This window comes from Heterocephalus glaber, unplaced genomic scaffold (assembly GCF_053883595.1).
Source record: "Heterocephalus glaber isolate CG9 unplaced genomic scaffold, H.glaber_assembly_v1.0 deba00001463, whole genome shotgun sequence".
Taxonomy (NCBI): domain Eukaryota; kingdom Metazoa; phylum Chordata; class Mammalia; order Rodentia; family Bathyergidae; genus Heterocephalus; species Heterocephalus glaber.
Genome location: NW_028258310.1, coordinates 266,168 through 554,525, shown reverse-complemented (window position 1 = coordinate 554,525; position 288,358 = coordinate 266,168). Strand labels below are relative to the sequence as shown.

General features: G+C 38.1%; 2 protein-coding genes across 12 annotated transcripts; both read right to left on the bottom strand.

Annotated features, from left to right (window-relative positions):
• Nucleotides 1-72,937: 72,937 nt before the first annotated feature.
• Sncaip (synuclein alpha interacting protein) lies at nt 72,938-224,336 on the bottom strand. 11 transcript variants are annotated; one of them, XM_021266273.2, is made up of 14 exons: nt 224,041-224,140; nt 197,360-197,504; nt 196,751-196,903; nt 144,228-144,330; nt 125,945-126,017; nt 106,164-107,032; nt 104,415-104,594; nt 100,707-100,820; nt 93,059-93,184; nt 89,257-89,426; nt 85,240-85,332; nt 83,250-84,318; nt 81,881-81,951; nt 72,938-73,555 (listed from the first exon to the last, which is right to left on the bottom strand). In XM_021266273.2, exons 4-14 carry the CDS (start codon nt 144,282-144,284, stop codon nt 73,474-73,476), a joined length of 2,904 nt encoding a protein of 967 aa, XP_021121932.1. In that variant the 5' UTR covers nt 144,285-144,330; nt 196,751-196,903; nt 197,360-197,504; nt 224,041-224,140; the 3' UTR covers nt 72,938-73,473. The 11 variants fall into 11 exon arrangements, 10 of the variants coding, with proteins under 10 accessions (XP_021121932.1, XP_087036632.1, XP_087036634.1 ...); XM_087180506.1 differs by lacking the exon at nt 196,751-196,903; XM_087180508.1 differs by lacking the exons at nt 196,751-196,903; nt 224,041-224,140 and adding an exon at nt 223,551-224,034.
• LOC147826630 (uncharacterized) lies at nt 152,042-186,371 on the bottom strand. Its single transcript, XM_087180513.1, has one exon. It carries the CDS (start codon nt 155,190-155,192, stop codon nt 154,221-154,223), a length of 972 nt encoding a protein of 323 aa, XP_087036639.1. The 5' UTR covers nt 155,193-186,371; the 3' UTR covers nt 152,042-154,220.
• Nucleotides 224,337-288,358: the final 64,022 nt, after the last annotated feature.

The following is a 288,358-nucleotide window of genomic DNA, read 5'->3' as shown; positions in this document are numbered from 1 at the left end:
TTACGTTTGATTTGTACTGGATTCCTGATTTTTTTTAGTATTTTTAAAGAGTCCCTCTGCAGCCAATCAAGCAATCAACATGAAATACTCAGATTCTCTCTTGAAAAGTACAAGAAAACAGAAAAGACAATGTGCTTTCCTTCTCTGGCCAACAGACGATTGGTGATGTTATTTAAGTAGTTTTCTGGGTGATGGATTACAGAGATTTTTATTCCAAGAGAAAATGACAGTCAAAGAAAACCATTTAATTTTGCTTCTATTCAGGATGTCAGAGTATAACACTACCCTTAAATATGGGTTTGTGATACACAACTTCCTTTTATTGACTTTCCTAGGCTTTAGCAAAAAAAGTATTTCTCTATATCCTAGAAAATATCCCAAGTTAATAATATCAATGAAAAGATTTAAACTGAACAAGTAGGACCACACAAGAACACACATATGTTTCTAGTGGGCGTGATCTTGGGAAATGAATATGTGATTAACATGAGGTTAGGTTGGAACGTCCCTGCTGTTTAACCATATAAGCTCCAGTCAAGATTTGATCTAGTGGTTTACAAAATGAGTTGTACCTTAAAATAGTGACCACAGTTAGTAGTGTGCTGGTAAGTACAAGGTTCCTACTTCTCAAGTATTTATTAATTAGGAAGTCTCCTCTAGGGAAAACAGGCTAGAAAAAAAGTTGTGTAGCATGTGTGTAAGTGACATCTTACAAAGCAAAAATGGCCCAGTGGAGACCAAATTTTACCCAGAACTATTTGTCAGTGATGATCAAGGGGAGAATATGATGTCTAGGAGAGACAAACACTCATTCATTCCATAAATGTTTATTGAGTGTCCATTACAGTCCAGCTGCTGTGCTAAATTCTTGTCCTCATGGAATTGTGGGCCAGAGAGGGCAAGCTGGGAATGGCTAATGGCTTGCACAAGGACACAAAATGGGTAGTAGAGTTGGGATTATCTAATTCACTCTCAAATCCTAGTTTGTAAACAGTGTTTTAGTTCATATGAAAATAGCTCAAATAAAAGAACACTGATTTTATGACTTAGTGAATTAAAGTGGAAACTAGTGAAAAATTCTAATTGATGATTGAGATACTTCTGAATTATTTCAACCATAGATTTTAATCATATCACATCATATTTATAGTCTAATGGGACTCTTATTGCTAGCAGGCTTGTGTTCATAGTTAAAAAAGAATAAGTGTCTAGATACTTGAGAAAGGAAATGCACCTTTGCCTTTAAATTTCGAAGACTTTTCTAGAATTATCCAGGTTTCCAGTTTTAACCAAGAATTTCAGGCTACCCAGAAATTACTCAAACCCCATGACCTATCCAGAAAAATCAGGTTTCACATGTCTAAGAGCTACAACAAAATGAAAATTTTTTTCATGACTGTCAAAAAATGTCACAAAACTGTTGCATGGTTTTATAGGAGAAGACATAGGCTATGTTTTGATGCATGCATCTCATGTACTCTCTTTTTCATTTCACAGAAAATTACACGAAATGGAGTAATTTTTCTGGATGGATGCATCCATTTTTTACATTAGTTACTTTTTTTTTTACTTATAAGGCTGCTACCTCATTCTTTAACTTCTAAAATGTTGTCCTTGTAGTTAACTACTGAGGATTATTGCATAGTAAAGGGAATCTGAGAACTGGAAGTGACTTCAAAGATAATAAACTCTAGTCTCACCATTTTACAAATCCAGAAATTGAAGGCTTGAAAGTCAAATGACTTTCCAAAGGCCATTAGTGTGGTAAATCAGGATAGGAGCCCAGGAACTAGACATCTGCTAAATCAGCCATGTTCCTTGATCATGGTTTTAAATGTCAAAATTATTATAAACAAAAATAGAGAATTGTATTTGCTTTCCTTAAAATATTCTGTTAGCTTGACTAGACACTAGAGTATTCTTTTGCCTTTTCTTTTTCAGGAGTATCAGTCTAAACCTTGGCCAGAAAGATCAAGATCAAACTTAAAATTATTCCCCAAGTCTGATTCTCAACAGTCAGTGTTGGTTGTTGTCATTCTCCTTAGTAGAGGCTGCTGGTCTTATTAAGTATTATCTACCTTTTTCCCCTTTAGAAAAAATGTGCCCACTGTATTTGACTAGCTTACTTCTTTTTTCAACTAAAGCAAGCATAATAGGTGTGGAGGGAATGTTGAAAACATCAAAGGACAAAGAAAAGAAGTGAAATGGGTACAGATGAAGACAGGAGAGAATGAGAGGTTTAACTTTAGAGTACCGGAATCACTTATACCCATCAGGAGGCTGTTATATATAAAAAAAAAATAACAAGTGTTGGTGAGGATGTGAAGAAACTGGAACCTTGTACACTGTTAGTGGGGGTGAAAAACTTTACAGCCACTGTTGAAAGTGGTATTCAATTCTTCAAATAATTAAACACAGAACTGCAATATGGCCCAGCAATTCTATTTCTGGATATATACCCAAAAGAAGTGAACTCAAAGACTCAGATGTTTATATATCCATGTTAACAGTAGCATTATTTATTATAGCTGAAAAGTGCAAGCAACCCCCTTGTTTACTACAGGTATACACACAATAGAATATTATTCAGCCATAAAATAGAAATGCTGACACATGCTACAATATGAATCAATCTTGAAAACATTATTCAAGTGAAATAAGCTAGTTACGAAAAGACTCACTTATGATTCCACTTACATGATACAGTGAGAGTAGTCAAATTCATAGGGACAGAAAGTAGAGGGTGGTTTCCAGGGACACAGATATGGAACAATTTCCAAGAAATTTTTTCTTTTTTTTTTTTGGTACCGGGGATTGAACTCAGGACTTGCAAGGCTAAGGTGAATCCCTAGCCCCAAAAGTTGCTTCACGGACACAGACATGGAACAATTTCCAAGAAATATTTTTTTTTCAGTAGAGGGTGATTTCCAGAGGATAGACAGAGGAAGAACTTGAAAGTGATTGCTTTATGGGAACAGAATTTCATTTAGTTAAGATAAAGAAGTGACTAGGGTTGGAAAGTGATAATGGTGGCACAACAATGTGAATGAATTTTATGCCACTGAACTGTATCTTTAAAGTAGTTTAGATGATAATTTTTACATTATGTATATTTAGCATAATTTTAAAGAATATAGGGAAAATTTATGAAATAAAAAATGTATACTTATAATATCCATCTTTAAAATTTCTCTGAAGTAATATTCATTATTTTCAGCAAAGGTGACTATTTTTGTTTTCAAAACAAGCAACCATTTTTCAAAGACAAGTGATTTGGGAATAATTCTGCTTTCTGTCCCCACTGGAAATTTTTAGTAGCAGGTAAACTAGTACATGCTTTCTAAATTACAAAATATATTGAGGATTTCAGAATTATACACTCTATGGAGTCAAAATATTTTTCCCTTGTGCAGTACAATGTTTGCTTTGATTATGCCTATTTGAAAATAAATAGCCAGGTATATTTGCAATACTCTGTCTGATCGATCCAAAGGCACTGGGAATGAAATATTTGCTTTTCTGCTCCTTTACAGTTAGTTTTTCTTTAATTACAGAAAACCCTCATTATAAATATGCTCTGTATTATCAAGCAGCATCAGCTATTGGATACTTGGACGTCAAGTTTATTTTAGCCTTTAGACCTCCTACTTTACAAGGGCATTCCAATTCCTCCCATTTCTTTTAAGAGATTCCTTAATAGCCAAGCTGCAAAAGATCATTATTTATTAAATGATAAAATATCATTCCATAAGCATAGATAACATGAAGAAACTAATTTAAGATATTTAAAATAGTGCTCATTTTTATTGGCAAAATATGTTGTATTTTGGGATGAATGCTTACTTAGTCATCACTGTGAGAATTTTACATAATTATTAATCTGGGAGATTTTAAGAAGCTGGTATTGTGTGTTAAGTTATATACTATGTTGCTATGATACAAAGGGCCAACAGATATGATCCTTGCCCCCAAAGAATTTTATCATCTAATGATGGAACCATATGGGTAGATCCTGGTGAACTCATTTCACAGAGTTTTGTGATTTGAGTGATTCAGGAGCAGTTAGTTCTGCCTTCAATATTATGAGAGAATGTATCTTTTATATATCTCTGTCTCTTGTGATGTAAGAATCCAGCCCATCTTCTCCCACACAGCTTACTGTCTAGTACAATCTTATTGTTTCATTGTCTTAAATAGCACAAATTTAGTATTTCAAGTCTCTTGTCCAGTTCAATAACTGGACTGTTTATTACAGGAATTTCTTGAGAGACCCATTACTCTTTAGTAGAAAATATCAATAAGCAGTTCACTTCTAAGACTCTGAGCTCTTGCCTAAAATGCTTGTGTTTGTAACAATCCTAAACTCATATCACGATCCTTACCCAGCCCTACTAAACTTTTTGTTTTGAAAGACTAACTTTAAACCCAGACTCTGAAATTTCAATAAATGAGAACTTGCTCTTCCTTCAAGTCTGTGGAATTCACAATAACCTAAAGGAGATGATGGTTGTACAACATACTAAATGCTACTGAATGGTGTATTTTAAAATGGTTAAGTAAATATTATTTGTTTATTTTTTATATTTTATTTTTTAAATTTTATTTTATTGGCACGCTTTAGGTATATAATATAATGTCATTCATCATTGGAAAATTGCACCTTTACATAATCTCTCTTGGTTCTTATTTTTCCCCCTTCCCTTCAACCCCTCCATCCCTCCCTATTTACAGAGACTTTGTTTCTGATTTTTCATTTTCTCATATTAATTCCATTCCCTCCTTTCCTTTCCCCTACCCCTCCCACTACCCCTTCCACTTTGCCCCTTTTCTTCCTATTTCACAAGTTAATATTATTTGAATTTCACTTCAATTAGAAAAATTTTAGAAAGTCTGTTGAGGTAATGTTCTCTTTCACCTTAATAAGCAATAAACACAGGTTTTTCAGGTTTTTCTAGTGGTATCCAGGTAGCCAGTGTTCAACAGGTATAATTTAAGCCAGAGACCATAGTCTTTGGGGGTTTTGAAAATATATCACAGTATCCTTGATTGTAACTCTTGATGACTTCCAAAGCTAGAAATCAGTTTACTGATTTTTACTCCTATAAGCAAATGGCCCCCTTTTTCTCACCAAGTTTTATCCTTATATTGTATCTTCCTACATGTCAGTGATCTTCGAGCTATTGTTTGTTTTGAGGTACTCTTATTGGTAAATCAAACCTCTGGCCAACTCTTGTTTCAATTTCATAGTTATCTTTTCCATTATGGTGAATCAGTCTTGTAAAAAGGTGGTATTTATCCATGTCTGGTTTTTGCTTGTTTGTAATCTTTTTTTAAAGTTCTTCTGTTAAAAGTACAAAGAGTGACCAAAGTTACCTCAAACAAGGAGCTTACTCTGGTGAACTGGAGCAAGGCTGGAGTGATGGTATGGAGCCTGGGTCGTCTCTGTTTCTTTAAGTGCAGCTATGAGAAATGTGAACAGTCAAGAAATAACTCTTCATGCCTGTTTCACTTGTGCAAGTTTTCAAATTTCCACTCAGATATCTTATCCTGACCAGCTCCTATTGCAGTTTTTTCCTGATGGCTTCTCAGTTTGAACAAAGTATAACATAGCCAGAAAGGAGTTATTGGAACCAGTGCAATATGAAGATGCCTTAAACTTTGCCATTCTATTGCCCATTTCTTCTCACATTGCAAAATAACTCAGATCTAAACAGGTTCTAAGCCCTGGTAATTTGTATAAATATGTCTGCTTTATTCAAAGACAACTGTTTCATCCTAAAGCCTAATGCAGTAGATTTATCTACAACAATTACAGAGCTTTGATCACCCTAGAATAGGTGGTGTCATGTGGTACGTAGCTGTCCTTTTCCAATGCACTTCCCTTATCAGGATACATGTCTGTTGATTTGTGGGAAGCTGGCTGTTTTTCGTTCCTGACAAACTCCAGTGATTAAAATGTAGTGGCTTGCTCTTGTTCCCCTGATAAAGGTGACAGCTGCAGTTTCCAGTGGTGGTGGATATCGTCCATGCAGATTGCTTTTTAATGAAAGCAATATATTATCTTACCTAGAGACCCCAAAGCCTTACCTTGTTAATGTATTCCAGCCTGGCACCACATTTATCTATAAATTAGTTGTATTAAACACACTCCTTACTATTTATCCAGCCTTTAAAGAGTTTTTCTAGTGGGAGGATTTTTTGTTCTCTTTCTTCACCTTAAATATTATACTCAATGATAACTCCACCAATATTTTAAAAGTGTAGTTTTGTATAAAATATTTCTAGGCTGGAGTATATTACTACAATGACCTCTCTACCCAATATCTTGATAATCTTTTCTAACACTAAGCCATTAAAATAGGAGCAAAAAACCCACAGAACTGGTAGATTCTTTTAGTGGAATCTCCTGAAAGTTTACAATAATTCAGAAACAAAATCCCACTAAATAGCATGGTTAAATGCATTAAAAAAGATGAAATCAATTTGAAATTTAGGCTTTTGTAGAGTTTTAAGATTTGAGATTTCAGGAAACTTCATTTGTATGTAGGGGGAAAAAAAGAGAAAATTCTATCATAGTTTAAAATGCAGATAAACCTCCAACATGCAACATTTGATGTCCTCATATTTCACATAAGGGTGTATATAATATCACAGTCTGTGTGAATGGTCACAATTCTGCTGGGAGTGAATGGCATCTATTGTCTTCTGGGAGAAAGGCTCCACAGTGAGCAAACTTCATGCTGTGGCTCTGGAAATAACTACAACACCAAGGCCTCCTAATGACCCATGAACCAAAATTGGAAACAAACAACTATTTTGCTGAATGTGTCCTCTCTGACCTAAAGCCAATATTAAACTTTTTACAGAACTATAAATCAAATTCATTAAAAACAAAAAACCCAGTGAACCAGTCTGAACTAAATCCAAACCTACATATTTTCTAAAACAACTGAACTGTAACAAAACTACAACATCAAAATATTCTCCAACCTGAATCGATATTTCATTTGGTTCAACTCTGTGAACCATATTTTCTATTTCAAGATGGGATTATTGTTAAATATTAACCATCACTTTAAAGAGAAAATACAGAAGAGAAGTAAATGCCATATTTAGTACTGAGTATAAATAAGAAAAGTATGTAATAAACTATGTAAAAATACCCTTTTATAACTATCTCTAGTAAACTTACAATCATTGAAAGAGGAGACAGAAAAGAAAAAAAAACATCGGAAAGAAGCAAATGCAAGAATCAAATATACAACTAACTGAGAAGGCATAGGAGAGCATAGTAGACAAAATAGAAAGCAAATTTGTACTAAGCACTAGTACCAACTTATACTTTGGATTCTAAAGAATTATAATCATCCTTGTAATACTTTTCCTTATTTGCTGGTTTCTTTTTGTTTATTATGAATGGTAGAGAAAATGTAGTGAACAGAAAATAATTTTGGAGTGACTTTTGGTCTTATATGAATAAGAAACTATGAAGTTCAGAATTATATTATTTGGATTTTTAAATTGTCCTAGGAAAATTAAAAATTTGATAGTTTTAAAAAGAAATTCATGTTTAAAGAAATGATTTTCTAACATTTAAAATTTTATGAATTGTCTTTTGTGGTGTAGAAATATTAATATGGCCCTGTAAATAACTTAAGTAAATTTACATGTTATATTCAAATATTCGCTGATATAAGCAAACATATATATGCATATATACACATATTTACCTAAGAAAATCTAGCTTCTCATCAATGGCATTGTCATTAGGAAAGGATCGCATTTTATGGTATCTCCAAAGCCATGATCTTTTCAATTAACTCAAGCAAAACAGTCGATAAGAATACTTACACACTTAATCTATTTATTAGGATTATGATGAGAAGTTAAAAGTCTAATATGTGCTCAAAGTACTTGTAAAATAATAAAATAAAATTATTCTCCATTTCTGGAAATTCCTCTTAAAGAAACAATCACGGATGTTGAGATTTACCAATAAAATCATCTATAATCAATATGTAGCAGGGACTGTTAGCTAATCACTATGTCTAGGTCTCCTTTCAGGACACAGAACAACACATATTTCCCAACCACTCTTGTACTTAGCGGTGGTCATCTGGTTAGGTTCTCAGTGAAATGTGAGCCCCAGTGAGATGGACGCATTCCTCCTCCAGTCTCAGTGGGTATGGTTTATGCTCTTTTCCTTTTCCATGGTGACCTTAGAAACCACATGGTAAACACAGTGAAACCCTAATAAGGAAGATTCTTTGTCCTTAAATCATCATTTGAAAGAGAGCCACCTGGGGCCAGGTAACTTGTTGAGATTTTAGAGATTTATCTATCAAGCATTACATTAACATACAACTTATTTCATAGTAGCAAAAAATCGGAAATAAATATCTAACAAATTTATAGTGACTGTTCTGTTATGGCAGAGATCATTGAAAGTTTTAATTTTCTTCCTTGCCCTGTACTGGACAGTCTTCATTCTCTGTAACACATACATACAGGATTTGTAATTGATACATAAAAAAACTTTTATTTTATAAAAATAAAATAAACATGGATAGTTTGGCAGTGTACAGTATTGATGACACCCAGAAATAATGGAAACTTTTAACAGCAGAAAATATTTTATACTCTAAAATGTGGTAAATAATCGGGCAGGAAATTTTTCCTCACAGCTCAATTTGATTATATTTAATGAAAACTGGTGATTTTATGTTGAAGTGATATTATAAGCCAACTTCTGCATACACACGTTTAAAAAATTTTAATTTTTGCTAGGCATAGTGGTGCACACCTGTAATCCCAGCCCTAGGGAGGCTAAGGCATGAGGGTTAACACAAATTCAAGGCCAGCCTGGGATATATAGTGAGTTCAAGGCCAGCCTGAACTACATAGTGAGACTCTTTATTTTCTTCTGAGAATGTTGTGATATCTGATAGAAATCAGTTCTTGACTTGACTAAGCAAATGACTATAGCTTGACTGGATTGTCAACACTCCTTAAAATCATACTGTCATGAACTAATTGCCCTGGAAAATACAAAGAATCAACAATCATTTGGGACTAATTTAAAGATAGAAGAGCATATCAAATTCCCTTTTATTTTAAGATCAATTGTGCAGTTATTACCCCTTTTATTATGATAATTATTTGTGTTATATAAAGAGTCTTATTTACTTTAATTAAAGCTAGATGAATATTACCCTTTATTTCCATAAGGCACACTATCTTAGTGACTTGTACATAACCAACTTAACCAGAATAAATATGTTCTTTCCACTGAAATACCAATATTCTGATTGAAATTCAGCATATGTTAAGTGCATGTAGTCAACAGGTTATATTCCAATACATTATATATTTCTAGAACTGTGGGTTGATCTGTATGTTTACTGAGGGTTGTTGGAGCTGAGATTTGATTTTTACCCTACTTATAAGCTAGTAAGTTAGCCTGTTATCATTTCATGGATTTGGACAGAAGACAAAGACTCTTGACTCAGAGACAAATGACTTTGTTATTCATGGCGTGGCAACTAGGAGGAGCATCTGCATATTTGCGTAGGTCCCCTTGCTTCCAAGACTAATGAGGGCAGTGTGGTGGCCCAGATGATGGTATAAATGTAGGTGGTTTGTATTGCAACCAAGGAACATCGGATTTAAGGAATCTCTTTTATAGTAAATAGTAAACAGGCCCACTTTTTGCCTAGGAAGAGACATTGTTACGCTCGCCAAAATTGCTATATAAACACCCCTGAGAAATGACCTGAATAAAAGAGCATTTAGGCTTTTGCAATTTTGACAAATGAAATTGTTTTTTAAAAATTGCTTTTGAATATAATATAGGCAAGATAATTACAAAAGACAGGAAAAATATTTCATGAAAATCTAGATGGCTCTTCTATTAAGTTTATATCACAAGTTCTTAAAGCTATCACAGAATTCTAAAGAAAATGGAGAAAGCAATTGCAAGTGGATGCATTTTGAGCTGAGTGTGAAATGAAGTCAACAAAGAATTGCAGTTAGTGCAGACTCAGTGCAAATTAATAGCAGTAAATGAAAAGATTGACAAATGAAGAATGAATCTTTTATGTCTGTCTTGTACTCTGAGTAGCTTTGAAAATAATGACAGCGTATTAACTATTCTTATTCTCTATTTTGTTTATTCTCTGTTTTGTTATGAAATTTTTTTCACATAAAATTAAAAAATACAAAGCAAAAATGAATCTATATTTATGTGTCTTAAGTTTAAAAATATTTAAGGAAGGTACATACAAGTAACTAACGTGGTGCTTTAACCCACTTTTCCCAGTAATTGTGGCTCTGTGTTAGCTTTTTCTTGCTGTGACCACCACCCCCACCAAAAAAAAAAAAAGCAAAACAACAACACAACTGGAATAAAGGAGGAAAAGTTCATCTAAGTCACAGTTTCAGCCCATGAGCCCTGGGCCCCACTGCTTCGGGCCAGTGGTGAGACACAGAACCCTGGTCAGGGCTCTTGGGGGCCAAGCTGCTGGGCTCAGGCTGGGGGAGGAGAGGGAGGGAGGGCACAGGAAGGGCAGGAAGGGAAGGAACAGACCTGAGGGCTGCTGGAACCGGCCTCCTAGCAGCCCTGCTCCCAAAGGAGGCTCCACCACCCCAGTAGCGCTGCATGGGGGCCAAGACTTCCACACATCTGGGGATCTCCAGATCATAATTACGGCTCTGCTCTACTTTCTTCTTTGTCAAGAGCTGTTTATCATCACATGGTCAGATTGAGCTAGTGGTAGCGGTGGTGAAGAGCCAGACTCTCCGTCTTCCAAAGGCCTGTTCCTGCAGACTGACGGCTGTGTGTGGTGTCTAAGCCACCTGCCAGGTTTCCTGAGGGGTTTCCTTCATAGGCCATTTCCCTCCCTCTCAGAGGGGAAAAAGGTACCTTTTCGGGTTGCTATAGATAAAAGCAAACTCAAGACATTTGTTGACAACATGACAACTTTCCACTGCAAATTGAGAAGAAGTCTTTGCCACTGCTGGCCTCAGCGAGGCAGACAGCGGTCCGGTCCTCCGCCCTGTGGGCCCTTGCCTGCCCAGTGTCCAAAGGTGCTCTGAGGCAGAGACCCAGGGGAGATGCCAACTGTGGGGCAGGGGCGCCCTAGGACACGGTGCCTCCACATGGAGGATTCAGGGGGCTCAAAGTTGCCTCCCTATGCTGGTTCCAAGTCTTCTGTTCATCACTTCTGCATTTACGTTGCATATTTGGGGGAAGTACACTCCTTTTAGATTAGGCTATATTCATCTGTCATCGGAAGAAGAAATAAAAAAGAAAAACCTATGTACCTTGGACCAAAAGTATAGTGATTTTCTGTTTGTGAGAAATTTTCTGTAAATTGATTTTGAGGAATCAGGAGAAGGCTTTAGTAGCCACAGTATATATCATGATACAATTACATATGAGATGTCTTTCATGAAGCACCAGCTGTCTTTGAGCTGCTGATTCTTCCTGACAGTTGATACTGACCTCCTGCCTGGGCCCACAGTGTCGGGAAGCCTGGAGCTGAGGCCTGGAGCTGAGGCCTGGGCTGAGGAAGGTCTGATGCGAAGTGTTCCCAATAGGCACCAGTATTACTGCACCCCTGAGCACCTCAACGGAGGCAAAGGAACTTTAATTTTATTATCCCAGAGGTTCTCATAATAGGGGAGTGGGCCCATAAACACAGTGACACATTCACACTAATTAAGTTCAAAGATTTAAAAATTTATCTAATGTACCACATGGAAATGACTTGGAAATAGCATGCTCTCATTTATTACTGAAAACAAATTGTGCTGAAACTGCCACAACCCAATCCAAGTTTGGCAAATTAGTGCTGTGACATGAATTAATATTATATTAAGAATATTAGGAAATTTTAAAAGTATGTGAGGAAAGATTGGTTTTGAAAATTAGTGTTCCATAAAACATATGCAAACAAACCCTGGAAAGCCCGGACCAGCCCATTTAGCCTGTGCCTGTTACACCAGTAAACTCCAGATCTTTTGGGTCCCTCCTTTCTCCGTCTCTTTTTTGGGTTCAGTTTCTGGTGCATCCACATAATTTGATTGACAAAAATGACCTCCAGCGGCAAAAGAAGTGAATATGTTCAGAATTAGATTACTAAAGAAAAGAAGATTATCAAAGATCTAAATAATGCAACCAATAGCAAAACCTTCTAGTAAATCATACTAAGCCAGCTAAATTAGATAGCACTGTCCATATACAATTACACTGTTTGGCTCCCTTGACAGCCTTTAAATGTGACATGTTATTTGACATGTTTGCAATTAGGGCTTAGAAAAAAAATCAATTTTTTTCTATTCCACTTAAAATAAAAAATGTACTATTTTCCAATGAAATGCACCTTTTTTAAAATTCAAGACAGCCAAAAAATAATAGCAGAACAAACATATCACAACTGCAGTATGAAGATAGACATTTAAAATACAATTTTATTAGATTTTGTGAAAGGGCAGAACCTAGGAATAATTACCAGCTTGTGTATTTACTTTCCAATTATTATCCTCAGTTACTGTGCCTGACTGCACAGGTGCAGGTAGGGCCCTGTGGGAATCTGCCAGTCACCTCCTCCCACTGAGAGCTGGCTCCTCCTCCCCTCAGCTGAGACTCCCAGAAGACAAGCAAAAGCATTCTACATCCCTTTCTTTTGCTCCCTTCAGTGTTGGCCCCAAAGTGCTCTGGATAATCTATATTCACTGGATTTGGATAATATTCAAAGGTGAGATTTAAAAAATATATATATTTTTATTAATGCCTATTAATTTTACAAAATATTGGGCTTCAAGGAGGTATTTTCCTACATGCATGTAATATATGCTGATCATATCCACCCCCATTTCCCTTCCATGTCCCTACCTTATTCCCTTACCCCCTTTTTTAAAGGTGAAATTCTTAACTGAGTAAAATGTTCTCAATTTTTGTCATTCTTCCCTTCTCATAGCCCTTTATTGCTTTTTGAATCCTCTTAAATTCTAATAAACATTTGATGCTTTTTATTTTCTTTAGGAAGACATTTTTACCTTTACTATACTTTGCCCATTTTTATACATATGAGGTATGTAATAGCAACAATCATAGCAATAATATAACAACAATACACTAACATTATTTGTGTAGTTTCTGTGCACAGGTACTGTTCTAAGTGATTTATATGAAGCATTTTAACTGGTCTTCACAATGACCCTACAGTATCTCATTATCAATAGATTAAGGGATCCCAACAAAAATTCCTAAGTAAATCATTATAATTCTTGTTAATTACTTTAATGCAAAGTCAAGAGTTTATGATCCATAAAGTCTGAGGTCAATTTTAGATAAAACAATCAAGTATTGCTGTAAATATAATAACAGCCTTCTCAAAGGCAACCTTGTCTTTAATCTTCCCATCTGTGAATATTACCTTATGTTGCAAAAGAGACTTCCCAGATGTGATCAAGTTAAGGATCTTGAGATGGGAAAATTGTCCAGGATTATCCAGGCCACCCAAAGCAACTGTAAATATCTAGAAGAGTGAGCCCGGAGTGTCAGCAGAGTAGCAGAGAGGTTTGAGGATGGAGGGGAGGCTGTAGGCAATGGATTCTGTGACCTCTCAAGACAAAGCACAGGTTCTCCCCTGTATCTTCTGGAAGGAGCACAGTCCTCCCAATACTGATCTTAGCCCAGTGAAATCTATTTTGGACTTTCAACCTCCAGAACTGTAAAATAATACATGTGTGTTGCTTTAAGCCACCAAGCTTAAAATGGAAATTTTTTAGAGCTACAAGAGGAAACAAGTATAAGAATGAATCCTAATATAATGTGTTAAGGGTGTCTATATAACATTAAAAAGTAGGGGGCTTGGAGAAGTGACGGGGCCTTCTGATTGAAAGTTACCCTGAGAGGTAGTACAGGTAGAGTGAGAAGGGCAGAGACTACACAAAACTTCGCCCACTGCTTTGCCCAACAGCATGTTCAGGGTTACTCAAAGCCACCCACAGGTTTACTAACAGTCCAGAAATTCTTGGAGTTCTCCCTGGAAGTCATCATCCTCGTGACCACATTTAATTAAAAGAAAAGGATCCAGATAAAAGTCAGCCAAGGGAAGAAGTACACGCAGCAGTATCTGAGAGTATGAAACACGAGAGTTCTGCTGTTCCCTCCCTGTTGAGTCCTGGACAGTCTCACTTTCCTGGCACTGATGTATGACAATATTGGCATGTGTCACAGAAAACTGCCAGCCATGGAGCCTCAGCAGAGTTTTTAAGGGGCAGCATCACATGAGCATAAGTAATTGATTGAGTGCATGTATGTTTGACATCAGTTTCTGAGTCAACGAATGCTGTATGATTCCAGACTTCTACCTTATTGTACATTGTGGTTTTTCTGGTCACTCCCTAATCTAAATGCAATCGGGTGTGCTTGGTTTATACCCTAAATCAGAATGTTAGACTATCAGTATGTTGACAATTTACTCATGGCCCCCAAGCAAACAAAGGCACTCCTGCCAGGCATCTATAGGAGTCCAAAGTCTCAGAGATCATCTCCCGGAAGCCAGAGGTAAAGTCCAGACCTTCTCCTTGGGGAGGGCTAAATTTTTTTATCACACACACACACACTCACACACACACACACGGCTAAATTTAATGAGATTTATCTTATTAGAACAAAAGAAAAGGAGAGAATGGCATCCAAGAATCCAAGACAGAAAACAACAGTGTAAATATTTGTAGTACATCCATAGAAAACACTGGTAGTCAGTCGCGATTAGAATACAGGGTATGGGCACTGGAAAATGAAAGTAGCTGGAGAAGGTTCTGATTGTAAAGGCTCTGGTGCTATCAAGAGGAATGGGCGCTTGGAAGGTTTTTTAGAAAGAAAACGATTTGAACAAATAAATTTTTTTGTAAAGTGAATAGCCACATTGCACTTTATTTTTCATGAGTCCATGCTTTGGTGTATTGAATTTACTTTTTAATAGGGCAGTGTGTATTTATAAAAAAAAGGAGGAAATTCTCTTTTTGTATATTAATGCTGACAACAGAGTTAGACAATTGCTCAGAGCAGACCAGGCTATGTCCTGGAATCCCATGGGATGGCCTAGTAGGATTACTTTCTCGACTTCTCCACATCATCTAGAAAACACAGAGAAAATGGTTTGAAACCAAGGATGCTGGGACAGACCTGGCTTGGCAGTGGATTTCTGGCAATAGCCCGGCCATCCTATGGCTAGCGTAAAAGCAGCCCCACCCTGAAGTTAGTCATTTAATCTTTATTTTATTCTCAAGAAAGGTCCCATGCCAACATGCTGTGATGGTCAACAGAGAGCATTGAAAATCCACCATTTGTCTCCAGTCCACTTAGAAATGCTTAGGGAGCTTCCCACACAAAGGAACACAGTCATCTGTCATTTTGTTTTAACAGCAGGGTTGATTCTAAGCAAAAACAAACTTGAGAGCATTCTCCACTTGGGAAAACTATCTTTTGTGCTTTCAGTAGGGAAGAAGGAATGTAGGATTTCAGTGCCTAAGAATATGGCTTAGGTACTTGGTACACCTTTTGTGTGACCTGGAGCATATCAGCTGTCTAATTTTAAATTATAAAATATGACTAACAATGTTTTCTTTAAATGGGGCTTACTTCACATTTTTATGAGGACCAAGGAGTTTTGAGATAGTTGGAAATAGTTGTACACATGTGAATTTTCACCTGACACAAAATGTTGCTTACATTTCCCATGAGGTTTATGGGCAGAACTGTCCTCAGATTCTTTACAAGGTGCTGGTCTCTCCATGGCTTCTGGGAAAGCAGCAAACTTACATGGGGTCAAAGACTCAGCAGATGAAAATACAGAATTCTCAGTTAAATTTTAATTTCAGATAAACAATACATGCTTTCTTTAGTGTGAGTATGTTCCAAATGTTGCATGGGATATACTTATACTTAAAAATCATTTGTTTATCTGAAATTCAAGCTTAACTCAGTATCCTGTATTTTACCTGGCAACTCTACTTACAAGTCAGACTGGAAAAGGTGCTCTTTGGGTGTTAAAAAGAGGAGTGTGAGGGAAGGGAAGGTGCTCTACTAAGGCAGGGTTGGCGGGGGGCGGGGGCGGGTGCGCAAGATGTTTTGTTGCCTGTAAGACCTGTGAAAGGAAATAGAGGAAGAAGGTCTGAACAGGAGGAGCTCTCAGGTTGTGACAATGTCCTGATGAGTTTCTGCTCACCCAGACAGGAACTCTGAACACAGACTGCCCGCAGAGTAGTCCACAGTGGGTAAGCATGGCCAAGCTCTTTAACATCAGGTTGCATAGTCTTCCTGACTCCCTCCCACAGTGTGTTCCTTCTTGGCCAGTCATTGAAGCTAAAAATTCTATCATTAAAATGCCATTGTCAGAAAACAACAGAAAATTGATTTTCACTATCTTTTATACCTATGTAAAGCATGATATATCATTAAATATAATGTATAAAAATACTCATTAAAATGAATTATAGAATTACCTTTTATACCCATGTACTGAAATGTCACATGGTACCCCATAAATATGTACAATTATCAGGTAATGAAATATAGTGTAAATGGGTTAAAGCTCAGGTTAATAAATAATATATAGGATATCGTCTCATTTTACTAACACTTGTGTTTAAGTCCATGTTTATAAATCCACATGTACATGCACACACACTCACATGGGGATGGAGGGAGGAAAAGAAATTTGAGGGATATGCATTATATTTATTTCTGGAATGTAGGATGAAGGTATTTTTTGTTTTGTTTTGTTTTTGATTTTTGCGGCAAGGTCTCACTCTGTACTTCAGTCTGACCTTGAACTCACTATGTAGCCCAGGCTGGCCTTAAACTCCTGCTGATCCTCCTGTGTGCTAGGATTACAGGCATGCACCACCACGCCCATCTGGAAAGGTTTTTATTTTGATATTATTGAAGAATATTTTCTAAATTTGCTACACTGATGTCATTTTGTATTACAAAGTATAAATTATTATGATTTTTAAGGCCACTGTTATATTTCTTGGCCTTTACATAGCTTCTCATAAGATTTAATTTTTATTTATTTATTTATTTTTTGGTACCAGGGATCGAACTCAGGACTTTGCGCTTGGGAGGCAGGCGGTGGAACCACTGGGCTAAATCCCAAGCCCCAAGATTTAAATATTTTTCTACACATTATTTTTAAAACACAATTGGAACTCACCCTAGGAAAAGATGTCACTTCCTACTTTGTTACACTGGAGAAAGTGATCTAAGCAGTTTTTTGAGATTCTTGTTTTTAGTGACAACAAGTAGACCTGATCAATTGTTTCTGGTTACTGTGACACTCTTGGATTTTTCTCTTTTCTATAGAAGTGGCAGAGTGATAGAAACAGTAGCTTCCTTGATATTATTTTCCCTCTTTATTTATTTATTTATTTTTTGGTACCAGGGATTGAACTTGGTTCCTTGCACTTGTGAGGCAGGAGGCAGAACCACTGAGCTAAATCCCCGGCCTTCCTCTTTCTTTTAAATATTTAATTTCTTCACTCTGAGGAGCAAAAATCACTTCCCTGTTTTCACATCTTGCCTTTGCAGGACAGATTTTAAATAAAAGAGCTAAATGTGAAATGTAAAAGCTTGTAAAATAGGTAGCTAATTCATAAAGATTATTATAGTTTACCTTGAAAATGTTGTCGGATTTTCTTGACCCATAAAAATATACTACTTCCAGCAACATTATAAGAAAGAATTAAATACTCCTGAGAAGAGAAAAGAGAAAATAATGCTTTATATGGTTTGAAATTTTGGAGTGACTTGTTATCATGAATCCTGTGAAAATTTTCTCATTTTAGGAAGAAGATAAAAAACAAAGTTGGAAAAAAATTAGGTGGAGCCAGAAAACACTTGAATCATTCATGTTATCTTCACTGGTGAAATCAGTAAAAGAAAGTTGGAGATCTTTTAAAAAGCAAAAAGTCTGCCTTTTCTGTCTATTGCTAGGAGAGGGAGATGCCTTCTGATTACACTCAAAGCCTGAGAAACATAAGTGCACTTGGGAACACTTAAGGACATGACTCTGCTATTAGAGGTATGCGCATAACAGGTCACAGTTATCTAAGAATGTGCAGCATGGCCATGGTCATGCAGCAGGTGTTTTGTCTCACAATGATAAGGCACTATAAATGCTGTGAACTAAAGAACAATGCAGCTGTTTTGCTGCTTTTTTTTCCCATTAAGTTTATTGGTACATTTTAGGTATAAAATACAGTTGCATTCATCATTGGGATCTTGTACCTTTATGTGACACATCTTGGTTCTTATTTTTTCCCCATTCTCCTGCCCTCCCTTCACTCCCTCCACCCTTCCCTATTTACAAAGAGTTTTTTCCATTTTTTTCCTTTTCTCGTATTTTTTGTTTTCCCCTCTTTCCTTTCCCCTATCCCTCCCACTTCCCCTACTCCTTTAGACCTTTTCTTCCTATTACACAGTATCAATTATACATTTTTAAAATTACAACATCAAGATTTAGAGGACATTACCACAGATTCTACAGAATTTAAAAGGATATAGAAAGCATATTACAAAAATCTTTTTTGAAATAAATTTGACAACTTCTATGAAGTACCTTGGAAGACAAATTAATGAAACTGATTCTGGAAGAAATATAAAATTTGAACAGCACCTATTAAAGAAAGTATATTCCTAGCTTGAAAACCTACCTATATGACAACAACAGGCTCATATACATTTTAACTGATAAATTATATCAAACATTCAAAGTAGAAAAAAGAAGGAACACTTCTAACCTCATTTTAGGAAATCAACATTGTGCTAATCCTAAAACTGGATAAAAATAATAGAAAAGTATGAACATAAATAAAAATTTACTTAACGAAAACTCTTAGAAGTCAGATCTGGCAGTATGTTGAAAGTGGTTTTATTATAGGGATGGCAGTGTTGGTTCAGCATTGGAAGATCCACCCCCATAAGTCATCATTTTAGTATATGTGCTGCTGAAGCAAGCACACATAAGCCATCATTTTAACAAGGGAAAGGAAAAAGCCACATAATCCTATCAGTAGTTGCAGGAAAAGTATTGGACTAAATTCTGCAGCTGTTCATGGTAAAAGCTATCAGCAGACTAGAAGTAGAACAGAACCTTCTCAACAGATTAAAGACATGTACTCCATACTTCCAGCAAAAACACCTGATATGAATGGAAAAGATACAATGCTTTCTTCCTAAGGTGGGGAACAAGGGCAGATATGCCTACTCTTCATCTGTCCATAAAAATTTGAAACATAGGCCCAAACCAAAAGAGTCTGGCAATAAAAAGAAACAAATAGCATAGGATTGGGAAGATAGAAGTGAAATCTTTATATGTAGATGAAATGATCATCTACAGAGAAAATACTAAGAAATCTCTAGGAGCCTAGAACTTGTATTTGAATTTAGCAGGATTAGGAAACACAAGGTATGTATAAAAATTCTGGTCTATGTATACTTGCTATAAATGAATAATTGGATATTGAAATTTGAAAGTTACGTAGGAGCACAAAGGACCTGGAAAAGTAAAAAGAAAAAAAAATAACAGTGTTGGAAGACATTTAGTACCTAATTTTAAGACCTCCTCTAAAGCTACAGTAATCAAGGCAGTGTTGGTCTAAGGAAAGACATATAGATCAATGGAATAAAACAGAGACTCTAGAAATAGAATCACACATATATGGTCTACTGATTTTTGAAAGATTATTTAACATTAACATTTATAGAACAAAAACTCAACTCAAGAGCAGAGGAAAAGATAGTGTTTTCAACAAATGGTACTAGAACACCTGGTATCCATATGTAAAAAGTTAACCTCAACCCTTTATTTCCATATATAAAAATAACTTGAAAGGATCTATGAACCTAAATATGAAAGACTAAAACTATAAATCTTTAAGAAGAAATTATAAAGGAAAATGTTCATGAATTTAGGGTAGGCAAGAATTTCCTAGGATACAAAAACTTGATGTATAAAAGAAAGAAATTGATAAATGAGATTGCATCAAAATTTAGAACTTTAAAAGACATCATTAAGAAAGTGAAAAGTAGTCCTTAACCAGAACATATTTATAATACATACAACCTATGACCAGAATATATAAAGAACACTTATACCTCATTAATGGACAGCCCAATTAAAAAGTAGACACAAGAAGATGGTAAATAGCCAGTACAGCACAAGGAAAGATGTGCAACACTAGAATCAGAAAAATACTAATCAGTACAATAACAAGATTGTATTATACACTCATTAGGGAGATGAAGTTAAAAGTTTTAAAAGAACAAACATCAGCTTGGGTGTAAACCAGTTAGAACTTTCTAATACTGCTAACGTGAATGTAAAATGATAAAACCATTTCGGAAAACAATATAGAAATTTCTTGTATTACTGTTAAGAACCAACAGTTCTGTTTTTAAGTTTTTACTTAAGAGAAATGAAAACACATGTTTACAATAGATTTGTACATACAGGTTGACTGTCAATTATCTGAAATTCTTTGGACCAGAAGTGTTTCAGATTTTGGTTTAAAATCCACTTGATCTGCAAAGAGGATAGCAATTCCAGTTTTTTTCAGGTTCCTGTCACATGGAGTATTGTTTTCCACCCTTGAACTTTCAGCCTATGAGCTTCTTTTTGAATTAAGTGTGTCTCTTGCATGCAGCATATTGTTGGATCTTGCTTTTTGACCCATTCTGCCAGTCTATTTCTTTGATTGGTGAATTGAGACCATTAACATTGATAGTTATAACTGATACATATTGATTTATTATTTTATGCCTTTTTCTGTTTGTTGGATTCACCCTCTTTGTGTTTAATTTCTTGTCGTGCCTGATGGATTCATTCTGCTGGGCTTCCTGGGGTTGTGATCCTCATTGTCTTTTCCCAGGATATTGTCTAAAAGTTTTTGGAAGGCTGGTTTGGTATTCATGAAGTTCCTAAGGTGCTCTCTGTCATGAAAATATCTTATTTCTCCATCAATTGAAAGACAGTTTTGCAGGGTACATCAGTCTGGGTTGTAGGCTTTTCTCCTTTAGGGCTTGAAATATGTCACTCCAATCTCTTCTTGCCTTGCGGATTTGCATTGAGAAGTCTGCTGTGATTCTGATGGGCTTTCCTTTGTATGTGATTTGTTTATTTTCTCTGACTGCTTGTGGAAGTTTGTTCTTCTGTCGGGTTTCTGGAATCTTACCTATTATATGCCTATGTGTAGTTTTTATTTAGTTTTTTTTTTTAATCAAGGTTAGTAGGAGTCCTATATGCCTCCATTATCTGTATGTCAAGTTCTTTTCCCCTGCTTGGGAAGTTTTCTGCCATCACTTCTGTAAACAGTTTTTTTTCTTATGTCATCTGCACTCTCTCCTGTTTTTTCATTGACTCTGATCAGTCTTATGTTATTCTTCTTTGCATCGTCTAGCAGCTTCTGGATTGATTTCTCCTGGTCCCTTATTATTTTAAAGCAATTTTTCTTTTCCTGGTCCCTAATTGCAATCTTATCTTCTACATCTGAAATTCTGTCCTCCCATTCGCTCATTTTGCTGCATAAACTTTCAAAGGAGTTTTTAATCTCCTGGAAATCTGTTGGCATCTGTTTTATGCATTCCATTTGTTTCCTATGTTGGGATTCCATCACGTTCCTCAGCCCTCCTACTTTTTTTTTATCTGTGTCCTTTGATCCATTTTGTTATTAGTTTAATGTGTGGTGGGAGACATGAGTCAAGTTTTAATCTTCAGCATGTAGAAGGAAACCTCTTATTAAAGAGGCTATGTTTCCTTCAGTGAATGTTTGGCCCCTTTCTCAAAGATAAGGTGGCTGAATGTGTTTAGTGTTGTCTCTTCTTGTCTGTTCCATTGATCCTCAGGTCTGTTTTTGTTTGTTTATTTGTTTTGCCAGTACTATGCTGTTTTTATCATGGTAGTTCTGTAGTATAATTTCAAGTCAGGGATTGTGATGATCCCTGCCTTGCCTTTGTTGCCCAGAATTGCCTTTGATATTCTAGATTTCTTCTGGTTCTAAATGAATTTTAGGAATGTTTTCTCTAGTTCTGGGAGTATGCTAATGGTAATTTGATTTGGATTGCATTATATCTGTATAACAATTTTGAGAGCATGGCAACTTTCACTATGTTGATTTTTCCTACCCAAGAGCAGGGAATATCTTTCCACCTTCTTATATCCTCTTCAATCTCCTTTTTCAGAGTACTATAATTTTCTATGTATAGGTCCTTCATTTCCTTTGTCAGATTGATTCCTAAGAATTTCATTTTTTTTTCAATTGTGAAAGGTGTTGTTTCTCTAATTTCTCTTTCAGTGAGTTTGTTATTTGTATACAGTAATGGCCTTGATTTTTGAGTGTTGACTTTGTATCAGCTACTACACTGAACTTGATTATTAAATCTACAAGTTTTTTGGTCGAGTTTTTTGGGTCTTCTATGTAGATAATCATGTCATCCACAAATAATGATAATTTACCTTCTGCCTTTCCTTACTTTATTTCTTTTTCTTCTCTAATTGCTCTAGCTAATGTTTCCAGTACTATGTTAAATAAGAGTAGTGATAGTGGACATCCTTGTCTTATTCCTGGTTTCAGTGTTAAAGCTTTCACTTTTTGACCATTTAGTATATATTGGCTGTTGGTTTGTCATAGATGGCTAGGACTGAGTAAAGACCATCTATTCCAATTTTCTGTAGAGTTGTAATCATGAATCAGTGTTGGACTTTGCCAAATGCTTTTTCTGTGTATATTGAAATGATCATGTGATTTTTGTCTTTGGCTGTGTTGATAGGGTGTATTACATTTATTGATTTGAGTATGTTGAACCATCCCTGCATCTCTGGAATGAATCCTACTTGGTCATGGTGTATAATCTTCTTGATGATTTGTTACCTTCTGCTTCCAGTATCTTATTGAGGATTTTTGCATCTATGTTCATTAGGCAGATTGGCTTGTAAGTTTTTTTGCTTTTGTTTTTAGTTGGGTCCTTCTCTGGTTTTTGTATCAGGGTAATACCTGCTTCCAGGAATGATTCTGGGAGTATTGCTTCCTTTAAATGTCATTAAAAGGTGGAGAGAATTGGCAGTAGTTCTTCTTCACATTTCCTGTAGAATTTAGCAGTGAATCTATCAGGACCTGGGCTTTTCTTTGTTGATAAGATTTTAATTACATTTTCAATTTCATTGATTGATATTGGTTTGTTTAGAATTTTTATATCTTCTTGGTTCAGCTTTGATAATTCATATGTATCTAGGAATATTAAGACAGAAACACTAAACTTGCTGGAAGATAAGTTAGGTAGAACTCTTGAAGATATTGGCATAGGAAAAGACTTTATGAACAAAACCTCAATAGCATGGGAACTAGCAGAAAGAATCAACAACTGGGATTTCATCTTATTAAAAAGCTTCTGCACTGCAAGAGAAACCACCAACAGAGCTAAGAGACAACCTACAATGTGGGAAAAATTTTTTAGCAGCTGTAACTCAAACAAAGGGCTACTATCTAGAATATATAAAGAACTGAAAAAAATCAGACCCCCCAAATTCAAAGACCCAATTCAAAACTGGGCATCTGAAATTAACAGACATTTCTCAGACAAAGAAGTAAAAGCAACAAATAAACATATGAAAAAATGTTCAACATCACTGGTCATTCGAGAGATGCAGATGAAAACAACATTGAGATTCCACCTCACCGTAGAAAGAGTGCCTGTTATCAAGAAATCAACCAATAGCAAATGCTGGTGGGGGTGTGGAGAGAAAGGAATCCTTCTCCATTGTTGGTGGGAGTGCAGGCTGGTGAGACCAATATGGAAGTCAGTGTGGAGATACCTCAAAGAACTAGGGCTGGAAGTCCCATTTGACCCAGCTATTTCCCTGCTGGGTATTTTCCCAAAATAATTAAAAGAATCATACTACAGAGATATATGGGCACCCATGTTTATAGCAGCACAGTTCGTAATAGCTAAAGCTTGGAAACAGCCCAGGTGCCCATCAACTGGAAACTGGATAAAGATGTGGGGATTTTTTTAATAAAATGGAGCACTACTCAGCCATAAAAAGTGAGAAACTAGAGTCATTTATAGCTAAATGGATGAATATTGAGGCCATACTCTTAAGTGAAATAAATAGGACACATATGTGTAAATACTGAATAGTTTCTCTAGTGTGAGAAACTGAGAGTGTAAATAAGGATTAAAAGGATTAATAACTAATACTTGATACTTTGAAATAGGAAAAGGCCCAAAGGGGTAGGGATGGTGGGAGGAGATGGGGAAAGGAAAGAATGGAAAGGAAAAATTATGAGAAAAGAAAAAAATGGAAACAAAGTCTGTGTAAATAGGGAAGGGTGGAGGAGGTGAAGGACACACAGGTAATGGGGAAAAAATAAGAACCAAGATACGTCATGTACAGGCACAAGCACCCAATGATAAATGTAAAAGTATTATATACCTAAAATGTACCAATAAAAGAATTTAAGAAAAAAAAAAAAAAAGAAGTCTGCTGTAATTTTGATGAGCTTTCCTTTATAGGTGATTTATTTCTTTTCTCTAATAGCTTTTAATATTTTTTTCTTGTGCTGAATTTCTGGGATTTTTATTATTATGTGCTTTGTAAACTTAATTTGGTCATGGGTATTTGAAGTTCTGTATTACTTACTTATTTGAATGTCCAATTCTTTTTTCATGTTTAGGAAGTTTTCTGCCATTACTTCTGTGAACAGGTTTTTTATGGCAATTGCACTTTCTCCTGCTCTTTCATTGACTCCAATCAGTATTATACTGTCTTTCTTTGCATCATCTTACAATTGTTGGATTGATTTTTCATGGCTTCTTGTTTTTAAAATATCTTTCTTTACATGGTCAGTAATGCATTTGTGTCTTCTGGATCTGAAATTCTATCTTCACCCTGGTTTAAACAATTGCCTATACTTTCAATGGAGTTTTTAATTTCTTGGAAATCTGTTTGAATCTGTTTCATGTATTCCATTGCTTCCCTGTGTTGAGTGTTCATGGTTTCTATCATTTTCCTAAGCTCCTCTATTTTAAAAAATCTGTTTCTATTCTATTCTAGTTTTGTTGAACATGTCCTTCACTTTGATTATCATTTCTTTTTTTTTTTACCTGGAGGTTTATTTCCTCTATAGTCTCTTTCTATTTGTTTATTTAGTTCTGCAGCTATCATTTCAGAATGTTCAGGTAGGTTGCTTCCAATTTCCTCTATCTTGTTGTCCCCTGTACTTGTCCCGGGTGGGCTGAATGTCTAGGGTTGCATTTTGTTTCTATGTCTTGTCATTTTCTATTTTTTAATTTTATTTTGTTTTCTGAGTTGCTGCTTGTAGCTTTTTATGGTAGATAGTATTATCACTATTATCAAGCTTCTCTAGGAAGTGCTTATTCCTCAGAAATATCTTCTAGGTGTAGGTGGTTCTTGGTCTTTGTATTTATCCCAAGATCCTACCTTCCCAATCTATTGAGGATGAGAGGGTGCTATGTATTAAGCTCAGCACCCAGTTCTTCAGTACTAGACTATGGTGGTGGTTGTGACCCCAGGCAATCTCAGTTTTGTCATAGACTGGAGAACATCTAATTACAGTTATGATATCCCAGCTAAAGTAGTACAATCAGCAGTATCAATAGAATCTAACACAGTCTAGTGACTGACAAACTGTGGTCCCTACTAGTTTGGTACCTTTAATCATATGAGTAAGCTCTACCATTCTATAACAAGATCCAACTTAAAACAGGAGCTTGTATGCAGTGAGTTTCCCTTTAGTAAAGTGATTTTATCCTGTAGGGGGGATTTAAGAGGGATAGGGAGTGAAACAGAGATAAATGAAGAGAATTATAGTAGAAACAAGGCTGGAGGGCAAAGGGTGAATACCCAAGCTGTGGGATATTGGAAGAGAGGATGGGAGAGAAAGCATGAAGGTGGAAGCAAAGGGATACTGAAGCAAACCAGAAAGACAAGAGATACTGTTCATTCACATGAAAGTTTCATAAAATGAAGAGAAATAGTTGAGGGAGAGAAAGAAGATGAATAGAACAAAAGAACTATAAATGTATAAAACCTAAACAACAACAGGAAAAAAAAAAACCCAACCAGACCAAAGCAGGGAAATGAATTAAGCAAACAAGGAAAAAGAAAGAAAGATAATAAAAATACTAAAATTCCTCTGGTGACCACAGTTTCATGTTAATGTTGGAGACAGAGCCTTTAAATGCACTGTGCAGCCCATCAGGTTGATAGTAAGATCAGTGCTAGACACTGGCCTGTTTCTGACCTCAGTGGGTGAGAACCGGGCCCCTTTCCCAGTCAGCAGCCTTCCCAGTTCTGTTTGCCCAAGTCTCCCCACTGTGATCTTGTTCGCACAGCTCTCTCAACTGTTGTGGGGCCATCTGCTGGAACGAGACTGAGTCTATTCTCATATCTGTGTGCTGTTGGCCTCTCCCAGGTCTTAAATGGGCTCCTTGATTATTTTCATGTTCTGACTAAAGGGGGACGAGATGGCCGCCTTCATCCTGCTACTGGCTAGGGTCATTTGCTTGTATCCACAGTTGCAGTGCCGGGGTGAGTGTACCTTTCCTGCCATGGTCATGGCCAGGCTGCTTACCTGCCCCCATCTCTGGTCACAGAGGGGATGTCTCTAGCCTTTTGCAGCTGTGGCCAGTTTTAGTGGCCCTGGTTGGTCCTGGGAGTGGAGTTCGGCAAGACCCAGTCTCTACTTCTCAACATAAAATTCCCTCAATCTGCTGATCAATTGCTGACAATCCACCGTGGCTGGATGGCTCTTCCCTTCTTTCTCCCAGGGCAGCTAAGTGGTCCGCCTTTTTTTTCCTCAGAAGTGGGCATTCAGGGAATATTGTCTCTCACTTTTGCTGCTGCCTCCAGCAGTACAAGACTCTCAATTCAGGTCCGTCTCTGTTTCTCTGAGAGAAATCTGCTGGGTCGAGTGTTCTTCGATCTGCATCAGTGACCTATTTCTTCTGTAGCAATGGATCCTATTTTCTTCTTCTCCTCTGTCAGTTCCCTTGATGTTCTCGCATGCTCTCTACCCCTTTTTTGGTCTTTGGGCCATTGATTTCCAGGATCCAGGTACCTCGTCCTGGAGAAGCTGTGTTGCTGGCACTCCCTGCTCCATTTTCACTCCTCTCCTAAACATTCATGACCGCCCTCCGAGTCAGGTGAGAAGAGTGCAAAAGGTCTGTCTGTGTGCATGATGAAGATCCAAAGGATCCAGTTGAAGGCTTGGAGTTCACTGCAGTGTCTCATGCCAGTCCATATGAGGAGGCTGGACGGTCTGTGTCTGAGGCTGAAGAGTCTACACTAGAAGCCAGGAGATGACATCCAAAGTGAAGGTAAAGGGAGACTGGAGCTCCTCGAAAGAAACAGAAGCTGCTCAGACTTTTAAAATTTGTTTTTAAGACAGGTTCTCACTAAGTTTCCCAGGCTAGCCTTGAACTTGTGAACTTCTCGCCTCACCCTCCTGAATAGCTGGGATTATAGGCATGTGCCACCACACCTACCTAAAACTGAAGCATTCGATGCAGAGATTTAGATGCTTGCAAAATTATTGAAAAGGTTTTATGTGCATTGCTGCTAGCTTTCAAATTCACTGCTGTAGCTGTGGTACAGAGTCAGAGAGAGAGAGGCTGGCATTCCCTAGACCCTCCTTAGTATTAAGATGGTAAGCGGGAGAGGGATTGTAAAAACATCTCTAGGCAGCCCATGTCTATCACCAAGTCTAAGGAGGAGAAGAATAACTCCCACTTTAAATCTAGCATGCATCTATTGCACCCTGAATACAAATTTTACCCAGCACCTGGAGCAAAGGAATACAAGGAAATGTCCGTCAGGCTTTCTTCAGGAGAAAGTATGAAAGAAGAATGAGAATGAATGCTGATTACAAAACCCAAATCAAATAAAACCAAAATAGAGCCCAATGACTTTCCAAAGAAATGGGGTACCTTGAGATGCGGAACAGAGTTGACCTCTATGGTTAACCCAAGAAGCAAAATTGAAGAGCGACAAGGCAAGGGAATTTGGATCCAACAATTCTGAGTTTAAGTACCTCAATCAGTCTTTTACTTATAGAGCTTACCATTTTTGGGGGTTTCTTTACCTCAACACCAATCAGGGAAACACAGATGCTGCAGTGTTGCTGGAAGGTTAAAAACAGTAAGTTGAGTGCTTGGCACCAAGACTGGAATGTGAAGGCAGGCATAAGTGGTGGCTCTTATTCCTCCCATGGTGGGGAAGGGGGAACAACTCATTTTAAAGAGGGATAGTCCCTGTGCACTTCTGGGTTTCCATCTACATCACTGGGTCAAGAGCATGAATTGCAAGTACACTAGTGGAGCAGGAATTTCCTGAATGGCCTCTGTCAGACTGTGTTCAATAGTCCTTGATTTAACATTGTTCCTTTAGGTAAAAGGTGGCTTATTATATCCTTGTAGAGAGTTAGTTTCAACAGTATTGAAAGGAGAAAGAAAGTGGGCCACTTCCTAGAAAGAAAAAGCCACTAAAATCTTGGTTTATAGCAGCTCATTCAGAACTGTAAGTTTCAAAACTGACTCCAATCTTCCTTACAACTTGTTCTGATGCTACGGGAGGCTCGCTCACCTCCACGCATCATGTGAATGCCACCCTGTCTCTCCTTCCAACTGGGTTATTTCCATGCTGGAGTTACGCTTTAAAAGATGGAGCAGTTTAGATGCACTATGATATATCTTTGAGTACTTAGCATGGCAGAGCAGAGCAGAGAGATAACAGATGGACTTAAATCCAAGTTATAGTTCTTTTGAGCCGAGTCTTAGTTTCTTTTATGTAGTGGAGAAAAATGTATTAACTACTTTGCAGGATTGTTGTGAAGATTAAATGAAATTAGTAAATGATGATAGTTGCCTTTTGTTGATGTATCAGTGCCAGATGTTTTGCTGGATGCTTTACATATATTTACTGAATTTGATTCCCAGAATAATCCTATGCGGATTTATTATCTCTAATCTATAGATAAGGAAACTGAAGCTCAAAGAGATTAAGTAACTTTCTCTAAATCATGCAGATACTAAATGTGTTGCAGATGCGGGATTTGAACCCAGCTAATGGAAGTCTGGCATGTAGGAAATACTCAGTAGAAGGAAAATGTTATTTTTTAGTAGTTCAGTTCTCCCTCATAAGATAGACCTTAACCTGATTTACAGAGAATGACTTGCCAAAGGAAAAGACCTAGGGTTAAAACCTAAACTTTTGACCATAAGTCTTGTGCTTTTGACTTTCCCCTAACCTGTCCTTACAGTATATCAAGTCCCTTTCTGTAAGTGGAAGCACAACAAGCTTGCAGAGAATGATCGCAGGTGCATGACAACAGCGCTCTCTGCTGGCTTTGAGGAGAATTGAGACGTGCCAGAGACTCCTTACTGAATTTTACTATTCAATCTCAGCAGCTGTTCACCCTCCTCCTTTTTGAAAAAAATGGACACCTTCATGTCCTTAAGTCTTTTATTTATATTTTACTAGAAAGATGTCCTTGGTCTTTGAAAATCCCAAGGCTTTTCACAGAGAGGGCGGACCCAGTTCTTGTCTCTCCATCCTCCGTAAGGATCACTTCCTTGCTCAGAACTGTGATAGATGTCACAAATTTGATGTGTAATGTTGAACGACAATGTAAAGAGCACTCTCTTACAAAGATGATCTCTTTTGTTGGAAGTCTCGATTGTATTTATGCTTCTGAGATTGTGTGGGAGAACCAATATGAACATACAACACTGGATTTGACTCTGGCCCCGGAGGTGTGCTTGTATCCACCAAGATAACTGACAAAGCTGGCATCTCCTCAGATGATCTGAACTGAAATCACAGTGGCTTATGCTCTGTGATAGCAACAGCTCAAACTTAAATCCAAGCACTTGAAGCACAACTTTAGAAAGGAAATTCTTAGCAATAATTAAATGCTAAATTAATTATAGTTTCAAAACTTCTTACCTCTTTTACTCCCCTCCTGCAGTGTAGACACTGTATATAGACAAGAGAAAAATTTAAAGAGATTTGTTTTAAGGAAGAAAACAGAACCTCTTGGTACCTAAATCCAGATTGGCACTTAAACACACTGGTGTCCAGTGACTACTACATTCAGTTACTAATAATTTGAGCAAACATTGGTGTTTCTAAATGATGAGCACATTAATGGTGAAGTCGCGGCTCTCACTAAGAATTTAAGGAGACAATGCACGTAACATGCATTGCACAGAAAATAATTAATAAAGAATTGCTAGAACAAAGTGCAGCCACCTAATTCTCAAGACTTTCAGAAGCCCTCTGATCTCCTAAATTCCTTCTACAGCTAGGCACTGACAGGCTTTCAGAACAAGGACCTGTTTGCTCTGCATTCCATTTCCCCAACCAATCTTTACCTCAGGTCTGCTGGAGTCCACCAGCCTTTTCCTGGCTTGGGAAGCAAATTTGCTGTCTTAAATATCCTCCCCTTCAATCCTCCTGCAGTTACCGGGAAAATTTACTTTTCTGCTCTTTATTTTCAAAACAGAGAAAATTTACCAAAACTTTTCCTTGATAGCTCACTTCCTGCAAAGGAGAAAAGATGGGCTCTGGGAAGGTGAGGAACTCAATTATCACACTGACAGAATCTGTCAATACCAGCCCGGAGGTGGTTTTCCATCTTACTTAGGTGGCATTTTCACCAGTAGGACCAGGCAGAGTCTTAGCGATGTATGCAATTTGACAGGAGTTTCTTTTACTATGTCCAGGCTGACTGTATTTGTATAATCATTTCATTTAAAGAGGTCAATTGGTTAAGAGCACAGAATAAGACTGTTTTGGGGTCAAGATCCATGTCAATCACCTACTTGCTAGGTAATCTTAGATAATTGGTTAACTTCTTTGAGTTCTTCAACCCTAAAGTAGGGAGAATGATAATAGAATCTCTCCTGGCAGTTCCTGTGAGGGTTACAGGTAATAATGGATAGAAACTGCTGGTCCTTGTGAGTGGCATGAGTAGCATCCAATTCACTCATTTACTCATAAATTAATTGAGAACCTACTATGTGCCAGGTCCTGATCCATGTTCTAGGGATTCAGCAGTAATGAAATAGACTCTTGGCTCTCAGAGAGCCCACAGTCTAGTTGGGGAGACTAAGGATAAACTAGAAAGATTATACTATATCTGGAACTAAGTACAATGAAGAAAAATATAGCAGAGTAGAGGATGAATGTGTGCAGAGTGCTATTTTTGACAGAACAAAAAGCTTCTCAAAGAAAATAGCACCTGGAAGAGTCCTGAGGGAAGACTGGTGAATGCCAGGCTCTGTGACAGGTGCCTGCTTGGACTATGGAGCTGCAGCTGCTTACTCAGTCCAGAATAAAGAGCAAGACAGAGAAATCAGTGGTGGCTGGGAGCTGCCTATGTTGGAGGGTTTGGGAGGCCATGCAAAGACCGGTCCCCTGGTGGTGAAGGTGTATGTGCCAAAGAACGGCATGAGGCCACAGCAGCTTTGTCCTTCCTTGGCTCCTTTGTGTTCTCCCTTCTTAGCACCTGGTGTAGTCATAGGCAGATCTGCATACCTAGTGTCTGCCTTGAAAATCATTCCATTTTATGACCAACCTCTGACTTCTGCATTACATGGGAGACTGAAGACTCAAGAGAATTGGTGCTTGAAGTATCCAGTTTAGAGAAGATATTTAAATAAAGTTCATCCCAGAACCTATTCATTCTGCCGTCTTTATTCAGTGTCATTAATATTGTTGTTATTAGTATTAAGTGCTTCCTAACAATAGTCTGATTTTACTGCTTAGGAAACTTTTTCATTTGAAAAACCCTGATTAGCCTGAAAATGAATTCCTATTGTTTGCTTATCCAACAAATATGAAGGTCACATTTACCTTTTCCAGGAGTGAGAACTAAACCTATTGATTGCCTGTTTCCTTCAGGACACAGAGGAAAGTGCTTTTTTTTCAAACTTGAGAAATTCCACAAAGCAAAAACTCTTCCTGAAAACATATGCCTGTCTATCAAGAATGTGTTCGATGATATACAACAGACAGATGAAGCTACAAGAACCATCTTTCTGATCAGTGGCAGAATCTTTTTTTTTTGTGGGGTGGGGGGCAATGCCAACCTGATTCTGGATTCCTGACCAAGAGAATCTATGATAATGTTTGTTGTTTTCAGTCACTAAACTTTGGTGATAATTTATTACTCTGTAATAGAGAACTAATATATAATTCATAGATGAAATATTTTCTTTTAGCCTTTTTCAATATCCTGGTTCAAAAAGTACTTTAGGAACATAATGATTACTAAGGCACTAGGTTTACTTTTGCTACATTTATAAGACGATTCAAGTAATGTAAGCTGAAAGACTGACGATCTAGATTCTCTTACTATCAAAATTGAAAGACAAGTAGATAGTGAAAGCATCTAGAATGATATAATAAGGTAAATGTATTTGACATCTCTTCATGATTATTCTCTGCTTTGAAGTATATTAAAAACATAATCAGACTGCATCCCATTTTGCACACACTGGCATTTCGACTCTGTGTCTGACATGCGGTTAGATGCAGAGGATATGAGATGACTGCACGTTGCCCAACCTTCACTGTCTTGCGGTCAGTTAGTTGTCACCACCAGTCATTTCGATGGTATTTACACCATTATTTTACAGGCCTGGCAAAAGTTTTTGATTCCCTATAGAATTTTCCTTCAGTGTAGAAGAAAATTTTATCTGTTTTGATATTGACAATTGCTCTTATAAAAATTCAGTCAAGTAGAATGATAAACCATGAATTGGGTCTATGATATGGATCTGAATCAAAACAAAGACTGAGAAATCATTCCTACCGTTACCCAAAAGATTCTACCAGGTACAAAGGAGTTATAAATTTTGTTTAAGATTGCACAGCTAAGTAATTATGTTAGGACTATAGAGGTGGTTTACTCCAGAGCAGACATTTGTCTGATAAACAACTGGAGATAAACCAAAAAAATATCTCCAGAAACACTGAAAGTGCAGCAAAGCAAATAGCTGTGTTTATGGAGGGAAGAAAGCCTCAGATATGCACATAAATAAACCAAAATAAGAAGCACTGACATAATCATGAGTACTTTTCACATAAAAAGAAGTTGATTTCTGCAAATTATACTTAGCTAAATGTGAGTGCAATATTGCTAAGGCTTAGCTGAACAGTCAGGAAGTAAATGAGGCTAGAATTAAACTAGATGCACTGGCTAGGATATCCTTAAAACTTGCTTTTAGAGTCATAAAATTTGTTTAGAAAACCAATACTCATAATAAACATTTGTTTATCTCTAGTTTCAGCTCCTAGTCTGTGTATATATATTATATATATGCATATATACCCCTAGTCTGCATGTGTATACATATATATATATAGGTGTGTGTATATATATATGTATATATATATAGGTGTATATATATATATACTGTGCAGTCACGTATTATGGATTTCTTTCTTAGGGACCTCCATTACTGTTCTGGAGCATTTACCATACATGTGCGTTCATTTTACTTTGCTTAAACAAGAACATCTTGAGAGCAAGTTAATTCCTTTTTTAAAATCCCCAACTAGTTCTGGCACATAGTAGATGATCAAAAGCTTCTAATGGAACAAACGATGAAGTGAAGTTGTGAACACAAAGGAGAACTTGTGTGAAGCCTCAGTATTTTATCCCAAAGAACTAGCATTTGTAATATAAACCTGAGAGCTTCCTCTTTGGATAGGAATCTCCATTCTATGAATCTTGTGAATCCCATCCTAGAAATCCTAATTATATAAACCACATAAGTATTTTGGGGGGGGCACCAGAGATCAAACTCGGGACCTTGCACTTGTGAGGCAGGCGGCAGAACCACTGAGCTAAATCCCCAGCCCCACATAGGTATTTTTTATCATGAAGCATTTTATAATAATCTCTAGACTCTTGACTTACAGGATATATCTAAAAAATATAAAGGACTAAAATTAAGAAGTAAATGTGTGAATCAGCCAACAATTTTGGAAATAGTTGAAAAATACAATCCAAGTCCTAGTAGAAGAGATCTTACCAAACAGATATTTTAAAAACTATTTTAGAGAAAAAGAAAAACAGAAAGTGTCCATGTAATTCCATGAAGCTAGAAAATTCTTGATACCAAACTGGAGAAGAATGTTAAATAAGCAATAACAATAAAACTAAAATGAACAAAGGAGCCCCTACAATTTTCATCTTGCCACCTTCCTGAGCATTTGGTTTAGCGTTTCAAGGCTGAGGGGAATTATGGATTGAATCACTGGAATGAGCTTACTTGGGGATGTGGTCCTCTTTTTGCTGAGGCAATAGTGATGAAAGGGAAGGGGAAACATAAATCAGCTGGCATTTCTGATCATTAAAGAAAACAAGTTATTTAATGGGGAGACTTGCCTTTGCCAGAAAAACAATTCAGTTGCTGATAGAAGCCCTTTCTCTCAACAGGAATTAACTCAAGAGGACCCAATAAGTGTTTTGTATCTTGTAAGAGCTGCATTGTTTTAAGATAGAATCTTCAGGCTAAGGATGGCCTGGTCATTTTAGCAAACTGATGACCAGAATGTCATATTGGATTTGTGGCTTAGTAGCAAGAAATGGAATCAGGAGGAGTCAGAAGGCCCAGTTGGAGTGCTAACTACAAACCTTACAAGTTCCCAGTGCCTGGGGATATCATTTAATATCCAGAGTTTAATTTCGTTTTCTGTAAACAGGAGAGGAGGTCACCTCATGAGGTGTTGAGAGTCAAATAGGACAACAAGAAAAGTCTTTAAAATTTGTAATATGATATTAAAGAAGACTGTTTGGGTAAGGGAAACTGCAAAAAAAATTGATAAAACACATTCCAATTCCATTGTTTATCAAAACACTCTCCAGTTTGTGACCTTGAGTATATCCCTTGGCCTCTCTGTTCTTCAATTCCCTCATCTATTAAGTGTGGATAATAATAGGGCTGTCGTGATGATTGTTAGTATTTTTTAAATGCTTAGAAATATAAATGCTTATTAAATAAAAATTAATGAAATGTCTCAAAAGTTCTCCTGTGTGCTAGTAAGATTATGGGTTCTTGTGGGACATTTCATAGAAATTATAGATCATCAAATGTTCAGTGATCCAGGTCACGGTCACTGGATTTGTATGCATTTATGTGTATTGAGTTGGGTGGCAATTCCTGAGGACTCCTGTGTTCTCATTCTTGGAGTTCATTGTGATTTTCTGGTACAGCCATATAGAAGGGCTCTGAAGCAAAGAGCTCCTCTAGTGTTAAGAAGTATATAGTAGCTTAGGCGCAAAGCCATTTTAAGGAACTACTGTGGAAACAACATTCACTTTGGCTTCAGTCACATTTTACCTTCAGTCTCACATATTTCCAAAGGCTTTTTCTCATTCAGGACTTTTTCTTCCCTAGAAATAAGTGCACATGTTCTTCAATGTAATTTTGTAACCACGGATTCTGAATACTGCAGAAATGAAATACACACAAAAGATGTATGGTCACAGGCAACTTGAAATTTGTCTCAATGTGTTGTCAAATATGTTCATATTCAATTGGATTTTTATATTGCAGAATCACTGTCAACCAAACCATCTGTTTGCAGGAAAGAATTTTTTAGCCAACCTTGCAATTTTAAATACAGGAACTTCAATTGGTGACATATTAAAACATTTTTTTTCAGTACTAGAGATTGAACTCTGAGTGTTTTCACTGAGCTCCACTCCCAACCCTTTTTAAATTTTTTTATTTTTGAGACAGGCTCATTCTAAGTTTCCCAGGCTGGGCTCTGCCTCCCAGAGTGCTGGGGTTACAGATATGCATCACCACCCCTAGTCTGGTGACAATTATTAAATCCATTTGCTCAGTATTTTAATCCTATTCCATTGAGCGGCGTGAACTGGGATACCCTGTAGGCTCATCAGCCAGTAGCATCTACAGAGGAGAGGCACATTTACATAGGGAGCTGTCCCTCAGAGGGCAGCACAGCAGCTGCTGAGGGAGTAGAAGTGAACTCTGGTCTGGTCACATTTATTTTATATATATTTATTTGTTTATTTTGGGGTTTTTTGAGGCAGGGTCTCCCTTTGTAGTTCAGGCTGGCCCTGAAGTCACTAGCCCAGGCTGCCCTCAAACTGGCAGTGATCCTCCTGTCTTAGCCTCCAGAGTGCTGGAATTACAGGCATGTGCCACCATGCCCAACTTTAATGTAAGACTTTAATAATGAGAAAACTAAGAGGATGGTATATGGCTACCTTCTGTATTATCCTCTCAACTTTTCTGTAATCTAAAACTGTTCTTTAAAAATAAAGTCTGTTATTTAAAAACAAAAAACATGATCATCAGCCAACTGCCACAACCAACCCTTCAGAAGTGGCCACATTTATTTAGATCCAAGGTTCATGCTTGACCCAACCTGGGCCAGATTCTTAGTTTAGGGAAACTGAATTTGGAACTCAGTGATAGCCAGTACCTCGCATTCAAAGGGCACGTAGGGCTGTTGGGAAACCATTTTGTTTTCTTTCTTTTTTTTTTTTAAACTTTATTATCATTCACTAAACACACACATATACAAATATTAAAATTACTCAAAGTAAAGCAATGCAAGGGAAAAAATTATAATAATATTCAAATATAATAGAACTCAACCAAAGCAAAACTGAAAAGTACTTAAACATTTTTCCATATAATTAAAAAAAAAATCTCAAGCATAACAAGACATCAAAGGATGTGATTTGTTTTAGAAAGATTTTCAAAACTAATATTGAACAAATAGTGGTCTGGAAAAAAAATTCTAATTATCTAGTAGACTCCACATAGGCCAAATTTTTTAAATTTAAATTTCAAAACAGTCATGTGACACATGATGGAAATATAATCTGAGAAATATGTTATTAGGCAATTTCATCCGTGTGTATTGCAAAGTACCACTCAGGGGAAACCATTTTCTACCAGACATAATGGAATAGACGGAGCTCCTCTTCAGAAAGAGAGGCAGATGTGTGGGGGAAGGGCACAGGTCATCCAGCAAGGATATGAGAAGGACAGGCAGAATTGAGGTTGCTTTGTTTTCATTTTGGTGTTCCTATTTCCAGGTCTTCTAGAAGGTTGATGTTACTTCCTGCCCTTGATTCTGTGAAAGATCCTTGAATTCTTCCAGTATCATTTCCTTTCCTCCTTTAGGCTGGGTTGAGTGGGTTTTTTGTTATTTTTAACCGAAGAATCCCTGACCAGGATAAGTGTTTAGTCAGAAAACAGTGAAAGAAAGAACTAATGGGCCACTTGTTGCTACTGTTCTTTATTTTGGGGTTTGTTTGATTGGGTCTTGCTCTCAAACCCATCTTCTCAGCTGGGCTGCCTGGTGGTCTTGGCAGGCACTGTCTTTTGTCTTTTAGATGAGGGTTCTATGCTGAAGAAATCAGGTAGTCACAAATCTGCCATTTATTTATCAATTCAATAAATATTTTGAGACACCAGAGATGTCTAACTTAATAAAACAAGTCCCTCTTTTCTAGAAGCTCAGTGTCTACTGCCTAAATATCATCTTTAATCAGATCCGTGGCTCAAAAGCACAATTTATTTTAATTCCATGATTTTAAAAATATTTTTCTTTCCCATTGCATGGCAAATACTATAATGAGAAGCCTTAAGAAAGTTTAACACATGACTTTTTTTTTTTTTTGGTACTGGGGATTGAACTCGGGTCCTTGCGCTTGCAAGGCAGGCGGTGGAACCACTGAGCTAAATCCCCACCCCAAGAAAGTTTAATATTTAGATATAAGATAATCAGTTCTTTAAAAGTTTTATAGTTTTACATGTCTATTGTACAGAACATTTTGATATTTAGAGACCAAATTTAAAATTGTGAGGCAATGAATACGCCCTTGTCTTGGCAGTTTTCAAGTTCTTTCCTTAAAAGGTATACATTTATCTTGTTTTGCTTTTGTGTCTTTGTCAAGAACAGCAGGACATGGACACTGTATGTATTTTATGCCTTTAAACTTGGACAAGAGTGTGTTCTTTGGAATTTGATGTTGAGACTCTGGGCTGTGGTAGATTCACCTCATGCCTTTTTCTTTGTTTTTGTTTGTTTGTTTTTTGTTTTTTTGGTACCAGGGATTGGACTTGGGACCTTGTGCCTACAAGGCAGGCTGTGGAACCACTGAGCTAAATCCCTGGCCCATGCCTTTTTCTTTGGATTGCACTCTTCAGTTAAGCATCTTCTTACATTGAGAAACAAGCAATAGGTGCTTGTGGAAAGAAAGGGGTGGAAGGGGGGAAGTAGGGAAAGATGGAAGATAGGAGGAAGAAGCAGCCCCCACAGAAGAAATTAGACCAAAGCAAAGGATCACTTACAGACAGCTGTTTACCTCCAGGCTCAGGGCTTTGGTGAATCCAAAGCGAAAGAGGAGGGCCAGATGTCTTGAGCTCTGTCTCCCCCTGGTGACCGCTCTCACTGCCTGTGAGCTACCACACAGGGGCCATCCCTGCCTTTCTGAGAAGCAGAAATCTCCAAGTATTTTTTTTAAAAAGACATTGTATCAGTAGAATTATTAGGCAGATAGTTAGACATTAGCAGGCCTGAGGGATGAAGGGGATGGCACACATTGCCAGATATATTAAGTAAAGAAACAAAGATGTCGATGTACAATATATTTACAATCATTTGTTAGGTCTCAGGACTAAAGCAATCCCACAGAACACAATAACACAATGACCTCCCTTTTTTTTTTTTTTTTTTTTTTTTTTTTGGTTTTTTGAGACAAGGTCTCACTATGTAGGTCAGGCTGGGCTTGAACTCACTGTGTAGCCCAGGCTGGCCTCAAACTCACACCAATCCTCCTGCCTCAGCCTCCCGAATGCTGAAATTACAGGTGTGGGCCACCACACCTGGCTATGGTGACATTTTACGTATACATTGTGCACATTCCTTTGGCTATCTGGCCACTTGGCCATCTATTTCCACAAGAAGGCACACAACATTCCTGGTGCTATGGCCTATACCCAGTGGTATCAGAAAAGGGAGCCCTCTTTAAAGACCTCCCAGATTGGCTTGAGACCTGATTTAGATTCTCATATGCTTACAGTCTTTTAGGAAACACGGACCATGTAAAAGCAACAGGGAAGACATTTTTGAGATATCAACATTCCAAAGTAACTTCTAAGTAAAATTATCAATAAGGATCATAATTACCCTAGTTCCCTAAACACCAGAGTAACTTTTATGTACATCAAAATGCATCCAAACTTACATTTGGTTAGATGCCTTCCTGGCACAGCCTTCCTTCTCCTTCACAATAGAAGGGGTAGCTCTAGCTTTATCTATTTTGCAGTACATTTGACCTGTACTTCTGCATGGACTATGTGTCTTGACTGAAGTCTTTCATGGAGGGTATAATGAGAACCAAAAAGTGAGGGTCGGTTCCTCACTGCAACAGGACCTGGCTTCCTGGTAATGGAATCAGCTGTATTATATTTCATCTAATAGAAATTAGAATCCTTTGTGGATGCTTAGAATGACCCATAGTGTCCACCATTAATGGTGCATGTCATTGGGTGTGACTACCTGGGTTTGGATGCCAACTCTTTTGCTTACTGGGAAGCATCTAGTGTTTTCCTGCGTGACTCTTGAGCCTGTTTTCTGTGTGTTGAGTGAGGAAGACAGTGCACTACCACAGAGCTTGTTGTAAGGAAGGAACAAGTTTCTCCACAGAACACTTTGCCTGCATCTGGCATGGAGGCAGTGCACACTGCTGTTTAGTTTGTGTCCTGTCAGAGGGCTCTGGAGCTGGGGTCCAGGAAGACCTTTCACTCTAGGTAGCACAACTTTTCCAGCAAGGCAGAGGCATCTGGAAATAAGGCACTAAGAAAGGATAGGTGTGTATAGTAGGAGTCAGTAAGCACGTAGGTATTCAAGGGTCATGTTTACAGATCAGAGCCCAGAAAGTACAAAACATAAGAAATATATTTTTGAAAATTCAGATTCTGATCACCAGAAGAATTTTGAAGTTTCTTTCACAGGGAGATTCTAGAGTCTGACTATTTTGGTAAAATCCTGATTTCACCATTTTTCAGCTGTTTGAGTATGAGCAAATTATTTGGCTTTTCTGAGCCTCCTCATCTGTAAAATGGGAATGAGTTGCTTCCCACCCCCACATTGTTCCTGTGATGATTTAATGAGACTATATACACCAAACACCTTGCAAATGCTTGCTCGGAGAAAACCCTCAATATATATGTTTCATATTATCAGCTCTAATCCAAACTAAGCTTCTCACTCACAGAAAAACAGACCAGTGTCTGGGAAGAATGCTTGCTACAGGTACTTTCTGAAGTAATGGGTTTAGCAGGACGAAGTCTCCTTCCTTTAAAAAAAGTGGTTAAAAAAGTGTTTTTCAGAATTGGCTGAATATTAGAATTGCTTGAGGAACTTTAAAAAATGTCAAATCCTGGGCTCCACCCTCTAGGATTCTGATGTAACTGTTCAGGGTGTGATTTGGCATTGGAATTCATAAAAGCTCTCCAGACGATGATAGTGTGCAGCCAAGGTTGAGAACCATCTCCTTCAGAGACCTTTCCATGCCCTTGCATGATGATTGATTGCTTTTTTTCTGCACTGTCACGGAAGATCTGCTAAAATACACAAAGTAAAATGTAATTTAAGAACAAAGTATATTTTCAATCAGAGCAGTATGACTTTTTTTTAAGGAGTAGGAAAACAATAAGTAAAGAAATTTAAGTCTCACAATGTATTTTTTTGAGACAGGACTTCACTACCTCAGACTGGCCTTGAACTCCTTATTTAGTCACACTGGCCTTGAATTCACTATGTTGTCCAAGCTGGCCTCTAACTCTGGATCCTCCTGGCTCAGCCTGTCCAGTGCTGGGATTACAGCACTGTAATGTGCCACCATGCCACACTCACTGTGTCTCCATGTGTTTTTGGATGGAAGGCCTCCGCCATAACCCATATGTAGAACCTGGGTCATTATATGCACCTGTGTGTGCACAAACCCAGCCAACTGTCAACCTCAAGGGAAGCCTCAAAAGGGAAGAGTCTTTGCAACAAAAAACAGAGGCGACCTTTGGGAAGGAATGGGATGTGAGTAGAGTCAGAGGGAAGCCACCAGTGTTACATTTGTCCCAGGACTGCAGCCCTCTGGGAGTAATTTAAGGGTCAGGCAGTGGCTATTGGCCAGACTTCAACAATACACTTGGGAGTGGGCAGAATGGGATTTGAGTGTGGTATTTAGGAATATGGCAAGCAGGTAAACCAAGGGCTCCCCACTTTTTGCTTTTTGTTTTTAAGACAGGGTTTCACTTTGTAGTTCAAGATGGGCTTGAACTCACTATATAGTCGAGGCTGGGCTTGAACTCATGGCAATCCTCCTGTCTCAGCCTCCCAAGTGCTGGGATTACAGGTGTATGGCATCTTGGCCAGCTAAAGTCTCCCTTTTTAACCACGGAGAGACAGGTATACAGGAAAGAAGTTACCTGGAGGGGAGAGAGGTAGGACACGTCTAGTCAGTCTGAGGACAGTGACTAGCAATTAAGAGGGACTTTTGAGGACAACTCTACAGTGTAAGTTGTCTCATTTTCCATCTGGAGATAGATTATCTGGGTTAGAATCCCAGCTTTTCCACTTACTACTTGTAGGAGGCCTCTGTCAGATGTGTCAAAGCCCAGGTGTCTGAGGGCACTTGAGGGCACCTGAAGCTATAATTTTGTTGTAGAGCGAAGGTGCACTATGGAGTTTGCTATAATAATAATGAATCAGCATGGACAACCATGCAAATACCATATCTATGCAAGGTCGCCCAAAATGTACTGTTTTACTGTGTCTTAGCTGCCCTGATGCTATAAAATTAGTTTGGTTTCTGCTTTGTAATATCTGCTCCACGCGAGTTCTTTTCATTGGGAACCTCACCTGACCAGGACTCCCTTCAGCCCACTGGCCCTGACACTACTTGACCAGGCATGTCACTTAACCTCTCAATGCTTCAGTTTCCCCATCTGTAGAATGATGATGATAATAGCACACATGTCACAGAATTATTAAAATTTTTTAAATGTCAATCAATGTTTTCTTTTTTAATTTTTTTTTTTTTTGAGACAGGGTCTTGCTGTATATTTTAGGCTGGCCTTGAACTCACTATGTAGCCCAGGTTGACCTCGAACTCCTGGCATTCCTCCTGCATCAGCCTCCCCAGTGCTGGGATTACAGGTGTGTGCCACCATACCCAATTCAATCAGTGTTTTATTAAATGCAATGGAATTAAATAAAATCAATGTCAAGTGCTCTGAATAGTGCCTAGCACATACTGAAGACCACATTCATTATTAATATTATTTTTGATCTAGTGGTGAAGAGACACATTTAGGTTTCCAAAAATGAAAGTTTTATTAAAACAAGGTGACTCAAATGAGAGGGACTGTATAATATTATTAAGAGAGCTCTTTCGTTTGGGAGATTTCTCACACTCGTGGAATGAAGGCCTTTCCTTTAACTTCAGCCATAGAGGTGTTGGAAAGAGGTGATGGCTAAGATCATACTATGAAAAGAATGTCAGCATCAGGCCCAAGGCAGTGGTGCTCTCCAAGGTGACAGCAAGGAATGCTGCAGTCAGGGCTGCTACCCTTCTGTCTTGGAGAGCTGAGTCCAATGTAGAGAATGCCAGGCCACCTTGCATTCCAGGGACAGGAATTAGTTTTGAGCACTTTTTTTGAAGGGATGACTAATACTTTTCTCCATTGTTAGGCCTTTAGCCTCCCTTTCCCCTCTAGTGGACATGAATACCTGATTAGCTCATCCCTGAAATATGAGGCCCACTGATCCTGAAGGCTGAGGGCTCTACTCTGCCACCTTTGGGGACAGTCTGCTGCAGTAAGAGGTCAGCACGAACTCCTACAAGCAACTTGTAGGGTGTGGGGCACTTTCAAAGTGTGAGCCAGATGAACCCTGTGAGGAGGAGCCCAGGCCCACATGTGTGCTGTGACAAATATATTCTTTGTAGCACTTGAGAGGGTGAAGTACTGCAGATCTCATTGATTCCCAGGCTCATAAAGGACAGATATTTGTTAAGAGCATTAACCAATTCTGGGTCCACTTAAATCATGATTTTTACTTATGATATATAAGGGTTAATAAACTTTGCAAATAGCTCCAGTCTGGGGAAGTCTAGAAATGGCAATAATCAGATTCAGAATGTAGTAAAGCTATTTGTGGGGTTCTGTTGATGAGGACATCCTCTACTATTTTTCCCATAACAGGTTTTTCAAAGGCTTCAAACTTTAAAAAATTAATTAAAATCTTACATTCAGCATCCCACGAATTTCACATCTGCCACTGTTTTTCTTACTAATTAGAAAAGCTGTTGGTAGAGGAATTGTTGGATGTTTGCACAGTACAAATGAGGGTATAATTAGAAGGCAGGGTGTTATGCTAACAAGCAGCAAGGCTGATAAACCAGTGTTTTACAGCAACAGAAGAATCTCCTCGTCTTGGTCCTTGGGGCTAATTTCTACTACAGTCTTATCTGGGTGTAGGTACGAATCCCCTTTAATAGTGCAGTGGAGGTTGTTTAAAACTATATAATCTTCAGAGAGAAGATGTCTTCTAGCTTCAAAATCCAAAGGAGAACATTATAGCCATCTAATACCTGCTGTCAGTTGTAACCAGGTAAAGCCTCATACCACTTCCATAACTATTCCATCATTACATTTTGGAATGTGGGTAAATAGTGCATCTTAAAGGGAGCCCTCAGTCTGGCAGGGCTGGAACAGTTAGTCCCAGCTACCATGGAGAGCCAAACAAGGACCAAACTTCCTTTTACAGGGCCCAAGCTATAGTTCCCATCATTATTGTTCATCCATTTATCTTTATCATGTTACTTAGGCACTGGAGACAACCAACTAATTTAATGTAGATAAAAATAAAGAGAATGAGTTGTCTGGCTAACACACATTAATTTGTTATAGAAGGTAACAGGTGAAATGTAAGGCACTTCACCCGTTCACACAAAAGTAACGGATGAAATAAAACATACACTGAAAGTCAGTACAAGACAGGATATAAGTAGTTGTCTGTAGAGAACAGGGAAAGGGGACATTACTAGAACCTCTGCAGTGAGTCCTAGTCTCCTGCGAGCCAGGGGAGCACAAGGCAAATTAATGTATTATACAGGAAAGATAGAAAAAATGAGACTTGGAGAAGAAGCTGAGCTTTGGGCCTGATCAGTGCTGCTCTGGGCCGCAAAGACTAAAGCCCCCAGCTTACCGCACCTTTTATTCAGTACATCAGGAGAAACAAATGTAACAAATGACTTGCAGAGAGTTCAGTACCTCACATCCAGATAAGCAAGTGTAACAAAAGACTGGGGGGCAGTGGAAATCCAAGAACAATGAGGAACTGTGCAGATGAAGATTTGGTTCCTCCCAGGGTGTCTCCCGCAGGTGTGGTCTTGCCCTGGAGCATCACAGCATCACAGGATCCTTGAGGTCTCAGTTGTGACCGGAGGCCAAAATGGAATTATGTCTCAAAATGCCATAGCTGGCCTGTAGGCAGGAGAACTAGGCCTAATCAAATGATTTTTCCCTAAAATTATGTAGCATTGCTCCAGACAGTTGTCAAAATGAGGTCCCTGTCCACAACTCACCCCAAAATTGAGGTCCCCAGGAGTGTTTTTGAAAACAGAGCCCCTGCCTCAGCCTTAGAAGGTAGTTAGGACATGCTAAGTACTAGGCACTATACTATAGCTATAGATGAGAACCTATAGCTACTGAAGCAATATAGACATTCCTGTGGGATCCCTGCTTCTCCACGGTTCTTCTGATCTCTTCGGAGAAGGACATCCTCATGACATAGCCTGTCAGAGATCATCACCTGTGAGTCCCAGTTAACATCAACATGCTGTTAATGCAATGTCATTGCACTCTTGGAGAGTATCTGTCCACTGTCAGCCAGACCATCACATGTCCATCTGCAACCTCCATAGATGTGTCCTGCTTCTCAAAGCTTGAGTGACTCTGCTCCAGCTTTGAAGCACTGGCCAGCTCATCACCAGGCACATTAGTCTAATAGTGGCCAGGAAGTTCTCAGCCATTACCTTAGCCCACTTAACCATGTCAAGAGAGTTCGCACCAGTATTGGGTCTGCTTGGCCATTCCTGAGGCCACAGTTTGCCAATCAGAGTCCACATAGGTGAAGGGGGTAACACAGAAGTGCAGGGGCACTGGAAAGCCAGGGGTTACAAATGCCTTTTATAGCAAGCAGCCATCAGTTGATATGTTAGAAATGAACCTAGTATTGGCAGAACTTTTTGGCTTTTTAAGAGAAACCAGAGCCCTGCATTTTTACAGGAAATTGGCAGTTTTTAAAATGTTAACAACAAACTGCAATCCTTAAAAAGCTGCAAGTTAAATGAAACAACACACATATAAAACTCATACTATGTTCATTTTATGTGTTTCCTGGACTGAATCTGCTTTAGGCTGGTGATCCAAGTCTCAAAAAATGTAAACAGAAAATACTGAAAGAATTTCAAGATGGTGGTTAGAGGTGATTTGGGTGTGAGCTGAATCATGGACTACAAGAAGGACGTGGCAATTCTGCTTTCTACCGAACATATGATCTTTGGTGTTGTCTTTATATTTTTTACCATTCAAAAATTGGTAAGTTTTTGAAACTATGAAATATTTTAAATATAATATATTCTGTGAGTAAGTGCCATATATGTCCCTTGAAAACTATTCTGGCTCTTCATGTATGCAATTTTGTGATGTAATATGTTAGGAAAGAAGTAGAAAAATCCCTAAGAAAATAAGTATTAAAACCCAGGAATTCCAACACATATCACTTTAAAAATCTGATAGAGTAATCACTCAGCTAAAAGAACATTTAATCTCTAAAGACATCTGTAGCTGAATGTTGACCTAAGGAACTGATAATACCTCATTTTTACCAAAAACTTATAGAAAGTAAGATTATGTTGACATTCCAAAGATACTGCTGTTTCAATTTTCATCTTTCAAAAAAGGACACGTTAAGAGGGGTAGAATGCTGAATTCTGTGAAGTGGATTAGTTCATTTTTGGTTGTACCTAGGTGCTCAGTTTTGACACTGAAATAAGATATATATAATAGCATTCTCAAATTTAGGTTCACCGATTCCTCCAAGTTATTCTTTACACTCATTGAGTCATTTTAGTTCCTGTTAATGCACCAGGAGTTGAGAATACAGAGGAGATGTGGCCCTGTTGTCCAAGGAGCTTGGAGTTGTGCAGAGAAGTCAGAAACCCAAAAGTGAGAACATAGAAAGGTAACAGATGCCCAGTTATCACTTCAGCTTATTCATTTAGTTAATATAATCCAGTTGGCCCATCAATACTGGGCCTATGGCTACATGTTAAGTACAACTGTGGAAAAGAGAGCCCTAGCTCACAGCCCTGCTGGGGAGACAGACAGAGCAAGAAGACAGTCAGAGCAGAGTTCTCTGCTGGGAAAGGACAGAGATCTGGGGCTTCATGGGGGTCACCCCATGTTCACTGGGGGTGTAGACACAGCTTCATAAACTTCAGTAGAAGGGAGACATGCCAAGTCAGCATGAAGACTCTGGACTTTCCTGTGTGATTCCTCCAGCATAGCCCAATTCCAGAAGGGATTAAAGAAAACCTCACACAGGGGTAAAGAGGTTGCTTAGTAAGTTGATTTATGACTGGTGGAGAAAATGTGTGAGAGAGCATTTAAAAATGCTACCATCCAAGAAAGCTTCTGTTTTTCATGCTCCTATCAGGCATAGAAAAATGACTGTCTTGCCGACAGGGAGTCTATGCTACCACCAATTTGTGTGGCGACTGTGCCAAGAAAGCCATTCTTTTAGTGAGGGGAGGACAGAGAACAGGGCTGGTGTCTGGTACCAGCCACTCTGCCCAGACTCTGCTGGCCCAGCTCCAGGTGCTGACAGCCTGAGGCTGTGCCTGTGATGAAGTGGACGTTGGCAGGGCCCCTTTCCAATGAGCCTGCCCCGTGCTAAGATAAGCTGTCCAGTGGGCTGCCTCGGTTACCCTCTCAGACTGAAGGCAGCAGACGACGGTCAGAAGCCAGCCAGAGCAAGAGACAACTTGGATGGGAATGTCTGGCTTTGTCTAGGTCCAGTGACCTGGCCTTCTGATTCTTCTATATGGACTAACAAAGAGGACAGTTAATTGAAGCAACTGGAAATTTATTGGCTTACATTTATTCCTTCATACCTCCTCCACTCCCATCATAAATTAATGAAAACCTCTACCTCAAACCAATAGCTTGCCATTGGTCCTTTTTATCCCCAGTCTTTACAGCCTCACCTGTTTTCCTGTGTATCTTAGATGCTGGATGCAAACCACAGAGTCAGCCTGAGAGTCAGGTAGTCTTGGAGGTTCTCAATCTTGGCACTAATGACACTTTGGGCTGGATAATGCTGTGTCATGTGTGCTGTTTTGTGCACTGAACCGTGTTCAGCCACCTTCCTAGCCTCTACCCACCAGATGCCAGTAGCACCTCTTCTAGTATTGACCAATCATTTTGCCAGACCTTACTAAATTGCCCCTTTTTGAGAAACACTAGACAGACCTGAGTTTTAATTCTGGCTTTGCCACTTACTAAATTACCTAGCCTCTCTGGGCCCTAATTTCCTGGTCTTAAAATATCTTCCATGCTCATTATAAAAATTAGAAAAAAGTTTCATTTCTGGCATGTAGTTTGCCTCCAAAGTGCAGCTATTATTACTATTTTAGCAATCTGTGATTTTCCTAGATAATTTTTATTTTTTATAATTCCAGCTTTCTGGTGACAAAACAGTTCAAGAAGGATTGTGGAACTGAGAGAATTTCCTTGGCTTCGCAGCCTGCCACGTAAGGAAGTGTGGCTTGGATTACATCACCTAAAAATATAGTTTGGGGTCTCTGTCTGGGAAAGTTGCTGTTTTCCACATTCCTGCAGGGTGGAGTCAGCTACACTGGGAGCCTGAGGAGACTTCTGCCTCTGCTTCTTCCAGAGAGGCTCTGCGCTGGGGTCTCGGGTCTGCCTGTGTTTCTCATTATGAGCAGGTAGGTCACTGGTGGTTTCTCAAGCCTAGATTTGAATTCCTGAGCCTTCTAGATTCAGGATTTAAAACAGATCCAAACCAATATAGCAGTAGGAGTTTAGATGGTTTGAAAAGACAGAACTATTTCTTAAAACAAATAATAATTTTTTGGGAAAAAAAGGCCATTTGCAGTTGCAAATGCAGGTTTTAAAGAATATCTTATGTCTAGTACCTTAACACATATACTCTCCTCTTTCTTATTCTGAAAATATACACACTTTTGTACAATTACATTGAAAAATGTTTGTCAAGAAGTTAATGTACTTTTGCTTGTAAGAATGGAGAAGAAGAAGAAGCCTAGCAAAAGTAGGCACATTTAGTTTATCAAGGGAAGCATGCCACCCTTCCCTCCCCTCCCCTCCCCTCCCCTCCTCTCTTCTTCTTGCCTCCTTCTTCTGATTGTTCCAGGACCTATCATAGATAGTAATTATAAATTAATTTTTCCATTATACTGTAGTGAGCCACATGCCCAATGTAAATGCATATTTCAGTTGTACAAAAATTTTGGTAGGTTTTAATTCTTTGGCAGAATAAGAGTCTCAAGTACCTATGATCCAAAAAGCAGTAAGACAGTCTCTATATCCAAGATATAGAATCTTAGATGGAGAGAATAGATCATAGAATTGCTGTGAAGATTAAATTTAAAAAGTGACTGAAATTAAACTAGAAATTCATTGGAAAAGTGCTCACACAAAATTTTAGGAGGAGAAGGGGAAGGAAGCAAGGAAAGAAGGAAGAAAGGAAGGAAGGAATTATAGAATAGTATGTGTTAAAAGATGAAAAGAAAATTATTTAGTAATTTAGAGAATATTCTAGGGTATGGAAACTTGAGATAAACATGGAGAGACATACAAAATATCTAATTGAGTAGAAACGGAAGCCTTTGTTTAGCCAATAGCTTAAATATTTCTAAGAGATAAACATTCATCAGACAATATTCTGCAAAACAACTCTTTTGAATTGTTAGAATTCTTTTCTGAGCTCCTTGGAAGATAATGTAGAAAAATAAAACTCATTGCCTTTTAGTGTCTTAAACTATGTGTTTTTAGAACATGTGAGCAAAAGATTAGCCTAAATTGTAGATTTTTTTGTTTTGCATCTGTAAGGCATATGTAGAAAAAGACAGCTGTCTGCCCTATAGATCCCAAAAAGAGCAAGAAACTTGTCTTTATTTACCTACCTAAACTGTCTATGTGGGGCTTTAAGTTTTTAAAGCCACTACCTGACATGTAAGCAGTAATTCCTTGTATTGCTCCTAAGTGTACCTCTTGTGGACTCCCAGGTTCATAGCTGAATCGCTAAATATTTCATTTCTCATATGAGGACTAACATCCAATTCCACATCTTTCATTCAGCTATTGGCCAGCACTATTGTTTTTTGCCCAAATATGGACTTGGAATCAACTAGGATCAAATGTTTACTTCTATTTAGGGCAAGAAGTTGTTAGATCTTGGCTCACTTGAGAAAGTGAGAACACAACAGTTTTGGACCCAGAAATATAAGGCTGGGCCAGGTAAATAACTTGGTATCCCTTCAAATTGATCATTTGTATGTTTAAACTTTATTTAGTAGAGATGAGGAGACATTGTTTTTTTATTACTAAAAGTTTTATACCTTTTACCTAATGCTCAAGATTAAGACTTTATTTCATATGAAGTTTTAAAATTACTTCTTTTCTTTTTTTACTTTGTAATTGTCTAGGAATTTTCCTATTCTGGACTAATATTTGGGGAGCATATTAAAATATATAAATTGTAGGTAATAAAATAATTGCTTATTCTCATCACTCTACCATGTTACTTTTTGTTTGCTTCCTTCAGAAGGCTGTTAACAGACTGGTTTCTAGACTTGTACTGGCCAGACAGTGGTTTGGGAGGAATGGCTTTTCTACTTCTACTTGTTGAAAGCAGGACCTATTTTTATTTTAGCAGCATGATCTGCAATCTGAACAGAAACCCCAGGTAGCAGGTGCCCTGGCTCTCATTTACTTTTCTCAGCTGGTCAGCTATGGGTCTGCTCTGGATGGCAGGCTGGGCTCCAGCTCCACAGAGTCCCAGTGCCATTAGCCAGGGGCTTTTCTCCAGCCATTCCTGGAAGGCTGTCTGTGTGGGAGCTGTTCATAAACTTCCAGAGGCTTCTCTTTATAGATCTGTAAAATTAAGATTGAGTCTACATGAGAAGGATAAAGATAATTCCATTTGGATCATATCACATCTTCCAAGATTTAAAAATTTCCAGCTAAATCTCCAGATGTGTAGCTTTCCTTTTAGAATTTTGTTAGCCATTCAATTCCTTTTGGGGATTACTAGTTCCTCTCTCTGTACTCTTACTTTGTGGTCTAGTTTGTCACGTATTCTACATGGGGTTATATGATGTCAAAAGGACAAACTTTGGAAATCCAGGGTTATTCTCAATTACCTTTAGAAGCTTCTGTGGAATGTGGTGGGGGTGGGACAAATTATATCCCTGATTTTGGAAAATCACTTAAGTTACACTTACCTTCCCCATTCCCTTTTTTGGGAGGCAGTGTCTGGAATACTGTTTCTAGATTTCCATCTGGTTTATTTTCTCCATTCATTTATATATCTAGTCAAGTATTACCCCCTTAGAGAAGCCTTTTACAACCATACCATCTAAATAAATCACCAGCGCTAGTATTTATCATCTCATTTAACTTTTTTCATTTTTTAAACCTCTCTGATGTTATATATCTGTGCTTGCTTTGGTTACTTTTTGTGTTGCTGAGACCAAATACCCTACACCCAAAGTTAAAGCAAGAAAGGTTTATTTTGGCTCACAGTTGTTGAGGCTTCAATGCATAGTCAGCTGACTGGGGTGGCATAGCTGAGAGGCATCATGGAAGATAAGCAGTCCATGGTATGGCAGGCAGAAGGCAGCAAGCAGCAAAATAGCAGGAAGCCTCCTTCTTCCTTTTATCCCATCTAGGCCACAAGCCCTTTGGGTGGTGCCACTCACACAGAGGGTGTGTGTTCCCATTATCCACACCCAGATCTATACTAAAGGAATTCAATTACCACACACCCCTAATCCAGCATCACACACTCATGATCCAGCCACCTCCCAAAAGCCCCACCTATGAGCACATGAGGCTGTGCCTGCGACATCTATATACAAGCCATGACACTGTTGATTACTTTCTTCTGTAGAATATAAGCTTACTTGGGGTAGAATTTTTATCTGTCTTATATAGCAGATTCATTGCTGGAGCGTAAAAGAAGTAAACTTAGAGACAGTATGAGGAATTACTACTTTCATGGCAAGTAGGGCTTAGAGAACTTGCATTCTCACATTGAGGAAAATTCATGACCAGAGCTTAGTACAGGTAAACAAAAGGAAGACTGTGGTATTTGAGGGCATCCCTCTAGCTCTGATTCCTGACAGATGTAGGGGCTTAATAATGTATAGTTTTACATACATGATTAAATACCTCAAATTAAAAGTTGGGAGTAGACAGTATCCCATGTCTTCTAAAATTTTAAGTCTTTAAAACTCTTTAAAGTGTCATCAATTTAGTAAAATAGGAAAAGCATGTCTTTAGAGTTTCTCTGGGATCCTAGACTAGGAAATTCTATCAATATATTGACAAGAGAGAATGCTTAGGGAAGTAATGAGCTTGTCTCTTCTTTTTTCTTTTGTCCTTTTTCACTGAAGAGAATGTTTCATTAGTGGCAATTGGACTGAAACATGGCACATGTGCTTTCTACTTTCCAAAGTAGCCTTTGTTAGAAAAAATGTAGAGAAGTTTGGGAGTTAACAGCTGTCACCAGGACCCCAGGCAAAGCTACAGAGAAGGTCAATCTTACAATCTGTATTCCAAACCACCTCTTCTCTGAGTCCATTTTTCACCCCATTTATGGCATTCTCGCTATTGAATTTCCTCTGGCTGCCATCTGCCTTCTAAACCCTCCCCTCTCCCTGGCTTCTCTACTGATATGCACAGAAATTTATCTCGTTTCTTCCTGACTGTGCTAGTGTTCCAATCCCTGGAGTTCTCATCCACCACTGTGCAGCCTGAAGATTAGAACATTTACATTACAGAGTGATGAGGCTGAAGAAAATTTGCAGTTTGGAAAAGTGGCCCAATGTCTTTCTTATGTGGTCTTCAAGGACCTGCAGAATCAAGATTGCCCCCATATATATATATATATATATATATATATATATATATATATACAGTCTGCCCAGTAAGCTTTCAGGTGGTAAACAAAGCCTTGATTTGGTGGAAGTCATGAGTCAGCAGTCATAGCCTGGTACATGCCCAGAGCCTCACCCACACTCTGATCTTCATGGGTCTAAAGGTACAAATCTTTGGCTTTTTTTTTTGTAATCAGACCAAACTAGCAAATCATAGTTTTCAGACAAAGGATTTTCCTAACCACTGCAATATTTATATCCTTGTGGCACAGACTACAGAAAATCTACTCTGTAATTTAACAAAATAGTTAAATAGTAACGATTCCTTAGAGTCATCTTGATGCGGAACCAGAGGAGAGAACTTTGTCTTACTTTGCATGAAAGAATTTTATCTTAATCATGAGTTTCAGAGAAAAGTCTGAGATCCTGTTCCCCTAATAAGCAGTGACACTGAGTGGGACTAGTTCCTGCATGTGTGTAATCTTTCCTGGGAATTCTTCAGTTTACTAAGGGAAGACAACCCCAGCAAAAGGCTGGGGTTTCTGTTTATTTGTTTAGGAGTTCTCATAATTTGATGTGTAAATGATAAGGGTGACATCATTTGTCTTCTGCGCTGCTTAAATTTGAAGAAGTAGTTATTTTTAAAAAGTGGGCCCACGTCCAATAGTAGCCTAACACAATGGAGAATTTGCTACTAAGATGTTTGTTTTCAGCTCCAACTATAAAACATTTTTGTATTTTTTCCCAGACCTGGGTATTAAGCCTGAGGTCTTTGTACTGAGCTACATCCCAGCCCCTTAAAATTTGTTTTTAAAAAGTTTTGAGACTGGGTCTTGCTAAGTTGCTCAGGTTCTAGGAGGCTTGAATTTGAAATTCTCCCGACTCAGTCTCCCAGATTGCTGAGATTACAGGAGGCATCACCACACCCAGATAAAAAATTCACTTTCCATAGGTGAGCCTCCTGGGCTGCCATACCACCACCGCAGAGCGCTGAGGAGCAGAGCATCCCCCCTCCACAGTGCAGAGGAGGTGAGCCAGCCGGGCCGGCAACCACTGCCCCAGAGTACCGAGGAGCAGAGCCCCACCCAACAGAGAGGAGGTGAGCTGTGCGGGTACCAGCAACCCTCCCCGCCATGTGATTGTGCCAAGCCATTACCTGGATCCACACCACAGAGTTGCAGGGGTCATAAAGGACATTGTTCTGAGCTCCAGAAGATAGAGCAGAAGTGAACAACAGAAAGAGGGCCTCTCCGAGGCTCCTTGGTGAAAATTAAAGCCCACTGGAAAAGTGAAGAAAATTGCTTCAATAAAGGCACACCAGACCACCTTACTGGGGGAATAACAGTGTGGATCAGAGCAGCATGGAGGCAAGGAGATCCCAGCCTGGGCTCCGCCCTGACCCAAGAGGTGGGGGCACACCAGCCCAAGCCAAGGGCCCACTTACAAAAGAGCTACACAGGCATGCAAGCTACAGCCAGAGGTTTACCCTGACACCATTTGGTAAGTGTGTGAGACCCTAGCCAGAAGCTTGCTCACACAACAGGAACTGGGGTGCACAGCCCCCAGCCAAAGGCCCTCCCAGACAACAGCTACCTAGGGGCCCTAGCCAGAGGCACACCTAGATACCATCCCAAGTGTGCACAGGCCCCAGCCAGAAGACCACCCACACAACAGATCAGCTCAGGGATCCCAAAGGCCACCTTTCTGAACTCAGGAATTAGTGTACTGGTGAGGAACAGAGAAAAGGCTGCTCTGTGGCTTGCTGAGAATTGAAGACCACTGGGTGAGCAAAAAGTTGCCTAAACAAAGGCACAGCAGGCTGCATCTTCTGAAATGAGACAACACATAAACAAGTCTCAAAACCAGACTTCCAGATCACCTAAGGTAACCCCAAAGGGAAATGAGATGGAACAATCTGATACTCAACTACCTGGACTCCCTGAACTGGCAACAAAAGAGGATCTGGAAAAAATGAAATCAGAAATAATTTCTCAGATAACAGCAGAGATTGTGCCCATAATGCAAGGCATGATTAATAAATCTAGAGTGGACACAGATAAAAAAAAATAAATAGAGGTCCTGAGGAACATGATGGAATCCCAACATAGGAAACAAATGGAATCCATAAAACAGATGCAAACAGTTATCAAGGAAATTAAAAACTCCATTGAAAGTTTTCATAGCAGAATGAGCCAATGGGAGGACAAAATTTCAGATATAGAAGATAAGATTTCAATCAGAGACCAGGAAAATAAAAATTTCTTTAAAATAGTAAGGGACCACGAGAAATCAATCCATCAGCTGCTAGACGATGCAAAGAAGAATAACATAAGACTTACCGGAGTCAATGAAGAAACAGGAGAGAGTGCAGACAGCTTAAAAAAACTGTTCACAGAAGTGATGGCAGAAAATTTCCCAAGCAGGGGAAAAGAACTTGACATACACATAAGGGAGGCACATAGGACTCCAACTAGCCTTGGCAAAAAAAAATTACACACAGGCATATAATAGTTAAGATTCCAGAAACCTAACAGAAGAACAAAGTTCTACAAGCAGTTAGAGAAAAGAAACAAATCACATACAAGGGAAAGCCCATCAGAATCACAGCAGACTTCTCAATGCAAACTCTGAAGGCAAAAAGAGCTTGGAGTGACATATTTTAAGCCCTAAAGGAGAAAAGCCTCCAATCCAGATTGATGTACCCTGCAAAATTATCTTTCAAAATTGATGGAGAAATAAGATACTTTCATGACAGAGAGCACTTTAGAAACTTTATGAATACCAAACCAGCATTCCAAAAAATTTTAGACAATATCCTGGGAAAAGACAATGAGGATCACAACCTCAGGAAGCCCAACAGAATGAAGCCATTGGGCATGATAAGAAATTAAATGCAAAGTGGGAGAATCCAACAAAAAGAAAAAGCCATGAAAATGATAACTCAATACGTATCAGTTATAACCATCAATGTTAATGGTCTCAATTCACCAATCAAAAGAAATAGACTGGCAGAATGGGTCAAGAAGCAAGATCCAACAATATGCTGCATACAAGAGACACACTTAATTCAGAAAGAAACTCATAGACTGAAAGTTCAAGGGTGGAAAACAGTACTCCATGTGACAGGAACCCCCCAAAAAGCAGGAGTAGCTATCCTTTTTGCAGATCAAGTGGATTTCAACCCAAAATCTGAAACACTTCTGGTCCAAAGAATTTCAGATAATTGACAGTTAACCTGTATGTACAAATCTATTGTAAACATGTGTTTTCATTTCTCTTAAGTAAAAACTTAAGAACAGAACTGTTGGTTCTTAACAGTAATACAAGAAATTTCTATATTGTTTTCCGAAATGGTTTTATCATTTTACATTCACATTAGCAGTATTAGAAAGTTCTAACTGGTTCACACCCAAGCTGACATGGGTTCTTTTAAAACTTTTAACTTCATCTCCCTAATGAGTGTATAATACAATCTTGTTATTGTACTGATTAGTATTTTTCAGATTCTAGTGTTGCACACCTTTCCTTGTGCTGTACTGGCTATTTATCATCTTCTTGTGTCTACTTTTTAATTGGGTTGTCTGTTAATGAGCTGTAAGTGTTCTTTATATATTCTGGTCATAGGTTATATGAAGTATAAATATGTTCTGGTTAAGGACTACTTTTCATTTTCTTAATGATGTCTTTTAAGTTCTAAAGTTTGATGCAATCTCATTTATCAAGTTTTTTCTTTTATACATCATGGCTTTTGTATCCTAGGAAATTCTTGCTTACCCTAAATTCATGAACATTTTCCCTTATAGTTTCTTCTTAAAATTTTATAGTTTTAGTCTTCCATATTTAGGTTCATAGATCCTTTCAAGATATTTTTGTATATGGAAATAAAGGGTTGAGATTAATTTTTTACATATGGATACCAGGTGTTCTAGTACCATTTGTTGAAAACATTATTTTTTCCTCTGCTCCTGAGTTTATGTTCTACAAAATGTTAATGTTAAATAATCATTCAAAAATCAGTAGACCATATATTTATGGTTTTATTTCTAGATTCTCTGTTTTATTCCATTGGTCTATGTCTTTCCTTACGCCAACATTGTCTTGATTACTGTAGCTTTAGAGGAGGTCTTAAAATTAGGTACTAAATGTCTTCCAACACTGTTATTTTTTTTCTTTACTTTTCTAGGTCTTCTGTATTCTTACATAACTTTTAAATTTCAATATCCAATTATTCATTTATAGCAAGTATACATAGACCAGAATTTTTATATATACCTTGTGTTTTCTAATCCTGCTAAATTCAAATACAAGTTCTAGGCTCCTAGACATTTCTTAGTATTTTCTCTGTAGATGATCATTTCATCTACATATAAATATTTTACTTCTACCTTGCCAATCCTATGCTATTTGTTTCTTTTTATTGCCAGTTTATTTTGGTTTGGGCCTATGTTTAAAAGTTGAAGGACAGATAAAGAGTAGGCATATCTGGCCTTGTTTCCCACCTTAGGGAGGAAGGATTGTATTTTTTTCATTCTTACACGGTGTTTTTGCTGGAAGTGTTGAGTACATGTCTTTAATCTGTTGAGAAGGTTCTGTTTTACTTCTAGTCTCCTGATAGCTTTTACCATGAACAGCTGTAGAATTTAGCCCAATACTTTTTCTGCAACTACTGATAGGATCATATGGCTTTTTCCTTTCCTCTGTTAAAATGATGACTTATGGGGGTGTACCTTCCAATGCTGAACCAACACTGCCATCCTTATAATAAAACCACTTTCTATATACTGCCAGATCTGACTTCTAATTGTTTGTTTCGTTAAACAAATTTTTATCTATGTTCATACTTTTTTCTTCTATTATCTTTATCCAGTTTTAGTATTAGCACAGGGTTGATTTCCTAAAATGAAGAGAGATGTGTTCCTTCTTTTTTCTACTTTAAATGTTTGATATAATTCATCAGTTAAAATATATATGAGCCTGTTGTTGTCATATAGGTAGGTTTTCAAGCTAGGAATATACTTTCTTTAATAGGTGCTGTTCAAATTTTATATTTCTTCTAGAGTCAGTTTCATTAATTTGTCTTCCTAGGTACTTCATAGAAGTTGTCAAATTTATTTCAAAAAGGATTTTTGTAATATCCTTTCTATATCCTTTTAAATTCTGTAAAATCTGTGGTAATGTCCTCTAAATCTTGATATTGTAATTTTAAAAATGTATAATTGATATTGTGTAACAGGAAGAAAAGGTCTAAAGGTGCAGGGGAAGTGGGAGGGGTAGGGGAAAGGAAAAAGGGGAAAAGAAAAAATATGAGAAAAGGAAAAAAAATGGAAACAAAGTCTTTGTAAATAGGGAAGGGTTGAGGAGGTGAAGGGAGGGCAGGGGAATGGGAAAAAAATAAGAACCAAGATACTCATGTAATGGTACAAGAGCCCAATGATGAATGTAACTGTATTTTATACCTAAAATGTACCAATAAACTCAATGGAAAAAAATTCACTTTCCCATTACTCATTGCTAATACATATAAAGGCAATTTATTTTATAAAATTGTCTACTGAGACACTGCAAAACTTACCCTTAGTTCTAATAGCTTATTTTGTAGATTCCTTAGGATTTTCTATATACACAATCAGATCATGCCATTTGTGAGTAAAGACAATTTTACTGTTTCTGTTTCAATCTACAGGTCTTTTATTGTTTTCTTTGCCTTACTACCTAGGACTTTATCACAATTCAAATGGCAGTGGTGAAAATGGACATATTTGCCTTGTTCCAAATGTTAATCTCAGGGAAAGCAGTAAGTCACTACAATATAGAATGTTAGCTGTAAGCTTTCATCCCCCTATTTTTGTGATTTTGTTTTTATTGATTGGGGTTTAGGACAGGGGATGGGAAATGTCACCTTAGGGACCACCCACTGCCCCCAATGTCCATCTAATCTTCCTGGGATGCTTTCTAGAGTTTTTTCTTGGCATTGCCCTTGCTGTCGGGAACCTTCTCAGGCCCACTGCTGACCGACTCTTCCTTGGAAGAAAACTCTCTTTTTCTTGGGAAAAATATTTTCTCTTTTTCCTGCTGGCAGCCCCTTCTGGTTCACTAGCTGTTTCCTCCTTGGGTGAAGATTTCTTCATCTTGGGCGGACTTGTGCTGCCACCAGCTGTCTCTTTGAGATCACTACTAACCAACTCTTCCTTGGAAAAAGATTTCTTTTTCTTGGGTTTGGAGAAAGAGATAGGTGGGCCATCCATTCTGTTCTCCTGAGGAGACTCCTGGAGCTTTTGCCTTTTCTTCTTTTTTGGGATTTTCATGTGTCTCCTCCCATTCCTCTGGAATACTACTACTGTTTTCTGAAGATGCTGGGGCCAGTGTAACCAGCCATTTCTTTTCTTTCTTCGAGTGATTCTTCTCCTGTTCTCCAGTTTCCTGGTGATTTCAGTAGCCACTTCCTCTGCCTGAATCATTGCCTCTTCATGACATACAAATTCTTCCATGGAATCTCTCCAGTCTCAGGAAGAACAGATGCTCCTCAACTTGTTCTCAAAGCTTCTTCCCAAATGTATTCAAGAGTCAACTGAAAAAGCAATCAATTTGGGAAGCTATACTGCACTTGTTTGCCAGGATTGGGACAGGTCATATTTGTTTGCGGCAGCTGCTCAGCCAATGACAATGGAGTGGAAAAGGAGTCCATATTTTGGTGTAGTAGCCCTTGTCTTCAGGGCTCTGGAAACTTTACTTAGATCCCTTTTATTATGTTAAGAATGTTTCCCATTTTCCCAGTTGGCTGCTATTTTTATGTGTGAATGGGTATTAAGATTTGTAGAGTGCTTTTTGTCATAATTTTTCCTTTCCCTTCTTTCCTTTCCCCTTCTCTTCCCACTTCCCCTACCCCTTTGGACCTTTTCTTCCTATTTCAAATTATCAATTATTTGTTTTAATCATTTTAATCCTTATTTACACTTTCAGTTTCTCACACTAGAGAAACTATTCAGTATTTACACATGTGTGTCCTATTTATTTCACTTAAAAGTATGGCCTCAATATGCATCTATTTAGCTATAAATGTCTCTAGTTTGTCATTCTTTATGGCTGAGTAGTACTCCATTTTATAAAAAACCCCATATCTTCTTTATCCAGTTTCCAGTTGATGGGCAGTGGGCTGTTTCCAAGCTTTATCTATTACAAACTGTGCTGCTATAAACATGGGTGCACATATATTGCTGTGATATGATTCTTTTAATTCTTATAAACATGAGTGCACATATTTTGCTGTGATATGATTCTTTCAATTCTCTTAGGAAGATACCCAGCAGGGGAATAGCTGGGTCAAATGGGACCTCTAGCCCTAGTTCTTTGAGGTATCTCCATACTGATTTCCACAGTGGTTGCACCAATCAGCACTTCCACCAACAAATGAGAAGGGTTTCTTTCTCCCCACACCCCCGCCAGCATTTGTTATTGGTTGATTTAACAAGTTTTGAGATATTTTGTTTCCACTGTCATTCACTTCAAACTATGTTCTAATTTTCTTTGTAATTTCTTCTTTGACTCCACAATGCTTTAGGGTTTTTTTTCCCTGGTACTGGGAATCAAACTCAGGACCTTGCACTTCCTAGGCAGGTGTGGTGGGCACCACTGAGCTACATCCCCTGGCCCCAAAAATGTACCATGTAAGAAAATGGAAACATTGTTTATTTGTATTTGTAACCTGACTTTTTACTTAATAATAATAAGAACATTTTACTACTACTTTTCTGTACCATCATTTTAATTAATGTTTAATTTTGTACATTAATGTATAGTTTTGTATATACATACAGAGCATACAAAATTTATTTAAACCCATCTGCATAACTTGGTTATTTCCAAATTTTAGTTACAAATTATTGTAATAAATACCCTTACACATTAATTTTTGTGTAATTAAGAATTTGTTTCTGTATAGTTTTCTGTAAGTAAAATGGTTGGGTAAGTGTATCCTCTTTCAAAGTGGCTTTCCATTTCATACTGACTTCTTGGCCCAAGCCTACATTTTTTTACATGGTTAATTGAATCCATTTATTTGGCAAAATTGCCCCTTGTTTGATCATTTCCTCTAAGCCTTTTTATTTGTTGGTGAATGGCTTTTGCAAAAAATTCTTTGTACTGAATATTCATATTGAATTAAGGAACCAAATATTTGTGTATGATATTTATTGCTTTTTGAAGTACTCCCTTTCCCCAGAGGTGATGTGGATTGTGAGCTGTATCTACCCATGGGAATGGCTAGGCCTTCACAGCAATCTGTCAACATGTAAAATTGAGGAAAACATCACACACAGCATTTGGATTTTCATGCTTTCTTGGAAAATTAAGAATCTGACAATATTAGGTCAGCATTCCTAGATGATAAGAATTAATGGGAATGCAGTAATTACTCCAGTGTAGATAGGTATATGCTCTTTCAATTTTGCCAGTTTTCATTTGGCCAGTGTCACAGGGTTAAAACACAGCCTGATTCTTCTAAGCATTTGAATTCACAAGCCCTAATGTTGTAGGATAGAATCTGCTAGAAGATTAACACTAGTCAGGCTTGAGCAATCCCTAGTTCAACATTCCATACCATGTTACAGTCTCTCTATATGGGAACATAAAACATTTCCTAGTGGTCATGGCTGCCATCCTGTTATGGCTCCCTCCCCTTTCTAGGAAATTCTAGACCTTCATTTGGTAAGATATCAGATTTGTACTTTCAAAAAGAAACTTGACTCTTTTGAGTCACGCAACAGAGATCTCCTTTTCCATGCTTGAAAGAGTTACTTTCCTGTTCCTGGGACAAAACACCCAACAACCACAACTGAGGAGTTTATTTTGGCTCACAGTTTCAATGGGTTCAGTCCATGATTGAGCAGCTCCAGGGCACAACTTCATGGCAGAATTCCAAGGTGGAGGAAGGCCTGGTAGCTAGGAAGTGGATGTTGGAGGCAAGCCTGGCACAAGAATATACCCTGCAGGTCACTTCAACCGTGATTCATCTCTTCAGATTGGTCCCCATCTCTGAGCAGCACAATCAGCAATGAACTCATCAATGGACTAATGATTCACTGATGAGTATAGCACCTGCATGATCCAATCACCTTCCAAAAACATGACACTATGGGGACACTTTTGTGAGATATACATTAGAGATCTCTTTCTCCATGCTTTTATAATGAGTTTTTCTAGTCAAATATTTATTATCTCTAGAACTATGCAAATAGTATCTATCCACTTAATGGCTTTCAGATTTTTATGTCTCAGTTTGAATAGTTTGAATAGATTGAAGTTAATAGCTCTTACCTTTCAGTTTTTAACAGTCATCTTTTACAACATAAATATATATGTTTGAGATTAAACTATTAATATGGGATGTTTGCCATTTATTTCTCTACCCTACCCAGCCAAAGAGAATTCTTTGATTACTAGATCAATCTCCTGATTTCTTTTCTTTATATATTTCTTTTCTCTGCTAGGAGAGGGGTGATGTCAATTGACATGATAAAGTGGCATAGAAAAGAGAAGGTGAGGAAAGACACAGAGCAGAGAATGACGTGTTGAGAAAAGTTATGGGGAGTTGTAAATTGAAATGCTCTGTGTTGGCACAAGCGTGATGGGGAAGGGTAAAAAATGAGAGTTTTAATAAATATTATTATGGGTTTTGAATTTGGATCACCTTTATAGTTCTTAAGAAATATTAGTAAAGGTTTTATATTATTTTGAAATCACTTTTGGCTAAGGGAAGCTGTTTCTTGACTGCAAATGTGTTCTGAAGCTGACAGCGACTGTCCCAGGTTTCTAAAAGCATACGAATAGGTTTTCCGTTTTCAAATCCTTCTTGGATTGTGCTACAATTATGTTTACTTGCTGTTCATGAGATAGTGAGCCCTAAACACTTGTTTAAACAGATTTAAGTTTAAACAAGTCCTTCTGACTGAGGTTTGTATCCTCTTTTAAAAATTCAAGAGCTAGACAATTGAGACAGACATTTCTGTTCTCTTTTTTTTGTTTATATTTCTCCTCCTATGGTTTTTTTGAGGTGGGGAGCCCACGTTAAATGTCATGCTGCTTCTGGCTCTAGGATTTGATTTCTTAAACATGTCCCAGGTCAACCAAAGTGCTAGAGTTTATTACTTCTCAAAATCAAACCCCTGCCAAGTGAAAGGAGAGATGTGCATGTTTAGATGAAAGTGCTTGATGTTCAAATTCTGAAGTTTGTTGACATTTTATTGCTCAATGCAATTTCTCCTACCCTTCAGGGCATTTTGCTTAATGGTTTCCCAAGAACAGTATGATGAGGCTTCAAAGCAAGCCCAGGTTTAAGTAACAATGTCTGATTCTAGTTTATATGACTCACATGTCCAAAACTTTGTATAAATCTGAAGTTTTTCCCATAAACACTTATTCCCATAAAATATGGCAAGCTACATTAACAAGCCTTTTTTAGATATCACATGCGAATATGGAAATAAACCAGGTGATTCTCATGTAATAGACCTCTGTGGGGGCTATAGGAAGGAGATGAACATAAACTAGATTTTAGATGTGCAATATTAAGTTAATTCAAAGATATCTATTAGTAGTGGTCTGATGATGATGTTATCAAGAACTGGCTATAATCATGTGATGCCTTAAACATTAAATAATTACAAAATGCTCCAGTGGGAAGATGCACAGTCCTAAGAAGCTTGTCCTTCATGTTTATTCCATGATCAAGGGGAATATGAGCTATTTATTACCCGTACTGTGATTTTCACCTTACTGAACCATGCACACACCTATAAAACATGGCTTTATGAGGGGATGTATTTTAGTTCTTTTTATGGTTAAAAATGGACTGCCAATTCTCACACTCAAAAAGTTATTCAATCCTTTTTTTTTTACTATTCTCTGCTTTTAGAATTGACCCCTTTTCTCCTCTCAGTATTTATACTGGATTGGGTACTTACCATGGGCAAGTGAGTCAGTCTAAACAAGAGCGTTTCTGGGAATGCAGGCCCATGGAAATCCTTAGGCCTGGAAGAACTGCCTGGCATTAATGGTTGCAAGAACCTAAAAAAGTTATTGTGAAGGATCATGGAATCTCATTCTCTGGGGTTTTAATAAACAATACATACTTTCTTCTGTCTGATATCGTGTGCGTGTACTACATCCAGAAGTATTGGGAGGCAATTGATTGGTCAAGTCTCCTTTTCTTTTCCACGTTTATTAATAAAAAGCAGAAAAAGGGGTCTTTTTACCTTACAATAAAATAAGAAAATATAATCACAAGCAGACTTGGTAGAATCACTTCATTGCTGATGGTTTCTAACAATGTAATCTTCCAGGAACTAACAACAGCATAGCCTGCAAAGTTTAGGGGATTGTGGGGGCCTGAATTTCTGTTTAGGAAAGTGTTAATACTTATTTAAAATTTCATCTGACAGCCATTCTGTAATACTCATTGCACAACAGAGGAAATTTTCAGCCCTGGTTTTTAATTTTCTTTTCTTTTGTGGGCTTGAGGACAGACCTCAGTGTTATTTTAACTTAAGTTTCCTCCAGGCAAAGAAATTTACTTAATTGGGTAGCCAATCATGTAAGTCTGTTACTGAACATTTTGTATAGTGCAGGCTATGTGCTCCTTGTGGTTTGTGGTGTATCTGGAAAACAAAAGAAGCACGGGAGAGGAACCTCAGCTTTTTAAATGTGTCTAGAAGGACACTCAAGGATATTGTGATGAAGTAACTATTTCTGAGTGTCCATCAGGCTATAATAAATTCCAGCAAAGCAGTGTAAAGTCAGACGTATGGTTGTTCTTATGGTCAGGGTTTAAGTCTGGGAAGGAGCAGCAACCAGGTATTCACTTGGAATTCTGCTGTTCTAGCAGGGAGAAGGACTTGGCATTCTCATCTTATTCCTCCAATATTTAACAATGAATTGTTTTCTTCTAGAGACATCACAATCTGTCAACTGTTGACATCACAGGATTTTTTTTTCTTACAGATGTGTCTGTACATCCAGATAAATATGGTCATTTGCAGTCGTGAGGCCATTACTAATCTAGTTGGACACTCCGCATGTAGAATGGTTCCTTTCTACTTGAAGTCTTTACAAGTTTTGGAAATTGCAATGACAATAAATCTTGCATGTAGGCCCCAAAAGAACACCACCATCAATAACAGACTGACTAGAAATTTCTCAATCTAACTTCACTTTTTATTTCTTGTGCCTATTATTTAAGGGCTGCAATAAGTTAATTAAAATTTTAAGTATGACTATTTTTAAAGTACTGAGTTCATCTTTGCCATAGGAAATGAAGACCTGTGCCCCTACCCAGCTCCACTTGCAGAATCCTAATCCTCACCCCACTTTACCACCTAACAAAGGAAGGAGAGAAAGTAGAAAGAAAAGGAGAGTCCAAGCTGAATGCTTAACTTAAGAGGGCACAGGAGGAGAATCAAGGAGAGTCTCGGCTCAGGTTGTCCAAGAAGCAGCCAAGGAAAGGGCTACATGTGCAAGACATTTATTGGGGGACATGTCCTGAGAAGGGTAGAGTGGAGAGCAGGAGTAGCCAAAGAGCCTCCAGCCCAGCAACACATATCTGGTACTGTGTGTTAGGAAGGAGTAGGTAAGAAGAATACCAGATTGTAGTACATGTTAGGGAAAATTTTGGCCAGGTCAAGGGAAGTCTCAGGCTACAGCTGTCCCTTAGAAGTCCTACAGTGGGTAAATGCGCCTTGGATTTAATACCTTTGCTGTGCTAAGAAAAGGAGGGGGAGGGGGGAGGGGGAGGAGGGGGAGGGGGAAGGGGAGGAGGGGGAGGAGGAGATGACTATCCTAACAGAGCAGGTGTTCCTCTCAGCAGATCTCTTGAAGAGAGTAGAGTAATTCATAGCCACCACAAGGAGGAAAGCAATGGTCACAATGAAGACTGTCAGAGTCTTGGATATGAGTTATAGCAAAGAAACAAACTAAATTACACAGAGGACTCTTTTCTGAGTCTCTGCCACCTCTCTGTGGTTGAAAAATAGTGTTTGGTTAAGTCAAGGGTTGACAGGACATTTTTCAAGTTTCTCTGAGTTTGACCAGGTACTAGTAAGGCTGTTTGGCTGAGGACATGTACTACTGCTTCTATCTATATCCTCATTTTGACATTTAATTACAGCACATGAGGATACAGGTAGCCAACTACTGTATCCAAGTATATCTTCCTGCTCTAGTAAATGCCAACCTCATAAAACATCTTCCTGGCCTGAGCCAAATCTAAAGTGATTTCGCCCTCCTCTCAGGAACATTGCTCCTGAGTCTCCACGGATGAGGAAGGCTAAACTTAAAAAACAAAACAAAACAAAACCTGTCTTAAGTGTTAAATAAAACTCTAAAGGTCATAATTAATACAGTCACCTTCCCCTTTAATCTTCCCCTTCCCCATGGCTGCTTTTCTTTGTCCTGACAACTCTGTTCCTATAGATAATGGTTTTACTATGTCCTATTTTTATGAGATCCTGTTTCTTTTTCTTCACCCAGGTGTGGTAGGTTATAAACCGTCACTGCTTAATTGCCTTTGTTCTGCTTCTGTCTAAAAGGAATTGCATAGCCCCTGCTTGGGCCTCAGTATTTGGAGCCGCAAACTCATCTGAGCCCTCTGGCATAATAAACCTTGGCTACTTTCCACCTGAGGGCCACTTGGTTTGTGTGCTGTTCCTACCATTACACCACCACGTATAATTATTCCTTCACTTACCCTTTACATACATGTGTATAGGATTTATCCCATTCTTAGTAGATAATAAGCAACTTGTCTTATACTGTACTTTGAATCAGTATTGCCTTGTACATACACTTTGGGCTTCAACATCAGTTAAACATAATGAATGAGAAAGACTGGTCAGGTAGGGGAGTAAGACAGAAAAAAAATGACTGGGACATTTACATTTATTTAAGCTTACTTATTTTCAGAAAGTCCAGAGGTGGCTTATAATGGAAGACATACATATGTTCCAACTATTAAAAAAGAAAACCCCATAAGAACAAAGGAAGAAGGTGGAGTTGGGGAGAGATACGTATTCTAGAAAATCCTAGGTTAAAGACTGCTACTGACATTGAATATAAACTTTACTTTTGACCTTTTCGTGGCAGGCAAGACAAAAAGGAAAACACAAGTTATGTAAGGTTCTTATTAGTTAATAAAAAAAACCCCAGTTTTTCTATAGAAGTATATTTTTTCCCTAGCACTAACTCTAGGAAGAATTTATTTTATGGCTCCTCACAGAGGAATTGGCTTTTAAAACATTTGATATTTTCAGTAACAGTTTTATAAAAAAATTTGGAAATGTTTACTCTATGGCTATTTCTTATATTGGTTTTTGATGAATGGAATAGTGCAGAGATGATATTTCTATGGAGACTTGGGATATACTTTAACTATCAGCAATTAAATGCAGGTGATGGATTACATCTGGGCCAATAGCCTCAGAGGACACTGGGAATGGTACATTTTGATAATAATGACCACAGGCTACTATATTAAGTATCAATTTGACATCATTAGCAAAGAAATGAAATTGTGTTCAAATATAACTTTGGCTGCATTTCTTAGAAATTTGGCTAAATAGCTCTGTCCAAGCACACATATTTTGGTTTGACAATGGACCTTCATGACAGTAGAACAATCTAAATTCTTTAAATATATGATCTAAAATTGATTCCAACATGTCTCAAAAATATCAAGAGCAAACCATTCTGGGGGATGTAAAAAGTGTTCTTAAAAACCCTCTGGTGTACAAGTCAGTTTAAGAACCAAAGACAAGTTTATTCTGTACTTTGGTACTTCTTCAAGATTTGAACAGGCTAATATGCTACCATAGATTAATTTCCTGGTAAGTAAGCTCCGATCTCAAGATTGATGTGCAGGAATTTTACTGCACATGGTTCTTGGGATCCATGCCAAGGGAAGGGGATGGGAAGGGGAGGGGAGGGGAGGGGAGGGGGAAGGGGGAAGGAGGAAGGGTAAGGAAAGGAGGAAAGGGGAAGGAAAAAGGAGGATGGGGAATGGGGGGAGGGAGGAAGGGAAATAGAAGAGGAAGAAGTTGGGGCAAACCTGCAGTTTTCCCTGGAGTTGAGATGACTTTTGGGAGTTGTCCACAGTTGGCAAGGGGCTGAGCTTGTATACCTCCACATTGATTGGTTACTGGATAGAGTCCAGAAAAGCAGTGCTCTTGGGCACAGTGGCTCTCTTCACCCAAGGACCACTCCTACAGAAGGCTAACACCTGAGCTAGCAACACTGTCAGCACTGAGGAATATGTCTTTTGTTTCTGAAAATGGTGCATTACAGTGTATATTAGGCTTTTGTTTGCACTTTCACCAAACTACCAAAGTATAATTTTCATAACTCTCTAATTCTCATAATGGTTAATCTTGATTGTAAGCTTGATTGAATTCAGAAATGTGTAGGAAGTTAGCAAACCTCTCTTGTGTGTGTAGGTCTGTGTGTTTCCAGAGACGACTGACATGAGGAACAGTAATCTGAGAGGGGAGAATAGTCCTGAATGTGAACACCACATCTAATAGGTGGGGACCTGTTACATCTGGTGGGTCTGGGGTCTAAGGGTCCTCAGATACACCCTTGCTGGGCTTGTCTCTCTGACGTAGAAAGAAGAAGAGGAGTCAAGAACAGAAGACCAGTGCAAGGTGAAAGTAATTTTATTGTAGGTATTGCAAAAGGAAGTGGTAAAGAGCCACAGGAGTGGTGGGGCGCAGAGCTGGGATACCCCTGAATCTGGGGTGGCAGTCTGTTTTATAGGGTAGGCGTCCTGTATCCACCCTGAGGGTTGACATTTGATTCACTGGATATTGGACTTGTTGCTAGGGGTTTGGTCTTGTGGGCTAATAGGGGAACTTGGGTAGGGATGACAGCCTGCACTGGAAGGCACCATGCTGCCTGCACAGAGGTGGGGGTCAATACCACCAACTATCAGTTCAGTGTAACCACATGCTGTCAGCTGGACTTCTCCCTGAGACGTACAGACCCCTCTTACTTTGTACCTCTTAAAGGGGCCAGTTCCCTAATCTAACCCTACCTAAGGATCCCAACTGTCCCTAAAACTCAGAAAGGAAAAAAACCAAAAAACCAAAAACCAAACAAGCAAACAAAAACCCAGGAGGAGGAATCCTGCCAGTACATACTTGCTCACTCTTGCTCTTTGCTTTCTGGCTACCATGAGGTAAGCAGCTTTCCCCCATCATATCCTTCCATATCCTCTCCCTTGCCAGAGGCCTAAAAGCAACGGAACTAGCTAAGTATGGACTAATGTCTCTGAAACCATGAGCCAAAATAAACCTTTCCTTCTTCAAGTTGGTTTTCTCAAGTTATTCTGTCATGTGACAGAAAGCTGAGAGTTCTAGAACATAGCCAAGCCTAGTGGTAAATAGAATACAATGAATTGCTGCTTTATCCCAATGACTTGGATGTATACAAGGTGCGATCAACAAATACGGTGAATGCTTAAATTTTAAAAAATATTTACTATAGTAAATGACACATTGCCATTAATTTCCCTCAGAATATCCCCCTTTGCTTCGGACACAATTATGGTATCTTTCTTGCCACTTTCTGAAGCAGTTCTGGAAGTCCTCTTTCATGAATGTCTTTAGTTGTGTTGTCATGGCTGTCTCAATATCCTGAATCAATTCAAAATGTTTGTCTTTCATGGTCATTTTGACTTTGAGGAAAAGCCAGAAGTTGTACAGTGCCAGATCTAATGAATAAGGTAGAAGATGCACTGTTGTGTTTTCACAGGTCCACCTTTCCACTGGATGAAGGTTGGCAGCAATATTCTTTATATTTTGGATCATATCTGGTAAAGATACTCACAGAAGAGGACTTCCAGAACTGTTTCAGAAAGTGGCAAGAACAATGGGACATGTGTGTTTGAAGCAAGAGGGAGCATTTTAAGGAGAATTAATGACAATGTGTTGTTTTTTTACTTCAACCTTTTAAGCTTAAACATTCACCATATATTTTGATTTTATCTTAGTGTTCTGTCAGCTGAATATATCAGTTGCCTTTATATTTGGCTAGTCTTACCAGATGACAGATTCCAGTGATTTAGTCAGAGTTTACTTCACTCAACAAATAATACAGGGTACAATTCAGGGCATGTGCAGTGCTCAGGGAACCAGGTCCTTTCCTCCTTCCCTCTTTTCCAGTTTTTTCCCATGAGATTTTTGTACTCATAATTAAAAAAGCTGTACTCTGCACCAGTGGGGCAGAAGAGTGACATACAAGGAACAAAACACCAGTGCCAGGTAAGATTCTTTCTCTTGGCTCCATTCTTATGAGTTTCACTTACCTTTCATTGGCCTGACTGAGTCCCAAGACCATTCCTAGTTTCAAAGGCATCTGGGAAGTTTGATCTAACTTCTTTGGTCTCAAAATTTGACGACTTCTAAGTCTTTTTATTCAATTAGAATGCTTAGCACAGGGCCTCATTCTTGATATGGGCTAAACCACAGTCTGTTGAATTCATCAACATACAGCAAGATACTTGTTCTACTTACACGCTTGGCAAGAAGGGAATGATGACTTATTTTTCATTGTAAACCTGGGTCCAACACATTTCTAGTTTCAGCAATTTCTTTGCTGCAATTTTTCAAGAAAGATCCCACAGGTAGGGTGTTGAGATCTTGAGAACACAAGGCAGAGAAGAATAAAAAAAAAAGTGAGGCAAGATGACAGCAAGGGGGAGAGGAAAGAGCACAGGAGGGAAGGAAAGTGGGAGAAAGAGAAAAAAGGAAAGAAAAGGAGAGTGAGGAAAGGATAGAGTAAAAACAATGGGGAAGAGATGAGAAGAAAAGGAGGATATGGGCTGTTGAAAAAGATTGTTAGATGTTTACTATCTTTGAGGTAACGCAAAGATTCTGCTGAGATCAACAAACTTATGGTCTCATTAGGGGCAAGAATAAAAGGCTTGAAGTTACATAAAACTATGCAATAGTTGAAGAATAAAGAGAAACAATACCAGAGATAACACAGGATATAATGGCAGACCTATTGACAAATGAAAGTTATGGGTAGTAAAGTGAACCTATTTTATGGGGGAAATGATATCAACTTTGTTGCAATAAATTCCTTATTCTTATGTATTTAGCTTTATCAATTTAATATTAAGCATATAGGTGGGCATGAAAAAAAAGCATTTGCTCATTTTGATCAAGGAGTCTATCTTTTTCAGAGTTATTTTACCTACACTATATCATCATGTTGTTTATGAATATTCAGTTTGAGAAAAAAATATTCTCAAAATCTTATTTGAAGATCCCCTTTGAGAGTCTTATTTCCACTTCCAATTTCAGGATGCACATCCAGAACTTTCTTGTTAGGGTTGAAGTCTTGACACTAATGTTTAATGAGAGTAAGTTATGGGAATTAAACCTATCAAAGTGGTGATCGTTTAGTATCTTGTTATCATTTGTGAAAAAATGTTTTTAATTTGATGTGTTAAACTTTGGCAATACAAGTCCCTTTAGAGGCATAAAAGAAGTCAGTATTTAAAAGATGCTGACAGATGTTGTGATTGTTTTTTTACAATGGAACTCGGTTTCCTATTCTGCTTCACGTAATTAGGCATGCAGATAGGGCTTTACTCATTTTACTAGTCCAATGGGAAGGATTTGGGGCAGGAGCCCCAAAGCTCTGCTTACACTCTGGCTCTAACATGTAAATGTGTCTCAATTTCTACGGAAAAATAAGTTTGTTTTCATTTTTAAAATGCTACACATAAGTTTGTGGTAAGGAAAATATCATCTACTAATTTCCAGCAATCATAATATATCCATTTCACGGGGAACTTGGACAGTACAGATGTGTATGTGCTGATTTAGGGGCCTTCATTTTTAGTATCCTAGTGACATCATTAGACACAGAGTGTGCTGTCTTGTAGCTTGGCTGATCTGAATTTGCTCAGCTTTCCTACTTTACCTATTGTACTCTTTGTTCTTTTGTACTTAGTACCGTGAGAGCTGAAATGTTACTGGCACTAAACAGTTGAATTGTCAGTTTTCTAGAAAAGATGATCTTTTTCTATCAAACTCTTGAAATTGTCTTTGTTATGTTTAATTGGTCGTTCCGTCTTGCTTAAAAAAATCGCTATAGGATGCCAAGACTTCTTCATGTTAAAAAACACTTATTTCAGAACAAAACCAGGACCTCTGGGGTCAGAGAGAAGGAGCACTCTTGGGGTCCCCTTTCTTTGCAGACCCCATTTTGGGCCAAGTGCCAAAGGTTGCCTCATTGTGTGATTCATATTATCTCATCTGAACCAAGCAGAAGACATAGGCAAGCTACATCTCATATGTGCATGTCATATATTTTCTGTTAGAATCTCAAGCAATAGGAGAGTAGTGAAGTGTGAGTGAGTAATGAAAAAGGGCAGATTAGGTCGAGGGTCCAAAATCAGACAGGGCAACTCATCTGAGGATAATATAGTATGAGAAACGCAGAGTTACATATGACACCAGGCTCTAATACAGCAGCTCACAGGACCCAAATGAGGACAGAGAACTGGCTAAACTTCATATACATGTAGATCTGTAATTTGGAAAGAACCTAGTCCCTAGATGTGTATGTAGGCCAATATTGCCCTTTTCCAGATTTCTGAGGGAGCAATGTCCCCTGCCCAAGACCAGAGAGTTGTCCAGATGTACAACCATGGTTCCTGTGTATTAGCTCAGTGATTGATAAACTGAGGAAATAGCATAGTATAGGATGGATAGGGTAGTATACTGGTGACAATGAGCAAACAGAAGCCAAAACCTACTCCTGCTACTTTATAATTATGTTGGACATGGGACTTAAATTTCCTCAAGTTTAGTGTCCTAATTTATAAAACAGGAGTAGTGATATCACCACATAACAGTATCTGGTACATAAAAGACACTCAAATTTTTCTTCTATACCTCACTGCATCTCCTCAATCCCAAGTTGACTCACATATGTAAGATTACCTCCAGATTCAGATGTTCGACTTGCTTTGTGCACCAGGAGGCAGAGTGGTTCACATTTGACTGCAGTAATATTGCTAGTAACTGTAATAGCATACAGTGCTCCCTCTGACCGCTAAGAATATATTCTACTTTCAAACTAAAACTTGACAGGCCTCTTGTAGACCATGCCAACACTTTGAAAATAAAACTTTTGAAGTTTCAACAGAAATATATTTTTACATGATAAGAGGAAAACTTCTGGAACTTAATTGTTCACATGGATTGAAAAAGCTACATCAACAATAAGGCTGTTATGAATGTGGGCTCCACACTGTCTCCTAAAGGGATTAGACAAGCCTCATAATGAATGTGTTAGAGCCAGGAAAAAGAGTGACCCACGAAGGACTAAACTTTTAGTTGTCATTAGTATTTTCCCATGTCGATGCTGAGATTTGAGAAAGCAGAGGATTGGATTACTTCATACACTTGTCTGATCTTTAGTACCTAATGAAATATAGAATGTTTTACTTGACCCCTATGGGAAAACAACTAAATGGGGCAGTTGGTTCTTGAAATCAAGTATCGGCCATCAAAATACCTTCAAAGTCCCTTAGAAATCAGAATATCACAGATTTATTAGGAAGTGGGTGCCCAAACTTACAGGTGGCTGTTAACACTCTTTTATTTCCTCTATACAAAAAGCAGAAATGACAGAAAAAACACTCGACAGAAAACAATACCACTGACCTGGTCCCATTGAGAAGCTGAGCCAAAGCTGTCCATGTTATGGGTAAAGGGAAGTTCAACCAACATTAGCAAATACTCATGCAATCCATGAAATACAAAATGGTGTCAGTGGCTTGGTGAAGGTCCTGTGAGTAGGTTGAATCAATCCAATTTTAAAAAACATACATTTGCTCAATCATGCTTTTAAATAGCACCTTTTAAAAAACAAGTTAATATACAAATATCACCCCAAAATGTATCTTCTAGTCTAATCCTATAAATTTAAGGCATCCTGATATTCTGTTCATCTGCTGGTGAGGGATTATTCTCATCATTCTATTTCCACAGAAGAGTCCAGTAATTTCCAATGATGTCCAAAGAGCATCAGCGAGAGATATTAAAAAGTGATTTACAAAAAAAGTTCTTTTGACTCTGGCTCAGCAATATGCCTTATGCTGTATTTCTTCATTTTTCTATTGATGTCATTATGCCTAAATAGAAGAGAAACCACAGGCCAAAATTAGATAAAACTATGGTCAAGTTACAAGACAATGTCACTAAACAGCTCACTAAAAATGGAAATGATCCACACACAAACCACACTGAAGAATACTTCATTCCAAAAGGCAAATTATTCTCTTTTCATATAAACCACTCTTTAAACAATAAAAGCAAGTCATGTAATAACATACACTTACTAAACACATTTGAGTTCTGCTCCAGAAGTAGTTTCTCAATCATACTGATTGGAATTGAGGCATTCGATAGCCAAGGGACTTTTATCAAACAGATAGGTTTGTACAGTATGGTGGTAGTGGGGGGGTCAAATAGAAGCAAGAGATTTTAATATTTCATTTACACAGAATAACTGGTGACATTTTTAATTCTCCAATAAGCTTGAATCTTAACAGTCTGACGAATGCTTTTTCTTTAGTTGTGCACTTACTGAGTAGTAGCATGTTAAAAGACCACAAGTAGGTAAATCTATGGGAAAAGAAGAAACTAGGGAACAATAATGCTGTTTTCTTTTCAAAATTCAATACCTAGTTAAGCCTATGGAAAAAGAAGAGACTCAAAGTCTTGGAACAACTGCATTTTACAATGAATTTTCCTCTAGATAGGTGTCTTCATTTTCATGAGATGTTGGTCTCATTCTGAGTTTTAAAGCTTTCAAAAAGGAGCTACCTCCTGAAGGTGAATAAGCCTACACACTACTTACTTTGTGTTGCTGTATAAGAAAAATCAAACTACTTCTGGCATTATTTCTCACTAACATGTGGAGGATACACTTGGATGCAGGAGAATCCCAAATGTGGTTTATGGCCTCAAAATCTGCTTGCTCACTGTTATGGCTTGTATGGAGTATGAATGTGTCCACGGGCTCAGATGCTGAAATTTAACTCCATTGTGAAGTATTAGGAGGGTGGAAGTTTAATTCAACTATGGTGCTCAGAGGTGGGGGTTTGAGGAGGTCATTAGTACTAGGTAAGATCAACAGGGTGGAGCTCCTATTGTTGAGTTCAGGTGGCTTTTTAAGAAGAGACAGAGACCACAGGACACATGTATGTGCACTCGCTGTCTCTCACCATGCGATGACTTGGCCAAGAAAGTCATCACCCTGATGCTGGCCCTAGACCCTGGACATCTAGAACCGTGAGTCAAAATAAATCTTTTAAAGAAAATAAACTTACTGACTGCAGGCATTCTATGATAATAATGCAAAACAGACTAATACACTCACCAAGACATGTAGGCTGTTGTCAGTGTACTGATAAATATTTAATTATCATCAAAATAATATGAAAGTTATAATTCTTATTTCTATTTATTCCTCTGACTGAAACTTTACAGAGTTATAAATGGGCAAGAGAGGGAAAGGGAAGAAATAAAAGGAAAAACCTAATTGGTGAAAAGATAGTCTAAAGACTTCCAATAACACATGATGAATTGAATACATATTTATCATCTTGCTTGTAAATAACACTAGAATGACAGTAAATACATTTTAAAAGGGCATAAGCCATCAAATAAAGCAAATGGGAGAAAAGATAACAAATAAGATGACAATGGTATTTTATAAATGGGAAGATGGATAGACATTTAGAATTTAATAGGAGAAAAATAATAAGCCTAGGTTTTCAGTTAGAGAGCCCAAGAAATGGATTTGTACTTCAAGATGGAGGAATACCACATATTTCAGAGGATGACAGTCAATGTGTAATGGAAAGAAGAAGCCCTGTCTATGTACTAACAACGACCTCCAACACGTTAGGTGAAAAAAAAAGAAGCAAAAGCACATGCACAGTACACTGCTTTTATTGTAAAAGGGAATAGAAAATAAAATTTGCACATATAACACTTCTAAAAAGGGAACCAAGAACAAACCCCAATAAAGTGCTATTGAAAATTAACATTATTACAACAGAAATAAAAAGAAAATAATAACAAGGCTGGAAGGTAAATTTCAGTAAACACCCTAGAAAGTAGAATTAGAGAAAGCAAAAGTATGCATAAAGAGAGAATAGTTAGAAAATCTAAGGATTAGGCCCGTGTGTTCAATATTAGAATAAAGGGATTTCCAGAATGAATGACAGAGAAATCGGAGGAGAGAAATATTTTCAAATAAATTATATAAGACATTTCCCAGAACTGAAGCACAGGGGGTTCCAGGTGGAGAAAGCCGTCTGTGTGCCCACAGCTGAGGAATGAAAACAGACCTACCTCACAGCAAAGCATCTGGAAGACAGAACAGTGGGATAAAAAGAAATCATAGCAGTGTCTAAGGGATCAGTATCAGAGAGAACTAGGGTTTCTCGGCAGACACACTGGATGCTAAAGACAATGAAGCAATGAGTTCTACAACCGAAGAGAAAATAATTTCTATAGTTATATAACATTCTATACCTAGCCACATATACCAATAATCCACAGACTTGGAAGATGTTTTCAGGGAAGACATGTTTACCAAACTAGAAAAAAAAAAAAAGACAGATGTTCAGCAAATAGGGTCTACGTAGGAAAGAAGCATAAGGAATTCCTAGAACAATGCAGATGAGATTCCAGGATGACCCAGGGCAGCAGTGCATATGGCCTGAGGGAAAATGAGACCACGGAGTTGTCTGCACTCTGCATGCAATGAGAGATGGCTTTGTCTTAAGCAAAGTGTTTAGAAATGAATTTGAAACTGAGATTAAAATAATTATTTTTGGGGGAAACATTAAGTTTTATGAGGAAGAAAATACAGAATATCACATGGATCTGTCTTGATATTTACATAGCCATAATAATAAAGTTCTGTTCAGAAAGTCCTTGCCTATGTCAAGAGTTTTCTTTTTTATCTTCCAGCAGATTAACTGTTCTGTTTTGAGACCATAATTTTAAGTGAAATAAACTAGATACACAAGCTTAAATATCACATGGTTTCTCTTATAAGAGAAACCCAAAATATAAAGAGCAAAATAAAAGATAGATAATAGGAAACAGTGAGATAGATCTTTTGCAAATGGGAAGGGGACCAATAGATGAAGGAAGGGGGAAAGGAAGAGAGGGGGAAGGTGTAAAGAAATTATTAAGATGTGTTATATATATGTGTACCAACTCTCCATGAGGAATGTGATCATTATGTACTGCAAATATGTACTAATAATAAAAATTGAAAAATAATAAAACACTGAATACTGATTTAACCCCAAGCGTCAACCCTCTATATATGTTTATATATTGGTGAGGGAAGAAGTAAGATGTGTGAGAAACACAGACAGACAAGACAGGCAGACAGACAGACATAAAGTGTTTGATGTTAAAGCAGAACTAGAGAAATAGAAGAAGACAAATTTGGTTCATTGTTAGGAATATAGACTTTGGAACCAGACTAATCAAATATCAAATTCAAATCCTGGCTCCACAATTTGTAACATTACTCTGTAATCTTGGGCAAGATACATAATCATCTATGTCTGTTTCCAATATGCAAAATTTGGATAATAATAGTATCTGCCACATATGTCATTGTGAAGATTAAAATAGCAAATACATGCAAAGCATCTTGAATGTTCTCTTGGATATTTTCAATGCACCAGGATGACAACAGACAACAGGGATATTTGAAACCAAAAATCTATATGAACATGTATTCAGAAATAGTATTAGTGAAAACATCTGAAGGCAAAAAAAGTGTTTGATTCAGAGAAGTAGGAATAAGAAGTGAGTGGGTTAGGCATGGAGGAAAGCCAGATTTTAGAATGCTGGTGTTACTATTACATGTATTTATATCATCTTGATAAAAAATTAATGAAATAAAAATTAGAAAGGAAGCTTAGGTTGTAGTCTACAGATAATACAGTATAGTTCTGACTTTGATGGGACATTTCTGCTTTAATACAGAAGGTATTGGATTCCCCAAAAAGTACACTGTTTCTGAAGGATAAAACCTAGCATGGTTAGAGCTGAGTCTACACCAAGTAAGATGTTAACTTGAGACATTTATCGGCATAATATAAGAACAATTCATTCCTCCCCAAACCCTTCAATTACTTTGTCCTGAATTACCAGAATTCAAGAGATTAAAAATGTCTGGGTAATTCTGGCATGAATTATTCAGATAATTTGCTGCACCTTGATTTCATTTTTGGATATAACATTCTGAATGACCAAAATTGGAAAGGAGAAAAGGCTTATGCTTAAATAACAGTTTTTCAAGAAATCTAATGTGCTGACTCATCCAGGCACAGATATTGTATTTCCATGTCCCCTGATGGCCAGACAGTAACTCATGGGATCCGTGTGAAATGGTCTGAACACAACGTGTCCACTGATAACCAAAGAAGGGTGACCTTGTTACTTTATGATTTCCTTTAGAGTACAGCTGTCATACTTCTCAACTACTAAAAATGGGATTCTTGGGCTGGGGATTTAGCTCAGTGGTTCCGCCGCCTGCCTCACAAGCGGAAGGTCCTGAGTTTGATCCCTGGTACCAAAAAAAAAAAAAAAAAGGGATTCTTGTTCAAAATATGAAAGCTTGTGTGTGAAGGATCAAAACTGATATGCACGGTAGGAAGATGGACTTGTGACTTAAAAAAGATTGATACACAACATAGCATATTTTCCCCATAGGATACACTCAGTTATTTTCCCCTCCCATATTTCTTTTTTTCTATTTTCTTTCTCCTTTTTTCTTGCTGTACCTCTGCTTCTAAATATTTATGAAATCCATCCAATGTGCCAGGCACCAAGCTTGATACTATGAGTACAAAGAGGGGTACAATGAGCTATTGAGGGTCACTGCTCTCACAAAGCTCTTATCACTTTCAGGAGCTTCCCTGTAATTTTCTCATTTATGACCTCCCTGAGTACAGGGACCATACTTTTCTGATACAGCAAAATGTGTGGCTTACAGCTAAAGATGTTGAAATGATCGCCTGCTGACTCAGGGCTGTGGTGCCCTCCAAGGAGGTCCCAGGGTAGCCAGGAAAAGCCCAAATGCATGGGGAGGTATTAGGTAAAGTCTCTATTGGGTGTTTTTAGACTTCCACCAATCTATTGCTTCTTTAAAATTTCATCCTTAAGAAAGTTTACAGATAGACAACTCTGCTGCTAGTGGTGGCAGACATGGTATGAAGGTGACACTATTAGAACATGTCTCCTCTGAGTTCACACAATTCACAGTGGATCTTTGGGGAGTAAGCAATGCAAGCAGGAGATGGAGAAATGAGTTATGTTTGTAGGTTTTCTGGCTACCATTAATCCAGCATGCTGAAAGAATATGTTATGGTGGGATAATTCTGGTTTCCAAAGCAGGTCTTCCCTCTGTACCCTTTATAGGACACGGCAAACAGCTGCCACTGTCACAGCTGACATCACATCACCCTATTTTAAGGGGCTGTTGAACAACCTTAAAATCTACGTAGAGTATTTGATACTAGCTTTTGACTTTAGATATAGAATTATGAATGTTGCCAATTTCTTGACAGTAAAATCCATACGAATGGTGTTTATTGCTTACTGTCTTTTAAAGGAGTTTCTCCTAATGCTGGCAGTAAGATTAGGAGTTTCCTAATACCAACCTCTCAAGCAACAGTGCCACCATGGTCAGAGAGGGCACTACTGGAGGTGACCAGGAGTCACTGCCCTCTTCCTATTGGTAAATGGAATCAATGAGTAACTTACGTGTTATAGATGGCAAACAGACTTAGTCTTTGGGAAATGAATATTTCATTGTCATTTTAAGACCTGCAACTGAAAACATTCCTTTGGAGTTGTAATAACTCAAACTTGGTAAGAAAAAGTACATAAATCTGCTTGTTATAAACCAACTCATCTTCGCAGTTGAAGTACACCTGGAAAGCTGTTTATAAGGTTGAATCTAATTTTAAAGGGCATTGAAAAGATTTAGATTCCTTGCTATCAAGCTATGACCAATTAAGAAAAATAAATAGCAGCAGAACCCTCTTACAGAACAGACATTCTTTACAATGTTGTATTTATTGTTCCTATTTTTCCTATACCAGGAAAAGTAAGTTTCTTAGGAACTAAAAAATGATTCCAGGGTATCCTTGGAACCAAGACCCACTGTTTCACCCTTTTTCCCAGGGCCATTCAGGAGCAGTGACTTCTCGTGCCAGCTTCCACTCAGTGATGGCCACTGATGTCCTGGCAATTTCTGCTACCTGAGAGGAGCCACCTGGTCTTCAAGCAAATTTTTGGACCAAGATTTGAAGTCATCACTAATAGATGAATACTTGGGCTCCTTTCCTTCTTGCAGTTGGGTCCCATAGGCAAAATGAGGCTGGCAATAAAGTCAATTCGATAATTTTCACGCTAGGCATTTCACTCAAGTCTTAATTTCTCTGAGGAATCTTTATTTCAAGTAGATATCCATTCTTGATTTATCTAAAGAGCATACCAGACCAGTTCTCCTTTTCTGTGTGTAACTATAAGAAAATCAGAGGAACCTTTTCTCTCCAATATGAAAAAAAACTACTTTCTACTTTTTATGGAAATACTTGCCAAACTAAAATTGTGATTAAGTATAGGCTGATTTATAGGGTAATGAAAAGAAGAGGTCAGGATGTTTATTTGATGTATTGATTATTTTTATTTCTGGGTTTCCAATGTACTAAAATCAAACTCTACTAATATAAAAAGCCAATGAATCTGGTCTAGGTTCTAAAGCCAGGCTTAGAACTGAGACTTTGGAAAGACTGCTCCTTAAACTGAGTAGGAAACTGCAAACTTAGTAGCCCCATGACATTATTTTGTGCTCTGATTTTTATAATCTTATTATAGTAAATTGTTCCGTTTTGTTCCCTCACATGTAAAAAGTCAGGATGAAATATTTCTGGCAGGAGAATCTACTGTGATAATAACTGTCTTGTTTCCAATTGGTCTAGAAGCCTGGAAGAAATGAGAAGTATTCTTCCCACTGCCAGGGAGTTTGCCAAGCCTTTATGCTTCCTTGCCTAAGGGTGTTTCCAGTGACTTCTGTTTGAGGACAAAAGCAGAATTTTCCAAGTATCAGAAGACTCATCAAGCCCAAAATGGGGACAGAAAAAGGGTTCAGAAATGGGGAATCTAGGTTGAGAAAAACAGAAGTGGGCTAGTCTGGGAGGGGAAAGGGTTCTTCTTCCTACTCCCTCCTCACTTCAGGCATTGGGCTCTCCCCAAAGGCCCAGACACTCTGCTCCAGTGGGACTGGACATGGTTTAGATGACTGCCTTCAGGCCACAGTGAGCCAGACCCAAGCAGACCACTAGTGTTCAGTAAGCAGGGAAGTTCCAAGACCCTTTCTTGAATACACTGAATTAATGAGACCCCTAGAGAAGCCCCTACTTTCCTGACTGAGATTTAATTTCCCTCCAACCTGAGAACTGACCTAGAGCAGATCAAATTTGATTTAGAAGGGGGAAAAAGCAGAGTGACTTTCTTGCACCTTAGTATTCTGAACAAAGATTCATAAGTACAATACACACATGTTCACATTCTTTGGGAAAGAGTGCTAAATGGCCATGTCATAATTTTTCAATTATTTAAATGACTTAAAAGCAACAGTCACCTTTAAAGTGGACACTGATTACATTAACTTCCCCGGGCTGCTCTTTTCCTCCTCCCATTTTCTGTCTGGTCAAAACATTGCATGTCCTCCCAGTGGAAAGAATATTAGGCTGCAGAAGGACTTCGTCCAAGGAGGTGTCCCAGGAACTGGGTTCCTCATCCTCTCTCTTTTAGACACACAGTCCATGTATTTGAAACTGTAAACGTTTTGTTTGAGAAAAACTCCTTGTTTTATTGGTAAGTACCCCTCAGACTGCCTTCTGGACTGGAACTGTGCTTCACAATGCTAAGCTATAGGAGTTTCAGCACGGCAAGGCCTCGCTTCTCCTGAGATCAGCAGAATGGTGAGGAAAGGAGCTTTCAGTCTATAATCAGCACTGAAATAAAATTCCAGCTCTGTTTCAAAGTTCTGATTCTGATCAGAGGCTGACGCTTTCTACTCATGACAGGAAATTTAATTCTAATACTTACTTGGTACTCGAATCCATTAAAACAAAGACTGAACGCCAAAGTCAACTAAGAAACAGCACATTTGTGAACTGAATAGATTCTTCTGACCAAGGCTGGCATGAAGTTCCTCTAATGAGTAGTAGCTACCTTTCTAAGGCCTAGTTACTTTCTGTGCCTGCTCCTACTTGGAGAAAGAGTGCAGTTGTTTTTCTTCCTTGTTGTCATCACATGTGTGATAAGTCCATAATTTAAAAGCTCATGCAATTCAAAGCAAAGTCATGACAATACTGCACAGTGCATCTCTGGGTACCACATACCGTGCACAGTTATGCAGATGCTCTTCAATCAGCATGTTAGAGGAAAGATTGATGCAGCTGCTGTACATCTCCTAGAGAGGTGCAATTAAAAAATCATCTGAAAACATGCAACAAGCTCAGCACATGCACAAGTTCCAATAAATATGAAGCATGCCAGAGACAAATTAGATGACAGTAACTTAGAATACACTTTAAGGAAACCTGAGAAACTGTGGAAATGATTCTTCTTTCACTACTGATATAACCTGCTAAGTTACTTGGAAAAGTTTTATTGGAACAACTTAAGTTTTGAAATATTTAACTTAAAAGTCTGGTGTCTTAGCCACAAGTGCACTTCTTCTAGATGAAACAAATACATACTGAAGTTCTTTATAACTAGGGCAATTTACAGATGGAATTGATACATAATTTTAAAATTGGTGTTCTATCAATTAAAGAGATAGTAATTAAAACTTGATTTGATACCACAGAAAGAATTGGGACAGTTCTTAGACTGAACTATAACAGGATTTTAACATTATATCAAATAATAAATTATGAAGATTCTGACACTCCCCTGGGAAGTCTATTTTAATGAAATGGTGGGTGAACTCAGTCATTCCTTCCCAGAGTTTTGCATTTTGGCTGCTATGCTATTTTTTGATGGCATGGCAAGCACAGGGCATGCAAAAGATGTTGCCTAAAAAGATGTTTACATCTCTTATTCACTAGATAGAAATCACAAATTATAGAGCATGGGGTTCCAATAAATGTAATTATAAAATGTAGTTGATGGCACATTCTGCCATCTCTTGTGTACGGGCAGGCACTTCATATTCCAATAGCCTCCAATCAACACTTAGGAGTCAGTGTTATAAAATGCTAATGTGGAGGTCCCTGTGGTATATTAATTTCAAAGGTCATCCCCAAGTTGAGTGGTTAAAAGTTTTTAGAAATGGAGTTTCTATTTATGTGTTTTTTAATTGGGCTTGAGAATAAACTATCCAGGAACATGAAGAGGACAAACTCGTCATGAGGCAGAATCAGCACCAATGAAGGACCTGATTTTGCACTGATTGGTGGTTTCATCTTATAGAAGTGCCTCCCAGGCCAGGAGCCTTAGCAACCAAAGATCGGGTCATTGAGGGAAATGGAGGGAACAGAATATAATCTCTGGTGATCGCTGACCTGTTTTAGTATTTCCCAAAGGAAGGGCAATGGATATGTACTCTAACATGAAACATTTCATTAGAAACATACAAAGTTGGCTTTTAACACACCCTTTCAGAATTTTTGTGGAAATTCCCTCGAGGTGTCAAAAATCTGTAGTGTTAGGCACAACCTAGTCAATTTAAGGGGGAAGAAAGGATGTTCTCCAAATAGCACTCACTGCTTTAGTTTTTCCTTTGCCAGCAGAGTTCACAGGGTTTCCCTTGGCATCTGTCATCTTCCTTCCAAGTGAGGTTAAGGGCAACGTAGATGTCTTCAGCTGGATGGCTGTCTGGTAATTATTATTATTGTTCTGGTTGCCACTTAGTGTCTCCATGATGGACCGAAAGGTTCCGAAAGGCCTTTTCAGTTGTTCCCCTGATTCACTACTCGTGGAGTTCCTCGGGAGGGTCCTGCCTTTATCTTTGTCTTTTTCTCCATTTAGTTCAAGGCCAGTTTGCTCCATCTGTACCACAGGCTCCTCAAAGGTAACTCTGAGCTTCGAGTTCTGAGATGTCCGGCGCTTAGAAGATGGAGACTTGAGGGCACTCTTGGGACTCGTGGCAACTTTCTGGGCAGCAGTGCTGTCAGGGCTTGACTGAGTCGGGTCTCCGGAGGGCTGGCTTGGAGGAATGTTCCCTGAACCTGGATACTGGGACTCCAAGTCTGGCTCACTGCTCTCTGAGGTGGGAGATGGGCTATGGCCATCCAGGGATTTGGAGGCCTTGGTACTAAAAGGAAACCTACGTCCTGATGCCAAGGAGTGTTTCTTTATCATCAAGTGTAAACTCTCTGTGCTGTCCATGCTCTCCACACTCTCCACGATGGGCTGTGGCCGGGGCCTGTCAGCCCTTCTCACAGGGGTGTTCTTGGGGTCCTCAGAGTTGTTGGAGTCTGTGTCTGACTCACTCAGTGACCTCTGCATTAGCTGCCTCAGCCTGGCTAATTTCAGTTCCCTCTTCTCCAGAGGGATCTTTTTTGAATGTCTAGAACATGCCTGAGCATCCTGGAATTCTAAAGTCAGCTTTTCCTGGGTGCAGACATTCTCTGAGATTTCTTTTCCCAATAACTGGCGTAGAATTTTATCAGAATCTTCTTCTTTTGTTTTGGCTCTGACCCCGCTGGAGGCTGACAGGCTTCCAAGAACTTGAATCCCTTCTTGGATTCCTAGTTTGCTTTTGGCTGTAGACTCATCACCTATGTCTGGAACTCTCCATTGGGACTTTCTGGAAGCTGGTGAAGAAGGTGAACTGAAAAGAGAGTGAAAGAGATGAGCTAAGCTGATTTCTTACTTGGCTAAACTGAACCAGACACAAGGTTCTGCATGACTTTTATTAGCACTAATAATTTACAGCTGGGCATGGTGGTGCATGCTTGTAATCCCAGCACTTGGGAGGCTGAAGCAGGAGGATTTCTGGGAGTTCAGGCCAGCCTGGCTACATAGTGAGTTCAAGGCCAGCCTGAAACATATAGTGTGACCCTGTCTTAAAAAAGTAAAACAAAAAAATTACAAATAAGTAAGAATGGAATTAAGAATAATCACTAAATAGTTTTTCAAAGCAATTTTCAAATAGTCCATAGAAGCAACCATAGCCAAAGTATAGCATGCCTCATACCTTATGACTACTAAACTTATCTTGCTGTTTACACATTAATTTCACATGAATTTTCTCAAAATTCCATTTTCAATAATCTTATTGAGCTGTATATCCTTACTCTCATTTCACTGGTCAAGAAATGAAAAAGAAAAAGTAAGTGATTTGTTTATAGCCATGGATCAAAGAAATAGGAGAGTTGGAGATTAGTCAAAGACCCACAGACCTTTTCACTTGATATCTTATTTTTATTCTTTTTCCTCCCTCCCTCCTTTCCTTCCTTCTTTCCTTCTCTCCTTTCTTTTTCTTGTATTGGGGGTTGAACCCAGGGCTTTTGCACTTGGCTACATCTCCCAGCTACCTTTCTGAAACAAAGTCTCATTAAGTCCTGACCTTGCAGAGGCTAGAGTCAGATTTGTCATCCTCCTGCCTCAGCCTCCCAGAGGGCTGGGATTACACATGTGCACAACTATGTCTGACCATCATTTTCATAAAAGACATTAAAAGGAAATCCAGAAAAAGGCTCAGAGATTTAAAATACTGAAGAACTCCATATACCAATGTGTCTGGTATTACCTGGGTGAAGAAGGGAGTGACTTGCCCTCAGATTTCTGGGCTTCTAGGAGTTGCTGGAGTTGGTTCTGTAATGTCACACGTTCCACAGTCTGTCTGCAGAAAACAACAGACATGTTCTCTGATACATGGTTGCCGCTATAAACTAGGAGGTAAATGGTTTTTTAATGATAATTTGTGTAAATTGCAATGAATTCAAAGGCTTAAAAATCTGCATAATTTTTTTTTTTTTTTGAGTCTCAATTTTGTAGTTCAGGCTGGCCCTAAACTCACTATGTAGCCCAGGCTAGCCTCAAACTCACAGTGATCCTCCTGCCTCAGCCTCCTGAGTGCTGGGATTACAGGCAGGCACCACCATGCCCAGCTCTAAATCTGCATAATCTTTATCTTCACAGTTTAGAAATTTTCCAATGGAAACCTGAGAGTAATCTAAATGCTCATGAATAAGACTGAGAAATAATTTAAAATTATTTCTATAATGGCTGCTATTAGAAATGATAAATACTAGTATACCAGAATACCTACAGATATACAAAAGGTTTGTCTAATATGTTTTATATGTATATACTATATATATAAGATATATGTATAATACTTTACTTGCCTTAAAACAGAATATTATAAAATACTATGTGTAGGGTCGGGGATTTAGCTCAGTGGTTCCACTGCCTGCCTCTCAAGTGCAAGGTCCTGAGTTCAATTCCCGGTACCAAAACAAACAAACAAACAAAAAACAAAATACTATGTGTAATCTTGTTTTTAAGGAAATTATTAATGTAATAAATCTAGAAGGATACACTCCAAATGAAACTCTTTCTAAATTATTTAAATTTGTAAAGTAATTTTATCAATGTACTGATCAGAAAAAAATAACTGAACAAAATAAGAAAACTATTTCCACTTTGGGTAGCAGTTAAATAATGAGGTTTTTTTCATATACAAGGGCAAAATGATGTATGGCAACACTACATTTCCTCTGAACATAACAGCATGCTTCTCAGAATATTCTTTTAAGAGTTAATAGACCAGAAGTCGCAGATTACAAGAAGTACAACCCACTTAGAAAACACATATTACTTATTATAAAAGTTGAAATAAGTACATAAAACTGATTTTTACTGTATAGGAATAAGCAGTGTTTACAGAACCCTGGCATACTAGTGAGGTACCCCAGTGATCTCCACCTGTGTCCTAATTCCTGGGAGATATGACTATGTTGCCTTATAAGACAAAAGGGAAGGAATATTTTATATCAACTGATATTAACATAGGAAGGTCATCTTGGATTATTGGAGTGGGGCCAATCTAATGACATGAGTTTGTAACAGTAGAAGAGGAGACAGAGGAGTGAGCAAGAGAGATTAAAAATATGGGAAGGACTCAATCTTGATGTTGCTGGGGTTGAAGATGAAAGAGGGGGATGGTGAACCACAGAATTCAGCTGGGACTGACCCTCAGCTGGCAGCCAGTGGGAATGCGGCCACAACTACAAGGAACTGATTCTGCCAACAACCTGGATGGGCAGGACACAGACACATCCTGGAGCTCCTAGAAAGAATGCAGCCTGCCAGCACCTTGATTTTAGGCTGGCAAGACCCCTCCCTACTGGCCTTCTGACTTGCAGAAGCATAGGATAAATCTGCACTACTAATTTTGTAAACTAATATTTTATATTCTTGGAAAAAAATTCTAAGCCTGCACCTTTCTGTGTTACCGTTGTCCAATAGGCTGAAAGGCACAGTGTCCTGTAGCTATACAACACAGATTTCTCTATTCATTTCCAGTTTTGCCAACTTCACTGAGATTACAGAAAGTGAAAGATTAGGGTCCAACAAGATTACTGCATGTCTCAGATCTTATCTTGCCACTGCCCTAACTGTAACTGTCTATAGCATTTAGCTTTGGAGACACCTGGAGAACAGATGCATATTAGTGCCTATTTATATTTCAGCCCAGGATCATCCACAGAGTGGCCAGGACATAGCTGTGAACAGTTTACCAATTAAATGGCTATTGTAGCTCATGAAAGCTTTTCAGTCTACCATATGGAGATTGAAGAGAATGTTTTCTGACCTTTTCTGAGTATGTGCCTTTAGAAAAAACATTCAATTAGATTGTTTCAAAGTTCTTCTTTTTTTTTCCTTAAATTATTTTATTGGTACATTTTAGGTGAACAATATATTTACATTTATCATTGGGTGCTTGTACCTGTACATGATGTATCTTGGTTCTTATTTTTTTCCCATTACCTGTGTGCCCTTCAGCCCCTCCACCCTTCCCTATTTAGAAAGACTTTGTTTCCATTTTTTTTCTTTTCTCATAATTTTTCCTTTCCCTTCTTTCCTTTCCCCTTCCCCTTCCACCACCCCTAGCCCTTTGGACCTTTTCTTCCTATTTCAAATTATCAATTATTCATTTTAATCATTTTAAAGTTCTTCTTTAAGGATGTGTTTGTGCACTACTAGAGGGAGTAACATTGATACAGCTTTTTTGGAAATATTTTAGGTAATATCTGCCCACATTTTAAATGTGTATGCCTTTTGTTCTAGCAATTCCTTCACATGGCAACTTATTTTTAGGAATACAAATATAGGGACATGAAGATATATGTGAAAAATTATGTTTCCTGTGGAAAGCTAAGTTACTAAGTCATTAATCTTTGCACATTTTCCCTTCAGCTACATTGAGACTTTTAGGCTCAACCAGTTCACCTGTCTTGAGGAAGTTTTGTTCAGCTGGGCAGAGGATGCTCAGAAGTAACCATGTACTTTTTGCTTTACATTTTATTTTACTTACTAGGAAATATCTAAACTCATTACAGAGATTATTTTAGGTATTGGCTGAGGAGGGACACAGACCTCAAAGGCAAGAGAATGGAAGCAGTGAGGTTAAGTGAGGAAGGGAAAGAGGGTCCAGGTATTGTCATATTGCTGTGTGATTCATGCTCACAATCAATGAAGGCCTCTTATCTACACTGGCCTTTTTTCCAAATGAGTTGTATTTAGGAATACTATGTTACTTTTTATATACGTGTGTACATATATATATGTATATATATTATACTATATAAAGTACATATTCATAAGTCATCTGCTATATATAGTGTACACACACACACACACACACACACACATATATATATATGGTACGACTTTATATTACTCCTCTAAAGCTTAACTTTCAAGGTTTATACTCCTAATCTCTCAATATCACTTTGAATTACATTACTTTGAGGACCGATTCCAATTTTCAGGAACCTTAACCAGTACAGCCACAGTAACTTGATCAGAGTGCTTTCCAAGAGCTGGCCTTGGTCCCCTCAGGCAACCATTAGCTCTTCAATCTGTCAACTTGCTAGAAACCTATCTGATGGACTCTCATCCTACTCTCTTCTTCAAAGGTATCATGACAAGCTTCAAGAAATGACTCCTTGACAGCCAGATATACAATGTATACCCACTTAGTAATCATATTAAGAAAACTGACTTCAGTTACAGTGAACATTATTTTGTATCCTGAGGATTCATGAAGCATCTGCTTAACTTCTATAATAAATTTGCTGGTAATGGTTATAAAGTTTAAAAAATTTCCCAAATACAATTTTATTCCTTGGGAAAACTGAGAAAGCAATCCATTTATTGTCTTTTGCTCGCTGTCATGCTTTTTGATTCCTAGAATTTTAAGCACATATCGGAAATAATGCCTAAATATGCTCTCTGTACTCTGCTCTGCAACCTGACCCTAAGATGTGAACACAGACAAAGGCTCTTTCTCCTGATTCACTGTGGCTTAAATTCCCTGCCCAGACAGCTGGTCCTTCACTTGGTTTAAATATCATTTTGCCTCAACAGAGATGGCAAGGTCAGCGCAAACCCTGGCTTAGCACTAGGATGGAGGAAACGGTGAGGAGAATGGTAGAATTCCCTCCACAATCGGAAGGGAGCTTACCGAAACCCTTGGGCTGAAACCTCAGCACAACAATGACAGCTGGATTTTGCTAACACAGAACAGGCCACTTACTCCTTCAGCTGCTTGGTTAGCTTCACCACCTGTGAGGCTAGCGACATGCAGGTCTCCACCACCACCAGGTACCGAGAGCACAGGGTGTGCCCATGCCGCTCTGCGCTCTGGGAGGGCTTGTCCCCTACGTGGTTCTGCATGGTGACATTTGCTCCATACTCAACCAAGGTCTGTCAGAAAGTGCAGAGATACATGATTGTATCAGGACCTCCCTCTAAACATTGCATTTTTAATGAAATATAATAGAATGCTGAATGAGACTTTTCTTGTTGTTCTAAAGGCAGTCATCAGAGCCCAGTGTTGGTAAGAGGTTACCAAGGATATCAGATGCCTCCCTTTAGAGCCTACAAAGGTGGAGCTGAGCCAGTCTGCCTACTACCTGTCCCCACCTGCAGCCTACTAGGGAGGTGCCTGGGACAGGCAAGATGTTGCTTCTGCCCAGAGTCCTTTCCTTTCTGAGGCGTTTATGGGCAAGTGTTTTGTCCCTTCTGATGGCTGGGCTCCAAATGAGTTAATCATAAAGTCAGAGATGCCTATATGATGGGGACAGTGGCACTGTGTTTACCTGGATCCATTTGCTTGGGCCCTGGTAACTGGTTTTGGAATAATACTTGCTAATTTCTTGTTGAGTCTATTTGATCAGGAATAAAATGGACAGAAGGAAAAGAGCAAGACAGGGAGTAGGGTGGCTATGAAGCAGCCAACACTCCCACTATACGCCATGGCAAGGATATGTTTGTGGATTGAGCAGACTTTGTAGAAGGGAAGTTGGTGTGAGTGGTATGTTCCCGTTCCCCCAAAAGGAGAAGGTCTCCAGCAACAGTTGGAAGTAGTTACGGGTTATAGAAACTGTGTGGGTAGGGGAAGGAGAAGGTACCATGTCAGGTTCAAAGGGAGAGGCCCCAGATCTCACTGTGGGCCCCATCCACAGCACCTGCCAGAGCCTGTACTTGAAGGATGCCACAAAGCATTGTCAGTGACCACAGTCACCAAGAAGCAGTGGCAACTTCCAGGGAGGCTATGGTGTTTCCCAGTTAAGCAGAGACATCTGGCTTTATTTCTTCATATGCTCTCTTTGTCTCCATCACTGAAGCCTTAAAAGGACAGGGGAGCAGGAGCTACAGTGATAACAACCTGTCATGTCTTACTCCCTATTCCAAGTCCCTAACAGGGTTGGGGTGAGCATGGGAAGAATGCTTTGGATCAGAAATAAGATTGAAAAATTAAAAAAAAAATGTTAAGACTGAAATTTTAAATTGTTTTGGAGTAAATTTTAATAGCCAAAGGCATGCAGAAAGTCATAGCGTCTGGCTACGGCAGAGGAGAGGGAGATTGGATGAAGAATGGCTGAAATCAATAATTTAAAAACATTGAAACTATTTTGTATTTATATGGGATGTCATGATTCCACAGAAAGCTGTTTAAACACTATTAATCAGCCTCCACACTCTGATGTGTTCTTTGACAATATCAGGACGAGATTGTATACTGTCAGATTTATTTTGGTAGTAATGATTTTTTTCCACAAACAGTACTTATATTTAAATTCTTAGACTCCTTAGAATTGGAGGCCATAAAACGCCTCATTTTCTTTTTGGTTTGTGGCCACTCACCATGAAAGGTCAATTTACCATGATACCTTGAACCTGCCTCACAGGGTGCCACAGAGAACAGGGCAGCCTCGAGCTCTCAGAGCTCTCAGGAGACTCAATGTAAACCACACTGTTATTGCTCCCCTTTATGCTGAACTCATCTCTTTGTGCTGTTTTCCTTACTTGGTCTCCTCCCTACCGTATAAGGTCCCTTGCTTACTCTCAGTCTCTTTTTATTTTTATTTTAAATCTCATATCCAGTGGGTAGACTCTGTCCTAAGATTATCTAGTGCCAAAAATATCATTTGTGTTAAGAGGAGTGATGAATCCTTTGGAAGGAGAGACTATCTCTCTTCACATGTTAGAAAGGAAAATAATTAAAACCTTAAACAAAATCAGTGATAACTTTTTTTTTGGCTTTCAGTCATAAATAATAGCTGATAAAAATTATTTCAAGACTATTAAATATTGAGGTGTTGGGTAAATGGAAAATTATAATTTGTGTTAATTCATCTATCATTCCTCCACAAGGAATAATGCTGCTCCTGTCATCTTTCCGCAGAACCTGATAAGGAGTTAAATTTCTCTCTTTTCTATACTTTGCAATTTCTTACCACTCCTTTTTAAAGGCCATCCCTTAAATTAGAAGATGCATGCTCTGCCAATAATAATGGAAAAACATTCAGACACATATACTCTGAATATTTCCTACCAAGATAGCTCTTGAAGAACAGCTTCATGTCAACAGAGAGCTTTCTACTGTTATCTATGCTTTCCTTTTCAATTATATCTTGTCTTTCTTATATTCTCCTATTTCCTGACTTCTCTCTACCTCTCTAAGCAACTAGTTTTCTCTGAGAAGTATTCTGTTTCAGGCTTAGTCTACCTTGTACATAGTGTGACCTTGTACATAATGTACCTGCTGAATAAATGAGCACCCTGGGTTTGCAATAAAGCAGACAACATACATACATGCCAGAAGGTGTGTTGCTTTGTAGGGTGGAACAGTGCTGTATACACAAAACATGTCGGACTATATGAAATCTCTGAGGTAGAAGTATTTTCTCTAGTAACGGCCTTCAAACATATGCTGTGAAGTTTCTTTTCCCTGAGATGTAGGAACAAATTCATAAATGGTGGGGGATTTTCAACAAGATGCTTTGATTGGCCTGATTCTGTTGACTACATTTTAGTACCAAAAATAAAATTTCAAGTCAAACCTAAACTTTGACTTCATTTTATATTCCTTAGTGTTTGGTTTAGTCCTCTTCACCTAACTGATCCTCCTCCTCTCCTTCTGACCATTCCTCTCTTTGCTCTGATTTTCAACATTTTGTAGGTCGATAATGCTTTTACGTTCACTACCCGCCAAACTTCTGGGTACAACTGCGGAGCTCTGCAGGGCTGTGCTGTTTGGATGGTGGCAACAGGTTTAACTCAGACTTGTGCAGCTCTGCATCCAAGTGAAAGATGAGACGCTGTCTCTTCTTCCTGTAGGAAGTCCATGATCTTGGAGTACATCTCAGGGGCTTTGGCGCAGTGACAACACAGCACACACAGAAAACGAGAATGCTGAGAAGGTATGCTGGGCTAAGTGCACGGGGCTACTTGAGGCTATTGGGTGGAATGGCTGGCCAAGGAGGGCCTGTATCATTTGCTCAAGGCCTGAGAGCAACACTATCTACCTTCTTCCTCTAACTAATTCTTGGGTTCTGCGTTCAAGAAGGTCAGACCTATTACAAATAAAAGGGAAAACTGTAGCCTACTACTCACTATAAAGAATTCTTCTAATCCATGCATAGAAAATCTGCCTTGTTTTTTTACCTGCCTTTGGAGTAAAGATGTAATAGTAAAAGCAAGAATAGTCTACTGCTGGAGAGACTGAAAGATGTTAGTCTCATGGTGGTTTCCCTGTTGTCTTGAGAATATGGCATACTTCCCAACTACTGTTCTCAGCACCGGGCTTTAGGATAACGTTGGGAGAGCAGGCAAAGTCCCTTTCTACACCTCTGATGTTGAAGGAAAAACTCTAAGAGCTACTTAAACCTATATTTGTGTGGATTTTTTAAAAAAAGACATCATTATAATTTCTGTATCTACAATACAAAAGGTGATTTAATCCAGGCATTGTCTTGATGAACAAAATTTTTGACTTTTGTTTTATTACTTGATGTAATCCTCTCTGCCTGCAGAGCAGCAGGGCCGTGTACCTGTATGCACCCAAGATAGCCATGCTGTGAGGCCACATGAACAGCACTGTTGCCATCCTGGTCCACTTCATCCAGTGAGATGCCTTGCTCTTGCATGAACTGAAGAAGCCATAAAAGAATCTTTTCCTACACACAAGAACACATGGAATTAATAGAATATCATGAAGAGAAGTCAAAATAAAGACAACAGAAAACTATTCTCTAACTTGTAAAGAGTACATTAAACCAAGATTATCATATCAGGAAAATTCTCATTCAATAGGAATGGAAAATTCATGAATCTGACTGAAGTCAATGAAAGAAGACCAAGTGGAGGATTTTAAGAGCAGGGAGTTACCTTGGAAATACTCTTGCTTTACTTACTTACAGAAAAAAAAAACAGATTCACACAAAGTATGAGCACTTTCTCAAAGTCACACAGCTGGACAAATCCAAAGTTAGAATTAGAATCCTGGTTTTTTGATTCCAAAGCTCCTGAGAAAATGTTTTTACTACTGTGTTAAAGTGTGTATAGCTTCAACCATATTAGCAGAAAACCTTAAACTACTGAGATAAATAACTTCTAGTTTTAAATTCATAATCCTGAAACTGTTTATAACTCTGAAACCTACTAATCCCATACCTTTTGCAATCAATACTTACATAAAGAGGCAACACTTTATAATGTCAAGTACAAGATAAAGTCACTGAACAAAAACCAGGAACCTTTTGTTTTTTCTGGAAGACCAAGTGGTGGTAGTGTTAAAGTAAAACTTCTTCTTTGATATTAAAGAGAGGGAGCCAAAAGCTCTGAACACAAACCTTTCAAAGGCAAAGTCATAAATCAGTCGGCATGTTTCATCATAATCTGTTTGCATTTTACCCACCGAATGTTTTGCGGTATTTTCATGTTATGTTAGGCTTTTCAAGAAAGCAGGGGGATGGGATTTCACTGTTTTAAAATAGAATAATTAAATATAAAGTTAAAAAAATACGAGAGTGGTAAAAACAACAGCATGAGGTTTAGTGAGTGGAATTTGACATTTAAAAAAATGATCATGTGTTTGAAATAGCCTTGAACTTTTTTCTCCTTAGCCTTTTAAAGGATTTTTTTCCCAGTTATTTGCTCATACCGGTCATGAACTTTATACTTTTCTGGATTAAATTTGCCTTCATCTTCTGAACATGCCAACTAATCTGCTAAAGGAATGTTGGATAAAAACAGAGAACTCCTTTAATGTTTTCATCCCATACGCTGGGAAGAGGGCACTATTTATGAAGGTATCAGACATCAGGGGCAGACTGAACATTTGCACCACACTTTCTCCAAACGAGCAAGCAGGAAGTAAGGAAGCAAGACTTCTAAAGAGGAAAAAGACAAAAATATAATAAATGCCTATAACCTCCCAAGTATGAACCTGGAAGAGCAAGGTGAGTCTTAGCTGCAAAAGCAGACAGACCTTATAGAAAGTGAAACCCTCAAAGGTCCCTAGAGAACAGGATGGAAAAGAGGCTGGAAGCCAGGGCTGGGAGTCGGCAGTTGGATAAAGATATTCTCATATACGGAACTCTCTTCTCTCTGGGAGAAAGTTGGGGCTGACACTTGAAATAGAACAGGTAATGTTCTCACAGGCTTGAAGTAAAGGTACTTCCTTTACCTTTTCCAATTAGGTAGAGGAAAACCACTGGATTACTTTTAAGTGGAAATAGATTACACCATGTGATCTTAACTGCTTAAAAATCTCAATGAGTTAAAGTATCCCAAGATAAAAATTCTATTGGATTCTGTTAACCACTGGTTTGAAGTCCATGGCTAAGATACACTGAAATTGCTTGAGGGCAGGCTGCTGTACCTCCACTGGAGAAAAAGAAGGTCCCACCATATGGAGATCATATCTTCTTCAAAGGGACATTTACAAGCTTGTGGTGACTTGACTTGCTCCATGATATTAAATCATGCACTCTTTAAACTGCAGACTGGAAGGAATTTTAGGGAATTATCCAATTCAAACAGCCTTATTTTATAAACCTGAAAACTGAGGGAGAGTACAACTGTGGGTTCTCTGATTTCTAGGGGCTTCTTCTTCAGCAAGTAAAGCTCAGAGGTGTTCACAATATTCAGAAACGTTTTACCCATGCTTCCCGCCATGCAAATTTCCATTCTTTTCAGACATAGATATTATAGTGGTTACATCTATTCCACCTGCATAAAGACACCCTTACTAACATTACAGTATGTTGGTTTTTAGTGGCGGGGTCATAGGCAATGGAATAATGTACTCCGTAATACAAGGAATTTTCCTGTTGTGGAAATCTGGGGGTTAGTCCTAATTCTGGGAGAACAAGACACACAAAGTCTGTGTATGTCATGAAAGAGCTGGCCTGGCTCCTGATGGCTCTCCAAGCCAGACTCAGTCTGTACTGTTATAATAACCTGCCTTCTTTCCTTATGATGCCAATTAGAGATCTAACCCGATTCAAAATGCAAGACTTATATAAAGGGAAAACCATTTTTGATTGTTTAGGATAAAACAGGTGTTTACCCAACATCTCAAATTTACTTTTCTGTTTTCTGTAGGACAATTTACTTCCATAAGAAGATATGCAATTGGCCTGTCCACTCATATACTGAAATAAGTATCTTCCCTATCATACCGTGCAGAGAAGTACTGGACAAAGGGACAGGCTGACACACATTTGGTCTTCTAACAACCCATATATAGGGTTTCTGAGATAGATGAGAAGATGGCTAATATCCGTGGTTTTGGTAAAAGTATATTTAGCGTCCAATCTTAAGAAATTTTGCTGATTCTGGAGAACATGCCTGTGGAAACACAGTCCTACAAACTTATTTGAAAAATACCTTATAAGGAGGACCAAATACCTGTGGCTAGTTATTCCAGACAGAAAGCCCTTATTCATATGTAATATGTCTACTACTTCTCTTAACCCTTTAGTGCATGTTCTTTCTTTCTCTTTCCTACTCCCTTTTTCCACCTCGCCCCCACCCCCTTCCCAGGTTGAGATGTTAAAGGAAGAATGTAACTTCAGATTTTATTTCCCCGTAAGTATTGCTTTCAGAGAATATCCAATGTAGTCATATGCATGGAGAAGCCCTTCTGTATTATTTGTTTCATTACAGAATGTCTAACTTACCTTTCACCCATTCACATATCCCCATCTGCATATTCAGCTTGTATCTATTGGCTGAAAACTTCTTTCATACACTAGTTTCCTGTTCTGGGGATTTTCTGATAACCTGTTTTAATGTTGTATTTTATGTGTTCCCAAAGACAATGGAAGTTGTTTAAAGAGGCAATTAATACACATAATTTATGAGATTTGCTGGACAAAGCCTAATAAAAATTTGATTGAAAAACATGTCATAGGTTTATTGCTGGTATCAATAAAATCTCCATAGTTTGTAGTATAATCATAAGTTCTGAAGCATTCAGCTTTGTTTGCAATCATAGATCATTAAATCTAATACATCAACTTTAAGTTTCATTCCAGTTTTTGAGATATTAAAATGTAAAAAAAAGGTCCAATAATAATTTCATAATGTAATTTACTGTAAGATAAATGTAGAATCCTGAGATGGTAAGATGTAAAAAAAAAAAAACACTGCATATAAAAATTGATTAAATAGGTTGAGGCCTAAATAATTCTTTTCATGTTTCTCTTTACTTATGGTTAAATAGGTAAATAAATAATACCAATAGCAATAAAAACAACAAATTGAAAGACATCAAAAAGTCAGAATGGCCACCATTTACCCAGTGCCTACACTATGCTGCGCAATGTGATTTTTCTCAGCCCTCAGAACAACCCTATGAGGAAGACTGCATTATCTCTACAGTAAAAATGAGGAAACTGCAGTTCAAGAGACCTTTTCTTCCCTTTGTTTTTTTTAAATGAATGCATCCAAGGCCACTAGTAATTGGAAGGGCCAGGATTAAAATCCAGAAAACTGAAATAGGGACCTTTACAACTATTTTCTGTCTTCTGAGTGTGCGTTTGCACAACTTCTCATTCCCCAAAGGCCAGACTCCAAAGGACAGACTCCCTCTGTGCCCTGCCTATCCATCTGTGAGTCTGTAGAGCTCTGGATCAGTTGTGTTTTCCAAGATCAGTACTTGGAGAGCAGATAGATGTGCATGGTAAACAGAGATTTTTCTCTTTTTTTCATCTGCAATCACCAGCACTTTCAGATTGTTTACTACTTCTGCCTCATGACTGTCAAACAGTAAATTCAAGGAGGGAATATTTCTCCTTTTTACAGTAAACTGTGGAGGAAAACAACAATAATACCTGTAGAAATATCCTTCTTACCAGCTTACCTATCACTGTTTATAACAATTCATAGGAACTGTTGAGCCTTTTCTTTTCTTTTCTCTTTTTTTCAAAAATACTCTTTTAGGGAGTCTATTAGATAAAGGTAAGGGGACTGGAAGAAGGAGAAGGGGAATGGAAGAGAGGGTAACAGAAGGTATAGATATGATAAAGTATGTTACATGTATATATGAAAATGTCACATCCAACCTAATATTCACTATAATTTATATGCACTAATAAAAATAACATGAATGAAACAAAAAAGATTAAAAAATACTTTCTGATTTAAAAGTGCTCTTTAAAAAATCTATGTCAGGAAACATTTAAAAAGAAAATAAATAGTGTAGCAAAAGTGCTCTTCGTAAATGCTCAGTGTAACGATGTACAGTGGCTTGTTTCTGTAAAAGAATATCTTGACTGAAAGTTACACAAATGATTCAGAAACAAAAAGAACTGCAGGTGAGCTGCTGAGCGTCATACAGAGCCCAATGATCCATGCAGGATTAGCCCATGCCTGCTAAGAAGCTCTGGTAGGAGAGCCTGGCCAAGAAATTGGAACCTTAGTGCTTAGATAAAGCAGCCCAAGTCACACAGGCAGAGGCTTTGAATCAACATGGTTCTGTCTGAATCGCTGTGGTGAGACTTCCTCCCCAAGGGAGTCAGGAAGGCCTGTCCAAGGACACCCTGCTCTGTTCCTGAATCTCCCTGAGGTCTTCACCTTCACACCCCCTCTGGCTAGCTCTACTAGGTACAATCAGGCAATGAAATAATTGCACCCTCTGAGACTTCAAGTGTCAAGAAGAGGAGAATCAATTCCTATCACCGGAAGAGCTATCACTCCAGGAGACCACTAAAAACTGCTGGCTACCCTGTGGTACTGGACTCTTTAAAGGTAATTTTTATAAGAGAAAGACACAAATTAGGAGTCAAATGAAGCCCATTCGTTTTGAATCTATATGAGGGGCAGAGGGTAACTAAAATAAACCTAGAGGAATTTTCCTCAGTACTATCCTTGCCAGAGGTATTTACTGAAGAAACAAAACCAGGACATACTCAAATGCCTGCTTGATGTAGGAAAACTTGCATGTGCTGAGTCCATTAGAAAACAGTTCAATAACAGTCTTCCTTGTGAAAATATTAGCCTTGTAACGGTTCCAAGTTCAGCATCTCTGCAGGTTATCTGTTACATAAGTGGCAGGGTGGATGCAGGATGGCTGGACAGGATTCCCAAAGTTAACAGGCTTCCACATTTTCCACTTGGGTAGGAATCTCCTAAGGGATTGGGCTGTCCTCCTCAAAGCTAAATTTTAGATCCTAAAAATACTTATCGGCTTGCAATAACCTAAAGATTGATACTAGCAAGAAACAACACTGCTCTTCAAATAGGTCACCAATTTCCATATTTTCCCCTAGTTTAGTCAAATAAGCCATGATATCACCCAGCCAGTCCTAGAAAGGGCACTATCTTTTGTTCTAGCTCAACAGCTTCAAAATTATCAGAAACCTGCTGTGAAAGTTGAATAAAGAAACTGGTATATATAATTGCTCAAGAAAAAAATGCTGAATGCTGAATTAATTCACTTAGAGTTTCCACACGGTCCTGCAATCCTTTACTCCTCTCCTTTGACAGACTCTCTTCAGGCAGCCTTTCCACCAATATCTCTACAAGTCCTCATCAGGCTTTGGATAGGCAAATGAAGACAGGGACATGAAATTATTATTTATACAACTTAATAAAAATTTGTCTTATACTGCAAATAAATTACAAAGATTAACAGTGATAAAATTCTTCGATCTTTTGAAATTTTTATTTTCCCTTTTGCCAGTCTAAGCAAAAAAATGCATCCTTAGCAAATGCCTATGAATTGTTATTGATTGTTGTTAGGACACTGGGGATGGGACTAAGTACAATGTACAACGAAAATATGGCAATTGTTGTATTTCAAAAACAGTGGCTTGTATGTGTTTTAAATGTTCTCCTCCTCCTTTCTTCATTTCATGAATTTCACAGTTACCCGTTCACTTCAGTGAGCTATTTGAAGTGTTCTGAATAGCACCATATATTGTCGGATAAAATTGTAAAAAAAAGTCTTCTTCACCTATCTATATCAATGCCATTGTAACACTTCGTACAAATTATCTCTACAGATGGGGACAAAACAGAATTTGGCCCTAAAGTCAGAGGACCTGAACTGAGATCTAGTCTTTGCCACTAACCACGTGAGTCATTTAACTTTCCTGTCTCCTCAGCTATAAAATTAGATCTCATATGACTGTTTTGAAGATCAGATAGTGTACACAAAATCCAATGACATGGAGCCTGCTTACACATACAGAACATGTTTACATTGTTTAAGATATACACTTATATCTGTAGTAACTGAAGATACTCTAACACAGCATGACTCCCACTACAGACAGACCATGGTAATGTTCTTCAGCCTAGTTTTTGAATTTGAGATTATCAATCTCAAATTATGCTTGAAAAAGCATAATCTCCTGTTGACAATACAATTTACTGCTACTAGGAAAGTTTATGAAGCCAAAGTAGACATGATTATATGCATGAGAAACAATTTTCTTTGCCATAAACAAATACAATTAAATCTATTTTAATACAGTGCTGACTTTATTATCTTTTAAGACTGAATTTGCATTTTGTGGTTCCCATGTTTTTAAAAGAAAATTTACATTTGTCTTCCTCAAAGGGTAGCAGGGACTTTTTACTCCATAAACTGGACTGTGATCTGTGTACATTAATTATTAATCTTAGGATTTTGTAATGTGAAATTAGTTGTAACTAAGACAGAGTTAGTGTGCTTGCTTATTTTCATGAGACTTCCTTGATTAATATCTTATAAAGATTTTAACTTTGAATTCAATAAAAATATTTCTTTTTGATAAAGATCAAATGCATTGTAAAAAATTGAAAAAATACATATACACAAAAGCCTCTTGTAATTCCACCCTGAGTGACTGTAAACAGGTTGTACCTTAGTTTTTACCAGTCTTACATTTTATTTCTCTTTCTGTTTTTCTAAATTCAGTTGTTACCAAATTACAGAAATAGTTTTGTATTATACATTTTAATTAATATTATGTAGTGACTATTTTCTCATAAAATTCCATCCTTTGAATGTAGCTTCATTATTTAGTAAATAAATTAGGTCATTTAAAATATTTCTTCATTAAAGTGCCCTATGATGAATAGCATTGCTTATAAATTTTTGGATTTTATTTGATGATTTTTTTAAAGTTTGCACTGTGATGAACCCAATAATGAAAAAAACGGATTATATAGCACACAAAGGTAAAATGCTTAGAAACTCCGTACCTGGCCATAGCAACCTGCGTAATGAATAAGGCTTGGAAAATCCTTAGAACAACTCAATTCTGCAATGGCTTCAGTTTCACTCACCATCCAGCGTACACACTCCAACTGGCCATTCTAGATTAAAAAAAAGAAGAGAAAGAAATGTAAAGCAACACAGCTCAGTCTAACTAAATTAGCTTATTTTTTTCCTTATCTTTTCAATACCAAATTTGGTATTGTTGATTTTCTTTATTATTTTTGCTATTCTCTATTTCATTTATTTACACTCTAATTTTTATTATTTCCTTCCGGCTGTTTGCTTTGAATTTAGTTTGGTTTTCTTTTTCTAGTTTCCTAAGGGAGGTTAGGCTATTGATTTGTGATCTTGGTCTTTCTCTTTTCTCCTTTCTTTGTAAATCTCCCTCTCAGAGCAGCTTTGGCTGCGACCTGTAAATGTGGGTATGTTGTTTTCATTCAGCTTCAAGTAATTTCTAATTTCCTTTTTTATTTCTTCTCTGACATTTGTTTGTGTTAGAGTGTTAATTCCACACACTTGTGAGTATCCTAAATCTCCTTCTGTTAATGATTTCTAATTCTATTATGATTGAAGGTCATAAATTTGTATTTCAGTCCTTTCAAATTTATTGAGATTTGTTTTGTACTCTAACACATGATCTGTCCCCAAAGTGTTCCATATGCACTTAACAAGAATGTATATCCTGCAATTGTTGGTTACTCTTTCAGAAAAATGTTAGATGTAGTTATTTAATGAGTCAACATTTAAAATAAAATGCTATTAAAAACATAAGAGGAGGGCTGCGGATTTAACTCAGTGGTTCCGCTGCCTGCCTTGCAAGCATAAGGACCCGAGTTCAATCCCCGGTACCAAAAACAAAACAAAACAAAAAACACAGAGGAAATATATTGCTACTACTAGTATGAAACCAGTATCATTTGCCATTAATATAAACACCAAGAAAACACACAAAAGACAAATTATTAAATTTTAGCAGAAGTTTGCCTGCCAAAGTCTGAGTTCATGGAGTATATATTAAAAAGAATATCACTAAGTTTATGTGTTTGAAATCATATTATTACCAGGCCGACAGTTTGCCTTTGGGTTTAATCAAACAACTGAATGAGAAATGAAAGGAAATTAAAGTTATTTCATTCCAAGTCTGTTTAGCTACTAAAATAATTTCTTCTGCTAATCTCATTTTTGAAAACAGACAGCTTTAGAAAGGAGGTATTTTAGAAATGTTTCTTTCCAATTTCTTTGCTTAACCATTTCCAAAGGATGCTCAACAACATGCTGAACTTCCAAAGTATCTATTGCTGGATCCCTGAAAAACACTTGATAAATTCTGCTTGCAACTGACACTATTTCTTGCGATCCATTTAAAGAGTTTAAGAATAAGGGAGAGATGTTCCTAAACTCTGGTATGACTTTAAAGCTCCTTTGCTCAGGTAATCTTATTTGATACCTTACCTCTGAGCCTGTTTCCTGTCAGCCAAGTCATATTATCCAAGAAATGTTTTCACGTTTGTACAAAATATGTTTGTTTTTACATCAGGGCTCTCAGAACACTGTTTAATGAGGTCAAACACCAGTGGTTGGTTACTGGTGTTCAAAACAAGGTTTTAAAATGGAAGAACGATGACTCCTTAGAACTCTCTCAACTTCTCAGTGTCTGTCAGAGTACACTGAATGGACTGAATTGGTATGTATCAAAATAGATGCTAAAAGGAGTGGTAGCTGTTACAAAATATTTGTACTTACTACTCTTTACAAATTTTAGATTAAATAATGGAACAGAGGGACACTTCTATTTCTCAAATTATTGTTCAGAAGCAAAACATGAGAAGCCTGAGACCACAAATCTGCGAAGGCTTCGAGTCTTATGGGTTTGATATGTGTTTTTTATTCAAACAACTTTTTAAAAAATGATTATTTAAGCTTGCAGACTTCTGGGATGGTGGCAATATTGTTGACTGCAGGAATTTTGGACTGAATTAACACCTATATAGAGAGACAGTAGAATGTGTTATCCTGAGGGTTGGCTTAATGGCCGCTATGTTTCTTATGTACCTTCCTACTCAGAGATTTTTAATCTAGCAAAATAAGCACTAGCTAGGGCATATAAGTGAAGATAAAATGCTGTCATCCAACTACTACATAGTTAGGAGATACTCAGTAATCTACCATTAGTCACAAAATCCAATGAGAACTGTATTTTATAAACACAAAAATATCAAGGCAAATGTCAGCATTCACCGACACTGAAAAAATATTTTATTGTTCACTGATGACCACTCCCAACCCCTATCTTCCCATAAGACTTTGTCACATGACTGTGCCCTGAGTCTATCATCCTACACTGGGACTAGTGATAACATGCCTGTCTTTCCCCAGGTGCTCAGCTCCATAAGGGGACCATGTCTTACTCAGAAGCTAGCACCTCACACAGCACCAGGTAGATTTGGTACTCACTGTTGAACTTCAGTCTACTGAGCTTTCCTTCACATTTGATCTCTTTCTTCATGACAGTTGCTGCAGTACAGCTCTTGATTTGACATAACACCATTCATAACCAGAGGAAAATGATATCTACCAGGATCACAGATTCTTAGTTTATAAAAGAAATATTTTCCATACTATTTTTGAAGTCATACTTTACCACTGAGCCAAATTAAATAAGATAGAACATGTTTTTAATACATAAAACTTTATTGAATGGTAAACAAATTAAAGATATACAAATTACCTTTGCATATATTGGGAAAAATAGTGGATTGTTTTTTGAATGTAACATGTTCTGCGTATTCACAGTAGGTTTCTTTAGCAAGTTCCCCTCATCATTAGCAATATAAGTCCATTTATAAAAAATTATGAATATTTGGCTTTTAGAAGATAAACTATTGGGCTGGGGATTTAGCTCAGTGGTTCCACGGCCTGCCTCGCAAGCTAAGGACCCAAGTTCAATCCCTGGTACCAAAAAAAAGAAGATAAACTATTATGTAAAGCCAAGTATTTGCAGAAGTTCAAGATGCATTATGTTTACATCACTTCTGGCTTTTTAATTAATATGACTGTATTTCACATTTGCTTTCCAAAGATCTTAAAAGTAATTTTAGGTTACCCCCTAACCTTCCAGTGATATGTTACATTTTACAGAGGAACTCAGTGCCATGTTATAAATCCAGTTTGCAGTTTTGACAGCACATTGTTCTCTGCAAGAGCTAAGTGTGAAATCCACACTGATATTCTAAACAGCTCTCCTAAAGACATTTAAACTTCAGACCTGATCTATTAAAAGCCCACTTTACTATCTGAAATACTCCCAAGTGCTAGCATCCCTTAAAATGCACCTTTTTCTTATTTGTCTTGGTCATGATTCTCACGTTAGGAGAAAGTTAACATAGTCTCTGATAGATCAGGTGTGGTTAAAAATCTAAACTGTAATCACCACGAATAACAAAAGTTCTCAGCAGTATAACACATCATTTTCCTTTCTCTCTATTGGCTGCTTTGGAGCTCACTTTCACTGACAATAAACTGGAATGTAGTCTCAAAATCTCAAAGCAGTGAGTGATTGAAATAATTCCTCTCTTACATGTACCATGTTCATTTGCTGTTTGCTTGATAAATCACTCTCCTGTCTTTCCCTTCCAACACTTCTTCTCACAAGCAATCTTAAAAAATAGAAATCTAATGACCCTGACAGTCACCTTGATGGCCAGGCCTGCTGGGGTCAGCTTCTCAGCATTGCGCTCATTGAGACAATCTTCCCCCATCAGTGAGGTGAGGTGCTGCAGGCATTCCACGTGTCCTCGGGATGCAGTGATGTGAAGCAGATTGTTTCCATTTTCATCATGAATTTTGTCCAGGTTGTCTGCAGCTAGGTGTGGCTGTATAAATGGTATGATCAGAAAATTTAAGTCAATAAACCGAACAAGACACTGCAGGGGTTTTGCTGTGAGCAATGGGAAGAAGAAATGTGCTTACAGAAGCTCTGGTGGCAGTGTGGGAATCTAGTAAATCTGAGCTCCATTCTATAAATCTGTTACCATATGATGGCTTTCTGAACTGCAGTGACATTTATAGCAAGAGGAAGGTTTGCTCTCTGACTTCTCCACCTGACTGCTGAGTCCTCAAGGGCAGGGGATATGTTTCACTTTCTGTTGCACGTTTGTAGAATGAACAAAATACTTGTTTGGACCTACTTTCTTGGTATAGAATTGTCAAGAACTGGCTTTGACTACCAACTACATAACTATAGCTACTAGGGCTCTGATAGGTATCTCTGGACACTACCACCCCAGAGACTCCTGGGGACATCTGGAGGCTACCTGGCTTTGGTTTTTCTCACTTCTAGTGAAATGTAGTCCCTTGAAGATGAAGTGGTTGAGTCTGTTGGGTGAAGTGAGCAATATTAGCATTTGGGAAACATAAAAAATGGCAAGAACACAAGAAAAGAAAAAGCAAGCAGAATTAGAAGAACAAGGAAAACATGGAAAAGACATTTGCAGGAGACAAAAATTTATCACTTATATTTGGTAAAATTGTTTAAACATATTGTCCTAGTATAACAATATTTGTGATAATAGACCAAGAGCACTGTACTTTATCTATGTGTGGTTTCACACTAATTACAGTCACATTGCCAAAATGCAATGATTTTCTTGAATGTGAGTTTAATTAGCATCATACTATGAGCCCAGGCTTGCTACTGTTTGATTCATATCTGGTAGCCAGAATATAACAATGGAGGCAGATGGAGTGCTATTTTGGTAAAGCTCTCTCTGTGCCTAAGCAGAACAGGCTTTTCTTACATCTTGTTACTCTGTGTCCAGGCTCTTTGGAAATGCTTCTTTGTGCTCCTTACACATGCAGAGCTGGAACTAAGTAAAAACTCCATATGGGTCACAGGGCAGTCAAGCTCTAGGATAAGTGTCTATCTGCAAATGCTTTTCAAATATCCTGGTCCAACATTTCTGAATAATGATCAGGCTAAAACAGAAGACTCTGTTCACATATCTGGTAGGGTACGCCATGAGCAGAGAATTGACATCTTAGCAAATAACTGAGCAAGAGCCCTGTAAACCATGTGAAAAGCAGAAACAGTGCTATTAACATTCAAGGGAAAGAAAGTATTGGGTTCTCTTTTTTGTTTTAGTTTTAGATTAAATGTTTTCATTTCAGTTGAATTCATGCAAAGTTAAAATGAAGTAACGTTACTTCTACGGCCATTTGTTTTCCCCGTATCAACCTCCTAACTCCTCCTATGGCCATTTGCTTTTCTTGTATTAATCTTCTAACTTTTTGTTTTAAAACTGAAAAGGTCACATATCCCAACTAAAGCCAAAAGTAAAGATTAAGCAATAAGCAAAACAAATGCACCTTTGTTCTATGAACAAAGCTGACAAAAATGGAATCTTTAGATTATTAATATATATCCCAAACTAGGGCATACTCACTAGGAGAGATATCTGTCCTTCTTTAACGATGTTCAAGATGCTTTTTACTTTTTTCAAATACTCATTCCTTTCTTCCAGGCCTTGGGAGCTGGTCCAGTTCATACCATTGACCTGCTCATCCAGTTTGGGTTCTGTTGCTGAGGACTGCACGTGGAAGGCCCTGAGCTGGCAGTCAGGCATTGTCTTCTCAATTTTTCGATTACGTGGATCATTAAAGGCCTTGTTTAAGAAGTCTTTATTCTGGCTTTCAGGCTCATATGCAGAGCCACATTTAATAGGAGGAGGTGAACTCTCAGATTCTCCAGTGGACAGCTTGTGTGGGTCACGGAGGACAGCTGATGCTTTTCTCAAGTGAGGACTTTTCACAGGAGAAAGGACACAAAATGGTGTCATGTTGGATGATGAGTTCTCAGTGCTTCCTGTAGAGCAGGCTTTGCCAGAAAGGCCATTGATGGTTGTACATAAACCCAAAATTCTTTTTTCTGAAGTCACCTTGGAAAAAGAGGCAAGCTGCTGGCTGGATTTAATGTAAGGCACATCCAGAATCTCATCCATGTCGAGGTCATAGTGTTCCAGTTCGCCCAGTGCAGAGCTAGGCTCAGAGCTCTTCCCGGGCAAGCCCCCAACTCCATCTTCAGGGCCAAGCTCCTCAGTCTGGGGGCCCTGGTCGGGGTCACCCTCTTTCTGGTACTCCACCTTATGGTTCTTTTGGTCATCACTTTCATTGTTCTCCAGAGTCTCTGGCTGATGTTTCAGTGGGGAAACCCGCTTCACTGGGCGGAACTTACTGTATACATCAGCGATGCCTGTGGGCTTCTGTGTGTTTGTAATGAGAGTTGAGATACCACAATTCCAGCTAGAGCTAGAAACTGTTTTTTTAAAAAAATTAAAAGAGAGACTGTTAAACTGGAATGCTGAACACATCTTGGTCATGCAGGCACACATGATCCACTCAAGTTATGCTCAAATTATGCCCCTGTGTAAGGGTATATCTTAAAGGGGATACATGTCCATAGTATAAAGAATTCAAACTTACTACTAAACACAGTGAATGCTACAGTAAAATCATGATCTACAGGGCCCAAATTAATGAACGTAGCTGAATGGTAAAAAGAGAGTGCTAAAGGAAGCAAACTCAGATGCTTAGATTTATTCACTGGATAGATCTATATTTCTGGCAATATTTCCGTATTTGCCACTACCCTGAAAACACAGGACTAGAGGATGGAAGGCTGTGTTACACTTCCAAACTAAATTGGGAGAAAAGGGATATATGCATACATATGTTCAAACATGTACATGTAAACCCACAATCACACAGCTCTATGCTTAATAAGTCCCATACAAAGAAAGGGTAAGTTATTTAATGTTATACAAACTCCAACTGTGACCTACTGGGTGACCCAGCAGCTTTCCATTTGGAGGTTGGGGAAAAAACAGAAAGGAATGAAGTGGTCAGGAGTTGAATGGGCTATGAGAGACAAATCACAGTTGAATTAACCCCAGCCTAGAGTAAACATCCTAGTGAACCATTAGGGAGGAGCATCTCACAGTATTTTCTGGCATATGATACAACACAGTGGACTCATACTTTGCAATAGAACATGCATTTTAAGATTTAATGCTGCCAACCTAGAATAGCAAAAGCAATTCTGGGCAACAAAGGCAAGGCAGGGGGTATCACAATCCCTGCTTTTAAATTATACTACAAAGCTACAGTGATAAAAACAGCATGGTACTGGCAAAAGAACAGACCTGAGGATCAACGGAACAGACTAGAAGATGCAGAAACAACTCCAGACATACTCAGCCACCTAATCTTTGACAAAGGAGCCAAATACCTTCACTGGAAGAAAGATAAGACTCTTTAATAAATGGTGCTGGAAAAACTGGCTTTCCACATGTCAAAGATTCAAACCAGACCCATATCTTTCACCATACACTAACCTAAAATTGAAATGGATCAAAGATCTAAATATTAAAACAGAAACACTAAATCAACTGGAAGAGAGAATAGGTGAAACACTTGAGGACACAGGAGTAGGCAAAGTCTTCATGAACAAAATGCAGATTGCATGGAAAATACTATAAAGAATCAACAACTGGGACCTAATCTTATTAAAAAGCTTCTGCACAGCAGAGAAACCACCAACTGAGTGAAGAGACAACCCACAGCATGGGAAACTATTTTTTACCACCTAGTCATTGGATAAAGGATTATTATCTAGAATATATAAAGAACTCAAAAAAATCAGACCCCCCCTAATTTAAAGACCCAATCCAAAACTGGGCATCTGAAATGAAAAGACATTTCTCAGATGAAGAATTAGAAAAAGACCCAATACAAAAATGGGCATCTGAAATGACACTTCTCAGATGAAGAATTAGAAACAGCAAATAAATATATGAAAAAATGTTCAATATCACTGGTCATTCATGAAGTGCAAATTAAAACAATGCTAAGATTCCATCTCACTCCAGAAAGAATGACTGCCATCAAGAAATCACCCAATAACAAATGCTGAAGGGGCTGTGGGGAAAAGGAAACCTTCTCCATTGCTGGTGGGAGTGTAAACTGGTACAACCAATATGGAGATCAGTGTGGAGACTTCTCAAAAAACTACAACTAAAGGTTCCATTTGACCCAGCTATTCTTCTTTTTGATATCTTCCCCAAAGCATTAAAAACATCATAACACAGCGATATATGTGTACCCAGGTTTATAGCATCACAGTTTGTAATAGCTAAGTCTTGAAAACAGCCCAAATGCCTGTCAATCAATGAGTGGATAAAGAAGATGTGGGTTTTTTTATACAATGGAGTACTACTGAGCCATAAAGAAGGATGAGCTTCAGACATTTATAGCTAAATGGATGGACCTTGAGACCATACTCCTAAGTGGAATAAACACATTTTAATACCACAGTGTTTCTCTGGTGTGAGAAACCAAAAGTGGAAATAAGGACTAAAATGTGTAATATATATTGGGAAATGGGAAAAGGGCAGAAAATGTTCAAATGGGAAGGAGAATAAGGGAGGAAGGACAGAGAAAGGAAGGGACAAGAAAAAAAGTGAAAATAGAAGGAAAAAATGGAAACAAAGCTTTTGTTCATAGGGAGGGGTGGGGGCTTAAGGGGAGGGAGTGGAGTGGGATAAAATACAATTTATTTTAAAAATAATAAAATAAATAAAATAAAAAATAAAATTGTCACACACACAAAAAGATTTAATGCTCCCTGACATAGAAAAGCTGGAAAACAAAGAGGAGGAAGAGAAATTTATAGAAGGATGGGGTAGGCAGACTAGTTTTTTCTCACTTCTGTGCCAAGTTCAAGTAAAGATGGTAGTGTCCGCTTGAGCTGGAGCGTAAAGTGAAACAACCAGATACACTGGAGGTAAAAGATAAGACCCATTGCCTTTTTAGTTAGGTTTAATGTGAGGCCACCTGATATCCCCTCTTGGGGCAGGGAGGTGGAAGAGCCTCAGTGTTCTCATGTGTGATGGTGCTGCTTCCTCTCTGGGATACTCTTCTGCTGGATGAAAGATGACCCAGCACTGCACCCTAGGAAGCTTGCAGGCCACTGATTTATAGGTTGCTGCTCTCCTCCTAGTTTACCATCCCCCATCAAAGATTTCAAGGCATGCCCTCCACCTAGGGATCTCTTATCTGTCTCCTGCTCTGGACAACTGTAGGTAAGGAAAAGTCTAAGGCCAAAGGAAGTACACTTGTGTGTTCTTTGTAACAAAGCACAGCCAAGGAATGAAAGGACCGCAGACAGGTGTGTATTTCCAGGTCTGTAACTTTAACAACAGCGCAACTTTACAACAGTGTAACTTTAAGGACAGAGGGGATAAGAGTGAGTGTTCTGATCACCACTGTTCTATAACTAAATTCTTTTCCTAAAAGTGACTACAATTTGGAATGCAATTTCAGATAATGTACAATTTGCAGTCCATTGCTAAGGCCTTTCTAGCTCCGGCATTCTAGAAGCTAAGAAGAGAATAAAAGGAGCTGTGAAGAGAGAACTGGTTTCTCCAGTATTATATAACAGACAATGTCCAGAAGGGATGGATGGTATCTAGATGGCCCCAGACTGCTGCTTCTGTCCCATTTTCTTGGTTTGAGTTCTTGGTTGCATACAGTACTTGGCCTAAGAAGACAATTAACAGATACAAGTACGTGAATTTGAATCTCACTTTGTATGATTCATTAAATCTTTAAAAATGCACACAGTGAATCCTTTTGAGGGATTTACAACTTAATCTCACAGGGAACAAAAGTCCTGCTAATAAACTCTGAGCACTGATAATCACCAATAAAAGCTATATTTTCTAAAGTTATTTATGACATGTAAATATGTAAAGGCAAAGATTAATTCCAGTTAGTCCCCTATAAATTTAGAAGTTTTCATTCTCTCTAAAAATGTGAAACTATGAGAAATTCATGTTTGCCAGAAATTTCTGCCAAGGCTTTCTCTCTTCCTTCAGAACACATGATCACTTACTTACATAAAACAGAATAGAGATAGTGAACATGGAATTTATAAGGTATAATATGCCTTTAGTTTTTACTCATTATCCTTCTGAAAAATTATAAACATAGTGGGAAAACATACTCACAGACATTTCTGAGATACATACTTATTATGAGGCATGATATTTGCTAATATTTTACCAATTATCTTGCTTTCTTTGGGCCTTCTAAAAATACGCATCTCAAAATATATTAAAAAACATACAGCCACATGACTTAGCAGGTCAATACAATGAGTGCATTGTACCAATATATTTATGTATTGTATAAGGTCATGAGTTCAAAGGGCTACTCTTTTATGTTGGCTTTATTTACATGTGAAATTTTTTCCAAGTGATACAGGGAAATGGATACCATATGTTTCTCAGCTGTTTTGTTCTGACAGGGGCCATTAAGAACGCTCTGTGGAGATGAATTCTGTCTGAATCTTATGAAAACACTTCTTTCCACAGAAGGGTCTAGAAACTGAAGAAGGCTCACCAAGATTTAGGCTCATTGTCTTTCCTCTTACTCAAATCTGACTTTTTTTGGGGGGGTGGCAGGGTGAATTCTGTGCTTTCTAGTCTGTATCTTGACTGCCAGGAAAAAAATTCAGTCATGAAAAATAGCTGTATTTAACAGGCTTTCATACAAATGCTCCAGGTTATTAGTATATTATATATTTGAGTGAGAGGAAAGTCAGTTTTATATATGTACAAAAGATGAAATTCAATTAGTTAATTTATCCAAAGCTAGGCAAATGGGTCTTTAACCACAGGACAAGGAAAAAAGGCTACTAAAGATTGGCAAGACTTTCACTTCCAATTTTTTCACTTCCAATTCTTTGACTGTACCAAAAATTTGTTACATTGTTCCTCTACCAAATTTCAGAGTAAGTACGGTTACTAAAAAGATTTTTGAGGCTAAATTTGCTTTTTGGAAATTATGAATAAATTCTTTACATACTAACAAAATTTAAATCCCTGAGAATTTTATCTTAGATTTTTACAAGCTACAGGGGAACATGATATGTGTGTCTAATTTATCTCTCTGTCCCTCAAAGCATACAGCAAATTGCTTAAATTAAATAGGTTCTTAATGATTTTTGGTTGAATGGGTTCATTTTTAGCATCTTATGGAAGTAAACATATGTCTAATATGCCTTAAACCTGTCTACTTGAATATGTCACAAATTTTCTAAAGTGGTCAGGAGGTAACTGGATGTGTATTTGATGCTGATTTACAGGCTGTAATAATCTCGTCTAATCTAGCTGGCATTTGGGATGCCTCTGAATGTCGGCAAGGAATTTTCAACTGCCTGCTGTTTTTCAACAAGCACTAACGTGGGCCTACGATGTGCAAGTGTTTAAGATGGGCAGCGTATCCCAATCCAGAGCTCCCGCCTCTGTGTGCCCTTGCTACTTCCTCCTTTTCTACACACACACACACACACACACACACACACACACACACACACACACACACACACACACACACATTCTCCTCTTCCCCAAACACTTTGCTCTGGACAACACACTGATGATCCGTTTCCTTCACCCCTGGCTCACACACCACAGACTTAGGCTTTACCCTAAGTCCCTCTTAAACCTGGATTTTCTTCATCTTCACTGCATGACTGAGCCATGCTGGGCCCTCTCTTACACTCTTCACAAGGATTTCCCCACTTGCACTGGTCTCCCTTTTCAGTCCTGAGTCACCCCTCTTCAGACAGGTCTGATTTTATCATTCAAAATAAGCTCAAAACCTCAGAAGACCTGGTACTTCCTAAAACAGTATTTCCCTATGTGCAACATGCACATCCCTGCTGAGTCTAGATGGAAACACACAAAATACCCCTGATGTACAGAATAAGAATGCTGTTCATCTTTCAGGCCTCTTTCTTCCAATTCTTTTAAGGAGTCTGTTTGGTGTTAGAAGGAATCTAATTTCTCTTCAAAACTCAAAATCTTCCTTTAGAAAATGAGACTGCAGGCCTCAGGCTCAGCAGCTTTCATAAAGAATTAGTGCGAATGTTTTATGTTCATCACATCCATTTTAATTGTGACCATAAATTTATTGCAAGTAAGATTGATTTCTAACAGTGAAACAAAATTTATTTTAAAAACAGATACGTTTAAAAGTAAGCATTTTAGAAAAATATATTAAATAATAGTATTAGTGGTATACAGGTAAAGCAAAAATAACAAAGTCAGACCTTGGGTATAACAAATACATTATAGAAATAATACTAAAGTTGTTATGTTTGGGAAATCCTGGCTTTCCAGTTAATAGCTGAATTCTTTGGCATTGTGTGTGGCTGTTCTTTTATTTGTTTATTAATTTACCTTCTCATTTCAGCACTCAGGATTATCAAATCACTCATTTTTCCTACCCTTCCATTGCTAAATTTACCCTTTGTGGATATATCACGTTCTTTCTTCATTGCACCTACTCCTGGGCTTGTTTTCTCTCTCCTGTAATGCCTTGCTGTCTTCTTTGTCTGAGACTCAAGGACACTGCAAAGATTCCATCAAATGTTACCCAGTTGATGCATTTCCTCTGATTCTCTCATGGAATAGCTGCTCCTGCTTCTCAGTGCCCTGACAATTCTTGTACATACCTGGAGTTGGGCATTTCTGAAGTTGATACACCTATTCACCGGTGATTGGTCTCATCTTTTCGCCTAAGAATTACTCAAGTGCATGCACTGCTCAAGAATCTATTGGTGTTTAATACCAGCCCTCTGTCTAGCACAGTACCTTGAAGACTGCAGGGCTTACTTGTAAATCTTTCAATGAATGGATACATGAAGGGAGGAAGGAGAGAAAGGAATATATCTCACCAAAGATGGAAAATAAAATACATAAATATGAGTTCTGTCACAATAAGTCTGTCTTGCCACATTGTGAGCATGCTGTGCTGAGCATTTGAACAATAGCATTAGTAAGCTATTGAAGGTCCTGAGACATTGACAGGATGTGCTGCATATTGGAGTACTTTCTCTATTTCCTGTGATAAGTTCTAAGTCTCAGTTTCCTTATCTGTAAAATGAAGAGATTAGAATATACAGTTGCTAAGATCTGATCCACCCCTAAATTTCTATGACTGTATGTAATGGCTACAAATAACAGGGCTCTTTATTCTGAATGACTCACTATGAAACACTATAATTCTTCTGGATCCATGTTTTTACCAGATCCTCACAAATTTATAATTATGAGGCTAAGCTGACTGTTGACACAGAACAACTCTTTGGCTCTTGGGTCTGATAAATTAGTATTTTCTTAAGATGATAATGTATAGTTTGCTGTTACAATAGCAGATCCAACTTTTAAGACTAAACATCAATGCTGGCTCCTAAAATGACTATTTTACTTCTAAATAGTGAAATTATTGGTCCATATTAGAAAGTTAGCTTGAGACACTGAGAAAAGAAAGAACAGGTTTATATCTTTAGAGTAAAATATGCTTTTTATTAAAAGTTAAATGGGTTATATTTTCTCTGAGAAACAAAAAGGTCAAGTTCAGATATTATTGCTTTAAAGTGTACATGGCAATACACTATACATCTACAGCCACTGAAGACCTTGCTCCTTCAGGAACAGACCTTGTGTGTTCTCTAAGATTCCATTTCCTTCCAGTTTTTACACCAAAGAAAAGACATTATGAAAGTCTGAGAATGTCAGTGGTAGAGTCATAGGTTTCCTTTATCCTATGTAAATTGAAATCTACAGTGGACCCACTTACTGCAAATACTTCAGGCTCTGTAAGAAGTGAGGACAGGTGGCTTCTACCACCTCATGACAACAGGAAGACCAGTTTGGGGTCGGAGTGAAGAATACTTGCTGGGTTCTTTTTTGTACTTCCTGTAGAGATTACAGTGTAACCTGATCCAAGAAAAGGTTGAATTCACTCTGGATTTGGAGTATTGTATTGGGGCATTATATTGTGTGTGAGAGAGAAACACATTTCTGGAGTGGCCCATGGGGTTGCTTGCTCATTCCTCTCATTTTGATGCCACAGACCCTTTACTGAGGGTATCTGCAGGTTTTAGGGAAGTACAGAGGACTTTATTTTTCAATAACGCTAGTCAACTATCTTTTCACATTAGCATATTAAAATTCCATGGAAAAAGATTCCTTGATTTGAGTTCTAAACAACTTCTCTCTAAGTGGATACAGATATCAAGTGGCTGTTGTTGAATATGTCAGATTTATGTTTTATTATTCCCAACTTTGCTCAGAATTGTGGATAACTGTTCAGATAACTCTGTAGCCTACTGGTAGCCATTTCTTTGTTCTGTGAAAGGTCATTCACTACTCAAGCCCTATCACTCAAAGAGGCATGAATTCAGACTCAATATTTTGACAACCTTAAACCTTGGGGCTTCAAAAGTATAGCCCTTTGAATAGCAACTGGTAGATATGAAGAAAGTACATGCTTTCAATTATTCTGTCCTCAGTATGCTAACCTTCATGCTGACATTAGCACAATTGACATTAGCTGTCTGAGTGAATTAAGTTTTGTGTTAATGCTAGGCCCATTTACCAGGATTCCACCCCCTCTTTCTCTTCCTCCCCATGTGGAATTGTAGACACAACTGGGGGGACTGGAGGAAGAAGGTGTATCAAACAGACAGAGCTGAGCGAGACAGTGCATGAGCAGGCTCAGTGTGGCTTCGGGCCCTGCAGACACAAACTTAACAATTTTAACTGAAGGTGGCAATGTTTTACAGTGTCAATAGACTGTCAAGGACAAAGAGCATCAAGTTACTGCTCCTTATAAGACAGAACAAGAAGTAGATGGAGCAGGCAGGTGGGAGGGTGAAAAAACCTCTACTTTCTATTTCCTATCTCACCACTGGTAGCCCACCAAAGGGCTGTTTATTTCATTTCTAAATATGAATTATGTGTTCACATTAAAAAATAGCTTTAGACACCAAAAAGACAAAGAAAAGGAGGTGGGAGTGGGCAACTCTTTAGGGTACAAGAGTGTTCTCTGCTTTTCTCTCCTATTTCTCATGAGAAGTGAAGCAGAGAGTCTGGGAAACCTGGTCTTACTTTGAAAGGATGCACTTTAGGGTCTTAAGGGAAGGAGAAACAGAAGAACTGGCCCTGCCCAGAAGCCTGCTCTTCCTCTTTGTAGCCTAAGTCCTCCCAGCTCTCAGTTACCAGGCTGGGGAGAGGAGAGGACAGGCAGGTGCAGGTAAACAAAGCAAAGAGGGAGGAGGAAAAAAGACAGGTGAGTGGCAGAGCTATCGTCCGTCTGTCCTCAAGTGCAGGTCAGTATGCACTTCACGAACAATATTACAAAAGACAAAAGAAAGATGCAAATTCATTTTAAGAATTCCACAAAATATTTCTTAATTGGAATTTTCCTTAAATTTCTTCTAAAACTTTAAACATATTTGTGAAAGGCTTTTTATGTTTCTGGGCACAAAGCAAGTGTATGATTCCATCAGAGATTTTTCATGAGTCTGAAGGATGGATGGGCAGTTGTTACGTAGTCTCAATTGAAGATAAATGACAGCTCAAGGAAATTTAAGTATTATGCGGAAAAGTACATAGCATACTGACTTCTCAACCAGGATTGAGGTTCCCTGATTCCAACTTTCCATAAAACTAGAGGACTACTTTATCAAAATTAAAATTATTCCCTAGACATGCAATTCATAGTTCCTCTATTTGGGTCATATGTAGCACATGGAATCTCAGAAACCAGTGGGAAAACCTGGTCATACTCATTTTAGATTCACTTTAACCTAAACCTCAAACCGTGCTCTCTGCTTACAGATAGATAATCATTTACTAATAAGCTACAGTTTAGGAACAAGGTTTGGGAAAATAGTTTTTAATAAAAACTATTGTTGAAAACATTAGAATGGAAGAATTTCTCTATTTTGTTTATCTTTAGTGGTGTTATCTTAAATTTAGATTCATCTTACTACAAGAATTTGTTCTTCCAGCTGGTGATTTCTTTTTAATATAATCAGGAGATGTAGGAATATAATACAGCATGTTTAGAAGTGTTAAAGGAATTGATGGAAGGCTAAAGTACTTTCACAGGGTTCATTCAGCCAATAAATATTTGTTGAGTAGTTTCTGTGTACATGGTCCTAGAGGTACAGGGGTGAATGAAAGAAAATAGTGCCAAGTACACAGATGAATAGAAAGTATAAAACTCAGAGTGCTCTGAAGGAAACAAGCAGGATACTGGGACGGAGAAGAGCTAAGAAATCTTATCAAGATGGTGACCTTTAAACTAAGACCTGGGTGATGACAAGAAGCCAATTATATGAGTTTCAGGGGGAAAATGAAAGGAAAGTTAATTTGGGGTGGAGGAAAACACATTCACAAATGCCTAAAGCAGAAGAGAATCTGGCCAATTCTGTAGCTCTCACTGCTAGAGCAAAGTGAGCCAGAGTGAAAGGGACTGAATACGAAGATGAGGAGGTTTCCGGAGCCAACACATTTGTGAGATTTCCTGGCCACAAAAAGTGTGTGGTTTTCATTTTAACTGAAATAAGGTATCCTTGAGGGGGCATCACAAAGAAATATGTGTTCTCATAGGGTGTGTGTGGGTGTGTGTGTGTGTGGCAGAGTTCTCAAGGGTTTCTTTCAGAAGGGCACTAATCTCATTCGTGAGGCCCTACCCTCATGACCTAATAACCTCCCTGAAGGCTTCACCTCTGTTTAACATCACCTTGGGAGTCAAGTTTCAGTAAATAAACTTTGCAGGAGTACAGAAGACTCAGGCCCTAGTATGAACTGATGTGGGTCTGAGGGAGGGAGAATTCTGGCTTCAGAAAGTAAATTTTTCAGGAAGCTGAGCACTGTTTATTGATGGGGGAAACCTGAGGAGGAACACACTGTGGAGGGGATTGAAGAACTCCTGTTTAGAATTCCATGAGACTCCAATGAAGATATTGAGTAGGTCTCTAAAAAGAGGCTAGAATGTGGAGATTTGCAGCAGCATGTATATGGAGCATATTTGAAACTGTGAGAATGGAGGAGAGAGATTTCAAGTTTCAAAAGAGGGAGGGTCCTATTAAATATTTAGTCTGACTGATGATTTAAAGGTCAAGTGAAGAAAGGAGAGGAACTGTAAAGTAGAAAGAGATTTCAGAGTGTTAGGAGGAAAATGAGGAGAGGGAAGGCCTTAAAAAAACCAAGAGAGGAGACTGTTTTCAGAAAGGAGTGGCCAGTAGTTTCAAATACTGCCCAGAGGCCAAGAAAGACAAGCATATGGAAATTTCTGGATTTGACAATATGAAAATGGTGACCTTGCCAGACAAGTGAGTTATATTGCAAATGCTTCATGTGAATGGAAGTAGAAGGCTGGAGATGGATTTTTTTGTAACTCTTTAAAGTAGACTGGCTCTAAATGGGGTGGAGAGAGGAGCAGAGAAACAGAACAGGAGTTCCTAGAGGAGGTTTATTAGTTTTTCTTTAAAGATAGGAGGTAAAGAATGTTTGCATTATGAGAGTCATAGCCCCATAGAAAAAAGATTGATGGCACAGATGAAAGAAGAGGTAACTGAAGGATCAGGGCATCAAATCAAATGAAGAGAAGCAAAACACAAGCTGTCCATACTTCCATTATTATACCAACCCAAAGTACCAGGCTTCTTTTCACATCTTCCCATATTCATTAGTCCGTCCACCATCCACAGGTCTGATATAGTTAGCAACAATGCTCAGGAGATCATATCATAAGACACAACTGCCCAAACGGGTTTTTATTCTACTAGGGGAGGGTGATATTAAAACAGTATCATATTATTACTAAAATTTCAAAACACAAATATATGAAGAGGATGAAAAGTGCAGAGAACTAGAAAATGAGTTGGCGTGATACTGATATAACAGACCTTCACTGTCCAATACAGAAGCACTAGAAGACTGTGGCTGGTAACCATTTACAATATGGCTGGGGGCACATACTGACATAATAATACTTTTGACTTAGTAAATAAAATATATTATGAAATCTGTGTAATGATATTTACTTAATGTGGTTAGTTGAAGATGCTAAGTTATATGTGTGGCTCAGGTTATATATTTTTATTGGACAGTCTGTCTAGAAGTTAGGCAAAAGGCTCTGAAAGATGGCTTTGGAGGTGAGAAGGGAACAGGAAAGACAGCTTCTGTGAAGATCACAGCATATGTGAATAACTGAACCACAAGATTCTAAGATTCTCTATTACCTGACTTTATTACTTATTGACTTACTTGATGAACTGATTGTACTGAGGATTGAATTCAGGGGTTTGGATATGCTAGGCAAGCACTCTATCAATGAGCTACAGCTCAGCCCTAATCCCTTTTATTGAGGGAAGAGTCAGAGCAAAAGAGATATGCAGACAAAGAAGGGCCATTTGAAATGGGAAGACAGAGATCATTTGATGTTGGGAGGCAAAAGAAAAAATTATCTTCAGCAAGGAGTGAGGTGCTATCAGAGATGCTTTGCAGTTCCCAAACTAGAACTTTCACCAACACACACTCAGACTTTTGCACTGGATTGGGAGGATGGGTCAAGGGAAGTCCTTTCTCCCTACGAAGGACCCAGACTCCTCAGAAGGAAATTACCGAAAAGCCAAAGCCACACAGGTAAAAGATTCTTTGCTTCTGTTTAGGGTTCTTCCTGTTCTGGTGCTTCAATTCTTTCCTTCTCTGTCTAATGATGCTTCTCTCTGTCTCTCCGGTTCCTCATCCTTCTTTACGCTGGATTTTCCCACACTCGTTTCTATAAGAGAAGCTTTCTTTAATGATCTGTCTTAGAAGCGGTAGATACGTGCCTTAGAGTTGAATAAGAAAAAACAAGATGTGGAAGAGGAGACTGTGAGACCCATCCTCTAAGTTTTCTTTTCCATACATTCTTTCTTAATTATGACTTTCTTAATTCTTAAGCCAAGGTTGCTGTGGTGACTGTACTTATGGTTAGGCAAAGAGAAAAAAAATTCATGTAAAGAGAAGAGGCAAAGATGCAATGTATTCAAGCTCTGCTACTTCCAGCTCCCTTTTAAAAATTTCAGTATCAAGAGTCTTACTTTAATTTTTCTATCAACCTCTGTTTCATGCTTATGCACACTGATTTGCATTCTTTCTCTCAAAAACTAATTTACTTTCATGGGTAAGTTCTGTGGTCCATTTAAAATTATGGCCACGTGCATTCTGTAGCAATAGGAAGAAAAGCAGCAGATGAAACTGTCCTTGCTTTATGATTAAAACTATACAAAATATATGGCTTAGGAAAAAATATAGTAATTTTATTTTGCTGACAACATTAATTATAGTTTTTAACTTTCTGATTTTAAAGAATATCATCTTTATAATTATAATTTTGTTAAAATTAAAAATAAATGTTTTACAACATGAACCTTCTCCTCTAAATGTTTTATCACTTTACAATTTTTAATTGTTAAATAAACTAGGTGTTTTGTTGCAAATATTAGATTCTTTGCTGTTGAGGTGTTCATTTTTTTGACTGAGATCCTAAGAAAATGTGTTTGTCTATTCTTTGGAGTCTCGTTTATACCATGTCCTGTGAAATGGATTAATCAGGAGGCTTTTCAATTTAAACTGACACATTAACATTTACTTTCATGCTTTTAGCATTGAACCCTAATACAAATTGAAAACAAAAGAGATTTATATGTTTAGCATCATCAGCTATACCACAGCAATGTCTACAGCATAAATTTCATGCAAATCTATTTAGGTTATGGAAGAAATACTTGAAAATCTTAGAACACTATATAAGTGTTTGTTTTTACAGGTTCAGGGTCTGTCACAAAATCTGCATGCACAATGTCTAAAAATATGGCAAATTTGCAATGCTTTTAAATACACATCCAAAATGACTTTTATAAGATACCAAGTTAAAAAATATGGTTTTTATAATACAAATAATATTTTATATTATTTAAGCATTAATATTCTTTCATAATCTAGTCACAAAGATATCACAAGATCACTTCTTGCTGTTATATAACTGAATTTTTTAACCTTAATGCATTTAAGATCTCAGATACAAAGCTGCATTAATATTTGATTTCTTTCATGAGAAAATTTTACAATGAGCTTAGCAGGTACATATTTTAAGAGAATCACAAGATATTTAAAGCATCATGAATTGAAACAAATGTGTATTTGAATATCTAATTACTTTTAAAACTCTACGTCAATGAAATTGAATGTTTTTATTTGAATATCATCTGTTGCCATAATATATTTTTATCCTCATTTACAGAAAACCATAGAGCAGAGTTAACATTCACTGTCTTGTGCTGCCTTTTTCTTACATGAGTAGCAGGTATTAAGCAGAGACTGAGTGCGAATATTTAACTTCCTTCTTTAGATGCAAAGTTTTCACTCATAATTTCCTTTGCTGCTAATCCTTGTGCTATACTACTTGATACATGTGGTTTCTTGCACTAAATTACTCAGTTGACTCATATTCTTAAGAACCCAAGAGATGGCAGGGATGGTTTCAGATTCACTTTCTAATTCTAGAACTTTGAGCCGATTATTTATTCTTGAATGGCCTCAGTTTTCTCATAAATAAAATGGGCATAATAATGGTCTTTCCTCAGAGAATTATTTTGAGGATAAGGAAGCTGTTTGCAGAGGACCTGGCATAGTTCCTAGTACACAGAATGGCTCAGGAATAACTTAGAAACTTCCCCAAGACCTGCACAGCTCCAGGTACAGGCAGAATGTGCTCTTGGGCTTCCCACTCCTTCTTGGTCCTGCCACCCTTTTGTGATATCTCCAATTCCCTCATACTTCCTTCCTTTCAAAACCTCTTTTCTCTCAAAAGCTCAATACCCCAGTCATACTACAGTGTAATGGGTGGAGAATAGTTGAAAATATTATTCCTGTTTGAGGAAAGTGCAGACTTCAACAGGAATCAAAGCCTTGGCTAAAGGAAGAGCACTCCCAGGAAAAGCCAACGGGCAGTGGGGAGCTTGTGGAAGGTGCAGGGGAGACTCCCAAGTCTCTGACACTGCCATTTGCCATCCTTGGGGCTCACTGTTGGATCTGCCCCAGGATGCAGAGAAAAAGCCTACGAGCCCTGGGCTGTACATCTCCCAGAGGGCTGCCAAAGGTCACGCTTACGTTTCACTCCTGCTCCTCTCAGATCACTGAGCAAACAGGAAGAAAGAATGGGCACTCTCACACAGCCAGGAAAGGCCCGTGATAAATCCTAGGACCTGTTCCATTGGCTGACCAGTTCTGATCAGACCATGCACAAGGAGACCTCAAACTCAATTCGGGGATCCACTGTAAGAGGGATGCTGGAAAACTGCAATGTATATACAAGAGAGCAAGAAGAATAACAATGATGCATTTAAAACTGGAGAGAATGGTTAAGCCTGAGAAGACAAGAACAACAGTGGTGCTATCTTCACACACTTGGCACTTGGCATTCTTACCCAGGAGAGGATGTCCTCCTTCTCCACCCAGGGTGCAGAGACGATCCTGGGTCCTAAGGAAGAACTAGGGTTGATGACTGGAAATTCAAGGGATATTGACTTTTGGCTGAATAATAAAGTTAACCTTTTATTGATGGACTGTGTTATGAGACTGTGCCCTCCTTATCACCGAAGTGAAGGGGTACAGGCTGGATGACCCCAGGGATAGGACAACAGAAACAACCTTCAAACATTTCATTGGCTTTGGACTAGCTTTTAAGCTTCTAGAAAACTTTTTGTTTGTAGATAATTTAAAATTTTTCATTTTATAATCTATATAACATTTGTAAAATAAATATATGAGTTGCAAAACTAAAAATAATACCCCAAACAACAGTATAGCCTTCATCCACATTCATTAGTTGTCACCATTTTACCAATTTAGTATTTGCATTTCCTTATTCTCTCAGGTTAGATGATTTTTAAAGTCCCTTGCCTTACTGAGATTAAGATTCTACATGCTGAGGCTTCTTTCTAGGTACAGGTTGAACATCCCTAATCTGAAAATCTGAAATCCAAACGGCTCAAAATCTAAAAGGCTCAAAAATCTGAAGCATTTTTGGTCCCAGGCATTTTGTATAAAGGATACCCACCTTGTGATAGGATTTCAGAAAGCAGGAGTATTGTTGGCAGTGCTGTTTGCTGCACCTAGCAGAAAATCTGAACTCTCTGGAGAGCCAAGCCTGGGTCATCTCCCTGACCTCTCCTGGATCACCATGCAGCAGTTACACTGGTTTTCTTTACTTCCTCATATTGCTAAGTTCAGTCCAGGCCTAAGGACTTTGCACTTGCTAGTTCCTTTACCTCCAGTCTTCTTCTCTGATGTTCACACGGCTGGGGGTTCTAACATTCCTTGACCTCCTACGCCAGTGACAGCGAACCTTTTAAAGTCTTCAATTGGGTGTGGCATGCATGCCATAGGTTGGGCACCCCTTGAAGTCCTCCCCTCTTCATTCCCATAAGATATTCTGTCATGTTATTCATGTTGCTACATACGATTCTGTGTAACGATCTTCCTTATTTACTAGCTGGCTTGCCTTTTGACTGTCCCCCCACTCAAATATGAGATCCATGAACACAGGGATGTTTTTGTTCTGTGCTGCATCCTTAGAGCTTGGGTCAGAGAACATTCAACAGATACACATTGAATGGATAAATCAGAGAACAAATAAGAATGACTGATTAAAGACTTGTTAATACCAAGATAGATTTTCAGATATGACAAACTACCTCAAGTAAAAAATGGTTAATGTATTCTAGAAAAGTAAAGACACGTGTGAGGTAGAAGGGACAGATGTTTGGAGGACATTTTCCTGTAAGGTACCCTGTCCTAAAGATGATGCAGCTTTTTCTCAGAAGCGAAAGTGGTTTCTGCTGCCATCTATTTGAAAAGATAGAAATTTGCTAGCGCCCTTGAGACAAACTCTCCCTAGACGGTTGATACAATAAAGACAGGCTGGATAGGATGAATCTTAAGGCCCATGGAAATGATTGAAAATATTTCCATTCTTAGAAACTGGTTCTGAAAATTTTATTTTGTTTTTCTTCCAAATATTACCACAAGATTTCTTCCAAAGTCCACAGATAAAGAGATGCTGTGTACAGGTGAATTTTTTCCATATGTTCCTTCTTCTAGAATCACTTTCAATCTATTAGAATATAGTTTTCTGGCCTCTAAATGGGACATCAAATTGGAGGAATGTATGTGATTCTATTAAGAGGCTGGAATAAGCCAGCCTCAGGAAGAATGACTGCTGAAAGTTTCTGTTTATTCGCTTAAGAGTAGTTCCTTAACAGAAAAAAGAAACGAACCCTTAATGGGGGAAAATGTTGCCTTAAAAACTTTTAACAGGACAACATACTAAAGTTAAAACTACTGCTGCTGTGAGGTACTATATGTAATAGATAAGAACAAAATCTAAGGAAGATTTCCTGGTTCTGAATGCCAACTCTGCAATTTAACTGCTGTGTGACTCTGGGTAAGATATTTAATTGATCTGTTTCTCAGCTTACCTATCTATAACATAATAATTCTAATAGTACTTAACTGACAAGGATGACAGGTAAGTAAAGTTCATACAGTACTACCTGGTACATTAATAGTACCTACATTATCACTAGTGAAATGTAGTTGGTATTATTTTTTCCCTCTTATTCCCCACCTCCAGTTAAAGCAGAAGGAAAATTTTATATCTGCAAAGTGCCTTCAGATATATCACCTAGTTTTGATTCTAACAATAGCTGGTTTCACTGGTAAAAGTTTTTTTTTGTAAATTTTGAGACAGGGTGTCACATAGTTGCCCAGGGTTGGCCTTGAACTCCTGAGCTTCAGGGAATTAGCCCTCACATCCAGCTTAGAAGAAGCTTCTTTATTTCATAGATAATTAGCCACAGGCTCAAGGATCATATAGCTGATAAACAGGTGAATTCTTCCAAAATCAGTCTTTGGACTCCTTGACCTCTTCTCTCCTTCTACCAGCCTCATCTGGATCACCACGCAGCAGTTACACTGGTTTTCTTTACTTTCTCATATTGCTAATGCTTTGGACTCAGACCAGTAGTCACTCTATTGCATTTTGTGGCCTGTGTCACCAACCACAGTCACTGGTTGAAACAATTGAGACTTACACCCAAAACCCTCTGTTAAACCCTATAGAAACTAGAGTGTTTTGAAATAAAAAGAAAAAACTAAGGGAAAGTGAAAACTGTTATTTAAACTTAAAAATGTCTTTTGTGCAAAATATTGATGGATTACTTTCACACATACGTGCGTGCATACACACACACACACACACACACGGAGATAAATTGAGAAAGACTATTATTCTTGTCTCATCTAAGCATAATGTCAAAAGAAAACAAGCAGTCCACAAGAAAGGTAAATTAACTTTATAAAAGCCCTTTCAGCTGGAAAGACCTAGAATTCTAATAGCTGTATAGGTAAGGTACTTCTATTTATTTTTAAACATGGTACACATAATTAGAGGATTATGTTAAGCCTACCAACAACCATGGTTCTCAGGACTTTCATCACTATCAAAGGAGTTCTAGTTTCAGCAAGGTTAATGATGATTGATTAATTACTTGGAAAAAATAAGCATCATTTCATAGTTTAAAACCATGATATCATTCCCATCCATATCCTTTTTTAATTTTCATTTTTGCCCATCCCAGAAAAGCAGAAATGCTTAATTTGATTTACAGAAGGAAAAACAACCCTAAATGTACTTTTTGTAGGGGCAGGGGAGTGCAAGGAGGAAAGGTCAAGCAGCAGCTGGTTTTCATCTATGTGCCATAATTCTGTTTAGTTTATACTATTAAACTCCAAAGCTCTGCTTTAATCTTAACTGCTACATTATGCCTTGCTGCAGATTCTATCATGTCGCATCCCTGGATAGGGTTTCAGACTTTGGCAAAAAAGCATTTTCCCTCTAGCTGGCCTGCCATATGGGTAGGAAATGCATCCAACATTTCTGCACTGGTGCCTGCATCATTATATTTTTGTCACCAATGGTTTCTTGGGTTTTCAGTAAACTGCTGCATATACTGTGGTTTGGAGATGCTGAGATGATCGCCTATGTGTACTAGTATGCAGATGGGTCCTTATTAGAGCTTCTGTCCTGCATCCTCTTGTGGATGACCAAACATATGTTTGCTGAAGGTGTAGGGAGGGGATGTGAGTGGAAAAACTATAAGGGGCAAAGAAAACAGAAGGCAGGAGCAAACCACTGCTTTCCCAGAGCCCTCAACATTAAGTCATGATAAGGAGGAAAAGTGAGGAGCAAAGCTTACCTGATCTGTCTTCATTTTGAGAGTCACATCTTCGGCACAGTTCTGGGATGGTCTTGAGTGATGTGACTGAATACTGAATGAAAAGTCAGAGGACAAAGGGAGTAAGATAGCAATGTAATATGAAAGCATTCTTGCAAACTGGCTAGAAAACAATAAACACAAGAAGCGATACTTGAGCACAACATGCATATTCAGGAAGTCTATCTCACCGTGCCCCAAACGGCTGCCTGGTGATCTGGCAGCATCCTAAGTTCTACCTAAAAGCATTTAAGCAGATGCAGACTGAAAAGAGGGCTGGCAGCCCTCCTCTAGCTACCAAGGTAGGATGTACCCAGCAGATATTCTCATCACTTGTGCTACTTGAGGAAGATGTAGGTATCATCTGACCTTGAGAGTTTCCGGAAGATGGCCATATGCTTGTCCTGAGTCAGAGAGAAAAGCCAAGTGCAGGAGCACCCAACTTCCTGCAACTTCCAGGACAGACAGGCAGGAGACAGCCTGTGCTGATGCTGCCTGGGCCATGTAAAAGTCCCTAAATGTTGCCACTTGTCATAGATTTGCCTGCAGCATATGTGTCTCCATGGGAAATACCAGGGTAATGTCATGAAAAGGGAGAGGAGCATGGCTCTATGTTTGAAAGCTCATCTGTTTCTTGTACAGATCAGTCTCAATTGAAAGGAAACACCTTTCAAGCTGGATCCCAGCACTAGCTCAGGGGTGAGCTCTCAGGATAACAAATTATGACATAAGGAGGCATAAAATAGGAAAAGTGGAAAACAAATGTAAAATCAATAGGTATGATTTATGGAGACTACTTTTGATGCCAATCAATCTTTCCTTAAGAGAAGGTGGTTTTCAAACAAAATAAATAGGATGAACTCTTTAATCAAAGGCTAAGCTAGGACTGTCTTCCATCACACTTATACTTTAATTCATAAAACTGGGCTTGCTAAAAATATTTTGCTCTGTACTTCTGAGACCAATGTTCTTATGTAAATGAGCATTTACCATGAACTCCCTCTCACTGCAAAATTTTGAGGGAGACTGAGAAAAAACATTGAATCTAAAAGAAAAATGATCGTGAGAAACTCTTTAGGATTATTCTAGCCTTACAAGCGATGAATGTGTAATTGGGCACATTTTTCAATACCAAGGTACTTCAGTTGGTGCGATGTTAACAGATGAAGTGAGGTATCTATATGGAGACCTCTGGAGCTTTCCACAGAATATCAGCACAGCAAGACAGAGGGAAGGGGAGCTGCAGCTATTGTTAGTAGCTATTGTCAAACAAATTAAATTCCAGGGTTTCTAAGTGAAAAATGAAATCTCAAATGACTAATTAGAGAAATTACTCTTACCTGTCTGATGCAATAACATCTTGTTTATGTTGGCTGTTCCTCTGAGACTACAGGTGCTTTAGAAAATTCACTGTATGTACAGAGGGAGGGAGACTGCCTCTTAAAGCAAAACTAAAGTTGTTTTTCCCTATTATATTATGTTACTGGGGCAGGGTGAGTTGGGGTAATTTTCTTGGTACTACTGGTCATAAGGTACCTTACATTTCTGGACAAGTACAAGCTCTCTAAGGAATCTAGGAGATTCTTGAGAGCAGATGGTAGAGGTTAAACAATTACACAGTCTATAATTCAATTAAAACTGGGACTATTGTGTTGGTTGCCATATACCTCACCTTCTTTGTTTTTGTTTTTCTTCCAAGGAAAAATTTTAGAAAGAGTAAATCCAAGATTCATTTTATATATATATATATATTTTGTTTTGTATTAAATTCTTTTATTGGTACATTGCAGGTATACAACACAATTACATTTCTCATTGGGAATTGTACCTTTACATAATGCATCTTGGTTCTTATTTTTTCCCCATTCCTAGCCCTCCCTTCACGCCCTCCACCCTTCCCTATTTACAAAGACTTTATTTACATTTTTTCCATTTCTCATCATTTTTTCCTTTCCCTTCTTTCCTTTCCCCTGCCCCTCCCACTACCCCTACACCTTTGGACCTTTTCTTCCTATTTTACATTATTGATTATTCATTCCAATAATTGGTACATTTTAGGTATACAATATAATGACATTCATCATTGGAAATTTGCACCTTACATAGTCTCTCTTGGTTCTTAGTTTTCACCCTTGCCCAGCCCTCCCTTCAACTCCTCCAGTCCGCCCTATTTACAAAGATTTTGTTCCTATTTTTCCATTTTCTCATATTAATCCCATTCCCTTCTATCCTTTCCCCTAGCCCTCCCACTTCCTTCCACTTTGCCCCTTTTCTTCCTATTTCACATTACCTATTATACATTTAGTCCTTATTTACACTTTCAGTTTCTCACACCAGAGAAACTATTCGGTATTTACACATGTGTGTCCTATTTATTTCACTTAAGAGTATTGCCTCAATGGGCATCCACTTAGCTATAAATGTCTCTAATTTCTCATTTTTTATGGCTGAGTAGTACTCCATTTTATAAAAAAACCACATTTTCTTTATCCAGTCTCCAGATGATGGGCATTTGGGCTGTTTCCAAGTTTTAGCTATTACAAACTGTGCTGCTAGGAACATGGGTGCACATATATCACTGTGGTATGATTCTTTTAATTCTTTGGGGAAGATCCCCAGCAGTGGAATAGCTGGGTCAAATGGGACTTCCAGTCCTAGTTCTTTGAGGTATCTCCATACTGATTTCCACAGTGCTTGCACCAGTCTACACTCCCACCAGCAGTGGAGCAGGGTTCCTCTTTCCTCACAGCCCCGCCAGCATTTGTTATTGGTTGATTTCATGATAGCAGCCATTCTTTCTGGAGTGAAGTGGAATCTCAGCACTGTTTTCATTTGCATCTCTCCAATGACCAGTGATGTTGAACATTTTTTCATGTATTTATTTGCTATTTCTACTTCTTTGTCTGAGAAATGTCTGTTCATTTCAGATGCCCATTTTTGGATTGGGTCTTTAAATTTGGGAGGTCTGATCTTTTTAAGTTCTTTATAGATTCGAGATAGTAGACCTTTGTCTGAGGAAGAGCAGGTGAAGATTTTTTCCCACATTGTGGATTGTCTCTTCACACTGCTGGTGGTTTCTCTTGCTGTGCAGAAGCTTTTTAATAAGAAGAGATCCCATTTGTTGATTGTTTGTGCTAGTTCACGGGCAACTGAGGTTTTGTTCATAAAATCTTTGCCTACACCGATGTCTTCAAGGGTTCTACCTAACCTCTGCTCCAACTGGTTCAGAGTTTCTATTTTAATATTTAGATCTTTAACCCATTTTGATTTTAGTTTAGTGCAGGGTGAGAGATACAGGTCTAGTTTTAATCTTTGGCAAGTTGAAGCCCAATTTTTCCAGCACCATTTATTAAAGAGGCTATCTTTCCTCCAGTGAGGGTGTTTGGCTCCTTTGTCAAAGATGAGATGGCTGAGTGTGTCTGGCGTTGTTTCTGCATCTTCTAATCTGTTCCACTGGTCCTCGAGTCTGTTTCTTTCCAAGTACCATGCTGTTTTTATCACAGTAGCTTTGTAGTAGAGTTATAGGTTGGGGATTGTGATATGCCCTGCCATATCTCTGTTATCTAGAATTGCTTTTGCTATTCTGGGTCTCTTCTTGCTCCAAATGAATTTTTGGATTGTTCTATCGAGGTCTATGAAGTATGCTGCTGGGATCTCAATTGGAATTGCATTAAATCTATATAGCAGTTTTGGAAGTATGACCATTTTCACTATATTGATCCTTCCTACCCAGAAGCAGAGGATGTCTGTCCATTTTCTGATATCATCTTCAATCTCTCTTTTCAGAGTGCCATAGTTTTCAGAGAAGAGGTCTTTCATTTCTTTCGTTAGGATTCCTAGGTATTTCAGTTTTTTGGATGCTATCGTGAAAGGAATTCTTTGCCCTATTTCTCTCTCAGTGAGTCTATCATTCATGTAGAGGAAAGCTATTGATTTTTGTGTGTTGACCTTGTAACCAGCTACTTGACTGAATTTGGTTATTAAGTCTAGAAGACTTTTGGTGGAGTTCTTGGGGTCTTCTACATAGAGTATCATGTCATCTGCAAATAATGACAATTTGAATTCTTCATTACCTATCTTTATTCCTTTTATTTCTTTCTCTTGTCTAATTGCCGTGGCTAATGTTTCCAGAACTACATTGAACAAGAGTGGTGACAGTGGACATCTTTGTCTTGTTCCTGATTTTAGTGTGAAGGATTTCAGTTTTTGACCACTTAGTATGATATTGGCTGTTGGTTTTTCATAGATGGCTTCTATCAGTTTGAGGTAGAGACCATCTATTCCAATTTTTTGTAGGGTTTTTATCATAAATGTATGTTGGATTTTGTCAAATGCTTTTTCTGCGTCTATGGAGATAATCATGGTTTTTGTCCTTGGCTCTATTGATATAGTGTATTACATTAACTGATTTTCATATATTGAACCATCCCTGCATCCCTGGGATGAATCCCACTTGATCAGGGTGTATGATCTTCTTGATGACCTTCTGCATTCTGTTTGCCATTATCTTATTAAGGATTTTTGCATCTATGTTCATTAGTGAGATTGGCCTATAGTTCTCTTTTTCAGTTGGGTCTTTCTCTGCTTTGGGGATCAAGGTGATGCTTGCTTCCAGGAATGAATTTGGGAGTATTGCTTCTCTTTCAATTTCATTGAAGAGTTTAAACAGTAGTGCCAGCAGTTCCTCTCTAAATGTCTTGTAGAATTCAGCAGTGAAGCCATCAGGGCCCGGGCTTTTCTTAGCTGATAAGTTTTTAATTACATTTTCACTTTCATTGGTTGATATTGGGTTGTTCAGAATTTTTAGGTCTTCTTCGTTCAACTTTGGTAATTCATATGTATCTAGGAATCTGTCCATTTCTTCTGTGTTGTCCATCTTATTGGCGTATAGGTTCTGGAAGTAGGTATTGATGATCCTCTGGATTTCTGCTGGGTCTGTTGTAATTTCACTCTTTTCATTTCTAATTGCATGGATTTGGGCCTTTTCTTTCCTTTTTCTGACAAGGTTGGCTAAAGGTTTGTTAATTTTGTTGATTCTTTCGAAGAACCAACTCTTGGCTTCATTGATTTTTTGTATCATTCTCTTAGTCTCCATTGCATTGATTTCTCCTCTGATCTTTATAATTTCCTCCCTTGTATGAGCTTTGGGGTTGTCCTGCTCTTCTTTTTCTAGAAGCTTGAGGTTCAGCATCAGCTTGTTTAATTGGGCTCATTCTGTTTTCCTAATATGCGTATTCACTGCTATGACTTTCCCTCATAAGACTGCTTTCATTGTGTCCCATAGATTCCGATATGTTGTATTGTCATTGTCATTTAATTGAAGGAACTGTCTGACTTCTTCTTTAATTTCTTCTGTGACCCATTGGTTATTCACAAGTGTGTTGTTCAATTTCCACATGTTTGTGAAATTTTTTGAGTTTCTTTTGCTATGGATCTCCAATTTCATTGCACTATGGTCTGATAATATACAGGGGATAACTTCAATTCCTTTGCACTTACTTAAACATGGTCTATGTGTGAGTATGTGGTCTATTTTGGAGAATGACCCCTGTGCAGCTGAGAAGAATGTGTATTCTAATTTTGTGGGGTGGAAGACTCTGTAAACATCTGTTAAGTTCATTTGTTCAAGAGTTCGATTGAGTTCTAGTATTTCAGTACTTATTTTTAGTCTAGTTGATCTATCTATTTGTGACACTGGGGTGTTGAAATCCCCCACTACAATTGTATTAGTTCATATATGACTTTTCATGTCCGTATTTGTTTTATATAGTTGGGTGCACTAGTATTTGGTGCATAGATATTTATGATTGTCATCTCTTCCTCTTGGATTCTTCCCTTTACAAGGATGTAGTGTCCTTCTTCATCTCTCTTAATGAGTGTTGGTTTGAAATCTACTTGATCTGCCAAGAGGATAACTACTCCTGCTTTTTTTCGGGTTTCTGTTGCATGCAGTATTGTTTCCCACCCTTTAACTTTCAGTCTATGAGTTTCCTTTTGAACTAAGTGTGTTTCTTGTATGCAGCATATTGTTGGATTTTGCTTCTTGACCCATTCTGCCAGTCTATTTCTTTTGATTGGTGAATTGAGACCATTAATATTGATGGTTATACCTGAAACGTATTGACTTGTCATTGCCATGACTTTTTCTTTTTGTTGGGTTCTCCCCCTTTACATTTAATTTCTTGTCATGCCAGATGGGTTCATTCTGCTTTGCTTCCGGGGGTTGTGATCCTCAATGTCTGTTCCTAGGCTATTGTGTAAAATTCTTTGGAGTACTGGTTTGGTATTCATGAAATTCCTAAGGTGCTCTTTGTCATGAAAGTATCTAATTTCTCCATCAATTTTGAAAGATAGTTTTGCAGGGCATATCAATCTGGGCTGGAGGCTGTTTTCTTTTAGGGCTTGGAATATGTCACTCCAAGCTCTTCTTGCCTTGATGGTTTGTGTTGAGAAGTCTGCTGTGATTCTGATGGGCTTTCCTTTGTATGTGATTTGTTTCTTTTCCCTGACTGCTTGGAGAACTTTGTTCTTCTGCTGTGTTTCTGGAATCTTAACAATTATATGCCTATGTGTAGATTTTTTTGATCAAGGCTATTTGGAGTCCTATATGTCTCACTTATCTGTATGTCAAGCTCTTTTCCCCTGCTTGGAAAGTTTTCTGCCATTATTTCTGTGAAGAGATTTTTTATGTCATCTGCACTATCTCCTGTTTCTTCATTGAGCCCAATCAGTCTTATGTTATTCTTTTTTGCATCATCTAGCAGCTGCTGGATTGATTTCTCATGTTCCCTTATAATTTTGAAGCAATTTTTCTTTTCCTGGTCACTAATTGCAATCTTATCTTCTATATCTGAAATTCTGTCCTCACAATGGCTCGTTCTGCTGTGTAGACTTTCAATGGAGTTTTTCATGTCCTGGAAATCTATTTGCATCTGTTTTATGGATTCCATTTGTTTCTTATGTTGGGATTCCAACATGTTCCTCAGCTCCTCTCTAGATTTATTAATCATGTCTTGCACTAGGGGCATAATTTTTCCTGTTATCTGAGAAATTATTTCTGATTTCATTTTTTTCAGATCCCCTTTTGTTGCCAGTTCAGTGGGTCCAGGTGGTTGAGTATCAGAGTGTTCCATCTCATTTCCCTTTGGGGTTGCTGTAGGTGATGTGAAAGTCTGGTTTTGAGACTTATTTACGTGTTTTCTCGTTTCAACTGGGGCAGAGGGCTGTTAGTGCCTGCACGGATTACCTCCTCTGAGCTGGGTGAGGTGGGACAGGGGCCGGGAGCAGCAGTAGGGATGGTGACCCAAAATCCCTTTCCTCTGGGCTGGGAGCAGCGGGAGGGATGGTGATAGGGAAGCCCCTTCCTCTGGATCAGGAGCAATGGGACGACGGCTCAGAAGCCCCTACCTGTGGGCCGGGAACAGTGGGACTCAGTACCTTGGTCTGGTGTCCTCTTTGTCTTTGTAGTGTGGAATCAGGTGGCTGCCTGTCTGCAGCGGGGTGACTTGGTGTCTTCCACACAACCCAGGACCTCAGCAGGGCGTGCACAGACCTGCCTGTCTGCAGAGGGTTGACTTGGCGAGTGTTCTGCGTGACTGGGAACCTCGGTAGGGTGTGAGCAGACCTGCCTGTCTGCAGTGGGCCGACCTGGCGTGTTCTGTGCAACTCAGAACCTAGACAGGGCATGGGTAGACCTGCCTGTCTGCAGCGGGGTGATTAGGCGTCTTCAGCGTGACTCAGGACATCGTTAGGGCGTGCACAGACCTGCTTGTCTGTAGCGGGGTGATTTGGCGTCTCAAGATTGATTATATTTAAATATAGTTAATGACAAATTCAATAAGGTTTGCTCACCAGGCTTAATGGTATGCATCTGATTAAAAAGGGTGAACTGCTATCTGGATTTCCAGGGATGTGGATCCTAACTCCCATCCCAAAGGCAGGCACATTTGGATGTCTGACTTATTACTGTGGCTTGCAGCTCTTCCTATTTGACCACAGAGATGATGAGCAGTAAGTTCTGATTTGACTTGCACATGTGCATGGCACACAGGGACTGAACAAATGCCACTGTGTACTCACATTTTACTAGGTCTTGGCCTAACACTATAGACATTCAAAGCAGCTTTTCCATGTTTAGGTAGTGACAATTTCTCCCAACCTTTCACACTGGTACAAAAATTAGTTCTCTGAAATGCATTTTATCTGAGTGTGTGGCCTTCAACGGCTTCACACAACCTCCAGGTTAAAGACCATGTGCACAAGCATAGCATAAGCTTAGCTTCATCTTTCAGTATTGTCCACTTTTCTTTTGAGGGTGGCAATAACAAATCTGTTTTATTAATTTATTTAGTGGTATTGGTGATTGAACCTAGTTCCTGAGCGTGCTAGGCAAGTGTTCTACCACTGAGGTATATTCCTTTTCTTTTTTTTTTTTTTTTTGAGCATGAATCTTGTAAAGTTGCTCAGGCTGGCCTCAAACTTGTGATCTTCTTGCCTCTGTCTCTGAGTAGCTGGGATTACAGGTATAAGCCATCATGCTTGGCAAAATAACAAATCTCTTAGGTTTCCCTATCTATCATTTTGCCTGCTTCTACCTTAAATGTCTGCTATTTTATCTACCTAAATGTCCATACCCACTTCACTAGGCAAACTTCTTTAGATTCTTCAAGATTTACCTGGCTACCAAGTCTACAAAACCTTCCCTGACTCTCCCAGAAGGACGTCATACCAGCTTTGAAAGCATGATCTCTGGATCAGTGGTATCAACAACACCAGAATTCTCAGGAGTTCAAATTCTTGGGAATCATTCCACAGCTTGTGAATCAAGAACTCTAAGTGTGAGGTCCAGCAATCCATTTTATCCCAAGCTATCCAGGGGACTCTGATGTATAATAGAGTTCAAAATCTGCTGCTCTATATTATTTCATCTTATTTATGCACCCATTACAGAATCTGTCACATTACATTCCATCTATGTTTTTACATACATGTTTTAGCTGCTTCCAGAGGATGCAAACAATATTTTATTTACCTGATACTAAACACTTATTAAGCTCAATTAAATGAATTCCTCTAGGTTGTCCATGACTTTAGTTGCAGTAACATTAACAATAATAGCAGTTTACATTTACATAGAACTAATTCTTGGAGAAACCCATAATTACAAATCTAACAATGTAATCATGGTGCATTTAAAAGAAAAAAAACTCAACAGAATAACTGTATTTGCTGATATCCTTTGTATAATGGATAATGAATCTGTGGACAGAAGATCTAGATTCAAGTTGTAATTCCATCATTTATTAGCTCTGGTTCTGGACAAATAAAGCACTCATATCTCTGAGACTCAGTTTCCTTGTCTGTAAAACACAGATTATTATTTGAAATAATATAAATGAAGTCATTTTACAAACTGTTAACTGTTGTTAAATGTTTTCTCTTCTCTCGAACCTGTTTTTTTTCCCCCAATACCAGCGGTCGAACTCAGGGCCTTGCGCTTGCCATGCAGGCACAGTGCCCCTGAGTTACATCCCTGACCCTTTTAATCTGTTTTTGATGAGTGTCCCAGAGCCCTTTTATCCTCATCTTCATTCCAGTCATGATTTTAAGCTCAGTAGAACAAGATGTGAAAAATAATGAGGCAGGACGAGAGGGGCTGAACTGGGACTGGAATAAAAGGAAAGAAGGCTCAGCCCATTCCAGCATGTTACTCGGCTTCTTTTTTATCCTTTCCTTACCCACGAGAGTTTGTGGCTGAAGCTTGACAATGAAAACTCAGCTTCACAAACTACACAGTTGATATGATGCTAGAAAACCCTACACACTCCAGGCTAAGCTAGTCCACCAGGTCATCCTGCCATGCAGAGCACACATGGGATTCACAACCACAGCACATGACTTTTACATCAGGCAGTGGGGATCTCTGATTACCCTATATATTATTTGAGCCGGAAAAGCTTTGGATTTTATTCCTAAAAACTGAAGTCAGTTGGGTGAATAAGCAGACATTACTCAAATGATAATGAGCTACAGAAAATGAAAGCATAACATCCCAAGCACCTTTTCGAGCTACAGACTTTTAAGTAACTAAGGTCCCTCTAAGTTTCCAAAAGAAACAAGCTATCCACCCAAACACTCTTGTGAAATTCATGATTTTTCACAGAATTTTCCAAAATTCAGGCAGGCATCTCAATGGGCATGCAATAAAAAAAATGACAACAATGTGTGAAGGCAAAGACACAGCTAAAGGGGTATTTTCAGAGCATAATATTTTATAGGACACTGGCTGTCTCCTCTTCCAAGGCTTGCCCTTTCCACTCAGAAGAGAGGTTCTGTCCTTGCACATCTCTGAGGATGACTGTCTACTCCTACAGCTCCAGCCCCTGGGCACACGAGGGTTTCCTCTGGCCTCAGTTCTTCAAGACTCTTGTCCTGCCTTCATCCCCTTCTCTGCATCTTCTTGGCCACTCTCAGTACTGGCTTTCTCCTTAGAGCCTATAAACAAAAAAACCCCTGCCCCTTCAGGGTGCTCCACTCCCTGAGCAGTCCATAGGCACCCTGCTCTGGTGTTTATGAGAACACTGTCTCTGGTCTTGTTTCTGCTTCCTCATGTCTGCATTTACCCTCAGTCACCAAGACACATCATCCTACAGTCACTGAACTCACTACAGTCACTAAATCTTTTTTTTCAGAACTTGGGGACTGAATTCAGGGCCTCAGCTCTGAGCTACATCCCCATCGTTTTATATAAGACAGGGTCTCCTGAGTTGCCTGCACTGGACCAGAACTTGCCACCTTCCTGCCTCAGCCTCCCAGGGCGTTGGGATGATATGTGGGTGCCACCATGCCTGGCTACAGGGACAAGTTTCAACGCTTATCTTTAATAATGATCTGTCTGCCACTATTGAAAGTCTCTTCTTTTAACCTCTTAAGTTCTGCTCCCCTCTTTGGCTCATTTAGTTTTCTTTATCGCTGAAAACTTTTCAGTTTCTTTTTTAAAAGCTTCTTGTTTCTTATCACATGGGATATATTTCGGTACAGTTCTTTTCTGGGGACATTCTTCTCTTTTCACACCCCATGTTTTCACAGGTAGCTTAAGTGCTATCACAGTGTCCACCACTACTCCATGGTACAGTTATGGATAAACCACACTTTCATAATCAGCCATTATTTAATTATATTTCACCTTCTAGGCTCCATTAAAATTACTATAATCAATCCTATTTTCAAATGCATTTGACTATTGCTCTGGTTCTTTGCTTTTATTATATTTTCTTAGATGTTTAAAAAATATTAAAAATTTAAATGCTAGGTATTGTTTGTGGTTAGTATTTAGGAAAATTAGTAACTCTTTTTGATATTCTTCAGAGCACACTGGGAACTACAATGCAATACTGCTGTAATCAATGTAGTGGAGAGTGGGCAAAAGATGAAGACCCATACTGGCAAAGGTAGTGAAAGCATTGTATCAAATGACTTCCTTCTACTATAAGTAGTAGACATGGATGGGAAAGAGCTCTAGGTGAACTGGGAAGGTCAAACAGAAGTCATTTTTAGTGCAATGATTATACACATGAATTCTGAGCCAGACTGCCCAGATTACATCCTGACTTCACTTGTTTTGGCTTGTGTCTAGATGTCCCCCCAAAGCCCCGCTTTTTCAGAGGTGGCTGAATCTAGAGTGTGTGATGCTGGTATTAAGGGTGTGTAGTTACTAAATCTGACTGGTCTGGCACCACCCTAATCCTGGTAGTTTGGATAAAAGGGGGAGAGGGCTGGGGATTTAGCTCAGTGGTTTCACCGCCTGCTGCGCAAGCGCAAGGACCCGAGTTCGATCCCTGGTACCAAAAAAAAAAGTGGGGGGAGAGACATTATTAAGGTTCCCTTGTTGCTTTTGCTACCACCACGTGGGTGCCATGAACTGTTTCTTCTCTGTGATGCCTATCTGCCATGTGCCACTCTGTTTTGGAGCCAGCCAATTATGGAATGAAACCTCTACAGACTGTGAGCTAAATAAACCTTTCCCCCTTTAACTTTGGGCATTGGGTATTTCGTCTCAGAAATGAGAAAAGTAACTAAGACACCACTGTACAGCTAGTATTAATTTCTTAATCTCACTGGTGAAACAGTGTAGCAACTTCCTATTTCAGAGTATGGCTGTTAAGATTATGATGTAAAGCATAATAACAATGTAAAACATGGGAATATGTGAAACATGCAATACACAGTAAATGTTCAACAGATGTTATTATTATTTAATTAAAAAATATAAAAATGATCAGGAAAATGATGTTAAAGTCATAATTATTGAAGCAAAATTTCAAATTACAAAAAAATTAAAAGAAAAATTTATCTTTCAGTAGGGCAGATGGCAGTCATAACCTTTGTTCAACATCAATAACGGTTTAGCTTTAATCTCAAGCCAATAATCAATCACTACCAAAATATAAAGACTGATTCAAGAATGGAGCTTGTAACCCTTAGTTGTCATAGCATTCTATAAACTCTGTGAGCATAGACCAAGTCTGTGTTATTTGCCCCAAGCCTAGAACTGTATGGGGAGTATTACTAATGACTGATAGATTCTTGTTGGGTATAGTGACAAAAAAAGCTAATTGTGAAAGGCAAATAGTTTGTATAAATAACATATATAGTTGACCCAATAAATCTAATGACTACCAAGCAAGATAAGAACTCCTAGGGTTATCTGCTGAGTAAAAGAAAGCAAATGGGAAAAAAAATCTAGCAGTTGCTTATTCTTCTCTGAAACCACTTTTTCCTGAGGCCCCTCTCTCCCTCTGGCAGAGGTGTCTGGTCCAAGGCTTGGAGGCCAAAGAACTTGGTTCCAGTCCTAGCATCTAACAGTGGCTATGGGACATCAACATATAATTCATCTTTTCTGGATTATATGATTCCTAATTCATTTTTCTTTCAGGTATTTAGAAAACAAGAGAATATATATGATATATGATGTTAGAACAAGGTTTAAGGCTTTTGATAATGTGAGGTTGGAGTCTTCTGGACTGAGAGGTAATTGGACACAAATGCAGGACATTGCAAAAAACACTATAATACGTGGGGCCTTCTGAATAGTTGCTGAAAATAAACCATACTGAGAAGCACTAAGAAAAGTTTTAATTTAGACAAAAGCAGGGCAACTGCTTGAAAGGGTGTGGCTGACAGGGACAGTGAAGGAGGGACTGAGATAGCCAGAGGGCACATGAAATTTCTGGAAAGGCATAACAGGATCCATGTATCTCTGGTAGATTTCTTGCTGGAGTGGAAGAACAAGCCAGGTTCTCAGTACTCTGAATGTCTTCATATTCTGTTCTATACCTAAATGCGGGGCAAAGCTCTATTCTTTACACACCCAATTCATTGCCAGTACCCATTTGGTGGACTCTCCATCCCTTTCTTCAGGTCTTTGTTGAAATGTAATAAAATCCAGGGATGTGTTAGTAGATTGAACTGAGTAAAAGGTGGTCCACACAAAACAGAAGGAAAGGTAGGGATTCTTTTGGGGGGGGGGCTACCGGGGATCAAACTCGGGACCTTGCACTTGAGAGGCAGGTGGCTGAACCACTGAGCTAAATCCCTGGCCCACAGGTAGGTATTTTGATGAAAATAAAGGCTATTCTATTCTGCAAGGAATATTTTTTTATGCGAGGGCCTGAAAACTCATTAAAAGTGAGTGTAGTATGCCATAAGCATTTATTACTCTACCAGATAGTATGGGTAGTTCAAGCACCTCAGGAAAATGAACCCATATAATTTTATGGGTTTTTTTTTTTTTTGGTACTGGGGATCAAACTCGGGACCTTGTGCTTTTGAGGCAAGCAGCAGATCTATTGAGCTAAATCCCCAGCCAATAATTTTATGTTTTTACTCTAGGTTGCAAAGACTTGGACTAAAGGGGATAGTAAAATGAAAGACACTTATGTGTCTTGATCATGTTTGGCCTGCACAAAAATTAAGTTATGTGATTGCCAAAAAATGTCAACTTTCACCAAAACTGTAAGTCAGGCTGCTTCAGAAAGGCAATATGATTCTTACACAGAGGAGTAGAGTGCTTTACCCATTTCTATTTGTGTGAAGATATTTACATGCATTGTATGTGTACCATGTTTATATCTGTATGCATGTGTATATTCACATGTATGTGTATATAACACATAAGCATACATTTTTAGGTTTTCCTTATAAAAACCCAAAACAATAAGTAGATTATCAACTTGCAGAAAAGAAGTCTGAGGTAGAGTAAAATTAAGAGATTTGCTTAAGTTCCCTTTAGCTGTCTTTACTTTATTTATTTATAATGTATACCAACTCTCTTACTGCCAGGAAGCAATGTGCAATCACTTCTGTGCCAAATGGGGAGAGAGATGGGTGAAGCAACTGGCCCAGAGATATTTCTACTCAACTAAGTTGCTCAGGAGGGAAGAATAATGTGGTCAAACAGTTTGATTTAAAAAAAAAATTAAAGAAAAAAAACCAGTTTGGTATTTAAGTCCAGACCCTGCCACTTATCAATAACTTTGTGGGAGTCATACACTCCTCAGATTTCCCATCGGAGAAACAGAAGAAAAAGTCTGACTCCCAGAGTTGATGTGAGGCTTGATCAAGACAACTGATAAAGGATTCAGTTCAGTGTGTGCCTCAGCTAACTCTGACAGGTGGTGCCTATGAGTGAAGCTCTTCAATAGAGTCATAGTCCAGCCTCTGCTTTCCTCAGTCTTATGTGTGATACAATTTTTGAGAACAGCAACTTGTACTTTCTTAATAAACAAATACACTATGGCTCCAAGGAATTCCAGAGGTTTCTGTTTTAACAATAGAGGGATCTGGCTCCCATAGGACTAAAGAAAAAAAAATCTGTAAACCCAGTTGAAGTGACAGAAAAGCCCTGTTTTGAACCTTTGTGTTTATGTGTGTCATCATCTCTTTCACAGACCTGCAGTTACTGCACAAGGTTTTGCCTTTTCAGATGGCAGGGTTATAAGAATGTATAGTTTATACTCTGCATTTTGCAAAGGATGCACATTATTTTTGAGCCTGGGAAACTTCAAAATAATTTGGTTGCCTTCTGTGTTTTGTCTCATTGAGTAAAGGCAAAAAAGTTCTCTTTTTTATACCAATATACAGCTTGTGTTTTAATTAAAACAAGAACTAGGCTCATGACTACAGGGACAACTCATGAAATACAAAGCCTATCCTACATAATAGGGCTACAGCTGGCGAGTAAGAAGAGTTTTAGATTTTGGCATGAGTTTTGTAAACATCTTTTCCAAATGTAACATGCACCTTCCTTCCCTCTCCGCCACTTAACCAGGAAAGAGTCAGAGGGCTGTCAGAGATGGAGGTTTACAGAACCCTAAAAATAAAACCATCTTCATGGGAAATAAACCAAATTTCTTTTTATGCCAGTGAATTAACACAGTGAAAACATGTTCATTTTCCAATTTTAGCATTTAAATAATCTCCATTTAGCCTATAAAGCAGCTATAATATTTGACCCTCCTATTTTACTTAAATAAGCAGAGGGCAATCATTTCAATATTCAAGAGGCAATCTCTACTTTTTTTCTTCATGAAGTCTTTAAATAACAGTAGTATAATTCTGACATATTTAAAGTATTGAATTTGGATAATACTGCACGATGATAAAACTCTATTATGCTTAGAGTTTGAAGTGAAAGCAGACCTTCCTCAGTTTCAAGGAGATTAAATAGACCAGGATTCTCATCCTTGGTACTATCAATTTTGGGGCTAGATGATTCTTTGTTGCAGGAGATTGACTTGTATGTTGCAAGATGTTTAGAAGCATTCCTGGCCTGTACCCACTGATTGCCAGTAGCACCTCTCGGTACGACAACGAAAAATGTCTCCAGGTACTGCCAAATGCTCCCGTGGCGGGACGTTGGAGAAGGTAATAGTACTATCAGCACAAGATTGTTGTGAGGATTAAACAAGATAATGCCTGTCCTGTAGTAAGCGCTCAGCAAATATCTGCCCTTATTATTGTTTAATCAATTCTATGCACTTTCAAATCAGATTTCACTTTAAGTGCAGTTTAAAGATGAAACAACAGAACATATTTAAAGGGGAGAAGTTTTGGTATAGTTACACTATTACAGATGGACATCTTTATGTTTCAGAGTAGTCAAGTTATAGAAGCTCAACTATTGCATAATCCTGTAGTCTAACTTGTTAAACAGCTTCAGTTATTGCTTAATATATTTTATCTTTCAAGTAGAGCTTCCTAATTCATCAAAATTATGGGCTACTGCCAGATGATTCTTCTGTAAATACAACTGCTCCCTTGTAGTTAAAGAAATATCTTGACATCATGCCTGGTCTTTTCCCTTGAGTTCTTTCTTCACCATTGGTCATATAAATATTATTGTATTATTCATTGAAATAACAACAAAAGCTGCCATTTTTAAGAGTAACTCACTGTGCGCTAAGCAGTGTTTCACATATATTATTACTTCACCCAATCCTAAATATCATCTTACAAGTTGCGTGAGTATCTCAGAGAGATGCAGTCAGTGTATCCCACCAAATTATCCAGACAGCAAAGGGCAGGGGAAGGTAGGAACTGAGGCTGGCTGCCTTCAAAGCTGGTGCTTTCAAAAGACAACCCTACTATTAAACCATGGAGAGCTACCACCCAGCTCCTAATCATAACACAAATATTCTTTCCTACTACACCTTCTGCACCCCCACCTTCCTTCTGTCTCTTTGCTTTCCCCTGCTCAAATCAAAATACCTTGTAAATGAACCACACTCTGAACATTCTGAAGTCAGGCACAGTGATTGAGAGAGAAAGATACTATGGTAAGGAGGAAGCTCACTTCACATTACTCTGAATGAGGACTAATAAAAATTGCCACACATGAATAAAATGAAAACACTAAAAAAAATAAATAAAAAGGAGACGTAGGTCAGAAGATACAAGGTAACAGATATATAAAATGAACAAGTCTAGAGGGCTAAAGTACAACATAGGATTATAGCTAATAAAATTGTCCAGTGTTTGAGATTCCCCGTCAAATAAGTAAATTTTTGCTGCTCTTGCCACAATTTCTTTTTAAAAGGATAACTATGTGAGGTGATGGGTATGTTAATTTGCTTCATTAAGCTAATAATTTTACTATGCCAACATTTTATAATATCACATATACAAAATAAAATTTATTTTTTAAAACTGAAAAAAATGTCTGGAAATAGGCAAAGGTTGAATTCACATTTCTCTGGTTCAAAACAAAAGTTATCCAAGATTGCATCAAACAGGTGATTTGCAGAAATTATCCCAGTAATCTAATTCTTTTGTATAGTACAGATATTTTACTTCAAGGTAAAGAGTAGAGCAGAGGACAAAACTGTTGTCAGAGGCATGTTAAAGTAAACTCATCATTTTAGAACTATTCTGGTGGTGACCCAAAGCTCTAGACTCAGACAAATTAACGGGAGATAAAGTCAGAAATTGTGAGTTCCCAGAAAGAAGCATGATATAGCTACTTCAGAAACAGCAAGCTTCTCATCACGTATTCTGAGCGCCCACAGTTGCTGACAGATGCCAACATGTTTGCAGGTGAGGCAGCACTGACCATGTGGTCTAGTATAAAGCAAGGTGCCTGAAGACAATCCACTCAGAACAGCCCCAAGGGAACCTGGAAGCAGCAGAGTCTGTGACTGTTAGGGGAACTTAGAGACTCAGCAGCCCATGGTATCACAGAATTAACCAGTACATCATGAAGTCAGCTGGACTAGGACATTACTCTTCTGCAGATTCCCAACAAATGTCCACTCTATGTTCTCATACTTATTGACTGGAAAAACTCCCTTTGTTTTCATCAATTAATAAATTTCAACTTGGACTCTATGTCCTTGTGAACCCTAGAGAATTCTGGCTGTCAAATAGCCAGCCAAATAAGGAAATTGGGAATTAACATTCATAGGGTTAATTATGTGCATATACAGACAGTTTCTAGATGTACTCATGAGTAATTCTGACAGCACTGGAACAGATTAAAAGTTGGAGGCTCACTGAGGTTAAATTCCTTATCCTCCCAATGTCTCACACAAGTAGGTAGGATTCACTTTTTGGTTCTGAGAACCCCAAAGCACACTTTGTGATCCATGTGGAATTTGTTTTCAATTCCTGAATATAATTGGAAGAATGGATATAAAGACTGTAGTAGAGAAAGTAGCCCATGAAGTTAAAGGCAATACTGAAAACATTGCTTACAAGTAGTAATACTTACAGATATATCATCACTAAAGTCGATTTCATCCAAATCAAGGTATTCAGGTGCTTCCATTATTCTTCTTTGCACATTTTGAGTAAGGCCAAATATTTATAATTTCCTGGACAAGACAAAGCAGAAAAAAAGGCAAAAAAGTTATTTATAACTAAGAATATGACATATATTTAAACAAAATGTGAAAGGTAATTGGGTGCTATTGTTGCCTCAGGGTACATTTCCTCTTTCCAGGCATCCCCGTGGGCTCCCCAGAGCAGTGGGCATAGCTCCTTCATGGCCATGGCTCTGCACTTAGCACCCATGCCATCTGTTTTACTTGTGCTTGCTTGTTTTTGTCAAGTTTAGAATTTTCCCCTATGATCAACATTAGGATTCATTTCAGCCCCCAAACACTTCTCATCCCACCCGAGGTGAAAGTATGGGCTTCCAGGAAAGGGGACCAGTCTAAAAATCTCAGGAAAATCATACTGGAGTACTTCCTGTTGTCATATCCTTGGATGTTGTACATAGATCCATGAACAGCAAATCTCCAGAGTAATCATATGAGGTAGGTATCAACTAATTCAGAGTGACAGATATTTTAGAATTTATAGTACAAAAAAAAGAATTTATAGTACAACCACAACTTCCAGTTCAACATGAGAGAAAGAGAGAGAGAGACAGAGAGAGAGAGAGAGAGAGAGAGAGAGAGAGAGAGAGAGAGAGAGAGAGAATACCTAAGTCTAGATTTAGACTACAGAATTACTACAATGCGCTTTGCTTAAACAGATTTGCCTGACTGTGCCAGAGCGTCCTAACACAGGTGTCAGAATGTCCTCAGTCAGCACTTGCCTCGGGGCTGCCTGTGGCCATCCCTTAAGCCTGTCTTCATAAGATATGTCACCTCCCACTTCATTTTCCCATCACTTATCATCATCACCATTGGCGGTGGCAGTGGCACCTACAGATGTCAATAACAGAAATATAGATCTTCTGGTTGTACCTTGGTGTGCAATTATCTTCTGGCACACCAACTCTCAGGTATTGAAATAATCCATTTCCTGCAACTTGTCTTTCTTATTATAAAAATTATATTATGTACCCAGACTTGAGTATCTGAAATGATTCATTTTGGCCTCTATTCTCTAATCAAGGTATGCTTTTCTGAGCAGTAAGGAAATATTACTTGAAAATGAAAGTACATCTAGTCTGATGAAAAGGGGCTTCCCAATACATGATCAAGAATATAAAAAGGGCTATCTTAAAAAAGAAATGCTAGGTCTGGGGATTTAGCTCAATGGCAACACACCTGACTTGTAAGCGCAATGTCCTGAGTTCAATCCCGGGTACCGCAAAAAAAAAAAAAAAAAGAAAGAAAGAAATGCTAATGTTGAGCTGTTCCTTTTTAAAGTCATGCAAATGGTATAATTATGATAAACAGAAAAAATACCAAGCCCATCACCTGATTTAATTTTCATGTTTCCTCTCCTTCCCTTCCCACATGTTGGTCATTTTGCCATATTTTATAGTAGAGTCCACCCAAAAAGGATAAGGAGGCTACTTCCATGCTCAAATTATCCATTTATAATAAGTGGATAAAGTTCTTCCGAAATCACAGAAGTTTTTAAAAGGAAAAGAAAAATCAGTTTGTGTTTATAGAAACTATTTAAAACCAGATATTTTATTATTGATAGAAATCTTAAAAGTAGGCTCTCAAGCAGTTTTCTTGGTATATAAGTATATTACTTTCCCTCTAGTCCTCACAGAGCCTTTGAGAGGAAAACATACGCTCATACTTGCAAATTACTCAAAATAATTTTCTCTTCCACTCTGGATTCTGAGACAACCCAGACTGTTTGGATTCCAGCTCATCAGCTAATAGACTTTCTTCCAACCCAACTTCTTCTCACTCAATCTGTCCTCCATGTGAATTGTTGATCTACAAATTCTAATTCCATGGCTTTGGTGATTGCCACAAAGTTGACACTGGGTATAAGGATGTGATACAGAATAATGCAAACAACAGGAACCAGTATCCTAACCCTCCCTTGGATGGACTCTGTATCCACCACACTTAAGACCATGTAAAAATGACATATGCATGTGAGGAGAGGAAATGTGGAAAAATAAACAAGGTGATGGGTTTGGGATATGATTTGTTTTTCTGTTTATTATAATTTTACCATTTGTGTAGTTTAAGACAAGGAACAGATCAAAATGAAAAAGCAATGCATCCAGAATAATCAGGAACATGCAAATAAGAGGAAACAAAGCAGAGAAATCTGTCATAGTTGAGGACTAAGTAGATCTTTAAGAAACTCCTATATGAGATGCTGTGACAATACAGAAGGCAGTCTCCACCTGAGTGTAGCCATTCTAATGAAACATAACCAGTAGATAACACAAATTAGGACATCAAAGCAGAGTATCTTTGTATCTGCACTTGGAGAATGGTAGTTGTTATGGCTTGTGCTTAGACCCTAAAGCCTCATAGGGTCACAGGTGGGGCTTTTTCAGAAGTGGCTAGATCTAGAGTGTGTGATGCTGGAAATGATTCATGGTGCAATGCTAGGCTCCAGATTATGGGTGTTGAGTGTTACCCGACCTAAGTAGTCTGGATAAGACAAAATGGATAGAAAGACACTGTCAAGGTCCCTTGTTGCTTTTGCTACCTTCTGTCTGCTGCCATGAGCTGTTTCTCCTGTCATGTCACCCTGCTTTGGAACCAGCTGATTATGGACTGAAACCTCTACAAACCGTGAGCTAAATAAACCTTTCCTCCTTTAACTTTGGGTGTCGGGTATTTTGTCTCAGCAACAAGAAAAGTAACTAAGATGAATAGTGATATTCTTTGTTCTGTCAGCCAGAAGCCAAGAGTTACCATAGTTGAAGCTCATTATGGAAGATCTGGGCCACTGCTTATATCTAAATGGGCTGGATGATTCAGCCTCAGACCAAATGTCCACAGCATCTGAACTTCACTTTGAAGCAGGCCTCCATAACACAGCCATTTCCTTTCAAATATCTTATTCTGTCTCCAACACAACTCCTTTGGTTTGGTTTCAATGAGAGTTTTTATGCCGTCACTGATAACGTGCAGAAATCTTGATGGTTCAGCCCATGCTGGCCACATTTTCAACTGCTCCTTTAGAGTCAACAGTTGCCCCAGTGGTCACTACTGTCTTTCTCTTTTTCATGTGCTGCCCCTCCACCAAGCATCTAGCACCTCTGGGCACTTTCTTCTGAGGTATTAGGGGTGAGAAGGAAAGGAATGAGGTCAGACTAGGGCAGCTGCTGCAAATGAGGAAACAGGCTGGACAGGAAACTGAGCTGGATGGACTCTGGTTGATTTTCTCAGCCTGCTCTTCTGCCATCTCCCACCATTCCATGATGGGAACCAAGAAGCCCCCTTTTCTGACTGACAACACATGTGCTTTAACAGAAAGCCCAGCTACTCAGGTCACACATCAGAGGCCCATGAGCTGAGTCTGGCCCACAGATGTGATTTGTTTGGCCCTTAGCAGTGTTTTTAAAAATCCAATCAGTTGCCAACTTGTAGACTTGGGTGATTTCATATAAAATTCTCGAATTCTGGCTTTGCTTTAAAAATATGTGAGTTCTGGCAGCAAAGGTCTGCATTCCCCATGACAACAATTGGCTAGTGCTGAGCAGCAGCTGCTCCTACCTGTCTGCAAACTCATACTCCCAGGTCACCAGAGCCCCTCCCTGATGCCCTACTCAGCCTTGGAGACATTTGAGTGTTTGACCCTTCTAAGGAACTCTGTATTAAATAACAATTACTACCATTAATAACCTCCCCTCTTTTTAATTCAAGCTTCCTGTCAAAAACGTTGACTTCATTTGTATTCTAAGATTGAATCTGTATTTTAAAGATCATTTTAAACTATCATAGCACAACAACAAAATAAAATTTCTTACAAATAAACTACTGCCTTGTCCCAATTTGTGTTTCCATATTCTCCTTTTTATCTCTTAGAACCAGAAAAAGAAAACCTTTGCAAACATAATAAAATGTTATGAGGTGGCGATCATGTTTCTTTCACTTTACAACTGGAGAATGGAAACGTTCTTGCTTTGTTGTTATTGGTGTGAGTTTACATGGTGCCACTGCACTGCTGTGTGTAGAGGGGAAGGGAGGAAGCCATGCCAAGTGCAAGCCTAGAAAAAGACCCAAAGTCATCCTCTGGCTGGCTCAGACCAGCAGCTTAGAGGCAAGAGGGCTGACCCTACTCAGACCAAGAAGAATAGGTTTATAGGGCTGGGGATTTAGCTCAGTGGTTTCGCTGCCTGCCGCGCAAGTGCAAGGACCCAAGTTCAATTCCCGGTACCAAAAAAAAAAAAAAAAGAGTGTGAAGAATAGGTTTATGCCTAAGGGAAAACCAGTTTTCAGGCTCCCTATAAAGGGCAATTCAGCTTAGAATCCTTTACATGAGATTATTACTGCTATGCATCATAGTTCACTTCCACCTGAGCCCCTCTGGGATCTCAGAACCTAGTCATTTACAAATTTTCACTGTACCCCCATGCCATCAGCCTTAACCCTGTAAACTACAGCCACTTGTCATGGGTTCTCTGAGGCTTCCTGAGGGGTTCCTTTGTATCACAGGCCCTGTCCCTCACAACATACCTCTCAAGATCTTTCTACCCTAAGTAGTACTGACTGGTTGAAATCAATTCTTTCTAGCTCATTTGAGTTTTTCATTTCTTTTCACTGCACTGGCAATTTTTTTTTTTTTTTTTGGTACCAGGGATTGAACTCAGGACCTTGCACTTGCGAGGCAGGTGCGGTGCCGCTAAGCCAAATCCCGTGCCCTCCCTCCTTTTTTTTGCACTGGCAATTTTTAATTTGTTATTCATTTAGACAGGTGTACTGTGTGGTTAAAACTTTTTCTTTAAAGTGTGGAGAGAAGTGTAGGTTAGGCAGGGGGTGGATGAGTAAAGACAGGTAAAGGAAACAGTTTTCAGTGGTTTAGCCCTCCTGATTTGGGTAGAAGATAGGGAGGTAAAGAAGACAAATATTAGAATGTAGGGTCAAAACCTGGATTGCTGGGAAATCTATGCTGCACAGAGGCTGCTGGTGACATCTTGGTTATCCCTTCTTTGGGTCTCCCAAGGGTGAAACCTGGCAAGCCTATGGCATGCATGCTGCAGCAGGACACTATCACTGAAAGTTCTGAAAGTTTTGCCATCATTCACCTAATCCAATTTCCAAACTGATCCTTGGCTTAAGGAGATAAAGGCCTAAGTAAAAAGTATTAATTGTGTATAATGTCTCTTATTACTCACAGTTTTGATAAACTGCCGACAGCAGAAGTCCCTCTAGTGCCTATTAGAGTCTGAGGAGCACATGTCCCTAAGGGGTCCATCAATGCAGTCACCTTCTTGTTAGTGACCTCAGTGATGACTCCACAGCTTCAAGGGAAGATTCACTTGGGAAAGAGCTAAAAGTAACAGAGCCACATAGGATTACAGAACATAGTGAACCCATTAAAATATTCTCCTCTACCCCAGTGTTATGATTTCATGTGACATTTAAAATTTTTTTTGGCTGTTTGTGACTTGAAAACTGACTGAGAAATAATTCCAAATGAAGACTTCCAAAAAGCTGTTGAGTGATAGAAGCATCACTGGAAAAAGCCTGGAGTGGCCAACAAAATTTCCTTGGGAAACTACAATCATTTTAATGTACACATTCTGTGTGCTTGGCTCATAAAAGGCTCGTTGATTTGTGACTATAGTCACCCATCACATAAATTGCTCTACTGAAATTCCTTTCAAAATGTACTGCCTCACTCCATTTTACAAGGAGTCAGTATAGACTCATTCTCAAGGCTCAAGTTACACACTTTTCTCTTTTTCTGCCAAAGTCACTATTCTTACATTTACCAGTTTACTGAGGCCTGGTAGTTAAAAATAATCTGGGCTTGTCAAAATAAATAAGCAGAGTACATTTGGTGATGAGGTAACTTTGATTTGCATTACAGCTTATTCCTTTATTCTTTAATTCACCAACACTTGGAAGACTGTAGCCACTTCCTATGCACACAAACACACTGCACACATGCTGGCATATGCGTGCATACAAATGCACACTGCCAAATGTATTACAGGATAAATTTTTAATTTGAAAGCCTGTATATAGATACTGGGCTTACTTTCTTCAATATAAGAGCTCAAAAAAATCATAAACTAAGAACTGGAAAGCTTGGGTGGAATTGTTGTCCCTAGTTGGCTCAGTTGCTTGGCTGGCAAGAAAGTAACTCATTCCAAGTATTGGACTCAGTTTCTTTCACTCTTGATTCAACAGTGGCCAGAAGTATGGCAATTGCTAAATGCCTAGTCTTGAAGCAGAAAAATGATAAAGGCAAGTAATGTCTACTTGAAAGAGGCAACTAAAAGGAGCCAAAAAGAGCACATGGAGTAAGAGTGGGAAGCCACAAGCTGTGCAGATTTTATCGAATTGTTCACTTATGGAATAGAGGGGCCATACAGACTAGATACCACTTACACATGCTCCTTGCCATGATGGGCATATAGTACAAAGGAGAGACAACAAGAAAACAAAGTTTGCTCATATAAGGTGGTACTCGCTAAAATAGATGCACATGAGTCTGAGACAACTTGATGACAAGGGAGATCTCCTCAGATAGGCTAAAAGGGGACAGATGAGGGGGAATGTGAAAGGAATTGCAGGAAGGAGAAGTGCTCCAGGACTGGGGACAGCATGGCCAAGGGCCTGGAGCGAGAATTTTAAAGGAGAAATGGAGAATTTTTGCTTCTAAAAAGGGATGTCGAAGGGTGAGTACCAAAGTGGGGTGATAAATAGGAGTGGCTAGGGCAGTACTTCAAAAGCCTGACTGTAAACAGAATACTAGGTTTTCTGGTATGTTTGAAAAAAATGCAAGTGACTATCTGGCATAAACAGAGATTACAATGTAATATAATGAGCCTGCTATAGCTCTTGGGAAGGCTGCTACATTTCCTTGCTGTCTTGAGAGGAACAGTCAGAAAATTCTATGAAGAAAAATCTATACCAGGATCTACAAGTGGGTACCTTCACATATACTTTCTCTTACTTACCTTGTTTCATAAAGATCCTGGGAGAAAAACATCTTGATAATTTCCATCATTGAGATAAGGAAACCAGGGCTGCAAGAGGTTCTATAATTGCCTCACAGATACACAGCCAGAGACTCAGTCTGATACCTTTCTTATTTCAACTTGCCAAAACTGCAATGTTAAAGCAACACTGCATCTGTGTCATTTTTTGTTTTCAAATCACTTTCAATAAAGTTATTCTGACTTTATTTATATAACTCTGTGAGGAAGGCAGAGGGTATGCATGACTTGTAATTTGCATTCCTATCCTTTCTATCTTATCCATAGCATAACTCAGTTCTCTGCTGGCCAAAGTTTTGTAATATTTAGTAGAGATCCTGACCCCACCAGGAAGTTGAATGAAATAGGGAGGTTAAGGGATGGGAAAAGGGAGTACACCTAAGAGAATTAAAGAAAAATAACTTTGGAGCTGGGCTGGACATGGAGGTGCACACCTGTAATCCCAGCTCTTGGGAGGCTGAGACAGGAGGAATACCATGACTTCGTGGCCAGCCTGGGCTACATAGTGAGTTCAAAGCCAGCCTGAAGTACAGAGGGAGACCCTGCCTCAAAAAACAAAACAAGACAAAAAACAAAAAAAAAGAAAAGAAAAGAAAACAGAATTTAAAAAAGAGAACTAGAATGTTGTTCATTCAGTAAGCATATAATTCTGTGTTGGAGATGAAAATTTATCAATTCTACAAGGACAAACTATGATCTAATGAGGTCCAGGCAGAAAAAAAAATATGAATTTCTAGAAGAAAAAGGAAAGATTTCTAGTACTGGGAAGTAAAGCATGGGCTTAAGCCAACCATGTCCTGGACTGGGTTCTGTAAAATAATCATGGGATGACAATCTAGGAGCTGGGTCCTTAGTTCTGTACTGAAAACTATCCAAATCTAAGTTCCAAACTTTTGGCACACCTGAAGTGGTCATGCTTAATCCTTGATTCTGCAAAGATTCATTTCTACAGTGGATTTATTTGGCAACTATTATTCAAAATGTATGGCACACAGATGGCAATCCTGATTGACATTTCAGTGGGAGGCAGACACTATATTGGCAGATGATGGTGACACAGAAGATGACATCCTGAGTCACTTATCTGGGTTTCATTCTGATCTTTTGTGGGAATTAAACTTTGAAGTAACACTAGATTGTGGTTCTCAAACTTTAGCAAGCCTGAAAATCACCCGGAAGGCTTATTAAAATAGATTTCTGGGTTAAACCCAGAATTACTGATTCAATAGGCCTGAGGCAAGGCCTGAGAATCTGCGTTTCTAACAAGTTCCCAGATAATCCTGGTTATTCTGTTCTCAGAATCACACTTGAGAAGTGCTAGTGAAGATCAGTGGGTATTCCCAGCTCTGGCTACATCTGCACCGAATCAGAAGATGGTTACCTCTTCCCCACATCCTCCCTCCCCGCAGATGTTAACTTCATTATGCCTAGCACCCTTCTGACTAAACTGCCTCAGTGGACTCAAGTAAGCATTTCCCATGAAGACCACCCAGAAATCTCAGAAGGCCTTAAGTCTGTCTTTAAAGAAAGGGACAACAAGGGACAGACATTGGCCTACAATCCTACAAAATTGGAGCTTTGGTTACTTTTAAATTTCCTCTCTCTGGGCTGGGGATTTAGCTCAGTGGTTCCACCGCCTGCTTTGCAAGCGCAAGGTCCTGAGTTCAATTCCTGGCACCAAATAAAAAAGAACAAAAAATAAAAAATAAATTTCCTCTCTCTACAGCACTTCATGGCAACAAAGATGTTCTAAGTTTCTTCTGTAAATGAGATCCAGATTTATTATATTCAGCACAGCCTTTTTAGAGTAGTAATCTCAATTTCAAGATATTCATTCACTAGAATCACGATATAACAAATTTCAGTCTATTAACACAGAAGGAAAATGAAAAAGTATAAGAATCTAACAAAAATAAACTTAAAATTCAATGCTTACAAAAACGTACACATTGATATTTAAAATTATTACTCACTGTATTCAAATCAGTCCAAATGGCTACTCTAGCTAACTGTGAAAAATAAGAAGCTGGCCGTGTACTTTTAATTAGAATTATAACATACTTGTTTTATTGAATCCAAGTACAGAAACCAAATTATTATGAAAGATTAACAATTTTTAAATATACCAATTTAATAACCAAATAAATTATCATTAAAATAAATGTTCTTTTTCCTGAGGAAAATAGTGTGATATATATTTTGATGATTAAACAAGAATAGACTACATGTCTGTAGCAACCAAATATTTGCATGTCTATATCGAGTAAGACTTAACAAGCAGTAATTCTTTAATCTAATGATTTTATCTAGCCCTAATTAACAAAGACACTTAAGGTGAGGATAGCGAATAAAATTTGCTTCTAGCTTAGATGAGGAGCTAGGATTAAAAGTAAAAAAACTGAAAACTGCACACCTACCAAATGTACTTCCAATATGTGTGGAAGCATTTCAAGGAAAACATAAGATGAGAACACAAGATTACTCAGGAGTATCTTTAGGAATTCATCTGGAAGTGTTGTCCTTAGTTTCAACAATGTTGTTTTTTTACACAAATTGCACAGAGAAAATACTTAATACAGTGTTTATGTTGCACTCATTTCCAGACAGCGATTATTGCTGAGTTACTTTACAATTTTTACACTAGAAATCTTGGCTTTATCTTAAATAGCAAATGTTGTAATGACAATTTTTCTTCACTTTACAGTAACTTAGTGTTTTTATGTCTTCTTAGTTTGCCTCAGAAGTCTGTTTTGGAGAGCAATCAATTTTCTAGTGGTCTTTTCAGAAATCCTGTTGATAAGGGCTATGAAACCTTAAGTGTGTCCTCTAGCTATAGGGTCTGTTTTCCACAGATTTAAGTTAAGTTCATTGCCATTAAGCATATGGAGAAAGAATGATATTTGTAGGCTGTGGTGTGGATTTTTCCTCTTTGGCACCACAGAACGACACCAACTTCACTTTGTAATTAACCAGCATAAGCAGGAAAGGACTGAGAGCAGAGAAGCCCGAAGAGAGGGCTGTGAGAATAGCTGGAATGAAGACATATGCTGCCAAGTCGTTCAAGAAACAGACTAAGATAAAGTGAGAAATCCAAAGTGGAGTGATCAGCAACATTAATAAAATACTGAACTTGGCTCCTCTAAGGATTTCAATTTCTGAATCATCATCTCCAATCCAGATGTCACCATATGTCATCTTCTTTTTTGCTGAAAGGAGGAAAGACATCCAAAAACAGACAAAGACTAAGATGGCTAAAGGAAGAATATCAATCAGAACTAAAAATATTTTCCCATAGTAAAACTCTACCTGCTTGTTTCCAAAGCCAATTAAGCAATCCATGTAAATCCTCTTCGTAGACAAGGAGTCTGTATCATTTCCTGCATTCAGGTTTTCTGGTTTTCTAGTATAAATTAAAACTGGTATGTACACAGCCACACCAGCCACCCAAAGTGCAGAGATCCCCTTCAAGGAATGTTTCTGTTGGTCCAAGTTCGAAGCATCACTCAAGGGGTAGACAATATGGTACAGTTTCAGATGGAAGAACACTGCAAAGTGTAACATGAACCAGATGGCCAGCGAAGTTGTCAGGGCTGCCATGAAGTGCAGAACTTTGCAGGTGACTGAATCCAACATGATACCAGAAGAATAAACAATTTTCATGACATTTACCACCAAGTTCTTAATAAGGTGGACAAACACAAGACTGAAAATTAGAAAAAACGATGTCTGTAAACGTCCAGTGATACACTTCCTTGTAGAATAAAACAAACATACATTTCCTATAAAGCTCAGAAGGATTAGAATGGCACAGGTGATGATCTCAAGCAGGTCTGCAGAGAGCTTCATGGTAAACACCAAATCGATGTCTCAAATATCTTTTCCTCTTCAGTTTAAGTCATGAGGCTTTCAGAAAAATTTAAAAAGTCTTTAGTGAGAAGAACTGTTTATTTTTTTTAATCTACTATGTTGACAAAATCATCAACTGGTATCACCCTTAGAGTTCCAAGACGGTCTGCAACAGAATTCTGCTTGCTATGGTGATTAGCTGCTGAAAACAGGACTGCTTCCCAAGAGAATTCTGTTTTATCATCTCCAGGGACTTCACTATGATGAGAAAGTTCTAGGTATCATTGTTTAATTACAAGTTCTCAGAAGTGTATTTATACTACTGTAGTACAATTTCCTAGATGCAATATGATAATAGTTTTCAACAACCACTGGGGTACAGTAGGGGAAAATAAATTAAATCTACAACATCAGAGGAAAGGTGCCCAGAGACTGAACACACTTTACTCAGATTGTGGAAAAAATGTTAAGAAAGTAAGGGGATATCTGAATAACAATGAAGACTTCAAAATTTAAAAACATCAAAATAAGAATGAGGATAACAACATGACAGGTAGTTTTCTGGTTCCCCTACCACTTTTCTGAAGCAAGAATACTATTACCTGTTCTGAAGAACTCTTGGAATTGTTAGGAACACAAAAGAAGGTGAAAGAAAATACTTGTGAATAAAGTAGGGATGGGAATAAAGAGGAGGACAAGGAAAAATGGAGGGAAAGGATACAGAAGGGAAAGGAGGAGGGTGGGAAGAAAGGAAAGAAGACCCTTTTACAAATGTGCATTATGTCCATGAGCTAATCTCTAAGTTGTTGGTTAAAGAAACATTTAATAATTGGGAAGTGGTTGTGGAGTCTTTCCCTTCCAGAGCACAAGAATCTTAGAAAAGATTTCCTTCTTAAGTAAGGTTAGAGAATATACAGAAAGGGGCAAAGAGATGGCAGAGAGATGAAACGCATTGCTCGGGTAATTTGGCATTAACTAATTTTCTGGACCGAATCCTGTTTCCCTGGTATATCACAATGACAAACCACAGTCATGCATTGCTTAACAATGGGCATATGTTCTAAGAAATGCTTTGTTATGTGATTTTCTCATTGTATGAACATCACGGAGTGTATTTATACAACTATGATGGCTAGGGCATCACTAGGTAATATAATCTTAGGTGACCACTGCTTTCCCTCTACTGCATTTGCATGTAAGTTCTGGTGTCAATCCTTCTACTGTCAAAACAGATGCATAACTTGATCCACTGGTGTAGTGGAGTTTTTCCTTGTACTAACTCATCTCCTCCTAACTCTGTGTTCAGTGACTTCATGTTGAGAGCTTGCAATTGGCTATAATTTAAGAATTTATACCATGGAAACTGGAAAATACTCCAAATCAAGGCTTTATAGAGGAAAGATATTTTCTAAGCACACTGATCTAACCAAAAAGTACAAATTAGAATGTTAAGAAATTAGCTGATACTTTTTCCCCATTAAGTTTATTGGTACATTTTCAATATAAAATACAGTTACATTCATCATTGTGATCTTGTACCATTACATGGGTACCTTGGTTCTTATTTTTTTTCCCCTTCCCTTGCCCTCCCTTCACCCCCTCCACCCTTCCCTATTTGCAAAGACCTTGTTTCCAGTTTTCTCCTTTTCTCATATTTTTTCTTTTCCCTTTTTTCCTTTCCCCTCCCCCTCCCACTTCCCCTGCTCCTTTAGACCTTTTCTTCCTGTTACACAATATCAATTATACATTTTTAAAACTACAATATCAAGATCTAGGAGACATTACTACAGATTTTACAGAATTTAAAAGGATATAGAAAGCATATTACAAAAATCTTTTTTGAAGTAAATTTGACAACTTCTAAGAAGTACCTTGGAAGACAAATTAATGAAACTAACTCTGGAGGAAATATAAAATTTGAATAGCACCTATTAAAGAAAATATATTCCTAGCTTGAAAACCTACCTATATGACCACAGCAGGCTCATACACATTTTAACTAATAAGTTATATCAAACAATTAAAGCAGAAAAAATAAGGAGCACTTCTCCCCTCATTTTAGGAAATCAACATTGTGCTAATCCTAAAACTGGATAAAGATAATAGAAGAAAAAAGTATGAACATAGATAGAATTTTGTTTCACAAAACAAACTATTAGAAGTCAGATCTGGCAGGATGTAGAAAGTGGTTTTGTTGTAGGGATGGCAGTGTTGGTTCAGCATTGGAAGATCCACCCCCAAAAGTCTTCATTTTAACAGAGGAAAGGAAAAAGCCATGTGATCCTGTCAGTAGTTGGAGAAAAAGTATTGGACTAAATTCTACAGCTGTTCATGGTAAAAGTTATCAGGAGACTAGAAGTAGAACAGAACCTTCTCAGCAGATTAAAGACACCTACTCCATACTTCCAGCGAGAACTCTTTATATGAATGGAGAAGATACAATGCTTTCTCCTTAAGGTGGGGAACAAGGGCAGATATGCTTACTCTTTATCTGTCCATTGAACTTTGAAACCTAGGCCCCACCAAAATAGTCTGGCAATAAAATGACACAATTAGGAGAGGAATGCAAGGTAGAAGCAAAATCTTTATATGTAAATGAAATGATCGTCTACAGAGAAAATACTAAGAAATCTCTAGGAGCCCCTAGAACTTGTATTTAAATTTAGTAGGATTAGAAAACACAAGGTATATATAAAAATTCAGGTCTGTGTATACTTGCTAAAAATGAAGAATTGGGTATTGAAATTTAAAAGCTTTGTAGGAGTACAAAGGACCTAGAAAAGTTAAAAAAACAAACAAACAAAAAAACAGTGTTGGAAGACGTTTAGTGCCTAATTTTAAGACTTCTTCTAAAGCTACAGTAATCAAGGCAGTGTTGGTGTAAGGAATGACATATAGATCACTGGAATAAAACAGAGAATCTAGAAATAGAACCACACATGTATGGTCCACTGAGTTTTAATCCCAGGAAACCCAGCAGAATGAATCCATTGGGCGTGACAAATTAAACGCAAAGGGGGAGAATCCAACAAAAAGACAAAGTCATGACAAGGCTTTTAAAACTTTTAACTTCATCTCCCTAGTGAGGGTATAATTCAATCTTGTTATTGTACTGATTAGAATTTTTCTGATTCTAGAGTTGCACACCTTTCTTTGTGCTATACTGGCTATTTATCATCTTATGTCTACTTTTTAATTGGGTTGTCTATTAATGAGCTCTAAGAATTCTTTATATATTCTGGTCAAAGGTTATATGCATTGTAAATATGGTCTGTTTTAAGGACTACTTTTCATTTTAATGATGTCATTTAAAGTTCTAAATTTTGATGGAATCTCATTTATCAATTTGTTTCTTTTATACATCATGTCTTTTGTATCCTAGGTAGTTCTTGCCTACCCTGAATTCATAAACATTTTCCCTTATAATTTCTTCTTAAAGTTTTATCCTTTTAGGCTTTCATATTTAGGTTCATAGATCCCTTCAAGTTATTTTCATGTATGGAAATAAAGGGTTGAGGTTAATTTTTTATATATGGATACCAGGTGTTCTAGTGCCGTTTGCTGAAAACACTATCTCTTCCTCGGCTCTTGAATTGAGTTTATTTTCTATAAAATTAGCTGATATTTTATCTACATAATAAGGTCGGTATTTGACATCTGCTAACACTTTTAGTGTGCTATAATAAGAGGTTTATGAATGTGAACAGGTAGTTAAATCTGGGCCCTACAACCCCACTGTGGAGCAAAGTGGAAATTGGGGGCTGATATCTTCCTATTAATCCACTTTTCCTTAATTGGATAATTCTTAGAGAGGTAACTAACTCAGAGTCCCTACATATCACATTTGTCTTTCCTTAGAAACATCCAGTCGGTGTCAATTACAATCAGTCAGGTAGGCACCTGTGTTTCTAGTGATAATAATGATAAAAAGTGGCTATGATTTATTTAACACCAACTTGAGTCAGACATTGTGTTGGTATTTTGCTCCCATATTTAATATGATGTAATTCACATAATAGAAGATCAGAGAGTGAACTGTTCAAAGCTAATGACTAACAAGAATCAAAACTACATTATGACTGATTATCCTTTTTTTTTTGTCATTACATCTCCCCTGATGATTCACAATAGAGTCTATAAATAATCTTGTTTTGAGAAGAGTTTCCTTGAGTTTATAATACAGTAAGTCTCCGACTTAACGAACATTCGAGTTTGGAACTTTCACAGGTGTACTGTGTAAGACTCACTTTGTCAGCTCATGTACAAATACGACTTACAAATAATTCTCCCAGAATGGATTTTGTTCACAAGTCAGGGATTTACTGTATAGAAGTCATGGAGATTTTTGAATAGCAATTAGTCTTTTTCCTTTTCTTTCAATAAATAGGAGTATTTACTTCTGTCCCTCATGGAGACCTCTAAGCATTTGGCTTGCGAACTGAGGATGCCTTACCTGAAATGGAAAAAGGCTACATTTGACAGCAATAAGTCCTCTATACTGGCAGCATTTAAACACAGGTACAATGACTACCTGGGGCAAACTTATAGAGCAGTGAACAACCCTAATTGATAGGCAACATAAGGCCTACTGTATTAGCCCAATTCTATTGCTATAATGAAACGCTTGTCACTGGTTAAGGTATAAATAAATTAGGCTTATTTAGTTCAGAGTTTTGGAGGCTTAAAGTCCATGGTCAGGCTTCTCAATTTCTTTGGCCTTTGCTAAGGGCTGCTTGGCTGTGTTATGGCAGATAGCATTATGGCAGATATGTATGTGAGAGGCAAAGAGGACATGGTGGCCACACTAAGGACCTATTCTGAATACATGAATTGCTGGGAGACATTATTCATACTAAACCCAAACCATGGCATTCAGTCCCTGGTCTTCAAGGTTCATGTCCATCTCACAATGCAAAAGGCCTTCATTCCCTGTCCAGTAGTCCCAAAGTTTTAGTTCATTCTAGCCTCGCTCAAAAGTCCAAGTCTAAAGTTTCACATAAAATTCAAGGAAATCCACTCCAGGTGTGAGCTTGTAAAATCAAAAACAAGTTATATCCAAAAATACAATGGCCAGACAAGCACAAAGTAAACATTCCTAGACATATGTCTAAAGAAAGGGGTCACAGGTCTCCTGCAAGAACAAAATCCACCAGGGTAGATACTAAATCTTAAAGACCCAAGTTTGACACTTTGTGAATATGCAGGGGTTACCCCAGGGTCTCAGGGGCCTTGCCCCACAGCTTTGCTGCTCACCAGCCCAGTTGGTTGCTCTCGTGGGAATCAAACTGTCAGGCTGGCTTTGCACACAGCTGGTTGCACTACCCTTCTGGGATTCCTGCTGTGGCTCCCTTTCCACAGCTCCCCTAGGCATTTTTTCCATGGAGAGTCTCTGCACTGGCTCCACCTCTGCGGAAGGCCTCTGCCTGGCTTCCCAGACTTTCCTTTGAAATCTCAGTGGAAGCTGCTATGACACTGAAACTCTTGCGTTCTGTGTACCTGCAATACCAGTGCCATATGAACACACCAAAGTGTGCTGCAAGCATGAGCTGTATTTGAGTGTACCTGAACTATAGCTGCAGTCACAGAGTATGTCACCATAGGGTAAGGAACAGGACCTCATGGAGGACCTGGGCAGCAAGCCCATGACGAGTACATCACAGTTCTGTGAATCTTTGTGTCCAAGGGTATGACATGATGATGAGAAAGGCAGCCTCAAAGCTTTCTGAGATACTCTTAAAGTCTCTTCCAAGTTACCACATGGCTCCCTTTTTTCCATGACAATCTCTTCTGCAAGCTGGGATATACCCTTGTTTCATTCTTCTGAACATGTTTTCTCTCTTCCTGTCCAGACTATGAATTTTCCTTTTGCTCCCAAATCTCACTGTAAATCTGACTAAAACAGCAAATGATACCATGCCATAGAGTGAGTGTTTTACTGTTCAGAAATTTCTTCCATTAAATATCCTGGGTCATTACTCTTAAATTTGACCTTCCACAAAGCTCTAGGTCAGTGATGGTGAACTTTTTAGGGCTTTCAATGATAACATGCGCCATAGGTTCACCACTACTGCTCTGGGTCACAGATACCAGTTCCCTCAATGGCATCACAAGGATGACCTTTACTCCAATATCCAATAGAACCCCCACTTCCTTCTGAGAATAGCTCCCTAGCCATCTGCCTTCTCAGGCCTCACACTTTACATATGGCATTCTAGGTTTTTTCTAGTCCACTCTTCCAAACTTTTCCAACCTCTGCCTGTTACTCAGTTCTAAAGCCACTTCCTCATATTCAAGTACATTTATAACAATGACCCCTTTTGGTTGTATCAGTTTTCTGTATTAGTCCATTTTCCATTGCTACCACAAAATACCCAAGACTTGTTACTTTTTAATGAAAAGAGGTTTTTGGAGGCTTGAGGGCATGGCACCATCAACTTCTGAGCTCTGGTGAGGACCTCATGGAAGATGGCATCACAATGGCAAGAGTACCAACTAAAGGAAGAGACCACACAGTGAGACAGGCATCCAGAGAGAAAGAGTGAGGTCTCTCTTTATGACAACATTTTCAAGGGAATTAATCAGGGAAGTATAAGAACTACATTAATTCCTTCTGAGGGCAGCACTCCCAACTTCCTTTCACGAAGTTCCATTCTTTAATGGTTCTACAATGTCTCAACATCATCCTGTGGAGTAAGCTTCCAGTATGTGAACCTTTGGTGGATATACTTAAACCCTATCAAATCATAGCAACTACCTTCATTTGAGATTTCATTTTGGGATAATTAGGAAATCATCTATATGGTGCAACTTCTTAAATATGCTCAAGTAGCCATAATTATGGGAAACAGCACTGAATTTTGGAGGTTAACTGTAAAAACATGTTTTGCTGGGCATGGTGGCTCAAACTTATAATCCCAGCACTTGGAATGCTGAGGCAAGAGGACTGCCCTGAGTTCGAGGCTAGCCTGGTATGCTACATAGTGAGTTCAAGACCAGCCTGAACTACATAGACCCTATCTCAAAACAGCATCACCAGCAACAAAAAATGGTTTGCAAAACCAAAAACAAGCTTATGTTAACATTTAATTTTCAAAGGATTATCAAGCATATAATAAATACACTGTTGCCAGAATGCTAGACATATCCACCATCATTTTCCCTTCAGGTTATTTCTACACTAGCAAAACAACATATATTAAAGTATCAAGGAAATGAAATTAAGTTCTGTGAATATTTGCTTGTCAGATGAGGACTTCCTTTGTTAACTATGAGACAGTACAATAAAGAATTGTTTCCTAAGAACTTACTATGTCCCCAGCATGGCCTCAACTTTAAATGTGATACATAAGAATGAATGTAAGTCATTGTTCCTAACTTCTAGAGGTATATAGTCTAGACATAAGAACACACTAATGTATTACATATATTTTATATTGCATTCTGTAGATACATTTAAAATATAGAATTTCTGTATTTTAATATTTATTTGTAATCAATAAAAAGTGGATAATTCAATGTAATAAGCCACATAGTTTTAAGGACAAGAATAAAATGTGTAGGGAAAAGATTTCCAGTTCAAAAAAAGATATCTGAAACCTAGAGAAGGTAAGCCATTTGCCCTAACCAGCGGGAACCTGTGATGTTAAGTTCCAGGCCACATGCTTTCAATGCTGATTCTGAGAGAAATGGAAGGAAAAAAGCAAACCTGACTGAGTTGTGAGGCAGAGGGGCTGAGAAAGCTGATGCCAACCCCAAAGATCTGCACGGCCATATTGAGGAGCTCCTGAAGCAGGACGCTTGTTTTTCAGAGGCCCACACATCATCCAGAACCAAGCAGGCCCAGGAAGCAATGCTGCATCCTCCATCAAGGAAGGTAACTACAATGTGGACACTTCAAGGGGGAATGAAAAAATCCTCCTCTGAAAACCAAACATTGGCCCTGCCAATCCAACTTCACTGAGTGAGGTCACCTGAGAACTGAGGAGTTCAAAGGTTCTCTATAGCTTCCATTTACTTTGGCATAAGATTTAACAGAAAGAGAACTAAAGGAGAATTTATAAGGCCCAGGCTACTTTCCAAATCTCAAACTGCTAAAAGTTATTTAGAATTTACTTTAGCTCACAATCACATGTAAAGTGGTTCAGATGTAAAGGCTTCCTGTGTGGCTTAAGGCAGTTTAGATTTCCTCAAATGCATATGTACAGTTCTAATATTAAAGATTTCAATTCAAATCTCAAAGTACCTTAGACTCCTCTTGATTAGAGGCTGCTGTTACTTAATGTGGTGGATTGGGAGGAGGAGACAAAAAAACACACTGCCTTCATTTGGGCATTATGTTCACACAGTAGCACTAAAATAATAAACTCCATAGCCCGAAGGAAGGGCACTTACTCCTTTAAATTGAATATGTAATATAAATAAATATCTTTTATGAAGAGATGCCTGAAACTTGATTCTAAGTCAAATCCATAGGAGGACATTGATTTTCTTTTTTTTTTTTTTTGGAACGGGGATCGAACTCAGGTGCTTGTGCTTGCGCAGCAGGTGGTGAAACCACTGAGCTAAATCCCCAGCCCAGCATTGATTTATTTTAATGCAGATCAGGATGGAGCATGCAGGGGAGGGCTTGCTTCTTGAGAACAGAACTGGTCTACCACCCAAGATAATTCACTGACTCACAGGAAGATGCTACTAGGAATTGATTTGTTCATTGGCCAGGAGCAAATTAATATTTCCATTTTTATATAGAACCAAATGGAAAAAAATAACCAAATCTTTGACTTTGTAATCAATGACTGCCTAAAGCTATTTTCAATCCTCCCAGAGACAGTGATTTTGTGACCAGTCAGGGCAGAACTTAAAACCCCTAGCCCCAAATTAGAAGTGAATGAAGAAGAACTTCAGGCTGGCAAGGACCAGAGCAATTAAATGGCAATTGCCTTTTAGATATACTAATGTTGCTAATTATATTACTGTCCTAAGTACTTGGAAATGTGGATAAGAGCTCCAGGTCACTCTGGTGGGAGAAGGGAGTTAAGATTTATTAAGCCTGGCACTGAGCTGCATCCTTCACATACATTACTTCCTAAAATCCTATGAGGTATTATTAAGGTTCAGTAAGGCTGAATAACTCGATCAGTTCCAGTTGATTAGAGAATGAGTCAGGAGTCCTATCAGATTTGTATGACTCCAAAAAGCTGTGGGCTTGCAAGGCCTTGAGTGGATATAGAAAGAAATTTGTGACTTCTAGATACACTAGATTCAATAACTGGAAGAAACTAGTAGCACAGAAAGATAAGAGAATTTGAGAATTTAGTCACGAAGAAAATGTCTGTACATACGAGGACTTCAGAAGTGCTTTTTCTTGTGTGTGGAAAGAAAGAGATCCAGAGAAGAAATCTTTGTGGGCAGAATCTGAGCAGCCTTAGATCAGAACATGGGAGCTAGGAGTGGAGAAGCTTCCACCATAAGCAGATGGATTCTCCGGTATTCATGGGAACCATTTACTACCTTGGACACTGCAGGTGTTGTGAAGAAGGCCCCAGACTGCTGGAGGCTGAAAAGTCTGGTGAACTGGAAGGAAAGTGGAGGGGGCACTGCCTATACATCTGACATTTTCCATGATCATTCTGTTCATTATTATCTAGTGAAATGTAGACATTCTCCAGTTCCCCCTCCCCAGTAAATCTGATTCTGAACTGGGTAACTACTATACATTCCTATGAGTTCTCTAACTTCAAACATTGCATCTCTACTACTGACAAGCCTTAAATTTCCCCTTTTAATCCACTATAATTATCTTCAATTCAGTACTGTAGTTCTCTGAATAGTTCTGAGCTCTACAGAGGAAAAATGTGGCTCTTCACTCGTTTTCCATTTGCTCTTTTCCTGGGATCAGAAAACACTCAGATTCATAAATCTCCAATGTACTCCATGTGGTGAGCCACAATGAATCTTCATAGTTCTAGTTCTTTGTAGCTCAGTGGGCAACATCATCCACACACATCTGGAACTCTTGTCAGACTTCTACTCTAACACCCACACTTCACAGGCATCTAAGTGACAGGGACTCAGTGTCCTCACCTATAAGAGATGTACTCTGAGTACTGAGAAGGAAAGTGAGAAAATGTAAACAAAGCCTAGAATAGTGACTGAAACAAACTGCTCACTAGATGTTACTGTTTTCATTACTATTCTCTTTTGATTATAATATTTAGATGAGTAAAAGTACTCAGTACATCCATGTCAATGATCATTAGGAAATCAGGACCCTGCGGCTGGAATTTCAAACACTTGCACAGATCATTATTTCATAGTTATTACTAGCCACTTTTTCTAAACAAATGTTTTTCTCTAAATTTTTTATTTAATCAGTTTTATAGATAGTTAAATGTTGATTGTGCTGATATAGGACATGAATGATTCTTCTTCCCTTTTCTATACTTAGGCTGTCACCAGGACCTGATGATGTGGAAGTAGAGGATAAAAATGATGGTGATAGGGCCAGGGATTTAGCTCAGTGGTTCTGCCACCTGCCTCACAAATGCAAGGTCCCGAGTTTGATCCCCGGTACCAAAAAAAAAAAAATGATGGTGATGGAAAAGCTATTTTGGAAAGCCCAGGGGTCAGAATGAATAAACACCCTGAAAACGATCACCTTGGGGACCTTAAGGACAGGACACCGCTCTTCATGAGGGAATGACAATAATTCCACACAGGGAGTCCTTGTTAGCCAACTCCCTACAGTTTTAAGGATGCACAGGGATATAAAAGTCATAACATAAAAATATTCATGAACTGTTTGTTTTAACAAAGCCCCCCCCCCATTCCTGCTTACAACAGCATGTGTCTGTATCCATTAAATCAGCATCTTTGGAATTTCACTAGTGTGGGAGATTTTGAACCCTCTTTAACACAACACAAATAAAATCCAAGCAGGTTGGAAGTGGAACTGCAAAGTTTGCAAAAGATGTAGGATTGATGAAGTCAGAGAAAGTGATATTGAATAACTGAAAAACATATTAGGCCACTGGAAAAGATGGAACAGTTAATTTCATAAAGATATCAATAAAGATACTGGTGTGACAGATGCTTTACAAGAGAATGATCTGACTATCAAAAGGAATAAAAAGACTACTTTGTGTTAGTTGATCAAGCCCCCCCAAATTTTGAAAATTGATTCCTTATGTACTGCAAAGTCAAACACAAAAGGAAGGGTGTCATATAATATGATGGTATAACTTTGTAAAAGAATTGTTTGCCAATTCATTCCAAAGATGTGACCTATTTTTTTTTTTTGTACTGGGGATCAAACCCAGGACCTCGCGATTGACAGTCAGGCACTATATCACTGAGCTAAATCCCCAGCTCCTGACCTAAATTTTTTTAAGCATAAATATTACTGGACTTATTTTCATAATTTCAGTTTGGTTTTTAAAGACAAATTCCAATTATGTAATTTATTTATTTGTATTTTTATTTGTTTTTAAATATTTATTAGGAAAAGATGGTTCCAAGTTTTCCTAGCTTCATTTTTTAAGTGGTCTTTTTTCTTCTCCTGAATATTCATCGATAAAAAGGATTTCTGGTACATATAATCATACTTTTTCTCATAGAGTATGTTTAGATACATTATAAAGTAAAACCTAAGTGCTAACTGAATGTAGTCCAGAAAACCAAAGTTCTCCTCTTTTCCAAGTTGAGTTACAGCTAGAGACATTACCGCTTTTTGAGCAATTACCATGTGGCAAGTAGTTTGTATGCCCAACTTCTAAAACTTACAACTCTGAAAAGTTGGTATAGTTAATGCTAATTTTAGACATAAGAAAATGGGGACACGGATTAAGCAATATTCATTTATTCACAGAGCAAGCAACTGATGGAGAAATGATTACAATCGACATCAAAGCAGGGTCTAATGACACCTTATGCTGACAATGCAGTACATGTGGTCCCAGACACTGGAGCTGGTGGGAAGCTGTAGGTTCGGCTCAGTTGCTAATACCACCCTGTTCATCACCAGCCTCCATAAGAAAGCAATGGAAATGCAGTTTCTCAGGCAGACTTTGCACCCTGACAGGAAGAGAAGATCCCAGCTCCAATGCGGTTCCATGCATTCACTTGAACTGTTGCTGCTATAGACATGAGAAGTGTTTGTAAGCATTTCTACATGTTTTCTTGTTGTGGACACTATTTTTTAGCAGAAAGGCTGACCATGTTACTAGACATTTAGGTCTCAATGTGCCAAATACAATTCTGATATCAAAATGTTCATAAAATCCAAGAAAGAGTGGTGGGAAAGTGGTTTCAGATGCTCCCTGGAACAATGTTTTCCTGCTTCTTCATGAAAGAGTACAGATAATCATCTCTGACTGCATAAAGGAGTTCTTAAAAATCCAGCAGATTCTCTGGGTTGTAATATTTCTGAACACAGGAATCTTGTACATGAGAGCTTCCTTTTGGGCAGCTGAAGGCAGTATTATTTATGGCTAGCAACACATGTTAGAGAACAAAATCTCTATCTTCAAGACTCCTGGGCTGCTTATCGCTCAGCTTTTAAAGACATATTATACCTCACCTTTGCCAATTAAAAATAAAACTAATATGACTTTCCACTAATGCCTATTATATTTCTCTCATAGTATCTTATTAAAGTATTCACTAATTCATCAAGCTTTCTGGAGAAAGGCATAATGAATCTGTAAATTATATTTTATTGCAGATCTAAAAATTTTGTTTCTCAGGGCAGCAAGACATTAGATATGAAATCTACATAAAAAACTAAATGTTTTGATATTTTAGTAGCTCAAACCAATAAATTTCTACATCTAGACTTTACAACATGGTTTCATAAGTTATTTTGGGTTTAAATGATTTTTCTGTCTTAAAATGATATATTATTGTTTTTTAAAAATATTCTTACTTGAAGCTAATTTGATATCTACCTTATGAAATTATTTTACCTAGACAACTGTATAGGAAGAATTGTTAAAAATTCCATAGGAAGTATTTATTCAAAGGTTTCAGATAATTTTGAAATATTAAATTATGAGAAATCACTAAAAAGCCAAGATTTAAAAATTTTTAAATTTATGTGATTTGTTTCAGCAAAGACACATGTTTTCAGCCATATAGTATCTTACTTTTTTTTTTCAAGAGGAACACACATCTTCTTTATTTTATTTTATTTTTTTGGTAGTGGGGATCAAACTCAGGACCTTCCACTTGCGAGACAGGCGGCAGAACCACTGAGCTAAATCCCCAGCTATCTTACTTCTTATTACATGTATTCAGAAGTTTCTGTGAGTTCAAAAGTTCACAGTAATAATTTATAAGGGTATTAGCTCTGAAGCAAGCCAGAAGGAAAGTGCTGCTTTTAATCAACACTCAGCAACAATTCTACACAGCAGCCGATTTCACCAACCCAGTGTGATACAGGGTATTGCAAGCTCATACACTGTCAAGACTCTTTAAAAAAAGTACGGTTTTTCACAAGGTAAATTTAGAAAAATATAAATAATTACTCATAGGCATTCCATATTTCTAACTTTGGGGAACTGTAGCTTTAGTGAATGTTAGCAAAAAACCTTGTACATACATTGTGGAGATAAAGAAAAAATGGTTTATTGTGCTAAAGTGAGACTAGGAAAAATTTGCCTTTTTCCTAGAAGTGGGAAAAGATTTTATTTAAAGGATGTAGTCCCCAAGTGAGGTTCTAAGGAAACAAGGTAAAAGATGGCATTATAAGGGTTTCCACTACAATGATTAAGCATTTCCCAAGTCTCCCATTACATATTAAGAAACAAATTTTAATTTCTTTCTAATCCTGAAGTTTAAGTCTATTTAGGGATAGAGAAAGATCAAAGACAAATGGTAAAGTGATGCGGGCAATTTTTTCTAAAAAATGTAAGATTCTTGTTCTTTCATTCACTCACTCCTTCCACTCAATATTTAGTGAATACCACGTCAGACACAGCCACTGGACTTTCAGCAGAGACAAGCCTAACCAGCTCTCAACCCCCAGGGTATACATATTTGAATGCAGCACTGCTCAGCAGAACTTTCTGGCTTATGGGAATGTTCTGTATGTGTGCTGTCCAATGTGGTAGCCACTAGCCACATGTAACCATTGAGCATGTGAAATGTGGGCTACTGTAACGGAGAAACTGAATTTTAAATTTTATTTCACTTCGATTATATTTAAATTTAAGTAGCCACATATCGCTAGTGTCTGACATACTGGACAGTAGAATACTAAATGGATTAATCAGAAAATAACTAAGTAAATACGTACATAAAACCTTTTCAGGCTTGGGTAAGTGCCATATGGGGTGGGGGAACAGGGCTTGGAGGGTGTAGCAACTAAGCTTAATTGTCAGCTGATCACGGACTAAACCCTCTGAAACTGTGAGGCAAAATAAACCTGTCTTCCTTGAGTTTGTGAGTTTCAGGTATGTTCCAGCTATTGGAAAGTTGACAAGTATAAGGGGAGGAGTGTTTCCTGGGTTCTTTTAAATATGTAAATCAAGAAAGGCCTTTTAAAGGAGGTGAATTACAGCAAAGACCTAACTGATGAAAGAGATTAGGTCATGTAAAAATATGGGAGGGAGGGAGATCATATGAAGAAAGCACTGCAAGGGCAAGAGCCCTAATAAAGGAGTGTGTTTAACAGGATACATAGAGCAAGAAGGTCACAGTGCAGGAAAATGGGAGATTATCAGGACAAAAAAGAGAAGAAAGCAGAGATATGAGTCTGCTTGGCCTTATGGCCCATGAGAAGGAGTTTGGAGTTGCTCGTGATGTACATGGAAGTTACTGAATGGTTTCAAGTGGAAGAGTATTGAGCTGATTTAACATCAGACATGGGTTTGGTGGAGACCAGACTGGAAGAGAAGAGGACTAAAAACAATGGCCAGTTAAAAGTCCATTCGTCTAGCATTAGTCCAGGCCTGACACTCCGTGGTTTGTGTATAGCAAGATGAGCAGACAGACTTAGAATATATTATGAGAGTAGAACCAACTGTGCTGAGCATACATGAGTGAAGACAGAGATAGTAGTTAAATACGTGTCCAACATTAGCTGTAGGACTTGCCCCAACACTGCCACCATCAGACACTGGGGAGGACTGATCTTGGAACCAAGAGTGACACAGGATGGGGAGGGATTCTACCTGCCATTCCCTTCAATGTGTCTAGGCATGACAGTGAACATGGGAGACAAGACAGCAAATTAGCTGTTCCTTCTGTTGATTTGGTTCTGATTAATTTCATGATATGGGGATCTTACCATGCCAGGGGCTTTTCTAGTATTCAAAATGTATTTTTTCCTGCAATGTAGTCTTACCTCATCTGTTGCTCAAAGTGATGTTTCCAATGCTAGAGGAAAACCTGGCAGCATTGAGTTTATGGGGAAGTGGATTTCATGGGCAATTTAACAAGCTTTCAAGGATCATTTTGACTAGACATAATTTTTATCTTGTGTACTGAGTTTATAACCTAATTACCTTATAAAATGGGGGTTCCCTGTGTAGCATTACTAGCACAGAATTGCTTCAACTTTACTCCGAGGGAAAATGGAGGATATTACATTGCTATATTTCAGTTTCAAAGAACTTGAAAATCAAGCTATCTCATAAGATTTGGGGGGTAAGCCATCTTATATATGAAGGACATTAACACAAATAAAAGAGAATATGCAAATTTTAAAGGGTCTTATCTATTACATTTCTGTCCACTGAAACACTTACTTTTTGGGGGGTTAAGACATGGTCTTGCTCTATAGTTCAGGCTGGCCTTGAACTCATCATGGAGCCTAGGTTGGCTTCAAACTCCCAGTGATCCTCCTGCCTCAGCCTCTCAAATGCTGGGATTACAGATGTGTACCACCACATCCAACTGAAACAGTTTTAAATTGAAATTGAGTTTGTCAGATGTTTGTTTATAAAACCCGTGGGACAAGAAAAAGGAAACTTGACTGGAATTTGCTTACTTTTCTAAAATGTTTATGGTAGGAAGATAAGCTCTCAAACAAAGACCACGTGCACCTTCTCACACATAAGCTTTTTCATACTCAAGATTATGTGATCTCAAAGCTTAAATATTCTTTGAGAATATTTAATATATAATTTATACCCTAGCACTTCAGATTTGGGAGTGATGGCTAGAAAAACAAGCATGTTTAATTAGTCCTAAAGAAAAGAAATACAACTGGAAATTAAAATTGTTGGTTTAAAAATGCAATAGAAAACATGCCTCATACATGCTGAAGGAAATCTAAATATGTACTGTGCTTTAATCTGAATAAAAAGTATAAAAATAAATAAAACGCCGGTTGTTCTGCTTTAACAGGGATGTTTCATTTACTGTTTTTTATTAATTTTTGTTTTTTGCTCATGTTTAACTCCTACCAGGCTGATCATTGAAAATATCCTATAATCCGAGTCACATAATATTGACATGATTACTTCACTAGATATCTGCTCCAAGACAATCAGCTCAGTCAGGGCAACTTTCTTTCCAATTGCCTTTGCTGAAAAGCTGCATAAACATACCAGGCCAATTAATTCTCTCCATAGCTTTAAGCCTCATTGACATGCAGATGAGAGCCTGCTCAAATGACAAGCCTGGAGTCACATGATATGAATTAGTCTACTCACACAGATATGCCCAGCACTCCAGCCCACAAACCCAGAAGAGCACCTCACAAGAATTCTCTCTGCTCTCATTATTGCAGATAGGTAAGTTAATTAGATATCTTGTAGGCAGTTAGGCAGGGCCAGCTCACAAGGAGCCACCATGGAAGACAGTGAGGACACATTCACTGAAGGCCAGCACTGTAAAAGGAGAGAAATTAGCACACCCTTGTAGGATTAATAGCAGTGATTGATATTCTAAACAGGTATCAATCACCTGGGTGGGGGGGCCAAAGTCTTAACCCAGCCTCTCCAGGAAATATCCCTGACCCCCACCCTTACTGAAAATCCTTGCATGCTTGCTACGTGACTTGCTCCCCGATTTGATCCCCATTTAATCAATATTACCTGGGTGACTGTACTTGCAATCTTATTGGTTGGTCATAGTTTTGCCCCACCTCATGCCCACCTTGTAAATTTCCATTGGGTCTTATTGTTTTGTCCCACTTTGTACCTGCCTCACCACATGGCTTTGCTGTATAAAACAACTTTGAAAAGTGGGGTGAGTGGGCAACCCACTTTCCAGTCCTCCTTCTGTCTCTCTTAGGCAGAAACATTCTTTCTTCCAATAAATTTTTCCTACTCTTAACCTCCATTGTGCCTAGAATTCATTCTTTGATTTTAGAGAACACAAACTCGCGTTCTGTATATCTAGCAGGTTTGGGAGTTACATCTCTTCCCCCTATATCATCATCAGTGTTTCTGGAAGACCAAGGTCTCTTGTAATGCATATCAAACTACACTCAATTCTCAACATTCTTCCTTCAACATAATGAAACATGCAACAAGTAGAGGAAGAAAGTTCAGTCTGCACTCTAGAAAAGTGAAATATGTGTTTTTCTGAAATAGGAAGAGAATGTGAATCAAGGAAGCATGACCTCAGATGTCTACTGAATGTAGACAGGTCATCTAAGCATCATTTGGAAGACTTGAATTCTATACATCCTGAGCTCAGGGTCTACCTGGTCACTCTAGTTCCCAGTATATTTTGGTGCTCTGTTCCATGTAGGTGGATAGTATGTGCTCAGTACACATATATAATATAAGTTAATAAAGGCTGTCTATGAGTAGCTGTGTAATTTTTGGCTTAACTCATTCTCTGGAGAACTTTCCTCTGCACTAAAATGTGGTGCTGGGTTAGAACTGTCTTTCCTCTGTTCTCATCCCCATCTTGAGCCCTCCCTACACACCTCACTTTAACTACAGCATCTGGCTTTCCTCCTGCCAATTATCTCACAACTGTTATTATTTTGAGCTTTTTGTTGTAAAATACACAAATCATAATTGTATAGCTTAATGGATTTCCACAAATGGAAGCTGCTTCCCTCCTGTCCCATTTCAATCCCTAACCCCTCTTTTCTGAACCCTAGGTAGGTAACGATCATCCTTAATCCTAACATAACAGACTGTCTTGCCTGATTAACTTTATATAAATGGTGTCACACAGGATGTATTCTTTTTTTTTTTTTTTTGGTACTGGGGATTGAACTTGGGTCCTTGCGCCTGTGCAGCAGGCGGCGAAACCACTAAGCTAAATCCCCGGCCCACACAGGATGTATTCTTGTTCTGTTTTTTCTTTTGCTCAACATAATGTGAGAAAGACTCATCTTACACTGTTGTTATTGTTGATTCTTTCCAGCTCTAAAATTCTATTCATGCTAAGTACTAAACCAATAAATAAGAAAAATGCTTTTGACAATATTCAAGGCAATATAATCAGTCATAGTGGTATTAAACAACCATAAACACATAGACCTAAGTCATCTTTGTCCATATGCGCAGTAAATGATTTCTCGTGCAGACAGGGTTCTATATCTACCATTGACAAGTAACTGGAAGCTGGTGATGATTCCAAAAGTGTTTTAGTTAAGGTTCTAGTTTAGAGTTACAGAATATCAACTGTGATTAACCAAAAATTTGTCTTTGAAACAAGGTGATTTCAAGAAGCCTGTAACTCACTTGCATGAAGATAAAAAAGTATCTGTTGAACAAATGGACTCATACAAAAAACCCAAAGTTGTCTTCTGATGTGTCATTTGGCCACACAATGAATGATTTTTTTCTTGGCTTATCGTCCTGAGAATTAAAAAGCTTGATTCTTTTTACAAGGTTCATAATTGGTAAGGAAAATCTAAAATTTTATATAAGTTAAAAAACAAAAGCAAACAACAACAAAAAACCTCCAAGAAGCTTTTCAATAGTGGGAAACTACTTCCCATGTCTATAAAAAAACCATGAAAGTGCCATTTAGCTCAGCGGTGCTGCTGCCTGCCTCGTAAGCACAAGGTCTTGAGTTTGATCCCTGGTACAAAAACAAAAACAAAAACATGAAAAAAGGTTTCAAATGAAGCTTTATTGTACAACAAAATGCAAATTTAAAAAAATCTCTGGAAACCCACATTTGCCACTTGTCCTTCAGCAGAATTAGAAAAATCAGTAATCAGAGAAAATAGAGAGACTCCAGTAATATACAAAAAATTGTTATATATATTGACACTCTTAAAAAGGAGGCTTAATCCAAACAGGGTTTTTAAAAAAAAATCCCTGTGAGCTTGTAAAGACCTTTCAGACTGTTATTTTGGCAAACAGTGGTGTAACCTTCTATGACAATGCAGAACTGACAACATAAGAAGCTCATTTTCTGGGTGGGTCTGGATGAAATCTAGTAAGAGCAGAGACAAAAAGATAAGTGACTTTCACTGAAAATACCATATTTACCTATTTAATTCACTTGTGAAAACATCATTTGCAATCATTAAGCATTCAAGAATTTGAAAACTGCACTTTACTGATCATTGGTAGGCTTTGTTGCTTTTAGGGGAGTTAGACGGAGCAGACATGGCCTGCCTCTTAGAGGATATCAGTGGACAAGATCAAAGACCCTGATTTTTGGAAGACAAGAGGTCATCAGTGCTGAAAGATCCCTCCTTCTCCACAAGGCCATCATTTGGTTTTCTGGTATACAGCTGACACTCACTTGGTTTGGATTAGAATTGGCCAATTCGCTAGGCAGCTAGCCTTTCCGATGAGATCAGCACAAAGATCCCAGTTACAGCTGGACTCAAACACAGACAGAAGATGTTGCATGTGACTGATTAGTGCCCTTTGTTGAGGCCTGTCTGGGTCCTAATGACATTAAATGCAAAACAAAAAAAGCTGCTCATTGGCCATGTTAAGTATACAACCACTACAGAAGTAACATGACTTTAATCAGCTCATATTTTTAATTCTCCTTTGCAATCAAATAAGCACATCTATTACTGAAGGAAAGAAGACATAAGACAAGGAAAGATTATTACAAAACAGAATTTAGACAGGGCAGAAAAAGCCTGAAAAGGGGCAACACACCTTCCCAATGAGGTCAGCACTAAGACCTCTACTGTAGCTGGAATCAAATGCAGACAGAAGATGTTGCATGTAACTGATGTGCCAGCTGGAGCAGCTGTCAGGCTTCCTTCTCTCTTGGCTGTGGTCAGGTGCCTGAGAACCAAATCTCAAGGAACAACTTCCCCAGGCCGCCACCATTCTGGACCATGGTACTCTGGGCTCTCTTCTCAAAGCAAAGTCTTTCACCTTTGCAACTCTGAGGCTACAAAGGCTGAAGTACAAAGGCTGCTGGTACTTGTGATGTCCTCAGGCTGTCTTTTCTGTCATCTTCTGAAATGCTTGGCTTTTTCTTACTAGTCTTTTCAGTGATCAATTTCTCATCTGTTCCATCTTTGCAGGCCACAATTTTACTGGAGCTTCTTTTCTGGCCAAACTCACATTTTGAATCATTGTGCTGGGCTCTTTGCTCTTGACTCTCAACATAAATCTGGCTAAAAGCCCCCAACAGTAGTCACGCCACCACCTCAACATTAGACTGCCTTGAAATTTCTTCTGCAAGATTACTTAGCTCACTGCCCTTAATCTCAGTCTCAGGCAAAGTCTCTGGACATAAGCAAAATGCAGACAAACTTTCTACCAACATATAGCAAACACACTCTCTGGAGTCCAAAAGCCAATGCAGTCCTTCTTCCCAGCTGGAACTTCCTAATCCTGGTCTTTACCTGGAGGGTTTCTATCAGAATTCTGGTCTTCTAAGCTCTGACCAGAATCTCCCTTCAAGGATGGTTTAAGGTTTTCCAGCTCTACTTTTTCAGCTGGCATCTCCAAACCTTTCCTAACTCTTCCCCCTCCCACAAGCCAAATCAAAGGTTCTCAAACCATATGGTCAAGTACAGTCACAGCAATGACCTCAATTCTCTGGTACGAAATTCTGTCTTGGTTACTTTTCTTGTTGCTAGGACAAAATACCCGCACTCAAAGTTAAAGGAGGAAAGGTTTATTTAGCTCACAATTTATAGCAATTTCAGTCCATAATCAGCTGGCTCAAAGGCAGGGTGGTGTGGCAGACAGGCATGCAGAGGAGTTTATGGCAGGAAGAAGGTCATAAAGCAAGCAAGAGACCTTAGCAGCTTTTTTCTGCCCCTTTTATAATCTAGACTACTGAGATTAGAGTGGGGCCAAACCAATCAGTGGACTGATATAGTTATCACCCACCCTTAATCCCAGCATCACACACTAGATTCAACCACTTCTGAAAAGCCCCACCTATGATCGCATGAAGCTTTGGGGCAACATCCAAACATAAGCTATAACAAGAATATAAACTAAATTTTCTGACTCAATAGGAAAATGTTGGAGGTATAGTACAGATACAGCAAAATCTGATTTGGGTTATGTAACTGATATGTGAAACATGTTTAAAATTTTAATAATGATCTCCAGGATTTAAAAAAATTAACAACACTCAAGACTATCAGCAAAATACTGAATGTCTTAGCTATTTTGTTTTGTTTTGTTTTGGTTTGGTTTTTTTGAGACAAGGTTTCACTATGTAATTCAGGCTGGCCTTGAACTCACTAAGTACCCCAGGCTGGCCTTGAACTCATGGCGATCCTTCTGCCTCACCCTCGCAAGTGCTGGGATTACAGGCATGCGCCACCACACCTGGAAATATCGTAGCTATTACATGGTCTTTAGAATTCAGGTTTCTGTTAAAGCCCCTTCTAAAAAATTCCCTTAGTAACATCCCTGTGTATTTTCTTCATCCATCATGAACAACCACTCTGATCTCCTGTACCTTTTCTTAATTCCATCTCTTATGTGAAGGCTTCCTTTTTGTCAAGCTTTGCTGTGAAGCAGCCCGCAGATGATTTGGAGACCTAACTCATGATCCCACCATACACACATTCTGTGACTTTTAGGTTTTGTCACATATGTAAACACACAAAAAGTAAAATAACATGGTTGTTGTCCCACAACCCAAGTAAAGTTGGTCAGCAATGAGCTGTGAGTCAGAATCTAAGCTAAAAACCAGAGCAATGACTAATAAGAATTTTCTAGTAATCATCATCGATCTACACAAAACTCTAATTCTTTTTTTTTTTTTGGTACTGGGGATGGAACTCGGGACCTTGTGCTTGCAAGGCAGGTGGCAACACCACTGGGCTAAATCCCTGGCCCAAAACTCTAATTCTTATAAAACCTTTTGTGAAGCATTATTTGTACATAAAAGGAATGCGTAAATCTAACATATAATGTCTACTTAGTATGTACTAATAATATGAAAAATTATATCATCCTAACTAAACAGTGTTCATTAGTTGAAGCTAATCCTGGAAAACTGAATTATGAAAGGAAAAATTATGTGTGGATGTGTCTTAATTATCTCTGATATCTCTTTTGTATAAACATAAAGAACAGCAAAATTGTTTACATATTCACTAATCTATTCAGCTGGGATGGACCTCAAATTCAGATATTAGAATCCTTAGCTTATTCCAAATGTAGAACTGTGACATGACCAAGAAAATTTACTTTTTGAAATAAATCTGCATAGATTTTTTATTATAATTAAATAAAATTTTGAGATTCCTCCCATGCTTATCCCCTTTTCCATTATTTCCTAACTTAGTATGAAGTTGCCATATATCTAATGTTACCAAATTACTTTTTCCACTTAGGGAAGAATATAATACAGCCACTCTTCAAAGAACAAGCTGATGGGAGAGCTACGCTACAGAATGTGAGATGGTCTTCTGACTGGCCAGGAGGGCCTGTGACAGACAGATGTGACAGTTAACCTGGACTGTCAACTTGACTGGTTTATGAGCACCTAAGGGATTAGTATAGCACAATTCCCAGTATCACTTCTCCAGCGTGTGACTTTGGGTACTTTATCTGGTCCCTGACCCCATCCTCTCTGGTGCTGCTCCCCTGCTCTGCTTCTCAGCCACCATGAACTGAGCAGCTTTGGTCCATCATGCCCTTCCATCACGATGTTCCTGCCTTGGAGCCAGCCAAGCATGGATGGAATCCCTGAGATCTCAAGCCAAAATATACTCTGCCTCTTTTGGACATTACAGGTGACAGGTTTTTTTTGTCCCAACAATGGGGAAGCTAACTAATAGAATAGATGAGTAGAACAGCCAAGGGCAAGGGAGAGCTCCATCAAAAGCATTATGCCCTGATGAAGTACCACTTATTTAGAAAGCAGAATACATCTGTGTGGCTACCACAGGATGCACAATGGAATATGCCAATAGAGATTAGAAGGCCTATCAGGCCCTCAAATACACAGAGACACAAAGAACCATGCACTTTGTCTAAAGACAGAAAACAAACAAATAAATGGAATATCTAGTGTGAGATATAGAAGAAAATTGTCTTACCTAAGAGTTTTCTCCTTCTTGTCAACAAAGATCTAATATGCTGTTACTCGTTTTTAAAAGTTGATTTATATAAGGAAAAACCTAAAAGTTTTCAACACATTAAAGCAGTATGGTCAGGATACACCTCAAATCTCCATTCATTTCTTCAGCTGCAAAGCTGAATGCTCCTAGCTTTGACGCCCTTTTGATGTACTATCAGCAGCACCTATCATGGCAAGTTTAAAAGATTTATTTCAAGCTCTACTCCCCCCAAGATTTTAATTTAATTGTTTTGGGCCTGGGACTTAGCTTCATTATTTTTAAAGACTCTTCTGGTAATTTTAATGTGTGACCAGAACTGAAAATACTTGTGCTAAATAAATATTCTGAAGAGACAAATAATTTGTGTTTAAATGGAGGGGCCAATGGAGGCACATTCCATTCATAAGTAGTGGTGATAGAAAACTCACAGTTGTAGCTTTACTCCAGAGGTCTTTATTATTAGAGAATAATTGCTAACAGAAAAGGTTCAATATACTTTTTCATCAAAATAGTGAGAAAGAGCACACTGGGGTATTATATTAGAAACAAAGTTTAAACTATAAGTACAGCTATAAACTAAAGCTATAATTGCAGAAAGACTAGATCAAATGTTCATTTTTCAGGACATAAATTTTTGTATAAAGTTATATAACAGGTCAGCCTAAACTAGTTTATTGCAAAAATACTTTAAAAAGTCATCGATTTTCCCAAGAGCTTCTCTTTACCTTTCATTCTGAAATAATTCTCATATAAAATATCTTATGTCCTCATCCATCCTTGTTCTCTCATCTTCAACTGTTCATTTGTCTGACTCTGCTAATTCCCATTCATCAGTTGATTTATATGTGATTCAGGCAGTTTTTCAATATTAATTTCTTTCAATTAAAGATCTTGCAATCAATTTGCTTTGTTATATGGATTGTATGTATATATTTAGTATTGTATTTTTTGTATTAAATTGTAAATATCTTATAATCATTCTCAAAATGATGAACAGAAACATTAACCGGATGGTGCTTTAGAATAAGACTTTTTAAAACTAGTTATTTCATCAGTGAATGTATATGCTACTCTTAGGCTCATTCACCTTATAAGTGAACAATGCAGACTCAGATAATGTGGGAAGGGTGCTTGTAACTACAATATTTATCCAAGAACATCAATGTAGATACAGTAGTAAATACCCAGAGCATACTGTTCTATGAAGTGAACATTGATTTACATGTCTTTTTTCCTTTACTGAGAAAAGATATCAAATATGAAGGAATAAACTTTATAAATATTAGTTTCTACAGTCCCCATTTCTTTAAGCACTATGTCAAATACTTGGGAACAAAACATTTTCAAGTCATTTCTGAACTGTTACAGTATTTTGCATGAAAGATAAACGTGCTTTGAAATCTAAACCAGGAAAGAAGGAAATCCCAGTAATATGAACAAAACTTAAAATATAATCAATTTGCAGCATTCTTTAAATTTTGAAAACTACTACTAACTTAAGAGATTAATAAATAAAATACCTATTACTTGGTTTGCTCATAATATCTTGGTAATGTTGAGTATGCAAAAGCTATAATGGTTAATTTTGATTGTCCACTTGATTGGATTGAGAAATGCCAAAGAAATTAGTTATGCACAGTTCTGGGTGTATCTGTGAGGGAGTTTCCAGAGATGATTGACATGTGGGACAGCAAACGGAGGAGGGAGACCCAACTTGAATGTGGGTGGCACCACTCCATAGGCTGGGGTGCTGGATGGAATAAAAGTGGGAGGAGGAGGGCAGCATGTAGCAAATTCTTTCTTGCTCTTTTTCTGCTTTTTAGCTGGCATGGGGTGAGCAGTTTTCCTTTGCCATGATGTTTCTGTGTCCATAGGGATAGAAGCAAAGGACCCAGGTGACCATGGAATGAAACTGTCAGCTAAGATAAACCTTTCCATTTAAGCTGACTTTCTCATGGAAATCTTAGCCATGGAAATCTGACAAAAAAAAAAAAAAAAAGAAAAAGAAAAAGAAAAATGAGAAATAGAAGGGAAAACACTTCTGATTTTTTAAAATCAAAAATGTCATCAAAGGGAAAATCAGGATGTTTCCCAAATTCAACTTCACCCTCCCTTGAATAACTTCACAATTCTATTTGAGATGAAAACACATAAGATATTCTTCATTTCACAATACTCCATAAATAAGACACAGGCAGAACTGTTTGAATAAGGTGCTCATTCTTCAAAGATGCCATGTCAAATCCATTATATTAAAAATATAAAGATTTCTAGAAATTGGAAATTGACTAAAAAGGGACAAAAAGAAAAATCATATCTACACATATGTGGAAATGTCAATGACTTTCAAATTACCTGAAGTAACAGAACACATTCTTATATGACTATGCTTATGGTTTAGAACACTTAAACACACAAACACACACACATTCACATACACAAACACAAAGATGAACACACTATACTGTTATCTTTGCAATTTGGCCTTGAGCACAGAAGCCTGTCAAAAGAAAAAAATCATTTCCCAAAGAACTCCCACACCCGGTCAAAGAAAGCAAAGCTGGTAAACAGATGTTCCTTGTGGTCAAGATGTTATGATGGCCACTTTATCCCAGCAAGTTCTGAGAATCATTTCTCACATCGACCTTCCAGAAAGCTGTAACATATTATGAATGACAAAGAACTCACAGTCTATCTTTTTAAATAACTTGTGGGTAAAAGGAAGAAAGGCAAAAAATACCAGCTTCCTGAAGGTTCTACTGAAGTACATGTTTTTTTGTTCCAGTTACCTTAAAACACTAGGTTATCTCTAATCAAGTGATAAAAATTAGCTCACTCACATCTGGGAACCATTCCTGCAAAGCTTCCCTCAAATTCTATTTTAATTATTTGGTAATACAGTTAACGTGATTGAAAAAAGCTCTATGCAATCCAGTGACAACTGCTTTCATTATGTCCATAATTATATCCATACCATATCTCAGAGTCAAAATTATTACTTTTATCTTGCTCCTAAAAGGTTTTTAAATTGACTTCTTGGCTTTATACTATTATTAACTGGACATGTCAGAAGATCTGCAAATAGATCATTTCAACTCTATTTTCATTTACCCAAATTCCAATAAGTCATTAGAAATGAATGTAAGAGTCTTATTACTCAATGATTAGCAGAAAGATGTATACTGGTTCAGATTTCTAGATCATCTGTTTTACAGCTCTAAAACTCCATTAGTCCATGAATCTATTCTTTGTAAGAGACATGATCTAATTGAACATATTGGTTGAACTGCCTTCTACTTAAACAAAAAAGGACTTTCTGGCTTTGGAAAAATCATCATCTATTTGAGACAAGCTCTATTCCTTCATCTTTAACACTGGAATCCTACTTTTAACTTCATTAAGTGATTATGTACTTAGAAAACATAAAAGCCACATAAAATAATTTATGAGATAAATGAAAAACATTTTTATTTGAAAAAAATTCCCAAGAAGTAAGTCCTAAATAATAATAAAAATGTCACTAGGCCAAACCAATTGGTGTAAGCATTCTGTTGGGTGTTCAAAGGTCAAAGAACCATGATTTCCTTGAATCTCTAACACTTCCAGGAAACTATTTTGCACTAGACCATCTCAAGAATGGAAACCATTAAAGACATGTTCCCTGGACTGCAGGGCTAGATCATGTTCATCTTCGTATCCCCTAACAAATATGTAATAAGCAGATGCCAACTCTACAATTCCAGAGCTGCTCTAGACTCTCCAGAATTTTACATGTATCTCAAAAAGCAGTTATAAGGAAAGGAAAGCAAACAAAAATCTAGCATCCTTATTATCTTGATCCTAAGTTTAAAAGTAAGAAACATTAGGTTCATTAAAAGACCAAACTGGGGCCGGGGATTTAGCTCAGTGGCACCACACCTGTCTCGCAAGCGCAAGGTCCCGAGTTCGATCCCTGGTACAAAAAAACAAAGAGCAAACTGGATATTATAATTAAGAAACACATGATACCACTCCAATCAAATAAGAGCCACAAATTTGATATTAGCATTTTTTGAAATATAAATCACCACAGACCCTTCATTGATGCAACTAGTAAATTCTTTCATCTGTCCATGGCCAAGTTGTTTGTTTTTGTCACACAAAATTTCAGTGGTGTTCAGTACGTAGTCTGAAGAGTCTGTGTTCTTCACCTTGCCAGCACACATGTCCATAACTTGTTAAGACCAAAACACAATTGGAAAAATGTGTATCTTTCCTATTTACTAAGTTCATAGTATTTTAGCCCAATCATTTTTAGGCCTCTTATAACTAAGCCAAGGATTCTGTGTTCCATTTGTGTGTGTGTGTGTGTGTGTGTGTGTGTGAGTGTGTGCATGTGTGTATGTTCCATTTTTATGATGAAGTATAGACTTACTATTAATGGCAACTACTTTAATTCAAAAGATTAAGTGGGAAGGTACTTAAACTATTTATAATTTGCTAAAATGAGGAGTTGAAAAAATAAGTACAAAATAAAATTTTGAAAATATAAATTTTAAACTCTGAATGGATGCATTGCTGTTTCAAAACACTCAATTGTTCTAAAACAAACTAGCCTTCTGAAGAATTTTGTCCTTGTCCTTCTGTACCTTCCAGTGAAACCACCTAACGGTAGCCCTTTGCTTTTTGATATATCTGCAGTGATAGATTGTATGAAAATTGTTGCTATTTTCCTACTGTTATCTTCCTTCATGCATCATCTCTGCTTTCTCTCATTTCCTCATGGCTCAAAGCTTTTTCTTCTCTGAAGCCAGTGTTTGCTTGACATGAAAAATAGGCTCTAGTAAGACTAATTACATAAAATGAGGGAAAAACTTAAATCTCAATTATGAAATAATTAATTATAAGAACCATTAGGTAGAATGATGGTACTTGAAGCTATGCCTCATCAATAAAAATTCTCTTAATTTATTTTCAGGTACACTTGTGATCTTTAATATCCTCCTTACTTTTTTACAGCAAGTGGCTGTGAATAATTTATTCATTTAGTCAACAATTACTTGTGGACTGCAGATTATGTGCCAGGTATTGATCTATGCTCTGGGGTTATAGAACTGAATAAGAGAGATATATTCTGCTCTCGTGAGGCCTGTACGTTAGTGCAGGAAGATGACATTAAAAAATTAAGTATGTAATTTCAGGTAGAGGAAGGAACTGGGAGGACAAATACAGTGTTATGGGGTGAGCACAGCAGTCAGAGTTGTGCAATTTTTGAATAAAATGGTGATGGAAGGCCTGGTAAGATGACATGTGGACAAGTCATCAGAAAATAAAAAGAACTCAGCTTAGCTTTAGATCTTAGCCATGTTCTATACTTCAGCTTGATATTTTGATGTCTAGTGAATCACAGAACACTGGTTCTCAACCTAGTGTGACTTTGCTACTAAGAGATACTGGGCAAGGCCTGGAGATAATTTTGATTATCATACCTGGAAGAAATTGCTATTCATAACTAATGGGAAGAATCCAGAGATAGTGTTAAATATTCTACAGTCCACAGGGAAAGGACTCCCCACACCCCAACAAATGACCTGATTGGAAGACTCAGTAGGACTAAGAAATTAAAGCAAAATTGGCCTTTCCCAACCCTCCATACCTTAGAGAAAACAAGCAAAAGAAATGTGACCTATTGAGCATCTAGCACAGAGCACTGGTGATTTATTTATAAAACATTCTCAGTGATCCATTAAAGCAAGATATAATTACTAATATTTTATCACTTCTTTTTTAAAAAAACTGTTTACATATAAAAGCCACACTACCGTTGTTTCAAATATTCAGTAACTAAAATTTACACTAATTTCAACTGTCTCCAGTTCAAATTACTAACTTTTAACAGTGTATTCCAACCTGAGTGATGTGTTCCTATTTGAATAAAAGATTTCAGACAGTAAGTATTTTTAGGGAAAAAGTGAGTTGGAAGGGAAATATAAGAAAACTACTTCACAAGCAAGAGTCAACTTTATAAGCAAACATTTAGCCAACCGCAGCTAAGAGGTGAGAGGTAAGGAAAAGAGCTAGCTGATTTAGTTTGACAGCTAAGATATTTTTAATGTCATTGGAGAATCTTACTGGTATGAAGAGTTCTATAATTTTAACTCATGAATGAACATATTTTCTAAAACTATTTTAAGATGCCATCTGCCTTAGCATCTCTTCCAATATAAGTGCAATCACGTTTAAGAGCAAAGGAAGGAAAAAAGACCTTCTATTTTGTTTCTTAGTTAAGGGAAGTATGGAGGTAGTTTATATGTCAACTGTGGATATCCCTTATAAATCATCTCTAAAATAAGAACACTATTTCTCAAACATTCTGTTATTGGAAAAAGAGCAAAGCCTGCTCATCATAGACACCACAAAAACAAGCTACAGAGAATGGAAGCTGATATAGTGGAACACATCATACGTACTGGTGAGTAAGACAGAGCTGGAGGACCTAAGGCCATGGGCTCTGGAGTCATGGTTGAGTCCTTCCCCACAATTCACCTGAAGAGTTACAAAGGGCAGGTTCTTAGTCTCTTTATAAAGCTATTTCTTCATCTGTAAGTTAGGGGTAATGATCATCAAAGGTCCCCCAGAACTGTCATAAAGATTAAATGAGACGATAGGTGGAAATTCTTTACTCCATGAGGATTCGGTTGTGACAGACAGCTATACTAGACTGTGAGTAGCTGCATGTGGATTGAAATAATCCTGTGGTGGTGTTTTTTTATACACAAGTCCATACCCAACAATGTGATGAATCACAGTGCGAAGATGCTGTACCTCTGTGTACAGGGAGTCCCTTGAATACCTGCAGTTGTACCCATAGGACACTACCTGAGCACCTGTGCACTGGGTCCAGTGTGTACTCAGCAGTTGCTGGTTTCCGTGTTTTATTCTCCAGCTGAGCATCCCTGTGCTCCAGGGTCTACTCCTTGACCTAAGGCAACAGTGGATAAACCGCTGGAAGAGGAGGAAAGGAGCAAAGCAAAAAGCTATAACTTGGGCACATTAATGCTGATGTCTGGCAACTGACTAATGAGATGTGGGCAACAGCTGAAATTGCATTTAAGTTTATTCCCCTGTCCTTTAACTTCTGATTCTATAAATAATCAAGAAGCAAATTTGTTGGGGACAAAGGGTTTTGGAAGAAGCTAAATTCAAGATGGGTTATGGTATATTTGATTTCTGGCTGCTCCAATCAAACCCCACATATCTTCTTGTAGCTAATATTTCTGAAATGTTTGGAGTGGATTTCTTTTTTTTTAAATTAAATTCTTTCATTGGTACATTGTAGGTATAAAACACAATTACATTTCTCATTGGGAACTGTACCTTTACATAATGCATCTTGGTTCTTATTTTTTCCCCATTCCACCCTTCCCTATTTACAAAGACTTTATTTACATTTTTTCCATTTCTCATCATTTTTTCCTTTCCCTTCTTTCCTTTCCCCTGTGCCTCCCACTACCCCTAGCCCTTTGGACCTTTTATTCCTATTTTACATTATCGATTATTCATTCTAATCATTGGTACATTTTTGGTATACAATATAATGACATTCATCATTGGAAATTTGCACCTTTACAGAGTCTCTCTTGGTTCTTATTTTTCACCTTTGCCCAGCCCTCCCTTCAACCCCTCCAGTCCTCCCTATTTACAAAGATTTTGTTCCTATTTTTCCATTTTCTCATATTAATCCCATTCCCTTCTCTCCTTTCCCCTAGCCCTCCCACTTCCTTCCCCTTTGCCCCTTTTCTTCCTATTTCACATGACCTATTATACATTTAGTCCTTATTTACACTTTCAGTTTCTCACATCAGAGAAACTATTCGGTATTTACACGTGTGTCCTATTTATTTCACTTAAGAGTATTGCCTCAATGTGCATCCACTTAGCTATAAATGTCTCTAATTTCTCATTTCTTATGGTTGAGTAGTACTCCATTTTATAAAACAACCACATTTTCTTTATCCAGTCTCCAGTTGATGGGCATTTGGGCTGTTTCCAAGTTTTAGCTATTACAAACTGTGCTGCTAGGAACATGGGTGCACATATATCACTGTGGTATGATTCTTTTAATTCTTTGGGGAAGATACCCAGCACTGGAATAGCTGGGTCAAATGGGACTTCCAGTCCTAGTTCTTTGAGGTATCTCCATACTGATTTCCACAGTGGTTCCATCAGTCTACACTCCCTGCAGTGGAGCAGGGTTCCTCTTTCCCCACAGCCCTGCCAGCATTTGATATTGGTTGATTTCATGACAGCAGCCATTCTTTCTGGAGTGAAGTGGAATCTCAGCACTGTTTTCATTTGCATCTCTCCAATGACCAGTGATGTTGAACATTTTTTCATGTATTTATTTGCTATTTCTACTTCTTTGTCTGAGAAATGTCTGTTCATTTCAGATGCCCATTTTTGGATTGGGTCTTTAAATTCGGGAGGTCTGATCTTTTTAAGTTCTTTATAGATTCGAGATATTAAACCTTTGTCTGAGGAAGAGCAGGTGAAGATTTTTTCCCACATTGTGGGTTGTCTCTTCACACTGCTGGTGGTTTCTCTTGCTGTGCAGAAGCCTTTTAATAAGAAGAGATGCCACTTGTTGACTGTTTGTGCTAGTTCACGGGCAACTGAGGTTTTGTTCATAAAATCTTTGCCTACACCGATGTCTTCAAGGGTTCTAACGAACCTCTCTTCCAACTGGTTCAGAGTTTCTATTTTAATATTTAGATCTTTAATCCATTTTGATTTTAGTTTAGTGCAGGGTGAGAGATACAGGTCTAGTTTTAATCTTTGGCAAGTTGAAGCCCAATTTTTCCAGCACCATTTATTAAAGAGGCTATCTTTCCTCCAGTGGGGGTGTTTGGCTCCTTTGTCAAAGATGAGATGGCTGAGTGTGTCTGGCGTTGTTTCTGCATCTTCTAATCTGTTCCACTGGTCCTCAAGCCTGTTTCTTTGCCAGTACCATGCTGTTTTTATCACAGTAGCTTTGTAGTAGAGTTGTAGGTTGGGGATTGTGATACCCCCTGCCATGTCTCTGTTACCTAGAATTGCTTTTGCTATTCTGGCTCTCTTCTTGTTCCAAATGAATTTTTGGATTGTTTTCTCAAGGTCTATGAAGTATGCTGCTGGGATCTCAATTGGAATTGCATTAAATCTACATAGCAGTTTTGGAAGTATGGCCACTTTCACTCTATTAATCCTTCCTACCCAGGAGCAGGGAATGTCTGTCCATTTTCTGATATCATCTTCAATCTCTCTTTTCAGAGTGCCATAGTTTTCAGAGAAGAGGTCTTTCATTTCTTTCGTTAGGATGATTCCTAGGTATTTCAGTTTTTTGGATGCTATTGTGAAAGGAATTCTTTGCCCTATTTCTCTCTCAGTGAATCTGTCATTCATGTAGAGGAAAGCTATTGATTTTTGTGTTTTGACCTTGTAACCAGCTACTTGACTGAATCTGGTTCTTAAATCTAGAAGACTTTTGGTGGACTTCTTGGAGTCTTCTATATAGAGTATCATGTCATCTGCAAATAATGACAATTTGACTACTTCATTACCTATCTTTATTCCTTTCATTTCTTTCTCTTGTCTAATTGCCATGGCTAATGTTTCCAGAACTATATTGAACAAGAGTGGTGATAGTGGACATCCTTGTCTTGTTCCTGATTTTAGTGTGAAGGATTTCAGTTTTTGACCATTTAGTATGACACTGGCTGTTGGTTTTTCATAGATGGCTTCTATCAGTTTGAGGTAGAGATCATCTATTCCAATTTTTTGTAGGGTTTTTATCATAAATGCATGTTGGACTTTGTCAAATGCTTTTTCTGCGTCTATGGAGATAATCATATGGTTTTTGTCCTTGGCCCTATTGATATAGTGTATTACATTGATTGATTTTTGTATATTGAACCATCCCTGCATCCTTGGGATGAATCCCACTTGATCAGGGTGTATGATCTTCTTGATGATCTTCTGCATTCTGTTTGCCAGTATCTTATTAAGGATTTTTGCATCTATGTTCATTAGTGAGATTGGCCTATAGTTCTCTTTTTCAGTTGGGTCTTTCTCTGCTTTGGGGATCAAGGTGATGCTTGCTTCCAGGAATGAAAGAATTTGGGAGTATTGCTTCCCTTTCAATTTCATTGAAGAGTTTAAACAGTAGTGGCAGCAGTTCCTCTCTAAATGTCTTGTAGAATTCAGCAATAAAGCAATCAGGGCCTGGGCTTTTCTTAGTTGATAAGTTTTCAATTACATTTTCACTTTCATTGGTTGATATTGGGTTGTTCAGAATTTTTAGATCTTCTTCGTTCAACTTTGGTAATTCATATGTATCTAGGAATCTGTCCATTTCTACTGTGTTGTCCATCTTATTGACGTATAGGTCCTAGAAGTAGGTATTGATGATCCTCTGGATTTCTGCTGGGTCTGTTGTAATTTCACTCTTTCATTCCTAATTGCATGGATTTGGGCCTTTTCTTTCCTTTTTCTGACAAGGTTGGCTAAAGGTTTGTTAATTGTGTTGATTCTTTCGAAGAACCAACTCTTGGCTTCATTGATTTTTTTGTATTGTTCTCTTAGTCTCCATTGCATTGATTTCTCCTCTGATCTTCATAATTTCTTCCCTAGTATGAGCTTTGGGGTTGTCCTGCTCTTCTTTTTCTAGAAGCTTGAGGTTCAGCATCAGCTTGTTTAATTGGGCTCATTCTGTTTTCCTAATATGCACATTCACTGCTATGAATTTCCCTCGTAAGACTGCTTTCATTGTGTCCCATAGATTCCGATATGTTGTATTGTCATTGTCATTTAATTGAAGGAAATGTCTGATTTCTTCTTTAATTTCCTCTGTGACCCATTGGTTATTCACAAGTGTGTTGTTCAATTTCCACGTGTTTATGAAATTTTTTGAGTTTCTTTTGCTATGGATCTCCAATTTCATCGCACTATCGTCTGATAATATACAGGAGATAACTTCAATTCCTTTGCACTTACTTAAACATGGTCTATGTGTGAGTATGTGGTCTATTTTGGAGAATGACCCCTGTGCAGCTGAGAAGAATGTGTATTCTGATTTTGTGGGGTGGAAGACTCTGTAAACATCTGTTAAGTTCATTTGTTCAAGAGTTCGATTGAGTTCTAGTATTTCATTACTTATTTTTAGTCTAGTTGATCTATCTATTTGTGACAGTGGGGTGTTGAAATCCCCCACTACAATTGTATTAGTGCATATATGACTTTTCACGTCTGTTAGTATTTGTTTTATATAGTTGGGTGCACTAGTGTTTGGTGCATAGATATTTATGATTGTCATCTCTTCCTCTTGGATTCTTCCCTTTACAAGGATATAGTGTCCTTCTTCGTCTCTCTTAGTCAGTGTTGGTTTGAAATCTACTTGGTCTGCCAAGAGGATAGCTACTCCTGCTTTTTTTTCGGGTTCCTGTCGCATGGAGTATTGTTTTCCACCCTTTAACTTTCAGTCTATGAGTTTCCTTTTGAATTAAGTGTGTTTCTTGTATGCAGCATATTGTTGGATTTTGCTTCTTGACCCATTCTGCCAGTCTATTTCTTTTGATTGGTGAATTGAGACCATTAACATTGATGGTTATAACTGAAATGCATTGACTTGTCATTGACAGGACTTTTTCTTTTTGTTGGGTTCTCCCCCTTTACATTGAATTTCTTGTCATGCCAGATGGGTTCATTCTGCTTTGCTTCCTGGGGTTGTGATCCTCAATGTCTATTCCTAGGATATTGTGCAAAATTCTTTGGAGTGCTGGTTTGGTATTCACGAAGTTCCTAAGGTGCTCTTTGTCATGAAAGTATCTTATTTCTCCATCCATTTTGAAAGATAGTTTTGCAGGGTACATCAATCTGGGTTGGAGGCTGTTTTCTTTTAGGGCTTGGAATATGTCACTCCAAGCTCTTCTTGCCTTGATGGTTTGTGTTGAGAAGTCTGCTGTGATTCTAATGGGCTTTCCTCTGTATGTGATTTGTTTCTTTTCTCTTAACTGCTTGTAGAACTTTGTTCTTCTGTTGAGTTTCTGGTATCTTAACAGTTATATGCCTATGTGTAGATTTTCTTGATCAAGACTATTTGGAGTCCTATATGCCTCACTTATCTGTATGTCAAGCTCTTTTCCCCTGCTTGGGAAGTTTTCTGCCATTAGTTCTGTGAAGAGATTTTTTATGTCATCCCCACTCTCTCCTGTTTCTTCATTGAGCCCAGTCAGTCTTATGTTATTCTTCTTTGCATCATCTACGAGCTGCTGGATTGATTTCTCATGTTCCCTTATAATTTTGAAGCAATTTTTCTTTTCCTGGTCACTAACTGCAATCTTATCTTCTATATCTGATATTCTGTCCTCACATTGGCTCATTCTGCTGTGTAGACTTTCCATGGAGTTTTTCATGCCCTGGAAATCTATTTGCATCTGTTTTATGGATTCCATTTGTTTCTTATCTTGGGATTCCATCATGTTCCTCAGCTCCTCTCTAGATTTATTAATCATATCTTGCACTAGGGACACAATATCTCCTGTTATCTGAGAAATTATTTCTGATTTCATTTTTTCCAGATCCCCTTTTGTTGCCAGTTCAGTGGGTCCAGGTGGTTGAGTATCAGAGTGTTCCATCTCATTTCCCTTTGGGATTGCTGTAGGTGATCTGGAAGTCTGGTTTTGAGACTTATTTATGTGTTTTCTCATTTCGACTGGGGTGGGGGGCTGTTAGCGCCTGCACGGATTACCTCCTCTGAGCTGGGAGAGGTGGGACAGGGGCCGGGAGCAGCAGCAGTGATGGTGACCCAAAAGCCCTTTCCTGTGGGCTGGGAGCAGCGGGCGGGATGGTGGCCTGGAAGCCCCTTCCTCTGGGCCAGGAGCAGCGGGACAGAAGGTGGCCCAGAAGCCCTTTCCTCTGGGCTGGGAGCAGCAGGAGGGATGGTGACTGGGAAGCCCCTTCCCCTCGACCAGGAGCAGTGGGACGGCAGCTCAGAAACCCCTACCTCTGGGCCGGGAGCAGCGGGACTCAGTACCTTGGTCTGGTGGTCTGGTGTCCTCTGCGTCTTTGTAGTGTGGAACCAGGTGGCTGCCTGTCTGCAGCGGGGTGATTCGGCGTCTTTTGCATGACTCGCGACCTCGGTAGGGCGTGCACAGACCTGCTTGTCTGCAGCTAGGGGTGGATTTCACATGGTGGGGGCCTTCCTGAAGACAACGGAGTTTCCTACAAACCTGAGAGGCAAAGGGTCTCACTGCTCTTTTGAGGAAACATCAGAGGAGCCACAGTTCTAAACTGTGGCCAAGAGTATAGAAAATCATATCGTTTTCCAAATAAAAGTCAAAATAAGGTGAAGATTCACCACATTTGTCTTGAATTTATGCAGTATTCACTTAAAATCTGGGATTGGGTTTATTTCCAAAGGATTAAACCCGAGCCTTTAAATAAGTTTGCCTTTTTAATACACTATAACAGCTGACAGACTCACCAAAGTGGGAAACAAATTGGTTCCTTTGGTAAAAGTAACATAATACCAGAAAAAAATTGAACACTGCTAAGAATAATATTGATTTTTAAAAATATTTCAGGGTATGCACCTCTGATATTTATATATTAGCTAGAAAATACCAATGATTAAAGTAGCTGATTCATTTAATTGACCATAGTGCTTTACCCTGACAACTGAAAACAACTTAAGTTTCAAAATCTTTGCCAAGGCCAGGGAATTGCAACTGTACAACCTGTAAGCTCTGTATACTTCTCTTTCAACACTTTAAAAATGTACTCTGTCAGTTTTAGGGGAGGCAAGGTGCTGATTATCTTTACTGGCTAGCCAAGACATAAAATAAAAGTTTCTGGCACTGGAGAGTTTAAGTATGTCCTTTCTTACCATAAAGCAGTCTCTTGAAATAGAAAGCAAGGTGTGGTGGGGGGGGCGTCGAGCATCAGAAATTCATTAAAAAACATTTTTCTTTCCTCTTAGTCCATGACCACTTGATTCAATGTCTACTCCTTGTTTAAGCTTAAATTCTAAGGTATAAAGCTAATTATGAAAGTTTGCATGTAAGGAGCCTGAAAATCAGCTTAATAAACAGGTATTACCCACCATCAGGAGGTGCCTTATAAATTTGTTGAGATCCAGGTGATGAGGTAGTACAAATTTCTTTAAGTTTTCCATGGACTTTTAGTAGAAGTAACAAAATGGGTTAGTGAAATGCTTTTTTATATGTGTAGAGCAAAGTAATAGTAAATATTGAGGAGACTACAGACACTGACAGAGCTAATAAGGTCAGATTGACTTTCTAAGTGATTTTCATGGCTGCTGTAAATATTTCGTTTTACTTTTGTTTGCTTTGAGGTGTTAACAGTTCTCAATGGTGTTTTGGCTAGAGATTTCTAGTATTGCTTGCTGATGAAAGAAAGGGACTGAAAGTTTCCTGGTGAGGGAAGAGAGAAAGGCTTGGGTTGGAAGAAACTGGAGTATTTTTTTTGCTCCTCTCTATCCTCATTTTCATCTACCACTCAGTAATTCTTACCAGGTAACTCAGCATAATGAGGAGGGAAATGTGAGGACTCACTGTCTTCACATTCACAATGAGGAGACAATCTTACAAAGTGTTGTTTACATTTGGCTTCTTGGTATTTAAAATAACTCAATTGCATCTTGAACCCTCCTTGTCTACCACATGTTCAAGAAGCAGCACAAAATCCCTATGTGTTCCATGGCACAACCAAAAATGAAACTCAACACATACAAAAAATACCTCAGGAGCAACAGGGAAAAAGAATCTTTTTACAGTTTCCAACTCTAAGTATGTTTCACACAGTGTCTTTTTCTAAACTGCTAGTAAGAGCAATTTATGAGCTCCTGATTACTATAACACATTGAGCTTTTAAGAAAAAGTAGTAGTAGTTTGGCTTCTTGTTAGTATTCCATTTTTTATAGATTATTATATTGTCTTCAAGCTGAATTGAGCCTGATTGAGATCAATAAAATTAGCCCCGTGCTCAGCTATGCTCATCTATTTTCCATTCTCATTCATTTTTTCACTCTGCCCCTAAAGACAGACTTGGAAAGGAAGAAAACCTGTGTTCAGTGGTCTAACATTCCTTCGTAGTTCCCAGACTTCTGTTCTAGAAGTTAGTATCAGCTGAATGTGAAAACAACTTGAGAAATCACTAGAGACCCTTCACAGTAGAACAGCTTGTGTTCCACAAATAGCACTTACATTTTCTGTTTAAAATGTTATAAAAATATAGCAAGGACATCAGACAGACAAGTGATCAGATAAAAACTGACCATAAAGGTTTTAATCAAGACAGGAAATCTCATACTAAGATACAAATGGAAAAGGGGAAATTCGGTATCCAATTTGGGCCAATCAATAATAAAAGACAACATGCAAAATGAAGCATGATTCTAACAGCTCCCTATTTTGGGCTAAATAGTATAGATACATGCTTAAACTAGAAAACTGGACAGTCATGATATTTTTCACACTTGAAGAAAACTTAAACCTGTCCAAAGTTGGGTTTGATCCTATTTTGAAGATTTTAAGATAGTTTCTTACTCAAAATACACTGGCATCCATTATATGTAAAGTGGAAGATGACTCAGGACTCTGGTCTCTCAATGACTTAGATGGAATATGCATACGGGAGGTCTTTGGGCCACATGTAGCCTACATACAGGATTTATTTGGCCCACTCCAGTTTTCTAAAACTCAGGAAATTTCACCAAAACACCTCTATTTTTGTCTTCTTTTGAAAATTAGAAGATGCAGAGAAACTTGCACTACATTCCCAAGAATCACAAGCCCCAGTGCCACAGACCCACCTCATTCACTGTGCCCGTCTCCACCATTCCCACTGAGAAGGAACCAGGTCCCTCTCCTGGGACCCAAGTACCTTCCAGCTTCTGCATGCACGTGACTGTGTATGTGGGGTCTTTGTCCTTAAAGTAGAAGTATTGTGGCTTTTGCTATAAACTCAGGTTTAGATTCTATTGAAGTTTTAGGACACGAGCATTCTCCTTAAAGACTTGGGCCAACTGACTAGAATGACAGGGAAAACTTCCTTCAAATACATTACTATGGAATTTGAAGATAATAATAAAATCTGAAACTGTTAAATAATTATACATTATATATTAATTCTCAACATATTAATCTTAGTACTTGATTCTGATTTGAGGTAGTCAAACAGAACTCAAACAAAGCCTTAATTTGGCTTTCATGAATAAATCTTTATAAATTGTCTGTGTCATACCACAAGAATGTATAAATATGCAATGGTATTGCTGTTATCCTGTGACCATTTTCATACCCAGAACAATAGAAATAAATTGTCTTTATAACATTGTGATAATATAATTTATAGCCCTTTAGATTTATGTAAATAAATTGTCAACGTGTTTTTAAATTGACTGACTTACGGCAGTTGAATATACATACAGCATGTGTAGTAATGCTGTATTAATCTTGGTGTCTATATACCTAAATCCCCCTTTTTATTTCAACAGACAAAAATACTGGCATCTGTTTTTAATACTAAAGTCCCAAATAACTTATAATGTATTTATAAAATATATATGGGACACTGCATCAATCACGCAGAAATTATCTGCTCTGTCCAACTGCTTTCAAAATCCTCCATTAAATTAAGATTTGAGCTGAACCAAAGATAATAAAGTAATAGTTGCTTGAGAAAATACATAAAATACTTGAGGTTATTTTCATGAACTTTTTATATATAAGAATATGTTATGGAATATTATAACTCTCCTGATTCCATTTTTTAATTATACAAGATAAAATATGACAATCTGAAATGCCTTAAAATTTCTTAAATTATTTGACACAAGCAGTGCCCTATTAAGATAAACAAAGGAACAAGAGAACTTTGTCAACCTTAATTGTGCCATCAGAAACACACCAGAGGAAATGGGCTGTCACAGAGCAATGCAAGTGTTGTATCCTTTGTAACATGATTCATTTGGGGGTTCAGTCAACTAGAGTCTCAGAAAAAGGGACACATACCACAGGCATTCTAATGAAATAAGAAGCCTTTAGGAAGGTATGTAAATTTAAAGGAGGTTCATTTCAAAATTCATTTAAGTTACATACTTAAAGCATATATGCTTACATTTTTCCTAGTGCCCCTTAAATCATTTCTTTCTAGTAGTTTCAGAATATCTTCACCATAAATTAAAGACTTATAATGCATGATCATTTAAAGGTTGATCTGTTTCTGTACTTATGATGTTTGCATATGTTCATGTTTTTCTTTTTCCCATGTTAATCTCATTGAGGAAACCAAGCATGGGATTTGTAATCAGTAGATCTATGCTCTCTTCTGACTCCTACCATACTATGCATCAAGGGTTTCCTTTACCTACAATCTAATTTATTAAAAATAGAAGTGTAGGGCTGAAGCCATCAGAGAATGGCCCATTTTTCATAACTTGGGGCCATCAGTACTACATAACTGTCATCAGCACTACAGTCCTGCTAAATTGGGGATAAAAATATTCTTTTTTATCCAACAGGGTTCTGACAAGGGTCCAAGGAGATAAATGGTTTAATACCAAATTTCTAAGGTTTCTGAGGTCAAAGTGCTAGATAAGAAAACATTGTTAGAACTGAGGCAAAAAGTTATACACTGAAGGAGAAAATTTCTGGCTAATGTCCAAGATCTAGAATGAATAGCACAGGATAGAATCAAAAAAACCAGCTTTGATTTGGGCAAATTCATGACTATACCATTAACTGTATGATTTGGACAAGTCCCTTAGCCTTTCTAATTTTGTTTACTTATCAGTGGAATTGGGACAATAGTACCTTTCCTGCAAGGAAATTGCACACCTTAAATGATAGAGCATGTGTTAAGTTTTAAGACAGAGCTCAGACATATATAGTCTCTTGATAATCAGTATGTAATTAGATATATTACTTCCTTTCCTTTTTATGCAAAAGGCTTAAATAACAAAATTTCTCTTAATTCTCTTAAAAAAGGAGTTTTTAGACAACACTATAATTTAAAGGTCAACAATAAAATATATATACTATTTTTTATTATTTCCATTTCTCCCTTAAAATTGCAAAGTATTTTGGCCACTTACTACAGAGAACACTGTTGTGTGTTGCGCACATTTCCTTTTCAAGACTGAAGCATTTATTCCAACTTCTGGACAGGATGCTGCTTGACTGTCCTCAGTGTCCACTTTCTACAGGAATTGTTCCTTGACTATAGAAAGCCAGTTTCCAGGAGCAGCCTGTGCCCAACGACAGGATGGGATGGAACTGTAAAGGCCAGGCCCCACTGTTACAACTCAGTACAGTGCTGGAGGCCTCTCCCTACCTCAGAGCTCTCCCTGTGGGTTAGCTGAGGCCTCAGGTGAGACCACATCAGAGCCCAACTGCTTTCCTGCTGACCTTGCTTCACTCCCTAATAAAATTCCTGCACAGAGTCCATCTCCCAAGAACCTGAAATGTACAATGACACTCCAGAGAAGCCACCCGCCAAAGTTGGTGTGCTTCCAAATTTATACTGACCAGGCCCAATGCACCATCACAACTGATTCAGCTTTTACTGTTTCATAAGAGCTGGCATATCTGCTTGTTCTACAACTACAAATGTGTATGTTTGGTTAAGGAAGATGACAGAAAACAAAAATAGTTTAACCTAGTCAAATGATTACTTTGACTTATTTACACTGTAGGGATCAAACCTTAGATACAGCACATGAAGAAGTCTTATCTTTTGGGTCACTGGCAATTCTTCCTCTAAATGTTCACAATAGGGCCGGGGATTTAGCTCAGTGGTGCCGTGCCTGCCTCGGGAGTGCAAAGTCCTGAGTTTGATCTATGGTACCACTGAAAAAAAAAAAGAGAGAATGAGTGCCCATGTTCACAATAAAATTATTCCCTCACCACAATTATATTCTGCTATAGATGAATGCTAAAACATTAGCTTTTGTTTTTCTTTAGAGTAAGATTATACAGCATCTTGAACATCAAGAAAAAGAAAAGAGGGTAACTGCTTAAAAATATGTGTTTAAATTGCCTAGAAATCTTCCTGCCATTCTTTCCACTGTGTTAATAAAAGTGAAGGCAATTTGTCAAATGCATTTTAGAATATCTCCTAACCAAATCTACACTGGCTTAAAAATATCTCCAGCCATTTAATAACATTTCCTAAAAACTGCAGTCATTAAATCTATACCTATAAAGTCAATATTACTTTTGTTCAAGGGATAAAAATTGAAGGGAATAATTCACAAATTACTAAACTTATCCAAAATCAGTGGTATATTCATTTGTATTGTGGTGACAAAGAAATATTTCACATGCTATTTAATCTAGGACTATGGTAAAGTTGCACAAAATCTGCACATTTTTCATTAAGATACTTTTCAATTGCAGCATGGAACTTGGAAAATTTTGAAAAAAATGTTTCTTGTAGTATGAAGCCATAGCTCCTAGATTACACTTTGCTATTAAAGTAGTTTCTCTAATCCACCGTAACTTCCTCTCTTTGTTTCAGTCCTGATGTTCACTGGCTGAACTTGTGCAGTCTCTCTTACTTAGCACCTTTCTGTTGTGACACTCTTGAATAGATTACTCAGGTGTTGATGCTGAACACTAACCTAACTGCCAGTCCATTGTCCTGTACAGTAAAAGGCTAACCTCTTAACATTCCATCTTATTTTGTTACCCATGCATGAAAGAGGCAACAGAGCATAATTATCAATAGCATGGACTTGGATTGGAAGTTCAAATCTCAGCTGGGCTTCGTTGTTAGCTGTGTGACATGGGTGAGTCACTTAAACACTTTTTTTAAACCCAGGCCTTCACACTGAGCTGCATCCCAAGCTTTTTTTAAAAAAGATTTCTTGGGCCAGGGATTTAGCTCAGTGGCACCAAGCCTGCCTCGAAAGCACAAGGTCCTAAGTTCAATCCCTGGTACCAAAAAGTTTTTTTTCTTTAATCTTGGGGTCTCACTATGATAAATTGCCCAGGCTGGTTGGAACTTGCGATCTTCCTGCCTCAGCCTCCTACAGTGCTGGGATTACAGGTATGTGACACCAAGCCTGACTCACTTTAACACTTTCTGTGTTTTTTTTTCTCTTAATCTGTACAATAGCAGTGTTAATCATACTTACTTCACTGGGTTATTGTGAAGAATGCTTAACACATCTAAAACAGCATAGAATTGAGCCTGCACAGGGCATATGTGAAATGTGATAAAAATACACTGAATGCTTAAAAATATTCATTAGTGAAAGACATCTTGCCATTAATGCCTCTCTAAATACTTAAAATACTCCCTCCTTGTTTTAAATACTTATTCCATCATCCACACAATGTCTTTTATTGTAATAATTTTTTAATTTAAATATCCACTGTATCTTTTGATCACCATTTGTATGTACTATGTAAGCATCAGCAACTACCAGTTTGTCATTTCATTTCCCCCGAGAGCCTCTTCTTATAGCCTCTTTGGAGTACTCAAGCCTGCTGTGCCCTCCTCTCATGTTGATGTTTGACTCATTACTTAATTCACTTCCCTCCTTTTCACAAGCTCAGTCTTCCACACTTACTTCCTCCAACACTACCACAGTGCAAGTTCCATTTGCCCACTTTCTGATGACTTACTGTCATCTATCTCTAAACATTCAGCCCTCTGTGGCCTAACCATGTTAATTTCCAAAATGTAATTTATAACACTCATAGTGGATTGCAAGTCATAACCTTCAAGGTACACAAACTACAGGGCTGTTGCTGCTGTGCACCTAGTACTCCTCCTGTGACACGTAGGATAGTAAGCTCCATCTTGGCTCAATTTGATGGTGTGGCTGAAGTGGCCACATCTCTCTACCAAATACTTAGATTATGGAGAAAATATTTATCCTTTTAGGTCACCAAATTCACCATGACAGTTTAAGTGCTGAAGGAAAATGTCAGAACAATTAGAATATAAGATGTAGTTTCAAACTATATACAAAATTGGATTTTAAAGGGCGCACAGCTCTTCTGTAAATGAGGTATGATCTCTGCCAACAAAATATCTTTATTCCCACTTCGTCTAATGCTATCAGCAACAGGATCAGCACTACTTTGAGTTTCTGGGATTCTTCAGGGCTGTGTGAGGTACAAAGGCCTGTACCCTACTTTTACAATAGTTACCACGTAGCAAGGCAGATATGCTCTCCAAAGGCACACCCCTGGTGACACATCTCTTCCAACCAGGCCCACCTCCTGACAGCACGTTTAGCTATGAACTCATCAATGGATCAATGTTCTGATGAGTATAGCCCCCTCTATGATTGAGTCAGCTTCCCCAACCTTCACCTCTACACAGGTAACTTTTGGGGGATATTCTAGACCTAAACTATAACACATGGTTTTAATAAATTTCAAGTGATACGAAATTACTAAGCAATTAATGTGTGCCAGGCATTGTTATAAACGCTTTCCATGCATTAACTTATTTAGTCTTCATAACGACTAAGAAAATAGCTTTACAGTTGAAGAAACTGAGTCATGAGAGACCAGGTGACTTGCCCAAGGTTATAAGTCAGGCTGTTGACACCCACTTTGCAGATCTGAAAGTATATTGTGTGGACACAAAGTATTCGTGCTTTGTGTATAACAAGGGGACCTGTATTTGTTTCCCTGGCATATGGCAGTTCCTCAGTAAGCGTAAGTTTAATTACTGAGTTTTGCAGATTTTTTATTCTGTTACTTGGGATTGTACTCAAGGCCTCATGGATGGTAGTCAAATGTCCTATGACTGAGCTATACCTCCAGCCCTTTTTGACTTTTTATTTTGAGACCAAATCTCTCTAAGTTGCCCAGGCTGGCCTTGAACTTTCTATCCTCCTGCCTCAGTCTCCTGGGTGGGTGAGACTACAGGCAGATTCATTTGTTTAAATGAGCATAATTGCTAAATTAAGATGAGAACTTCAAGTGAGAATTGGGAAGTGGAACAGAAGATAAAGACAAATTTCACAATAATAGAGTCAGCTTTTTCATAGTCCACGGGTTGTCTCAAGGCAGTTTCCAAGCCTGCCATTCCCATGCCTCTGTGACAGTCCTGGGAAAACTTGATGCTTGGATTATTCTGTATTTCACAGTCTGATTAGTGCAACTCAAAGATCACCTTTCAAAAGTTCTTCCTTAATCGCCTCTCAGATAAAATTTGCTTCCTCCAGTCACCAATGACCTGGCTTCAAAGGTGTCAAGTAGCTGTCAAAGGAAAATTGTTCCAGACAAGTAAAATAGGCAAGAAAGTTCACTCAAGACTGCTTCAGAATGGGAGAGAGACTAAACTCAACTGAGCCAAAGCAAAGATGGTGGAATCACAGGCACCGGGGAAGGCAACCGGACAAGTACCAAAGGACATTAGGGTTAGGCCATCTGTGCTTGTGGCCTGTCACTCAGTGAGGTCAGGCTCTTCCCTTCCACAGAGACTGGGGGTCTGGATTTCCATCTTCCCTGTGATTACATTCTAAAGGAAGGGTTGGTTCTTAAGTCCCTGAGAAAGATATTCGTGGTTTGTGAAGTTGGCAGGTGTTTGGAAGAAGATTTACATCTCAAACAGGAAGAGAAAGGAACGTGACTAAAAGTTTCCTAGAGTGAATGTTCTGAGAAAGGAAGGTCAGGGACCTTAGTCAGAGGAAAGCTGTCTGAAGCTGAGTCGAGCTCAGGAGAACTGTGAGGCTGCTTTGGTCACAGCACAGACATCTTGATGACACTTCTTGCTGCATTTAATGGAGTCTTCTGTCTCACAATCCATGAGCTGTTAACTATGCGAAGCCTCGGTGGTTTGCAGCCAGCCCATTGATACACCCAGTGACTGTTTCAAGAATGAGCAAAGGGGGCCAGGGATTTAGCTCAGTGGTTCCGCTGCCTGCTATGCAAGCACAGGGACCCAAGTTGATCCCCGGTACCAGAAAAAAAAAAAAAAGAGCAAAGGAAGACCCGGAAATGTATATGAACAGTCTCATTTCTGTCTCCAAATGCAGACAGACTTTCTACTGACATGAAACAAAAAGGAAAAAGTTCTCACTTAAGTAATTTTTCTCAATTTGCAACAAAGAAAATGAAGTCCAACAGTGTTGAGTGATTTGCGAGACCATGGCACTAACAGATGCCAGCGTCGGGACTGAAACCCAGTTTGCTCGACCCACTGTCGGAGCTTCTTACATTATTATGGGCTGCTACGTTCAATAGAAATCAGTGTCCAGTCAGAGAAGGACTCGGCTCGCAAGAAGTTCAGTGAAAAATGAAGATATCAAAATGGTGGCTGGAGACACACCTCAAAATGAGGACGTAATAGCCAGGCCTAGGTGCCTGGCTATGGGAAAACTTGGGATCATATTATTACTGCACTGGCTGGTCCAGTGAGTCCAGGTGATGGGGCTTGGTCGCCCAGGTGAGTGACCAGCATATCTGGACCCATCCCTTCCACAAATGTCTTTGTTCTTTCCCTGTGCCCTTGCTATGTGACCCACTTCCCTATGGGTTCAACATTAGCTAAGCAGCTGTCCTGTGATCCTATGGCTTCATGGCAGTCTGACCCATGCTGTACCCTCGGTGGAACCTTGCTATAAATCACCCCTGACAAAAGGCCTTGGTGGCCACCCCAGTCAGGACCCCTCCTGGAAATCCAGGAACTATTCTTCTCTCCTTATTTCCAATAAAACTCTCCTAACTTAAAAAAAAAAAAATAGCTACCACGTATTGGCTATGCAAGGCAACCAGTAGTAAAACCTAGTAGGAGTCAATAAGCTAAGCAGATAAGACTCGGAAAATATCTAACCAAAAAATAGGTTCTATAGTAATGTGACATTTTTATAGTCACATTTTTTAGCCATAACAGCAGTTGAATGGTAGACATAATAGTACTTCAATTTAGTCATTTATCTAAAAATGAGTTTTATCTTGGCTCATAAATAAACAGTGACATTTCAGCAATTTGAAAAGCTCAGCTTCACCTTTTGCTGTGAGGCTCATTTTACAGTTACGGAAACACATGCCTTTCTGTGCCATGTTGCTTAATCTTTGATTTATGACTCCTTTTTGTGCTAACATCTTTCTGCAAACTACACAGTTTGCACAAGCTCAGCTATTTCATTCTTAGTTCTAATCTTAATGGGTTATTTTCACCACAGTGACCACTTCTCTCGACCAAATATGTTAGGGAGAAAGTACTCATCCTTCCAGTTTACCAAATACTACTTAGTGTCTTAGTATGTGGGAGTGTAAAATAAGTAACACACTTCTGTAAGAGCCTGGCTAGCTCTTTCAGGAAGCCTCTGCTTGCTTACCCTCTGTTCCTCCCATTGCTTGTGTTAATGTGATTCCCAGCAAACCCCTTAAGAGCAATTTCTGCCTGTTTGTTCTCTTTCTTTCTCCACATCACTTTCAGCAGGGTCCCTCAGCCAGCAAGTTAAAGAAAATTGAAACGGCACATCAGAGTAGTTTCTCCTCCAGTTTCATCTTGCCTGCCTTTTAATGGTGATACCTGGATGCTTATAGAATCACTCTAACCTTTTCACACAGCCGGGCTACAGTTCTAAGTTTTGACACATAAATCAGGGAACACTAAAAATGTCTCTTATGGCAGTGCAATTAATTTAGAGGAAATCTATGTCTCACTCAATGTCCAAGGAGATAAGTGTAGGTTCTTATATCCTCTCTCACCTATATCCAAACATTATGGACTTGGCAGGTGTGCGGCAAGGTCTGCACTGTAAGGGTGTTGCCAATGACTGTTTGCCTACAATGTGGATTTTCTTCTCTGTATTTCATTATTTATGTTATTCTGGAAAGTGGAGAAAAATCTCATTTTTAAATAGAAGTTATTATAAAAATTTTTGTAAAGTATAAAAAGATACTGGTGATTGAATATTGAGTGAAAAGATTCAGGATATAAATAATATATCTCAGAAGATGCATAATTATGGTATCAGATACACTAAAAAACACATCAAAATGCTAATCACTGTTTCAGAGTTGGAAAATAATTTTCAATTTTTCTGTAGATATGTCTTTGTATTTTCCATTTTGTGTGTTTTCAGTGAACAAGTGTTACACTATAATTAGCAATGTTTACAAAAACATTCATACAGCAGCACAACTTATTTTGGATGCTTTAAGCCCTGAATTATATTTGTACAGTTATTCTTTTTTATAGCAAAACATTTCTTGGTCCATTTTAGGCAAACATAATGATAACACTCATCATAGGGAATGTGCACCTGTACAAATGGGAAAAGTTTGTACAGTTATGCTTTCCACAAATATTTACTGAGTTTCATACCATGGGGCAGGGACTGTACCAGGTTTCATGAATTCAACAGTGAAAAAAGGAAAGTACTGCATTTTTCAGCAAACATTCTTGAAGAGGAAATGGACAATAAGCAAAGAAACACAGGGTATGTTAAACTGGGGAAAGTGCACTGATAGAAAAATAATGCAAGGCAAAGGTACAGAGGATTACAGGGGATTGACAGGAGACATCAAATCTGCTGAGTCTATATCAAAGAAACTAAGGAAGACAAAGAAGCTAAAAATGTAAACAAAAGAGCCTTACTAGGTATGGTGGGTTAACTAACGGTCAACTTGGAACGCCCAGCTGACCTGAGTCAGTGTGGTTCTGAATGTGCAAGACTCCGTGAGAATTGTTGGCAATAGCATAAAAGGAGAACTGGAGAGGAAGACCATATGCTGTGGATTTTCCTGGAGAAGCTTGCTGAGGCTGGTATTCCCGATTTGAATCCAGCTGTTCTTATCCTCAGAGGAGCTCCAGTCCTCACTGTCACTGGGAATGGTTGCATTTCTGGTCAGGGGAGCTCTGGTCTTGGCCTTGAGCGTCACTTCCCAGCTCCAGTGCAGGTACCTCAAGCCTGGTGCCACAAATCCTTCACTCCACCGGCATAGACTTTCTAGCTTCATCACTGGCCTTTGGGCCTTCCCAGTGCAGATACTCAATACAGACTTGCAAGACACACTGCCCTGGGCTCTAGGCCTTTAGCTGGATCTGTGCAGGCACTGCTGTGGGGTCTACCCCCTTGGCTGGATTCTTCAGGTCTCTAGCATGTGGATAGATTCTTGTGCTCCTCTGCATTTGACTTTTTGGGTGAATATTATAAAATAATCCTACAAATTATGTGTCCTGTATTAAATCTATTCCCTTGCAAACCCTGACTACAACGCAAGGTTAATACCACAGGGATTTATCATTCATTTGTCCTCTGTTGGGCAATATTATGATCTGAACATGTGCTTCCCACAAATTCATATGTTGAAACCTAATCCCTAATGTGATGACATTAGGAAGTAAGGACATGGGGAGGTGATGGGGTCATGAAGAATTAATGTTCTTGTAAAAGGGGCTCTAGAGACAGCTGTGTCCCATTCCAGTAAGTGAGGACATAGCAAGGATGCCCCACCCAGGAGCCAGAAAGTGAGTCCTCACAGACACTGAATCTTCAAGTGCTTTGATCTGAACTTAGCAATCTCTGGAAGTATAAGAAATAAATTCCTGTTCTTTATAAGCTACCCAGTTTACGGTATTTTGTTATAGGAGCCTGAACAAAGTAAAACAGACACTCAGACTCCACGGCCTACACTTTTAATCATTACTCTGGGCTGAGTGATAAATCACTAAGCTTATTATTATTCCACTGGAAGTTTTATTTTTTATTAGAGGAATTGTAAAGTACATATTAACTTGAACCATTAGTTTTGAACCTAATTTAATAACTTTACATGTTCCTTTATAATTTTAAATATCTATGTTTAAAAGGGGTGACATTTTACTCCCATGATGTGCCTGTTTTATCTTGCAAGCTGTTGCCATATAAACTGCTTCTACATTTGCCTTACTTGGTTGCTCCTCTAAGTAAGCTTGTAGCATCAAAGTTATTAAGATTTATAAATTAAGTAAGTGCCTCAGTAAGTCCTACGAAACTCAGCTGAGTTCTCTATTCACCCATCATCCATCCTTCCATCCATTAAATATCATTAATAATAACTATAATAAAAACAGCATGGTACTGGCAAAGAAACAGACCTGAGGATCAGTGGAATAGATTAGACGATGCAGAAACAACTCCAGACATACTCAGCCACCTCATCTTTAACAAAGGAGCCAATCACCCTCATTGGAGAAAAGATAGTCTGTTCAATAAATGGTGCTGGAAAAACTGGATTTCAACCTGCCAAAGATTAAAACTAGACCCATACCTATCACAGTGCACTAAACTAGTGGATTAAAGAGCTAAATATCAAGACAGGAACAGTAAACTTGCTGGAAGATAAGTTAGGTAGAACTCTCAATGACATTGCATAGGAAAAGATTTTATGAACAAAACTTCAGTAGCACGGGAACTAGCACAAAGAATCAACAAATGGGACTTCATCTTATTAAAAAGCTTCTGCACTGCAAGAGAAACTACCAACAGAGCTAAGAGACAACCTACAATATGGGACGAAATTTTTAGCAGCTGTACCTCAGACAAAGGTCTACTATCTAGAATATATAAAGAATTGAAAAAAATCAGACCCCCCAAATTCAAAGACCCAATTCAAAAATGGGCATCCAAAATGAACAGACATTTCTCAGACAAAGAAGTAAAAACAGCAAATAAATATATGAAAAAATGTTCAACCATCACTGGTCATTCAAGAGATGCAGATGAAAACAACACTGAGATTCCACCTCACCCCACAAAGAATGGCTGCTATCAAGAAATCAACCAATAACAAATGCTGGCAGGGGTGTGGGGAGAAAGGAACCCTTCTCCATTGTTGGTGGGAGTGCAGATTGGTGAAACCACTGTGGAAATCTGTATGCAGAAACCTCAAAGAACTAGGATTAGAGGTCCCATTTGACCCAGCTATTCCCCTACTGGGTATCTTCCCCAAAGAATTAAAAGAATCATACCACAGTGATATATGTGCACCTATGTTTATAGCGGCACAATTTGTAATAGCTAAGGTTTGTAAACAGCCCAAGTGCCCATCAACTGGAAACTGGATAAAGAAGATGTGATTTTTTTATAAAATGGAGTACTACTCAGCCATAAAGAACGAGAAACTAGAGTCATTTATAGCTAAATGGATGCATACTGAGGCCACACTCTTAAGTGAAATAAATAGGACACACATGTGTAAATACCGAATAGTATCTCCAGTGTGAGAAACTGAAAGTGTAAATAAGGATGAAAATGATTAAAACGAATAACTGATAATATGAAATAGGAAAAGGTCCAAAGGTGGAGGGGTGGCGGGAGGGGAAGGGGAAAGGGAAGAAGGGAAAGGAAAAATTATGACAAAGAAAAAAAAAATGGAAACAAAGTCTATGTAAATAGGGAAGGGTGGTGGGGATGAAGGGCGCATAGGTAATGGGGAAAAAAATAAGAACTAAGATACATCATGTTCAGGTACAAACACCCAATGATAAATGTAAATGTATTGTATACCTAAAATGTACCAATTAATATATAAATAAAAGATAATAACTATAATAATTCTTTGCATTTCATTTTTATTGCTTTTACCCTACTATAGACCTCTTTAAAATTCTCACTTTTTTGATGAAATACTGTCCTGACTGGACTCCTTAAAATGCATATCATGTCCAATTCTCAAATATTTTTGTCATATTACCTTATAAAAATATACTTCGATTTTTCCCCCTTTAAAGGACATACTTTATGTAAATAAATTAGTACCTTGTCTGGTCTATAATAAGTGCTTAGTAAATACTATTATTTTTGCCATAGCTACCACCCTGACCTAAAGCTAAGCATGGGGAAGCATGCAGCAGACACAAATGAGACACTGTGGTCCAGTGGATATGGAGAACAGTAAATAATTATCAGCAAACAAACTGGATGGAGGAAGCAGTCAGGAGAAATGAGTTAACAGGGCAAAAAAGCTGGGAACCAGAAGAGGAAAATACACAAGAGACTAACAGATGCTGGAAATTTCAAGGAGTTTCAAGTTATTTGATAAGCGGTGGAAGGGTAAAATATTGGGCATGGGTCCCATGAAGCTGTACAGGTGAGCAGGGCTAAAATCGTAAGGGTTTGTTATGTCATAAGGTTCTAGATTCATTCTAAAGCCTATGAGGACTTATTAAAGATGTGCCAGAAAAATCATTGATGAAATCAACTTTAGAAATGGTACAGGAACAGATCAGAAAGAATTGAATTAAATTAAAATGTTGATACAGTAACCAAAAAGGGAAAGGAATGCAACCTAAATAAAGACATTAGAAATGGAGGGAAGTATAGAAAAGAGATGATAATGTTGAGAGTTTTAAAAATAAATAAGGCAAGACTTACTGAGCCTTTGGATGTTAGGAGATATTGGGGAGGGGAAAGCCCAAGAGAAGGGAGTGTTATGGATAATTTCCTTGAAGGCTGGGGCCATTCACTACATGAGGAAATTGGGACAGAGTCAGGTTTTTGAAGGAAAAGTGATGTATTTACTTTGAGGGTGTAGACTTTGTGAAAGCTGATAAAATATCAAAATGCAGGGCCAGGGATTTAGCTTTATTCCACTGCCTGCCTCATAAGCACAAGGACCCGAGTTCGATCCCCAGTTCCAAAAAAAAATGCACGTTGCCAGAAGACAAAAAGAATGTCTATCAGAACTAGAGATAAAAATTGGAAACCACCACAGAAATGATAGGCTAAGCCTTGAGAATGGATGACACACATCTTTGTAGGATTACTCATTAATATCATTCACTGAAAAAGATATATAAACTCCCCTCTTCCACAGTGGGAAATGGACCAATTTTTGGCTCCAATCATTCTTTTAACTTTATCTTCTGCCAGTCCACACCATACATCTTATTGTGAAGTCTCATCAAACAAAATACAATTTCCAAAGTTCTGTCAGACTCCAATATCATCCCCTAAATTTCCTGCCTGATGAATACTCACTTGGCCCTTAACTCTAAATCAAATGTCACTTTTTCTGGGAAGCCTTTGATAATCTGACCATCTTCATCTCTATTCTAAGGAGACTTCACTGTTCCCTCCCTTAACACTATAGCACTTGATCCCTAATATTGATTCACACTTTTCCTCTGTGCAAGATGGAAAGTTCTTAGAAGGAAAAGATTGTATCCACACAAGGAAAGGTACCAAAGCATGGTTACAAAATGACTGCATCAAGGAATAGGTCTTTCCTCTTCAAACAACATCAATTACTTTTAAGAACCTATGACTACTGTTTGGCAAGCAGCCATGGAAGGTTCTTGTGTACAATGTTATGGCTTCAGTATGATCCACTAAGAACTTCATTTTCTTCCTATACTACTGGTACTCATGTCAACACAACTGATGTGAAAACAGTGCCATCATTAGACTAATAATTACTATGTGTGCATCAATTCTCATTGAAAATGTGGCTGTATTTCATTCAAGGCAAAAAAATAAGAGAAGAAATCTAAACTGAAGTACTACAGAGGATTGGACATAGTAGGTGACTTCACTAGGATCAATTGGGAGATGATTATAACCTTTTAATGTGATAGATCTTCAAGAAAGGATAATTCAAAGACAAGGAAAAAAATGGGAAAAAAAGGAAAGGAAACTAAAAAAAATATAGTTAGTTGATATCTGTTCTATGCCCAATAATGAAAACATATCCTTTACAAAGACAAAATGAAGGAATCTTGTTTGGGATTGATCATAAAGAAAATGATACTGAAAGAAAAACCAAGATACAAATGTTTAGATGACAAGATACACATGTTTAGATGACAGTAATTCATCTCTTCTGGCAATAGAATATTTGTTTTTGTCTGCTCATCTTCTTGCTCAGAAAGGACAATCTATAAATCCGTATTTGGACTAACACCAAAAGACCTTTCACATTGTTATTTCTCCCTTGACTCAACTTAGTTGTAAAAAGGGGGGGAAAAGTAACATTTCTGAAATTTCCTTTCTTTTTTCTAGATTGTTAGAGAATACTTGACACTGAAAGATATATCCATGTGGTCTGAAATTTCAATGATTAAATTTATGTCAAATGGAAAGAACTGGTAGTATATTTTGCTTTTTAAACTGGTCACTACTTTAGGAAATTTGCTTTTTTATTCTTGATAAACATTTTAATGTTGTGTCTTGTGCTAGTGTTCTGTGAGTTATGGGTGAGATGATGTCATCACAGAATGACCTCTTTTATGTGGCTCAAGAATGAGGACTCTTAAAAGGCAGAATGTGTATTAGTAGAAAATCTACTACATAAACATTAAAATGCTGGTTTCTTACTCAATATTAATTGTGAATAAACAGATATACCCAGGGAGCCTGTAAGAAATTCAGCCCTAAGGATCACCTGTCTTGAAATTACCAAGAAGACAGAAGAGCACAGTAATTAAGTCAAGGATGCTGAATTGTCTATGATTCAACCCCATGATTATTTAGTGGACACAAATAAGAGTTTATTAGTTTAGAGATACCCAGTGATCCCAAGTGGGTTATGTTTTAATTTATTAAATACTTTAAAGTTACAACTTTCTTTTCTGGACATTCTGTGACTGTGTATCTTGTACTATGAACAAACGTTAAAAACCCTTATTTCACTTTTTATTTTGGCCACTGGAGCTCTGTGTGATCTTAGCCTTTGACCTTTCTGTTTCACACTTCCCATTTCTAACATTTGTAAGATAATAAAAATTGTTTTCCATCCACATTTCAATTTTTAAAATAATGTAACAATATTACAAACCCAATAATATGCTTTTAAAAAGCTGGACTTGGGCTATAGCTCAGTAGTAGAGCACTTGCTTAGCATGTGTGGGGCCCTGGGTTTGATCTCTAGCACCATAACAAACACACAAAAAACTGAATGATAATGCAGTCATGTGCCACAAATATTTCAGTCAGTGCTTGACTATGTACATAACAGGGTCCCACAATATTACATTGCCTATCTGGCCATCTCAATTTGTGTAAGTTCACTCTGCAACATTCACACAAGGATTCAATGAACTAAAACACATTTCTTAGTATGTGTCTCCATCTGAGACACAGGACTGTACTTACCTTTGTTGAATGCACATTATGAGCCAATCAATGTACTAAATTCTACCTAAATCATGTCATTCTCATAATGGACTTCTGAGATAGGTAATTACCTGTGTCAGGTTCGTGACAGGAAACAAATAACACACTCAAATGCAATTTGAGGGTAGTTTAATAAGAAGACCGTTTATATGTGCAGCAGAGTTTGGAGAAAGCACAAGAGACAGTGTAGCACTCTGAGTTAGTAAGACCTCAGTGGGCAGCGGTCAGCCTGGGGTCTGAAGGAGGGCATAGTTACCAAAACCCAGAGAGCAACCTTTGAAAGAAGGCTGTTGCCAACAGCTGGGGACCACAGCATAGGGAAACCCAATCTCTCTTTCCTCACTTATCTGCTAATCTCCTGCCATTGCCTTCTGTTGGCCAAAACCCAACCTGAAGAAGTGAGGCACCAAAGGAGCCAGCCAATTCCTCCTACAGGCTCAGCAGGCATCTCAGTGCTCAGAGCAGGTGGAGAAAGGCAGTGAAGCCAATGTCCACTACTCCTAATTGATCCCAAGCTCTGAAACTTACCTTGAATTAATGAGGTGAACAAGGGTTTATTAATAAAAAGAAAAGAAACCATATGAAAATGTTGAAAAGCTTAATAAGCCTCCCCAAATCACACACACAAGCAGCGGAGCTAGGTTTTATTCTGAGGTTCTTCTACCTCCTGTTCACCTTTTCCCATGCCCTTCATGTGCTATTGGGTGTTTTAGGAGATACTGAAAGTGAGTGACAGTAATGCCCTCAAGAAGTCTGTAATCTGTGAAACAGTTTTTATTATGATACTTTTCCATCAAAGCTCAAAATTTTCCCCTAGCACCTAAAGTTCTATAAAACCTGATCCTAAACCTCTTACCATTCCATCATGTGTTCCAACCACTGGCTGAGCAGTGAAGTCTTCTGTAAGGTGACATTCTGCCTACTTATTTGATAGTACCTTGACTCAGATGCTCTGAGTGTAAATAACTTAAGTAATGTGCTATCTTTTGTAAAGATAAGTCTCTATCTTCAGCTGTAATGGAGTAAGCCCTAGGTCTTAGATTATGAACACATTTACTTTGCAAAACTTTATGCATTCAGCTAAAATATATTTATCATATAGTACCTGCTAGACCCTGTGCTAGTTGCTTGCACAGACTGAGAAAACAATTCTTACCAAATAAAAACTGACTTTCTATAAGGAATGAGTCAATACTGTCCAGAAAGTACATGAAGGTGGGTTAATTTTAAGGCAGGCCATAGGTACACATGCAGGAATGAGTCATGATCTGGGCCCTAGCACACCTTTCCCTAATTCTATCTTGCTTATTCTGAGCTTTGATGTAGGATATGATCTTGTAACAAGCACAAGTCATCCTATTTCTCGAGCTAATCAAGTATTCTGCTAGTTTTTCATCTCTTAAGAATAAGGACCTCTGCTTTGAAATACCAGCCGCTTTGTATAATGACTTGCCTAAAAAAGATCAAATACGACATTTTCCCTGTGGGTTTTTTATTAGTTCTGCTTTTGAGCAGGGGGAGGACACTTTTTCATGCCTGATCCTGACTGAAATGGCACACAGAAATCTTTCATTTTTTCTCAGGGACAGGGGAAGTGAGTGGGCATAGCTCCTCCCTTTCATGCAATGCAAGCATCAGCTTTGCATTTTTAAAAAACTATTGTACAATGCATCAGATAGGCAGATTTGCCAAAAGGGGTAGAAAGAAAGAAAGAAAAGAAGAGCTGAGCTGGTTTCCCACATGGAGGTTTTAATGATTTTGGAAAACTGTCAACCTGGATCAAATTTCTGTACTAATTTGACGGTTTCCCACTGAGGGTAAGAAAACAAAACCAACAATTAGCTTCATGATAATTAGATTTCAAAGAGCTATCTATTTTCATGATAATTCTAAAGATGAAAAAATTCATTTCACTAAAACCCCAAATACTTCTTGATGCTTACTTCATGCAGGACCTGTAGGTAAAATCAAATATCCTCTGGGTGTTTACATGGGTGCACACACTTGTAACCCCACTGCAGACAGAAGTTTAGTGTGCACAGAATTTCTGCTGCATAAAGTACACTTATATACTTTATGAAAGAGAGAAGCAATGATCAAGTCTTTTATTGGGAGAAGCTTATATCCTTCTCCTCACCAAGTCAAACTGTAACTTTTGAAGAGCTCTGCTGTATTTCCTAGCAACAGGAGTAAACACTGTACTGCATCCAGGGCCTAAGATTTGTAACCATGTTAATCTGTGAGTACTCAACATAATTAAAGGTTAGACTTTTCAGTTGCATTTTTAGTGCACAACAGTACTGCTAAATTATGATTATCATCAGCTAAGTGTGCTTACATCTGCAGAACTCAGGGAATGAAAGTGAATCATTTATTTCCATCTTGATATGACTGCTCTTCTCAGAGGCGCAATTTCTGAGTTCATGGGCCTTGGAGTTCATTGGAATTCTATGGCTAAAACACAGCTTGGAGACCTCATTTATGAAAATTCCTTTAAACCTTTCACCACTTTGACAGATCCAGTCCAAGTTCACTGAGCCAATTCAAAAGTAGCTCTCAGCCTTTTTAAAGGTTTTCAATTACACCAGCACAGCACACCAGAGCCATCATGTTTGAAGAATATTTTAGTTGCAGAGAAACGAACTTTTTTTTGAGGCACAAATGAAAGCATTTCCAAAACTGAAGTGAACAGATGCAAAGCTTTGTCTATCTTGAACCATCTTTGCCTCACTAAAGACAAGATCATCAAATAACTTAAACATGGCTAATGTTTAGTTATCTACTATATAATATATGCTATGATTTTTCTCTTGAGAATTTACTTTACAAAAACACTGGCAAGCTCCCTCACCCTCAAACTGTTCCAGATAGTTTTTTAAGGAATTGTTCAAAACATTTTCTAATTTCATTCATCCTCCTCATACATAGCATGTGACAGCAGGATTTACTTTTCCTGTATGCATTCAGAAACAAAAATCCAAGCAGGTCAATGAGCTCTCCAGGTTGACATTGGTAATCAATGGTAAAACTGAGGTCAGGCCTAATTCTACCTTCTATTTCCATGCATTCTTCAAGTGGGCCTGAGCTAACCATACCCTTTTCCCTTTTAAAAATGTTTGTATGACTTAACAGGTCAAATGCTAGTAATTTCTCCCATTTTCAAACTTTAGATGTATAAATATGTGATTATTAGAGTTTTATGGAAGTACCAACTTTTAAACTTGTATGAATTATTTTAAGTGACATTTATCACTGAGGGTAAACCAGATAAGCAAAAACATGCCCATAAGTTTTCAAGAAGCACTTGCAAAATTTAAATACCATATGGATAAATTTACTAGGGATATAAATCCCCTGTTCTCTCAGAGGAGAAGTGATGGCTATAAGAGGACTGGAAACATGTAGAATGCTCATAATGAAGAGGACTGGATACGTGTAGGATGCTCATAATGACAATGCCAACAGCTCCCTGATATAGTCTGTTCTTGCTTTGTATAGTGTTGTAAATGTTAGATGGCCATTTTGCAATCTCAGTGGGAGGGCTTGTTCACTGAATGAGATTGTTAGATGTGTTTTGCTTCCTCATCCCTTTAAATAAGAATACAGTGCACCCTTGATTTATGGACTCAATTCATTCATGAGGGCTGGATGCAACTCAAGTTGGTCAATTGAAGGCTCAGGCTCCTCTACACAGCCTTCACAGTCTCTCTCCTGTGTATAGGCAGATATGTGTCCTTCGAGAGACATCAGCCCAGAATTTCTCAATGAACCCCACATGGGAAAGGGTGTCGTCATGTTCCTTCCAGAACTCTTGAAGGGTTAAATCTGTATCTGAGACCATCTAGAAATACAAGTGACCAGCATTCAGGTCTTAACTCAAGACTTTTGCCATAAGTTAAAACTAAAATTCTGGTTGTAATCCAAGTTGTTCATATGTCAGGCTGATCATAACTCGAGGGTCCACTATATTACTATTTAAAATTCTAGACTGCTTACAAGTTCCCCTAGTATTTGATATTAAAAAGGTGAAACCAAAAGCTAAACAAAATGTGCATATGTTCAGTACAATCCCAGGATAGTGGCCTAGGCCTGTGACTACAGTCTGTCTATTCAGTCTGACTCAAACGAAGTTCTGTGACTCTGGACAGAGCTGAGTTTGAAATGGGAGGCTCTAAGCCAGGAGAGTAGCAAGCAGAGGCTGGAGAGGTAAGCCTCCCAAACCAAGCCCTTCAACTCCTGTAGCTACAAATAATCTTCTTCCATTCATTCATGCATTCACCGTGCACTGAGTGCCAACCCTTGTCAACAGGGATAGAATGCAGTCCCTGTTCTCAAGTCCAGGCTGAAGAGCAGACACTGTCTTTCTCCTGTGAGGGCAACAGCACAGGTTTGAGCTAACCGTTGAGGAAGACAGAGGTGGTGGTCCTTGAGTCAGCCTGGCAACTGAGAGTCCAGGCCTGCAGTCACCTAAGAACCCACTCATCACAAGTGGCTGATGAGCACTGGCAATCTGGCTAGTCTAATCTGAGTATGAAATACACACCAAATTAAAAAAAAAAAGAATGCAAAGTATCTCATTAATAATTTTTTATATTGATTGTATGTGGAAATGCTAATATTTTAGCTAAATTGGGTTAAGTAAAAGATAGTAAAATTAATGGCACCTGTTTTCTTTTACTTATAATGTGCTTACTAGAAAATGTGACATTACCTAAGTGGTTTGCATGCATGGAGTCTGTTACACTTCCATCAGTGTTGGACCTAAACAGTCTATAAGATAACACTTGGGGAGAAAAATAGGGAAGGTATGCATGGAGGCTGCCCCAGGGCAAGTGGGCTGGTGGGGAAAAGTAGCTGTGGAAGGGCCAGGGATTTCGCTCATTGGTTCCAGCGCCTGCCTCTCAAGCACAAGGTCCCAAGTTTGATCCCCGGTACCCAAAAAAAAAAAAAAAAAGAAAAGAAAAGTAGCTGTGGAATGAGGAACAGAATACACAGGGGAACCCATCGGGGGCTGCAAGGAGGGGCAGAGACTGGTGGTGTATTTGCTCTCTGAGTACAGTTTGTCTGCCAGATTTCATTTGCAGCAAAGAGAACCCAGAACATAAAGCCCATGATAATAACATCTTGAGTAAATTAGAAGCAGCTTGTGGCTTAGAGTGAGCAATGCCCTACCGCGGACCAGACCAACTAACTACCCCTAGCTTTACCCATCTGTGGTTAACTCTTCTGGTCACTCTTGCCTTCTCAAGGGAAGGCCAAGATTAACTGGTCTGCTCCTGTGTCCCTCTGCTTCTGTCAACTAAATCTCCAGAAACAAGAAGCGCTCTAAATATCCTGGGGGAAAAAACACCTAGAGAAGTAGACAATGCTTTGTGACTAGAGTTCTGTAGCTACAAAGAACTGAGAAACTTGAGTAAAATAAATTCTTTATACTTTCTTTTTCACAAAACTTACCACACTTCCTTTATATTATTTATGAGGAGCCTCCTTTCTGATGAGAAATAAGCTAGATGTATGTACACAAGCTCAGGCTCCACATCTGTCTGCTCACTTCTGTGACTGTAGCTTAGCATACAGAGGTCAGCATAAAACAGGCATCAACAAATATCCATGAAAGGAGGCACACAGAGAATTTGCAGTCATTTTGTTGTTGTTGAGTATCTACTAAGTTAAAATTTTCAAGTGTGAAAACGACACCCAGAAATGTAGTAGGGACCTACCTGGAGATGATCATACCAATAGTGTTGACTGTCTGATAAAACCTGCTCTGCATGTGAAAAACTCTTCACAAGTGAAGGACAGTGAGCCAACACCTTCCTAGCTCTGGAATGCTGACTGCCCCTTTTCTGAACACATTCCAAGAGGCTCTTGAGGCAGATGAATACTGAGGCTAATTTTGAAAGAGATGTGAAGGCTGAAGACCAGAACTAACATAGACTCCAAAGTTCCCTGGTGCAGGTCTGATGCCTTACTTGGTAGGATGGATAAACATGAAGTCTGGGCTGGGGATTTAGCTGAGTGGTTCTACTGCCTGCCTCACAAGTGCAAGGTCCTGAGTTCGAAGCCTGGTACCAAAACTAAAACAAAAAAAACCCTGAAGGTAAGGTGAAAATGTGATAGTGATACAGGTATGGATTTTGCATTTAATTCCATTTTTGTCATTTTTCAGCTGGAAGAGTTCAAGTTCCTTCTCTTAATGTTCCCTATAGCTTAACACAGGGTCATGGTGCATCTTTTAGGACTGGTTAATGATAACATACTTTTCAAAAAAGGCTGGCAAGTGGAAATTGCTCAATAACTGGTTACATGTGATACATGGTAAACACACAATGGCTGTTATCTTTCTTCTGGATTATAGCTTTTACATAGGTTTTTTAAATCTAGACTCCATGGAGTCCTAGGAAATCCAAAGATGGGATTCAAAAGATCCCTGAAACCCCTGAAATGAAATAGAAAGCGGTAGGGATATTGTATATATGTACATCCTTTTTCTCCAAGGAAAGAATCCATACCTTTCATGAGAACCTCAAGACTCTCAGAGTGAAAAACAGGTCAAGGAGCATTAAGATTCTGTGGCTTCCAAGGTATTTGATACCCATTTCATATATTTATGGAATAACTCTGAATGACCCTCAAAACCAAGCGTTTTCTGTGCCTGGAAAAGAGCTTGCATTTTATACTCAGTCATACAACCTCCTATAACTGGGTCTTATTACCTAGAAGTAGCAGGATCACAAGAATATGACTGGAGTTTCTAAGGCAGAAATGCGTCTTAATTTCAAATGTAGTGCTGGAGTCCTTACCTCTTTACATCTTTTTCATCATCTTTTTCTATATAATTGATGCTCAAGGGAGGCTATTAAGAGTGTTTTACTTTAAGGTTGGGTCACTTCATCTTTGACATCAACAACAAAAAACATCCAACATGACCTTGGAGAGCCCAATAAAAGCTTGATTCTACTTCACAGCCACCCAGATGAGTTTCTGGAAGGTTGGCAATCTTCAGGAAAAGGGAATTAATGTCAAGCAAGGCACCTTAACTCTCTAAACCTTTGTCTCCTCATATGTGAAAAAAAAAATGATGGATGACACCACCTTTCAAGGGCTGTTGTGAAGAATTGAGTAAGAAAGTAATTGTAAGGAACCTAATAGGCATCCAACACAGAGCACCTCATTAATATTAACTATTAAACATCCTCTTTGATGGCAGGAAGAAAAGAGATTCCTCATCTGGTCTCCAAACCAAAGATTTTAGCCTAGACTTAATTTGTCCCATTGATATTTTCAGTCTCATTCTTGAGGCAGTTATTAGTGACCAAGTTAAAAAAAATAATAAAAACAATCGAGAAAGCTGTTGAAAAAGTGTCTAGTAAAAATTTCAAAAAGAACCTGTATTCGTACCCAATATTCAGAGATGAAAATATGTGACTCAAGTGAAAGGAAACAAAATAAACTTGAAAGAAATTCACGTGGAAAACTTCAAAATGAAGAACTCAACACACGTTTTTCATTCATTTAAACATTATTGAGCATACATAGTGTAAAAAATACTATAAAGCATAAGAATATGCAAAGAAAGAAAGTATAGGTTTATTTTTTGGCCATTTGTCTGCAGAGGGGGAGAGACATGTATATCCAAGACACATGTATATCAAATAACACAGGGTGATGCAGGGCATGGGTAAGAGGGGTGATCAGCAAAGGCTCCTTCAAAGTGCCACACTGCAGTTGACTCTGTAAGGATAACAGATATTCAATGGATCAAGAAAAAAGAAACTATCTCACTGACACAGTAACACATGCAAGTCATGAAGATGGGAGAAAATAGAGTACTTGTACTTTAAAGTTGTCAGGTCAGCCAACACAGTGATGATGTGGGCAGCTAGAGGTAGCATTTGATGAACTTATCCTTCGCACCCATCTCCTATATCCTTAGAAAAAGGCAGAGCCTACATCACAGAGAACTTTGGGATTAATGGTCAGCAGTTTAGATTTCCCCTCAGGACTATGACAATGTTTCAAATGATTCTTATCAGACAGTTACATGATCTGATTGTATCTAACCCAGAGCACTCTGGGAGGGCAGTGCCATGCTCCTCATTTCCAGAAGACCCCAGGACTGGGTACGTGATCAATCATGAGCTAAGGGGTATGCTCCAAATTTTGGTCGTAGGCATTGCATGAGGCCTGTGCAGGTGATTAGAGTTAATCCTAAATTTTCTCCTTTTCCTCCAGGGCTTAAGCCTAAACTGATGATATTCACTTGCCACCGTGGAGTCAGTACTGGCTCCTCCCTGAACATTTCCTTTATAGGAACCTATATTTGCCCCTTCCTACTTAGTAAGTACAAACTGGATTTCTGTCACTGGCAACTAATAATCCTGAAAAAGGAAGGAATCAAGACAGCTATGTTTCAAAAACTAAAAATAAGTTTTTTTAAAATAAATGGTAGATTTAAAAAATCTACATTACTATGACAAGAGTACCTTAAAACATTTAAATCTAAAAAAGTCACTTAGGGATTTTATAGCAAACTCAAACTCAGCCCTCAATAATAAAAAGCCAGGCCAGACTGTTTGAGAAAATGTTACTGCACTAGATAATGGCACATTCACTTATTCAATTAACATTTATTGAGTATCTTCAGGGTTCTTAGGCTTGTGCAATAAAATCTATACAAGTGTGTGCTTGGGTTTAAGCTGGTCCATCCCAGGCCCTTCTGTAAAGAGCAGCTGTGTACACTGTCCAGAATAATTGTGCAGAGTCAAAGAAGCCAGGTGTTTCTATCTGGCCCAACAGCTGCACTTGGCAGTAGGGACACCACCTGAGTTCCAGCTTGGCTATCTATAAAATGAGGCTGATGAAGCAGCAGCTCAAAGGAGCCTTACATAACAGACAGAACAGAATGTGTTTAGAATTACTCTCCCCTGTAGTAAAATGTCCACTAACATTTATGGAAGAGACTGGACAAGGAATTGCACCAGGCCAGCTTTGCTTTGCTTTGCTTTCCAAGAGAAAAATTCCACTACTTGCATGTGTTTAACTGTTATTAAAGATCCTACATCTCAATGTTGTTGCCTCCAGCCCTATTTCCACGTGGCCAGGCCCAAACAAATTTCAAGTGTCTGTCTGTGGTATTGTGGTATTTTTTTAGTTTTGCCACCCTGTGTCCATCGCACTTCTGATAGCAGATAGCAGCGCTCCAATATCTTTGTGTGTCCCTGTGTGTGTGTGTGTGTGTGTGTGTGTGTGTGTGTGTGTTACTGAGGACTGAACCCAGGCCTTTCACACTGAGCTGAATCCCCAAGCATTTTTTACATTTTATTTTGAGACAATGTCTCTCAATTTGCCCAGGCTGGGCTCAAACTTGTCATCCTCCTGCCTCAGCCTCCCAGAGGGCTGGGATTATAGCCATGAGTCACCACGCACAGCTCCAGTGTCCTTCTTCCAACAGCAGTGCTCCAAAGTCCTTGAGACAGCTCCAGTGTCCTTTGAGGAAGTACTTACCAACTCCCCATTGTATGCCCCTGTAGCAGAGCTACCAGTCAATGCTTCTAGCCCAGTAATGTACAAGTCATTCAACTAAGCCAAAGGAAATCTCCTCTCTTCTCTTTTTTTTTTTTTTTTTTTTTTTGGGATACCAGGGATTGAACTTGGGACCTTATGTTTTCGAGACAGGCAGCAGAAGCACTGAGCTAAATTCCTGGCAGGAAATCTCTTGCCTGCTAAGCTGTGTCCAGGGGCACAGCACTCCAAGGTAGACTTTCAGGTGTGTATCCTAAGAGTGGTTTTGCTGACTTCCCTTTGACATGTAAGTATCCCCAATCTTGGATTTTGTATTCTGTTGCTTTACAACTAAGGAAACTTAACTGAACACAATAGTCTTCTGCAATTTAAACACTAAACAATAGCTAACATTCATTGCATACTCTGCAGCTTATAAAGTATTTTCACCTTCAATTTATCTCTTTTAATCAACCTTTCTGGAACTGGATTTTCCTCCCCCCAAATAAATCACTTATTGACTTCTCTATTTCTCAGAACAGTGCAATCATTCTTTCAGTCACTTCAGCTTTTTTAAATCTCAGAATGTTTTTCACTCCGGGCTTTCACCAGCACCTGGAGTCAGTCACCTAACCTTAAATATGAGCTCTCCCAGATAGATCCCTTGCTTCACATTTTCCCTGCTTCCACCTTTGTTCGAGCCATCCACCCTTCCCAATCATGTTCTGCAGACTGTGCCACAGACCTACTGTCTCTGTCCTAATGCCACTATGCAAAGGATACTGCTGAAATTATATTATCATGGTGTCACTCCTCTTCTACATGTTGTTTACAAAATAAAGATTATGGGGCAATTTATCAGGCAATCCCTTCACCGAAATTCTGGACTCTCCATAAGCAAGCTCTGCCTCCGTCTCATTTACACTATTCCCCAGCAGAATAAGACAAGTTTATGCAAAAGTACAGACTACATAAAACAAACAACAACAACAACGAAGAATAAGTTTTGCAGCTCCCTCTCATCTTAAGTAGTCTTTCTATACCCCATGAATCTGGGGTGACCTTATGATTCAGTGTTGCCTATGGGAGAATAGCTAATGTGATATAAGCAGAGGCTTAAAAGTTGCTCTTAAAATGACAGCAGTTCTTTCGCTACTCTTCGGACACTACTGGCTGCCATGTAAAAATCCCAGGCCAGTTTGCTGGAGAAGAGGAGATAGACACATGTGCCAGTCACCTGTGCCTGGATTAGATGAACCGCCTTGTTGAACTCACCAAAATGACCAAAAGAATCACAAACCATGGTAGTTTTTTAAAGATACTAAATTTTTGGGTGATTTGATAACTGATCAATGCATAGCTGATAAAACATTTAAGTTTATATGGTAACCTTCTCCTCCAAATTCCTTTTCAATTACTATTTAGTGTTTTGGGTCCTCAATTATAAAATATCTTCTTTCATGTTTTGTATCATTAATTTTTTATGTGTCCTATTTCCTTCCCTTTAAGTTCCTTGTATGGAGATAGTACATTTTATATTTTCATATTCCAAATATGTACAAAGTAAATACAGCAATAACTCTTTAGGAGTCAACTAATACTTTTCCAGGTCCCAACCATCAGCCATATCAACTAAAAAAATCACCATTTCAACACATATTTTGATCATTAATTTTAAAAGCTTCAAAAAGAGCTCAGATGCAAATCATAAAATACAAAATCTAGTTATCCAACTGCAAAATGATATATAATATATATTTAAGTAAACAATCTACAAGTTCATTTTCAGCAAATCTCATCCTGCAGGTGAATCTACAAGCAAAGGGGCAAAGGAAACAAGTATATAAGAGTAAATGCTTCACAGAAGCAACTATTTGATTTTCACTAGGATATTATTTTTCTCCCATGACACATATTTGTCCTATGTGGTTTGCAACTGTAACCTGAAAGATTGCCAAATACTAGGCTTTTATTCTAAGAGTGTCACTGATTCTCTTGCTGCTTTTCAATTAGATTCTGCATTTAAAAGACACTCCCTTGTGCTTTTAATAATAATGCACCTGCTCCTTGGGAGATTTTCTCTTTCGACAAGAAATGCCTTAAATATGGCAAGAAAAATGGCTCTAGGGTTTCTCTCATAATATGATGTGGGTTTCCCTTTTCTTAAGAGCAGTAAAATATGGCTACAATTCCTTCCAAATAAACAGCAAAAACACAAAGTTTCCTGGCCTCTACTCTGTATTTCCACTCTACACCTGCATCCGAACAACTGCTTGTAATTAACAAAGCTGTAGCATGGCAGACTGAGAACTTCACTTGCTTTACTCACTTCCTTTCAGACCGCAATAAACAGTAAATGTCAAATTAACAAAGGTATCATCATTTGAAACCTACTGTTTCATAAACTTCAAGGGATGCTTGCTATGGAGACAATGAAGGTTACATTCAAAACCATATCTTCTTTTAAACCTTTACATTTTATTTCTGAGATGTTCAAAGCTCTTTAAGAGAAGCATCATCGTTTTCTTTCTGATTCTAGACCTTGGAACTCATACATATTTGATTACGGGTAATCCTTGGCTAATTCTCCTTTTCCAGAGAGACTTCTGTGGTCAGTATCAAAATATCCCACCTTTTTCTAACAGTTTTAAGGACACTATAAAGGTGTCTCCCTGCACTCTACCATGCTGAATGTAACTTAACCCTGAGATGCATCAGAAATAACCAGTAGACGCTCTTTCCCAGGTGTGCACACATTAACATATTGCTTTCCTACACCTTGTTCTCTTTGCTTTTAAAAATTTCAATGTGTACAAATGAAATGAAGATCTCAACCTATCTTCAACTGGGATGTCTGCTCCACAATAAAAAAAAAATTCATCTTGGACACGGCACCCTGGCCGGCCTCCACGGCACGCAGTGCGAAGGAGACTGTCCTGAGTGGCTCCTTGATGGACACTTGTCAGTAAGAACCAGAGGAGTGGGCCCAGCCTCCACCAGTGAAGAAGGGGCGCGACAGCAATACCTCCTTAATTAACTTTCCCAAGGAAAGCGGTGTTCCCACAGGAAAAAACAGCGCGTTTCCACCTTCCCAGCGGTCCAATGAAAATGAACAACAATGCTGTTGCCTTTTTGTTTCCTAAAGACTTTCTTCCCTGCAAGCAGTAGCGTGTTCCTCAAAGAATGCTAGTATTTCCTGTGGAAACTGTACGGCTGCCAGAAATGGCTCATAATTTTCCCTCTTTTCTTTTTGCAAAAATGATACAAACAAAACATGGCATTTGACAAAAGCCAAAATTGGGTCCACCCCACTTACCACCTGCAGACGAAAGTCATCACCACAGAGAAGGCCGAGAGTGGAGCATCCCCGCAGAGGGTATTCGGACGGCCGGGGGGAGGGGGGTGCGGCCGCTGGACGGGGGCTCCCCGGGCTGCAGCACTGGGTCCCTCCTCACGCGTGTTATTTGCCGTTACCGCGGTCGCTATTGCTACTTCACCCCCTCCGTGCATCAGCGTGGCGGGGCCGCCGACCGCCCGCCCCTGCCTCCCAAACGACCCGGGCGGCAGCGAGAAGCATCGGCACGGCGCGCCGCAGACGAGCGAAAGCACAAACCGGGAGCGCTGGGCAGGCTGGTCAGCGGCGAAGGGGGGCGCCCGGTTACTATAGAGACCCCAAACCTCCGCGGGCGCAGCTTCCCGGCGGCAGGCGGCACAAAGGGCCGGGCTGGGGTCCTAACGCGCCTGGCGCCGCGCAAATTTAAAGCGCCAGCCCCGCCGCCAACCCGCGGCTCGGGACCTGCACTCACCGTCGGGCGGACGCGGACAGACAGACAGTCGCGCGGACAGACGGCGGGAGCGGACTGGAGGACGGGGGCGCCACCGCGGCGACGTCACAATGCGGCGGCCGCGCCTCCCGGGTCCCGGCGCAGGGCGGGGCGCACGGGGCGACCGCGCGGGAGCAGCTGAGGCGGGGGCCGGGCCGCTGCGCCCCACTACGCCCCCTCCCGCCCCGCGTGGTTCCCCCCGCCCCCGGCCGCCCGCGTGCGGACCTGCTCTCCAGGCTTAACCTTGCGCGATCCACCTCCGCTGCCTCTGCTTTTCCCGACTGGGTCCTCCCGCTCCTCCCGCCTACTTTCGGGCCCCGCGCGTCCCACTCCCCACTCCCTACCCCTCCCCACGTGCCTCGCCGCCTCTCCCGATCCTCGCGTAGCCGCGGCCATCTCGCCGGTCCTTAGACCGGCCCAGGTCCGGCGTAGCCGGGAGGACCCGGGAAGGCAGGGTGGGGACCCCAGCGTCTGCGCGGCGGGCAGAAAGAGCCCTGGCCTTGGCACCGGTCTTGCCCCCTACCCGGGAGGACTTCGCCCAGGAGCTTGGGGCAAGGAAAGGGGCTTCTTTGCCTGAAACGTTCTCTACGCAAGTGTGGGTGGTGGTGGGGATTTCGGTCGGAAATAATGTGTTGCTTTTTAATTAAACAACGTTTTAATGTGCCCGCCTCCCTACAGGAGAAAGTACTTTCCTTGGGGGCAGCGGGTTAGCCTCAGAGTGAGGCGTCAGCTGCGCCCGCAGTGATGACTGCCTCTTTCCTTTCTTATTTCCGAAATGAAGTCTAGGGGAGTGGAAGCATTTATGGTAACATTGGCTCAGGACCGTCTTGCTGTTGCCCTTTGGAAAGCTTTCAATGGTTTTAAAGAAATCTTTTTCCCAGGCGAGTTGACTTGGAGAAGTTCACTCCGCAGAGCCATTGAGGACCACACTCCTGTTTCAGGGTATGGCTGCTTGCCTGAAGCCGCCCAAAGAACAATGAGAAGTCCAGGTCAGACTCAGAGCTGCCTCGTCCCGAGCCAGCTTCTGAGGAGAAGAGCGGTGCCCAAGACCTGCGAATCCATCACTACTGGGTAGTAGCCATGAGGACGCCTGAGTTTCTCATTGAAAATATGTCAATAAAAAGGAAGGACCGTGTCCCAGTTTTTAAAAACTGGGGTTCCTTGCTTAATTAGCGTAATTACTATATTCAGTCCCTTTGGAGTCCACAGAAAGGAGGCAACTGTGGGGCTGGAATGGCCACAGCAGTCCTTGCCTTGGGCCTGTTTGGACTAGTACCATGGACACTGAAATGAGGCCTACCTTGAAACCAGTGTTTTCATGTGCTTTCAATTCGTTTCTTAGTGAAAAACTAAATTTCTTTCATGGCTTTTGGCTTAACAGCTAAGAGCAGGTCCTATAGCATTGTCATTTGTTTATTGTAATTTATCATGTATAAGATTTTAAGTACGTACTTGGAAAGTGGCTTCACAATTTTAAAAATACAAATTGTCCCTCAGTAGAAAATATAAAATCAGCTGACATCATATGGCACTAAAAATACTTGAAAATATTGAGTTTAATTTGTTCACATCTGGTTAAAATAAAATTGCTCTTTTTTCCTAGTGTAAACTCTGAGAAAAGCACATCTTGCTTCCATCCAATAGATAAGAATGGAATTGGTGTCACCTTTGACATAATCCATAAAGAGCACTCTTCCAGTACCATCCTCTTTAAGTGTTTTGGCACCCCGAAAATCAGAATTTAATTTATTGAAGAATTATACTGCAAATGGGTATCTCCTTTTTACTGTCCTAAACATCCCAGAGCTCAGACAATGAACCAGGTGTTAAGTCAGTATATATGCTCCAACAAAACACTAATTGTGTTGTATGTATAGAAATGGGTCACGCTGGGAAAGTTTTTTTGTTTTTGTATAGCCAAAGAATAGCATGCCATAGTGTAAAAGAATAACCTTTGAGATGTTTTTCAGATATTTCCCTCATTTCCATAGTTCTTTTGTTCCTTTTATTCTGTTTCTAACATGTTTTTGATTACATACTTGCCATTGTTTCCACGTGATTATTTTTTGCATTATGATTTAAATCTATGCTAGTATACATTTTCCCACATAGGCTGTTAGTTTGCTTTTGTTTGGACTGTTGGTTCACTTCTCTTATGCAAATGCTTGCCAAATAAAAACCACAAATTGATATACCAAAGTGTGGTAGTAGTGAAGTAGTTTGGTTAAAACAGAACTGCTAGATTTTCGATTGGATGGCAAGAATGCTAGCTTCCTCAGCATAACGTTGACTTTTTTTTTTTTTAACCAAGCTAACAGACTGCTTATGCTTAGGCTTTTAGTCACTTCATACTGACAAGCAGTCTCTGGTACTCAGTTTTTCATCAAGCAGCCACCTCTTCTTAATTAGAAGAGGCACGGAGTACCAATGGAGTGGCTCAGCAGCCATGAACACTGGACCGCCCTTGCCTTTCAACATACCCCTCACCCAAGCATGCCACAGCTTAGGGTCTGCTCCCCAAGAGCACTTAGAATATTTCTGCTTCTTGTCCATTTCTTATCTGCTGCCATTCAGTTGTCAGTTCTCATGATGACAGAGAGTCCACATTACTCATATTTGGATTCTCAACACTTAGCACATTTTTATACTCAGAATTGGCCACTGAAAATAATTAATGCAGAAGTCCATTTCACTGTATTTCACTGCCAAAGAGCTGCTGTGTAATTGTTCATTCAATTATTACAATTAAACATCTGCCTCCTCGATATTTTTGCCCAATTTCCACAATATATCTTTATTGTGCTATAAAAATTGGATAAAACTACTATAACTGCCAGTTATCAAACAAAAGTATTCTCTATTTTTATTTTTTAAGGACGGGTTGTACTTAGTAAAACATCCAATTCTCTAGTGAAGGCTCAGATGTTTGATTGAGTCTCAGTCATTAAAGAGAGTCCCATTTGAGGTCCTCTCTGATTTCTGGATGGGATCTATAATTTGGTTACATCAGGAATTTTTTATTCTAAAGCCTAACGTATTTCATTTCCTTGGCTCTCACCATATATAAATAAGTATATCAAGAATCAGATTATACATCTGATGCAAATATGACTATCATTCAGGATAGTTTAGGTTATGCTGTGATAGCAATCACACAGCTAACACCTGCAACTTCCATATATTAATAAAAATGTATCCCTCTCACCATACCACAATTTCAGGTCAGCTGCATCTTTTGCTTCATGTCTTTCTCACTTTGAAACTCCAGCCTAATGGAGCAACATTGCTGGTCACTCTAGCAAGAGAAGAAATCTCTAGAGTGTGGTGCACCAGGAATTAAATGCTTCAACTCAGTCACTTCTGCTCACAACTCATTGATCAGAACTAGTTGTGTGTCTCTACCCATTCTCAGGATAAGGAAGTCGTATTTTACTGTATATCCTGAATATTTGGTGAATAATTCTATGAGAAAGCATGAACACACTACACTTTACAAATGTTCTTCACAAAAATTGATCCTGAACAAAAGTATAAATTCTATTGCTGTGTTAATTTCTGAAATAACCACAGAAATAAGAGTAAAGACACTTTGATGATTAGGAACTTTTTCTTAAATTCTTTTATTGGTACATTTTAGGTATACAATACATTTACATTTATCATTGGGTGCTTGTACCTCTACATAATGTATCTTGGTTCTTATTTTTTCCCCATTACCTGTGCACCCTTCCCTATTTACATAGACATCATTTCTATTTCTTTCTTTTCTCATAATTTTTTCTTTCCCTTCTTTCCTTTACCCTTCCCCTCCCTTCATCTCTATGTCTTTGGACCTTTTTTCCTATTTCAAATTATCAATTATTCATTTTAATCATTTTAACCCTTATTTACAGTATCAGTTTCTCACACTAGAGAAACTATTCAGTATTTACACATGTGTATCCTATAGGAAGTTTTTTTTTTTAACACTTTTGGAATGATTATAGACAGACACGGTGTACCCAATTTTCCACCAGGTTTTAGGACATCTTCACATTTTCTGTCCATCTCCTTTTCCATGTATATACCTCCCTTGTCTATTTCTTTAGATCGTGTCTTTTATGTCCCTAACCAGGCATGAATAGGAATTTCCCAGTCTTCATATCATTAGTTTCCTATGGCTGTTTCTTCACTAATGGAAAATTTTCCCCCTTCAGTATTTCTTCCTTTCTCTCTTCTTGGACCAACTTTGAGCCTTTAGAGTATGGCAAACTGCCCAACCAAGTGGGCGGGCCAGGACATGCACAGAAAAGCAGTTCCAGAAGTCTTTCGCCTGGGACCAATCAGAAAATGCTGTCTTCAATTCTCCAGAGAACTCAAGCAGAACTCCCTGAGAAGGGGGGAGGGGGATACAAAAGATGGTGGCCATTTTTCTCTTGGCCATTGGGTTCTTTCACAGTGGTCCACTTTAACCCTGTAGTGTACCTCTTTTCCTACTTTTAATTGGCCTTTATTTGCTCTGCAGAAAATGTTTCTTTTCCTATGTTTAATAAATGTAAAATCTCACTACCTTTTGCATTTGTCTTGATAATTCTTTGTTGAAGACAGAAAGAACCTAGAAAGCATTTCTCCAGCACCCCCAGAACCCAATAACACTTCAGTAAGATTATAACTGAGGAGGAAGATGAAGTTCAAATTGAGCAGCTTAGTTGCTTATAATATAGCAGCTTTAACATAAAAGATTTGGTGTAGAAGAACTCTTATGGATAGTTAATCTGATTCCCCAAGATTATCCTGAGATTCCAATTAACTATCACTCCGCTTTATCCAGGGTTATAGCTCATTAGAAGCTATGTTGGTATTTTAAAATAGAAACAGACAATATCCAAAAATACAGTTAACTGAATGTCTTGTCATGTCTTCTGAGGCAGCCTGAGGCAAAAATAGAGAATATCCACAAGAGAATAAGGAGTTCTCTGTAAGTCATCTGATTTGGGGACTGAAATCTTTCCCCTGTACCCATCTTCCCTAATAAGTTACCAGCATAAAGCACAATGAATCTGTAAAACTTCTAGAATACAAAGGGAAACTATAGATTCCAAACCCTATTCAGGCAGCAGTGTGTAATATATGCTTCTAGGCTGGATTTAACTTCACTTAACCCAATAACTGAATTTTTGCACATTAGCTTTGAGGTTAACTTGGGTTCATTCTTCACCTTGGCTTTGAAAGACACTTTGTCTATATTCATAAAGCATCACTTTAAACCTTCAGTTTTGGTTTTAAAATGTTATAATTGAAGCTACCTGAGCCCCAGTTGAGTTGTCTCTTTTTCCAGGGATTTCACTCACATTGTCTTTAACAGGTTTCTTTTTCCTGGAAAGATTTTTGTTCCTCTCAGAGTACCATGTTGTGTTCAGGTCTGAGTGAATCACTCCCCTTGGGACAGATCACCTTACCCTATCTGTCTTCTGAGGTTTCCCATCTGAATCCAGGCACCGTTGAAAATGGTGAAATTTTCCTGAGTGCTTTTTTCCCAGACAGTGGAAATGGTTGAGAAATCCCTCTACCTTTTTGTGATCCAGGAACAGCTCACTACAAAGAGCCACCCTTGCCCATACGACTTAGCTAAAACTCTCAGTCAACTCTTTAGTCTAAAAGATTTTCAAATGGTTCCCTTGTTTATATATGATAAGGCCAAACATAGACCTTTCCAGACAAGCTCAGACCAGACCTTCCAACTTCCCATTCTTTCTCTAATGCATGATTAGCTGAGATTAAAATTGTTTGTCTCCCTGAAACTTGTGGGACACAGAGATAAACTTTTCCTGTTGAGCTAACTGACCTAGACTTCCCTCAATTGTAAAATAATCCCAACTGTGAATTGCTCCACCTGTAACTTGTCCATTCCTCTCTATAAAAGTGTAAGGAAGAACAGCACAATGAAACACTCTTATATTCAGCTTTAGAGAGCTTTTCTTGTTGCAAGAATCTGAATAAGATGAATCTTACTTTTCTGGTTTTTGCCTTTGACAAAATCCCCTCCCAGCCGTCCCCTTGCATTCTACTCCCCTTTTTCTACTTTAGTCACTCATGTAAATTGATATGGCTCTGTAGTTTTACTATAAATAGTTATATCCAACAAATGTTTACAACTAATATTTTTGTATGTAAGGGAAATACCTAACATTCTACAATAATAACTGAGGAGTATTTAAAACTCTTTAAAACATACAGCTTTATTATTCAACTTTTTCTATTCAACTTGGAATAAAAATGTTATACGTTTGCTAAATGATCTCTATATTTGCTATCGATATATGCATATAAAAATATCTTATTTATTAGATACTCAGCCAGATCTTGCTACTAATGGCATTATTTTCCAAATATATATTTATTTTCCAAATAATATTTTCCAAATCTTCCAAATTAGTAATTTGCCTACTGGATTGCACTAACTTGGGCCAATAGGACAGATAAATATTTTCTAACATTCAGGACTTGGGACAAATGCTTTCATCAATGTATTTCTCAGATAAAAGACCACTTAACAGAGTTAAAGAGAGAACTAGTATGCATAAAATCAAACATAATATGGGGCAGTCTGACTCTGACTGGGGATTTCCAATTGCATGGAAAAAAAAGTAAGAGAGTTAATTTAAGACATCCAAAGATGTTAGAATTGGTAACCTCTAAGCAGCAGCAAAGAGATGTCAGTGAATGGAATGCTTAAGTAATTATAATCCACATTGTTCCAAACCAGAGTAAATCCTATTTCCAAACAATTTGGGGAAAGAAAGTCTAGCTCTGTAAATGAAGTAAAGTTTTAAGTCTTCACAGGTATAACTATCATGTGAGTTTTGCTCTATTCCTCAAATTTATAGCTTCCAGTTCCAATACCCTGGTGGACGTATGGACCTCTTTAGAAGGAGAAAAACACTAAATACATATTAACTTGGATGCAAAAACCTGATGACTGATTTCTTAAAATGTTATTCGTACATCATAGGAAAATTTTAAAAAATGATTTGTAGGAATAGAGAAAGATGTAATTGTTGATGGAACAATATTTTAAAATTCAAAGTCCAAGGTAGCACTGTAGTTTATAGGTCAAATACACTAATCTAAGAGTCAGACTCCCTGGGTTCAATCCTCAGCTTTGCCTCTTATTATATTCAAAGTTATTCAATGTGACTAGGGCTCAGCTTCCTCAACTACAATATAGAGGGTTAATAGTTCCTATTTCAAAAGATTGTTATGAGAATTAAATAAGTTAATATTTTTAATTTTTTGTAAATTGGGCACATTAAAAGAATAAGCATTTGTTAATTTAAAAATCATTCTAAAGCCTATGGCTCCTGGATGCATCCACTGGCCATAGGGACCTGATAGTTAACTTTGGTTCATAAACAGCATTTTATTATTATTATTATTTTTTGTGCCGGGGATCGAACTCCTGTCCTTGCACTTGCTCAGCAGGCTGCGAAACCACTGAGCTAAATCCCCAGCCCAACAGCATTTTATTCTAACCAGACCTCCAAAAGTGATTTGACTAGCAAAAGTTTTTGAATGAATCATCAAAAGGATTGAATATAATATAATTTAGATATATTTACTATTAATGTGATGTAAATGGAAAAACAGTTCTTGGGAAAATACAATGTACTTTGCTATACATTTGCTCAGCAAATACTCCTGAGTACCTGCTACATGCTTTGTACTGTGCTGATCATTCAGGATATGCCAAGGTGAGTATATTTCAGTGTTGCTAACAGCAATGAAGGCAAGAAATACATAACTGTGGCAGAAAACACAGAATCTAGTGTAACACTGAGTGGTCAAGGAAGGCCTCTGATTTTTGAGGAAGATAAAGCCAATACTATTAAAAGTAAAAAGAGGCATGTGCCCCCAGGTGGAGGAAACAACTTGCACTGCTGAGTGTCCATTTACTCACTGAGTGTCAGAAAACACAAGTGTTCAGAATAACTCTTAAACAATTTAAGGAGGTCATATGTAATCTACCTTTGGGACTACACACACACTCACACGACAATACCACCATCATTAACCAGAGATGTGGGAAAGTCGAGTGGAAATGGTGATACATGAAAGAACTTCCACAACTTCTGGGTGGTCAATGTTACTGTACCCTACTCATCCCTGGAAAGCAGGACTTTAGAAGGAGTAGAAACTCCCAAGCCATCTTCCTTGGTGTGAGGATCAAAATGTGCTATTAGAAATTCATAACCAAGGTAGAGAAGAGGTTACTTGTCATGAAACACTAGAGAATTGAGAATAGAACACAAAATAAATTCAAGAGCAATTCAGGAATCAGAAATTATGAAGGTGATGAAAAAGTGTATGAGAATCAAATAATCAGGTGGATACTTCAAAAATTTTTTGCTATCGATTATGAAATTTAACTTAAGAATTATGACCTAGTAATTTGGAATGCTTTTCTCACCTTTATTAATTTTTCTCATCTTTTGCAATCTATTATGCTTTGGAAATGGCTTCTTTGCTGTTTTGTTTTTTTGAGACAGGGTTTCTACTATGTAGTCCAGGCCATCCTTGAACTCACTATGTAGCCTAGGCTGGCCTTAAACTTAAGATTCCCCTGCCTTGGGCTCCCAAGTTTTAGGATTACAGACATATACCACTATAGCTGGCTACAAATGGCCTTTGATAGTTATACTGACTAGGGGAAAAGAACATGGAATCTTGGTACAGATAGAAAGAAACGGGATTTTTTTAATTAAAACTGATTCTATGTTCATAATACAGTAAACTACCCAGAACTATGCAGTATTATATAAAAGCATAAGTCTTCAGCAAATACTCTAATATACCTATAGGATTCTTCTATGGCTGCACTGTTCAATACAATAGCTGCTAGTCACCTCTCGTTACTGAACATTTACAAGTCCACATTGCGATATGCTATAAATGTTTCATTCATAATGGATTTCAAAGTCTTAGTGTGGAAAAAGTTTGTAGAATATTTCATTAATATATATTTGGATATGTTGGATCCAATATATGTTTGGATATACTGGATTAAATAAAATGTTCAAAATTAATTTTACTTGTTATTTTTATTTTTTAAGCCCACCTACTAAAATCCTTAAAATCACACATCTCACTTGCTTTGTATTTCTACAGGACAGCTCTATTCTAAAGAAACATAAAAAATCATCCCCATCATATCTTCTCCCTAAACACCCATTGCAAGCCATTCTGTCAAAATAGACAGCAGTGTTGTTAAAGGGAAAAAGTCACTAAGAAGTCATAGGTTTGCAAGGAAGGTAACAGATGGAGGTGACAGCTACAAAGTAATGGAAAAATTGATGTTTGGTAGAAAACTCATCAATACATGTCAGAAGGAACACTGACTGATGTGCTCTGTAGATGCTCCTAAAGAAAGAAACTGGAAATATTAAAACCAAAACCAGACCAAACATTACTTTTTCCTTGTGTTCAATGACTAAAAGGCTGCAGAATACATTGTCCTCTGACCTATTGTGCTTTTACAAAGATAAGGAAAACATGCATGATTCTCCCAACCTCTACCCAGCCTCCCTCTCCTTTTTTTTTTCTCTATCTAAAACAAACAATCAAAAAATAAGTCTTTACAGTCATTGGGTTAAGTATTCAGTGTGCATTACTTAAATTTAAGGACAATAGCCTTGATCCAAGTAGACTATGAAACAGATGATGATACTTAATGTGAGCTGATGACAGAAAAACTATCATATCTCCAGTATTTGGCTGGAAGAAAACCTTTCCCCTTTTAATGATCTATGTAAATGCATGTCTTTAAAAAACTGATATAGCAGTCTTCAAAGTGAGCAGACTTCACTTAGTGTTTCACTAATCCTCTGACTGTGCATGTTTTGAGATGGTCGGTTGCAGAGAAGTCCATTCTGGAATATTTTCCTTTTGGCTCTAATGCTTGGCAGAGGAGGTCAGTGCCCTTCGCTCGTCCTCCAGTTAGTTATGAAGCCATTTGTCATCTCTAGCATCCGGAACACCTGCTTTTTAAAAGACTGCTGGCTCAGGAAAAAGAACGTAAGTTATTTTTATGCAATAACTCACCAGCTCAAGACTTTAAAACCTTATAGGAAACAGTGCATTTTCTTCCCTCGAAATCAAATAAGGTATTTTAAAAATCAAAAATTTTCATTTTACCAGAATTTTCTTTTGAGATAAAGCACTGAGAGGCAAATGACAGGGCAGTTGGGCAAACCAGAGAGAGAACCTTTAGTTGTAACAGGATATTCAAAGGAACAAAAACATAGCAACTGTGGCTTACAATCCAGACAGAATTTTTAAAAAGAAATTATATAAGAACTGAAAGCAGGGAAACATTCAAAAATTTAGGAAGAACAAGAAGATCAGGGTGGCTCTGTTGTTTCTTCATACGAAATATAGCACAACTAAAATTCCAAGTTTAGTGCATAGCGTTGTTCTTTTTTGTGTGTATTAAATTCTTTTATTGGTACATTGTAGGTATACAACACAATTACATTTCTCATTGGGAATTGTACCTTTATATAATGCATCTTGGTTCTTATTTTTTCCCCATTCCTAGCCCTCCCTTCACACCCTCCACCCTTCCCTATTTACAAAGACTTTATTTACATTTTTTCCATTTCTCATCATTTTTTCCTTTCCCTTCTTTCCTTTCCCCTGTGCCTCCCACTACCCCTAGCCCTTTGGACCTTTTATTCCTATTTTACATTATCGATTATTCATTCTAATCATTGGTACATTTTTGGTATACAATATAATGACATTCATCATTGGAAATTTGCACCTTTACAGAGTCTCTCTTGGTTCTTGTTTTTCACCCTTGCCCAGCCCTCCCTTCAACCCCTCCAGTCCTCCCTATTTACAAAACTTTTGTTCCTATTTTTCCATTTTCTCATATTAACCCCATTCCCTTCTATCCTTTCCCTTAGCCCTCCCACTTCCTTCCCCTTTGCCCCTTTTCTTCCTATTTCACATGACCTATTATACATTTAGTCCTTATTTACACTTTCAGTTTCTCACACCAGAGAAACTATTCAGTATTTACACATCTGTGTCCTATTTATTTCACTTAAGAGTATTGCCTCAATGGGCATCCACTTAGCCATAAATGTCTCTAATTTCTCATTTTTTATGGCTGAGTGGTACTCCATTTTATAAAACAACCACATTTTCTTTATCCAGTCTCCAGTTGATGGGCATTTGGGCTGTTTCCAAGTTTTAGCTATTACAAACTGCGCTGTTATGAACATGGGTGCACATATATCACTGTGGTATGATTCTTTTAATACTTTGGGGAAGATCCCCAGCAGTGGAATAGTGGGATCAACTGGGATTTCCAGTCCTAGTTCTTTGAGGTATCTCCATACTGATTTTCACAGTGGTTGCACCAGTCTACACTCCCACCAGCAGTGGAGCAGGGTTCCTCTTTCCCCACAGCCCTGCCAGCATTTGATATTGGTTGATTTCATGATAGCAGCCATTCTTTCTGGAGTGAAGTGGAATCTCAGCATTGTTTTCATTTGCATCTCTTGAATGACCAGTGATGTTGAACATTTTTTCATGTATTTATTTGCTATTTCTACTTCTTTGTGTGACAAATGTCTGTTCATTTCAGATGCCCATTTTTGGATTGGGTCTTTAAATTCGGGAGGTCTGATTTTTTTAAGTTCTTTATAGATTCGAGATAGTAGACCTTTGTCTGAGGAAGAGCAGGTGAAGATTTTTTCCCACATTATGGATTGTCTCGTCACACTGCTGGTGGTTTCTCTTGCTGTGCAGAAGCTTTTTAATAAGAAGAGATCCCATTTGTTGATTGTTTGTGCTAGTTCAGGGGCAACTGAGGTTTTGTTCATAAAATCTTTTCCTACACCGATGTCTTCAAGGGTTCTACCTAACCTCTGCTCCAACTGGTTCAGTGTTTCTATTTTAATATTTAGATCTTTAACCCATTTTGATTTTAGTTTAGTGCATGGTGAGAGATACAGGTCTAGTTTTAATCTTTGGCAAGTTGAAGCCCAATTTTTCCAGCACCATTTATTAAAGAGGCTATCTTTCCTCCAGTGAGGGTGTTTGGCTCCTTTGTCAAAGATGAGATGGCTGAGTGTGTCTGGCGTTGTTTCTGCATCTTCTAATCTGTTCCACTGGTTCTCAAGCCTGTTTCTTTGCCAGTACCATGCTGTTTTTATCACAGTAGCTTTGTAGTAGAGTTGTAGGTTGGGGATTGTGATACCCCCTGCCATGTCTCTGTTACCTAGAATTGCTTTTGCTATTCTGGCTCTCTTCTTGCTCCAAATGAATTTTTGGATTGTTCTATCGAGGTCTATGAAGTATGCTGCTGGGATCTCAATTGGAATTGCATTAAATCTATATAGCAGTTTTGGAAGTATGGCCATTTTCACTCTATTAATCCTTCCTACCCAGGAGCAGGGGATGTCTGTCCATTTTCTGATATCATCTTCAATCTCTCTTTTCAGAGTGCCATAGTTTTCAGAGAAGAGGCCTTTCATTTCTTTCGTTAGGATGATTCCTAGGTATTTCAGTTTTTTGGATGCTATTGTGAAAGGAATTCTTTGCCCTATTTCTCTCTCAGTGAGTCTGTCATTGGTGTAGAGGAAAGCTATTGATTTTTGTGTGTTGACCTTGTAACCAGCTACTTGACTGAATTTGCTTATTAAGTCTACAAGACTTTTGGTGGAGTTCTTGGGGTCTTCTATATAGAGTATCATGTCATCTGCAAATAATGACAATTTGACTTCTTCCTTTCCTATCTTTATTCCTTTTACTTCTTTCTCTTGTCTAATTGCCGTGGCTAATGTTTCCAGAACTATATTGAACAAGAGTGGTGATAGTGGACATCCTTGTCTTGTTCCTGATTTGAGTGTGAAGGATTTCAGTTTTTGACCATTTAGTATGATATTGGCTATTGGTGTTTCATAGAGGGCTTCTATCAGTTTGTGGTAGAGACCATCTATTCCAATTTTTTGTAGGCTTTTTATCATAAATGGGTGTTTTCATTTTGTGAAATGATTTTTCTGCATCTATGGAGATAATCATATGGTTTTTGTCCTTGGCTCTATTGATATAGTGTATTACATTGATTGATTTTCGTATATTGAACCATCCTTGCATCCCTGGGATGAATCCCACTTGATCAGGGTGTATGATCTTCTTGATGATCTTCTGCATTCTGTTTGCCAGTATCTTATTAAAGATTTTTGCATCTATGTTCATTAGTGAGATTGGCCTATAGTTCTCTTTTTCAGTTGGGTCTTTCTCTGCTTTGGGGATCAAGGTGATGCTTGCTTCCAGGAATGAATTTGGGAGTATTGCTTCCCTTTCAATTTCATTGAAGAGTTTAAACAGTAGTGGCAGCAGTTCCTCTGTAAATGTCTTGTAGATTTCAGCAGTGAAGCCATCAGGGCCCAGGCTTTTCTTAGGTGATAAGTTTTCAATTACATTTTCACTTTCATTGGTTGATATTGGGTTGTTCAGAATTTTTAGGTCTTCTTCATTCAACTTTGGTAATTCATATGTATCTAGGAATCTGTCCATTTCTTCTGTGTTGTCCATCTTATTGGCATATAGGTTCTGGAAGTAGGTATTGATGATCCTCTGGATTTCTGCTGGGTCTGTTGTAATTTCACTCTTTTCATTCCTAATTGCATGGATTTGGACCTTTTCTTTCCTTTTTCTGACAAGGTTGACTAAAAGTTTATCAATTTTTTTGATTCTTTCAAAGAACCAACTCTTGGCTCCATTGATTTTTTGTATCATTCTCTTAGTCTCCATTGCATTGATTTCTCCTCTGATCTTTATAATTTCCTCCCTTGTATGAGCTTTGGGGTTGTCCTGCTCTTCTTTTTCTAGAAGCTTGAGGTTCAGCATCAGCTTGTTTAATTGGGCTCATTCTGTTTTCCTAATATGCGAATTCACTGCTATGAATTTCCCTCATAAGACTGCTTTCATTGTGTCCCATAGATTCCGATATGTTGTGTTGTCATTGTCATTTAATTGAAGGAACTGTCTGATTTCTTCTTTAATTTCCTCTATGACCCATTGGTTATTCACAAGTGTGTTGTTCAATTTCCACATGTTTATGAAATTTTTTGAGTTTCTTTTGCTATGGATCTCCAATTTCATCACACTATGGTCTGATAATATACAGGGGATAACTTCAATTCCTTTGCATTTACTTAAACATGTTCTATGTGTGAGTATGTGGTCTATCTTGGAGAATGACCCCTGTGCAGCTGAGAAGAATGTGTATTGTGATTTTGTGGGGTGGAAGACTCTGTAAACATCTGTTAAGTTCATTTGTTCAAGAGTTTGATTGAGTTCTAGTATTTCATTACTTATTTTTAGTCTAGTTGATCTATCTATTTGTGACACTGGGGTGTTGAGTTCCCCCACTACAATTGCATTAGTGCATATATGACTTTTAATGTCCATTAGTATTTGCTTTATATAGTTAGGTGCACTAGTGTTTGGTGCATAGATATTTATGATTGTCATCTCTTCCTCTTGGATTCTTCCCTTTACAAGGATGTAGTGTCCTTCTTCATCTCTCTTAATCAGTGTTGATTTGAAATCTACTTGATCTGCCAAGAGCATAGCTACTCCTGCTTTTTTTCAGGTTCCTGTCACATGCAGTATTGTTTTCCACCCTTTAACTTTCAGTGTATGAGTTTCCTTTTGAATTAAGTGTGTTTCTTGTATGCAGCATATTGTTGGATTTTGCTTCTTGACCCATTCTGCCAGTCTATTTCTTTTGATTGGTGAATTGAGACCATTAACATTGATGGTTATAACTGAAACATATTGACTTGTCATTGCCATGACTTTTTCTTTTTGTTGGGTTCTCCCCCTTTCCATTTAATTTCTTGTCATGCCAGATGGGTTCATTCTGCTTTGCTTCCTGGGGTTGTGATCCTTAATATCTGTTCCTAGGCTATTGTGTAAAATTCTTTGGAGTGCTGGTTTGGTATTCACGAAGTTCCTAAGGTGCTCTTTGTCATGAAAGTATCTTATTTCTCCATCCATTTTGAAAGATAGTTTTGCAGGGTACATCAATCTGGGTTGGAGGCTGTTTTCTTTTAGGGCTTGGAATATGTCACTCCAAGCTCTTCTTGCCTTGATGGTTTGTGTTGAGAAGTCTGCTGTGATTCTGATGGGCTTTCCTTTGTATGTGATTTGTTTCTTTTCTCTGACTGCTTGGAGAACTTTGTTCTTCTGTTGTGTTTCTGGAATCTTAACAATTATATGCCTATGTGTAGATTTTTTTTGATCAAGGCTATTTGGAGTCCTATATGCCTCACTTATCTGTATGTCAAGCTCTTTTCCCCTGCTTGGGAAGATTTCTGCCATTATTTCTGTGAAGAGATTTTTTATGTCATCTGCACTCTCTCCTGTTTCTTCATTGAGCCCAATCAGTCTTATGTTATTCTTCTCTGCATCGTCTAGCAGCTGCTGGGTTGATTTCTCATGTTCCTTTATAATTTTGAAGCAATTTTTCTTTTCCTGGTCACTAATTGCAATCTTATCTTCTATATCTGAAATTCTGTCCTCACACTGGCTCATTCTGCTGTGTAGACTTTCAATGGAGTTTTTCATGTCCTGGAAATCTATTTGCATCTGTTTTATGGATTCCATTTGTTTCCTATGTTGGGATTCCATCATGTTCCTCAGCTCCTCTCTAGATTTATTAATCATGTCTTGCACTAGGGGCACAATTTCTCCTGTTATCTGAGAAATTATTTCTGATTTCATTTTTTCCAGATCCCCTTTTGTTGCCAGTTCAGTGGGTTCAGGTGGTTGAATATCAGAGTGTTCCATCTCATTTCCCTTTGGGGTTGCTGTAGGTGATCTGGAAGTCTGGTTTTGAGACTTATTTATGTGTTTTCTCATTTCGACTTTGGCGGGGGGCTGTTAGCGCTTGCACGGATTACCTCCTCTGAGCTGGGTGAGGTGGGACAGGGGCCGGGAGCAGCAGTAGGGTTGGTGACCCAAAAGCCCTTTCCTCTGGGCTGGGAGCAGCCAGAGGGATGGTGGCTGGGAAACCCCTTCCTCTGGACCAGAAACAGTGGGATGGTGGCTCAGAAGCCCCTCCCTCTGGGCCAGGAGTGGTGGGAGGGATTGTGGCCTGGAAGCCCCTTCCTCTGGGCCAGGAGCAGTGGGAGGGATGGTGACCGGAAGCCCCTTCCTCTGGACCAGGAGCAGTGGGACGACGACTCAGAAGCCCCTACCTCTGGGCCGGGAACAGTTGGACTCAGTACCTTGGTCTGGTGGTCTGGTGTCCTCTGCGCCTTGGTAATGTGGAATCAGGTGGCTGCCTGTCTGCAGTGCGTTGATTCGGTGTCTTCCACGTGACTCAGGACCTCGGTAGGGCGTGCACAGACCTGCCTGTCTGCAGCGGGCCGATTCGGTGTGTGCTCCACGTGACCGGGGACCTCGGCAGGGTGTGGGCAGACCTGGCTGTCTGCAGCGGGGTGATTCGGCATCCTCGCATAGCGGTTTTCTTTTCTTGCCATAATTATCTTTTTTCTTCTTGTTGCCTCCTTTACCATAGGAAAGAGCATATTACCAAGACTGGCCAATCAGAGTTTCTCATCCTCATGGCCTTTGGTACAAGGGATGGGAAATTGTTGAGAGCTATGGAAAAAAGAGGCATTCTGTCATGTTCTCTTAGGTTTGTTAGAACACAAAACATGTAGGCAGCTGTGGTTTCTATCTTTGCTACCCTGAGGAGACAAAATGGTTGAGAATGAAACCAATATAGGGAAAGTAGCACTGAGAAGTAGAAAAAAAGACCATCTTGAAAAAGTGTAATCCCCTGGATTTTTTACATATATGATCACAAAATTTCCACCCAGCTTCCTGTTTTTGACATTAGCTAGTTTGAGTTGGGTTTCTGTCTTTTGTAATCAAAAGATACACAACTAATATAGGATCTCTGTGAATGGAAAGAAAAACTATTTTTTAATGATTTAAGTGACAAAAGAGAAAGGAAGAGGGTAAAAAGAAAGAGCATAACAAGGACCTCCCAAAATGAAGAACAAAAGAAGAAAAGTAGAACTGATTTGGATTTCTCATCCTTTCAGTCAATGTGTTAGCAGAAACTACATGGTCACACAGGCTCTCTTACACACAGAGAATTTCTAAAGAGAAAAATATCAATTTTAACTTATTCTCTGGAATTGAACACTGATCACAATAAAATGAACTACTCCTGGCAATGCAAATGGTCTGTACCCAGAAATGCGAAATTTTGAGCTATATTTCTCAGCTCTTTTCATATTGTTTTTTCCATCTCACCATTTTTTTCTTTTTCTAGATAAAAATTAGTAGTCTGGTTTAAAAATTAGTAATATAATGTGTAATTATTGCGAATGTTTAGCAAAGAAATCTATTCATTAGAAGTGAAAAAACCTAAACCTTACTTTTAAAAACCTATTCTTCAATTGCATTCTTGATGTAGTTTCATTTTCCATGCATATATAATAAATATTTATTTTTAACAAAAATGAACTTGAAACATGTTTCTCAATTCAATGTTTTAATGATTTAAGGCATTTTCTGAATATCTTTTTATGCAAAAAACTTATAGATCTACCTCATTTTATTTAGTAGTTGACTAATATGTTGATGTATTGATGGACATTTAGCTTGGCTGTAGCTTTCTTATTTCTTTGGTTTTTCTATTAGATCCAATTATACAATCTTCAATGTATTCTTATACTCTTCTCTTTTAAAAAATTATGTTTCCTGTATTACTGTTACAGCAGTTTACTAATTGGAAACTATGAATGATCAGGACAAGGACTAATGAAAGCATTTTTCTCGTACAGGTCCTCATATCCACTGAGTCTGATGAAATAGTAGCCAGTGAGGCAAGATTTAATGTGTGAGATGAGAAAAAGCATTAATGTAAACAATCTGACCTGGGATCTGCAAGTATGTACTCATAGTCACACATGCACGGTTGCGTTCTCTGGTCTGCATATAACATTCAAATCATGTTCCTGCCTCGTGGGTCTTGGCAGATGACTGATCTCTTAACCCATATCTCTGCCATTTTCATTGTCAGCTGCTGTCAGTCACCACACAAGACAGTAAAGCAGTTCTTTACCTTCAGGCAGCAGTCTGTTGTTCATTTGTCTAGATCAAGAGGCTTACAAGCATCTCTAATTCTGAATTCTGTTTGGATATACGAGTACTAGCAGGATTGACAATTGCTGCTCCTCAATCAAGGAATCACTTATTTTACTTTAAAAAATCATCTCCAAGGGAACTTCTAGAGTTCTGCACAGCTTCAGTTCATTCTTATTTGCTTTTGTATCATTATTAAACCTGTAGACTATGCTAGCCCTTCTTTAAGAGGTAGTGGCGGTATATGACACTTAAGGTTACTGAAGCCTGACCCATTTGCCTTTAATATTTTTCTCTACCTTCCTCAAGCAAGAAAACTTGAGAAAACAGCCTCTTTTTGTGGTGCTTTTTCACCTGGCTTAATTTTCTTTACACTGGCACTTTTATGCCTGACAGCAGTACTGAATGATGTGCAACATTTTTTCTTTTTCTTTGTTTGTCCAGAGGCCCTCCCTGGTACAGAATGTGCAGGTGACTTGCCTGTGACCCCAGAGAGGCAGCACAACCCACTTTCATTTCTGTTTTATTTTTCTCTTAAGTTCTATTAAAAGTAAAAAATAATATGAGACAATGTTGTAATGAAATATATTCAACTGGAGAAGATTATTTGGCCAAAACATATTGGCCGATTAAAACAGCAAGCCCCACCTCTTTTGACAAGGAAGATAAACTGATGGCAAGTTCCAGTTCAACAGTGAATTTCAGGAGAGTTTGGAACATAAATCAGCTAGACTTTCATGGCTTCTATTTTAATTTGTTTGGCAATCATAAATGAGTCACAAAAGACTATCACCAACCTAGGGGCCTCTTCTTACTCAAAGTCAGGAATTAACTTCAAATTGTGGAACAGGCACAGTTTATGTTGGGTACCAACCATCTCAATTTGCTTGTCAGCTTCTTCTACTTCTCAAAATAGTCCGTAACTTCCCTTTCCTCTAGCAGCCCACTATTCTCACCCAGATCCCTGCTTGTATTGTTTTTATTCTTAGTTTGGGTCATGTAGCACAAATCAGGCTTTGCTGTCTCCACCCAACACTTGTCACCAAAATTTACTTGGCTTGTGACCCACTCCCTCAGGATCCTAATAGGATATTGAATTAAGCTGATGAACCTGTGCAAATGAAGATCACCACTGGGTGGGTATATTACTTGGGTAAACAATGTGCAGCTAAGAAGGCTCCCCTTGACTTTGGTGAGGATCTCTGTCATGTAAAAGGAATGAATACTATGATGAAGCATTCAAACACTTTCTAGGGGAAGTACTTGGCCACAGAGGTGCTTCTAGAAGGCCTTTAAAGCATAGTAGAGGCAGCTCCCTACCTCACCGACTGAGGCCTGGCTTTCTGCCATTTTGACAGGAAATTTCATAGGATATCCGAGTAGAGCTGCAGCTATAGCTTAGCAGGGGTTAGTTCTCCTCCGGGCAGTAGGGGAGAGAGCTCTGCCAGAAAACATTCTCAAGCGTGAAGCAGCCTCTTGATACTTGGGAGAGAGGTAGTGAAAGATCTTGTTGTTTAAATTGTGCAGATTTCAGTGGTAGTTTTTCACACTTATATCTCACTTCCTCCATGGCTAACCTGCCCTTGTCTGTTATACAGAACACTGGGTAACTTGGAGGGTTAACTCCTTCTGTAGAACTTCATTTAATGAAGTTATAATGGGATGTTCAACAAGGCAGCTCAAGTGAGAATTATGTTTGGTCAAATTGAGATAAAGAAGACAGCATTATTCCAATTGACTCAATGATTATTTTGTCTCTTGTCTTTTCTTCTTAGTGTCATGTTTCCTGATACCTTCAAGTTCCCTGTTTTATAACTGTTTTTTCTTCAAACAGTATAGATTCCATGTAACACTTCAATCCTCTCTTCCAAGTACTACTGAAACTGTAGTATGAGACATAATTTTTAAGATAACAGTAAAGTTAGTCTAAGGTTTTAATAAAGAAGGTTGTCTATTTCTTAAATGTAAATAAAAATTCATTTCACAAGTTGCAGTAAATAAAATCCTCGAAATAGTTCCTTAAATTCAACTGATAACTGGTTCTTGGCCAATCCCTTTAGTTTCATTTGTGTCCTTCTATAAGGCACTATGGAATAGCCAACTAGCATCCTATTACCAAGAGTAGATTTTCTTAGCTTCATAACTACTTGGTTTGTAGCTTTATCTAAATGCAGACAGAGCTCTCTAATTTTCCCACAGGTTAAGATCCTTGTTCAATTTACTTAGCTTTAGTACCACATAAACAAATTTATAAATTCAACATTAGTTAATTTTATATTCAATAAAGTGATAATTTGAAGGATTAAAAAACTTGAAGGCTTATTTTGATTGCATTAGTTCTCATAAATCAGCTAAGAAAGAAAAATTGATTTACTCTTCATTCATTTAATTATGTATTTACCAATCATATTCAAGAGAGAGGAATTACACAGTACAGGGAACTTCACATCTCAAGAAAAACAGTAAAACTTAGATTGCAGCTATAAATCCCTTATCAGGAGATCTTAATGTTGATGCCAGGACATTAAGAAGAAGCTAATTGGCAATATAAGAAAGACTGGATAGGAAGGAGATTTTCAAATCAATAGAGTAAACAGTTGTCTGACATTTGGATAGATAAGAGAAACTTATTTCTATATAACTTCTATATATTTCTCTTGCTCTCTGTCTGGAAAGGCTGAATATATAATGGGAAGTGGCAAATAGGGATGAATTCAGGGGTTTCAGGTTCTCAGTGTGGGGCTTTGCCAGGGTCCTAAATCACCCATATGGGCTCATCTCATTCTTCCCTCCTTTCTCCTCAAACCACATATAAAGGCAATAAAAATACCTGTCAGTTTTGCATTTTGAGGCAAAAGTTTAGAAAGAAGGTAGGATTCCTTTGGGGATTTCTTTTTAAAGAGATAACTCTAATGGTCTGAGATTGTTTGGCTATGACAGTTGAACTTCTCCCCTCCCTCAGCACACCTAAATAGTGTCCTGCACCTTGTGATGTGGTTCCTCCTTATTAGCCACAATGCATTCTGTAGACTTCTATAACAAGACTTCCATCAGCCTTGAGTTATTTGTACTTTCTGGCAAGAGGAAAACAAAAACGTTTTTTGCAGTTGCTATGTTCCCGAGCTTCAGGGAGACCATTACTCTTAGACATGCTCCAGGAGACACCCTACACACAGACTGCAATGTAAGCCGTGTTCTTAGCACTGTGCACTGACATAATCATGGGTGCTGTGCAGTGGGACAGGAGAATGTGGAAGCAGGTAGGTGTTGGGAGCAATGCTACATAGTTCTAGGGAAAAATCATTTGAGTAGGCCTAGTTCTCTTGCCTACAGCCCAGCTACAGAATAATTCCAGTTTGGCCTCCGGTCACAACTGAGACTTCAGTGATCCAGTGATGCTGTGATTCTCCAGGACAAGAAACATCCTGGGAGAACAAACATCTGCTCAGCTCCTCATTGTTCTTAGATTTCCACTGCCCCCCAGCCTTTTGTTACACCTTGTTTATCCCAATGTGAACTACTGAACTCTCTGCAAGTCATTTGTTACATTTGTTTCTCCCGATGTACTGAATTCTCTGCAAGTCATTTGTTACGAGGTACTGAATAAAAGGTGTGGTAAGCTGGGGGCTTTTGTCTTTGCTGCCCAGAGCAGCACTGATCAGACCCAAAGCTCAGCTTCTTCTCAGTCTCATTTTTCTACCTTTCCTGTAATTCGCCGTGTGCTGCCGTGGCTCACAGGAGACCAGGACTCACTGCAGAGGTTCTGGTAACGTCCCCTTCCCCTGTTCCCTTACAGATAGGCTCACAAGCACAGGAACTCAGAAAAGGGACACACAACCAGGAAAGAAATCCCTGTAGGACATCTGTGAAAATACAGGGAAGGACATTGGGACTGAGATATTAATCCAGTTTATTTTCATATTTTAAAAAGATAACTTTTTTATTCAGAAAGCAGTTGTAATTAGATAAAAGAAGAAAACATGGCCTTCAGAAGACCATGGAACAACTCCAGAGACTACATTTCCAATATGCCTCCACAAATTCACATCCTTCTGAATTTCCTGTCAAGTTGACCACATCTCTGATTCTCATAGAGCCTATTCCTAGAGAACTGCCCAGAATGAAGGGGATTCAACCTACCTAAACCAAGGGAAGGAAATCAAGAAGCTGTACTCAGAGCGGCCTTCCTAAATTCTTCCTCCCTTTTGCTATCTCTTAGCCAGAGGGCTGGTGCTGCTACCCAAGGGCACAAGTCTGAGAAATAGACACTGTACAGAATGTATGCAGAACAAATACGTATGGAATGAATTTTAGTTAAATCTCTCCATTCTTAGTTAGAAAAATCAAAGATATTTGGATTTTAGCTTTATATAGGCAACTTTTTTTCTTCTGAGCACAACTTTTTAAGAACAAGATTAGCTCTTTGTTTCTCACATATAAAACTACCTACACTCTGGAAATGAAAGCTAATCAGAAAGAGAAATCATTGGGCAATAAAGCTGATGAACTTGATATCAAACTGAGATGAAACATTTTGATCCTTTTTGCCCTACAGGAACCCCCTGCCTATTTTAAGAAAAGAAAATAAGTCTTTTTAAATCTTAACTTAAAATATTGGAATTAAGGTATCTAAGCATTTGTATATTAGATTTAAAATATTGTGCATGTGAAAGAGCCAAGTTAGAGAAGGGCTGGTTCAGCTGCAGAATCATGTGACACCTATAGAGCTGGAGCTTGAGCAGGGAGTGTTTTTCCTGGTGAGGCAAATCAGAAGCAGCTGTGGCTCCAACATTCCTCCTTGTCTTAGACACTCCAAAACTGGGAACTGAAGTGCCAGCTTGACATGTATGCTGCAAGAGCTTATCTTTAAATAGCTAGCTTTCCCTTAAATTCATCTTTCATCTATTAATAGAAATGTGTGTCCCCCCCTTAACACACAAAGGCAGCCTAACAGCCAGTGAGAAAAGGATTGGTAGAGAACGTTTATTCTTTTGTAATTTAATGAGAAGATGCCAGAATGTTCATTAATCATTATGAAGTGTAGATCCATACACTGAAAATACAAATCTGCCATAATATTTGATAAGAAATCAGTCAGTTCAAAAACAAATGCCTTTGAGACAGGCAATGTACCTGAAGTGATTTTATCACAAGCCAAAAAAAATCTGGAAAAGTACATCTGGAGCTTGTCTCCAATAGTACCAGTATATAATTGAAGGACCAAGCATGTTTTAAACATAAGAAAAGGTTTCTGGTCTGAGAAAATTGGAAGATGTTTTAGATGCTGCCACATTTGATCTTGTTAATATTGTTTGTTACAACACAGTTGTATCAGCCAGTTGTCAGTTTTCTGTACTTGCTGTACTGGGTTTACATGGAAGTCAGTGGGGAGACAGAAGACTTGGGGTTAGGTGCTTAAGTTTAAACAAGAAGTACATTTTTATCCAGTTTGTTGTGCAGCAGTAGCAACAGTACAGTATCACATGACAGCAAATTGTCTTTGGGCCTCCTAAAATGTTCCATCTGGCTTGCAAATCCCTGGGACAGGAGGATTTGTTTTGCATATGTATGTAGACAGAGACTGAATCAGGAGGCTTATGGTAGGCAGACCTAAAGAGCAAGTTGTGATCTTTGCCATTTACACTAAATACAGCCCACAAAGGAAAAGTTGTGCTCATTGGTGACTGGAAGAGGAATGTATCATCATCCTTTATCCACGCCCTTGTTTTGTTCACAACTGTCACATGGCCAGATCCATTAATTCCACTGTCCTGTATCACAGAAGAGAAGGCCACGAAAAGACCACTCTAGCTGGGGTTTGAGAGTGGTCAGCCAGATCCACAAAGGCCCTCTCCCCCACTTCACAGCGATTGTGGTTTTGTGTACTCTTCTCCCAGCACTAGGGAAGTTCTGGGTCTCGAGGCAATTACAGACCTAGATGAGTTGGGTGGGGAAGGAGAGGAGGGTCTGCAGTTGGTATCTGCCCATGGCGCAGGTGGTACAACCCTAGATGACTGTGCATTTAGGGACTGCTCTTTGCTGCATATCTGAGGATTCACATTCTCCCAGACCTTCCAAACAGTCCTGACATTACCCCAGTGATGAATGGCCTAGGTCATGAGTCTACCTGGCCAAAACACATTTTGCAAAGCCAGATATTTCCATCAGTACAACATAAAGATGCTTGCCAAAAATTACAACTCACAATTCCAATCTGTTTTGTTAAAGATAAAGATACTTTCAGAACAATCAGTTTCCTTGAATTCTTTTGTCTCCTTTACTATTGTTTTTAACTACCTTTCAATTCCTGTTTTGGACATCAAGGCAAGTAAAGATTTTAAGGAGAAAACTTAAGGGTTAGGATGAAGAGTTAACTAATATGATCTCTGAGCAAAATTGTCAGGCATCTTGGTGTGGAGTGATTTATCCAATGTGAACCATTCATAATTTGGAACCGATGTTTTAAAATTTTGTACTCAGTAATATTCTAGTATCTATTCATGGTTTAAAATAATTGTAACTACAGCTATTCAAAGAAACAAGAGCTTCATGTGTTTCTACATTAAGTATTACCCAAGGATGAAAATTCTGATCTCATGGTGTAATGTGTATCAAATCAAAGGCCGGTTTATTCAGGTGAGCGAACTAGACCTTTACATGAAGGAGAAACGTCATAGTGGATAGTTTCAAATAGTGTCTGGTATTTGACATTACCACATCAGCTCATACACTGTTGTTTTCTTTGGGGATTTTTTTCTCTTGGGACTCATTACTTGAGAAAATGTACAACTTTTTTTTTTTAAATTCTGAGCATAGTTTAGAAATTTTGTTTATGGTTAACGTGAAATCCATGCGTCAAAATTTCAGGTAAGCTCCATGGGGCACTGTAGTAATTAAAGTTCCTTGTGAAGTTGTGGTTCTCAGATAGCATATATCCCAAGAAGTTAAGCCCAGCCTGCAATCTTGTGACTGGAGCAGTTTGCTTTGTGATCAACAAAGGGTAGGTTTGTGTGTATGTGTGTGTGTGTATGTGTGTGTGTAAGTAAATGATGTTTAAGACTCCTATCTATATGTCTGAATGAACCTTATCAGGCTAAATTCAAAACAGTTTGTTGATCTGAGTGTTTCTTTTTTGCAATATACTGAGGCAACAGGTTTGTTATATAAATTCATGGTATCTCTAAGGAATTAGCTACCAGGGAGAACAGGAATAGGTAGGAAGTTCCTTTGTGTGCATTTTAAGATCCTGCATACAAGTTGTTTCTTTTCTTTCTTTTTTTTTTTTTTTTTGGTACCAGGGATCAAACTTGGGTCCTTGCACTTGCAGGGCAGGCGGTGAGACCACTGAGCTAAATCCCCGGCCCCAAGTTGTTTTTATTAAGTCATCTATTAGTCAAAGTAGAGGTGGAGGGTACGATAACAGCCAACTATTTTGATGTTTACAATTTTTTCAGGGTCAAAAACTGAAATTTCAGGGCCAGGATTTAGCTCAGTGGTTTCACTGCCTGCTGCACAAGGGCAAGAACCCAAGTTTGATCCCTGGTACCAAAAAAACCCCCAAAACCCCCCAAACCCTGAAATTTCAGAAGTTACCTGAACAAATTGGTAATTCAATTATGTTTGGGACTTTACCAATACAGGACTCATTAAATGTGACATAGCTACTTTTTACCAAAATGAAAATCACTTTCCAATGAATAGAAGTGATTCTTAGTGTTTTAGGCAAGTTTAAAATTAATTCTCCAATAGTTCATATTTGGTATGATCACCTTCCTTTATTTACTCCTCTACCTTCCCCACCCCAACACAATTAGATCACTCATGTGTGTCCCTCTAGTGCACACACAGTACCCAGATTCTGGGGGATGGGGCAACAGTTTAAATTCGGGAGTACTTATCTAGACCCTGCTGATTGTCTAATATAAAAGCATATGCATGAACACAAAAAAGTCCCAAATTAACTAATAACGAAAGAAAAAAAATCCTAGCACCTTTCTTAAGCTCTTGAGAAGATTAATAACAGGTAAATGTAAGTATTTAAATTATTTACCAGACTGCTTCAAACAGCACAAACAGGCACAAACAGTGACGGAGCCAGCCATCACTAGACGAACAGTACCTGAGGAGAGGGGTGAGGATTAAGAAAGACAACACCAATTTGAGAAAAAGGAAAGGGAGAGGAGAGGAAGAGCCTTCTCCTTCTCACTTTATTGAGCCTTTTATATATCCTCCTTCATTACCCACAGCCTTCCTCCCTTCCTCCCCTCATGATCTCGTGACTAATTATTTTTACAGAGAAAAGGTCAAATATATCTTTACAATTCCGGGAATGTTACTTTCTTGTTCAGCAAACATTCAAATCCTCTCTATATTCGTTTTCTTTACAAGTCAACATCCTTGTTTTTGTACCAGTTTCTTATCCTGGCTCATTATGTTCTTATCTGACTCAAGAATCTCAAGGGGTTTAGGAGTCTTTCAGGGTTGTTTCAATCCTTCGCTCTCCACAAAACAGCAACAAATTGAGAGAAACTCCCACCTGACAAATCCTCACAATGATGTTTGGAAAGTTGCCTCTTTGTAACACTGCTCTATGATGATGCCTACTAACTTCTTTTTCTCTTTGGACACCACTGGAGAATTCTAAACTTCCCAGTACTTCAGTGCTACCATCATTAGACCCTAAATCCCAGAGAATTCATCCTTATGAATGATTTTCTATTTCGTTGCTACCCTTGTGTCAATTCTCTCTACTTCTATCTTATGAATAAAATAATGAAAATATACTTATTCAGTCACTTCAGATATTTGTGGTTCTTTAGTATCTGTAAAGTTCATTGTATAAAATAAAAGGAGATAGACATTAATAAGAACTTTACTGATAGCTGAAGAAGCTTCTTTACAAAGTATATAGTTACTGGTCTGTCACTAAGAATTCAACAAACTTGACTAACCAAGGTGAGTAATGGAATAAAGGACATTTTTTATTGACTTGGATGACATCAGATTTCCCATACAATCTCATAGGGCCTTTCCCCTGTTCTATCTCAACCCTTCTATCTCAGTCTGTTTAAGCCAACACTTTTTAACAACCCCACCAGATGCATTCTCTCCATAAAGTTTCCTCAGCTTCTCTTGGCTCAGAGGTTTGCTTCCTATGAATGCTAACTATTCTTCGCTTATTTGGACTGTCACTTAGACATTTAAGCTTTTAAAAGATCCTTCTGATGTCCTTTGCATCCTGGCACACTGGCAACCAGTTCTATATTTTGTATAATTTTGTCATTAAAATGTTATACAAATTGGAGAGGGAGAGGGAGAGGAAGAGGGAGAGTTATATTATATATGACCTATTAAGACTGGCTTTTTTCATGCAACATAGTAACTCAGAGATTCCTCCAAGTGGTCATGAGTATCCTTTTTGTTCCTGAGTAGTAGTCTGTGATATGGACACACCAGTTTGTTTAACCATCCACCTGTTGAACCACATGTAGGACTATAGGTTGTTTTCAAGTTTTTGACTATCATGAATAAAGCATTTGCTACAAGTTTTGGTGTGCACTTAAATTTTCATTTCTCTGGGATTTCCCAAATGTGAAATTACTGTGCCATATGGTACTTGTATGTTTAGCTTTACAAGAAAATATCAAACTGCTTTCTATAGTGATGGTACTACTTTTTTTAATTCCCACTGGCAATGTATGAGCAATCCAGTTTCTTTGTATTTCTGCAGCATTAGGTATTGTTGCTACTTTTTATTTTAGTCATAATAACCAGTATGTAGTAACATCTTATTGTGGATATAATTAGCAGTTCCCTAATGGCTGATATCTTTTTATGCAATTCTTTGTCAACTATAGATCTTCTTTGGTTAAATACATGTTCACAGTTGAACAGCATTTTCCTAGGATGTGTGAGGTCCTAGGCATGATCTCCAGCTATGCAAAAACAAACAAGCAAACAAAAAAGATTCAAATATTTTTGTCTTGAGTCTTTTACCCTTAGATATGCTATTGGCTATAGGTGCTTTGCAGATACATTTTTATTAAGTTGAAATTTTTTTATTCTTACTTTGTTGAGAGTTTTCATAAATGAATAAATGTTAGATGTTGTCACGTGCTTTTTATGGGTCAATTGATATGATCATTTTTTTCTTATCCTGTGAATATGTTAATTACATTGATTTTGAAATGTTGAAACAGGCTTGCATACCTGGAATAAATACCACTTGGTCATAATATATGTGTTAGATATCTGCCACTGATAAAATACCTGAGAAAAAAATCAATTAATGGGGAAAGGATTATTTTGGCTCATGATTTCAGAGGTTTCAATCTATGGTCAGTTGGTTCCATTCATTCTGGCCATGGGTTGAGGAAAAATATCATAGCATGGAGCAAAGGTGGTAAAAAGCTGCTCACTTATGGTGACTGGCCAGGAAGCCAGAAGAGAGAAAGGAGAGGTCAGATCCCATTATCTTCTTCAAAGCATGTGCCCCGTGCTTTGACTTCCTCACACCAGGCCCCACTCCCTAAAAGTTCCATCACCTCTGGATAGTGCCACATGCTGAGGACCAAGCATTAATGCATTAACACATGGCCCTTTGGGGAATAGTTTAGATCCAAACAATATCAGTATATAATTAGTTTTATACATTTCTGGGTTTGATTTGTTTGTGAATTTTTTCATCCAAGTCCATGAGAGATATTTGACAGTAGTTTATCTTTTTCTGTATTTTTTATTTTAATTCAGGTTAGTGTTGCCTTCATATTAAAATGGGAAATCTTTCTGGAAGAGATTGTATAAAATGGTTTTAATTCTTTGAATGTTTGGTAGCATTCTCTGTGAAGCCATCCGTGCCTAGAAATTTTTTTGCAGGAGTTTTAAAATTAGTAATTAACTTTAATGTTTATAGAATTACTTAATTTACCTATAACATCTTGGCTGAATTTGGGCAGCTTGTATATTTTCAAGTCCATTTCTTCTTAGTGTCAAATTTGTGAGCATAACTTGTTTATAATATTATTTTGTTATCTTTTTTATGCTGGCAAGGTCTGTAGTGATCGCCTTTGTTTTATTTCTGATATTGGAGAGTTGTGCATTTTCTCTATTTCTTGTCAGTTTTGCATGAGATTTATCAGTTTTATTGATTTTCCAAAGAACTAGCTTCTTGTTAAATTGATTATCTCTATTACTTTTCTATTTTTAATTTCATTGATTAATGCTCTTGTCTTTGTTATTTTTTCTTCTTTTCAATACTACTAAAAGCTTATTTTTCTATATCTATATTTTCATTTTATAAGTTTATTTCAGAATTAACATGATAGTCCATAAATATAATTTCAATTGTGTTAAACACTGAACAACCCTTGAATGGGAAACACTTTAGTATTTAACTGCATATGGTGCTAAAAAAGTCCAGATAGAAAATGAGAATCACTTACTTAGCACATAATAAATTAAAGTCCCAGTATATTTCCAAATAAAGCTATTCTGGATGTTTAGAACTATTAGTTTAGAACTAAGTCATATCTGAGAAAAATTTCTGACACATCTCTAAATCACTATACTCTGATATATAGAGAAGTAAGAAAGTTTTATAAGGGATCTTTCTTCCAAAGGCAAACAGGGAAGCTGAAAAGGAGAAAATAAACGAGAGAAATGAATTACCTACACAGGAAAGAAGGGCTATTTTAGCTGAAATATAGTTGGAAAATTTAAGTACAGATCATATACAAGAGAGGGCAAAAGGCAGAAATGTCTGAGTTATAGAAAGGTCATTCCATGAAGAGAAGTAAACTGCCAAAAAGAGCAGGATTTGCAACTAAACTGCATTGAGAAGAAATATCTTTCTTTAAAAAAACATATATAAGTTTATAAAGAAGGAGTAAGATTAGAAGTAAAAATACTAATTAATTAACCTTTAGGAGTTTATAGTCTCTACCCTCTTCAGGCTTACAATCTAGTCAATTGATTTCCCATTGGTTTCCTTTAATGCATATTATATTTAAAATTGATGTTCATATATCAGTTTACATTTTATTTACTTAAAAGAGATAGTGGGGTTTTTAAAAACTGTAACTTTCTAAATTCATATGAATCTCTGAACTTTAGCCAGTGTATGCGTCTTAACAATTAGTTCCACTGGTGAAGAGGGTTTTATAATGACTAAAAATTGGAAAAAAAATGTGTGCTCATTACATGTCTGCTGGAGTACAGAAGCAACCAACAGGTAATTCTATTTCATTTCTAAAGATAGCTCTGTATATCAGCTTCTCCAAGGTCTATGAAGATGCCCTGACTTTTTCTACTTTGTTTTCTCTTCTTCCATTGGTTCCCTAAATGTAAACTTTTCCAATGTTTTGTCTTCAGGTTCTTCCTCTTTTAGTACTAAATTCTCCTACATCTCATTTTAAAATGTCTAATCTCTCCCAGAAACCATGTCAAACTCTCATGTGTATTTTCAAACTCAGTTCAAAGTCTCCTTCTCTGGAAAAATATCCCCAAACATCTTTGTTTCCAGAAGCTTTTTCATTCTTATATATACCATTTAAGTTAGTACCCTTTGCACTGCATTTACTTACTTTATTTAATGTAATTTATTACTTACTTAATTTTTTTTTTGGTATTGCTGAGGATTGAACTGAGGCGTTCACACCGAGATATATCCTCAGCCCATTTTAAATTTTTATTTTGAGACATCATACTTGATTTCCTATGTAGACTTCATGGCAAAAGTTGGGTCTTTTATAAAAAAATTTGATTAAAAATTAGTTTTATTGGTACATTTTAGGTATACAATATAATGACATTCATCATTGGAAATCTGCACCTCTACGTAATATCTCTTGGTTCTTATTTTTTCCCCCTTCCCCTACCCTCCCTTCAACCCCTCCATTCCTCCCTATTTACAGAGATTTTGCTTCCATTTTTTCATTTTCTCATATTAATTCCATTCCCTCATTCCTTTCTCCTACCCCTCCCACTTCCCCTTCCCCTTTTACCCTTTTCTTCCTATTGCACATTATCTATTATACCTTTTAGTCCTTATTTACACTTTCAGTTTCTCACACTACAGAAACTATTCTGTATTTACACACGTGTCCTATTTATTTCACTTAAGGGTATCGCCTCAATGTGCATCCATTTAGTTATAAATGTCTCTAATTTCTCATATTTTATGGCTGAGTAGTACTCCATTTTATAAAAAACTACATTTTTTTTATTCAGTCTCCAGTTGATGGGCAATTGGACTGCTTCCAAGTTTTAGCTATTACAAATTGCACTGCTATGAACAAGGGTGTACATATATCACTGTGGTATGATACTTTTTATTCTTTGGGGAAGATACCCAGCAGGGGAATAGCTCGGTCAAATGGGACTTCCAGTCCTACTTGTTTGAGGTATCTCCATACTGATTTCTACAGTGGTTGCACCACTCTACACTCCCACCAGCAGTGGAGCAGTGTTCCTCTTTCCCCACAGCCCCAACAGCATTTGTTATTGGTTGGTTTCATGATAGCAGCCATTCTTTCTGGGGTGAGATGGAATCTCAGCATTGTTTTCATCTGCATCTCTCAAACGACCACTGATGTTGAACAGTTTCTTCATGTTTATTTGCTATTTCTATTTCCTTGTCTGAGAAATGTCTGTTCATTTCAGGTGCCCATTTTGGATTGGGTCTTTAAATTTGGGAGGTCTGATTTTTTAAAGTTCTTTATAGATTCGAGATAGTAGACCTTTGTCTGAGAAACAGCAGGTGAAGATTTTTTCCCACATTGTGGGTTGTCTCTTCACACTGTTGGTTGTTTCTCTTGCTGTGCAAAAGCTTTTCAGGAAGAAGAGATCCCACTTGGTGATTGTTTGTGCTAGTTCATGGGCAACCGAGGTTTTGCTCATAAAATCTTTTCCTATGCCAATGTCTTCAAGAGTTCTACCTCACCTCTGTTCCAGCCGGTTCAGCATTTCTGTTTTAATATTTAGATCTTTCATCCATTTTGATTTTAGTTACTGCATGGTGAGAGATATAGATCTACTTTTAATCTTTGGCAAGTTGAAGCCCAATTTTTCCAGCACCATTTATTAAAGAAGCTATCTTTCCTCCAGTGAGGGTGTTTGGCTCCTTTGTTGAAGGTGAGGTGGCTGAGTGTGTCTGGAGTTGATTCTGCATCTTCTAATCTGTTCCACTGGTCCTCAGGTCTGTTTCTTTGCCAGTACCATGCTGTTTTTATCACAGTAGCTTTGCAGTATAGTTTCATTTTGGGGATTGTGATACCCCCTGCCATGTCTCTGTTACCTAGAATTGATTTGCTATTCTAGGTCTCTTCTTGTTTGAAAGGAAGTTTTGGATTGTTTTCTCTGTGAAGCATGCTGCTGGAATTTCAATCGGGATTGCATTGACTCTATATACCAGTTTTGAAAGTATGGTCATTTTCACTATGTTGATTCTTCCTACCCAGGAGCAAGGGATGTCTTTCCATTTTCTGATATCATCTTCGATCTCCTTTCAGAGTACTATAGTTTTCAGAGAAGAAGTCTTTGATTTCTCTCGTTAGGATGATTCCTAGGTATTTCTGTTTCTTGGATGCTATTGTGAAAGGAGTTGTTTGCCCCATTTCTCTCACAGTGAGCCTCTTTTTCGTGTAGAGGCAAACTATGGATTTTTGTGTGTTGACCTTGTATCCAGCTACTTTACTGAATTTGGTTATTAACTCTAGAAGACGTTTGGTGGAGTTCTTGGGGTCTTCTATATAGAGTATCATATCATCTGCAAATAATGACTATTTGACTTCTTTATTTCCTATCTTTATTCCTCTTATTTCTTTCTCTTGTCTAATTGCTCTGGCTAATATTTCCAAAACTATATTGAACATGAGTGGTGGTAGTGGGCATCCTTGTCTTATTCCTGATTTTAGTGTGAAGGATTTCAACTTTTGACCATTTAGTATGTTATTGGCTGTTGATCTTTCATAGATGGCCTTTATCAGATTAAGGTAGAGACCATCTATTCCAATTTTTTTCTAGGGTTTTTATCATAAATGGGTGTTTGCATTTTGTCAAATGCTTTTGCTGCATTTATGGAGATGACCATATGGGTTCTGTCCTTGGCTCTATTGATATAGTGTATTAATTTATTGATTTGCATATGTTGAACCATCCCTGCATCCCTGGGATGAATTCCACTTGGTCAGGGTGTACGATCTTCTTGATGATCTTCTGCATTTTATTTACCAGTACATTGTTAAGGATTTTTGCATGTATGTTCATTAGTGAGATTGGCCTATAGTTCTCTTTTTCGGTTGGGTCTTTCTCTGTTTTGGGGATCAAGGTGATGTTTGCTTCCAGGAATGAATTCAGGAGTATTGCTTCCCTTTCAATTTCATTGAAGAGTTTAGACAGTAGTGGCAGTAGTTCCTCTCTAAATGTCTTGTAGAATTTGGCAGTGAAGCCATCAGGACCTGAGTTTTTCTGAGTTGGTAAGTTTTTAATTACATTTTCAATTTCATTGGTTGATATTAGGTTATTTAGAATTTTCACATCTTCATTCAACTTTGATAATTCATACATATCTAGGAATCTGTCCATTTCTTCTGGGTTTTCCATCTTATTGGCATATAGGTTCTGGAAGTAGGTATTGATATTCCTCTGGATTTCTGCTGGGTCCTTTGTAATTTCATCCTTTTCATTCCTAATTGCATGGATTTGGGCCTTTTCTTTCCCTTTCCTGATAAGGTTGGCTAAGGGTTTGTCAATTTTGTTTATTCTTTTGAAGACCTAACTCTTGGTTTCATTGATTTTTTATATCATTCTCTTAGTCTCCATTGCATTGATTTCTGGTCTGATCTTTTTAATTTCCTCCCTTGTATGAGCTTTGGGTTTGTCCTGCTCTTCTTTTTCTAGAAGCTTGAGGTTCAGCATCAGCTTGTTTAATTGGGCTTTCTCAGTTTTCCTAATGTGAGTATTCACTGCTATCAGTTTCCCTTGTAAGACTGCTTTCATTGTATCCCATAGATTCTGATTTGTTGTACTGGCATTGTCATTTAATTGTAGGAACTGTCTGATTTCTTCTTTAATTTCCTCTGTGACTCATTGTTTATTCAGAAGTATGTTGTTCAATTTTCATGTGTTTATGAAATTCTTGTGGTTTCTTTTGCTATTGATCTCCAATTTCATCACACTATGGTCTGATAATATACAGAGGATAACTTCAGTTCCTTTGCACTTACTGAAACATGTTCTATGAGCGAGTATGTGGTCTACTATTGTATTAGTGCTTATTTGATTTTTCATGTCCGTTGGTATTTTTTTAAATAATTAAATAATTGGGTGCACAAGAATTTGGTGCATTGTTTATGATTGTCTTCTCTTCCTCTTGCATCGTTCCCTTTACAAGGATGTAGTGTCCTTCTTTGTGTCTCTTAATTATTGTTGGTTATAAATCCACTTGAACTGCAAAGAAGATAGCTACTCCTGCTTTTTTTGAGTTCCTGTCACATGGAGTATTGTTTTCTATCCTTGAAATTTCAGTCTTTGAATTTGTTTTTGAATTAAGTGTGTTTCTTGTATGCAGCATATTGTTGGATCTTACTTCTTGACCCATTCTGCCAGTCTGTTTCTTTTGATTGGTGAATTGAGAACATCAACATTGATGGTTATAACTGATACATATTGACTTTTCCTTGTCATGACTTTTTGTTTTTGTTGGATTCTCCCCCTTTGCATTAAATTTCTTGTTGTGCCTGATGGATTCATTTTGCTGGGCTTCCTGGGCTTGTGATTCTCATTGTCTTTCCTAGGATACTGTCTAAAATGTTTTGGAGTGCTGGTTTAGTATTCATGAATTTCTTAAAGTGCTCTTTGTCATGAAAGTATCTTATTTCTCCATCCATTTTGAAAGATAATTTTGCAGGGTACATCAATCTGCATTGGAGGCTGTTTTCCTGTAGGGCTTGAAATACATCACTCCAAGTTCTTCTTTCCTTGAAGGTTTGTGTTGAAAAGTCTGCTGTGATTCGGATGGGCTTTCCTTTGTATGTGATTTGTTTCTTTTCTCTAACAGCTTGTAGAATTTTGTTCTTCTGTTGGGTTTCTGGAATCTTAACTATTACATGCCTATGTGTAGATTTTCTTGGATCCCATCTAGTTGGAATCCTATAGACCTCACTTATCTGTATGTCAAGTTCTTTCCCACTGCTTGGGAAGGTTTCTGCCATCACTTCTATGAACAGTTTTTTTATGTCATCTGCACTCTTTCCTGTTTCTTCATTGACTCTGATCCGTGTTATGTTATTCTTCTTTGCATCATCTAGCAGCTGTTGGATTGATTTCTCATGGTCCCTTACTATTTTAAAGCAGTTTTTCTTTTCCTGGTCATTAATTGCAATCTTGTCTTCTATATCTGAAATTCTATCCTTCCTCTGTCTCATTCTGCTGCATAAACTTTCAATGGAGTTCTTAATCTCCTGGAAATTTGTTTGCATCTGTTTTATGGATTCCATTTGTTTCCTATGTTAGGATTCCATCACGTTCCTCAGTTCCTCTATTCTTTTATCTGTGTCCTCTCTAGATTTACTAATCATGTCTTGCAGTATGGACACAATCTCTGCTTATATCTGAGAAATTATTTCTGAATTCATTTTTTCCAGATCCTCTTTTGTTACCAGTTCAGGGATTCCAGGTGTTAGAATATCAGATAGTTCCACCTTATTTTCCTTTGGGGTTGATTTAGGTGATCTGGAAGTCTGGTTTTGAGACTTGTTTATGTGTCTTCTCATTTCAACGGTGGTGGTGGGCTATTTGCTGTCAGTGCCCTTGTGGCTCACCTCCTTGGTGCTTGGGGTAGAGGTACAGCAGCCCAGAAGGTTCGCCTTGTCTGTGCTGGGGGCAGTTCTGCTCCTCTGCACTTGGGGTGGTGGTACAGTGGCCCAGAAGGTTCACCTCCACTGCACTGAGGTGAGCTCTGCTTGAACTACTTTTTTATTTCTTAAGAGAAACAATGCACTGAATATTTTTGTGGATGTGTTAAAACTATTTCAATGAGTAGCTAATAGCCATTATTTTCTTGTATATAAAAGTTTCCAGAGGGAGAGAAAAAGGAAAGGACAAGAAAAAAAAGGGAAAATACAAGGAAAAATAGAAACAAAGCTTTTGTACATAGGGAGGGAGGGGGCTTGAAGGGGGAATGGGATAAAAAAATAAATTTTTATAAAGTTTCCATCACCTACCAGGAAAGCAGCACTGCATGTGGCCTGAGTCCACCTGGGAGCCTGCCACTGCTGGGCCCTATATCTAGAGTGACAGAGAGCAGAAAGGCCATCATTGTGAGCCCAGGAAGATGGCTAGGCAGTAAGCAGCAGAGAAAGAGCCTCTTCCAGGCTTGTTGAGAAATGAAGCCCACTGAGAGTGGGAAGATAATCACTCCAATAAAGTCAGTAGAGGGGACTGGCATAAGTATGCCCTACTCTGTCAAGAAATATCTGCACTCAAGCTGAAAAATAGTCATAGTTGTATTAAGGCAATAAGTTCAGAGAGGAATGCATGAGCAAAGGATAAGAAACAAATCCAGCTGGCTTCTGTGCATCACTCTGCAGGATTGATGCTGGTGGAACCCAGGGCCTCATACATTGCCCTCTGCCAATGCATACACATCTAGCCCTGCTTGTTATTGAGTGAGAATTTAAACAGGACCTTGTTCTTGCAAGGCAGGCACAGCATCACAAAACTAAATTCCCAGCCCAAAAAATATGCAATTTTTGATCATCCTGTATTTAAATTGAATTGATAGCTTTGGCTGGCTCTTGAAGAAAGACTGAGACATTGAAGATGTCTGCTAGTTCATTATTGGTGTACAGAAAAGCTATTGATTAAAAGTCAACATCGACCCTCATCCGGGCCTCCCAGCCAGTGAGAAGCAGAGCCTCACAGGCACCTGCAGCACCACCCCAGCGCCCCACCCACCCCTGGCTGTGCTTATACCTGGATCCGCACCACAGAGGCACAGGGGTCATAAAGGCCATTGTCCTGAGCTCCAGAAGATAGAGCAGAAGTGAACAGTAGAGAGGGCCTCTCTCAGGCTCCTTGAGGAAAATTGAAGCCCATTGGAAAAGTGAAGAGAATCTCTGCAATAAAGGCACACCAGACCAGAGTAGTTGGTAAGTTGGAGGGATCACCACAACCCCTTGGAACCTGGACTGTCTTCAGGGGAAGGGCAGCTGGAACCTGCAGTAGAAACTTGCAGAGTTCAACCCTGCAGGAAGTCAGGGAGCTCAACTTGGGCCTTGCAGCCAGAAATCCAGGGGTCTGCTGCTGGCTTGCTGAGACTAATTGACTTAGATCTGCACACTGTGGCACATGTTGTCTATTGTGACAGCAGAGACATACCCTGAAGGAGGCCCTTCATTTTTACTTTTTATTTTCAAAATTATTTGATTTGGTCTTATTTTTAATGTTAAATATTTATTTTTATTGTTTTTCTACTCTTCAAATTTTTTTCTTTCTTCTCTTTCTTTTTCTCTTTTCTTTCTGTTTCCCTCACTATCTCACTCTCCCACATTGTTCTTCATCTCCCTTTTTGTTCCTGTTCCTGCCCTAATTCAGATTTCTTCTTTCTTTTTCTTCTCTTCTCTCTTTTTCCTTCCTTCAACTGTCATTAGTTTCAAGGAAAGTGAATAGTTTCTAGCTTCCCTATTGCTGTTAAGTTGTTCTGTTTTTGTCTTTGTTCTTTCATTCTGTCTTTTCCTCTTGTCTTCAACAGTTCCCTAGAGTTTGCATGTTCTTCCTGTGTCCTCTGGCTTCACTTCTAACTTTTCCCTATCCCTCTACCTATCTATCCCTCCCTCCCCAACTCCTTCTAAGTCCCGATCCCAAAGGGTAAAGTTGCTATATTGAAGAGTTTATTCACTATAAACATATTTTGGGCTGGTCCTCGATTTTTATTTAATTCACATGGTTAAAGGTCATAGATTAATAACTACCACAAATTGTCATTTTCTAAGCTGTGCTTGATGCTATTGTTGTTGTTGATTGTATCACGTAAGCTAAGGTATTGTAATTGATCTAATCAGTTACCCTTCATGGTATAATGAAAATGAGATTGCCCCAGAGTCATTAGAGACTCAAAACCTAAAGATCAGGTGTATCTGGAAGACACCTCTGAGAAGCAACCATTCCATAAGAGTTCTAAATACAAGCAAGAAAGATACTTACAGTAAGCAATATCAAAGTATCAAACCAGGAATTAAACCAATGACAGTACAAAAAACAAAAAAAAGAAATGAGAAGACATTTAAGCAAGGTACAAACCCAGACTTCCAGCCCATCAGAGGCAAATTCTGGGGGAAATGAAGTAGAAAAGTGTAATAATCAACCACCTGGACACCCTGAACTGATAACACAGGAAGTAACAAAACAAACGAATGAGGCTATAGAAAAATTCAAAACAGAAATAATTTCCCAGATAACTGCAGAGATGGTGAGCAGAATGAAAGACATGATTGGAGACTCTAGAACAGAAACAGATAAAAAAAAATAGATGAGTTCAGGACAATGATGGAAGCCATAATGCCCAGCATAGGAAAGAAATGGAAACCATGAATGCCCAACATAGGAAAGAAATGGAATCCATGAAACAGATTCAAACAGATATCCAGAAGATTAAAAACTCTATTGAAACCATACACAGCAGACTGAGCCAATCTGAAGACAGAATGTCAGATATAGATGACAGGATGGCAGTCAGTGACCATGAAAAGTGAGATCTCTAAAAAATAGTAGGGATCATGAGAAATCAATCCACCAGCTCCTAGATGACACAAAGAAGAATAACATAAGACTGATAGGAGTGCACAAAAAAGCAGGAGAAAGTACAAATGACATAAAAAACCTATTCACAGAATTAATGGCAGAAAACATCCAAAACAGAGTAAAAGAATTTGACCTACAGATAAGTGAGGCATGTAGGACTCCAACTAGCCTTGATAAAAAAAAATCTACACTTAGATATATAATAATCAAGATCCTGGAAACCTAACAGAAGAACAAAATACTACAAGCAGTTAGAAAAAACAAACAAATCACATGCAAAGGAAAGCCCATCAGAATCACAGAAGACTTTTCAACACAAACCATCAAGTCAAGGAGAGCCTGGAGTGAGGTATTTCAAGCCCTAAAAGAAAACAACCTCCAACATAGACTGATGTATCCTGCAAAATTATCTTTCAAAATTGATGGAGAAATAAGATACTTCCATAAGAAAGAACACCTGAGAAACTTCATGAAAAACTTATGAACTGAGAAAAGCCCAGGTCATGATGGCTTCACTGCTGAATTCTATAAGGCATTTGGAAAAGCACTATTGCCACTACTCTTTAAACTTTTCAATGAAGTTGAAAGGGAAGCAGTACCTCCAAATTTATTCCTGGAAGAAAGTGTTACTTTGATTCCAAAACCAGGGAAAGACCCAACGAATAAAGAGAACTACAGGCCAATCTCCCTAGTGAACATAGATGCAAAAATCCTCCATAAGATACTGACAAACAGAATACAGAGGGTCATCAAGAACATCATACACCCTCACCAAGTTGGATTTACCCCAGGGATACAAGGATGTTTCAACATACATAAATCACTAAATGTAATACACTATATCAATAGAGCCAAGGACAAAACCCATATGGTCATCTCCATAGATGCAGCAAAAGCATTTGACAAAATGCAAACACCCATTTATGATAAAAACCCTAGAAAAAAATTGGAATAGATGGTCTCTACCTTAATCTGATAAAGGCCATCTATGAAAGATCAACAGCCAATAACATACTAAATGGTCAAAAGTTGAAATCCTTCACACTAAAATCAGGAATAAGACAAGGATGCCCACTACCACCACTCCTGTTCAATATAGTTTTGGAAATATTAGCCAGAGCAATTAGACAAGAGAAAGAAATAAGAGGAATAAAGATAGGAAATAAAGAAGTCAAATAGTCATTATTTGCAGATGATATGATACTCTATATAGAAGACCCCAAGAACTCCACCAAACGTCTTCTAGAGTTAATAACCAAATTCAGTAAAGTAGCTGGATACAAGGTCAACACACAAAAATCCATAGTTTGCCTCTACACGAAAAAGAGGCTCACTGTGAGAGAAATGGGGCAAACAATTCCTTTCACAATAGCATCCAAGAAACAGAAATACCTAGGAATCATCCTAACGAGAGAAATCAAAGACTTCTTCTCTGAAAACTATAGTACTCTGAAAGGAGATCGAAGATGATATCAGAAAATGGAAAGACATCCCTTGCTCCTGGGTAGGAAGAATCAACATAGTGAAAATGACCATACTTTCAAAACTGGTATATAGAGTCAATGCAATCCCGATTGAAATTCCAGCAGCATGCTTCACAGAGAAAACAATCCAAAACTTCCTTTCAAACAAGAAGAGACCTAGAATAGCAAATCAATTCTAGGTAACAGAGACATGGCAGGGGGTATCACAATCCCCAAAATGAAACTATACTGCAAAGCTACTGTGATAAAAACAGCATGGTACTGGCAAAGAAACAGACCTGAGGACCAGTGGAACAGATTAGAAGATGCAGAATCAACTCCAGACACACTCAGCCACCTCACCTTCAACAAAGGAGCCAAACACCCTCACTGGAGGAAAGATAGCTTCTTTAATAAATGGTGCTGGAAAAATTGGGCTTCAACTTGCCAAAGATTAAAAGTAGATCTATATCTCTCACCATGCAGTAACTAAAATCAAAATGGATGAAAGATCTAAATATTAAAACAGAAATGCTGAACCGGCTGGAACAGAGGTGAGGTAGAACTCTTGAAGACATTGGCATAGGAAAAGATTTTATGAGCAAAACCTCGGTTGCCCATGAACTAGCACAAACAATCACCAAGTGGGATCTCTTCTTCCTGAAAAGCTTTTGCACAGCAAGAGAAACAACTAACAGTGTGAAGAGACAACCCACAATGTGGGAAAAAATCTTCACCTGCTGTTTCTCAGACAAAGGTCTACTATCTCGAATCTATAAAGAACTTTAAAAAATCAGACCTCCCAAATTTAAAGACCCAATCCAAAATGGGCACCTGAAATGAACAGACATTTCTCAGACAAGGAAATAGAAATAGCAAATAAACATGAAGAAACTGTTCAACATCAGTGGTCGTTTGAGAGATGCAGATGAAAACAATGCTGAGATTCCACCTCACCCCAGAAAGAATGGCTGCTATCATGAAACCAACCAATAACAAATGCTGTTGGGGCTGTGGGGAAAGAGGAACACTGCTCCACTGCTGGTGGGAGTGTAGAGTGGTGCAACCACTGTAGAAATCAGTATGGAGATACCTCAAACAAGTAGGACTGGAAGTCCCATTTGACCGAGCTATTCCCCTGCTGGGTATCTTCCCCAAAGAATAAAAAGTATCATACCACAGTGATATATGTACACCCTTGTTCATAGCAGTGCAATTTGTAATAGCTAAAACTTGGAAGCAGTCCAATTGCCCATCAACTGGAGACTGAATAAAAAAAATGTAGTTTTTTATAAAATGGAGTACTACTCAGCCATAAAATATGAGAAATTAGAGACATTTATAACTAAATGGATGCACATTGAGGCGATACCCTTAAGTGAAATAAATAGGATACGTTTGTAAATACAGAATAGTTTCTGTAGTGTGAGAAACTGAAAGTGTAAATAAGGACTAAAAAGTATAATAGATAATGTGAAATAGGAAGAAAAGTGCAAAGGGGAACTGGAAGTGGGAAGGGTAGGGGAAAGGAAAGGAGGGAAGGGAATTAATATGAGAAAATGAAAAAAATGGAAGCAAAGTCTTTGTAAAGAGGGAGGGATGGAGGGGTTGAAGGGAGGGCAGGTGAATGAGGAAATAATAAGAACCAAGAGAGAGTTCTACCTAACCTCTGTTCCAACTGGTTCAGAGTTTCTATTTTAATATTTAGATCTTTAATCCATTTTGATTTTAGTTTAGTGCATGGTGAGAGATACAGGTCTAGTTTTAATCTTTGGCAAGTTGAAGCCCAATTTTTCCAGCACCGTTTATTAAAGAGGCTATCTTTCCTCCAGTGAGGGTGTTTGGCTCCTTTGTCAAAGATGAGATGGCTGAGTGTGTCTGGCGTTTCTGCATCTTCTAATCTGTTCCACTGGTCCTCAAGTCTGTTTCTTTGCCAGTACCATGCTGTTTTTATCACAATAGCTTTGTAGTAGAGTTGTAGGTTGGGGATTGTGATACCCCCTGCCATGTCTCTGTTACCTAGAATTGCTTTTGCTATTCTGGCTCTCTTCTTGCTCCAAATGAATTTTTGGATTGTTCTATCGAGGTCTATGAAGTATGCTGCTGGGATCTCAATTGGAATTGCATGAAATCTATATAGCAGTTTTGGAAGTATGGTCATTTTCACTCTATTAATCCTTCCTACCCAGGAGCAGGGGATGTCTGTCCATTTTCTGATATCATCTTCAATCTCTCTTTTCAGAGTGCCATAGTTTTCAGAGAAGAGGTCTTTCATTTCTTCCGTTGGGATGATTCTTAGGTATTTCAGTTTTTTGGATGCTATTGTGAAAGGAATTCTTTGCCCTAGTTCTCTCTCAGTGAGTCTGTCATTGGTGTAGAGGAAAGCTATTGATTTTTGTGTGTTGACCTTGCAACCAGCTACTTGACTGAATTTGGTTATTAAGTCTAGAAGCCTTTTGGTGGAGTTCTTGGGGTCTTCTATATAGAGCATCATGTATAATAGGTCATGTGAAATAGGAAGAAAAGGGGCAAACGGGAAGGAAGTGGGAGGGCTAAGGGAAAGGATAGAAGGGAATGGGATTAATATGAGAAGATGGAAAAATAGGAACAAAAGTTTTGTAAATAGGGAGGACTGGAGGGGTTGAAGGGAGGGCTGGGCAAGGGTGAAAAACAAGAACCAAGAGAGACATGTAAAGGTGCAAATTTCCAATGATGAATGTCATTATATTGTATACCTAAAATGTACCAATGATTAGAATGAATAATCGATAATGTAAAATAGGAATAAAAGGTCCAAAGGGCTAGGGGTAGTGGGAGGCACAGGGGAAAGGAAAGAAGGGAAAGGAAAAAATGATGAGAAATGGAAAAAATGTAAATAAAGTCTTTGTAAATAGGGAAGGGTGGAGGGTGTGAAGGGAGGGCTAGGAATGGGGAAAAAATAAGAACCAAGATGCATTATATAAAGGTACAATTCCCAATGAGAAATGTAATTGTGTTGTATACCTACAATGTACCAATAAAATAATTTAATACAAAAAAAAAGAACCAAGAGAGATTATGTAAAGTGCAGATTTCCAATGATGAATGTCCTTATATTGTATACCTAAAATGTACCAATAAAATTAATTAAAAAGGAAAAAGTAGTTTAAAATAATTTTTAATGAATTTATATTCTTCCATGACATAGATTCATTGCTAACCAGTAAAACTTTGCTTTATTAAAGAATAAATCCTGGGGGCCAGGGATGTAGCTCAGTGGCACTGCATCTGCCTGGCAAGTGCAAGGTCCTGAGTTAAATCCTCTGTACCGGCAATAATGGTAATGATGATCATGATGATGATATTGATGATGATGATGATGATGATGACGATGATGATAATCCCTATGTAAGAAATTGTCTCTTGTGGGGTGTTTTTTTAAAGACTATCAAGCAAATGGCAGACTAGTCACAGATTGGGAGAAAATATTTGCAAAAGACCTTGATAAAGGATTGTTTCCAAAATGCATAAGTATTTCTTATGCTCAAGAATGAAATAAAGAACAATGTGAAAAATGGGTAGAAGATTTGAATGACACCTTGCAGAGAAAATATACATATGCCAAATAAGCATATGAAAAGATGCTCCATATAACATTAGGAAAACACAAATTAAGTCATTAGGAAAATTCAAATTGAAACAGCAGTGATATACCACATCATGCCTATTTGAACCACCAAAATCCAGAACACTGGTAATACCAAATGTTGGTGAGGATGTGGAACAGCTGGAATTCTCATTCTTTGCTGGTGGAAATGCAGAATAGCCACTTAGGAAGATACTTTGGCAGTTTTATTTTGTTTTTTTAATAAAAGTAAATGCACATTCATCATATAATCTGGCAATCATCCCCCTCAGAATTTAACCAAATGAGCTGAAGACTTATGTCCACACAAAATCTGGCACAGAGATGTTTATATCAGCTTTTTTCATAACTGTCAAAACTTAGAAGTAACTGAGATATCCTTCCATAGGTGAAGGGATGAGCTGTTGTATATCCAAACAATGGCATATTATTTAGCACAAAGACAAACGAGTTACCAAGAGATGAAATGGAATCTTAAAACACATTACTAAGTGAAAAGAACCTTTGAACACATCGCTAAATGAAAGAAGTGACTCTGAAAAGGCTATATACTGCATGACTCTAACTGTATGACATTCTGGGGCAGGGAAAATATGGAGATAATGAAAAGATCAGTGGTTGTCAAGTTAAGGGGAAAGAACTGATGAGGAAGGAGAACTCAGGGCCTGTAGCAGAATGAAAGTGAAATTATTCTGCCTAATACTAAATATTCATCTTACATTTGTCAAAATCCATAGGATATTTACCATCTTAATATAAGCTATGGGCTGTGGGTGACAATGAGTTGTAGGTTTATCAGTTGTAACAGGTGCTTGACTCTGGTGTAGGATGTTGATAACTGAGAAGGCCTGGTTGGGGGAGGGGAGCCGAAGTATGAAAAGTCTGTATCTTCTGCTTAATTTTGCTGTGAACCTAAATCTGTTATTTTTTAAAAAGGTATATTTTATAAAGATTATGCACCATACATTTTAATTGTAATTAAAGTAAAAAGACAACAGTATTACATAGTATGGAACAAAACTCTGCTACTTGAAGTGTGTCCCTGGACCATCTGCAAGAACAGCACCTGGGCTTTTGTTGGAAATGCAAATGTTCATGACCCTCGCTCTATCTACTTTATCACTGTCTGTGGTCTGTGTTTTTACAATACAGTTTGAGAAGCAACTGAGAAAAACCAAGAATGCAACTGAGAGCAAGAAGAACCAAGTTCTTCTCTTATGTCACCCATGCCCAAGTTGCCTAGCTTTGGGTAATACAATGAAATTGCAGATTTTTGGTCTAGACCACAAGAGGATTGGACTAAGGGTTGGAGATCTTCACTGTATGATGCCTGAGACTAGCAATATCAGCACCACCTGGAAATATTGGAAATGCAGGTCTTCTAACTTGCAACTCTGGTGTTAGGCTCACAAACTTGGTGTTTTTTTGTTTTTTTGTTTTGGGGTTTTTTTTACTGTTTTTTTTTTTTTTTTTGGTGGGGTAGGGCAGGGTATTAAGGATTGGACCCAGGGCCTTTACACTGAGCTACACCTCCAGCCCTTTCTAACTTTTAATTTATTTTGAGACAAGGTTTCAATGAGTAGCTTAGTTGCACAGGCTGGGCTTGAACTTGCAACCCTCCCGCCTCAGTCTCCCAGAATATATGTGCATCACTATGCCTGACTACAAACTTGGTTTTAACAAGCCTTGCAGGTGTTTCTGATACAAGCTAAATTTGAGAACTGCTGGGTGATCTCTAAAGTCCTCATCAATATGAATATTCTATGAACAGTTGGAAAAATTTAAATATCACTTGGTCTTGAAAAAATATACATTTCATTCTCACACGGTACCCTTATCTATTTTTAAATGTTTCTTAATTTTGGAAACTATGTTTTTATTTATATATGAACATATATAAATAGACATTATGGAAACATTTGTATGTCTCCATAATTTCTATATACTTTCTATTTATTTGTAAATATATAGACATCTATTGAATTTTTGAAGTAACAAAGGCAGATTCCTTGGACACAAAGGAAACAATAGATTTGAAACATCCCTCGGACAAAGAAACTTTGAGTTTTCTGCTCATCGAGGGATGAAGATTTTAATCTCTTTTGTAATTTGGGAATCACATATTTTAGTACTAGGATAGCTGACTAGGGTAATTTTCATTATCATAGTTCCTACTGAATGCTAAGGCTAATTCCTTCACAATCTGAAAAAAAGCAGATGATGTAAATTTTAATTTGGGTTAATTACAGATAGGAATCTGTTATCACACCCTGAACTGTGAATCGTGAGACAGCTGATAGGATTCAGTAAGAAAAAGTGAAGGTGATAACTTCTGGTCTGGCTCAGTAGGATGAGAGAATCTGCTTTCATCTGAAATTCTGTTAAGAATCACACAGATAAGGACCATTTTTAACTCCTACTTTTATCATAAGAGAACTAACAGCATAGGAATCAAACACTTAGACTTTAGAATGAGAAGAGCAGGGCTACAGAGTCCGCAGCTCAGTTTTCATTACCAGACAGCTGGTAATATTGTTGTGTGCAGAGAATACCTGTATTCCACAGGGGCCACATTTACATTCCCTCCCCAGCAAAGCTCCACCAACAGGGCTCTAAGGTACTTCCCCAGAATCGGAGTGATTTCCAAATGTAAAACATGGAGTGTGAGGTGGTACATTTACATCTCTCAGGGATCATTTACCATAACCCTTTCATTCCTGAGACACAATCCTTGGTGACTCATCCGTGCTATTAGCTGCTGGCTCTGACATTGTCTATCTAAAAATTATAGCCACAGCACTGTTAGTTTGTTCTGTTTTGTTTTTTGCTTTGATTTTCTTCTAAAGATTTTCATTCTCTTGGTCATTTGAGTCTTGATAAATACTGACATTTCTGGTCAATTTCAAAGGAACAGTGTCCTTTTTTGTGAGAACAAGCTGCCTTTTTTACCTTTTATTTTGCAAAAAACAATTGGCTGGCATTAGGCATAAATCAAAGAGACACCTTAAAAATAGGAGGCTTGAAAGTGAACAGCCCTTGAAATTTTGCCCAAATGTGCGAGATCAGCTGGAGTTTGATTTCCTGTAAGTAAGGGTTTTGTTTCCCTAAAGTCCTCCCTCTTCAAAGGGAGCGATGTGTTTGGAGGCAAAGGATCAGTCCAGGCCAGGATGAGGTATGTGGCAGGGAGAGAAGGCGACACTGAGGAGGCTGATAGGCCCTGGTGAGAGCACATGGAGAAGATCGATCCCAGAAGCAGAGAGAAGGGATCATGATCAAAGAAGGGACAGGGAGGAAGGAATGGAGAAGGCGAAAGAAGCAGAGAGAAAGGGGAAGAAAGGAATCTGTGGAAGAGAAAAGAGGTAGAAAAGCTAGAGGTATGAGAGGAAGGAAACAGGGCTGAGGGAGAATCCTAGAGGGAGAAGAGGCGGAGAAAAGCGAGAGCTGGGTGGGAGCGCGCTCTTGGGAGGCCTCAAGGGCGCGGTCCCTGGGACCTGTCTAAGAGGCAGTGGTGAGGCTCCTCCTTGGCTGGCCGGTCCACCTGGCTAGCTCTCATCCGCAAGTGCAGCACGGCCGGTTCACGGGCTGTGAACCGGGCTGGTCTCCTGAGGTGCACTGTTTCCTAGAGTAGGAAAATCACAAGGTGAACTTTCTCTCCGATGGTCATTGAGTACGACTCAGTACCGTCAGAGGAGGATTCCACTGCGGGGCTGTCACATCCCAATTATCCTAGAAAAACACCTGGACCCCTGTGTGACTCTCCTCCTTACTGTTCCTGTAATGGGCTTCAGTCAGGGCTGTGTGCATCGACTTTCTCCTCAGATCCACTGGACCCCACCGCTGTGACGCGAGGACGTCGGCCATATCAGCCATATCCTTGTCTACATGGTATGTTTTATTTAACAAAACAATTGTTGGATATTTAAAGTATTTAAATGGCAAAGCAGGTGATATTCACAGTGTACAACATGGTGATTTGATGCATATAAGTGTTATACAGTATTATTACCACAATCAGCTTGTGTTCCCTGTATTATATATGTCAAGTGTGTTTTTCTAATATTTATTTTTGGGACATAAGGCTAATAGAAAATTTTTGGAAAGAAGTATTTTTAAAGTTTTACTTGTGTAATGAGTGACCTTCTGTTCAACTTAATCATAAAATTTGTCATATGTTTATTAATCTCCTTGTCATGTTTGGACTACATATAAATTTATTGAATATAATGAGATTTGCCATTTATACATTTTGTGATATTTTTGAAACTTTTTCTTAATTCTTTATTACCTGTTTATTCCAAGAGAAAGTATTACTTTAATGAACTACTGTTTCATATTATAAGGATTAAATATTCTATCAGTAAAACTATTCTATATTATTTGCTTTTTTTACTGCCTTATGAAAACTGTTAATGTCATTGATATACTTTTCAATAATTTTAATATTCCATTATATTGTGATTTTTTTTCAGGATATTCTTTTGAAATGCTAGAAAATAAATAAAACACTAAATAAATCCTCAAAAGATTTTGGTTAATTTTTCTTAGAAAGAATTCCTACTTAGACAACTTGGAATGTGTTCAACCCAAGTGTGAATCATCAGAATGTAATCTATGAGAATATGTTGAAAGAAAAGTCTTTGCAGAAGAAAAATTACCTTAAAATAATCTTGTAGCATCTGGCTTACACCTGGAAAAGTAACTTTTATAGTTTAGCCCTGCAACCATTTTAGAAATCTAATGTGAACTGTCCCTGGATAGATTTTATATTTTCCTATTTCAAAATTAGTTTTCTGCACAACTAAATAACCTAAAGTATAAAGTTGTAGAGAAGAATTAATTAAATTAATACTGCAATTTTCTCAGATTCTAGACAGAGTCAGTGTGCATGTAAATCTTTACATTTTCATGATGTTCAAAACTTTGTAAACTTCACCTCCTTTAGCCTTAAAGTCTTTAGTGTGAAAATACACCCACATCCATATGCCCAAGGTTCATATTTATTAAAAGCAGAGAAGGAACATAGGAGGTGCTCTGTAAGTAACAAAAAGTGTTACTGAAAGGCCAGTATAGTACGTCCCACTAGCCTTTCTTTCCTTCTTTCTTCCTCCCTCTCTCTTTTTTCTTTTCTTCTCTTTTCTCTTCCTCCCTTCCTTTCTTTCTCTCTCTTTCTTTCTTTTTCTTTCTCTTTCTCATCCCCTCTCTCTCCCTCCCCCCTTCTCCCGCCTTCTTCCTTATTTGCATGGTGCCTGCCTAAATATGATTCTAATTCATTCCATCACAACATCAATTAAGGTAGGTACAAAAGCATTCATTGGTCTTTTAATTTCTCTTTGCATTTCCCTTTTGACTCATTATTTCTTAAGTTTCATACATACAATTTTTAAATGCTGTAAAGCCTGTGAAATGGCTATTTTTCCAAATGATAACAAACAAATTTGCCTGTCAACTTTCACATCATCTGCACTGATAAGGTCACTCCTCCCTAAAGCCCCTACTTATGTCTTCCTGTCCACTCAGTCGGGTCACATATATTTGCTCAGGTGACATTTTAAACAGATTTGCACACATACCATGATAGCACACATGTAAATACATATTTCACCACTTGTTTCAGACACTTTCTTTTTTTCTGGCATCTTCTTTTTTATTACTTTTGGCCTTAATTCTACCACTTGATGGCTGAGATCAAGCTAGGTGACATGGTGAGCAGGGGATTGGACTGAATATTCCCTTCTTTTTCTCCTTTCCTCCCTGAATCTCTTGTTTCCCTCTATTTCTTTGCCATCTCTTCCATCTTTCCCTCCTCTCATTCAGTACACTCCGGGTATTGCTTCCCAGTAACATCTCCCTGCACAAGCACACTCTGAACACCATCTTTTACTTCTTTTTCTTTGTAAGTTATTTTTGTAGAATATATTAATTTTAGAGAAAATTTCTTGTCTTTATAATGGGAATTCAATATGTTCAAATGATGAAACTCTAAAATATTTTAAGTTAAAATTTTTATTATCATTGAATTATGGATATTAGTTCCAGGATGTCATGTTTTTCTACTGAAGTTTTGACCTCTGTATTGGAAGTATTTTATGTAAATAGTGTTTACTTAGACTATTTATTAGAATTAATTAGTGGTATTTTACCATTTAAACAACTTGCAAGACTTTGGTCATTCTGATTCTTGCTCTGTTTTCTTATCTATAGGGCCAAAATATATTTAATACCATTTTTAGTAGTTTCAACTTTTTAGGTATTCTGTTTCATAGTCTAGAAGTTTCATAATAATGAAAATAAGCAAGGGCCGGAGATTTAGCTCAGTGGTTTTGCTGCCTGCCTCACAAGTGCAAGGTTCTGAGTTTGATCCCCAGTACCAAAAAAACAAAAAACCCCCAAAACAAGCAAACCTGTCAGTGGGACAGAATAGAAAGCCAAGAAATAAATCTCAGCATAGTCAACTGGTACAGTATTTGACAAGGCCACCAAGAAGACACAATGGGGAAAAATGGTTCCTCCAATCAGTGCTACTAGGAAAACTGGATATGTACATGCAAAAGAATGAAATTGAACCCTTGTCTTACACTGTACAAAAAAACCACAACAACTCAAAATGGATTACAGACATAAACAGGAAACCTGAAACTGTAAAAAGAAAATATAGAAGAAAATCTTGACATTGACAGTGGTGATAATTTTTTGGATATCACATTAAAAATACAGGAAACGGAAGCAAAAACAAACAAGTAGAATAACATCAGACTAAAAAATCTTCTACATAGCAAAGGAAACTTTTAACAAAGTGAAAAGGCAGCCTACAACAAGTTATACAAAGTATTTCTCTGATAAAGGGTTAATGTCCAAAATTTATAAGAAACTTACAGAATTTAATAGTAAAATATTTTTTAAAAAATTAAAAGAATGAACAAGGATGTGAATAGACATTTCTCCAAAGAAGACATAAGAATGGTCAACAGGTGCATGAAGATGTGCTCAACATCACTGAGAATCAGGAAAACACACTTCAAAACCATGATATTTCAACTCACACCTGTTAGGCTGGCTATTACTATAAAAAAGACAAGTAATAGCAAATGTTTGCCTTGGTGTAGAGAAAAGGGAACCCTTGAATGGTAAGTCATTATTAAAAACAGCATAGATTTTTTTCTCAAAAAATTGAAAAATAGAAAAAATAGAACTATTCTTGATCTAGCTATATTTTTTAATTATTTCTGGGGATATATCTGAAGGAAATGAAATCAGCACCTAGCAGAGGTATCTACATCCCCATGCTTACTGCAGTATTAGTCACAATAGCTGAAATAAAGGAAACAACATTAAGTGTCCATCAGTGAATGGATAGGACACACACATATACATAGGAATATTATCCAGTCTTGAAAAAGGTCTTTCAATTTATGAAAACATAGGTAAATCTTGAGAACATTATATGCTAAAGGAAATAAGCCAGATACAGAAAGAAAAATACTACATGATCTTATTTATATGTTGAACCTAAAAGCAGTCAAATACATAGAAACCAAGAGTAGAAGAGTGGCTGCTAAAGACAGACTAGGGGAGATCTAGAGGGGAGATGGACAGCACCTCGTATTTCTGAGTCTTCCTGAGTCAAAATGACTCAGAAGCTTTGTGTCACAGGGTCTTGCTCCTAGAAAGATGACAAGAACATCACAAACTATCCTTTATCAGTGTGAAGGTGAGGCAATTCATTCACATTTGCAAGGAGCATAAGGTTTTTGCAAGCTGTGTGACTCTTATTCTGTAGGGCTTATTTTGTGTGTCTCCTCCTCAAAAAGATTTTCCCCAACCTCCCTCCTCTACTCTCTCTTCCTCCACAATTGAAGGACACATACCTGTAACCTCTAGGCAGACCCAGAAAGACAATCTTGCCAGGATCTCAGAAACACACCTCTGCTCCCTTTGGCCTATTACTCCTTCTACCTCAGAGGTAGCCACAATCCTGACTTCTGTGTCATAAACCAATTTGTACATTTTTGAACTTTATGAAGTGAATTGTGCTTGTTGTTTCTTCATGCAATATCATGTTTACATATTACTCATGTTGCTGCATGTAGTTCACTCATGTTCATTGTTAAGCACCATTTCATTGTATCAGTATACCATAACATATTTATTCATATTACTATTGATGTACAATTTGATTGTTTCCAATTTTGGAGAAGTACAAATAATACTGCTATGAACAATTTGGATGGAAGTGTTTGAGACAAGGTCTTATTATGTAGCCCAGCTGACCTCAAACTAATGATCCTCTTGCCTCAGCCTCCTGAATGCTGCTGTGAACATTTTTGTCTTTGCAGGGTTTTTTTGGTACTGGGGACCTTGCACTTGTGAGGCAGGCACTGGAACCACTGAGCTAAATCCCCGGCCCTTGTCCTTGTGTTTTGATACACACATTTATTCATTTTTGCAGACTACCTAAAAGTGAAATTATTAACTCATAGAATAAGAGTTTTTTAAGTTTAATATATATGGCATATAAGTTTGCCAAAATTATTGAATAACTTTACATTTGTTTCACCATAGTATGAGAGCTCCAGATCTATATCAACACTTTATATTAATAATCAATTTTAAATTAAAGCCACTCTGGTAAATGTGCTATTATGTCTCATTGTGGTTTTGACTTACATTTCCCTAATGACTAATAAAGATTAGTGAACTTTCATATTTATTTTTTCCATTTAGAAGTTCTCTTTTGTGAAGCATTTGCTCACATTTGTGGCCCATTTTCTGCTGGGTAGTCTCTTCTGACTGATTTGTAAGGTTCTTATATAATTTGAATATGAACCCTTGAAAGATATACACATTGCAAATACCTGCTACATTCTAGCTTAGCTTTTCACTTTGTTAATGACTCCTTTTGATGAACAAAACTCAATTTTCATGCAGTCCAGCTTATAAAACTTTTTATTTATAATAAGAACACTTTTATATTATCATTTAAAAACATTTATTAAATCCTTACAGTTAGAAAATTATGTTCCAATGCTATCTTTTAGAAACACTGACCCCTTGCCTTTCATAGTTAGAGCCACAATTCACCTAGAATTGATGTGGGGTATGTGAGGTGAGAATAGAATTTCACTTATTTACATATATGATATCAAATTGACCCATCAGCACTCCTGGAAGAGGCTGCTCTTGTCCCAATTCTGAGTAATATCATTTTTGTCATAAAACAAAGGTCCATTTGGGTGTTGGCTTGTTTTTATTTTTTTTAACAATGTTCCCTTGATTTGTTCTTTGTTCCTCCTTTTTGCAAATACTTTTTTTTTTTTTTGGTGCCAGGGATTGAACTCAGGATCTTGCACTTATGAGGCAAGCGAGGTGCCACTGAGATAAATCCCTGGCCCGTATATATATATATATTTTGTTGTTGTTGTTGTTGTTGTTGTTGTTTTGTTTTGTTTTGTTTTGTTTTTTGTACCTGGGATCAAACTCGGGTCCTTGCGCTTTTGAGGCAGGTGGCAGAACCACTCACTGAGCTAAATCCCTGGCCCCTGGCCCTATTTTTTAATAGTTGTAGATTTGTGAAATGTCTTGATATCCACTAGTGTAAATCTTTCAGCTTTCTTCTTCTACAATATTGTCGTGGCTATTCTTGGCTTTTAGCATTTCCATACACTTTTTAACATTACTTCCTTCCTTTACAAACACATGTAGTTGAATTTTTTATTGAGAAGTCAAAACCTGACAAAGGCATTAAGATAATGAAAGAAACATTACTGTCTTCTATGAACATATATTCAAAATTATAAGATAAAATTTGATAAACCATTATATCTGGCAGACTTCTATACAAAATTGTGATCTCTAATTGACATACACATAGGCAAACTAAAAGTTTCTGTACTCATCTGTATTTTGTAACCTTGATTTACTATTTTGTGAGGTTCAAATGAAATAATGTATATAAACCCCTTTTAAGAGTAGCAGATAGGAGGCCCATAAAAGTTGGGTACTGTTATGCTTCTCTCATAGCATTCCATTTAGCCTACTACTGTAATTTATTATTTATATGTCTGTTTCCTTTGCAAAATTATAAGCTCTGTGGTGATACCATTCTTGACCTGGGCAAGAGAGGCCTGTGCACTAGGATCCATGCTTTAGTGAGTCCCGTATATTAAAAACACCAAAATGTCACATTTATTAAAGAGCACACAGGTGCTCAGTCACTAGGGAATCCATCTGCTGGTACAATGTAGCCTGTCACCCTACTAGTGCATATCTTTTGTCCACATTTCTTGTTCTGTGCCCTCAAAACACAGATGATTAAAGCCAGGCATAGTGGCGGCACAAGCCTATAATCCCAGCATTTGGGAGGCTGAGGCAGGAGGATCACCATGAGTTTGAGGTCAGCCTGGACTACACAGAGAAGCTCTGTCTCAAAACAAAAGAATGAAATAAAACAAAACAAGAAACCCAAACCAACCAACCAAACAACAACAATAGATGATTGCACTGCAGTGTAGTGAAAATGTGTTGGCTGGGCCACTGCTCATGTTGGAAGCAAATGCCTCTCTAGTGAAAGAAGATGTGCTGGGCAGAGGCACGTAGGGGAGAGGAACCCAAGATTAATGGTCAAATTCTACATTTTATATTGCATGAGTACAACAGAACTTTGGATAACAAACAGTCATTTTTTCTGTAGTATCAAGAGTGTCTTTTCTTGCTTTTCTTTGTATTTCATTTTGTGGTTCTGGAGTATGATATTCACAACAGTTGGCCACAGTAGCTGAGACACATTTTGAAATATTTTACTAAATAATCCATATACTATATATAGGTCCAGACATTAACATGCATGCAGCTTGTTACTAAATGTTCACATTGGTGATGAAAGAGATAATGTTATAAATGCAAATAGTTTTATTTCTATAGAAATATTTAATAATATTTCATTGTTTTCAAAGCAAACATTTTCAGGTTTACCTAAATATTTTTGCCTTTGAGAGTTAATTTGCAGATTTTAAATATTTAGGCATATGGATATTGGCTTTCATTGAAACTTTGGACAGGGCCTGGCAAGTGTGAAGTGAGTCTCCTCCTGAAATCAAAGACCAGTTCTCAGCCACCCTTGCACCAGACCCAAGTGCCCAACACAAAACTTGGCTCTACAAATGATCAATCAACAAGTTATCCTGGTTGAGTCAACTTACGGTGCATTATCAAGTATTTCAGAACCCATAGCCTTTTGGCATCTCTGAATTAAATAGTCTTAGATGTGGTGACATCCAGGCCCTGTCTACTCCAGCTGTGCTAAGGTCACTGCCTGCTTGGACTCTGCTGAGAAGAGTGCTTCTCCTTCCCTAACCGCTTCCTCCCAGCTGGGGCCCTTCACAGCCTACCTCTGGAGACTATCAACAGGAAAACTGGTAGAAAGGTTAATATGATTGGATCCCAACCTTGGAATGGTTTAAATTCAAGGGTTTAGTTGCTAATTTTTGTCCCAGGGTAGGATATTCAAAAAGTAACCCATGCCTCTGTTTAAGTAATCTTCCTTAATGATGATGTAAAGTAAAATAAATTAGTTTAAAAACGCCTCAGAGACAGACAAGTTTTTTCTTTAGCTTTTTGGTTTGTGCTTATGCTCACTCAGACCAGGCATAAATGAACATAGCCACATAATGTTGCCAATTTAGGGAAAAAAAGACTGATATAATTTGGATTTATAACAACATGTAAAAAATATGTTACAGACCTCCCACTGAGTTAGTTGCTCTCAATCAATTTAACCAATTTTTCCTGAACTATTGTGGTGCTTCTCTTTCTATGACTCCTCCTACCTCCTCCCTCTTTCCCCTTTCACCCAGAAAAAAATTTAAAATGTGATAATGATGATAAATTCGATTCTAAATATCCTGACGTGTTTCTATGCTCAAGCCTCTACATTCGTTATTGAGGTTCAACAGATTACTGCCATCCTGGCCAATGGTATAGTATTCATTTTAGAATTGTCATCCTCATTTAGTTAAACTTTCATGCACATAGCTCTGAATATGATTTGTTCTTTTCTGAAGGAACTTAAAATACTCTCTGCCTGTTTTTCACTCTCAGACTATCTCCACTCTGGGGTTTAGTGGCCTTTCTGTTCTGTTGTGCAGCACCTTGTATTAAGCAAGTTGTGCTTTAGAAGCCAATAAATAAGAACAACAACTGCCTCCATGTTTATCAACTCAGACTCCTTCAGTCTTGTCTTCATCATGCATTTTCCCACTTAAGGCAAAATCAAGGACTTTCAGTTTGCTTATATTTATCTATTGCCTGCCAAATGGTCCTCTGCTCTCCTCCTCCACAAACTAAGGTCAGAAAAGGAGTTTAAGTTTTTCTTATTTGATGACTTTATTTGGTTCTTTCATATTTCCAAGGCTTACTTTTCAACTCTAAAATTAAAAATAGAAGCAAAAGTCATCTTTGTTTTTATAATTGAACCCTCATTTAATTAAATTAGATTTTACTGGCACAACTTAAAGGCATAACCTTCTGCTTATTATCACCATCCTTTGTGATTCCTGCAGTCATTACTTCTGTGGCAGATGACTGTGGTTTGTGCTTTTGTTGTTGTTTTTGAAATATATGTCTCTTACTGTTCTTTGGAAAGTGGCCATTGTTAACATGAATGTTCTTCCATACTTCCAAGTTTATGTTTGCCAGATGCTCTACAATAAATGATTATTCAAAACATATTTGAGTCCTTTTTTTCTTTTATAGCTTAAGCTTTGCATCCCCAAATCAATGAACTTAAGGCATCATTTTCTTCTTATACATTAAAATTAATCACATGTGTATGCAAGACTATTGTTTTTTGTCCATAGGCAATGCTACAGGTACTAACTCTACAATGCCAGTAGAGTCACCACTATGCTGATGGGGAACTGATGTATTACCAAAGTATCTGAGGCTAAGAGAAATGTGAGGGGAATTGTCAAACCACATGGTGGCATTGCAGGGTCTTTTCTTAGCATCTATGTGGCAAGATTAGTGGCTATACCTATACTTTAGAATCTTGCCTGCCTGAACCAGTGGTCAATCCAGCATCCAATATCAAATAAATGTCATTGTTTTCCAGTAAAAAGAAATCATTTGCTATGGAGATGACTTCAAAAAGGATATGTTTTTGGTTACCAAAGCTCTATGTCTCTGGCAAAATTAAATGCAAGCTATCTGAATACTTTATCAATAAACTTGTTTCTATAAATGTCTTTGTTATGGTATCACTCTGTCTTCTTTGCAAGTACTGGTAACTTTCACAGATATAGAGCCAAATAAGAAGAAATTTGTAAAATACCTATCCAATGGGCCTCAGTAAAAGCCAGAGAAGAGGGGGGTAATTGTAGGTGCAGAATACAGGTTGCAAGTTCAGTTAAGCAAGTTCCAAAGATAAGGAAAGCTGAGCTTTTAGGAGTACAACAAGGGTTCAAGGGAGATAACATCATGGCCATTTGAACAAATCAAACTCTTGCTCTTAACCTTGGTTTCCAAATTCCATTCATTTTAGCAAAGCCATGAGTGACTGCTTAGTCTTCAACACCAATGACAATGGAAGCTTCAAGCCTCTGTGTGTGTGTGTGTGTGTGTGTGTGTGTGTGTAATGAACTCACTTTGGGTTACAAACATTTAAAAGATTTTTATGTTTTAAAGCTTATATACCCTCTCCAACTCCAGGCCCTTTGGCAGTCACTCATGGCTTTGTTCAAGAGGAGACACACACACACACACACACACACACACACACACACACAGAGGGGGAGAGAGAGAGAGAGAGAGAGAGAGAGAGAGAGAGAGAGAGAGAGAGAGAGAGAGAGAGAGAATATGAATATTGGCTATAACGTAGACATACACTCCTTCATGCCCCAGTTGGTTTGTGTGCCTTTCTTTCAGCTTGCTGCTGGAGCCAACAATGTTTTTGGTAACTAGTAAGCAATTCCAAAGTGGCAGCTCTGCTTTCACTTTTACTGGTGTACAAGTACCACATTTGCCTTGAGTTTCTGCCTGTGTTTTGAATGCACATATACTGCTGGGTGAGCCATGATGTTATCTCCCTTGAACTCTTTTTGATCTCCTGACTACAAGCTCAATTGACTTTTGCACTTTCTATTTATGTCTTTGGACCATGCTCATTTCTCCAAAGGGCCTAAAGTCTGTGTTTACATTCGTGCTTTCATATGTGGATATACAGCTGCTGAAGCACTGTGTTGTCCAGACTCCCTTTTCTCTGTTATATTACCTTTGCTCTTGGTCAAAGAGTAGTTGATTTTATTTATGTGGGGCACCTATTAATTTTAACCTAGTTTTTTTCAATGAAAAAGTATGACAAAATTATCTTTCTGAGTAACTATACTCATGTCTGGATTGCTATTTTATTGGATACCTGATGTACTATACTTTGTACTGTAATTTATGATTCCATATTGATGAACATTTATAGATTGTTTAAATAAACTAAAGAAAATTCTTGTACATAACATTTATCTGACCAATAGATTTAACCCTCTGGTTAAATTTTTAGAAGTACAGTTGTTGGGCCAAAAGATATTACTGTAAGATTGTGCTCACACTCCCATGTCGTCCTCTAGAGGAAATCTCACTGATAACAATTAGATATTCTGTGAGCCCCAAAGTCACATAAACATTAGCTAATTTTGTGGGTGAAGAATAATGCGCTATACTAGTGACAGTGACTAATGTTTTCAAATTTTTTCTAGCCCCTTTTACTTCTCCTTTTCTATCTACCTGGATTTTCTTTACCCATTTTTCTGTTGGGAGCGTCCTACTTTGTCTCACTGATATGCTAGAACTCTTTATATATCAAGTACTATATTAACTCTTTTACATATTCCAGTTTTTACTTAGTTTTTGGATTTACTTTAAAGGTTAATTTCATGACTAATAATTTCATAATATTATGTAACAGAACTAATCCACATTATGTTACAGATCCTGAATTTCTTATACTGCTTAGAAAACACTTTCCTGTTTCAAGATTATGTGTACTTATTCACCTGTATTTCCTTCTAGTACTTTATAGCTTCTTTTTTATTTCCCTTCCTTCTATTTTTTTCTTCCCATACTTTAAATCTTTGATCCATATGGAAGTTATTTTCCTACAATGGATTCAAGTTTCTTCTTTCCAAATGTTAGCCAGTAGTCCCAATGTTATTTATTGGAAATTTATTTCATCTTCTCACTAATTTGAAATAGCTTCATTGTCACATACTTAACTACTACATATCCATGGGTCAGTTTCTAACTACTAATTGTTTCACTTTAGACTGTCTTTGTGTCTTCTGTGGAAGTTTTGTTTTAGATAATGTGACATATATTTTAATATGTAGTAGAATAATTATGCTTATAGTTTCTTTTCAAAAATTCTTAAACATTTTCTTGTTTTTTTCCCACTGACCTATGTTTAAAATTAATATTAGAATAATTTATAAGTTCCTAAAGAAAGCTTGCTCTAAGTTTGAATAAAAATAGATAGATAACATTGATCATTTGAGGGGAAATTAATATATCAAATGTTGAGATTGTATAACCAAAAACTTGATATGTATTTTTGTTCATTAAACTATATTTTATGTCCTTTAGGTTGAAAACAAAATTTAAAACCAGGAGTAGTCCTGAATTTAATCAAATACCTTTTAACTTCTACTGTGATTTGACTAATTAAAAACAAAATCACTGGATTTTCCACCATTAAACTGGATACATTTTATAGTTAATCTCTGTTGGTTGTTTCATTTTTATTTATAGTATTGCAAATAAATCATTGCCAATAAATCATTTAGGAAGGAGAGAGAGAGAGAGAGAGAGAGAGGGAGAGAGAGAGATTGAGAAAGGAGAGCAAAGAGGAAGGAGGAGGGAGAGGAGGGGAGGATAGGAGAGGTGGATAGGATAGAGAGAAAGTAGGAAGGGGGGGAGAAATCAATTAGATGTTATTATCACACATATGTTGTAAAAGAATAAGAAAATTCCTTATTTTGTTGCTCTGGAATAAGTTTAAATCATATTGGAATAATATGTTTCTTGAATGAAAAACAATTACAAAAGACACCTTTTAGATCTGAAGCTTTTTGAAAAACTTGACAACATTCACAATTTCTCCCTTTGTAGTTTAGTTATATATTCTTGAAAAAATCCCCCAAGTTTTAGAAGTTATTAAATGTAAATTGTGCAGGGTATTTTTACAATGATTTTCTCATCAGCTGTAGTTATTTCTACTTTTCATTACTTATTTTATGCATTTATGTTTCTTCTCCCTTATATTTATTATTGGTAAATGAATTATCCATAATTATGTCTGACTTTTGCCCCTACACGGCAATATCTTGAATTAATTTATAATTTCTTTCATTTTTCTCCTTTTGGGGGTTTTTGGATCTTATTTTAAAAAATTCTTTCTTCTGTTTTTCTAAAGTTTATTTTGGTATTTCTATTACACAAATGGCATCTTATTCACTCATTGCCATTCTTTCTTTTCAGTAATATAAATGTTTAAAATTTTCTCCCTCACTGTTATTTTTCAGATAATCTGAAATTATGATTTCGATTTTTTATTTAACATAAGAATTATTTATTTAAAAAGTTTTAATTTTGTTTCTGATATTTTATTGTTTTCTGGAATTGAATGCACTTTGGTCAGAGAGTGTTGTTTACATTATTTCTACTTTTGAGAACTTACCTATTTTATTTCAAAAAATGTGATGAATATCTGTGATTGTCTATGGATCCTTGAAAAATGCATCTCTTTGTTTCTAGGGTTTGATATTTGGCATATGCCTGTCTATTAATTACAAATATTTCTATTTGAGTCTTCTCTATTCTTGGCTAAATTTTGTCATTTTGAACCATTAAATGAAAGTGAAGTGTCTTTATTGTTCTTATAAATATATTCTTTATGTTCAGTGATTTATATTTCATTAATGGCTATGTTTATAATTTCATAAGAAGTTTTAATAAGGAGTATATTTACAAATTCTTTGTAGATTTTAGCGTGCATGGGGTGCAGGATGGCTGAGGAAGATGTGACCCCGCTGGGAGCCGGGGTCCTCTGGACTCCGGCCGGGTCAGGGTCGGGGTGGCTGGGCCCAGGGGAACAGAGAGCGGACTGCGGCAGCTCCCTTGGCCATCTCAAGAGTTCGTAGATTGCAGGAAATCTCCAGCAGTGAAGACTGCCAGCGGCTGGGGTCCTCTTAGCTTTTCCCTGCAGGCCCCTCATGGTTCTAAATTGATTCTGACTAGAAGGGTGGGCTGGTGGAAGCGAGATGTTTCCTTACCTCCTCTATGTTTCCTTACCTCCCTCTAAGTCTCTGCTGCTTCTTTGTTATCCTTTTGTTATTTTTGTTGAGATTTACTTGTTTATTATTTGGGGTTTTTTTTTAGTACTGGGGATTGAAACAGGGGCCTTCACACTGAACTGTATACCTAGCCCTTTGTAAGTTTTTTGGAAAGGATCTCATTAAGACCCTAAGTTGTTCAGGCTGGAATTGAATTTGTGACATACCTGCCCCAGCCTCAGAAAGTGCTGGTACTACAGGCATGTCCCACCTTGCCCAGCTCAAGTTGGTTATCTTGATGATTTCCCCTATGGCCTAAATATAACAATTTTGATTTAGCACATGGTTATTTTTGTCCAGTTTTAGAAACTGAGAAGTAAATGATAATTTTATTTTCTTTAATACTTAAGGATTTTGGTTTCTAGATGCTTACTTTCATCTTCTTTGTTTTTTAACATAGACGAAGGCACAAACCATTTTGTTATTTTGTGGCACTTACTGTACCCCTAAGTTGGTCTGAGGGAATATCCATTGCATTGGTAAAATGCAACCAAGGGACTAGCAACCCAAAATAACTGTTTAAGAACACAACATTTAAAATTTAAAATTCTGGTAGACTACTTTATTTCCTTATCTCGAATGACAACAGAGAGACTTTGATTCCAAACTGAAAAGTATTAAAATGAAAGCCCCTCTATTTGCTCTTCTTCATACCCTTAGGGTCTTGGGCCAATATATTTTAGTTTTCAACCCCTTTCTCATTAAAATACAAAAGAGGTAATAAATGTGGTCACTGTAAAAACAAAAGGGAAACAGATCCACTGCAGAATGATGCTCCACTGTACTTCAACAGTGGAAACCTGTTGTACATTGATTAAGCAATTATGTAATTTGATTCATTTCTTCTTTTTTGAATGATAACATTCCTTATGGCATTATTTTAAAAATTATTCCATGGCAAGGGAATAAGGGAATGAAGTATATTTTCCCACCCACCCAAATTGTGGCCAACTGGCAGGGAATACTACACATGTCAACATCTCACCCTGCTCTGGCTCAGGAGGAAGGGAACAGGCTCCATTCACATCTAGTCCCCAAGCACTAGAATGAATTCTGAGAACAATACCATAGTCTCTGTAGTTTGCTATTTTGAGCTGTGTGTGTGTGTGTAAGCATATGCTCCCTAATGCACTTACAGCATCCACTGTGCACAGAAACTTCTAGAAATGAGTCATTTCAGTCCCTTCTCTAACATACAATCATCCATTCTACTGACTTACAGTGAGTTTTGGAAAACAAGCCTTTGCAGTACCCCATGCCTGCCTTAGCCAAAGCCCAAGGATAAGGAGAATCTCACTCTGCCAAAGCATTTCTCTGGCTCCGGTGGCAAAGGGGTTTGCATGGCAATGGATTGAATTAGAAATAATGCACTGGCTTTTCTCTCTGTTTTGGAAACTGGAAGAATTGTTTTTCTTTATTTTTTTCTGTTACTGTTAAGTTTTATTAACAATAAATAAAGTATTAAAACTTTTTTGGATCTGATTATGATTTTGGTCCAGAAAATGAGTAATCCCCAGTGAAGAATATATTAAAAGATAGACCTCCTTTCCAAAACTGTATTAATCAGATATTAGTATATGAATAGCTTTGGCTTGACTAGGAAAAATATCCCTTCAACTAATCTTTTTTTTTTTCTTGTCATACACATTAAGAGTCATTTGTTTCCTTTTCAGGACCTTGCAAGAACTAGCTGGCACATTCGAATTGGATAATTTGAGGTTTGATTTTTAAAAGACCATTTACAAGGGCATGAGCAGGATGCAGAGAAAACACAAAAGACTGTGCAGTACTTGGGGTAAATGACAGTAGGGAACCACTTCCAGCCCTAGTCTGAAAGGGAAAAGGGAGGATATCTGTATAGGAGCTGGGACTGAGACTGAGTGAAGGCCCTTCCTAAGAGCTGGGGGATCCTCAGTGAAGGCACAGAGCCATTATACAGGAACAAGCAAGGAGGAAAAGATGGGAACAATGTCTGGATGTCACACTTCTTCCCTGGGTAAGCTGCATATTCCAATATTGGCTTCATCATGTACAAATTGTATAACTTTGAGGCACTTCTGATCCCTGGTACTCAGCAGTGAGTGGTGATCATAGTCATACCACTTTTACTTTTATTGCAGGAGTATTATTAGTATAAAATCATCTAGTGTATATGAAAATACTCTGAACTATAATAAACTTTAATTTACTTTGAAAAAGTTTCTTTGAAGCCATAATATTTTTAATTTCACAAGTCAAATTTTCTTCCTTGAAAAGTAGGTAGTGCTGTCAAAGTTGTTTTGTCACAGTTTACAAATTTGTGTCTTATGGAGTAGATGAATGCATAGAATGTGTACAAAGACTTCTCCCTGGGAATTTCCAGTTTCCTTCACCGCAGCAAGTACATTTTACAAGTAATGTCATACATAAAGAGACTGTTTTGCTCATTAATTACATGCAGTTACCGCCAGAGAGAGGATCTGGCTTGTCAAACGTACTGGTGATCTGACTTTAGCTAGGGAAGCAAAGAGGTAATGAAACGGGCATTGCATTGAGGATATTTGGTTATTGTTTGTCCAGATCTCTCCCTGTGGACCAAGCTGGTTCCAGAGGTTATGGAAAGCCATGGAAAATATACTCCATATGTTTCTTGGGACATATACTAGGGAACTAGTCTGGCAACAAGAGAGAATCTTAACTTGGGAGACTTTAACAAACTTCTCTCAAAAATGCAAGTAGTCAAAAAACTTGTATAATCACAGAGAAGATTTAGAAAAAATAATATGCTTGAACAAAAAAAATGCACTTGTGAAAATAAAATTTTGGCATATACATTTTTTATTTTGTTATTGCATATGAATTATAAACTTGTTTTTCCTATTTCTATAAAAATGCCATTAGAA

What these genes read in the sequence shown, in the direction of transcription:
- Sncaip (XM_087180509.1), bottom strand. Translation starts at nt 144,284, where the DNA reads ATGGAAGCACCTGAATACCTTGATTTGGATGAAATCGACTTTAGTGAT. An exon ending in AAGGACAGATATCTCTCCTA is followed by an intron (nt 104,595 to 106,163) that starts GTGAGTATGCCC and finishes CCATTTATACAG; the next exon opens with CCACACCTAGCTGCAGACAA. An exon ending in GCTATCTTGGGTGCATACAG is followed by an intron (nt 89,427 to 93,058) that starts GTACACGGCCCT and finishes ACTTTCTGACAG; the next exon opens with ACCTTGGTTGAGTATGGAGC.
- LOC147826630 (XM_087180513.1), bottom strand. Translation starts at nt 155,192, where the DNA reads ATGAAGCTCTCTGCAGACCTGCTTGAGATCATCACCTGTGCCATTCTA.